Source organism: Rana temporaria, chromosome 7 (assembly GCF_905171775.1).
Source record: "Rana temporaria chromosome 7, aRanTem1.1, whole genome shotgun sequence".
Lineage (NCBI taxonomy): Eukaryota > Metazoa > Chordata > Amphibia > Anura > Ranidae > Rana > Rana temporaria.
The window spans coordinates 162,608,767-162,888,962 of record NC_053495.1 but is presented as its reverse complement, the minus strand read 5'-3'; the positions used below and the strand labels follow the sequence as shown (position 1 = coordinate 162,888,962).

At 44.3% G+C, this 280,196-nt stretch overlaps 3 protein-coding genes across 5 annotated transcripts; 1 reads left to right on the top strand and 2 right to left on the bottom strand.

Annotated features, from left to right (window-relative positions):
• Window positions 1–72,977: 72,977 nt before the first annotated feature.
• On the bottom strand, window positions 72,978–85,240 carry LOC120945844 (histo-blood group ABO system transferase-like). The gene is made up of 3 exons (XM_040360359.1): window positions 85,054–85,240; window positions 79,287–79,415; window positions 72,978–73,750 (listed from the first exon to the last, which is right to left on the bottom strand). The coding sequence occupies exons 1-3, from the start codon at window positions 85,206–85,208 to the stop codon at window positions 73,066–73,068; spliced, it is 969 nt and encodes a 322-aa protein (XP_040216293.1). The 5' UTR covers window positions 85,209–85,240; the 3' UTR covers window positions 72,978–73,065.
• A 34,957-nt stretch (window positions 85,241–120,197) lies between these two features.
• On the bottom strand, window positions 120,198–254,211 carry LOC120945842 (histo-blood group ABO system transferase 2-like). Of its 3 annotated transcripts, none has more exons than XM_040360357.1 (5): window positions 253,893–254,211; window positions 180,929–181,067; window positions 143,182–143,349; window positions 135,435–135,563; window positions 120,198–121,120 (listed from the first exon to the last, which is right to left on the bottom strand). In XM_040360357.1, exons 2-5 carry the CDS (start codon window positions 181,000–181,002, stop codon window positions 120,436–120,438), a joined length of 1,056 nt encoding a protein of 351 aa, XP_040216291.1. In that variant the 5' UTR covers window positions 181,003–181,067; window positions 253,893–254,211; the 3' UTR covers window positions 120,198–120,435. The 3 variants fall into 3 exon arrangements, with proteins under 3 accessions (XP_040216291.1, XP_040216290.1, XP_040216292.1); XM_040360356.1 differs by lacking the exon at window positions 253,893–254,211 and adding an exon at window positions 229,932–230,061; XM_040360358.1 differs by lacking the exon at window positions 253,893–254,211 and adding an exon at window positions 181,186–181,289.
• A 21,018-nt stretch (window positions 254,212–275,229) lies between these two features.
• LOC120944863 lies at window positions 275,230–277,977 on the top strand. Its single transcript, XM_040358616.1, has 2 exons — window positions 275,230–275,725; window positions 277,091–277,977. Exons 1-2 carry the CDS (start codon window positions 275,400–275,402, stop codon window positions 277,716–277,718), a joined length of 954 nt encoding a protein of 317 aa, XP_040214550.1. The 5' UTR covers window positions 275,230–275,399; the 3' UTR covers window positions 277,719–277,977.
• The last annotated feature ends 2,219 nt before the right edge of the window (window positions 277,978–280,196 follow it).

The window sequence follows — 280,196 nt, the reverse complement described above, 5'->3', positions numbered from 1 at the left end:
CGGATCTTACCCATATGCCGTCGTATCTTGGTTTAAGGATTCAAACTAAAGATACAACGCGGGAAATTTGAAAGTATGCCGGCGTATCAGTAGATACGCCGGCGTACTTGCTCTGTGGATCTGCCCCATAATCATCAAAATTAAAGCGGTTGTTTACCCCAAATAAAATAAATAAAAACCTGCAAGGCAAAGGCATAATGAGCCAGTATGACTAGCATACTAGCTCATTATCAATTACTTAACTTAGATCGAAGCCCCGGCAGCGGTCCTCGGACACGTCCTCCGTCGCCGCCATGATACCCGGAGTGACTTCCGGGTATCGCCGCTCCGGCGCTGTGACTGGCCAGAGCGGCGATGACGTCACTCCAGCGCATGCGCGTGGAATGGCATGATGCATGCGCACTTTTCTGGTACTTTCCGGCAGGCTCCCATTCAAAAGCCGCCATGCTGAGTGTGCCTGCTCCGCTGTCTACGGCGTGCATGTGCTGTAGACTTTGGAGATATTGCAAGCACCTACAGGTAAGCCTTAAAGTGGATCTCCGCCGGAAAAAAAATATTAAAAGCCAGCGGCTACAAATACAGCAGCTGCTGACTTTTAATATTAGGGCACTTACCTGTCCTGGAGTCCAGCGCCGTCGACAGCAGAGGATGAGCGATCGCTCGTCACTCTGCTGCCCCCACCGCCATCCTCGGTGAGGGAATCAGGAAGTGATGCGCTCTGGGCTCACTGCCCGATTCCTTACGGCGCATGCGCGAGTCGCGCAGCGCCGTCCTCACTGGTTCCTGTTGTGTTCTGGAAGGGGGCGGGAAGTGACGCACTTTGACAGGTATCTGCACCCCCCTGAAAGGTGTCAAATGTGACACCGGAGGGGGGAGGGTTCCGATGAGCGGAAGTTCCACTTTAGGGTGGAGCTCCGCTTTAATGGAGACTTACCTGTAGGTGCAATTACTATCAGAGGGTATACAACCGCTTTAAATAAATGATTGAAATATATCACTCTGTGTGTAATGCATCTATATAATATACTATGGCCCAGATTCTCATACATTAGCGCTGCTCCTGGGCAGCGTAATGTATGAGCTCTACGTTACACTGCCGCAGGTCTACAGGTTTAAATCCTGATTCTCAGAACACTTACCTGTAAACTTGCGGCGGTGTAGCGTTAGATTGCTCGGCGCAAGCCCGCCCAATTCAAATGGGGCGGGCACCATTTAAATTAGGCGCGCTCCCGCGCCGAGCGTACTGCGCATGCTCCGTCGGGTAAATTACCCGACGTGCATTGCGCTAAATGACGTCGCCCCGACGTCATTTGCCTAGATGTATACGTAAATGGCGTCCAGCGCCATTCACGGACGTCTTACGCAAACGACGTAATTTTTATTGAATTCGACGCGGGAACGACGGCCATAGTTAACATTGGTTGCGCCTGCTGATTAGCAGGGGCAACCTTACGCGTCGGGTACGCTACGCAAACGACGTTAATTCGCTGCGTCGACCTCGCGTATGTTCGGGAATCGCCGTACTTACCTCATTTGCATAGACGACGGGGAAAAGCGACGATGCGACACCTAGCGGCGGGAAAAAAAATTACTTTTAAGATCTGACAGCGTAACAGCCTTACGCTTGTCAGATCTAATGGGTACCTATGCGCAACTGATTCTGAGAATCAGTCGCATAGATACCCGGGGCCAGATGAGGTGTTACGACGGCGCTAATGGTGTTGCGCCGTCGTAACGCCTTTGAGAATCTGGCCCTATATGTGTTTCACTTTTTAAATTGAAGTACTGAAATAAATTAACTTTCTGATGATATTCAAATATTATGAGATGCACCTGTAGAAATGAAAGACAAAACATTTTTATATAGGTATAAAAAAAAAAAAAACACAACATTATAAATACCTTGTTTCTTTTTTTTTTTTTATAAGCTCTGTTCTTAGCTGCATAAGAGCTTGGGGGGGGGGGGGGGGAGCAGCATCACACTGAGCTTGCCAGTGAATGGCTATGCAGCGGGGGCGTGTCAGAACACATGTGATCATTGGAAGACAGTACACTAAGGCCCCGTACACACGAGGAGACATGTCCGATGAAAACGGTCGGCGGACCGTTTTCATCGGACATGTCTCCTGGGAGCTTTTGGTCTGATGTGTGTACACACCATCAGACCAAAATCCCCGCGGACAGAGAACGCGGTGACGTAGAAGACAACGACGTTCTGAAACACGGAAGTGCAATGCTTCCACGCATGCGTCGAATCAATTCGACGCATGCGCGGGATTTCGGGCTGCTGGTTACACGTCATAACCATCGGACATGTCCGACGGACATGTTTCCAGCGGACAAGTTTCTTAGCTTGCTAAGAAACTTTTGTCCGCTGGAAACCTGTCCGCTAGGCCGTACACATGGTCGGACATGTCCGCGGACCAGTTTCAGCAGACATGTTCGACCGTGTGTACGCGGCCTGAGTCTTTCTGTCTTTTCACTTTCCCTAGGTTTTGTTACGATCAGATTTTTGAAAAAAGGCTGCATGCATGGGTTAAGGCTGCATTCACACCTGAGTGTTTTGTCGCCTGAAGCGCGACGCCCCAAAACGCTAGAGGGGAAAAAATACATTATTCTCTATGGAGATGGTTCACATCTCCACTACAAAACGCCTGACGCCAAACGCCTGAAGCCCAAACAAGTTCTGGACCCTTTTTTGTCGCTTGAATTTGGGCGTTTGGGCGTTTTACATTGGTGACCCTAGACCTGTAAAAAATCGCGGTAAAAAACGCTGCGTTTTGTCGCGGCAAATCGCGGTAAAAACCGATGCGTTTTGTCGCGGCAAATCGCGGTAAAAAACGCCGCAAAACGCTACGCTCAGGTGTGAAGGCTGCCTAAATGTGTAATGGTTTCTTAGCCTTTAGCCCTGTACATACGTTGTTTTTCCTGACGAGATAACTGGCAAGATTTTCTTGCCGGCCGAGTGTACACACGTACGATTCAAAAGAACCGCCGTTCTTTTGCATGGCACGAATGTGGTGACGTCATCGACTACGACGAGCATGCGTTTGTCACATTCGATGCCGTCGCCGCCATCTTTCTTCACCCTACCTATGCCTTGGAAGCTACCGCGCGTGATTCATTTCGAGCATGCGCGGGTTTCCATGGAGACAGGTAAGTATACACAGAAAAATACAGAACCTGCTCTCTATTTTCTCGTCGTGATTCTCGGCAGTGTTTTCCTGCCGAAAATCACAACGAGAAAATAGAGAGCAGGTTCTCTAATTTTTCTCATCGAGATTCTGGGCAATTTTCTCTACGAGAAACCTCAAAGCCTCGTACACACGCACGGAATACTCGGCAAGAAAGCTCTGCCAGCAGTTTTCTTGCTGTTTCTGGCCGAGAAAACCAAGCGTATGTACGAGGCTTGGAGGGTGTTTTAGGTGAGAGTTATGGCTTTGTTTAGGTTGGTATGTTTAGTTTCCTTTATGTTTTTGCTATGCTGATGTAAGCTATTTTTGTTTATGTATATATGTTTTTATTATGTTTGTAAGATTTTTAATAAACAAAAATTTACAGTCTTTCTGTCCTTTCACTTTCCCTAGATTTTGTTGCGAATAGATTTTTGGGAAAAGGCTGCATGCATGGGTTAAATGTTTAATCGTTTCTTAGCCTGAGGGTGTGTTTAGGGGGTTTAGGTAGGGTTGGGTTTTGCATTATTTAGTAGTTTACAGGTAATTCAGTTATGCTTCTTTGTATATAGTTTAGTTTATGTTTTTCTTCTGAAAGAAAATAAGTTTTCATCTCTATTTACTGATGCAAGCTTGCTTGTTTTTTTTTATTTATGTATATATTGTAACATTATGAAAGGCAAGGTGATTGATGTATGTTATATTTCACCTTGCATGCATTCATTTGCTGAGATCTAAGGTGTAATCTGGTCCGAGTTTTACCAGCCACCTTGGCAGGGTTGGTACCGGACCAGACTTTGCGGTCCACTTGTGTACACCAACAGGTGGTATAAATAAAGCAGGACTGGAGCAAATAGTTGTTTTTGGCCTGGGACTCAGGAAGCCACAAACCTGAGAGAGCCTTTTATATGAAGTTTGTTTTTGTGTCCTCAGCTTCCCGGGCCTCTAGGGGGGCGTGCATTCGCATGCCCGGTAGCTGCGATGTCCGCCAGGCACCCGTGTATGCCTGTCACACAGCAGGGACGTGGATCTGTGTGTGTAAACACACAGATCCACATCCTGTCAGGTGAAAGGAGACCGATGGTGTGTTACCAGTACAGAGGAACACTGATCGGTCTCCTCCCCTTGTCAGTCCCTTCCCCCTACAGTTAGAATCACTTCCTAGGTAACACATTTAACCCCTTTATCGCCCCCTAGTGTTAACCCCTTCCCTGCCAGTGACATTTACACAGTAATCTGTGCATTTATATAGTACTGATCACTGTATAAATGTGAATGGTCCCAAAATAGTGTCAAAAGTATCCGCTATGTCCACCGCAATGTCACAGTCATGATAAAAATTGCATACGATGCCATAAATCTATCCCCTATTTTGTAGGCGCTATAACTTTTGCGCAAACCAATCAATATACGCTTATTGCGATTTTTTTTTTTATTATTATTATTATAATTTTTTTAACCAAAAATATGTAGAAGAATACATATCGGCCTAAATTGAGGAAGAATTTCTTTTTTTTTAATGGGATATTTCTTATAGCAAAAAGTAAAAAATTTGTGGTTTTCTTCAAAATTGTCGCTTTTTTTTTGTTTATAGCGCAAAAAATAAAAACTGCAGAGGTGATCAAATACCAACAAACAAAAGCTATATTTGTGGGGAAAAAAAAATCTAAATTTCATATGGGTACAGTGTCGCATGACCATGCAATTGTCATTCAAATTGTTACAGCACTGAAAATTTAAAATGTTTGACCCATTGAAAAAAATAAAAATAAATACATTTCTTAAAAATAAAAATAAAAAAGCCAACGCGGAAAAACGCTATTGCAAAACGTTGAAAGGCTCACTACAAATCTACTGCCATTTTTATAACGTCTAGTGTGCATGAAGCCTAAATGTGTAACCCATGCTGTCTTGGCAACACTTAATATGCGCATCTTCCAGACCTGCTTCCCTGGCTATCGTATTAAGAAAAACGCTATCATATCTCAGGCTGTCAGTGGAGCCCTTCCTGTCTTTGGACCTAGTGATGGTGTTAAAATCACCTCCAAAGACAACTTGCCGAGATGTAAAAAGGAAAGGCTTAATCTTTGTAAAGAGGCATTTCCTCTCCCACCTAGTTTGTGGTCCATAAATATTTATTAAACGTAGATCATGCCCCTTCACAGAGACGTCCCGGACCATACACCTTCCAATCTCTACCTCGATCACCCGCCAACACGTTACCATGCCAGTGAAAATTACTGCAACTCCGCTGTAAGGCTCAGCCGCAAGAGACCAGAAAGAGGGTCCATGTCTCCACTCCCTCTTTGCCAGGTGGACATCAGCAAGGCTATTTAGCCGGGTCTCTTGCAAAAATAAAATATTTGCGTCCATCTATCTGAGCAAAAATAAGGTCATATTATGAGCTCTTACAGATTTTATGCTGGTAACATTAATTGCTGCCACTTTTATCAGAGTGGAAACTGCCATCAGGGTGATTGAAGTAGGGGTTTCTTAGCCTGAGCACCCTCCTCCTTTAGTGGAGACCTTGACCTCTTTAGGGAAAACTCTACCTCATCCTCCTCCATCTGAGACACGGACTTGGAAGACTCCTTCTCCCCCTCAGATAAGGACCCAAACGTGTTTCCCAGAGGTAGATCGTCTACCTCTTAAGATGAAACCAAGGAGACAGCGGTCAGGACTACCTTATACCTCCTTCTCCTCACCTTGGTCCACTCTCCCTCCTCCCCTGAAAGGCCTCATCTACATCATTAGCAGTGGCAACTTCCCCCTTCTTCACCTTAGAACCTCCACTAGAGGTCTTATGCTGCCTCAGGGAAGGTCCCCGATGAAGCTGCCAACTCAGATCTGCACGAATCTGTCCCTTTTGCAGCCTCAGCCAATCTGGATGACTAGATACATTTGGAACACTGGGCACCTGAAACACTGGGCAAGAACACACAACAGAAGTAGACACCAACACAGAGAGCACAGATTGGGGAGCAGACACAAGAGGGGTCACATTTTCAGATTGGGAAACTGACACCTGGGGGGGACCCTTAGGACTAGCTAAAACAGCTCCACCAACCCCTTGCTGCCCCATGTTCCTCCTCCTCTATCCTCAGCAGTTCTTCCACCACCTCCGGCTGATTATGGAGGGGTTAAAGGCAGGCCCGGGTTTACTCTCTTTTGCCGCCCCAAGGCCGGGTCCTTCAATGCTGCCCCCCATCCCCGCCCAAAAAAACTGAAATGTGAAAAAAAATTAGAACTAATGTAATCATCACATCTAAGAAAAGCTGCAATATAATAAATGCTTTGGGCTTTAAGCAGATTGTACAATCAGATTTTGTGTGGTGATTAAGGATGAGCTTCGGCGTGTTCGCACATGCCACGTGCAAAGCCCTCCAGGAAGTCGGCACGGCGCTGCGCTAATCACAGGCAGGGAGACATTGTCCCGATGCTTGGCTGCAAAGATCTGGAAATGTCTCCCTGCCTGTGATTAGCGCAGCACCGCGCCGACTTCCTGGCGGGCTCTGCACATGGACTGTGCGAACATGCCGGAACTCATCCTTAGTGGTGATCATTAAACAATCCCCATATCTCATTGATAAACGCCTTGGCAATGGCACAGAACTTCCTTGGCCCGATGACATACTGCCAGACAAAACATCTGTCTGCTGATCATCACCAGCAGCCTGTCTGCCAGAGCTTTCTCCACTTTCTGCAGGCATACTGATATTTGGCACGGGATGTGAAGATTTTCCAGCGTGCTGGCCAGAAATAAAGTCCAAGCCCACAGAAACTTTTTTGCATTGCACTAACCTTGGCTCCTCGCACTCTGGTGATGCCTGTACTCCACTGGCCTCTCTACGCATTGCGATAATCGTTGCCATACTTTTCCTAGAAAGCTCCATGGGTTTCTTTCAATGTGGCCATCAGCAGGCTCTGCTTTTCCACTTTGGCCTCCAAAGCCATTAACTCAGGCCGCATCTGTCTTCTCTTGGGACTGTGAAGATGGTCACTTGCAAATTTTTTATGCTTGAAGTCAAACTTTAACTTCACCAGTACTTCATTCTCTTTGGTGACTCTTGCAATCCTCGCACAAACCTTCTTTCTGTAGGTTGCCAGCCTTTTGCTTTTAGCTGGGCCATTTTCCAGGTCCTCAAACACTGGTATGGAAGGACCGATACTCTGGCCATCAGGGGGATCCTCCCCTGGGTCCACCCCAGATTCCTGTATCCACTTTGGGAGTAGGTAGTAATCAAGCTCCTTTGATCAGTAGGCCTCACTGGATCTTAGACGAGCAGCAGCAGTGCAGCCACACCCTTTGCAGTTGTAACAGCTTCAACTCTTCTGGGAAGGCTGTTCACAAGATTTAGGAGGGTGTCTTGCAGGGGCGTTGTTAGGGGTGGGCTGGGGAGGCTGGAGCCCTGAATGGGTCGATGAAAAGCCCGAGTCTCGGCGATGAAGCACTTAACTATTAGCCCCGAGTGCTGCCGAGCCTCGCCCAGTCAGTGTCCCCCAAGCTGGCAGCGTGAGCGGGCCGGTAAAGGAACGTCATTTTTATTAAACTGCGCTGCGCTGTAGGGGAGGTGGAGGCGGAGCGGCCAGGCCGGCAGCTGCTGAACTGTCTGGTCAGTGTAGTCTGGTCAGTGTAGTCTGGTCAGTGTAGTCTGGTCAGTTTTGTCTGGTCACTGGTCAGTGTATGCAGGTTATGTCAGTGTGTGTGTACTGACACACACACTCACGTAGGTCAGGGTATGTGTGTCAGGTAGGTCACCCTGCGCCGCGTCACTCCACCGACCGCCCCCCCCCCCCCCCCGTGCCGGCTTGGCTTGGTCTTTTGGGCACCTAGCAACGCCCCTGGGTGTCTGTGGGAATGTTTGACTGCTCTCCCAGAAGCGCATTTGTGTGGTCAGGCGCTGATGTTGGACAAGAAGGCCTGGCTCGCAGTCTCCGCTCTATTTCATCCCAAAGGTGTAGACAGCCTTCCCAGAAGAGTAAAGGGGGGGCCAACTCAATATTGAACCCTACAGGCCAAGACTGGGATGCCATTAAAGTTCATGCACATGTAAAGGCAGGTGTCCCAATACTTTTGGTAATATAGTGTGTGTGTGTGTGTGTGTGTGTGTGTGTGTGTGTGTGTGTGTGTGTGTGTGTGTGTGTGTGTGTTTGAGGGGTATACTCACTTTTGTGAGATACTGTATATATATTCTATAGAAACATGGAAAAGTGACAGCAGAAAAATAAAAAGTTTGAGAAGTCCATTGAGTTTGCCCATTTTTTTGTTTTGTTTTGTTTTTTTCATTAACTTTATTGTCTGACTAGATTTATGTTTGTCCCAAGCATGTTTAAAAGGCAGTTCTTTTTGCACAGAGTGGCCCCGATCCTCGTCTTTTGGGGTCCCTCGGCGGCTGTCTCGGCTCCTCCCACCGCAAGAGCTAAACCTTTTCTGGGAAGCCCTCTCCCAAGGGGGTTAACTTGCAGGCGCTCTCTCTTGCGATACAGTGGAGGCCATAGCCGCCAAGTGTATCACACTGCCCCATCCCTGACACGCCGCATCAGTGATTTGATTGACAGCAGTGGGAGCCAATGGCTACGTTGCTATCAATCATCCAATGAAGAGCCGCCTCAAGCTGGGGGAAAACATTGTGGGATCGTTCCCATGGAGATTAGGGATTCAGGTAAGTAAAACGGGGGGCTGGGGGGCTGGGGGGCCGGAGAGTGCAAGGAGTGCATAGGATGCATTAAGGTGAAAAAACAAGAAGCTTTACAACCTTTTTAAGCCATTTACTGTTGACTGTCTTACTACCTTTGTTGGTAGTTTATTCCAAGCATCAACTACCCTTTCAGTAAAATAATACTTACTAAGATTTGTTTTGAACTTTCCTCCAGTTAGTTTGAGGTCTTGTCCCTGTGTTCTTGATTTTGGTTTTATATTGAAAAAACTGCCCTCCTGAACCTTATTCAGCCCCCTTCTTTCAATGGACCTGTCAACCCTTAAAGTGTTACTAAACCTAAAAACTTTTTTACCTTAATGCATTTTTTGCATTAAGGTAATAAAAAAGAGTTGACAGGTTGTGCTATAATATACAGTCAACTGAAAGAAGGGGGTGGAATAAGATTCAGAAGGTCATTTATTTTCAATATAAAATCAAGAACACAGGGACATGACCTCAAACTAACTGGAGTCCCACTGCATAAGTCTATGGAGCACGGCTCCATAGACACACAGGTCGGGAGCGCGTGGACAACATTTCTCCCCATAGCAAGTATGGTTGTCCTAAAAAGAAGAGAAGGAGCCAAGAAGAGGAGGATCGGGCCCCTTTTGTGCAATACCACTGAACAGAGCAGGTAAGTATACCATGTTTGTTTTTTTAATAAAAAAAAAAAATACTTTAGTAACACTTTAATTCCAAACAAATAGGAAAAGCGAGCATTTGGAGAAAAAATAGACAGCATGATCTCAGCCAGGGGAGGGCTGGGCAGGGGGGCAGGGTGGAAATTGCCTCCCAGGCCACTCTAACTTATGTTCATAATGGTTGGCAGCCTCTGCCCTTTACCATCTTTTTTTATTCTGCACTAGGACGTTGGGCCGGGGGCATGGCCACAGCGGCTTGCCATTAGCTGTTGCATTCTGGGAGTTGTAGTCCATGCTCAAGCTCCCGGTGGGTAGAAAACAGAGCAGCAGAGAGGAAACTACAACTCCCTGGGACCGGATGGTGAGCTTATTCGACGGTTCAATGGGCCACTTGACTAGACTTTCCCCCCCAGGCCTAAGGCTGCCAGCCCTCCCCTGATCTCAGCAATGCAACTTTGTAAATTAAAATGAACTGATGACATTCAGATAAATATAAAAACAATAGGGGATACAAATTATTTATTAAACTTTAACAGGAAAATAAATATAGGACCGCATTTATTTTTGTCACCTCAGATGTATCCACCTTCTATACTATTATGCAACATAAGAAAGGTTTAGAAGTGGATAAACAAACCTTGTAAAGACACGGTTTACAAGATGTATAAGGTGTACCCGCTAATTACTCTGTGCATTCCAACATATTAATTTATTTAGATACATAGTTGATGGTTAAATAAAGACACTGGTCTACATCTGTTAAAAAAAAAGACACTGGTCCATCCAATATAACATATACCATCTGCTTGGGGGATGGTCCTGAAGAAGCAGCCGACTGGCCACAAAATGCGTAGAACCGTAACTGTGTATGATTGGACTGTATTCATATGTGGAGCCATCAGCCCATACTATACTGTATGTACAGTGCCTTGAAAAAGTATTCATACCTCTTGAAATTTTCCACATTTTGTCATGTTACAACCAAAAACGTAAATGTATTTTATTGGGATTTTATGTGATAGACCAACACAAAGTGGCACACCTACAAGACAAAAAAGTCTGTGAGACAAGTGTTCCTGTGTGAATATTGATGTGAACCCCAGAGGATCAACATACACCTGTTGCCAGTTAAGTCCTGTTAGGAACTTTAAAGAGAGGTATCAATGCATTCAATAGACACACACTAAAGCAATTAACCTGCAAGAGCAGGTAAGCTATGGGTTCAAAACAAGTCCTTTTAGGAAAACATCCTAAATCATTTGGGATGATGTTAAATCCACATAGATTCTATATAGTCCGTTCCCCTGTTTGGAATAATACATATATAAGATCCTTTTGATTGTATAGATGCGATGTATATCCTCAGCAACACACTCCAATCAGACTTTTGCGAGAGAAAAAAATAACTGGGTACTCTTACCAGAACACGATGACCCACTGCTCATCGTACGATGGGTGGGTCTCCAAAGCTTGTATGGGCCGATTGCCCTCTCTGGTTACCCTTGCGATGTTGTTCTCTGGTTACCCTTGCGATGTTGTTCTCTCAAGGCCTCTCCAACCTTATGTAGTCTCCGGACTACATAAGGTTGGAGAGAATTTTTGGAGAGAATTTTTGCCACATGCTCACCTACCCTTGTGGAAAAGCTCCGTATGGTACGACCAACGTACTGTTTTCCACAAGGGCAGGTGATCAAATATACGATATTAGTTGTGGCGCATGTGAAGAAGTGACGCATGGGGTACTCTATCCCCGTGGTGGTGGACCTAAAACTTGTGTTTTTTTTCCTACCACATATATTGTTGGTGCACACTGTGCATCTCCTACAGGGATGGTATCCTTTTGAAAGGGGAAAAAAGGACGGCTTTGTGGGGGGATCAGGGACATTAGGTGCAATCTGGTTCCTCAACGAGGTGGCCCCTCTGTAGATTATTCCAGCATTTTCGGGAAGGGATGGCCCCAAAATTCCATCACTCTTTAGCACTTTCCAGTGTTTGGAGATGATCCCCTTTATTTGTCTGTATTGCACTGAAAACGAGGTAAAGAAAGAATTTTTGAACTTAGACTCACCCACCTCTTTTTGTCGTGCCACAGTGAGTGAGCTTCTGTCAACTGTCGCTATGTTGTTAATTTCCCTATCGACCAAATGACCTGGGTAACCTTTATCTACAAATCTTTGTTTGAGGATCTGCGCTTGTGCCTGGTAATCTTCAATGTTCGAGCAGTTACGTCTAATGCGCAACAACTGACTTTTGGGTACCGAAGAAAGCCAGGATGGGTGGTGACAGCTGTCAACCGGAATATAACCGTTCCGGTCGGTGCTCTTGAAGTATGTTCTGGTTGTTATTTGATTATTTTGGACAAAGATCTCCAAATCTAAAAAGTGAATACTAGAATGACTAGCCTCATGAGAGAGTCTGATGCCCAAATCATTCGTATTCAAGGTGACTATGAAGTTATTAAGGGACTCCAGGTCCCCCCTCCATAGGAGGAGGATGTCGTCTATGTATCGAGCCCAGAGTACTACCTCTGGTCGATTATAAGCATAGACGATATCCTCCTCCCACTTGGTCATGAAAATGTTTGCCAAACTGGGGGCAAACTTTGCCCCCATTGCCACTCCTTTGCGTTGTAAGTAGTATTCCCCGTCGTACCAAAAATTGTTGTGCGCAGTAGCGAACTGCAAGAGCTCCAAAATGAAGGTCTTTTGCGCACCGGGGAGGGTTTCTGAGCGCCCCAAAAAACATTCAACTGCTTTATACCCCAACTCATGAGCGATACAGGTGTATAAAGAGGCAACATCCGCTGTCACCAGCAGCATGCCCTCCTCATACACTATGTCCTGAAGGAGTGAGATGGCATGCCTAGTATCTTTTAAGTAGGAGGGGATATCCTTGACTATGGGCTGAAGATGGTAGTCAATATATTTGCCCAAGCGTGCTGTTATGGAGTTAATCCCGCTAATAATGGGCCTCCCCGGGGGATGGACACTATCTTTATGAATTTTCGGTAAAAAGTACATCACCGGAATTCGTGGTACTTTTGGGACTAGATAGGCTCGTTCTTTTTTGTCCAAAATTCCCTTCCGGGTACCATCTTCAATGAGCTTCGTCAGAGAGCTTTTAAAGTTGTTAGTGGGGTTTGAAAGTAACTTGGTATAGGTTTCAGAATCCCCCAATATTTTGAGCATCTCTTCATGATATGCTGATTTGTCCAAAATGACGATCCCTCCTCCCTTATCCGCAGGACGAATGATAAGGTCCTTGCGTTGTGCGAAAGCTCAATATTCAACGCTATTTTTTGAGTAATCCAATTAGGTCAAATTTATCAGAAGTAACCTCAGAGATCATCCATACAGGCCTTTCGAACCCATCCCTTTTCAACCCTCCCTGCCCAATGGCTCCAAGTGTGAAGGTGTTTAGGGATTTGGTTTTGAAGGACTTGGATGACCTTCCCCCAAAAAGAACTTATTCTGACCCTAACATCAGGAAGGGCTTGAAAAGTCTATGCGAACGCAAGGACCTTATCATTCGTCCTGCGGATAAGGGAGGAGGGATCGTCATTTTGGACAAATCAGCATATCATGAAGAGATGCTCAAAATATTGGGGGATTCTGAAACCTATACCAAGTTACTTTCAAACCCCACTAACAACTTTAAAAGCTCTCTGACGAAGCTCATTGAAGATGGTACCCGGAAGGGAATTTTGGACAAAAAAGAACGAGCCTATCTAGTCCCAAAAGTACCACGAATTCCGGTGATGTACTTTTTACCGAAAATTCATAAAGATAGTGTCCATCCCCCGGGGAGGCCCATTATTAGCGGGATTAACTCCATAACAGCACGCTTGGGCAAATATATTGACTACCATCTTCAGCCCATAGTCAAGGATATCCCCTCCTACTTAAAAGATACTAGGCATGCCATCTCACTCCTTCAGGACATAGTGTATGAGGAGGGCATGCTGCTGGTGACAGCGGATGTTGCCTCTTTATACACCTGTATCGCTCATGAGTTGGGGTATAAAGCAGTTGACTGTTTTTTGGGGTGCTCAGAAACCCTCCCCGGTGCGCAAAAGACCTTCATTTTGGAGCTCTTGCAGTTCGCTACTGCGCACAACTATTTTTGGTATGACGGGGAATACTACTTACAACGCAAAGGAGTGGCAATGGGGGCAAAGTTTGCCCCCAGTTTGGCAAACATTTTCATGGCCAAGTGGGAGGAGGATGTCGTCTATGCTTATAATCGACCAGAGGTAGTACTCTGGGCTCGATACATAGACGACATCCTCCTCCTATGGAGGGGGGACCTGGAGTCCCTTAATAACTTCATGGTCACCTTGAATACGAATGATTTGGGCATCAGACTCTCTCATGAGGCTAGTCATTCTAGTATTCACTTTTTAGATTTGGAGATCTTTAAATAATCAAATAACAACCAGAACATACTTCAAGAGCACCGACCGGAACGGTTATATTCCGGTTGACAGCTGTCACCACCCATCCTGGCTTTCTTCGGTACCCAAAAGTCAGTTGTTGCGCATTAGACGTAACTGCTCGAACATTGAAGATTACCAGGCACAAGCGCAGATCCTCAAACAAAGATTTGTAGATAAAGGTTACCCAGGTCATTTGGTCGATAGGGAAATTAACAACATAGCGACAGTTGACAGAAGCTCACTCACTGTGGCACGACAAAAAGAGGTGGGTGAGTCTAAGTTCAAAAATTCTTTCTTTACCTCGTTTTCAGTGCAATACAGACAAATAAAGGGGATCATCTCCAAACACTGGAAAGTGCTAAAGAGTGATGGAATTTTGGGGCCATCCCTTCCCGAAAATGCTGGAATAATCTACAGAGGGGCCACCTCGTTGAGGAACCAGATTGCACCTAATGTCCCTGATCCCCCCACAAAGCCGTCCTTTTTTCCCCTTTCAAAAGGATACCATCCCTGTAGGAGATGCACAGTGTGCACCAACAATATATGTGGTAGGAAAAAAAACACAAGTTTTAGGTCCACCACCACGGGGATAGAGTACCCCATGCGTCACTTCTTCACATGCGCCACAACTAATATCGTATATTTGATCACCTGCCCTTGTGGAAAACAGTACGTTGGTCGTACCATACAGAGCTTTTCCACAAGGGTAGGTGAGCATGTGGCAAAAATTCTGAAAGGCCGTACTAATCACACCGTACCCAGGCATTATGTAGAACAACATAATAAAAAACTAGAAGGCACAAATTTCCAGATTATTGACAGGTTTATCCCCACTGGAGGGGCGAACCCAAAGTCAGAGGGGTGTCCAAACTTGAGGTATTCTGGATATACCAGCTAAAATGTTTTGTTCCATACGGGTTAAACGTTGAATGGGACGTTAATGCCTTCATCAACCAGGCTTAGCGCCATTTTTTCCTTGGGTTTGCCCGGGAGATCTTAAATGGTTTGGACAAGTTTTTTGTTGCCTCAATACATATAAACAGCCTGATAATTTACATACTCCCTTGATAGCTCTAAGTAGATAATATATAATGTGGCCGGTTTAAATGCATATTGATGATTGGTTTTATATATTGTTTATTATTTCCTTTGCACAATGTTGATGTTGATCCACCTGTCTGGAATTAAATCCTTGGGATCCACGTTTCCACTCTCCCAATGTATGTAAAATTACCCGGATGTGTTTATGACCATCAGAGGGAATTGTGGAACACCCATACTATAGGTCTTTGCTGTCAAATGACTTCAATGAAACACTAACCCTAGTTGCCCACAAGATGCCGCTGTCCTGTATGCAGGAATCTGCTTACATAACGTGATAACGAGGCGTGGAACGCATCATGACACGTGGACACACGGCGCTGCTATTTGGAGAGCGTGTGCGTCGCGTCACGGCGCTGTATGAACACATCCACCGGAAGTGCGGCGTGAAAACGAGGCTTGAATTACCTCGTGACACGCGGAAGCACGACACCATGATGGTGATGATGTGCGCATGCGTGTGACGTCATGACGTCTAGCGCTCTCTACACCAATGGGCACATACGAGGGGTGGAGAACGAAGACAGCGTTAAACTGGACATTAACAGATACTTCCAGCATATACGCCCACTATCATTAATGGCCCTCCCCACCACTTCCGGGCTTTGGAGAGCAAATCCAAACATGGGTGCCTAATTGGAGCGCACGCCGGAGTCAGCTGTGGAACAAGGTAAGATTGCAGACAGGTGGACTTTTTAGGCTATATATTAGCAGTGGATGGCAGAGACCTCTGTATACACCCCAGTAGAAGTCCTTATAGCGACGAAACCGGTAGGGTACACAGGTCATACCGCCATCACCTGCATTATCTGTGGATATATTTTCTGTCCTGTTCATTGGATTGGAAAGTTTTTTGTTTGCTGCATGGTTTCTTTGGATTTTTTTGGATTTATTTGATTTTCTGTTGGATTTCTGATTTTTACTGCTGAACACTTTTTTTTGAAAATCCTGTTCAAAGTGTTGTTTTTATTCAGAGTGTTCACCTTTCAAGTGACACAAGTTTGAAGTTTTCATTAAAACTGTAACTTTTTTACACTATGTGGAGCCCTTCTCCTTTTTTGTTTTTTTCACATACTCTGTTGTGATCAACTATTGACTCCACCACCTGCCTTTTTTGGAGAACACCTGCATCCTTTTGACTGTGAGTATAATCTTGCACCAACCACTATCCGGAGACTACATAAGGTTGGAGAGGCCTTGAGAGAACAACATCGCAAGGGTAACCAGAGAACAACATCGCAAGGGTAATCAGAGAGGGCAATCGGCCCATACAAGCTTTGGAGACCCACCCATCGTACGATGAGCAGTGGGTCATCGTGTTCTGGTAAGAGTACCCAGTTATATTTTTTTCTCTCGCAAAAGTCTGATTGGAGTGTGTTGCTGAGGATATACATCGCATCTATACAATCAAAAGGATCTTATATATGTATTATTCCAAACAGGGGAACGGACTATATAGAATCTATGTGGATTTAACATCATCCCAAATGATTTAAGATGTTTTCCTAAAAGGACTTGTTTTGAACCCATAGCTTACCTGCTCTTGCAGGTTAATTGCTTTAGTGTGTGTCTATTGAATGCATTGATACCTCTCTTTAAAGTTCCTAACAGGACTTAACTGGCAACAGGTGTATGTTGATCATCTGGGGTTCACATCAATATTCACACAGGAACACTTGTCTCACAGACTTTTTTGTCTTGTAGGTGTATATTCCCATCTTATAAGTTAATTTTTTATTTTGGGATATCACAAAATTCTCAATTACACATAATTGTCACCACACTTCACGGTGTTAAGTACACATTTGGATTACTTCCAATTTTACATTATCTCTCTCCTTTTGGGCTCTCACCTAAGTGGAGCTGAGTTATATTGGCGCTACACTTTTCTCTACATATTATCTTTACAAATACTTTTTGTGTGTTGGCTGCCCACCTTTTCACTTTTTTTCATTACAAGTTTGTGCAATATTTTCACATATACTACAAAGTGGCACATAATTGTGAAGTGGAAGGAAAATGATAAATGTTTTTTATCATTTTTTACAAATACATTTTTGAAAAGTGTGGCATGCATTTGTATTCAGCGCCCTTTACTCTTATACTCCTAACTAAAATCTAGTGGAACAAATTGCCTTCAGAAGTCACCTAATTCGTAAATAGAGTCCACCTGTGTGTAATTTAATCTCAGTATTAATACAGCTGTTCTGTGAAGCCCTAAGAGGTTTGTTAGATAACCTCAATGAACTAACAGCGTCATGAAAGCCAAGGAACACACCAGACAGGTCAGGGATAAAGTTGTGGAGAAGATGAAAGCAGGGTTAAGTCATAAAAAAATATCCCAAGCTTTGAACATCTCACGGAGTACTGTTCAATCCATCATCCGAAAATGGAATGAGTGTGGCACAACTGCAAACCTACCAAGACATGGCCATCCACCTAAACAGATAGGCCAAGCAAGAAGAGCATTAATAAGAGAAGCAGCCAAGAGGCCCATGGTAACTCTGCCATTGTTCTAAGAAATCTGCCAAGCCGTTGTTGAAAGAAAGCCATAAGAAGTCCCGTTTGCAATTTGCGAGAAGCAATGTGGGGGACACAGAAGGTGTCGAAGAATTTGCTCTGGTCAATTGAGACCAAAATGAAACTGTTTGGCCTAAAGCAAAACGCTATGCGTGGCAGAAAACATTGCTGCACATCACCCTCAACACACCATCCCAACTGTGAAACATAGTGGTGGCAGCATCATATTGTGGGATGCTTTTCCTTCAGCAGGGACAGGGAAGCTGGTTGATGGAAAGATGGGTGGAGCCATATACAGGGCAATCTTAGAAGAAAACCTGTTAAAAGTCTGCAAAAGACTTGAGACTGGGGTGGAGGTTCACCTTCCAGCAGGACAACGACCCTAAACATACAGCCAGAGCTACAATGGAATGGAATGATTCAAAAGTGCCGCTAAAACTACGGTAAAGCTCCGCTAAAACTAGCGGCGCTTTACCGCTAACGGACCCGCCAACCCAGTGTGAAAGGGGCCTCAAGTTGCTGAAAATATTATTCTCCCTCTCTATTTGTCATGTTTAAGATTGAGCCTAGGTTCACACTGACTGCAGGAATGAAATTGTGGGAGTTCAGCTCAACTTGCATGATTTCTGAGGAGGTTACTACACATTACTGCTCGCTGATTGGTTGCTAGAGGTTACTACACATTACCACTCACCATTCAGTTGCTAGAGGTTACTGCACATTAATTACCTGCAATTCAGTGTCCCCCTCTGTAAGCTGCTCAGTCCTGCTGCTGCTTTATTAATCCCAGCAGAGAGCGCAGTATGCCCAGAGAAGGAGGGTGAACAAGAAAGCCCACTATGCCCAGGGAAGGAGGGGGGACAGAGAGCGCGGTGTGCCTGGAGAAGGCGGGGGAGCTAAAGGTTACTGCCTGCAATTCAGTGTCCCCCTCTGCAAGCTGCTCAGTCCTGCTGTTGGTTTATTAATCCCAGCAGAGGATGTGCCTGGAGAAGGAGGGGGAACAGAAGCATGGTATGCCTGGAGAAGGAGGGGGAACAAGAGAGCCTGCTATGCCTGGAGAAGGAGGGGGGACAGAGAGCACGGTGTGCCTGGAGAAGGAGGGGGAACAAGAGAGCCTGCTATGCCTGGAGAAGGAGGGGGAACAGAGAGCGCGGTGTGCCTGGAGAAGGAGGGGGAACAAGAGAGCCTGCTATGCCTGGAGAAGGAGGGAGGACAGAGAGCGCGGTGTGTCTGGAGAAGGAGGGAGGACAGAGAGCGCGGTGTGTCTGGAGAAGGAGGGGGAAAAGAGAGCGCAGTGTGCCTGGAGAAGGAGGGGGGACAAGAGAGCCCGCTATGCCCGGAGAAGGAGAGGGAACACACTCTCTGTCACATATGCCGCGTACACATGATCAGGCTTTTGCCTGGCCAAATCACATCGGAATATGTTCTATATCTAAAGCTCTGTACACACGGCCCGGATTCTCGTCAGGAAAAAAACATTGTTTTTCCTGACAAGATTCCTGGCAAGATTCTCTTGCCGGCTGAGTGTACACATGTACGATTCAAAAGAACCGCTGTTCTTTTGAATGGCACGAATGTGGTGACGTCATCGACTACGATGAGCATGCACTCGTCACATTCGATGCCGTCGCCGCCATCTTGCTTCACCCCACCTATGCCTTGGAAGCGTCAAAGTCATTTTGAGCATGGGTTTCCACGGAGACAGGTAAGTATACACACGCTCGGGTTTCTCGGCAGGAAAACACTGCCGAGAATCACGATGAGAAAATAGAGAGTAGGTTCTATTTTTCCTCGTCGAGATTCTGGGCAGTTTTCTTGACGAGAAACCTCAAAGCCTCGTACACACGCACGGTTTACTCGGCAAGAAAGCTCTACCAGCAGTTTTCTTGCTGTTTCTTGCTGAGAAAACTGTGCGTGTGTACGAGGCTTCAAGTCTGATGGAATTCATTGGAATTTCTGATGAAAAAACTCAGATGGGGCTACACACGATTGGAAAATCCGATGGAAAAAGTCCATCAAACTTTTTCCATCGGAATTTCCGATCGTGTGTACGGGGCAATACTCACAGTGCCTGCTTCTCTCCTGACAGGGAGAAGCAGGCAAGCCACAGCTGAGGTGCGAAAAATCCTGTAGTACAGAAACATCGATTCGGACACAGCCATTACCGGCAATTGCTGCCGATTCGGCACGTGAGGACTGAAAATGAAAGTAAAAAAGAAAATCCCACCTTTTGGGTTGTGCCTGGAAATATAAGAGATTGGATGTCCAAGTCCAAGTAGAGAAAAGCTCAAGCTCATAGGTGATATTCTCCGGCTGTAATGCTCAGACTGCACATTGATGAGGTGCACGCCCTGCCACTGCTGCAGACTCATAGAACACAAAAGATAGGGTGGCTGCACACTGAATATGAGAGAGAGAGAAAGTGCAGATTGCATTGCTTTGTGGAATTGATAAAGCACAAATTATGTTTGAACACATCTACATATCTTTCCCTCCCCTGCCTTATCAGCACTGGTTGTTTTTATGGATTTTGTACAGGAATAAAGCTGGTTTTGCAAGGATTGAGTGTGCAGCCATACTATCTTCTGTGTTCAGTAAGAGATGGGAAATCTTCCAATGGAGACACTAGTGACCCTGGTTACAACCAGAGATTCCCTCAACTGGAAGGGATTTTTGCCCACTTCCTGTGTTGGTTATTGAATAGGAATTGAAGTGGAAAAAACCTGACGGGGCTGTAACCCTTCCTTACTCTATCTAAAATTAAGTTCTTCTTTAAGGCAATATTTGGATTGCAGTTTTGAACTTTAATTTAGATAAATCCTTGTTTTTTGTTTGGTACAAGTAGGGCTGTGGAAATTAACTATTAATTCCTTGATTAATCGTTAATTTTATTGATCGATCAAAATTCTTTTGTTCAGTACTTACCTCTCCATTGGCTTCTGGGTCTTCAGGGAGTTCCGTCGGAAATCCAGTGATGTCACGGAAATCGGCGGGGCTTGCCGTGTCCATCTGAAGGGCTTCTTTGCTGTGCCTTCATATCTGCATGCCGGCGGGACCTTACTATCTGCCACACGCAAGGGCTGTTACACTTCCCTCTATCAACCTGGGATTCTACAACCATCCACTGGGAGTTGTGATAGTTCCCTTCATGGGACATCTACATGCCGACGGACTGATGTTAACCCCTCCTCATCTGGATTCAGCAGTGGTATCGTTGTACACATTTTTATACCAGTATCATACTTAGCTACATGTTTTTATGACTGCTTTTGCTACCGTTTGGTATTACTCGCACCATGTTTACAGTTTATGTAGCTACATCGATTTTATCTCCAGTGCAATATTTATTTTGCTATTTTGTTACCTACATGAATACTATAAAAGTTGTAATGCTATTCCCATCAAGCGCTGCCTTTGTGTGTTTTTTGTATCCTGCTATCCATTTTTCCAGTGGTTGGTACCCTGTTTCCCCAAAAATAAAATCTACCCTGAAAATAAGACCTAGCGTTATTTTCCAGGAGGGATGCAATATAAGCCCTACCCCGAAAATAAGCCCTAGTGAAAAATGCTTGTAAAATCCTGTAATCCACTCTATTACAGTAGCATATGATGTACAATGTGTGTGTTTCTGTAATATAATTGTGGGGAAGAGAGCTCCGGCGGGTCACAGAAGCGCAGAATGGCGCTATAACAAAGGTATTTGGCACAATTATATTACAGGAACACGCACATTGTACATTATATAATACAGTAATAGAGTGGATTGTAGGATTTTACAAGCATTTTAACTCAGTTCACACTGGGAATTCCTGACAGGCAGGGAGGGAGAGGGGGAGAGAAGACAGCACATTACATGGTAAGACCTAGCCCGAAAATAAGCCCTACTGTGTCTTTTGTTAGCATAATTAATATAAGACCCGGGCTCATTTTCGGGGAAACACGGTAGCTGCACTGGGAATCAGCCTGCAAGGAGATTAGATAAAAGTAGTTGGATCTGTATGTGTGTTATAATTAATCAAAATTAGTCGATTAATCGATTAAAAAAAACGATTTAATCGAACACGAACATTTTAATCAGTAACAGCCCTAGTTACAAGTAATCTACAGTTACTCTATATAGTTAATGATAAATGGAAAATCGAATTGGCTTGTGGCCAGCTTTAGAGAAGCTAAAGTATAACTGTATCTTTGTATAATAGTACAAAAGTCAGCCTTTATATGTACGGTATCATAAGCATACAAGAAAAATAAAGTTGTACTTTATAGTGTTAAAGTTTTCCATCAAATCTTTTTTCTTCACGTTGCTTGCAATAAAATGCATTATAAATACTGTATGCATCTTTGCATGACTTTTTACAATAAACATTATTAAAATGCATTAAAAATGTGAAAAAGAAATAAAAAAATTCAAACATTAATATACAAAAATGTTCATTAAAAGTGGCCTGACATACATCAGATCTCCCTGTTGAGCCCCTTGGTTCCCGGTCCCCAGCTGTAAGCCTTGCATTCTCATGTTTCTTAGTGTTTGACTTCGAATTTAATATCTGTTACTTGAACATTCTGAAAACTATTCGTAAAAATTTGAGCATTTTGTCGAATGATCTGAAATTACAGCAACAGCTCCCAGATAATCCTAAAGTGGTCATTTGTAAAGCTAAAAATAAAAAATAAATCATATTGCTCCCAGTAAATTGAACAACTAGGTGCTTTGCGCTACACATAATCATTGTATCAGTTTTTTTTTTTTATATAAAAGGACTTTATCAAAGCAGAAAACACAGGCGTTAACAGATGGCCAAACCTCGATCAGGAAGGTCATACTATGCTATTAAGGTGTTTCTAGATTGTTTCACTTCTTTTGTTGTGTACTATTTAACCTGTCCCTGTGGGTTCTTCTTTGAGTAGAACTATCGGACCCCTTTGGGTGCATTTTGGGGGACACTTTGCTTAACAAAGTAAAGACCCTTTTAAATTGGGTCGTTTTGCTATTCAGGCTATACCTTCATGCCTTGCCTGCTGGCGATAGATTTAACCACTTCAGCTCCGGCCCATTTGGCTGGCCAAAGACCAGGCTACTTTTTGCATTTCGGCACTGCGTCGCTTTAACTCACAATTCCCTGGTCGTGCGACGTGGCTCCCAAACAAAATTGATTTCCTTTTTTTCCCAACAATCAGAGCTTTCTTTTGGTGGTATTTGATCACCTCTGTGTTTTTTTTTTTTTTGCGCTATAAACAAAAATATAGTGACCATTTTTTACTTTTTCCTATAATAAATATCCCCTAAAAATATAGAAATTTTTTTTTTCCTCAGTTTAGACTGATACGTATTCTTCTACATATTAATAAAAATCCCAATAAGCGTATATTGATTGGTTTGCGCAAAAGTTATAGCGTCTACAAAATAGGGATAGTTTTATGGCATTTTATATTTTTTTTGTAAAAATGACGCTGGATGTGAAGGGGTTAACCTGTAGGGGCGCTGAAGGGGTTAAGTGTGACCTAGGGAGTGCTTCTAACTGTTAGGGGGCGTGGCTTTCCATGACACGTCACTGATCGCTCTTCCCAATGGCAGGGAACAGACGATCAGTTACATGTCACTAGGAAGAACGGGGAGATGTTTTTACACTGACATCTCCTCGTTCTTCAGCTCTGTGATCCGATCGTGGGACCTGCGGGCATGGTCACGGAGCTTGCGACAGGGTCGCGAGCGTACCGGCGGCAGTGCGCGTGACCACACAGCCGGAAAATTAAAGGGGACGTATATATACGCCCATTTGCCCAGTCGTGCCATTCTGTCAACGTAAAAAGTCGTGCGGCAAGCGGTTAAAAAGCTGTGTGTTCAGGAGATGTAATGGATTTTCCAGCTAGATACTGTACCCTGCTCCTTAACCACTTGCCAACCGGCTCACGCTGATATACGTTGGCAGAATGGCACTCCTGGGCAAATTGACGTACCTGTACATCAATCTGCAAAAGCAGAATAACAGACTCGGGAGAGTGCCCTGTCATCGGGAACAGTGATCTCTGTCATGTCAGTGGTAGCCCATCCCCCCCGCCCCCACAGTTAGAACACGCCCCTTGACCGCCCCCTAGTGTTTAACCCCTTCCCTGCCAGTGACATTTATACAGTAATCAGTTGCTATTTTTAACTCTGATCGCTGTATACATACAGTATAAATGGTCCCAAAATAGTGTCAAAGGTGTCCAATCTGTCCGCCGCAATATTGCAGTCCTGATAAAAATTTCAGATCACTGCCTTTACTAATAATAAAAAAAATTAACAATAAAAATGCCAGACATCTATCCCCTAGTTTGTAGACGCATAGGCCCGGATTCTTGAAACACTTACGCCGACGTATCTCTAGCACAAGTGCACAGATGCGCCGTCGTATCTATGCGCCGGACTCTTAATGCAAGATACGCCTGAATTTTGGCTTCATCCGATCGATGTAAGTTTCCTACGCCGTCGTATCTTGGGCGCATATTTACGCTGGCCGCAAGGGGCGCTTCCATTGAATTACGCGTCGAATATGTAAATGACCGAGATACGCCGATTCACGAACGTACTTGCGCCCGTCGCAGTAATATACGCCGTTTACGTAAGCCGTACGTCCGGCGTAAAGTTATTCCACCTATAAGAGGCGCATCCCATGCAAAGGTATGGATGACGGAACAGCCGTTGTATTTTACGTTGTTTACAGAGGACTACGTGAATAGGGCTGGGCGTAGGTTACGTCACGTCGTAGGCAGTGATTCAACGTATCTTATGGAGTATTTTAGACGTGATTCTGAGCATGCGCACTGGGATGCGTCCACGGTACGGCACATGCGCCGTTCGTTCGGCCCATCATTTGCATGGGGTCACGGATCATTTAAATGGATGCCACCCACCGTCCACCTACTTTGAATTAGGCGGGCTTACGCCAAATGATTTACTTTACGCTGGCGCAACGTAGGGAGCGCGTGCTTCGTGAATACTGTTCTTGCCTCTCTGCAATTTTTATGTTTTGCGCTATTAACAAAATAAGACCGACAGTTTTGAAAAAAAAATATATATTTTTTTTTTACTTTTTGCTATAATAAATATCCCCCCAAAAAAAATCTAATTTCTTCTTCAGTTTAGGCTGATATGTATTCTTCTACATATTTTTGATAAGAAAAAAAAAATCGCAATAACTGTATATTGATTGGTTTGCGCAAAAGTTATAGGCCCGGATTCACATACCTGGGCGCATCTTTATGCCGGCGTAGCGCATCACATATGTGTTACGCCGTCGTAACACATATGTGATGCGCTACGCCGGCATAAAGATGCGCCCAGGTATGTGAATCCGGGCCTATAACTTTTGCGCAAACCAATCAATATACAGTTTTTGCGATTTTTTTTTTCTTACCAAAAATATGTAGAAGAATACATATCAGCCTAAACTGAGGAAGACATTTGTTTTTTTGGGGGGGGATATTTATTATAGCAAAAAGTAAAAAAAAAATATATTTTTTTTCAAAACTGTCGGTCTTATTTTGTTAATAGCGCAAAACATAAAAATTGCAGAGATTATCAAATACCACCAAAAGAAAGCCCTCATTGTGGGAAAAAAAGGACGTCAATTTTGTTTGGGCACAGTGTCACACAACCACGTAATTGTCAGTTAAAGCAACGCAGTGCCGTATCGCAGAAAATGCTCTGGTCATTAAGGAGGTAAAATCTTCCGGGGCTGAAGTGGTTAAAAGACTTAATGAAGTGTTGGATGTGTTGACATTTATTTCATAATGCATTTGTTTTACCGGTTGGAGTTGGATGAACTATCATCCAACAATACTTACTCATGTTATTGATTATATCTGACTCCTCCTTTGTGATTTAATTTAATTACATGCTGCCAATAATATTTTATGTTATAAGTATAGTAATGTCCCACTGACAGGGATTTAGCTATTAAAATGTGAATATGTCTAATGATAAATTGACAACTATATCACTACTGATCGCTGAGTGATCTCCTTTAGGTTCCAGAACGATGACCCATTTGGCCCCATTTTTTATTATATTGTTGTCATTCTATATTTGTTGAACATTTAGGGCCTAATCCTCAAAAAACCCGGCGCAACGTAACTTTTCCATTTAAGTTACACCGCCTCAAAATCTCTAACTAAGTGCCCGATCCACAAAGCACTTACCTAGAAATTTTGAGCGGTGTAACTTAAATCCGGCCGGCGCAAGGCGTTCCTAATTTAATGGGGCGAGTCCCATTTAAATTAGGCGCGCTCCCGCGCCGGACGTACTGCGCATGCTCCCGACGTCATTTTCCCAACGTGCTTTGCACGGTTTTACGTTGCGCCGGGTTTTGAGAATCGCGACGGGCGTAAAAAAAAATACGAGTTGCGGCGCGAAAAAAAAAATTTGAAAAAAAAAAGACAGCGACGCGGGATAGAAGGGTCTACTTTTACAAGGCCTAAACAGTTTAGGCCTTGTAAAAGTAGCCCTAATATTGCGACGGCAAACTAATACTTACGGAGAAAAAACGAAGTGTAAAAGCTTTGTGGATCTCCGTAAGTGCTAATTTGCATACCCGAAGCGGCATTTCGACGAGAAATGCCCCCAGCAGCGGATGCGGTACTGCATCCTAAGATCCGACAGTGTAAGTCCCTTACACATGTCGGATCTTCTCCCTATCTATGTGAAACTGATTCTGTGGATCAGTTCCAAAGATAGAAACAGGGATACGACGGCGTATCAGTAGATACGCCGGCATATCCCTTTTGTGGATTACCCCCTTAATGATTTATCCCAGTATCTAAATATTTGTTTGTAGGTAATAATGTATATATGGCTGTACAAAGGGAACGGAGGTGTTCAAAATAAGGGCGTACTGGAAAAAAAAATTGCTATGTCCCCCAATGATGACAAACTTCTGCAACATCTCAAAGCCAAGAAGGAAGAAACTAGTTGCATATATTGAGTTAACCAGGGGACTATAATTGATAGTGTCTAATAAATGCATGTATGCCAATCACAACCTCTGCCAGAATATCCCAATGACTTAAAAGGGTTGTAAAGTTTTGTTTTTTATTTTCTAAATAGGTTCCTTTAAGCTAGTGCATTGTTGGTTCATTTACCTTTTCCTTCGTTTTTCCTTCAAAAAAATGTTTTTCTTTGTTTTCTTTGTCTGAATTTCTCACTTCCTGTTCCTCCTCAATAAGCTGTTCTGGCTGACTAACCCCCAGCCAGAATAGGGGGCGAGCTTACTGAGGAGGAAGTAAGAAATTCAGACAAAGAAAAAAAAACATTTAGAAGGGAAATCGAAGGAAAAGGTAAGTGAACCAACAATGCACTAGCTTAAAGGAACCTATTTAGAAAATAAACAACAAACCTTTACAACCCCTTAAATTCTCTACTCCCTCTTGCAGGGGAAATTGTGTGGGCAAATGAGGTATACCCTGAACCATTTGGAGAGTTGGTGGATTGAACTAACAGAAATGTAATAATAGTGTTCCTTCCCTTCATCTTCAAATGAAGATATAAAAGGCGTTGAGAAAGGAAGCCTGTTGATATCAAGCAAAGCTCTGGATTATTTAATGAATACTTTCTACCTGGTAAGGGGTTGATGATTAAGGCCATATGGCTAAAAGCATTGAATATAGTGAGAACGATCAGCGCTGCTCAAGGTCGGTTCACTACTATATACCCTGTATGCTTTCCTTCAATACAGGTGCCAGCCCAGCTCACATGAGGCACGAGGACAAGTAAAGATATTCCGGATGGCTGCACTTTGATCATAAAAAATACCTTTATTCCAAGCAACAGCACAGGATCAGCAAAGGGGGACTGAAGGTTTCATAGCTGTCAGAGTGCTTAAAGTGGAGGTTCACCCAAAAAATACATTTTTAACATTACATTCAGCCAAGTTGTCCTAATGACAATCGGCTGTTTTTTTTTTTTCTTTTCCCGTACATACCTTATTTTCACCGCCGCTTCCGGGTACGCGTCACGAGTTGCCAAAAGAAGCCGAACGTCGGTGCGCAGGCGCCGTATAGAGCCGCACCGACGTTCGGCTTCTTTCGGCAACTTTCGAAAGGGCGGTGAAATAAGGTATGTACGAAAAAAAAACAACAGCCGATTGTCATTAGAACAACTCGGCTGAATGTAATGTTAAAAATTTATTTTTGGGTGAACCACCGCTTTAATCATAATCTGATGGGCAGATCTTGCAGCCACTCTATATAGAAGAACCACCCCCACTCAGCTGTAAACATTAAATGCGGACAGGTCCATCCAGAAAAGGCAGATCAGTTTATCCATTTGCCTATTGCCAATTGGCACTTTACCCCCATCCTGCCCAAGCCAACTTTCAGCTTTCAGCTCTATCACACTTTGAATGACAATTGCGCGGTCATGTAATACTGTACCCAAACAACGTTTTTTGTCCCATCCTGCTGCCCTTTGGTGCTTCTACCATCTTGCCCATGCGATCGGCAAGCCGGAGAAGGAATACGCCGGCGGGGGAAGTTTACCATAGAGCTGACCGAAGACCAGATGGTCCCCGGTCATATCTATGACTCAGAGACCGGACATGATGTCAGTTGTAAACACTGCCGTGTGTTCCACTGGAAAGCCTGAGATAAAAAAATAATTATTTCAGGCTTGCTAGCCTAGAGGAGAGATCTGGGGACTTATAGACCCCAGATCTCTCCATAAAGAAGACCTGTCATGCCCCTTTCCTATTATAAGGGATGTTTACATAGCTTGTAAGAAGAATACAAGTGATCAAAAAAGAAAAGTGTAAAAGTAAAAACTTTAAATAAAATAAACAATAAAAAAAATGAAAGTGACGCTCTCCCCTCGTCCTCACACGCAGAAGTAAACGCATACGTAGGTCACATCCGCATATGTAAATGATTTTCAAAACACACATGTGAGGTATCGCAACGAATGTTAGAGTGAGAGCAATAATTCTAGCACAAGTCATCCTCTGTAACTCTAAACTGGTAACCTGCAAAAAATAATTAAAACGTAGCCTATGGAGATTTTTAAGTGCACAATTTAAAAGCGTGACATGTTGGGTATCTATTTACTCCGTGTAACATCATCTTTCACATTATACCAAAAAATTGGGCTAACTTTACTGTTTTTGTTTTTTGGGTTTTTTTAATTCATGAAAGTGTTTTTTTTTCCCCAAAGATCCCATTTCAAAAATTGTTGCGTAAATACCGTGAGACATAAACAATTGCAATGGTCAGCATTTTATTCACTAGGGTCTCTGCTAAATATATTTCTCTTGGTGTCAGGAAAAAATGTCAGAAGTGATTCATGCTGATAGCAGAGGAACGAGGCAGCAGACAGAAATGACACTTAGTGCTCTTAATTGAGACAAGTACACATTATAGAGCAGGGTCGACAACCAGTCGATCGCGGTTCACCTGTCGACCACTTGCAGGTAACAGACCGCAAACAGGTTCCTGTACCGCTGACCCCCCCTCCTTGTCTTGCCCCCAGCCTCCACCGCGGCCCTTCATCGACTTTTATGTCCTGGTCCCGGCTCTCCCTCCTGCCTTCTCTGTGGCTCCGCTGTGCCTTCTGTGTCCAGTTCCAGGCTCTCTCTCCCTACTCCAGCCTCCTCCACGGCTGCTATTAGTGAACAGTGCAGACCGGGAGGAAGCACAGCTCAGAACTGAGGGTGAGGGGAAGAAGCAGGCCAAATTATCATTTTAATTTAAACCACTGGTGATTGGTTGCTAGGACACAGGGTGGTCCTAAGCAACCAATCACCAGCTTGCTAATATGACAACTGACTTTAACTGACTCTGTCAGCTCCTGCTGGTAAGACACTGCTATGGGAGGCAAGGGGGGGGGGGGGGGGCAGAAGTTATTGCTATGGCCCAATCCCTGCATCTGAGCATAAGGCACTCCTGATCCCTGCATTCTGAGTATAACACACTCCTGATCCCTGCATTCTGAGAGCAACGCACTCCTAAACCCTGCATTCAGAGCGCAACACACACTTGATCCCTGCATTCTGAGCGTAAAACGCACTCCTGATTCCTACATTCTGTGCGCAATGCACTCCTGAACCCTGCATTCTGAGCGCAGCACACTCCTTAACCCTGAATACTGAGCGCAACACACTTCTTAACCAGTTTTAATGTGTGTGTTTTAAAATGTTTATTGTGCAACACACTTCTTAACCCTGCATCCTGAGCACAGCGCACACTCATGATTACTGTATTCTGAGCATAATGCACTGATGAGTGGTGAACCCTGCATTCTTTGCATAACACACTCCTAAAAAATACTGTCTGATCTTTGACTTCATTAGTGTTGTTCGAGTAGATCTCTATCTCAATCTCATGTTTTAGAACTGCTATAGCAGGATATGATTTGTTCATATTTCATGTCTGAGGTTTACAACCACTTTAAACTTAACCCCTAAAAGCAATGGCGTAGCATCGGTTGTCAGCGCCCAGGGCAAGGCAAGTAATTTTCGGCCCCTAACCCATAGATTTTTAGATACCATCCACTCTGAACACACCCCTCAGATACCCACCCCCAGATATACCCCCCACTCTGATCACACCCCTAGATACCCCGTACTTTGATCACACCCCCCAGATACCCCCACACTCTGATCATACCCCCCATATACCCTCTCTCTGATCACACACCCCCAGATACCCCCACCCTGATCACCCACTCTGATCAAACCCCCCCCCCGATACCCCCACCCTCGTCACACCCCCCTCAGATACACCCCACAGATACCTTCACCCTGATCACACACCCCCAGATACCCCCACTCTGATCACACCCCCCTAGATACCCTGTAAAAGCGTGATTTTTGACACGTGTTATGTCAATGGCTCAGGACGTTTCGTTCAAAAGTTCAAATAGCCAGGCTTACTCAAAGTGTGAGTTCACTTGGCATCAACTTGTGAATACATACAAAGTTCAAATCTTCATACAGCTTGATGTAGTAAAACAAAAGATAATTAGGAATAAAAGCTTAAAAGAAAAGTACAGGAAAAAGATTCTGCTTCTTGCTTCTTCTGTTGTGAGAGAGGTGTCAGCTAGAACAGCTGTTTGTGAGGTAGGCTTGTGTATAGGCCTAGAGTAAACAAAGGCCCGGATTCACAAAGGACTTACGGCGGCGTATCTCCAGTCGTAAGTCTGAATGTGAGGCGTCGTATCTCGGCGCCTGATTCAAAGAATCAGATACGCCAGAATTTGTCTAAGATACGACTGACGTAAGTCTCTTACACCGTCGTATCTTAGGTGCATATTTACGCTGGCCACTAGGTGGCGCTTCAGTTGATTTCCGCGTCAAATATGCAAATGAGCTAGATACGCCGATTCACGAACGTAATTGCGCCCGGCGTATTAAAATACGCTGTTTACGTAAGGTGTCCGACCGCGTAACTTTACCCCTCATAAAGCAGGGGTAAGTCATGTTAGGTATGGACGTCGGAAACGTCGGAACAGCGTCGTATTTTACGTCGTTTGCGTAAGTCGTTCACGTTGACTAAATATTGAGCCGGCGTAAGTTAGGGAGAAAATTTGACGTGACACTGAGCATGCGCCGTTCGTTAGGTGCGTCATTTACGTGGGGTCACGATTCATTACCATACAACACGCCCCCTACCAGCCTACTTTGAATTAGGCGGGCTTACGCCGGCCCATTTACGCTACACCGCCATAACTTCGGATGCAAATTCTTTCTGAATACAGTACTCGCCTCTCAAAGTTACAGCGGCGTAGCGTATATGAGATACGCTACACCCGCATATAGTTACGCCATTGTATCTGAATCTGGCCCTAAGTGTCTTTCTTGATGTGTTTTCTTCTGAGTGTATGTGTAGAAAGAATTGTGTGGTGTTTGTGTGTCTGTATGCCAGTTGAAACCCTCTTTTTATTCTTTTCTCAAATCGATATGTCAGCTAAATACTGTACAAAGGTAACTTTCTTGCATAGGTGCTTAATATGGCTTCAATCTATAGTTAAATTACATAGCTCCACCCATTGTCCTGACATGGTTAATCTCCAAAATTTAGAGATTATAACTTATCCCCATATTTGTCTGGTTCACCTTGCCGAAATCTGACCTATCTTTCAGGCTGTTTTGATTGACAACGACATATAAGGCCCCGTACACACGACAGAGTTTCTCGGCAGAATTCAGCGAGAAACTCGGTCAGAGCCGGATTCTGCCGAGAAACTCTGTCGTCTGTACACTTTTGGCCCAATGGAGCCGCCGAGGAACTCGTCGAGAAAATAGAGAACATGTTCTCTATTTTCTCGTTGTTCTATGGGAGAAGGCGGCCCGCCGAGCTCCTCGGCGGCTTCATCCCTGAACTCGACGAGGAACTCGATGTGTTTGGCACGTCGAGTTCCTCTGTCGTGTGTACGAGGCCTAACAGTTTCCTATAAAAAAACATAGGGGCAGATCCACAAAGGAAGTACGCCGGCGTATTTACTGATACGCCGGCGTACTTTCAAATTTCCCGCGTTGTACACCGACAGGTGTACGGCTTTGTACGCCTTCGGATCTTAGATGCAATACTTCGGCTGGGTGGCGTTCACGTCGTTTTTCGCGTCGGGTATGCAAATTAGCTATTTCCGACGATCCACGAACATACGCGCGGCCGTCGCATTCTCTTATGTCGTCTAGACGGCTTTTTCCGGCGTATAGTTAAAGCTGGTATTTCGTCGCGTATAGTTAGACTTGCCATGTTAAGTATGGCCGTCGTTCCCGCGTTTATTTTGATTTTTTACGTCCTTGCGTCGTCATTTAGCGCAATGCACGGCGGGAAATTTAGGGACGGCGCATGCGCAGTTCATTCGGCGCGGGGACGCGCTTCATTTAAATGAAACGCCCCCTAATCGCCGATTTGAATTACGCGCCGTTACGCCGCCAGAGATAGACTACGCCGCCGTGACTTACGCCCTGAATTCTTTCAGGATTCGAACCGAGGACAAGTAAGTCACGGCGGCGTAGCGTATCTCAGATACGCTGCGCCGGGGCAGATCTTTGTGGATCTGCCCCATAGTGTTGACCTTCTGTTAAATGGCAAATTCTTACAATAGATATATCTTTAAGATTCAGAAATTCTGTACCAAAACTTACAAATGCATAATCAACTCATAATTGAATATATATATATATATATCACTTCACACTAAGGCCGGGTACTCACGACCAAACATGTATGGTGAAAGCGGTCCGTCGGACCGTTTTCACCATACATGTCTGCCAGAGGGCTTCTGTACGATGGTTGTACACACCATCGTACAGAAGTCCGCGCGTAAACAATACGCGGGGCGTGTCCGCGGTGTCGCCGCGTCGATGACGCGGTGTCGCCGCGACAATGACGCGGCGACGTGGGCGGCCCGCCTTTAAAATGCTTCCACGCATGCGTCGAAGTCATTCGACGCATGCGAGGGACGGCGGGCGCCTGGACATGTACGGTAGGTCTGTACTGACGACCGTACATGTCCGAGCGGGCAGAATTCCAGCGGACTGTTTTAAAACAAGTCCAGGAATATTTGTCTGCTGGGAAAAGGCCCGGCGGGCAAATGTTTGCTGGAATTCGGCCCGCTCGCGCCCACACACGACCAAACATGTCTGCTGAAACTGGCCTGCGGGCCAGTTTCAGCAGACATGTTTGCTCGTGAGTATGGGGCCTGACTCTAAATAAATAAACAACAAGTTTCTGTGATTTTAGCTTTAAAGCATGTGAAGACAGTGGGCCATATTCTCGAAAAATATCCGCCTGCTGCGCTTAGGGCACTTACACTCCGCTGTCCCAACTTACTGGAGCAGGTGTTGTATTCCCCAAACACTTGCTCCATAAGTTGGGACAGCGGAGTGTAAGTGTCCCGGCGTAGCCTGGCGGATCTCCAAGGGGGCGTCTTCTATTCAAATGAAGCGCGCCCCCGATGCGAAAGAACTGGGCATGCGCCGGGCTGCAAAAAGCCCAGTGCGCATGCCGACGTGTGCGTCATTGACGTAAAGTCGTATTCAAGAACGACTTACGTAAACGACGTACTCGACGAAAAAACACGACGGGGACCCGACGCCATCCGTAACATGGCCTACGCGAGACTTGCGGAAATTTAATCCTCCATATAGCAGGACTAAATTTCCGCTTACACAAAGGACGTTAGCGACGGTTACGCGACGCGAACTCGTTCGGGAATCGGCGTAGAAGGATCATTTGCATATGCAAATGACTCCTTCACGTAAATGCCATCTAGCGGCGGCCGGCGTCATTGCATTTAAGATCCGCCAGTGTAAGTGACTTACAGATGGCGGATCTTAAGTGTATCTATGCAAAAATGATTCTGAGAATCAGGAGCATAGATACACTGGCCAAAAAAGGGAGTTACGATGGAGTATCTGACTTACTCCATCGTAACTTCACTGAGAATATGGCCCAGTATTTCTGTTCAGCTCTATGACACATGAACTCTGTGGCCCGGATTCACGTAGATGCGCGTATTTTTGTGCGGGCGTAACGTATCCTATTTACTTTACGCCTCCGCAACTTTTACAGGCAAGTGCCGTATTCTCAAAAGAAAGTTGCGGCGGCGTAGCGTAAATAGGCCGGCGTAAGCCCGCCTAATTCAAATGTGGTAGATGTGGGCGTGTGTTATTTAAATTTTAAGTGACCCCACGTAAATGACGCTTTTTACGAACGGCGCATGCGCCGTCCGTAAAAGTATCCCAGTGCGCATGCTCCAAATTAACCCGCAAGAAGCCAATGCTTTCGACGTGAACGTAAATGACGCCCAGCCCTATTCGCGAACGACTTACGCAAACAACGTAAAATTTTCTAAATTCGACGTGGGAACGACGTCCATACTTAACATTGGTACGCCGCATGTACGCCTCATATAGCAGGGGTAACTTTACGCCAGGGAAAAGCCTAACGTAAACGGCGTATCTGTATTGCGTCAGCCGGGCGTACGTTCGTGAATTTGCGTATCTAGCTGATTTACATATTTCTAGGCGTAAATCAGCGTACACACCTCTAGCGGCCAGCGTAAATATGCAGTTAAGATCCGACGGCGTAAGAGACTTACGCCGGTCGGATCTAATAGAAATCTATGCGTAACTGATTCTCAGAATCAGGCGCATAGATACGACGGCTCAGACTCAGAGATCGGACAGCTTATCTGGAGATATGCCGTCGTATCTCCTTTGAGAATCTGGGCCTGTGTGTATTCTTATCTGTGAGTGAGTGAGTGTGAGTGAGAGACTTGTAAAGCGCAACACATGCGAACTGAATCGCCTCTGGGCGCTGTATCCATTTCATGGGTAAGGAACCCCTTGACCTCAGAAGAGATGGGTTTTAATCTTTCTCCTGAAGGCCAAGTGGTCCGACTCCAGTCGGATGGTGGTTGGTAGTGCATTCCACAGGCGAGGTCCCTGGACTGCAAATCTTTGATCGCCTTTGGACTTGTATCTGGCTTTGGGTATCTGGAGGAGGTTTTGATTGGTGGATCGCAGAACGCGATTGGAGTTATGGGCTTTTAATTTTTTGCATAGATTATGGGGGGCGTTGCATTGAATACACTTCTGTATTAGACAGAGTGCCTTGAAAGTGATTCTGTCTTTTACTGGCAACCAATGAAGGGATCTCAGCAAAGGTGAGATTGATTCCCATGGTTTTTTTCCAGTCACTAGTCGATCGGCCGTATTTTGAACGACTTGCAGACGAGTGATTTGGTATTTGGGGAGTCCTAGATAGAGGGCATTTGCGTAGTCGAGTCTGGAATCGATGATTACTCCCACCACGACTGCAATGTCCTCTTTCGGGATAAAGGGCGTGAGTCTGCGTAGTAGGCGCAGCAGATGGTGGGATCCGCTGACTACTGACCCTATTTGTGCATCCATTGTCATGTAGGTATCGAAAATGACTCAGAGACTTTTGACTTTGGTGATAGGGGTGATAGTTTTACCTAGAATGGGCGGGGGAGTCCATGTTGACGCGGGGTGATTTTTCCGGTTAGCGTAAAACAGGAGAAGTTCTGTTTTCGAACCATTGAGTTTAAGATAACTGTTTGTCATCCAGTTATCTATTAGAGTAAGGCATTTCTCTAGTCCAAGAGAATGATCCTTTTTGTTGCAGATGGGGAAATACAGTTGTGTGTCGTCTGCATAGGAGTGGTAAAGTAACTTCTGGTTACTGATGATTTCAAAGAGAGGGCGAAGATAGATATTAAACAATACGGGTGATAAGGGAGATCCCTGAGGGACTCCGCATGACACTGTACGTTTTTCAGAAGTGAAAGACCCCAGTTTCACTATTTGTGATCGGTTTTCCAAGAAGGAGGAGAACCAGGGTAAAACACCTTCAGTGACTCCGGCTACTTCAGCTAGCCTAGCCAGTAGTAGTCCGTGGTCTACAGTGTCAAAAGCTGCGCTTAGGTCCAGCAGTATCAGGAGACAAGATTCTCCTTCGTCTGCGGCCTCTAGAGCGTTATCCCATATTTTGAGCAGCGCCGTTTCTGTTCCGTGACCCGGACAGAAGCCTGTTTGAAACGGGTCGAGTAATTTATGGGTGTCTAAATGCAGTTGCAGCTACAACTACTTTCTCCATTACCTTGGAGAAGACATTTAGAGCTGTTATGGGCCTCCGGTTGTTTGGGTCTTTGGAGTTGAGGGTAGGTTTTTTTAGAATTGGTTTTATTGTACCTTGTTTCAGCAGGGTGGGCACCATGCCCTCCTTGAATGATTGGTTTATGAGTTGCGTGATAGCTGGTGCCAGTATATCGGCACTTTCTTTCAGCAGTTTAGTGGGGATGATATCATTGGGTGCTGTGCTATTACGCAGAGTCCCGATGATATTTTTAGTGGCATTGATGGAGATGGGTTTTAGAGTGAATTTTGGTGATTGCGGCGGATTTATGTGGGTATTAGGTTTGTGATTTGGGGGGGAGTTGGTGACGGTTCCATTTTGCTGAATACTTTCACGGATTTTTTCAATTTTCTTAATGAAATAATCCGATAATTCGTTGCAAAATTCTTGTGAATCAGAATTGGGGGCCTCTAAACAAGCTCGATTCATAGTCTGAGTGACCAGCTTGAAGAGTTCTCGGGGGCGGTTAAGGGCATTTGCGACGATGTTGGAGAAATTATTTTTTTGGGCCGTGAAGATTTCTTTGTGATATTTCTTTGTTATTATCTTGTAAATGGTGTGGTTTTTATCTGAAGAGCACCTTTTCCATGCAGCTTCTGCTCTTCTACGCTCTTGCTTTAGCAACGTCAGCTGGTCATTAAACCAGCTGGAGTTGTTTTTCCGGATGCAAGTTTTGCGTTTTGGTGCTACTAAGTCAGCTGACTGTAGTAGCGCCTTGTTGATGGCGTTAAGTGTTTCTGTGGCTGTTTGTTTTTGTTGGGTTGTTTTTATTTTGTTCCCTAGTGTTGTTTTGAAGAGTTCCGAGTGGAGCTTCTTCTGAGATCTAGTCCAGTGAGTTGTCACCGGTTTTGTCATTTTTTTTGGGCTGGCATTTTTGGTGATTGTGAATTTTATGGCATGGTGATCGGTCCATGGTTGCAGCTCATTTTCCAGGACGTCAATTTCCAAATCTTGTTTGAAAATGAGATCGAGCGTATGGCCTAAGGCATGAGTGGGGCCTTGTATTAGTTGCTACAGACCTAATCCTTCCAGAAGGTCGATGCAGGCGTCGGCTACGGGGTCCAGTGAGGAGTTGGCCCAGAGGTTGAAATCCCCAAGCACCAAAAGGTGTTTGATGTTTAGAGTATATGTGGAGATGAATTCCGTCAACGACGTGAGAAGGTGCGTTTTTGGGCCTGGTGGTCTATAGCAAAGTAGCATATGGACGGTATCTTGGGGATTTGTTTGCAGCTGCAGAGTGAGGGTTTCCATGAATGGAAGTGAGTTTTGAAGGACTGGTTTGGTGATCGAGAGGTGAGTCTTGTGGATCATCGCCAGGCCCCCCCCTCTTTGCCCCACTCTGTTTTGCATTTGAATGCAATAATTTGCTGGCACCAATTCTGTTAGAATGGTGTTGCAGTCGGCTGTGAGCCAGCTTTCTGTGATGAAGAGGCAGTCTAGATCATGTTGAAGGATGAAATCATAGATTTCTTGTCAGTGTTTTACTGCCGATCTTGTGTTGACCAAAGCGCATATTATGCGCTTGGGCTGGGGTACCTGCGCGTAGTTTTTGACTGTTGATCGTCGATTGATTCTCAAGAGTCGCTCATTCCTTAGAGCTTTTTTGGTGACAACTGGGAGTATAGAGGCAAATGGTTTTAGTTCCCGAATGGTTTCTGCAGAGTATTTTAGGTAACCCATGGTCCCAGAAAAAAACACAGGGAAGTAATGTTGATTGGGGGGGTCTTATATGGTGATGGGCGGAAGACCGTCCAAGTGAGCTGTCACTCGTTGAGTCTTCTCTCCCCGATTGGTCCAGAGAAAGGCGAAAAACCCCAGGCGTGCTGTGCCAATCTGCAGCGACCGGGGAAAGAAAATCCTTCCTGACCCCTCAACGGGCGATCAGTGCAACCCTGGATCAATTGCCTAGGGGGGGGGGTGGGGGGGATATGTACCCCTGTGTTAAACTATGGGAGTCCTGGTTGTTTGTGCTGTGTCTGCAGCAGCTGAGAGCTGGGAGGACCCTGCCTGGCTGCACTATCCCTGGGGAGAGCCGACTCGTTTGAGATCGTCCTGCTCTCACTGTCCCTGGGTTGAGCAGACTAAGGTGAGAGCGTCTGCTGCACCGCTGAATATATATATATCAAGAGTTCTAACTTTACTAGCTGCAAGCTTGTTCTGGGTCAGTGATTGAAAAAAATAATGAAGACTCCTGGCTTAACTCCTGTTTTAAACTCCTGGTTTTTAACTCAAGCACTTTTGTTCAAAGAATCCACTTCTGGTCAGAGAATCCACATGTGAAGCCACCATCATCTGTGAACCTGCTGACCCGCTGACCTCATGACAAACCTTGGACACTGGAAAACAGCTGCGTCAAAAACCTGACATTCAAGATTCCTTATGTCATTCTCAAATTGGCTGACCAGAAATATCCAGCAAAGCTCAGCTTTAGATTGAAGAATCATGTCATATCAATTGAACAAGGTCATTCACTCATACCTAATTACTATGATTAATCATAAAACCAAATATGTTTTGCAAGCTTGCCATGAATTATGAATTGCCGAATTATGAATTTGAAATAATATTCTTACATACCCCCACTCTGATCACCAGGGCCGGCCTTAGGTGTTCAGGCGCCCTGTGCGAGCTAATCCTGTGGCGCCCCCCCCCATCTTCACCCCTCGCCCCCTGGTCACCTAAACATACACAAAGAGGAAAAAAATATTTGTAACAAATTATTTGTTTTAATAACAGTTATTTAAGTGAATGTGCAAACAATTACAATAATAAATAACTGGATAGATTGGTAACAATGATGTATAATAAATACATTAACCACTTTACTACCGGCCGCCGTCAATTGACGGCGGCACGATAGCTCTGTTGTTCATATGACGTCCTCGTCTTGCAGAGCCACAAGGGGGCGTGCACGCTCCCACCGCGTTACTGGGAACCCAATGTACGTGCCCGGCGGCCGGGTGTGACAGGTGAGATGAGTGCGGGCACCGGCGTATAGTAGAGTGGAGGATGGAGGGCACAGGATGGCAGCCTCAGGGCCGGCCTTTGGGGTGTGCGAGCTGTGATGGCCGCACGGCGCCCCTGTTGCTCATGGCGCCCTGTGCGGCCGCACAGCTCGCACACCCCAAAGGCCGGCCCTGCTGATCACACACCACAGATACCTCACCCTGATCACACATACACCCCCCTCCTCACTCTGATCAAACACCATAGCCTTGCTTCGCATTACAGTACCCTCCTTTATATTGCAGTATCCTTTTACTGCGCTATGGACACATACAAGCTTGAAGATGAGCTGTGTCCAGTTTGTGTGCAGCCACAACACCAACCGTCTACATCCGGGGCTGCTCATATGCGCTGAGATGAGCCACTGATGTGTATAGGGTAAAGGTCTGTCCGTAGCTACATGCACACAAGGTGTACACAGGACTTTTTCTGGTAGATTCCCGCATGTGAATGAGCTCCAAGTCAGCTGACTCCCGAGGACCTGTTCTCATCAGAATGCAATGAAAAACTCCATTGTGTTTGCATGTGTTTTGCAATGTGTCATGTTAAATTTTTGCATGCGTTCAGATGTGGTTTTCTTTTTTCACCTTTTATTTAAAGTTTTTGTTCAAAAGACCTGTGATCATTTGTGCACGTTGCATTGCAAAACAAACACAGCCTGCCGCATTCCTGATGTGAAGACTGATCACACAGCCAATTGATCAGTCACACTGACCCTCCAGACCCTATATCCCCCCCACCTCAGTATTGGTGGTAGATTCTCTGTTTGTGCTTTTGTGTGTCGAAGGAAGTGTTTAGAATGTGATGGAAGTTGTCGGATGCGGATGAGTCACAGGAACACAGAATGAGGCGGGCTCCCCTTGTCCGGGGACACTTATTTGGTGTGGGGCTCCAGAGAGGGGACATGGCAAGGGACAGCTCCAGACACCGAGCACACTACAGGCTGCCAGGGAGGAGCCAAGTGCAGAGGGGCAGAGCCTTGAACATAGTGCTGCATGTGGCCTCTTGTGTGATGGTGCTATGTAAGGGGCATGTCTGTATAGAGGCCGGTGTGTACACAAGACAGACATGTCAGAGGGCTCCTTAGCACACACATCATAAGCCTAAGCTTTACACCAGCCATGTGCTATATTGAGGGAAGTGGTGTGGCATCAGAGCACCCACCCCTCTAAATTCTGCGTCCAGGGCAACCGCTCCGGCTTTAAACCCCCCCCAATGCTATGCCACTGCCAAAAATACAGGAAAAACACTGCTATGGCCACATCCGTATGAAAGTTTGATATAAAAGAAAAAATGGGGGGGAGGGGGCAAAAGTAGCCTACAGGTCGGACTTTAACCACTTCCCGCCCGGTGAATAGCATATTGACGTCCGGGAAGTGGTTCTGTTATCCTGACTGGGCGTCATATGATGTCCAGCATGATAACATACCGGCGCTTGCCCGGTGCAGCAATCTCGAGTGCGGTATCTCAGTCTGACACAACGTATCTCCGATCAATGGGAAACCGCGGTAATACCGCCCACAATGCGCATCTGCAGAGGCGCATTGCAGGCGGTATTAACCCTTTTTCGGCCGCTAGCGGGGGTTAAAACCTCACCGCTAGCGCCCGAATATCGCGGTAAATACGATGGTATATCGGCACTAAAAATAGCGCGGCTATACCGCACCTCCGCTGCCCAATGTGAAAGCAGTCTTAGTGTTTCTTTAAGGCAGGGGTCTCAAAGTACCGGCCCACGGGCCATTTGCGGCCCGCAGACCGGTTTTAAATGGCCCGCAGGCAGTGCGGGGGGTGCCGCGGAAGTGTGACATGAGAGACAAGTGAACTTATGACAGACGCTTCCTGCGCTACTCTGTCTTTGAAGAAAACAACAGGTAAATGCTGACCTGTTCCCTGATGTGCTCTCATGTGCCCTGATGTGCTACCATGTGCCCTCATGTGCCCTGATGTGCTCCCATGTCCCCTGATTGTGCCCTGATGTGCTCTCATGTGCCCTGATTGTGCCCTCATGTGCCCTGATTGTGTCCTGATGTGCTCCTATGTGCCCTGATGTGCTCTCATGTGCCCTGATGTGCTCTCATGTGCCCTGGTGTGCCCTGATTGTGCCCTTATGTGCCCTGATTGTGCTCTCATGTGCCCTGATGTGCTCTCATGTGCCCTGGTGTGCCCTGATTGTGCCCTTATGTGCCCTGATTGTGCCCTCATGTGCCCTGATTGTGTCCTGATGTGCTCCCATGTGCCCTGATGTGCTCCCATGTGCCCTGATGTGCTCTCATGTGCCCTGGTGTGCCCTGATTGTGCCCTGATGGGCTCTGATTGTGCCCCATGTACACTCATGTGCCCCATGTACCCTCATGTGCCCCAATGTGCCATGTGCCCTATGTACCCTGATGTGCCCTATGTACCCTGATGTGCCCCATGTACCCTCATGTGCCCCATGTACCCTCATGTGCCTCATGTACCCTCATGTGCTGGGCTCTGTACATCAGGGTACCCTGTGCCCTGTACCCTGATGTGCCATGTGCCCTGTCCTGATGTGCTGTGCCCTGATGTGCTCTCATGTGCCCCATGTTCCCTGATTGTGCCCTGATGTGCTCCCATGTGCCCTGATGTGCCCCATGTGCCCTGATTGTGCCCTGATGTGCTCTCATGTGCCCTAATTGTGCCCTGGTGTGCTCATATGTGCCCTGATATGCCCCATGTGCCCTGATGTGGCCCATGTACCCTGATGTGCCATGGGGCACATGAGAGCACATCAGGGCACAATCAGGGAACATGGGGCACACCAGGGAACATGGGGCACATGAGAGCACATCAGGGCACATGGGGCACAGCACATCAGGACAGGGCACATGGCACATCAGGGTACAGGACATGGCACATCAGGGCACAGCACATCTGGACAGAGCACATGGCACATCAGGGTAGAGGGCACATGAAACAGCACATCAGGGTACAAAGCCCAGCACATCAGGGCACATGGCACATCAGGGTACAGGGCACATGAAACAGCACATCTGGGTTCAAAGCCCAGCACATTAGGGTAAATGGGGTACCCTGATGTGCTGGGCTTTGTACCCTGATGTGCTGTTTAATGTGCCCTGTCCTGTACCCTGATGTGCCATGTGTCCTGATGTGTTGTGCTCTCATGTGCCCCATGTGCCCTGGTGTGCTCGTATGTGCCCTGATATGTCCCATGTGCCCTGGTGTGCTCATGTGTGCCCTGATGTGCTCTGATTGTGCCCCATGTACCCTGATGTGGCCCATGTACCCTGATGTGCCATGTGCCCCATGTACCCTGATGTGCCATGTGCCCTGTCCTGATGTGCTGTGCCCTGATGTGCCATGTCCTGTACCCTGATGTGCCATGTGCTGTACCCTGATGGTGAGTGTTCAGTGTGTAGTGTAGTGGTCAGTGTGCAGTGTAGTGGTCAGTGTGCAGTGTAGTGGTCCGTGTGTAGTGTAGTGGTCAGGGTTAATAATGCGTCCGCTCACACCAGTGCTGGGGGGTTAATAATGTGTTCGCTGACACCAGTACTGTTTTTAAAGTTGGAAAGTTTGCATGCGGCCCCCCATGGGATATGAAAACTTGTCTTGTGGCCCTCAGGTAATTTGAGTTTGAGACCCCTGCTTTAAGGCATCCTGGTTGAAAAAGGCTGGTTTAAGGCATACTGTCAATATTTATTTTTTGGCTCTGTGCCCTATTGATAGTGACAGCTCAATAGTTGCTGAAGCTGCTGGAGCACATTCCATGACTGCTGGAGCACATTCTATTTGTCTTCCTCTGGACGGGACCCATCCACTGTAGTACCCAGCAACTGTTAGAGCGTAAGCTACAGCCTGTTGGAGCACATAGACAAGCTCCAGTTGGCAGATGTAAGATGAAGGAAGCTAGGTGGGACTAGAGCTGGTGATTCACAGCTCACCACTTACATAGTTATAGTTAGTCTGGTTGAAAAAAAGACACAAGTCCATCTAGTTCGACCAATAAAAGGGAAAAAATCAATAATACAATCCTATATACATTATCCTATACCCACAGTTGATCCAGAGGAAGGCAAAAAAAAAAAACAGCGAAGCATGATCCAATTTCGAAAAAAGGGGAAAAAATTCCTTCCTGATTCCCCGAGAGGCAATTGGATATTCTCTGGATCAACTTTACCTATAAATGTTAGTACCCAGTTATATTACGTACATTTAGGAAAGAGTCCAGGCCTTGTTTAAGAACCAGCTCTTGAGGATGTCTATTTCATATTTTCACAGCCCTTACTGTAAAGAAACCTTTCCATATTTAGAGATTAAATCTCTTTTCCTCCGAACTTAACAAAATATCCCCTTGTCCTCTGTGATGACCTTAAAGTGAATAACTCAACACCAAGTTCACTACATGGACCACTTACCGTATATACTCGAGTATAAGCCGACCCAAGTAAAAGCCGAGGACCTAATTTTACCACAAAAAAACTGGGAAAACGTATTGACTCGAGTATAAGCCGAGGGTGAGAATGCAGCAGCTACTGTAAGTGGAAAAGAGGTCTATCATGGACGAATGGGCATCCGTGATAGGCGGAACACTGAACACTGTTTGCTGGGAAACCAAGTGTTCCGCCTATCACGGAACAGCACAAGGAGGAGCGCAAGTTTTTTACACTGCATGGACTCGGGTACACAGATCGGATTCTGCAATGGGCACGGTGAGGTGGCACAGCAATGGACTCGAGTATAAGCCGAATATATAAACTTGAGTATATACGGTATGTATTTATACATGTTGATCATATCCTCCTTAAAGCGGAGCTTCACCCTAAAGTGGAACTTCCGATCATCGGAACCCTCTCCCCCTCCGGTGTCACATTTTGCACCTTTCAGGGGGAGGGGGGTGCAGATACCTGTCTAGGTGTTTGCACCCACTTCCGGGAACACTCTGCGGGTAGTGCGTCACTTCCCCAAGCCCCCCCTCCCCCCCCCCCCCCGTTGTGTTCTGGAAAACACACAGCTCCCAGAACATAGCAGGGACCAGCGAAGATGGCGCAGCGCGACTCGCGCATGCGCAGTAGGGATTTGTGCAGTGAAGCCGCAATGCTTCACTTACTGATTCCCTCACCGAGAATGACGTGGGGGCAGTGAGAGACGAGCGATTGCTCGTCATCTGCTGCTGATGTCGCTGGACTCCAGGACAGGTGTGAGTGTCCATTTATTAAAAGTCAGCAGCTGCAGTATTTGTAGCTGCTGTCTTTTAATATTTTTTTTTATGGTGGAGCTCCGCTTTAATTTTCTCTTCTCAAGAGAGAATAAATTCAGTTCCTCTAATCTTTCCTTATAGCTGAGCTCCTCCATGCCTCTTATCAGTTTAGTTGCCCTTCTCTGCACTTTCTCCAGTTCCTCTATATACTTTTTGTGAACTAGTGATCAAAACGGAACTACATATTCCAGATGAGGTCTTACTAATGATTTGTAAAGGGGCAAAATGATCTCTCTCTCTCTCTCTCTGCAGTCCGTACCTTTCCTAATCAGTGGCGGTTGGTGCTCCAATTTTTTTTTTTTGGGGGGGGGGGGCAAACAAACTGAACAATTCTGAAAAAAAAAAACATTAATTGGAGCCACTTGGACATCAAATGCTGCCACTGTGCCCATCAATTGTAGCCACTGTGCCCATCAAACACAGCCACTGTGCCATCAATTGCTCCCCCCTGAAAGGTGCCAAATGTGACACCAGGGAGGGGGGAGGGTTCCGAAAAGCAGAAGTTTCATTTTTGGGTGGAACGCCACTTTAATAAATCGGAGAGACACTTTTAGGTCTTGTCTAATTCAGTGTCTGTAAGCAGTGACTTTGTGATTCTAAATTCCAAATTGTACACACTACTTGTTAAGATGACTTCTTATACTGTAGCAATCAATGAAAGATTCTTTGACCAATAAAGAAATTTAAAGTCTAACTTCACCTTTAGAAATATGTTACATGTCATACTCATATTTAGGGTGTAACTTGTAACCTGTTGCTAGATACTACCCCCATTACCCCCTAAGTCACCCTCATTGTGACAGCATGTGGGGGTTGTTCTCCCTGCAGCAGCTATTACTTTTAAAATCAGTACCGTTGTGTTTCCACACAGAGATCTGTTAATAAATAAACTACAAGTCCCATCTGCCATCACTGAAAACAGATTTGTAGTTCAGGGCCGTCTTGAAAGAGGAGTTCCAGACTTTTTTTTATGTTTATTAAAAGTCAGCAGCTACAAAAAGTGTAGCTGCTGGCTTTTAATAAACATACACTTACCTGTTCCATGGTCCAGCGGCGTGCCGCCGGGAGCTTTGTTCCGGTCCCCCCTTCACCGCCGGCTCCTCCATTGCAACTGTGGGCACCTGGCTGCGAATGGCGCAGCGCTCCCTGGGTGTCCCAGGTGATCGCCTACAGGGAGAGGCCACTAAAAGGCGATATGACGTGGTCCCTGGGCAGAAGGAGGAAGTGGGACAGGAAGTCCCACTCTTCCTGAAGCCCCCACTCCCCCCCCCCCAAGAAAATTACATGCCAAATGTGGCATGTAAGGGGGCGAGGAGTGGATTGAGCAGAAGTTCCGCTTTAAGGCTGGGCAAAAGAGTCAGCTGCCCTAGGCCCCATAATTGTTGTGGGGCCCAAAACAGCTGCCTAATACTTGCCAACTATTCCAGTTTAAATTCCCTTTTCCAGTGCAGTGTCCTGATTAGGGATGAGCCGAACACCCCCTGTTCGGTTCGCACCAGAACTTGCGAACACACCAAATGTTCGTATGAACTTTAGAACCCCGTTAAAGTATATGGGACTCGAACATTTGAAATCTAAAGTGCTAATTTTAAAGGCTAATATGCAAGTTATTGTCCTAAAAAGTGTTTGGGGACCTGGGTCCTGTCCCAGGGGACATGTATCAATGCAAAAAAAGTTTTAAAAACTCACGTTTTTTCGGGACCAGTGAATTTATTAATGCTAAAAGTGAAACAATTAAAGTGAAATATTACTTTAAATTTCATACCTAGGGGGGTTGTAAAGTTAGCATGTGAAATAGCGCATGTTTCCTGTACATAGAACTGTCCCTGCACAAAGTGTAATTTCTGAAAGGAAAAAAAGTCTTTTAAAACCGGACTTGCGGCTATAATGAATTGTCGGCTCTGGCAATTCAGAGAGGATTCATTCATAAAAATAAAAAAATAAATAGCGTGGGGGAAAAAACACACACACACACCGTAGAAAAAAAAATCCAGCGGTGATAATCCACTCTCGGTCCCGGCTTCCTGCTCCAACGTTGTCTGTATCCAGCGACGGGTGCGGGTGATCTCCGGTCCAGCGATGAGAAGATCCATCCATCCAGAGCGCAGCATCGCCGACCTCCTCTCACCGCTGGACACAGCCCAGCGAATGACGCGGCAGAAGCTGTGACATTTCTTATATAGGGGAGACGGGGCCACCCGTCACGTGACCCCGCACCCTCTGATTCACCCTCTGCTACGTCACTGGGGAAGCCCAGGAAGGGGGAAGACTGGGCTTACCCAGTGACGTAGCAGAGGGTGCGTCAGAGGGGGTGGGGTCACGTGACGGGTGGCCCCGCCTCTCCTATATTAGAAATGTCACAGCTTCAGCCGTGTCATTCGCTGGGCTGTGTCCAGCGGTGAGAGGAGGTCGGCGATGCTGCACTCTGGATGGATGGATCTTCTCATCGCTGGACCGGAGATCACCCCGCACCCGTCGCTGGATACAGACAACGTTGGAGCAGGAAGCCGGGAACGAGTGGATTATCACCGCTGGATTTTTTAAAAAAAATTTTTATTAATAAAGGACTTTTTTCTACAGTGTGTGTGTGTGTGTTTTTTTTCCAACTATTTACACTTCCTTTGTGAAATGGTAGGGGTACAATGTACCCCATTACCAATTCACATAGGGGGGGCCGGATCTGGGGGTCCCCTTTGTTAAAGGGGTCTTCCAGATTCTGATAAGCCCTCGCCCGCAGACCCCCACAACCACCGGGCAAGGGTTGTGGGGATGAGGCCCTTGTCTCCATCAACATGGGGACATCCTCCCCATGTTGAGGGCATGTGGCCTGGTACGGTTCAGGAGAGGGGGGCCTCACTCTGTCCCCCCCTCTTTTCTGCGGCCTGCCAGGTTAACGTGCTCGGATAAGGGGTCTGGTGTGAATTTTTGGGGGAACTCCACGCCATTTTTTTTTAAATTTGGGGTGGAGTTCCCCTTAAAATCCACACCAGACCTTAAGGGTCTGGAATTGATATTTGGGGGGAACCCCACGTCATTTTTTTTTTAAATTGACGGCGGGGTTCCCCTTAATATCCATTCCAGACCTGAAGGGCCTGGTAATGAAATTTGGGGGGACCCCCACGCTATTTATTTATTTTTTTATGAATGAATTCGCTCTGAATTGCCAGAGCCGACAATTCTTTATAGCCGCAAGTCCGGTTTTAAAAGACCTTTTTTCCTTTCAGAAATGACACTTTGTGCAGGGACAGTTCTATGTACTGGAAACATGCGCTATTTCACATGCTAACTTTACACCCCCTTAGGTACGAAATCTAACCACTTGCTTACTGGGCACATATACCCCCCTCCTGCCCAGGTGAAATTTCAGCTTCCGGCACTGCGTCGCTTTAACTGACAATTGCGCGGTCGTGCGACGTGGCTCCCAAACAAAATTGACGCCCTTTTTTTCCCCACAAATAGAGCTTTCTTTTGGTGGTATTTGATCACCTCTGCGGTTTTCATTTTTTGCGCTATAAACAAAAAAAGCAACAATTTAAAAAAAAAAACAACAATATTTTTTACTTGTTGCTATAATAAATAGCCCAATTAAAAAAAAAAAAAAAAAGTTTAGGTCGATACGTATTCTTCTACATATTTTTGGTGAAAAAAAAAAAATCGCAATAAGCGCTTACAAAATATGGGACAGAATTATTATTATTATTATTTTTTTTTATTTTTTTTACTAGTAATGGCGGCGATCTGCGATTTTTTTATTGGGACTGCGACATTATGGCGGACACATCGGACACTTTTGACACATTTTTGGCGCCATTCACATTTATACAGCGATCAGTGCTATAAATATGCACTAATTACTGTATAAATGTGACTGGCATTGAAGGGGTTAACACTAGGGGGTGAGGAAGGGGTTAAATGTGTACCTGTATTGTGTTCTAACTGTGGGGGGAGGGGGTTGACTGGGGGAGGTGACCGATGCTGTGTCCCTATGTACAAGGGACACAGATCGGTCTCCTCTCTCCCCTGACAGGACGTGGAGCTCTGTGTTTACACACAGAGCTCCACGTCCCTGCTCTGTCATTACCGATCGCAGGTACCTGGCGGACATCTCTACCGCCAGGCACGCGCATTGGCATCTCGGGGACGCGCCACCGCCTGCGCGCTCGTGCACCCCCCAGTGGCCGGAGGAATCCAGGACGTCATATGACGTCCTGTTGGATTTTCAGAGCCACCGTGTAGCCGTCATTTGACAATGGCCCGGGGCTCAGGTGGTTAAAGTGATATTTCACTTTTATTGTTTCATTTTTAGCATTATTAAATTCACTGCTCCCGAAAAAACAGCTGTTTTTAAAACTTTTTTTTGCATTGATACATGTCCCCCTGGGACAGGACCCAGGTCCCCAAACACTTTTTAGGACAATAAATTGCATATTAGCCTTTAAAATTAGCACTTTAGATTTCTCCCATAGACTTTAACAGGGTGTTCCGCGGCTTTTCGAATTTGCCGCGAACACCCCTAATTGTTCGTTGTTTGCCGAACAGGCAATGTTCGAGTCGAACATGAGTTCGACTTGAACTCGAAGCTCATCCCTAGTCCTGATATCTCAATGTAAATTGCTGCTACTAAAGCTGCCCAGCTCTGTCCTATTGTTGTGTACAGATGACTCACCTATAGACCCTGTGTTTACATGTAAATAACCGGCGTTGATATGTAAATAGCGGTGGCATTCATATGTAAATAGTCGCAGACCGGCAGAATGATATGTAAATAAAGGTGGCATTCATATGTATATCATGCCCCCCTGAGGTCATATCCACCATCACTTCTGCTGAAGTCTGCCCACTGGGGAGATAAAGGGGCCTGCTTGAAAATCATGCCTGCTACTGTGCTCATTCAGCCTAACATCAGTCTGTTCTGCACAGGTAAGTAAATTGGTGGGGAGGGGGAGGGTAGTGTGGGGTGTGCAGAAGTAGGCAGAGAAGGAATTACAGTTTGGGTGCACAGGCATGGGCGTAGGAACCGGGGGGGACGGGGGGGACGAATCCCCCCCAGGAAATAATGCGGGGGGGACAGGTATGATAAAATCCCCCCCAGGTTAGGAGGACTTGGAGCCAGGGACGGGTCACTGCTCAGCAGCACAGCGGGTGGGTGCCGTTGCGCCGAAGTATCAGACACTCGCACTGGTCCCCTCCCTCCTCCTACACCCCTTGTTGTCTCAGGTGGTACTGGTAGCGCGGCGCCGTTGCGTAAAGCGTGCGTGCGTAATGCATGCAGCTTCAAACTCTAACCGCGCCAGCCACCAGGAGCAGAGGGGAATGACTGACCGTGTTAAGCTGATGTCGCACAGCACAGAAGCCAGGATGGGACTGACACCCTGCCGTACTGAAGAAAAGTTAAGGTAAGGTCGCCTGTCTCCTCCCCCTTATCTAGCTGGCTGTCAGTTTTTACACCTCTCAGGGTCTTCACACCTGTAATTCCCTCCTCCCCCCCTGGCCTGTACTCCACTGAGGAGGGGGGGGGGGGGGGCACCATAACAGATGTGAGCCTGGCACTGTGAAAAACGAAAAAAAAAAAAATAGATATGTTATATAGCAGAACGTACAATTATTATTTTTTTTTTAAATTGGTCTTTTGTTAGAAAAAAATAAAACAAAAAAAATAATAAAACGCAGAGGTGATCAAATACAGTTGTCAAATGCAGTTGTCAACTTAAGTTACGCAGTTCACAAAATGGCCTGTCATGAAAGGGGGGGGGGTAATTTAGATTTACCCCCCCCCCCCTTAATGACAGGCCATTTTTTTGCGATGTGCACTCCCGTAAGTTAAGCTGACAACTGCGCGGTCATGCAACACTGTACACAAATAAAATTTGTATTTTTTTTTTCTCGTGGTATTTGATCACCTCTGCGTTATTTTATTCTTTTTTTTTTTTTTTTTTTTTTTAAAGACCAAATTTGAAAAAAAATAAATAAAACATTTTACTTTCTGCTACTTTTTTTTTTTTTTTTTAAGTTTTTTCATAAATTTAAGCCAATGTTTTTGGTACAAAATATCCCAATAAGCATCTACAAACTATGGGATATATTTATGGAATTTTTAATTTTTTTCTAGTAATGGCGGAGATCAGCGACTTATAGCGGGGCTGCGATATTGCGTCATTGTGGGAACCAGTGACTCTAATACAGTGATCAGTGCTAAAAATATGCACTGTCACTGTACTAATGACACTGGCTGGCAAGGGGTTAATCATCTAGGGCAGGGGTCTCCAAACTTTCTAAACGAAGGGCCAGTTTACTGTCCTTCAGACTTTAGGGGGGCCGGACTGTGTGGCCACTGGAAATAGAAAAATGTTCCGGTATCAGCAGAAGTAAACAATGCCCCATTTTTTGGTGTCAGTGAGAGGAGTAATGACCCATCATTGGTGTAGTTGGGAGGAATTGTGCCTCTTTGTTGGTGTCATTGGGAGGAATTGTGCCTCTTTGTTGGTGTCATTGGGAGGAATTGTGCCCCTTTGTTGGTGTCATTAGGAGGAATTGTGCCCCTTTGTTGGTGTCATTAGGAGGAATTGTGCCTCATTGTTGGTGTCATTGGGAGGAATTGTGCCCCTTTGTTGGTGTCATTGGGAGGAATTGTGCCTCATTGTTGGTGTCATTGGGAGGAATTGTGCTCCTTTGTTGGTGTCATTGGGAGGAATTGTGCCCCTTTGTTGGTGTCATTGGGAGGAATTGTGCCCCTTTGTTGGTGTCATTGGGAGGAATTGTGCCCCTTTGTTGGTGTCATTGGGAGGAATTGTGCCCCTTTGTTGGTGTCATTGGGAGGAATTGTGCCCCTTTGTTGGTGTCATTAGGAGGAATTGTGCCCCTTTGTTGGTGTCATTGGGAGGAATTGTGCCCCTTTGTTGGTGTTATTAGAAGGAATTTGTTCCTCATTGTTGGTGTCATTGGGAGGAATTGTGCCCCATTGTTGGTGTCATTGGGAGAAATCGTGCCCCTTTGTTGGTGTTATTAGAAGGAAGTTGTTCCTCATTGTTGGTGTCATTGGGAGGAATTGTGCCTCATTGTTGGTGTCATTGGGAGGAATTGTGCCTCATTGTTGGTGTCATTGGAAGGAATTGTGCCTCATTGTTGGTGTCATTGGGAGGAATTGTGCCCCTTTGTTGGTGTCATTGGAAGGAATTGTGCCTCATTGTTGGTGTCATTGGGAGGAATTGTGCCTCATTGTTGGTGTCATTGGAAGGAATTGTGCCTCATTGTTGGTGTCATTGGAAGGAATTGTGCCTCATTGTTGGTGTCATTAGGAGGAATTGTGCCCCATTTTTTATGTCAGAAGATGAATTATTGCCCCAAGGGCCAGATAAAAGCAAGTAAAAGGCCACATCTGGCCCCCGGGCCACAGTTTGGAGACCCCCTGATCTAGGGCAATTAACCTCCCTGGCGGTATGATTCTTTCAGAAAAAACATGCTGAAAGCGGTACCATTATTTGCAAGGCGATTTGTACTGTAGGTCTGTAATTTTTAGAAATAACTCACTTAAATCTGACCAAACAAGATTCTAATAGGCATCCCGGGTATGACATTTTTTAAAAAACAAAATTATAAATTATAATATAATAAATAATTATAAATAATTATAACAAATAATAATATAATTATAATAAAAATTATTCAATAATGTAATCAAATTAAAATCACTGAAATTTGCTCAGTTGCAGAATTGTTGCTGTCATTATTTTTTTTTTTTTTATGACGAATTTCCCCACAAATCGCTATCGCACAATTCTGCAAGTGATTATAATTTATTATCGCTGTTTTTTAGCTGATCTAAAACTATTTTTGACATAAAGGGACACTTTTGGTTGCTATGGACAATCTACAGTTTGCAGGGAGAAAAAAAGGTTTTTATTATATAAAATGACATGCAGGACACAGGACAGACCACTAGGGACAAGGGGGGTGTGTTTTTTTTACATACAGTACTGTAATCTATAAGATTACAGTATACTGTATGTAAGGTGTTTGTTTACGTTTTTGAATTTGGCGCCGTTCTCCGTCCCCGTGCGTCGTAACGTCGCAGGGAACGGAGATCGGCGTCACACGGAGGCACTATGTGAATCGAGCGAGGTCCCGCTCGCTCACACAGCGCGGTGGCATCGCTGGATCCAGGGACAAGGTAAGTAAAAAGTGCCTGTGGATCTAGCGAGGCGAGCCCGAGTCTGACTCGGGGTTACCGATCGTAGCAGGAAAATCTAACCCCGAGTCAGACTCGGGAATACCGCCAGGAAGGTTAAAGGCTTAACTGTGTTGCCTAACCAGTTATAAACAACCCCCAGTTTACTGAATAAGAATATACCTGGCGAGTAAAAATGCTGCCCCCCCAGATTTGTAAGGGTTCCTACACCCATGTGCACAGGTGAGCAAGGGGGGGATGTGTAGAGGTAAGGAACCTGGGTGCAAAGATGAGCAGAGGAGGCAGGTAGAGTTAAAGAAGTGGAGGGTTGGAGTGGAGAGGATGGGGGGGGGTTTGGGGTGCAGAGGTTAGCAGGGGGTTTTAGGATGCCAAGGTGTACTGACAGGGTGGATAAAGATGTAGATCACAAGTAGGGAAGCCCATTCATTTCAATGGGTCACTCTATGCGCTAGAAAAGCAGAAGAAAGTCCCTAATGCTTTTTCAAAATCATTCCACAGCACATGTCAGCAGATGTGTGAGGGTGTCATTAACAATTAATGGCACTGCTGTGTATCTGCTAAAGGGCAACATGTTTCTGTGTTGTCAGGAAAGCGATTTTGCATATGTTCCTGACACACGCAAATGTGAACGCAGGCTAAATGTCTCAGTTGCATTGGTGGTCAGTGTAAATCTTCTTATTACATTGGGGCTTGATGTAGAATCCTTTCATTCATGATAGTGGCCAGTGAGAAGGTGAGATGGGTGGTCAGTGTAAATCCCTCCTTATATTGGTGGTTACTGTGAATGCTCCTATTACATTAGTGGTCAGTGTAAACCCTTATAACATTGGTGGTCAGTGTTAAAATCTCTCTTTATATTGGTGTGCAGGCAATGAGGAGATGATGTGCTGTAACCCTGTAGCAACCAATCAGTGAGCAGTAATGATGCGCAGTAACCTCTAGCAATCAATCAGTGAGCAGTATTGATGTACAGTAATCTCTAGCAACCAATCAACTAGCAGAAATCATGTGCTGTAACCTCTAGCAACTAACCAGTGAGCCGTAATGTGCACTGTAACCTCTAGCAATCAGTCAGTAAGTAATGCCAACCAATTTCAATTGCTGCCTGATCTGATTCAGTAAACTGATTTTGAGTCTAGTTGCTATTTATTGTATGTCTCAGAGCAGGTGGAGAGCTAACTTGCATGGAGAGGGAGCCCAAGAAAATGTTTACCCAGGGTCCAATCAATGTTAAAGACGGCCCTGAGTCCATTGACACCTTCTCCAGTTCCCTAACTGAAAGCTTGTACAGAAGTATGGGCAGAGGAAGAGTTTGCAATAGCTTGGCATTGCACCTGCACTGATCTCAGCTACAATACTTTGGAGGCTCCCATGGGAAAAAATAAATAAATGCACACTTTTCTCTCCTCCAAAATTATATGCCTTTATTCTTTTTTTCCTAAAGGTGAACATAGCCTTTAATGTTCATACTACACCAAAAGTGCATGCACAACAGGGCTCAAGCCCTGCGAGTTCCTGCACTTTTTTCACAGCAGGAACTCAGTTCCCTTTGCAGGACTAGAGCAGCCAAGAGCAGCCGAGCCGCCCGAGTCAATCCTTCACTAAGCGGCGATGCCCAGCTCGAGTCACTGTTAGGGGCAGGCAAACCTTAGTAATCCTTTATGTTACTGGCCGCTTCCTGTGTATGGATTCATCGGGTAGTGTGCGGGTATTCCGTCACTTCCTCGATACCGCCAATGTCTCCTGGGAGCTTTTGTCATTGTTCCCAGGAGACATTGAGGAGCCTTTCAGAATAAGCTTATAGATACGACGGCGCACATTTGGACTTACGACGCGTATCTGGAGATACGCCATCGTAAGTCCTTTCTGAATCTTGCCCACAATCTTTTACTTTCTGCTATAATAAATATCCCAATTTTTTTTTTCAAAAAAACATTATTCCTCAGTTTAGGCCGATATGTATTCTTATACATATTTTTGTTAAAAATAATTACAATAAGCGTATATTGAATGGTTTGAGCAAAAGTTATAGCATCTAAAAAAAAATTATTGGGACTGCGACATTATGGCGGACACTTTTGACACTATTTTGCGACCATTGTCATTTATACAGCAATCAGTGCTATAAAAATGCACTGATTACTGTGTAAATGACACTGGCAGGGAAGGGGTTAAACACTAGGGGGCGATGAAGGGGTTAAGTGTGTCCTAGGGAGTGATTCTAACTGTGTGGGGGATTGGCTACAAGTGACATGACAGTGATCACTGCTCTTGATGACAGGGAGCTGTAGATCACTGTCCTGTCACTAGACAGAACAGGGAAATGCCCTGTTTACATAGGCATCTCCCCGTTCTGCCTCTCCATGAGACGATCGGGGGCTCACGAAGCACGCGGCAAGGGACGCACGCGCCGCCTGCAGCTGCAAATTCAAAGTGACGTACAGGTACGTTGCTTTGCGCAGCCGTTCCATTCTGCCGGCGTGTATGTACAGGCGGCGGTCGGCAAGTGGTTAATGAGTTTTTGCTACAATGGGTCACCCTACCAACAAGTACACATGGAATATGCAGATCATCGGATAAAAACGTCCCTACTTTTTCTTGTAACGATACCTAAATGTCCCCCCACTATAAAATCCACATACTCTGATGTAAGATCTTTTAACATTTTCATATACAGTGGGTAAAATATGTATTGAACTCTGTCACCATTTTTCTGGGTAAATATATTTCTATGGGCGCCTTCCCACGTACGGATCCCGTGAGGATCCGTACCTTTCTTATCCGCTTGCTCAGCGGGGATCGCTCCGTTTATCCCCGCTGAGCCAGCAGATGACAGGGCGGTCCCTGCACACTGTACAGGGACCGTCCTGTCAGATCTCCACTCTCCCCTATGGGGGATCTCTGTTCTGCCCTATAGGGGGATCGGATGAACACGGACCATCTGTCCGTGTTCACCCGATCCGCTCTGCAGATGGATGGAAAAATAGGATTTTCCTCCGTCTGCAGAATCGGACCATAGCGGGGGCCGATGAGATCACATGTCAGCGGATGTTCATCCGCTGACACCCGCTATCCCATAAGGATACATGTATGTCCGTATTTCATTCAAAAATGTATGGATAAAATACGGACATACTGTTCATACGTGTGAAAGGGCCCTAAAGGTACTATTGACATGAATTTGTTTTTTTATCATTCAAAGTTTTTTAAGGAAAAAATAGTTACAGTGAGTGCAGATGCAACTGCCTGCGTACATTGAAATTACAGTAAGTAACAAAACAAACTTTAATTTATAAACAAATGAGATGACAAAAGGTTCCAAAGTTCAGTAGCGACCTAACACTAATCATTAACACATTCTTCATAAGCAATCACTTAGACTAACATTTACTTGCAGTCAGTCAGTCAGTCAGTCAGTCAGTCAGTCAGTGTCAGCGGTGGAGTAGGGCGCTTCGGACCTTCCGCATACGAGCCTGCTTCCACCCAGACCTGGCAGTCAGAGGCTAGGCAGCTGCTAGGCTAGACGCTCCAGGACGCTCCAGGAAACAAGCTCCCTGGAACCAGGAACCAGCACCTCGCTCTCCACGAGGACTCCTCTCTTCCGCAGGTAAGACCCTGCCTCTCAGGGCCTGACATCCTGGGGATCCACTGACGGCCGTCCTTATCAGGGCAGCCGTCATACAGACCCCACACTGCGGCTTTCTACACTATCTCTCGCCGGCATCTATCGCCCGCACGACCACCCGCTTTGTGGTAGTCCCAAGTCACCCCTCCTGCGTGTATTTCCGGCGTTTTTTGGTGCTCTTGCACCCCCGCGCCAGCCTGCTCCTTCTCGCGGCCGCCGCACCTTAGGAAAGTCCGCGGCTTCAGCCGCGGCCTACCGGCGCGCCGTTCTTTTCTCCCTACACTAAATTCCTAAGCACAGTTTGCTCTGGTTATTCACCCCCACACCCACAGAGGCCCCCTGTTCAGCAACTTCATCCGTAAATATCATTTACCAAGCTGACAGCCCCCCCCCCAGCCCGGGTCCTGTGCTTTGCCTGGCGGCCATTATTTTGGTACACCCCAGCAGCAGTGACACCCAGCATCCCCCCCCCTTTTTCCCCTCCATAAGCCGTCAGTCTTTTGATCCAGGGTTTTGAGCCGATCGCCTTTAGGGATCAGGAAGGAATTTTTTTCCCTGCCGCAGCACATTGGCCAGCTTGCCCAGGGTTTTTTTGCCTTCCTCTGGACCAAAATAAAACCCAATTTCCCTTGAGCTAGGATTCTCGAATCCTCTCTCACCCTACGTCCGCACTCCAGCCCTCGGTGACTGGCAACAATGGCTAAGTTGCGATACTCTGCAGAAACCATTTGGGGTCTGAGACAATTCGCAACTACATTACCTGCCGCCACCACAATAGCCTTAAAATCAGATCAACTTTTGAGGTTCGATCATCGATCGATCATCAAAAATTTCAATCATTCAACACAGCTCAAGCACATATCATGTGCTTTGCTTAACACTAGATCAGCAGTTAAACACCGATCAGAAATCCATGATTTCTTACTACAATACGATCTAGACTGCCTCTTTATTACGGAAAGTTGGCTGTCGGACGATTGCAACACCATTCTCGGAGAACTGGTGCCAGCAAACTATCGCATCCTAACGGAAAATAGAATAGGGCAAAGGGGAGGAGGCCTGGCGGTGATTCATAAGTCGCATATTGCAATCACTAAACCGGTCCTTCAAAATCCTCTACCTTTTATGGAAACCCTTACGCTTCAACTTCAAGCTCATTCTCAGGAGACCGTTCATATTCTCCTCTGCTATAGGCCCCCTGGGCCCAAATCGCAGTTGATATCAGCATTAACAGAGTTCATTTCCACCTACTCCCTTAGCAGCAATCATCTTTTGCTGCTCGGGGATTTCAATTTGTGGGCTAACTCCTCACAGGATTCCATCGCAGATGCCTGCATCAACCACCTGGAAGGATTAGGACTTCAACAACTTATACGCGGACCAACGCATGCTTCAGGTCACACACTCGACCTAATTTTCAGACAAAATCTGAAAATAAACATTTTGGGAAATGAACCTTTGCCATGGACAGACCACCATGCAATTAGCTTCATAATCCCCAGAACTCCATTAGTCATGAAAGTACCCAAGCCGGTGACAATACGCTGGGCTAGATCTCAGAGGAAGCTCCACTCGGAACTCTTCAGATCTACCCTGGAAAACCGAATTGGGGCTATTCCTCCTCAGCTAGCAGCCTCAGATACTTTGGATGCCATTAATGCAGCTCTGCTACAGTCAGACGACTTAGCAGCACCAAAGCGCAAACTCCGCAGCCGGGAAAAAAAGTCCAGCTGGTTCAATAACCAGCTGTCGCTATTGAAGCAAGAGCGCAGAAGGGCGGAAGCCGCCTGGAAAAGAAGTCCGTCAGAAGACCACCTCAACTTCTACAAAGCAGTAACAACACGCTATCACAAGGAAATTTTCAAAGCCAAAAAACTTCACTTCTCCAGGGTGATTAACAGCGCAATGAATCGCCCACGCGAACTCTTCAGAATGGTCACCCAGACCATGAATCCGGGATGTCTAGAAGTCCCCACTTCAGACACCCAAGAGTTCTGCAATGAACTATCGGATTTCTTCATCAACAAAATTGAAAAAATTTGGGTAAGTATTCGGCAAAACAATACTCCACTCAGCCCCGTCTTCAATCAAAACAACGACGGAACGCCTCTACAATCAACTAAGTTCACTTTGGAACCCATCTCCATCGATACAACAAAAAAATTCATTGGTGTGCTGCGCAACAGCACAGCACCGAATGACATCATTCCCACCAAGCTACTGAAGGAATGTGCCGACATCCTGGCGCCTCCGATCACGCAGCTTATAAATCAGTCATTTAAGGAAGGCATAGTGCCTTCCCTGCTGAAAGAGGGCACAATCCTGCCGATCTTGAAAAAACCTAATTTGGATCCTATGGACCCAAATCACCGCCGCCCCATAACAGGTCTAAATGCTCTGTCCAAGATAATGGAGAAAGTGGTGGTAAATCAGCTGCAACAGCATCTGGATACCCACAACCTACTCGATCCATTTCAATCCGGGTTCCGTCCCGGACACGGGACAGAATCGGCCCTACTGAAAATATGGGACGATGCGCTCGAGGCCGCAGACGAAGGAGAATCGTGTCTCCTGGTTCTGCTGGACCTAAGCGCAGCCTTCGACACAGTAGACCATAAATTGCTACTGAGACGACTAACAGAAGTCGCCGGAGTCTCAGAAGATGCCTTACCATGGTTCTCCTCTTTTCTTGGAAACCGATCACAAACAGTGAAACTGGGATCCTTCACGTCAGAAAAACGCACGGTGCCATGTGGGGTCCCCCAAGGATCCCCCCTGTCACCAGTGCTGTTTAATATCTATCTTCGTCCTCTCTTTGATATTATCAGTAGCCATGAACTACTTTATCACTCTTATGCAGACGACACGCAGTTGTATTTTCGCATCTGCCATAAAAAGGATCATCATCTCAGATTAGAGAAATGTCTCTCTTCAATAGAAAATTGGATGACTAAGAGTTATCTCAAACTCAATAGTGCTAAAACAGAACTCTTTATCTTCGATGCCAGTCGGAAGAAACCACCGACAACAAACTGGACACCATCTCCCATCCTGGGACAAATCATCGCCCCTAGCTCCAAAGTCAAAAGTCTGGGAGTCACGTTTGACACCTTCATGACAATGGACGCACAAATAGGGTCAGTAGTCAGCGGGGCGCACCATTTGATGCGCCTACTACGCAGACTGATTCCATTTATCCCCAAAGAAGACGTAGCAGTCGTGGTGGGATCTATCGTGAATTCCAGACTGGACTATGCAAATGCCCTTTACCTCGGGCTCCCCAAGTACCAAATCGCTCGTCTTCAAGTCGTACAGAATACGGCCGCTAGACTGGTGACTGGGAAAAAATCTTGGGAATCAATCTCACCTTCACTGAGATCCCTTCACTGGTTGCCAGTGAAAGACAGAATTGCATTCAAAGCACTCTGCCTGACACATAAGTGCATCCATGGGAAGGCTCCTAGATATCTATGCGACAAGATCAAACCGCACAATTGCAACCGCATTCTGCGATCCACTGACCAAAATCTGGTCAAGGTTCCTAAAACCAAATACAAGTCCAAAGGAGAAAGAAGGTTTGCTTTCCAGGGCCCCAGGCTTTGGAATGCTTTACCAACCAGCATTCGGTTGGAGCAAAACCACCTGTCTTTCAGAAGGCAGATCAAAACCCTGCTTTTCTGAAAGGCATGAGACACAAACAACAAGCGCCCAGAGGCGATTCAGTTCGCATGTGCCGCGCTATATAAGTTTTTTTCATTCATTCATTCATTCACTATATGACTTGCAATCAGAAGATCGATTCACTTACTCATAGGGTTTAATTGTGGACATAACCTTAATATATCTAAACATTTAGCAGTATCTGCTCTCTGCCGATAGCATTCACAAAAGAAAAAAGACAAGAAAGAGAAGAGGAGGGGGAAAATAAAGGAAAGAGCGAAGAAAGTATTTGGTATCATTTATATCTTAGTGTAAGTGTCTGTGTGAATACTGAGGGAGATTCATGCTGTAACTCTACGGGTGTCAACGTACAATTAATTCATATAGTCCAATGAGTCATAATGTTTTCATAATCTTGGGAATGCTTGAAGGTAAGCCAGGGTTGCCATGTTTTATGGAATCTCTCTACTTTGTCATTAGCCTGAGCTAGGGTTTCCTCCATTTCATGAGTGTCTGAGACCCTGTCCAGCCAGTCAGTGATGGAGGGGACCCGCTGGGATCTCCAGTGTATAGGGATCAAGGACTTGGGCATTGAGCAGGTGTCTGGAGAGAGAATGCTTAAATTTTCTTAATGTGAAGTTGGTCACGTGAAGTAAAAAACATGCCATAATTAAATTGAGTTTAGTTTCAGTAATTTGTTTGATTAAGAAAATAACTTTGTCCCAGAAGGGTACAATTAACAGGCAGTGCCACCAAATATGGGACAATGCGCTCTTCTCTTTGTGACACCTCCAACACGTCTCTGAGATCTGCGGGTCCCAGCTATGCAGCTTGGCCGTAGTGTTGTACCAGTGCGTCATAAGCTTATAAGCAGTCTCCTGCATTTTCGCACTAATAGAACATTTATGAGCAAAGATACAGGCATACCTCCATTGTTTGGCTGAAATCTCCATTTGTAGTTCCTCCAACCCTTTCCTCCTGAGTCCCTCCGTGCCAGTAGGACTTGAGTTTTGTAACCACGAATAAGCAGTAGATGTGGTGCCCTCATGACATGCGGATTCCATGTCCGTAAGGGTTCTATGAAAGTCACCGATGCCTGTCTTCTTTCCCAGATAACTGCATAGTTGTAGATAGGCCCAGAGGGGCATGTGTGATAGTCCCATCTCGTCTTTAAGCGAAGCCCAAGATTTCAGTTTACCCTCAGTAAAGCAGCTACCCGCCAGGAGGATGTCTGGTTGCTGATTTGTTTTAAACGCTGGGTTGCCCACGCCGGGTATGAAGTCAGGGTTGTCTTTTATTGGTGTCAGGGGGCTGTAAGGGGAAGTCATGTCTGAATTAGTTGCTACTTTGTGAAAGACTGCCAGGGTCCCCATCAGCGGGTGTTTTTGCAGCCTAGGGGGATAGCTTCTCCAAGGAATCCATGGAGAGTATTTTAATGGGATTGGGTTCAGGTCTGCTTCCAGGAAACCCAGTCTTTTGTCGTCCCGTGACAGTGCCAGTCTATTATTCTTGCTAAGTGTGATGCCTGGTGGTAGTTTCCAAAATCAGGTAACCCCATTCCACTCTGTTCTTTGGGTTTAGTCAATAGGGGAAATTTTATTTTTGGTTTTTGATGGTTCCAGAGAAACCGAAGGAGGACCGATCTCAACAAGTTAAAAAACTTAGTGGGGATCTTGATTGGCAATGTATGAAGAAGATAGAGTAGCCTAGGCAAAATAGTCATTTTAATTATGGGGGCCCGGCCAAACCATGAGAAGTATCCGGATTCCCGTCTGGCCAGATCCTTCTCAATATTTTTGAGAAGAGGAGGGAAATTCCGTTCAAAAGTGGAAGACAATGAGGTTGTGAGCCACACTCATAAATATTTCAGTGTCTTGGAATCCCACTTTAAAAGGGAATTTGCCTTGATCTGTGTAAGAGTCTGTCCTGGGAGGGATATATTCATGGTCTTGGTTTTAGAATAATTTATCCGCATATTAGATACGTGGCCATAGTGTGTAAATTCTGTCATTAAGTTAGGTAATGAGTGTTATAGTGTATGATGATCAACTGTAACTCCATTTTGTCTTTTGTCTTTCATTTCATAGTTCTTTTAAGTGTTAAACTTTAAATGACCTCTGCTTCATGACAAGTACTTGTACACAATTGTTCTTGGAAATGTATTAAGAGTTCACTGTAAGTTCACTAATTAGACAAGAAACATTCTGACAATAGTTGAAATGTATATAAAGAGATAACATTAGAGTCTTCAAGGACAAGTGATAAACTTCTTATAACGGGTGGTTTAAAATAATTATGTGGAATATGGGAAAGTTATGTACAGAACATTAATAACGTTTGACAGGGTCAAACAAAGGTCTACTTGTGCCTCATTAAAACTGTTAAAATACAGTTCTCAATGTATATATTAATAATTAGAACTTGTGATTGAGAAAAAGTTACCGCTCCAGGTGGATTGTGTTAGGATGATCAGTATGGTCTCAGGAGATCGAGGGTGCTGGCAATGCACAAGGCAGCAAGTGGAAAAGAGAAATATAGACATCCGCACTCCAAAAAACCTTGGCATCGAGTGTGCAATATTCCCATTGTAAGATGCGAATGCCTATATGGGTTCATTTACAATAAGAAATTGCATAAAATAACCCTTCATTATGTACACAGTGTGTTAAAATGCTGCAGTTACTACTAGAGGGGGAGTGACTAGAGTGTTTTTTGTCCCCCTATTTTTGTTCATATGCGCACAGGCAGTCGCATCTCATAATCACTATAGAAAAATTGTACTATACTCACACAATCACAATTACCTAAACATATATCATAAAACATGTACATACATGAATATATAAACATAAAACCTTGTACATACTTGTACATACATAAATATATAAACATAAAACCTTATTCTACACCGATGGAGACTGGTGCATGAAAATAAATCATCTATCATATGTGTCTAGTCTAATGGCTGTTGTGCGGGATTGGATGTGATGACGGAATCCTGGTATATTCAAGTCACGAATGATCAAACAGCCTAACTGAAGAGTCCTTTCCATATATTATCATAGGATTGTTTTTTATAAAAAAAACTGAAATCAAATAAAAAGGAAAGGAAACATGAACACACATAACTATTTGTTAGGGATCCAGATCTGGCAACCCCACTGGTTAATTAGTTTTGACCCATCAGGGGCCAGCATTAATCACATGTTCTTGAAAGTTTGCTATATATTAGATGGGATTTTTTAAAATTGTCAGCTATGATTAAGCACTAGTTAATAGTGTGAAACGCGTCAGCTGTTTTACCCCTGTGTCGTGTGCTGTGACTTGTAGTGCATCCTTTCTTTTTTTATATATAAAGACAACCATCAAGGTTTTTTGGAGTGCGGCTGTCCATATTTCTCTTTTCAACTCGTTGTGATTGATTTATTTTGAGAGCGCATATAGTATATTTATTTTCCAAAAATGTAAAAATCAATACACTTACATCAATAAGATAAAATCATGCAGAGATTGCCGCCTTAGCATATACACAGCCTTCACAGATAGCTTAAAGTGGATGTAAACACGAAAATTTGTATTAATTTTTTTGCTGTCACAATGTAGAGTATACGATTTCCTATCATCTGTGCCCAGTTTTGCCACACAGGGTTAATCCAGCTCTCTAACAGGAAATAATTATTTCCCACCGGGGAAAGACAATAAATTATACTTAAAATGGACTACATCGCCCTACTTGAGATTAAGGGATGTTATGAGGGGGAACGACCTATGTTCATTAACCACTTCCCGACGGCCGTACGACTTTATACGGCCGCAGGGTGGTTCTAAATCTCTGACCCGCCATGTTTTTACGGCATCCGCTCCTCCTGGCCACTGGGGGCGCGCGCGCCCGCCGCATCACTGGAATGCCGATGCGCGTGCCTGGCGGCCGCGATGTCCGCCAGGCTCCCGCGATCGGCGGTTACAGAGACAAGGACGTGGATCTGTGTGTGTAAACACACAGATCCACGTCCTGTCAGGGAGAGAGGAGACCGATCTGTGTCTCTTGTACATAGGGACACAGATCGGTCACCTCCCCCAGTCACCCCCCTTCCCCCACAGTTAGTAACACTCACTAAGGTACACATTTAACCCCTCCCTCACCCCCTAGTGTTAACCCCTTCAATGCCAGTCACATTTATACAGTAATTAGTGCATATTTATAGCACTGATCGCAGTATAAATGTGAATGGTGCCAAAAATGTGTCAAAAGTGTCCGATGTGTCCGCCATAATGTCGCAGTACCGATAAAAATCGCAGATCGCCGCCATTACTAGTAAAAAAAAAAAATAATAATTCTGTCCCCTATTTTGTAGGCGCTAAAACTTTTGCGCAAACCAGTCGCTTATTGCTTTTTTTTTTTTTACCAAAAATATGTAGAATACGTATCGGCCTAGACTGAGAAAAATTTTTTTAGCTATTTATTACAGCAACAAGTAAAAAATATTTTTTTTTTTTCAAAATTGTCGCTCTATTTTTGTTTATAGCGCAAAAAATAAAAACCACAGAGGTGATCAAATACCACCAAAAGAAAGCTCTATTTGTGGGGAAAAAAAGGACGCCAATTTTGTTTGGGAGCCACGTCGCACGACCGCGCAATTGTCAGTTAAATCGACGCAGTGCCGAATCGCAAAAAGTCCTCTGGTCAAGAAGGGGGTATATGTGCCCAGTAAGCAAGTGGTTAACTAAATTACGTGAAAGATATGGGTCCACCCCATGTGAAGTTTGGAGATATAAACAACTTCAGCACTCTGTAGGTTCCCTCTCAAAACCCCATTGGGGGGGTTGGTAGGCTGAACCCATGGGAAATATTAGTTGATCAAAAGGGTATAGATAGGCATGGAATCTCTACCATTTATAAGTTGTTGATGACACATTTAGAGGAAGGAGCAGTGTGTCCAATGGAGAGTTAGGAATTAGAACTGAATCAGTCATTGCCAGAAACAATGAGAAGCAAAGTTTTAGATTATGTTCATTCCACCTCTGTCGACACACGGATAAAAGAAATGAATTTTAAATTACTAAGTGGTACTATGTTCCAGCAAAACTACACATGATAAACCCTCAGGTGTCACCGTTATGTTGGAGGGAGTGCGGGGAGGTGGAAACCCATGCCCACATTTGGTGGCAGTGCTCTAAGATCCAGCCATACTGGGTGGAAATATTAGAGTTTATCAAGAAGATCAGTGGTACCGAGATTGGTTTGGACCCTTGGCAATGTTTGTTCCATGCAATTGCTTTCCCTAGGAAGAAATATAAAGCAGCAATCATCCCAATTCTATTAAATGCAGCGAAGATATTGATTCCGAAACAGTGGAGGGTAAAGCAAGCCCCGTCGATACAGGAATGGTTGAGGGAGGTAGAAAAAATAAGAATTATGGAGGAGGCAGTGTACCAATATGATGAATCTAAGAGCGGAGACATTAGAATCTGGAGGGGTTGGGCAGAGTTTAGACAGTCCCTGGTATATGCAGGCTATATAAGTAGGGATGGCGGCATTTATGGGACCCTGGTTTGTTTGGCCCAGGGTTTTTGTTTTTCAATTTTTTTTTCTCTTCCTCTCCCGCTTCACAAGGAGGCCAGTAGGTATTGGGGTAAAAAAAAAAGGATATTTTTGCCCCCTTAAAAATGTTATAGAAATATATAGATGTCACAGTAGTAAATTAAAAAATAAGATATGGGAAAATGAGCATGTTGCACTTTAAACAACACAATATAGGTGGGGGGGGGGGGTAGCACCCTCCTTTTTTCTCTCTCTCTTTTTCTCCTGTACAAGAGGGTAGTTAGGTAAGGGGGAAAGAGAATAACACTTCTGCCCCCTCATAATAAAAAAAAACAGGGATCACAGTCACTAAAGGATAATAAATGGGAATTTGGGCACACAGCACTTTAATAGGTGGGATGGGGGTAGCTCGGTGTGGGGTTTTTTTTTTCTCTCTCTCTCTTTCTTTGTCTCCCCATAGGAGGTGAGAGGGAGGGGAGAAGGCTCAGGTAGAAGGGAGATGAAATTCAGGAGTATGTAGGATAGACCCATAATGTCGATATTTGTTGTTATTGTCGTTATTCATGTCAATGTAATTTATGTGTATTTATGTATATGTGTATTAAATGTGATTCTTTTTGTAAGCTATAATTGAGTATGAAAAAGATAGGCATTATTTTTTAATTCACACGCCCACTCCTTTTCCTAAGTCATGTGGTTACTTTTCTGGATTTTGACTGGATGTTAGTGATCATAGCTGAATTCAGTGTAAGCAATACACAGGAAAAAATGCATGTTGACAAGGGAAGTGTAGAGGAGGGCGGGGAGTCTACTGACATCACGACTCCACCCACAGAGCTCCAGACAACAGATCCACCCACAGAATCTGCAGTTTTTCAGTTCTTATAACAGACAGAGGGGAAACATTTGACAGGTAAGGATACATGCAGGAGGCATCTATATCCTTAAAGATCAGCACTATGGCAGTAGTTTAGAAAGGATGAGAGTGGGTTTACATCCACTTTAATACATTTTTCTCCTCCCACTGGGCATCATAGTTACATAGAGATAGATAAAAAAGACACAAGTCCATCCAGTTCAACCACAAAAAAATAAACAAAATAAAAAACACAGTACAATCCCATACACCCAACTCCATACCCACAGTTGATCCAGAGGAAGGCAAAAAAAACAGCAGAGCATGATCCAATTTGCTACAGCAGGGGAAAAAAATCCTTCCTGATCCCCCGAGAGGCAATCGAATTTAGCTGAGCTGCTTGCAGACACAGAGGTGTATCACCGAAGAAGTTCACAAGCAGTGTGTGTGTATACAACACTTTATTCACTGGTGGTGGGAGACACTATTATACAAGAATTCATAGACCTTTGTCTCCGCAAGTTTTAGATTGCTATTGTTTTTTTGGACTGTGTATCACATGCACCGGTCATAGCTTCGCTGTGTTTGTACTGACCCACTGATTTATTACATATCCACTTTGGCATTTGTTTCACAGCTTTATTGCAGTAGATCTTTTTTTTTTTCACGCTTCTATATCACCTTTTATTTTTAACGTATAATTATACACAATTTTACACTTATTCACAGATGTTTTACGGTGATGTTGTTCATGGGGTACTATTTCCAGGGACATCCATTTCTTGATGGTTTGTCGCCATTGAGCCATGGGGTATACCACCTCACCGCCCTAGCCAACCTTCAGCTCTCAACACTCTAAATCAGGCTCATAGTTGATCTGTAAGTATGGATGGGTGGGATATTCCCCCATCCTTTCTCCCTCCTCACTTGTAGATAGACCCATTGTAATTCAAAAATATTCCTTTAGACATTATCCCGCATCTGCTCCTGAAGAGCGGAAGACATCCACGAAATGCGTCAAGCTATTTAGATGCTACAATCATGTGTTTACATCTTAAGATTGTTACCAATACTTTTATCAATCATGTTTTACTGTATTATACTAAAATAATTATGTTTTTTTATATACTGTGTGAATATGGATCAAAGTGAGAAATTCAGACAAAGAAAACAAAGAAAAAAAACATTAAAAACGGCCCTGGAGTGCTTTCTCCCTGGTGTGGAGTGCTGTGCTCGCCCCCTCAAGGGAAGGCAGGAGAGTCAGGACGCTCTCTATGTTGCAGATAGAGAAAGGAGCTGTGTGTTAGTGGGCGTCCTGACTCTCCTGCTCGCCCCCTCAAGGGAGGGGCGAGCACAGCACTCCACACCAGGGAGAAAGCACTCCAGGGCCATTGTTAATGTTTTTTTTCTTTGTTTTCTTTGTCTGAATTTCTCACTTCCTGTTCCTCCTCAGTAAGCTGTTCAGTAAGGTGTTCAGTAAGCTGTTCTGGCTGACTTTCCACCGCTCGGATGATAGTGGAAAGCTTACTGAGGAGAAACAGAAAGTGAGAAATTCAGACAAAGAAAAAAAACATTTAGAAGGGAAATCGAAGGAAAAGGTAAGTGAACCAACAATGCACTAGCTTCAAGGAACCTATTTAGAAAATAAAAACCGGACCTTTACAACCCGTTTAATCACTGATATCTTCCATATTACAATAACTTTAGGGTAAAAAACCTTCAGTATGCAGCTCAGCTCCCCCTAATGCCACGTACACATGACCGTTTTAATGTCATAGAAAAAACAACGTTTTTCGCGACGTGATTCCGGTCAAGCCTGCCTTGCATACACACGATCGCGAAAAAAAAAAAATGCTCGAGCAAAGCACGGTGACGTACAACACGTACAACGGCACTATAAAGGGGAAGTTCCATTCGATTGGCGACACCCTTTGGGCTGATTATGCAAATATCCCTTCTCATAAATTAGCATGTTCTAAATTTTTAATGCCCATTTTCCCCTCAAGAAAAATGCTCTGGAGCCTACACACGATCATTTTTAATGACCAATTTAAAAAATTGCATTTTTCTCATCATGTGTACATGCCATTATACTTCTCTGAGCCCAATCTCAATCCCTTGCTTTGCAGAAGAGCAGCATCTCTCTCCCTCTTCATAGGCTCAGACTCAGCAGTGGGAGACATTGGTTACTGCTACTGTCATTCTCAACCAGTGAGGAGTGAGCAGGGCCAAGTAGCACTCTGTTGATCAATCGGCATGCAGGGATGGCTCAGGAACAAGCTCACGTAAGTACCCCCATAGCAAGCAGCACAGAGCAGGTAAGTATGACATGTTTGCTTTTTTTATTATTAGAACCTTAACAATCACTTAAAAAAAAAAGAAAGAAAATTATAAAATGTGTATATACAGTACATATACCTGGGCTACCTCCCAGTCATACTTGCTTTTTAGAATATACATTGTTATAAATGCTTAGATCATTTAGAGTAAAGGAACTCCTTTTGCAGAGGTGCCTTGACATAGTAGTATGACTTCATATGTATTTGCAAATTTATGCAATAAAAAAAATGTTTTTAACCTAAATTTTATAATCGTTTTATTTAGGTCTTTTGAGATGACTAATTAGATTGTGTGCTTGTATCATTTGGTAAATTATATAACATGGTCTATATTTTACCAGGAAGCCAGCAGGTGGTGATATTGTCTCCTTTTCAAGTTTTTCTGATTCCATGCTTACAAGTATTTAGTTCCAAGTACCTGATGGCTCAAGTGCACATTTAGCTTTGCATGTAGTATTCCTCAAGAGGACAGCCACAGACAGGACCATCAGGCCCTCCAGGAGCACTGAAAGTCTGTTCCTCGCTCCCTTAAATTTACATTTATAATTTTACCTCTTAGCCAGGTTCAAAAATTTAAGTGGAGTGTGGGCACTATGTCCAGGATTACCCCATGGGGGTTATTTACGAAAGGCAAATCCACTTTGCACTAAAAGTGCAAACTACAAGCGCAAAGTGCACTTGACATTTCACTGAAAGTTCACTTGGAAGTGCAGTCGCTGTAGATCCGAGAGGGACATGCAAGGAAAATAAAAAACAGCATTTTAGCTTGCACGTGATTGGATAATAAAATCAGCAGAGCTTCCTCTCATTTCCGATCTACCCCTCAGGTTTACATCGACTGCACTTCCAAGTGCACTTTCAGTGCAATTTCATGTGCACTTTGCACTTATAGGGCCAGATTCACAGAGCAAGTACGCCGGCGTATCTACTGATACGCTGGCGTACTTTCAAATTTCCTGCGTCGTATCTTTAGTTTGAATCCTCAAACCAAGATACGACGGCATTTGGGTAAGATCCGACAGCTTCGTACGCCTTCGGATCTTAGATGCAATACTTTGGCGCCCGCTGGATGGAGTTCGCGTTGTTTTCCGCATCGGGTATGCAAATTAGCGATTTACGACGATCCACGAACGTACGCGTCATCTGTAGTCGGCTTTTTCCGGCGTATAGTTAAAGCTGGTATTTTGCGGCGTATAGATAGACTTACCATGTTAAGTATGGCCGTCGTTCCCGCATCGAAATTTGAATTTTTTTTTTTTTTGCGTAAGTCGTCCGTGAATAGGGATGGACGTAACTCACGTCTAAGTTAAAAAAATTACGTCGTTGCGACGTCATTTCGTGCAAAGCACGGCGGGAAATTCTGGACGACGCATGTGCAGTTCATTCGGCGCGGGGACGCGCTTCATTTAAATGAAACCCGCCCCCTGATCGCCGATTTGAATTCCGCCGCCAGAAATACACTATGCCGCCGTAACTTACGGTGCAAAATCGTTGAGGATTCGAAATTCCGCCAGGTAAGGTATGGCGGCGTAGCGTATCTCTGATACGCTGTGCGGATCCAATTCTCTCTGGATCTGGCCCATAGTTTTCACTTGTAGTGCAAGGTGGATTTTCCTTTCTTAAATAACCCCCAATATCTCACAAAAGTGAGTACACCCCTCACATTTTTGTAAAAATTTTATTATATCTTTTCATGTGACAACACTGAAGAAATTACACTTTGCTACAATGTAAAGTAGTGAGTGTACAGCTTGTATAACAGTGTAAATTTGCCGTCCCCTCAAAACAACTCAACACACAGCCATTAATGTCTAAACCACTGGCAACAAAAGTGAGTACACCCCTAGGTGAAAATGTCCAAATTGGGCCCAAAGTGTCAATATTTTGTGTGTCCACCATTATTTTCTACCACTGCCTTAACCCTCTTGGGCATGGAGTTCAACAGAGCTTCACAGGTTGCCACTGGAGTCCTCTTCAACTCCTTCATGGCGACATCATATATTTATAAATGATATTGGGTCTGAGATCAAAAGTAACATTTCTGTCTTTGCAGATGACACCAAGCTATGCAGTGGAATAACGTCCTTGCAGGATGTCTCCAATTTACAAGCCAACCTCAATGCTCTGTCTAATTGGGCAACTAAGTGGCAGATGAGGTTAAATGTAGATAAATGTAAAGTTATGCACTTGGGGGCTAAGAATATGCATGCATCATACATACTAGGGGGAGTACAACTGGGGGGATCTGTAGTGGAGAAGGATCTGGGGGTTTTAGTTGATCATAAGCTCAATAATGGCATGCAATGCCAAGCTGCGGTTTCCAAAGCGAGCAAAGTCCTTTCTTGTATTAAGAGAGGTATGGACTCCCGAGACAGAGAGATAATTTTGCCCCTGTACAAATCATTAGTAAGACCTCATCTGGAATATGCAGTTCAGTTTTGGGCACCAGTTCTCAAAAAGGATATAGGAGAACTGGAGAAAGTGCAAAGAAGGGCAACCAAACTGATAAGAGGCATGGAGGAGCTCAGCTATGAGGAAAGATTAGAAGAACTAAATGTATTCACTCTTGAGAAGAGGAGAATAAGGGGGGATATGATCAACATGTACAAATATATAAGAGGTCCATACAGTGAACTTGGTGTTGAGTTATTCACTTTACGGTCAACACTGAGGACAAGGGGGCACTCTTTACGTCTAGAGGAAAAGAGATTTCACCTCCAAATACGGAAAGGTTTTTTCACAGTAAGAGCTGTGAAAATGTGGAACAGACTCCCTCCAGAGGTGGTTCTGGCCAGCTCAGTAGATTGCTTTAAGAAAGGCCTGGATTCTTTCCTAAATGTACAGAATATAACTGAGTACTAAGATTTTTAGGTAAAGTTGATCCAGGGTAAATCCGATTGCCTCTCGGGGGATCAGGAAGGAAGTTTTCCCCTGCTGTAGCAAATTGGATCATGCTCTGCTGGGGTTTTTTGCCTTCCTCTGGATCAACTGTGGGTATGGAGTTGGGTGTATAGGATTTTACTGTGTTTTTTTTTTTTTTTTTTTTTTTTTTGTGGTTGAACTGGATGGACTTGTGTCTTTTTTCAACCTGACTGACTATGTAACTATGTAACTATCATGGAGCTGGTGAATGTTAGAGACTTTGCGCCCCTCCACCTTCCGTTTGAGGATGCTTTACAGATGTTCAATAGGGTTTAGATCTGGAGCCATGGTTGGCCAGTTCATCACCTTTACCCTCAGCTTCATTAGCAAGACAGTGGTTGTCTTTGGGGTCATTATCATGTTAGAATACTGCCCTGGGTCCCAGTCTCCAAAGGGAGGGGATCATGCTCTGCTTCAGTATATCACAGTACATGTTGGCATTCATGGATCCCTCCATGAACTGTAGCTCCGCAGTGCCAGCAGCGCTCATGTAGTCACAGACCATGACACTCCCACCACCATGCTTGACTGTAGGCAAGACACACGTCTTTCTACTACTCACCTGGTTGCCATCACAAATGCTTGACACCATCTGAACCAAATACGTTTATCTTGGTCTCATCAGACCACAGCACATGGTTCCAGTAATCCATGTCCTTATTCTACTTTTCTTTAGCAAACTGTTTGCTGGCTTTCTTGTGCATTATCTTTAGAAAATGGTTCCTTCTGGGACAACAGCCATGCAGACCAATTTGATGCAATGTGTGGCATATGGTGTAAGCATTGACAGGTTGACCCCCCCACCCCTTCAACCTCTGCAGCAATGCTGGCAGCAATCCTACGTCTTTTTCCCAAAAAAAACCTCTGGATATGACGCTGAGGACGTGCGCTCAACTTCTTTGGTCGGCCATGGCGAGCCTGTTCTGAGTGGAACCTATCATGTTAAACTACTGTATGGTCTTGGCCACTGTGCTTCGGCTCAGTTTCAGGGTCTTGGCAATATTCTTATAGCCTAGGCCATCTTTATGTAGCGCACCAATTGTTTTTGTTCAGATCCACAGAGGGTTCTTTGCCATGAGGTGCCATGTTAAACTTCCAGTAACCAGTATGAGAGAGTGAGAGCGATAACACCAAATTTAACACACCTGCTCCCCATTCACAACTGAGACCTTGTAACACTAACAAGTCACATGACACCAGGGAGGGGAAATGTCTAATTGGGCCCAATTTGGACATTTTCACTTAGGGGTGTACTCACTTTTGTTGCCAGTGGTTTAGACATTACTGGCTGTGTGCTGAGTTATTTTGAGGGGACAGCAAATGTACACTGTTATACAAGCTGTACACTCTCTACTTTACATTGTAGCAAAGTGCATTCCTCTGCGATGTCACATGAAAAGAGGTAATAAAATATTTACAAAAATGTGAGGGGTGTACTTACTTTTGTGACATACTGTATGGTTCCATGTGAATTGGTGAGAGCATTTTAGTTTCTTACTTCCTCATGGTTTTTACGCACTGCTAAAAATCTCTTCCTTTTAATTAGATGGCCATTGACCAAACCTGTGTCCCAAATATATTCTGAAGAAAGTACTTTAGTAGGTTTATTGTATACCAAATATCTGTTGAAATGGGATTCCTCCTGCCAAATGGCTTCAATGTTCTTTTTCTTGTCCTCCTTGATCCCATTATGGCAAGCTGTGCTAAGTTTGTACATTTCTTCCACCTTCCCACCATATAATGCTGCCATATAATAAAAGTCCCCTTCACCATAAGGTATGTAAGCTGCAGAAATGGTCCGTCGCTCGTATGTAAATTGTTTTGGATCACTAAGGAACAACTGTGGATGGATTGTGGCAAATCGGTCACCAAGGATTTCCACTCCCATATGGTCATTAAAGACCATGTCCACATCAGCACATACCAAGTAGTCAATCTCATTTGGCATCCGTTCCTTTGTAATGGCGGTCAGGGTTTCCATTCGTCGCATGGACACATCTTGCCATCGCTTGTCAGCGGACACTTCATGCAACTGCAGATTGCGACCTTCACCCATTTTGGGCTTAGATACATTATTGACATTGTCAGTAAAAACGTAATACGTAACATTGTGGCCAACCATAAAGAAACGTTCTGCCGTTTCCAGGAATGGACCAAGAAACCGAATGTACCTGGAAATAAAGATTTCATTGTTAAAAAATACTCTAAACACAAGAAGGAAAAAAAAAACACATCTGATATTGTCAAATAAAGCTCTATGGATTTCAGTCAACTGTTTTATTTTTCCCTTCGTATTTATCTGATGAAAATGTAAATAATGACAAAATAAAACCCCACAATTTTTTGAAGCGGTCATGACAGTGAGCCGCAGAGATATGCAAAAGGCTAGGTCCCTCAAATTCACCACTTAACCTCCATAAGGTTTTGACCAGACCATTTTTTGCTTGTCAGCACTGTGCTACCTCTGTCTGCCCCTCAACTCACCCCATCAGTTTCCTCAAGCATCACTGATTTACTAATAGACATATCAGCCTGGATGTCACACCACTTCTTCAGATTGACTCTATCTAAAACCGAGCTCTTAACCACTTCACCCCTGAAAGCAGGGTCGGGACAAGAGGTGGGCACGAAGGACAGCTGCCCCTGGCGCAATGGTTTATTGCAGGGATGGGGGGCACCCTGACCCTAACTCTAAGTGAAAGGGGGGCGCAGTTTGGCATCTTTGCCCTGGGCACTGGATGACCTTGTCCTGGCACTGCCTGGAAGAATTTGCGTCCTTAATGACCAGAGAATTTTTGCGATACGGCACTGAGTCGCTTTAACTGACAATTTTGCGGTCGTGCTACGCTGTAGCCAAACAAAATTGATGTCTCTATTTTCACACAATTAGAGCTTTCCTTTGGTGGTATTTGATCACCTCTGCAGATTTTATTTTTTGCGCTATAAAAAAAAAAAAAGAGCGACAATTTTGAAAAAAACAACAACATTTCTTTTACTTTCTGCTATAATACATATTCAAAAAAATATATAAAAAACGAATTTATTTATCAGTTTTGGATGATATATATTCTTCTACATATTTTTGGTAAAAAAAAAAAATCACAATAGACCTATATTGATTGGTTTGCACACGTTATCGCGTCTACAAACTACGGAATCGATTTAGGGACGATCTGCGATTTTTAACGGGACTGCAACAAATCTGAGCCCAAATTACACTTTTTGGGGACCAGTGACATTATTACATTGATCAGTGCTATAAAAATGCACTGATCAATGCAACAATGAAACTGGCAGGGAAGTGAAAGAGATTAGATTACTGGACATCCGACCACCCTCCTATCCTGGTAAATTCACCGCGACCACACACAGGAACAAGTTAAGAAGTATTCTTTATTGACTTGTACGAGGAGACAAGTTACAGCAAAAGGACAGATATTTGCCTACTGGTTCTGACCGCCTGCCACCTGAGCGATAGGCCTGCATGGACAAACAGTCAGCCTGATAGACGCCTATCTGAACAGATAATTGCCCATTGGTTCTCACCCCCATGGCCCGTGCAATAGGGCAGCATACATGGAGGTCAGCCTTATGAGCTCCTATCTGACTTGTCTGGCTAACAATTGTAAAACTGGCATTTATATACCCTCACAAGCCTTATCTCAGCCATCTCTCCTAGATGTGATCGGTTGCTAAGATCTACGTCAATGTAACACCTGTCCTACAGCCAGACAAACTTACCGTATTTATCGGGGTAAAGCACGCACCTCCGTATAACGCGCACCCCAAATCTAGAAGGGAAGAATAAAAAAAAAATACTTACAGTTTGAATGCCCCTCGTCGGTGTCTTGCCCAGCGTCCATCGGCGGCCTTGTCCGGTCCGGCGTCCGTCTGCGGCTTTGGTGGTGTCCTCCCCGCTTCTCCCGCGCTGTCTCTGAGCGCCGCCGATGACATATACCGAGCGCAGTTCAATGAAGGAGAAAAATTACCTGTGGGTCGTATTTAAATTAGGGGGTGCACAAGTTTAGTCCGGCCTAGGGCAGCACAAAACCTAAATACGCCACTGGTTAGGACTACAGAACACATCCTCCTCAGCTCCATAATATGGGGGAGGTGTTCTGGAAATGTCATATCCTATGCCCATATTGATTACTGGTTCCAAATTAAAAACTACTGCAGTAGGGAACAGACACAAAGGAGATACACTCAGCATCGTTCCAAATAACTGTTCTGTTTATGCAAAGCAATTGAAGTTTTTTATACACATGAGCATCCTTCATTGATGTACGCTGATGAGGCTGCACTGATGGGCACTGGTTGGCTGCACTGATGGGCACCGATGGGCTACACTGATGGGCACCGATAAGGCAGCACTGGTGGGCACTGATAGGCAGCACTGGTGGGCACTGATAGGCGGCACTGGTGGGTGGCACTGAGAAGTGGCACTAATAGCTGGCAGTGATGGGTGGCAGTGATGGGCACTGATGGGTGTCAATAATGGGCACTGATAGTCAGCACTGCTAGGTTGCACTGATGAGGCACTGATTGGCACCAATGGTGGTGGGCATTGATAGGTGGCACTTGTGGGCATTGATAAGTGGCACTGGTGGGCACTGCGGATACTGGCAGGTGGCACCGACAGTTGGCACTGGCAGGGGGTTTAGATTGGCACATGAGGCAGATGTGCCTCCTTCCTCTTCGGGACCGTTGTCCCTTGCACCTAATCCGGTGATCGGCTTTTTTTTTCTCCTCACGCTGTCGGCATCGAGCTTCGTTTTTTGTCATTGCCTGACAGCTGATCACGTGGTAAGGGGCCGGGATCGGCCCCTTACTCGGATCTGTGATCACCCGAGTCTCAGTGAAAAATTATACAAAATAATAAATAAAAAATAAAAATGTACCGTATTTATCGCGGTATAACGCGCTCTGGCGTATACCGCGCACCCCCAAAGTGGCCCTCAATCCTGTGGGAAAAAAAGATTTTTTGTTGTTTTGTACTTACAGTTTTGATGTCTTGCGCGGCGTCCATCTGCGGCCTCGTCGGGTCCGGCGTCATTCTGCGGCCTCGACGGGTGTCCTCTTCGGCGGGTCGGGCGTCCATCTTCGGCGGGTCGGGCGTCCATCTTCGGCGGGTCGGGCGTCCATCTTCGGCGGGTCCGGTGTCCATCTTCGGCGGGTCCGGTGTCCATCTTCGGCGGGTCCGGTGTCCATCTTCGGCGGGTCCGGCGTCCTTCGGTGGCGTCCTCCCGCTCGTTTCCCGCCACGACTTTGAATACTGCGCCCGCATATAGCGAGCGCAGTACACTCGTGAATCTTCGGGCAGGCTCGGGCGCCTCTCGCACTGACGTCCTGTACGCTCAGGACGTCAGGACGTCAGTACGAGAGGCGCCGAGACTGGCCGAAGATTCACGAGTGTACTGCGCTCGCTATATGCGGGCGCAGTATTCAAACTCATGGCGGGAAAGCGGGTATCGGCGTATACTGCGCACCCACGATTTTGCCCTGATTTTCAGGGCAAAATAGTGCGCGGTATACGCCGATAAATACGGTACTTATAGTTTGCAGCAGTAATACATTATGTTGTAAATGTTGCTTTTTATTTCTATTCTTGTTCATTCTAGAAAACATCTGATGATCCCGCTAGTTTCCATCTCTGTCTCTTTCATTCTGACCACACCAAATACAGAAGCCGATTTTTTCTGGCAATGGTACCGTCTGAATTGGTGCGACGCCGCCTCACCGCACTGATTCCCAAAAGTAGTTCCTGTGCTACTTTTGGCGACTTTGGGGTTAATTTGAAAAGACATCTGTGCATGAACCCACACAGATGTCTGTCAAATTGCCCCCCGAGGTCGGACTGCATTGCTGGTTTGAAATTGTGCAAGCTGAACCAGCACGGTTTCTAACCTGTATCAGTTTAAACCTGGGTTGAATCAGCAGGATGGGTAATAAAATTCAGACTGATCTATGATCAAAAATTACACTTTTCTTCATATGTCAGAAGGCAGCATTAGGCTGGGTTCACACCTATGTCAATTGGATGTTGGTTTACCCGCATCTAATTCTCATAGCAGGAAAATGTGACTGGTTTCTCTATGGAGTCGGTTCACATTTTTCCGGGGGTGGCTGTGGAACGCACTGCATAGAAACGCTGTGTGTCTTTGGCTCTGTTTCAGGGCCGAATTGAGGCAAAGATTTGGTCCTAATTCGTCCCTGAAATGGAGAACAGGGATGCATAGTGTTCCTGTGTGATCCACGTCCGCTTCCAGTGTGAAATAAGCCTGAGGCCCCGTACACACGACCGAGTTTCTCGGCAGAATTCAGCCAGAAACTTGATCGGAGCTGAATTCTGCCGAGAAACCCGGCCGTGTGTACACTTTCGAGTTCCTCGTCGAGCCAAATAGAGAACATGTTCTCTATTTCCTCGTTGTTCAATGAGGAAAGTTGGCTCGCCGAGATCCTCGGCGGCTTCACACAGAACTCGACGAGCAAAACGATGAGTTTTGCCCGTCGAGTTCCTCGGATGTGTGTACGGGGCCTCAGCCTAGGTTCACATTGGAGCAATTTGTCATGCAATTTAAGTGATCAAATCGCATGACAAGTTGCAGCCTATTGGAAGGGGAGGAAATGTGAACACACGCTGTGCTCCGTGTGAGAGATGCTACAGCCAGAAACCTCCGGCAGTAAATGGACTAACTCGGGAGGCAGAGGGGGGGGGGCATTTTTCGTGCAGGGCCTGGGCCTTGTTGGCCTAGGCCAAATTACAGCACTGGTCCTAACACTTTCTGTTCTAGGATGACAAAGGGTTCCTCCAAATATACTGTACAGTTCAGTGAGTGAGCATTGTCACCCTAGGGCAGGAAGTTACTAGCAGGATCACTGGGTGAAAATGTCTGAAAAAATCTGCTGCAGTGACCACATTTAAGGTAAACAGCAATATATTACATTTTTGTTCTTGGGTTTAGATGTATTTTAAGGTCTTTTTTTTATGAATGATAGTAAGAACAATGTATACACAATTCTGACAGCAAAAGTCCGATGATGTGAGCTTTTGACCGTAAATTCCGACCGTGAGAGCTGGTTCTCAAATTTTCAGACAGAAAAAATTCCTATCGGAAAATCTGATCGTCTGTAGCAATTCTGCCGCGCAAAACAATTTGACGCATGCTCGGAAGCATTGAACTTAATTTTCTCGCGTCGTTGTAGTGCTGTATGTCACTGCGTCCTTGACGGTCGAAAGTTCAGAACACTTTTGTGTGACCATGTGTATGCAAGCCAAGCTTCAGCGGAATTTCATCGGAAAAAACATCCAATGTGGTGGCTGCATTGGATTCCTTTTTTATGTTTTTTTCAATCCTTTTTATTATTACTTTTTGATCGGCCAGTAAGAAAGACATGGGGAAGTGGATATCGATGGATAGTTGGAAGATATTATTGTATAGTAAATTATTGATCATATCTCAGCTTCTACCAGGCAATTTAATAATCTGATTGATCAAAATAAGATTACAATTTGGTATGATTGGTGAACTGCAATATATGACATTTTTGTTTTGGGTTTAATACAGCTTTAAATAAAGAAAAATAAAATCTGAGTTTTACATTTACAGTTCATTTTTTACATTCTTTTTGTAATTGCTAAACACTTTGAGGATACGTCGTAAAGCAGTCCTATCTTACAAAACCAGTATATTCACTCATACTTACTTTTTCACAGCAAATACAAACAGTCCTATTCTGGTGTCCTTGTGTTGCTCATTTAAAATGTTTAAATTATATATTCCATCCCAGATGATTGGAGCAAGCCAAGAAGTGAGAACATTCAGACTTGCTTTCCTAATGACAAATAAAATCTATTAGAACAACAACGTTAAACAGTACTCCGGCTAGTACAGACTTCCTTTAGCAATGACACTGGATGTCCTTTTAGCCAGTGCTGGACATGTTGCTGTCTTAAATGGCAATTCCAGGCCAATTGCAGCCTAAGATCCGACGGTGTAACACAGTTACACCTGTCGGATCTTAAGGATATCTATGCGTAACTGATTCTATGAATCAGTTGCATAGATACGACCGGCAGAACTCAGAGATACGACGGTGTATCAGGAGATACACCGTCGTATCTCGTTGTGAATCTGGCCCGATATCTCTAAAGGCTCTGCTATTTATGTTGTTGCTGTAATACATATTCCCTACAATGCCACTATGCTTTCTGATTTTTGATAAAAGTAAGAGCCTCTTCATTTTGGTTTGAAGACTTTAAGGGGGTGAACATGAGCTCCCGAAGGCTGCATTCACACCTGAGCGTTTTGTCGCCTGAAGCACGACGCCCCAAAACGCTAGAGGGGAAAAAATACATTATTCTCTATGGAGATGGTTCACATCTCTACTACAAAATGCCTGACGCCGAACGCCTCAAGCCCAAACAAGTTTCAGACCCTTTTTTGGCGCTCAAATTTTGGCGTTTGGGCGTTTTACATTGGTGACCCTAGACCTGTAAAAAAATCGCAGTAAAAAACGCTGCGTTTTGTCGTGGCAAATCGTGGTAAAAAATGTTGCGTTTTGTCGCGGAAAATCGCGGTAAAAAACATTGCAAAACGCTACGCTCAGGTGTGAATGCAGCCTAAGTAAATTAGTAGGGACCCCTGTTTTTAATTCCCTCCCTGCAATAAAATCTAGATTGTGACTAGTCAGCATGTAATAGCAGAGTAGGAGTGTTCTTTTATTATCACAATCCAGCTTTAAATTGTATGTTAAACCAAAAAAAAAGTAATAAATTGTGTTGTAAATGTTGCTTTTGATTTCTATTATTGTTCATTTTCTAGAAAACATCTGATGATCCCGCTAGTTTCCCTCTATGTCTCTTTCATTCTGACCACACCAAATACAGAAGCAGATTTATTCTGGGGTGGTCGGTTGGTGTCCCTGAGCTTACTACATAAAGCAACAATCAGAACACGTTCTTTGCTTCTATTGCACAGTATTCCCAATCTTTCATAAGGTAGGCTTGCAAAATGTGTTGCCTCTGTTATACAGGGATCTCCCTTTCTCCAGGAGGTTTTACAGTAGCCCCTGATATCACATTTGTCAGTTCTGAGTCCAGTGTGCCAGTGTCAGCTTTACATCTTAGAACCTGTTGTTGATTTTAAAACTCCAGGGTATCTTGGCACTTTGATCTGTGGACACTTCTTATGCCTAAAGCCTCGTACACATGCTCGGTTTACTCGGCAAGAACCAGCAAGAAAACTGCTAGCAGAGCTTTCTTGCCGAGTATATCGAGCGTGTGTACAAGGCTTTAGGTATCTCGACAAGAAAACTGCCCAGAATCTAGACAAGAAAAATAGAGTATAATGCAATAGTGCAGCGCTCAAAATAAGATGGAAAAATAATCCAAATAAACAATATGGCCCAGATTCACAGAGAGCAAGGCGCACATTACGCCGCCGTAGAGCAAACACTGTATGCTACGCCAACACAGCGCAGAGAGGCAAGCATTGCATTCAGCAAGCCAGTGCTCCCAACGCTGCGCCAGAGTGGCGTAGGTTTCGAAGGCGCACGCCGGCGTAAGTGGAAGTGGGCGTGACCCCATGCAAATGATGGGCCGAGCGCAAGACAGGTACGTATCACAAACTGCACATGCGCCGTGACGTGGACGCATACACAGCACCCCCCTGCGCCTGCTCACAACCACGCCGGCACAACTGCCTAAGCTACGTCGGATCACCACGTACGCCGTGAATATATCGTACGCCCAGCCAGACACACGTCCAACGCACAATACGCCGGCTTGTGTTCCCTGGTGCAGACATGTGCATGTCTGTTGCCGGGTTGCACCTCATTTATGGGAAATAACTTTACGCCAGGCACACGCACATTCGTGAATCGGCGTATTTCCCTCATTTGCATGTTTGAATGGCTAATCAATGGGAGCAGCCCCATGCGTCCAGCCCATATGTGCGCCCACCCTACAACGGCGTGTGCAAGCTACGTCGGCGGGGTGTAGCCTGTTTTTAGGCGCATGTTGGTTCGTGGGTCTGCCGCACACATATATGCCGGCGCATATTGGCACGTACATCGGCGTAACGTGTAAGGCCGCGTACACACGCTCGATCCATCTGATGAGAATGGTCCGACGGACCGTTTTCATCGGTTCACCGCTGAAGCAAACTGATGGTCTGATGTGCGTACACACCATCGTTCCAAAAACCGATCGGGTCAGAACGCGGTGACGTAAAACACACGACGTGCTGAAAAAAAAGAAGTTCAATGCTACCAAACATGCGTCGATTTGATTCTGAGCATGCGCGGGTTTTGAACCAATGCTTTTGCATACTAGCCATCGGTTTTGACCTATCGGTCAGCCGTCCATCGGTTCGATTTTAAAGCAAGTTCTCTTTTATTTGACCGAAGGACAACAGACCGATGGGGCGTATACACGGTCGGTTTGGACCGATGAAACAGAACTTCAATCCGTTTTCATCGGTTTGGACCGGTCATGTGTACGCGGCCTTATACTTCGGAAGTAAGTGCTTTGTGAATCTGGGCCTATATGTGATGAAAGTCCACAAAGTGTATATTCAAATAAACAGTGTATAAATAAAGTCCATAAAATATATGTTCATCAATGAAGTTGAAGATATAGGACCTCCACCGAAGTTTCAGTGTGCAGATATGGAAAAAACACCACACCACCGTGCAAACAATCCGCTTACCAGAGAAAAATCATGTTCTCTATTTTTTTCGTCGTGAGATTCTCGGCAGTTTTCCTGCCGAGAAACCCGAGAGTGTGTATACTTACCTGTCGCCGTGGAAACCCGCGCATGCTCGAAATGACTTTGACGCATGTGAGGTAGCTTCCTAGGCATAGGTAGGTTGCAGCAACGGCATCGAATGTGAAGAGCGCATGCTCGTCGTACGTGATGACGTCAACGCATTCTTGCCTTTCAAGAGAACCGCGGTTATTTTGAAAGGAGAGTCTGTACACTCTGGCGGACAGAGATTCTTGCCAAGAATCTCGTCAGGAAAAACAAGGGTTTTTTCCTGACGAGATTCTGGCCTGTGTGTACAGGGCTTAAGGATATTGATGTGATGTGAGTGAGATATTGTTTTATTTTATATTAGCCACTTCAATACCCAGCACTTTTACCCCCTTCCTGCCAAGGCCAATTGTCGCATTTTGAATGACAATTGCACGGTCATGCAACACTGTACCCAAACAAAAAATGTTATTATTCTTTTAAGAGAGATTTATTTTGGTGGTATTTAATCACCATTGTGTTTCTTATTTTTTGCTAAAAAAATGAAAAAGACTGAAAATTTGGAAAGAAATTGAAATTGTTTTTGTTATAAAATGTTGTAAGTAATTTTTCTCCTTCACTGATGTGTGCTGATGAGGCGGCACTGGTGGGCATCCCAGATGGGGCTTCACTGATGATCATTGCACCGATTATTATCAGCACAGACCCCCCTCCGTCCTCTGTCAGGAGAGCCACTTATCGACTCTTCTCTACTCACGCGCTGTGATCGGAGATGTAGTGTATTCGAGCAGCACACTACACCACCGAACGCTGCGCAGCACTAAGCGGCATGTTGTGAAGGACGTCATATGACGTCCAGTCACAATTAAACCACCACCTGACTGATGGAGTTTAAAAGGTTAAGTTCACCCTTACATAAAAAGAATAAATGCACATATTTTTGCAGGTAAAAAATTATAATAAATGTATTATTTTTAAAAAACAGGAGCCTGCAAAGTATTGCACCCGTGATCAGCAAATCACGGGTGTAGTGTCAGGCTCCTGCATATACTACCTACAGCTCTGTTGCCCATACCTCTGTACAGTAAACATATACACATTACTGGAAATTAAATAAGCATCCACTTACATCAAAGGTTAGGGATGTCAGCACCAAAGTAAGTTTGAATCAATCAACTCTCCCATGAAGTCAGGTGAAATGGTAAAAGGTCCACGATCCCAAGACAGTTCACCCATGCAGTCTCAGGCCAGAGCCGATATGAGAGTACAAAGCCATCAATAGCAATGTTTACAGCGCTCATGGGACTAGAATAGGAAGCAGCCAGGGAGAGACATAAAGCACCACTTGCAGAGCTTTCAACAGGGATTAGTACAAAGGGCTTGAGAAAGGGGCTTGATGCCCAGAAACACATTGTTGTTTTTATTCCAATGCCTGTTAACAGCTCTGCAAGTGGTGCTCTGTGCCTCTCCCCCGATGCTTCCTACTCCTGTTCCTGAGCGCTGCAGACACTGCTATTGCTGGCTGTGTACTCTTTATATATACCAAAAATACCTGTGCTTCTGATCTCTATAGTAACAGCTGTTGTGTAAAACACAATCAATGTCCTTTTAATTATTAAACCTCAGCACTGAGGTTTAATAATTATAAGAACATTGATTGTGTGGGTAAACTGTCTTGGAATCCTGGACCTTTTTCCATCCTGTTGGTCTTCAAGGGTACAGTTGTTTGACTCCAATTGATGTTGGTGTTGACATCTCTGACCTTTGATGTAAGTGGATGCTTATTTTATTTCCAATAAAGTGTATATGTTCCTGACATCTTTTTTGGTGCTCTGCTTCTTATATTTACTGCTGTGAGTCTGCACCTTCCCAAGGTGGCTCTTTTGTGGTGCTGCATCTTGATGTATGGCAGATGCCGAACTCACACAAACAAGAAATAAATCATATATCGCCAAGCATTTTTTTCAGTTAATGGACAGATGTTGTGAGATGTTTATTTAACATAGCCTTTGTGCTTTTCATCCTCTCACTTCAATACTTGACCTTTATCATCCCCTAACGTCAGTTCACATTTATGCAAAACAGCTGTATTCATATTGTTCTTTGTTATTCATTCCTCTGTGCGGGTTGTCATTTTCAGAGCTGTAGGCAGTGTAATTGTAACTACAGACATGCTGATCAGCGCACCTGCAGTTCATTTAAAAAAAAAAAGTCCATCTGCTACGGTGGAAGACTGTACTTGTAGTTCATTCATTCACAGGAATCTATGAACGAATGATGTGACTGTGTGCAGGGAGAAGAACCCCTGCCCGCTGTCACAGGGAGCAGAATATCTGGGAGAGAGGGTGCAGCGGGTGGAACATTTAACAAGTTCCAAAGGTGAACTTATCCTTTAATTTCAAATTAAGTCTATAGTAGTCAAAACAGTGTACCAATAATCTGTAAACTCTCATAATTTATCATCAATTCTCATAATTGATATCATAATTTATCATCAAAATCAGGATTTGACAAACCCAGCACCACACCTTGAGTCAAGTCCAGTTCAGTGCCACTGTGAGGTATACAGTGTTCATAGTATAGGGAAGTAGGACAGCTTGGCATTTTCTAATTGGCATTGACTACTGCTGTTATTTTCAAGCTACTGTGTGTTTATGGCCAGCTTATTCTATCTATGATTATGTATTTGCATTAAGGATAAAAATTGTATATCCTACCTTCCCTTTACATTATTCACCAGTAGTTTCCTCTCACAATGCGCCAATTCTGTGGCCTTGTCATCCATTTTCTGTGAGCAGATGTCTAAATTCTTTGAGCAGGCATCCACTTTCCCTAACCAGATAGTCTTTTCTTTGATTTGAGACAATTTCATTTGGTGGTATAAACTGCAAAGTAACAGAAAATGTGCTTAAAAAACTATGCAGTAATGTACTATATTAAAAACAATAGCTAAACAAATACAAATGAAAAAAAAAATTATTTAGAGCTTATAAAAAGTGTAAAAACAAACATATAATTAACAGTAGGACCACACAACAACTTGGTGCAAAAGTTGCTAAAAAATAAAATGTGGAAGAACGGCACACAGAGACCCAACAAAATTGGCAGAATTATTATTTGATTGAAGTGATACTAGAGACCCACTTTTTCTAAAATAATGTCATACTTACCTGCTCTGTGCAATGATTTTGCACGGAGCAGCCCAAATTCTTCTCTTCTCGTGTCCCCCGCTGGTGCCCCTGGCCCCTCCCCCTGCTGAGTGCCCCCTGAGCAAGCCGCTTGCTCTGGGGGCACTCGTACATGCTCACTACGCAGCTTCCTCTCTATGTCTAAGAGACACACAGATCTCAGCTCAGCCCCACCCCCTCCTCACTGGCTGTGATTGGCAGCAGCGGGAGCCAATGGCTCCCTCCGCTGTGTCTCAGCCATTGAGGAGGGCGAGACCTGGGAGAGCCACTGATCTTATGCACATTGCTAGAGGGAGATTGGGCTCAGGTAAGTATAAGGGGGCTGAGGGGAGAGCTGCACACAGAAGTTTTTTTTACCTTTTATGCATAGAATGCATGACGATAAAAAAACCTTCAGCCTTTAGAACCACTTTACGTTGTGGATAGGCAAACAACAACTGGAGTACAGCGCCATAGTACTTTATTTAACAGTTCCACAAATATAATACCCAGAGCACAATCTCAAAAAAACATAGCATTTCCATGTTAGGGGCACATTGCCAAGGTTCCAACAGTCGACAGGTTGTCCCTTTGGCAGGCTTTTGTTACCAGAACAGCATCTAAGTAGAGGGGTGGCTGTAGGCAAAGCAGTGGTGTATCTGCCAATAGAAGACTGATGTGGTTTCTAAGTCACAGCACAGGAGTCCTAGGATTAACAGTACTGGCAGAGATTTCCTAATTCTGTCCCTCCTTTTCAGGAACCTCTTCCTAGGCTAAATAAGCTGTCCTTAACCTGCGTTGATTCTGTCCCTAATCTACCCACTTTGCAACTGCACGTCATCCGCAGCAGGACACTGCTATTTATTAGTATAGGAAGGCCCGGAGCTAGGAGGAACGAATAAAGCACAAGGCTGGCATGACAGGGTGGAAGGTGAACCGGACAGTTGAGGGTTAATGTGCCAAGGAGATAGGTGGTAGTTTCTTACTTGCATGATTGGTGAGCAGACAGGGTGATGGGGAGGAGCGTAGGAGAAAAGGCTGGAGGAAGGAATGGTACCACAGCAGTCGATGTTGGGAAGACATCAGAGGAATGTCCCGCCCTTCCTCCCTGGGATAGATAAATAGATTTTTTTGTTGTTTAACCACTTCATCCCGGAAGATTTGGCTGACCAATGACCGGGTCATTTTTTGCGATTCGGCACTGCGTCGCTTTAACTGACAATTGCGACACTGTACCCAAACAAATTTGGAGTCCTTTTTTCCCCACAAATCATCTCTGCGATTTTTTTTTTTTGCGTTATAAACAAAAAAAGACAATATTATGTACTTTTTGCTATAATAAATATCCACATTTTAAAATTAAAAAAAAAAAAAAAAATTCTCGGTTTAAGCCGATATTTTTTTTTTACCAAAAATATGTAGAAGAGTACATAAGTGTATATTGATTGGTTTGCGCAAAAGTTATAGCATCTACAAAATAGGAGATCGATTTATAGCATTTTTATTATTGTAGCACTACCCCGTAGGAGCTGCTGGTTTAGATTTGGGTCTTTGCACGTTACCTCTAAGTTCGTTGTCCAGGGGAGAAAGTCTATAGAAATTGCAATGTCCACACAAGATGCATGGGATGCATGGGAACTGAAAGCTAGTGGAGATCACTAAAGTAGCCATGCCTACTACAGTGATTTCCAACTTCCTCCGGGATCCCACAGGTATGACAAATACTGTACATAAAAATCCAAAAATCAATCTATCGTTAACAGCGCTCTCTCTGTACTAAAAGTACAGTACTGTGTGCTTGGTAATTCAAAAGGCCAGAAGCTTAAATTGATAGATGAGTGGTAATATGTGCGCTCATTTCCAAAAAACACAAAAGTTCTATTTGTATAAAAGGTCTAAAGTTTATAGTGTGCATCCACTTCAAGGTGAAAGGACAGTAAAGCTCTTTCGAATCCCATCACCACCACACCACGTGCACTTCTCACTCCTATGGCAATACACTCACCACAATAATAAATGATAAAAGCCTTGCATCTCCAAATCTCCTTGAGAAGTCAATTGTCATTCAAAGAAAAGGATCCTCATCAAATCACACGAAAGGAAAGGAACATACATAGCGTAATCCTGTATACAAAATACATCTTCCCGAAGAATAAAAATGCCCTTACAAGATAAACAATCAAAATTCACATTGATCCAACATAGAAAATGCTGCACATTCAACCTGTGTACGATTACCACTTCCTTAATACCCTGGCCGCGGTGATGCCTGGGACGAGACAGTCTGGAAGAGCCACGTGATCACGCCTAGTGTGTTTTGTCATCACGTCTTTGTTAGAGGGCGTGGCCACGCAGCACGGCTCAGTCCTTTTAAACAGAAGACATCCTGGATGTCAACCCTGGAGGTACAACTGTGAGTTAATTGGCTCAAATCACTTCTGCCAGTGATATGCCGAATGTGGGACCCTACACATGCAATAAGATACTAATTGTGTCAAAACCCACTTCATTCGCTGTTGTAACACACCTGGGTGGGATCGGAGCGCACTCTCTGTGACCCCAACCCACCCTATATTGAAGCCTATAAAACCAGCCTCCCTACATTGAAATCCATGTGTGCTGAAAGGCTGTGATGACAGGGAGGGGCGGTGCCTCCATGCACCCTCAATGGATGGGCCGCCCCTGGGGTATAGAATACTGGGGGGATTGTGGGTTTTTTCTGGGAGGGAGGAACTAAAATGTTGTAGGAGCTTTTTTGCTTTTTTCAACTCTGTTTTATCTTTTAATAAAATATTTATGAGGAAGTAGCCTTTGGGTGGTCTATCGTATTCCCTTTTTTGTAGCGACTGTAGCACCCTCTAGTGTCCACCTAGTGTAGATAAGGGTAGGGGTTCCGACACAGGTCAGGCTGGTCAGGCTGGAGGCCTTCGCAGACCAATCCTATGTCACCTCCCCTTGGTTCTGGAGGTCCCTGGAAACTTCTAGAAGCTAGTGGGTGGAGGTAAAGAGGCTGGGTCTGAATACTGATAGGAGTTTCGACCAACCCCCAGGCAGGAGGCCCTGGCAGGGTGGTTGAACCAGCTCATTAATATGGTGGAGCCTGAGCAGCAGGGGAGTCGTGGAAGATGGAATGCTAAGGTTGCTTCTGTGTTGCCTGGGATGTGACATCCAGGGCTAGGGGGCTCTACCTCTAGGCTTGGAACTGAGGAAAGGAAAGAGAGGAAGCCTATGAGATGAGTCCCCATTACCTTTAGACATCTGGGCTGGCATGGCAAGATCTGATCAGCTGGAGACCTGAACAGGAGTCTAGCCCAGTGCAGCAGGGAGCAAAGCACAGTGTGAGACCTCAGCACACTCAGGGGTATGCAAGGGGAAAGACTGCCAAATGTTTCCATCCCACGGATATGGCAATAATATCACCCCTGACCATCCATGGGGGACCTTACTACCAGAGACATCCATCTCCTGAGTGTTTTTCCATCAAATATCTTGGGTTTTCCACCTCAGCTTCTATGGCTAGTGAATTGTTCGGTCGGCCTGCAGCTCACATCGCTCTACTTCAGACTCATAGCTATATTGTAAGTATGGGTGGATATTTTTCATACTTTTTTTTCACAACATTTTCATATTAGCAGGTTATTTCTCGCACACAGCATATGCATATCACAAATTACACCCCAAAACACCATCTACTACTCCTCCTGAGTATGGCGATACCACATATGTGAGACTTTTACACAGCATGTCCACATACAGAGGCCCAACATGCAGGGAGCACCATCAGGTTCTGGAGCAGGGGATTTAGAAGACTCACATTTTCATGGATAAAAAAGCGCTTAACAGGTGTAGCGCCCTGCTCCCAATGACTGGGGCGCTATTCTAAATTTAGAGGGTGTCTGAGCCAATAGTGGGCTCAGACTTTGTTGAATTCCATTTAAATTAGCCTCTGTTCTGGCTATGGTTGTGCTTGATAGGATTTTCCCCTGTGACCTGTAGGTGGCGTTACCACCTCAGGCCCATGTTGGAACACAAGCGAACCATAGTGTGTTAGGTGACCTTCCTCGGCAGCAGCCCGGGGGTTCATCCAAAAAAAAAAAAATTTTAACATTAGATTCAGGCGAGTTGTTAGAAGCACAATCGCGTGTTTTTTTTAAAATCGGTGCCGTACATACTGTTTTATAGATATATGTTCTCCGCGGCTTCCGGGTATAATCTGCGGGACTGGGCGTTCCTAATTGGTTGACAGGCTTCCGACCGTCGCATACAGCAATACAGCGTGTCACGAGTTGCCGAAAGAAGCCGAACAGGCGCCTTATAGAGCCGACTCAAATTAATGATTTAACAAAAAAGTGATTTACATATCAATAGACAGTAGTGGCCAAAAATGAGTGGGACAAGAATGAAAACGGCTGGGGTCAGAATGATAGTCTTTTCTATTTATTAACATTCAATTTGCAACAGTCATGAGCTGAAAATCGTGTGTGATTGATAAAACCAAAAATTAAAACTATGTCACTTTTTTTATACACAGGAAGACCTCAGCCAGGATGAGGCTCTGGAATGTGGTAGCCAGGAGGAGGTGGGGGTAATGCCGCGTACAAACTTTACAGTTCGGGTTCGCTCAACTCTACTCTCAATATCAACTATTTCTGTAATAATGCCACATCCTCAACAATGCTTCTCTCCACAGACGCAGAGAAGGCATTTGACAGGGTAAGCTAGGGATTCCTGAGGGGTGATAGGATCGGAAAAAATGCAATAAAGTGGATGGAAGCATTGTATGATTGCCCAACGGCAGCCATTAAGGTCAATAGTGTATTATCTAATAACTTTACGTTGGCAAACGGCACTCGTCAGGCATGTCCTCTCTCACCACTTCTTTTTATACCTACTCTAGAGCCGTTGCTGAGACATATCAGAAGTAACCCAGATATAAACAGGTGCACAGGTTGGAAGGACATCTCATAAAATAGCTGCTTTTGCAGATGATCTACTTTTTTTTTGTTTGCATTACTGTGGTGATCCAAACATGCTGGTGTGTTTACAATCTGATGCTCCCCCCCCCTAGGGGAACCCCTTTTCATATATTCTGGCTATGCCCTTGAATACAGCCTTATTCAAGGGCATTTGAAAGTTGATCAAAACCTTACTGGTCTATCCCTTGTTAAAAAACTTAGGAGCTTGTCTAATTCATCTTAGCCCCCTCTCCAAAAACAAATATCAACAATCAGTGGTAAGGCATTTGTTAAATGCAGCAAGGGCTTGTGGTCCAGCACATTGAAAACCCTCATCTCCACCTACTGTAGTTCAATGAATTAGAACAGGAAATCAAATAATGAGAATTGAGGAACTGACAGCATCGTTAAACAGGCAGGAAGCCCATTTTCGCAAAATATGGTCACAATGGATACATTTTACTTTATCAGCAAGATGCCAGATGCTTGCTGAAAATAGACCTGGGTCTGATTAGAAAGCAATGCTGTGGAATGATATTTTAGTGGTGAATGTACTTGGGGAGTAAGCGCGAGGGGGGGTTCTTCTTCTAGGAAGGAAGAGGTTTTGATAGGGAAGTGGGAAAATGTGTATAATTCATGGGGATCTGCAGTGAATTCCCTCAAGTGAAGTAAAAATGTAATATGACTTTTCTCAGAAAACCTAGAACCGAGCAGCCCTTGTTCTCCTCATTGCCATCCACCCTCGGGTTATGGGCATCAGAGGTCAACTGGGGTAAGTGATGTTTAATGATACGGGAAAATTAAAAAAAGACGTCTAAGGAGAAATGGGGGATGATGGGGAGGAAAAGGGTTGAACCTTTGGTTTTAAATGAGAGAAAGCATAAGGGAAGAATTAGGTAGAGAACAATGTGCTACATCTAGAAATTGGGTCTGGCACAGGTGTGGATGTGTGGTGGGGTTCTACACGTCCTCTTGAAATGGCCGGCTACCTCTGCAGCAGGCTTGAGCGAATGCGTCAAGTCTCCATATAAGATTAAAAAAAAGGTATTTAGTTATTAATGTTGGTAAAAGTGGTTGCAAAGGTTTGTGTTTTTCCCCCTTAATGCATCATATACATTAAAGCGGATCTCCACTCTAAAGTGAAGTCGCGCTGATCGGCACCCTCCCCCCCTCCGGTGTCACATTTGACACCTTTCAGGGGGGAGGGGGGTGCACCGACAGGTATCTGCACCCACTTCCGGCCCTACGATGCGGACAAAAGACGGGTTTTTTCCTTGTTTCCCGTCCGTCCCCCGTTGTATGCTGGGAACACTCGGCTCCCAGCACACAGCGGAAGCCAATCGGCGGGCGCAGCGCGACTCGCGCATGCGCTGTAGGGAACCGGGCAGTGAAGCCGGAGCGCTTCACTTCCTGGTTCCCTCACCGTGGATGGAGGGGGGAGCAGCAGGGTGACGAGCGATCGGCTCGTCATCTGCTGCGATCGGCGCTGGACTCCAGGACAGGTAAGTGTCCTTATATTAAAAGTCAGCAGCTGCAGTATTTGTAGCTGCTGGCTTTTAATATATATTTTTAGTGGCACATCCGCTTTAAGGTGAAAAAACACCTGGCAATGAAGACCCCCCAGTCCCCTCCCCCTTTAACTTACCTGAGCCTGTTGACCTGCTGTGCGCGTCCCCTGGCGTCTTCTTCTCCACTGCTTCTTGGAGTTGATTGGATAGATTGATAGCAGCACAGCCATTGGCTCCCGCTACTGTCAATCAAATCCAATGACGTGGCTGCCAGGGGCAGGACGAGACATATACTCTGTGTCTATAGACGCAGAGTGTATGAGATGGGAGCGCGCTGTTATACCTGAAGGGTTTCACATGTACTGGCACTTTAAGGCTGGCTCCACCCAGCAGTGATGACAAGGGTCAAGGGGTATAGTAGCCATCTTGGAGAGACCACATGTAGGAAGAGATAACCTGTAATGTCCTGAGATGAATGTTCCAGTGTACAGTCTGTACTGAATAAACATCCATTGTTCCAGCCCAGAGTCTTGTCTCCCTCACAACACAGAGGATATAACAGTGGCGACGAGGATGGGATTTATAAAGTGTCTATCAGTCTGAGAGAGAGACAAAGACATTGTGGATTGTCACCTGGATAAAAGCAATCACAGATCCCAGCAGGAAAATGTCATTAATCGGGACATTAAGTGAGTTTGATGGAGAACAGACATCCTGGAGTTCCTGGGTTGAGAGACTGGAACAGTATTTCAGTGCAAATGCCATCCCAGACAACAGGCAAGTAGCAGTGTTTCTGACAGTGGTTGGGGCCAAGACATATGACACTCTGAGAGATTTGCTTTCCCCTGTAAAACCAGCAGCTAAGACATTGGCAGAGCTGCTGACACTGCTAGAGGATCACTTCCAGCCTAAACCATTAGAGATTGCAGAAAGATTTCGCTTCTATCAGAGGCAGCAACAGACAGGTGAAGAGATTAAAGTTTATGTGCTCGCCCTTCGCAGACTAGCCTCTACCTGTTCTTTTGGGGACTACCTACCTACTGCACTGAGAGATAAGTTTGTCATGGGACTGAATTGTGAGTCAACACAAAAAGAGACTGTTAACAGAGAAAGACCTTACCCTTACAAAGGCAATTGAGATAGCTTCAGTGATGGAAATGGCTGTGAAAGATACAGAGGAATTGAACCCCCAGAGCAGAAGGGAAGAGGTGAAGCAGGAAGTTTTCAGGACAGCAGTCAAACCAACTGCTGCAAACTGGAAATACAGACCCCCACCAAGCCGGGGGTCAGCTTGCTACCATTGTGGGAATACAGACCATGATTACAAAGTCTGCCGGTTTAAGGATCAGACCTGTCATAATTGCGGTAGGACCGGCCATCTGAAACGAGTTTGCCGTAGCAAGAAGGTGCGAGATAAACAACCTCTGAACCCCAAGACTAAGACATATATGGTGGGAAGATATACATCATCATCTGAGTCCGAGGATGAGGAAGTGCTCCACAGATTAGACATACATCATATGCATTCAGCACCCTCCGCAATGACTGTAGATGTAACCATTGAGGGAAAGAAACTCAGGATGGATGTAGACACAGGAGCAGCAGTTTCAGTTATCACCCAGAAACAATGGAGACAACTTCAGACCCGAAAAACTGTCCGCCCAACACCAATCAAACTGCAGACATACTCAAAGCAGATACTCCACCCACTGGGTTACGCAAAAGTAAAGGTATTGTACAAGGGTCAGACAAAGAGACTGCCATTATATATCCTAGAAAATGGGGGACCCCCTCTAATCGGGAGAGACTGGATTGCTCACTTTGGTATGCCAGACATCGCCATAAGTCCCTGTAACACCGTTACCATTCCATTAGGAGATAATGAGGGATGGGTGGTGTCCCTGAAGCAGCGGTTCCCAAAGATTTTTGATGACCAGTTGGGAAAAATAAAGCATGACTGTGTGAGACTCAAGCTGAAACCCAACGCTCAGCCTAAGTTCTTCAAAGCTCGGACAGTACCTTTCGCACTCCGAGCAGGTGTGGAAGCAGAACTAAGTCGGCTGGAGGAACAAGGTGTCATGTCAAAGGTAGAGCACAGCGAGTGGGCATCACCAGTTGTACCGGTAAAGAAATCGAATGGGGACTTGCGCATTTGTGGCGATTTCCGCATGGCACTGAACTCTCAACTGGAAATAGACCAGTATCCCCTACCCAGAGTAGATGACATTTTTGCCTCTCTTGCAGGAGGTCAAAAGTTCACCAAGCTTGATCTCAAACAAGCATATTTACAGTTTGAGGTCCATCCTTCTTCCCGCAAGTTTCTGACCAACAACACCCACAAGGGACTGTATCAATATAATCGGATGGTGTTTGGGGTAGCCTCTGCCCCAGCCATTTGGCAACGAAAAATGGACGAGATTTTGGCGGACATTCCTTTCACTCAGTGCCTGCTAGATGATATGCTCATTACAGGACGGACCGACCAGGAACACAAGCAGAATGTGGAGCTTGTGTTGGCGAGACTCCAAGAACAGGGTCTGAAAGTGAACTTAGCAAAATGCCAATTCATGGTGCCTAAATTGGAGTTTTGTGGCCACCTTGTGGATGCAGAAGGTATACACACCATGGAAGCCAAGGTTGATGCTTTAGTCAAAGCTCCAGCCCCAACCAACGTCCAGCAGCTGCGATCATACCTTGGCTTGCTGAACTATTACCACAAATTCCTGCCAGACCTGGCACACACCTTGTTTCCGTTGAACAAGCTTTTGGAGAAACACTCCAGATGGGACTGGTCGGCTGCATGCCAACGTGCTTTTGAAGTTTCTAAGCGGAAGCTGTTGGCGTCACGCATGCTCGTGCACTATGACCTCCAGAAGCCTCTCACCTTGGCTTGTGATGCCTCACCCTATGGTCTGGGGGCGGTACTATCTCACATCTTACCAGATGGGTCAGAAAAACCAGTGGCATTTGCCTCCAGGTCTTTGACAAAAGCAGAAAGCAATTACTCACACATTGACAAAGAGGCTCTTGCGCTGATATGGGCAATTAAGAAGTTTCATCTTTACCTGTATGGTAGGGAATTCACCATACTGACGGACCATAAACCACTCCTTCAGATCTTTAGCCCTGACAAAGGCATCTCCCAGACTACTGCGGCCCGCCTCCAACGCTATGCCCTATTCTTGGGGGCATACAGCTACAAAATTCAGTATCGTGGTCATGATGCCAATGCTAATGCGGACGCTATGTCCCGACTGACAGGGAGGTCCATGGACTCTTCTCCACCGGTCAAGAGTTGTCGTTACACCAGCCTGTCCTTCTTGTCTTCTGGGGAGATAGCAGCCCATACAACCAAGGATACCTTTCTGAAAACCATACTCTCCTGGGTACGTTCCGGTTGGCCTGCAACTGTCACACAGGAGTATGAACCTTATTTCCGTAGGCGTATGGAATTAACTGTGGCTGGCAACTGTGTTTTATGGGGAGACCGAGTGATCATTCCACAGACCCTCCGGAGACACATTCTGGACTTGCTACATACTGGTCATCCCGGGAGCACACGTATGAAACAAAAGGCCAGAGGCTATGTGTGGTGGCCAAACCTAGACTCAGATATCAAAACATATGTGAATGCTTGTGCTGGATGTGCACAAACGGCAAGAGACCCTCCTCGAGGGTGCGTCCAGCCCTGGACTTGGCCCACGGTTCCTTGGTTTCGCCTACACTTGGACTTTGCAGGCCCGATCAGAGGACACACCTTCTTGATCATAGTGGACGCCCATTCAAAGTGGCCTGAGGTCATTCCTGTTACTCAGCCAACGACTAAGGCAACGGTTTCCATACTGTTACATCTCGCTGCTACGTTTGGATACCCCAGAGAAATCGTCACAGACAACGGTGCACAATTCACCAGTCAGGAGTTTCAGCATTTCCTGACTGCCCACAACATCAAGCACAAGTTGACCGCACCTTACCACCCGGCTACAAATGGTCAAGCAGAGCGCTTTGTGCAGACTTTTAAACGCTATTTCAAAGCTACAGTGGCTGCAAGTAAACAACAGTCCCTGTCACCCCAGCAGCTGGACTCCTTCCTTTCTGCTTACAGAAACACACCACATGCAACCACTGGGAAAACTCCAGCAGAACTCCTTCTGGGGCGGCAGCCATGGACTGTTTTTTGGATATGCTCCGCCCTCAAACAGTCCAGGAACATGTACTACAGTCCCAAGATAAGATGGTCCAACACAATGAGCTCCCCCGATTCACAGCCCAACAAAAGGTATGGGCCCGATCTTATGGGGCTTCCAACACCCGTTGGCTTCCTGCTGTCATTGCAGAGACTTTGGGACCCAAGATGTACAAGGTCCGCCTGGAAGATGGTTCCATTTGCAGACGTCATGCGGACCAACTGCGTCCTCGTTCTCAACTGCCCGAATCCCTGATACCAGCTGAACCACCAGTGTCTCAAGGATCTGCTCCCAGCGAATCAGGATGCACAGAGACTGATGATTGCGGGGACTCTGAACTTTTGAACTCAGCTCCAACAGAGCCCTCCAGCTCTGGTCCGGAGGTCTGTTTACCCTCTGAGCTGGGGGATCCCTTCTTGGCCCCGCCAGTACCCATTCCGGCCAGCCCTGTATCCTCCGGTCCCGAATCGCTGGATGCCCGGCCTCAATGATACTGTCGCCCTCCTGACCGGTTTCAGTTGCAAGAGCGGTTACGAGACTTTCGACGGGGCCGACGGAAGTGATCCGATGACATATTAACCCCGCAACGGTTCCTGGAAGCTTGAAGTCCCATAATTCTCCTGTGTTTGGAGGACTGTTATTGGACAGCTATCAGTTAATGTTTTGTGCCTGTTATTGTTTTGTTGTGTTTTTGTTTTTGTTTTTTTTTAGGGATGGATGGAAGGTGTTATACCTGAAGGGTTTCACATGTACTGGCACTTTAAGGCTGGCTCCACCCAGCAGTGATGACAAGGGTCAAGGGGTATAGTAGCCATCTTGGAGAGACCACATGTAGGAAGAGATAACCTGTAATGTCCTGAGATGAATGTTCCAGTGTACAGTCTGTACTGAATAAACATCCATTGTTCCAGCCCAGAGTCTTGTCTCCCTCACAACACAGAGGATATAACACGCGCCCGCAAGCTAACCCCCCTTGGAAGAGATCTTCCCGAGGGGGTTAACTATTGCGTTGAGGAGCCGAGACAGCCGCCGAGGGACCCCAGAAGATGAGGATCGGGGCCACTCTGTGCAAAACAAACTGCACAGTGGAGGTAAGTATTGTATGTTTGTTATTTAAAGAAAAGAAAATTAACCTTTACAACCCCTTTAAATAGTAGGTGGCATACACCTTTTAACTGTTATTAGATAAGATGCTGTTTTTTTATTTTTTTATGTATTTCTGTATTACATTGGGCTTGGGTATTCCCATTAGGCTATGCGTTTTTTGTTTTTGTTTTTCTAAAGAAAAAAAAAATGTAAAAAGCAAAACATTTTTTGATGCTGCTGCAATAAAACATTTAAGCACAACTGGAGTCAATAAAGGCTTATGGCAAAACATAAATAAAGTATCGTAAAAAAAAAAAAAAAAAGAATGCTCAGGACATTCAATAAAATGTAAAACAGAATTTCAAATCCCACAAAGTTACTTACCAGAAGGACACAACAAACAGCACCACCATCAACATAGTTGCTATCACATACTGTCTGTATTGCAGCATTTTCTTCTTACAGTTGACAATGACTCCCTGGGAAAGTTCCAGCTATTTTCCTTCCAACGATGAGAGAACAATCTAGAAATTCAAGTGATCTTTTTTTGCCTAAACTATGTCCTAAATAATATTTATTATTGTATATAATGCAGCAGAGATATCCTCTCATGGTGTCATCTCTCAGACTGAATTCAGTAACAGTCTGACAGGAATTATGAAGGGAGAGAACCTTTTGCATGTGTTCCTCCTCTATTTCTCACATTACAAGTACAGAGCACCAAGCTTAATACACAGTACAACCAAAATATGACCCCTAGAAATGTTCCTATCGTTTACCCTAGAGTCATAGAGGAAAGTAAAAAGTTCTTGAAAATAAATATATTTAACAGAATATATAGGGCTAGATTCAGGTAGGGGCGCGCAATGTTACGGCGGTGTAGCGTATCGTATTTACGCTACGCCGCCGTAAGTTAGAGAGGCAAGTGCTGTATTCACAAAGCACTTGCCTTTTAAGTTACGGCGGCGTAGCTTAAATGGGGCCGGCGTAAGCGCGCACGTTTTATGTAAATTCTTGGTGACCCGACATGATTGCCATACCCAACATTGCTTGTGCCTCCTAATAGCAAGAGTAACCTTATGCCGAAAAAGCCTAGCGTAAACGACGTAAAAAAATAGCGCCGGGCGTACGTAAATTTGTGAATCGGCGTATCTAGGTCATTTGCATATTCTACGACGGAAACGCCACCTAGCGGCCAGCGTAAATATGCACCCTAAGATACGACGGTGTAAGAGACTTACGCCAGTCGGATCTTAGGCTAATTTTGGCGTATCTTGCTTTCTTAATACAGAAAAAAGATACGCCGGCGCAGCTTTGAATTTACGCTGCGTATCTATAGATACGCCTACGTAATTCATTGCTGAATCTAGCCCACTGTGTATAATGACAATCAGGACCAAAAATCACTTACTAAAGTGCAATGTGCTTAAATAATACTAAATACCCACAGCTGCTTTGACACGCTCAGTGATTCACCACACGATGAGACTGCAGGCCTCAGCTTTCCCCCGGTAACCTCCCCGGGTACAATTAACTAAATCAAAACAGACCACTTTAATTTGGCAAAAACTTGGCCGCGACACCTTTATTGTTTTTTTCACAAATCATTAACATATCATGAACTTTAATATCATTCAAGAATTTTGATAAACATTCCAAAAACATATCCTACCTGCTCAGTTGTCAGAACTCGAGCAGTAGCTCAACTTAAAATATAAATACAATCCCCCCTGAGCTCCAGGGTGACTTTCCACATAAAAGTGACACGACTGGGGCGGGAGGGAGGGAGCTTGAAGTTCCTCAGCTGACCGTTGGGAAAGAGGAAGCACACCTGAACCTGTTGGCCTTTATATAGCCTCACTCCACTGCTTCCTGGATTTTCCCCGACCCGGATTGGCTAATCCTACCCTGTACTGACCAACCCTTAAAGGGGCATGCACCTCCCACTCTAAAATGCATAGCACCTTATTAATTAACTCCACCTGTGCCTAAATCAAATAAACATGTGGGAGGCCGCAATCTCAAGGCAGTGGCCCCTTATTGTGACCACTTTTCTCATGAGACTGCAGGCCTCACCTTTCCCCCGGTAACCTCCCCTGGTACAATTAACTAAATCAAAACCGACCACTTTAATTTGGCAAAAACATGGCCGCGACACCTTTATTGTTTTTTTCACAAATCATTAACATATCATGAACTTTATTATCACTCAAGAATTTTGATAAACATTCCAAAAACATATCCTACCTGCTCAGTTGTCAGAGCTCGAGCAGTAGCTCAACTTAAAATATAAATACAGTCCCCACACACCGGGCTTGAGCATCAAACCCGGCCCACCCCAAGCGTTGCGGCCTTTTCAATGATGTTTTGCAAACCCAAGTTAAATATGTCATTACCAATTTCAGGTTGGTGGATTCCATCCCGCCTATACAACCCCGGAAAACCCCCCTCAAGATCTACATGCCGGTATTAAAACCCTCCTATCTGCAGCATGAATTTCTCAATGGCCCTATTTACTCTCTTCCTCATTTTTTCCATGACTCTCCTCTGAACAGAAGAGAGACATGAAAGGCGAGGAACCACTTCGGAAAATATTATTGTTGTACCAGGGAGAATTGAGCGAAAATGATGCAAATCACGTTTAATCATAAACAATAAATCCAAAGTCTTAACATTACCCACATCGTTACCTCCTAAATTAATTATTAACATCGATGGCAACGGCCATACCGAACATAGCCTATTTAAGTGAAAGTTTAACTGAAACCATTGGAGGCCTCTTATGCCTTTCCATAGTAAATTAAACTGATCCTGGTGCAGGGATAAATTCGATGAATAATTACGTTGCACAGCTCTCTCGATTTAATGTCAGCTTCTGGGAAACCTAACCTTGCTGCCTCCAAGGCAGCTTCTATTCGAAAAGAATGTGAAGAAAACCTAAAACCTTTTAAACCCATAATATCAAAACTCTTTTTCAGGACTGCGCCAAATTGGTATTTTGTAAGGGGTAGTGAATCCTCATGGACTAGGAATAAACCTTCCCCAGGAGGCCTAAACCCCAGGAATTCCTTTACCAAATATACTGGGCACATGATTCCATCATCTTTAAATGCACCTATTTACCCTTGCCACATTGGTCTGTTTTTGAATGGCGCAGCCAAATTTTCACTCCTGACTGATCCAAACAAACCTGCTCCAACCGAATCCCAGTAACACCCTGTTTGTTGGCTGGGACCAACTCTGATATGCGAAAAGCACCAAAAAAGGCCAGGGCAAAAGCTGTCCTAAATAATAAGACTTCATAGGGAGAATAACAAACCTTTGGCATAACCCTGCCAAGGCCACTGAGAATATCGAAGGAAATTGGACGCCTGTCATCTGTAACTAAATTTACCTTCTTATAACCCTTTAGTGCCTGTTTGACAGAGAAATAACCAGTACAGGGTTTCAAACCTAACAGACGAAAGAAAAAGGAAATGCCGGCCAACGTTATAGCCACATGGCTACTAGATAAACGCTGCCGCATTAAACTAGATAAAAAATTCAGAATAGCGCCTTCTGAAGGCCTATTAAACTGAAATCCTTCCATATTAGCAAATGCAATCCAGCTGCTCCAAGCCGCAGAGTAACATGCCAATGTCTTAGGGGCCAGAGACCTTTTGATGGCATCCGAAACCTCGCTCAAATCATGTCCCACAGATGGGCTGGGCACGGTGTGCCAACCACGTCCGCCTTTGGGAGTAACAGCCGAAAACGCTCCTCCTGGAATCGAGACAAAGAATCTGCTACGTTATTCAAGTTCCCTGGTACGTATTTAGCTTTTAGCCATATGTTGAATTTCTAAACACCACCTGCCTCAAGATCTAAATTACCCATACGGAACTAGATGACAGACAATTTACTGCGTATAAAACACCTCTGTTGTCGGTCTCGACCAAAATTCTCCTGTTGGCGAACTCTGAGCCCCACAGCTCCAGAGCCACCAAAATTGGAAAAAGCTTGAGCAAAACTACATTTCTAGTCACTCCCGAACTCACCCAAACATCCGGCCATGCCACGCAACACCAATGCGTCCTCCATATGGCACCTAAGCCTCTTGAACCCGCCGCGTCCGTAAACAAGCAAAAATCTTGTGCAACCACGAACTCGGCCTGAAAGAAAGATTTACCATTGTAGTAATCTAGAAAGTTGGACCAAACCTTTAAATCTTCTTTCAAGGCGTTTGTTAATCTCACATGATCCCATGGAGACTTCAAACCTGCCACTGCCAAGTAAAGCCGCCGGGAAAAGATTCTGCCAACAGGCATAATTCTACATGCGAACGCCAAAGTCCCAAGGAGCGACTGCATTTCCTTTACCAACAACTTTTTCTTGCACAATGCTGAGTTAATAAGCCTTTTCAATTTCTCCAACTTCGTTCTTGGTAGCCAAAATTCCAAACTGAGGGTATCTATTTCGATACCTAGAAACTCCAACGTTGGGCTAAGCAGACAAGTCTTTTCAACCGCCAATGGTACGCCAAACTCCAAGGTCATCTCTTGAAATGCTGTCAACAATTTTAAACACGCACTCGAATCTGCTGGGCCCACAAACAAAAAGTCATCCAAATAATTCCATCTGACCCTGACCGAATGCTCAGCGCCCAGTGAAGGAAAGTAGAAAAGGATTCAAAATAAGGACAGGACAATGAGCACCCCATCGGGAGACACATCGAAAAAATAACTCCCTTCAAAGTAAAAACCCAAAGAATTAAAAGCTGCAGGGGAAACTGGCAAGAGACGGTAAGCTGATTTTATATCCGCTTTAGCCAACAGGGCCCCCTGGCCAAACAGCCTGATCTTACCGACCGCTTTTTCGAATGAGGCGTAAGACACTGAGCATAATTCACCATTAATGTCGTCATTCAAGGAGTCGCCTTTGGGAAAGGATAAATGGTGGATTAATCAAAATTCATTGGGCTCACATTTTGGGACTACTCCCAACAGGGAAATTACTAAAGGGGGATTGCTCAAAGGGACCTGCAATCCTGCCTTCCTTTAATTCCTTACACAACTTCTCCCTCACTACCTGAGGAAACTGAGCTACTGAAATCAAATTCCCCACCAACTTACACCCGACCCCTGTGAACGAAGGTAACGGGAAACCCTGGGGAAACCCTTCTTTAAGCAAAAGGGCCTTCTCCCTGTTTGGGTAGATGTTCACCCACTGGCATATTTTTTCCAGCCTCGCAGGCTCTTGGGAAAAATATGCTGTCCCTGACTAGGGCCAGCTGTGTCATTCCTTCTGAAACATTTAGCTGCCGGGTGCGCCCCGGCACAGACAGAACATTCGTGCTTGTATTTGCACGAATTGTTCCACCTGCATTGACTATCGTTGAACGCAAAGCAGCAGCCTTTTCTAACGGCTGCTGTAGGCGGGTTAACCGCCTGCTGCCTGGGTAATACCCATTTCTGTGGTGATTACAGATTAAGCCACAGGCCCACATCCTTCATACCCCACTTTAGTGACGGGTGGACGGACAGCTTCTGATGAAAGGATTCGTCGTAATAGAACCACCCCAGGCCCCCAAAGCTTGTGTATGCTTCCAGGATGTGATCAATATGCTGAAAAAGCCCCCCACACCTGTCAGGGTGCTTTTCCGCCATTACGCCCGAGTAAATACAGAAGGCTTGTAGCCAATTATTAAATGACCTGGGTATCATCCTGCGTCTGTCCTCCTCGCCTCGTTCCTCCCCCCTCCGTTCTGACTTCACCAAAAATTCCTTGTGCGCAGGAAGGAGGGAAAGAATGTCAACATAATCCCCTTTCCAAATCTTTTCTTTAACGGCAGTATTTAAATGAAAACCTAAAGGGGACATCTTGCAAGGCATGACATCCTTCATAAATGCCTCTGGAACATTCACTCTCCAGTCTCCATGCAATGCCTCAGGAGCTGGCCTGTCAAGCTGCACAACATTATTTAACATATGATATTGCTGAGAAGGAGAGCTGACAGGTAGAGCAGACAGAGTAGAAGAAACAGCATGAGGCATAGAGACTACAGACACTGCAGGCACAGCAGGTGCTGCTTTATGTGACAAAGACTGAACTAAAGATGAGAGAGAACCAACCAGACCAGATAACAGCTAGAGCTGGTTAAACTCACCCACTCCAGGCTGTGGTGCTTGGTGCTGAGCAGCTTGCTCCAGCTGTCCTAGAGGCACTTGTTCATGTGCTTGTTGTGCTTGCCGCACCTCCGCTCTCTGTGCTTGAGATTCTGCCGGCTGCTGTCTGCTTGACTGAGCCGCAGTGGTTTTTCCTGTTGTGGTGAGTGCTGTCTTCTGCAGCTGCACACGCCGCGCGCTCCTCCTAGTCGGCGACTGGGAGCATGTCCGCCTCTTCTGTCCGCCGCGGCGGCCCCGTGACGTCACGCAGCCTCCTTCGTCACTCGTCTTTTCCCGCGGCATGTGAAAATCTTCGGCTACCTCCGTAGCTAGTGTTCCTCTCTCCGGCGGCGCGCTCCTCCGCGTTCTGGTGTATGGGGCGGGCTCGAGGTCTCCACGCCCCGCCATTCCTTCTGCCGCCAGAGCACCTCCTTCCTGGACGTCCAGCCGAGCCTCTTACGACGGCGCTGATGCTAAGCAGTGCCTTAGCCAGGCTTCCCCTCCTGCACTGTCCGCCTTCTCCACCAGCTGCATTATCAGGGCCTCCATAAGGTAAGAAGCAGGAGAGCTTGGAGCTTGAAGTTCCTCAGCTGACCGTTGGGAAAGAGGAAGCACACCTGCACCTGTTGGCCTTTATATAGCCTCACTCCACTGCTTCCTTGATTTTCCCTGGCCCGGATTGGCTAATCCTACCCCGTACTGACCAACCCTTAAAGGGGCATGCACCTCCCACTCTAAACTGCATAGCACCTTAATCATTAACTCCACCTGTGCCTAAATCAAATAAACATGTGGGAGGCTGCAATCTCAAGGCAGTGGCCCCTTATTGTGACACTTTTCTCAAAATATTCAAATAGATCTCTTATAGTGCATCGCTGTTCCAATCGTGAATCATTTAAAAAATAAAACACCTCTTACAATGTTCTCATATATGTGCAAATAATTCAATAGTCAATTCTTAACTAGTCCGTATATATTTAAAATGTATATTTATATTCGTGTGTTGTACACTTCAATAAATGATATGATATAAAACCAGTTCATTTGTGACAAATTATTATTAAAATCCATCGCTGTGCTCATCCTCGCTAGGATCAATACCCTTACTTGTGCACACCGTCACCAGCTGAAATGCCTGCTCACCTCACACATAGCTCCCAACATTTTCTGTCAGAATTTCCGCCAGCAAAAGATTGAGAGCAGGTTCTTTATTTTTCCGACGGAAAAAGTTCTTGATGGAAATTCTACTGGTCTGTATGCAATTCCGATGTGAAAAAAAACATGCATGCTCAGAATCAAGCAGAAGAGCCGAACTGCCTATTGAACTTCATTGATCTTGGCTCGTCGTACGTGTTGTATGTCACCGCCTTCTTAAATGTCAGAATTTCAGACAAGATTTGTGTGACCGTGTGTATGCAACATAAGTTTGAGCCAACATTCCGTCAGAAAAAAATCCACGGTTTTCTTGTTGGAATTTTCAATCGTGTTTACGGGGCATTAGTCCCCCACCATCAGATCTCAGAAGAGAAAGGACCTGTTATGTATTGTTATTTAGTAGAACTAGGCAAGGTGGAAAGGGGAGAAAAGAGCTAAGATGGAGAGAAACCACCAATCTCTTGTTATGTGCAACTGCTGATAGGTTCACAATCCAATAGGTATTCCCATCGATCCTCCCACTCAAATGGGCCCCGATCACAGATCTGTAATAACTATGGTGAACGAACAGAAGAGAAAAAAACTTGTCAATGCTCACCAAAGGCAGGGTAAAATTCAGGCTTGGCGATCCATTCCGCGAAGCGTGAGAAGCCAGTTGTCAGCGTCTTCAGGTGTCTAGAAGAATCTCATTATATTTGGTCATATTTTAACAAGTTATTTCTCTCACACAGCACATGCATAATTGCAATGGCACCCCAAAATACATTCTGCTACTCCTCCTGAGTATAGTGATACCACATGTGTGAGACTTTTTCACAGCCTAGCCACATACAGAGGTCTAATATCCAAGAAGCACCGTCAGGCGTTCTACGAGCATAAATCTCATTCGATGACAACCTATCACACATTTGAAGGCTCTGGAGCACCAGGTCAATGGAAACGCCCACAAAATGACCCCATTTTGGAAAGCTAACACCCCAACGTATAATCTATGAAGCATAATGAGTCTTTTGAACGGTTCATTTTTTTTCAAAAGTTTTTGAAATATGTGGGAAAAAAATGAAAACGCATTTTTTTTATACAAAGTTGTCCATTTATAAGATATTTCCAACACATAGCATGTACATAGCAAAACTGACACCCCGAAATGCATTCTGCTACTCCTCCCGAGTATGGCAATACCACTGGTGGAGAGGCAAAGAATCCAAGTTGCATGAGGTCCAGTGTGAAGTTTCCACAGTGAGTGATGATTTGGGGAGCCATGTCACCTGCTGGTGTTGGACCACTGTAGCGCAGCCCCTACCAAGAAAATTCTAGAGCAGTTCATGCTTCCCTATGCTGACCAGCTTTATGGAGAAGTAGATTTCATTTTCCATCAAGACTTGGCACCTACCCACACCGCCAAAAGTACCAATACCTGGTTTAATGATCATGGTATCACTGTTCTTGATTGGCCAGCAAACTCACCTGACCTAAACCCCATAGAGAATCTTTGGGATATGGTCCAAAGAAAGATGAGAGACACGAGACCCAACAATGCAGACGAGCTAAAGGCTGCTATGAAAGCAACCTGGGCTTCCATAACACCTCAGCAGTGCCACAGGCTGATCACCTCCATGCCGTATTAATGCAGTAATTCATGCAAAAGGAGCCCGACCAAGTATTGAGTGCATACTACACTGTATATGAACATACTTTTCAGTAAGCCAACATTTATGTATTAAAAATCCTTTTTTTTTTTTTTTTTCTTTTATTGGTCTTATGTAATATTCAGTTTTTCTGAGATACTGAATTTTGGATTTTCACTAGCTGTATGCCATAATCATCAAAATTAAAAAAAAGAAATGCTTGAAATATATCACTCTGTGTGTAATGAATCTATATAATATATGCGTTTCATTTTATTAAATTACTGAAATAAATTAACTTTTTGATAATCTCATTTTTTGAGATGCACCTGTAGAAATAAAAGGCAAAACATTTTTGTATAGCTATAAAAAAAAAATTATAAATACTTTATAAATACTGTAACTGTATATGATTGAACTGTATTCATACGTGGAGCCATCAGCCCATACTATACTGTATGTACAGTGTCTTGAAAAAGTATTCATACCCCTTGATATTTTCCACATTTTGTCATGTTACAACCAAAAACTTAAATGTATTTTATGTAATTAGTGTTGCTCACGAATATTCGTATTGCAAATATTCGGCTCGAATATGGCATATTTGAGTATTCGCGATACATTTCGAATTTCGCAATGAATATTTGCAATTCCGAATATTCGCATTTTTTCAATTTTATTTTTAAAACAGATCACATCCTATCGACGTCTAAAAGCATTGCTGGTATGATTAGAGACCCTGGGCCGAGTAGCTAAGCTGAGGCGATCCTTTTATGTTGCCGAATATAAAAAAAAAAAATTGCGAATTTTCGCTAATGCGAATGCGAAAATGATTGCGAATTTTCGATAACTGTGGTAGGAGAACTCTGATTGTCTCTGATGCAAAAGGGGGGGGGGGCTTTGTGTATGTTTCTGTTATGAATATTTGTATGTTTGATATTATTATTTTTTGTAGGAAGGAAAAAATTGCGCATACCTTAAAAAAAGGGGAGAATACAGCAGCAACTCAAAAATGTTATACAACATAAATTAATACAAGACAGAAAATGGAGTCGCTCTACAAGAATAAAAAATATGTCTAGTGACAAGACATGTGGGCAAATTATAAAATAAGCAAGCGCAAATAACTTGTGAAATACACAGTGAAACAAATATATAAAGAAATATAGTCTCAATAATAGAAAAATAATCTTTCATAAAAATGTCTTTGATATGTGAAGTGAAAAAAAGTCCAAAGCATGCAGCATGAACGTGTTCAATCTTCAAGGTGTTTGATTGACAAACGGCTGTGACAGATGGATAGAGTAAAGAATCACCACCAATGCAAAACACTTTATTTTCTATTGTAAAATATCAAGAATATTCTGAGCCAGAGTGCTCCTTCCGCATTTGCCGAATATTCGCAATTATTTTGTATTATAAAATATCAAGAATATTCTGAGCCAATCAGAGTGCTCCTTCCGCATTTGCCGAATATTCGCAATTATTTTGTATTGTAAAATATCAAGAATATTCTGAGCCAATCAGAGTGCTCCTACCGCAGTTATCGAAAATTCGCAATTATTTTCGCATTCGCAATAGCGAAAATTCGCAATCATTTCATTTCGATAAAATATCACGAATATTCGAATTTAGCGAATATATCTCGAATATTCGACTATATATTCGAGATATATCGCGAAATCGAATATGGCGTATTCTGCTCAACACTATGTAATAGACCAACACAAAATGGCACATAATTGTGAAGTAGAAGGAAAATGATAAATGTTTTTCATTTTTTTTTCTTACAAATAAATGCCTGAAAAGTGTGGCGTGCATTTGTATTCTGCACCATTTAGGCCCCTTTCACACTGACGTGTTGGTGTACGGGCTCCGCTTTGTCAGCAGGGATCGCTCTGTTGATCCCCACTGAGCAGGCAGATGACAGGACTGTCTCTGCACACTGTGCAGGGACCGACCAGTTAGAACGCCGCTCTTCTCTATGAGGGATCGGATGAAGACGGACCGTAGAGTCCGTTGTCATCCGATCCGATCCACCAGACAGATGGAAAATAGGGTTTCCATCTGTCAGACTTTAGTGGATTGGAGCAGGTCGGATGTCAGCGGACATGTCACAGCTGACATCCGTCGCTTCATAGACCCGTTGCTCTATAAACCTAAAAAACTGACAGGTGGACCTAAACGGTCCGCCCGTGTGAAAGGGGCCTTACTCTGATATTCCTAACTAAAATCTAGTGGAACCAATTGCCTTCAAGGGCAAGGAGAGCATTAATCAGAGAAGCAGTCAAGAAGCCCATGGTAACTCTGCCATTGTTGAAGAAAATCTGCCAAGCCATTGTTGAAAGAAAGCCATAAGAAGTCTCATTTGCAGTTTGTGAGAAGCCATGTGGGGGACACAGCAAACATGTGGAAGAAGGTGCTCTGGTCAAATAAAACCAAAACTGAACTTTTTGGCCTAAAAGCAAACTTCTTTGTGTGGCGGAAAACTAACACTACCCTTCACTCTGAACACACAATCCCCATCATGAAACAGGGTGGTGGCAGCATCATGTTGTGGGGACAGGGAAGCTGGTCAGCGTTGATGGGAAGATAGATGGAGCCAAATACAGGGCAATCTTAGAAGAAAACCTGCCTGCAAAAACTGGGGTGGTGGTTCACCTTCCAGCAGGACAACGACCCTAAACATACAGCCAGAGCTACAATGGAATGGTTAAGATCAGGGGTGTCCAAACTTTTTTTTTCAAAGAGGGCCAGATTTGATGAAGTGAACATGCATGAGGGCCGACAATTTTGCCTGACATTCTTTGAACCATTACAATTCGGTCTAATGCCCTGTACACACAATCGTTTTTTCCGTCAGAATAAACTCTGACGGGTTTTTCTGACAGAATTATGCTCAAGCTGTCTTGCATACACATGTTCACACCAAATTTCGACCTTCAAAAACGCGGTGACGTACGACAAACACTACGATGAGCCTAGAAAAATGAAGTTCAATGCTTTCCGAGCTTGCGTCGAAATTGCTTCCGAGCATGCATGTTTTTATCTCCGTCGGAGTTCCATACAGACAAACAGAACATGTTCTCTGTTTTCTTTCTAAGTCCGTCGGAATTTCCAACGGAAAAAGTCCAATGGGGCCATACACACGGTCGGAATATCCGATGAAAAAATTCCGTCTGACTTTTTCCATAGGAAATTCTGACCGTGTGTACGCGGCATTAGTGTGTTCGTTCGAGCACTAATACACTGCCCAACAAGAATTCTCTTTCCTTTGTGGCTGTGTGTGGTGAAGAGCGATGAGCTTGGGCGTGTTATTTGGATGTACCGTATTTATTGGCGTATAACACGCACCTTAATTTTAAGAGGGAAGTTTCAGGGGAAAAACTTACATTTTAAATAAAGAACTGTGAAGCAAAATAAGGATCAGTGCCCATCTGCAGACTCACAAGTGCCCACCTGCAGACCTACAATTGGCAGGAATGCAGCACCCCCATTACCAGGAATGCAGCACCCACCATTTCCAGGAATGCAGCACCCACCATTGCCTTGAATGCAGCACCCACTATTGCCAGGAATGCAGCACCCATCATTGCCATGAATGCAGCACCCACCATTGTCAGGAATGCAGACTTACCATTGCCATCAGTGCAGCCTGATTGATGCCCATCCATCTGCAGCCTTGGAGGGGACAGGGAGGGGGGGCGGGACAAGCAGCAAAAGATTACATACAGGAGAAACTCCTGTTTACATGTCGGCCTCTTTAATACAACGTCCCACCTCCTTTGATGGACAGAACTGTTGTCCAATGGCAGCGTAGGAGACAGGACTTCCTATTACAGAGGCCGCCCGTAAACAGGAAATTCTCCTCCTGTATGTATGGCACTCGTTCCACCTCCTCCCTGTCCCCTCCAAGGCAGCCAGCATATATATTTTTTGTGGCCCCGGTGCTGATATATAAAGATATATATGTCCAAATAACCAGGCGGGCCGGTCAAAACCGGAACGCGGCCGCTATTGGCCAGCGGGCAGGACTTTGGACATGTCTGCCCTAGGGTGTCTGCTAAAACAATATATATATATATATATAATGTTTGAGGGTTCTGAGTAATTGTCTAGCAAAAAAAATATGATTTTTATATGTAGGAGAGAAATGTCAGAATTGGGCTGGGTGGCAAGGGGTTAATTACCATAAGTAATATACAAATAATTATTATATATTGTTTTTAACCCCTTCCTGACCAGCCACCGCAGTTATACTGTGGCAGGTTGGCACTGCTGCACGAGCCGTCTTGGCTGTATGTAGCGCCCCTTTACTTTCAGTATGGGCACTACGCTAAAGTTAGTAGGGAATGGGAGAGTTATCTTGCTCCCATTCACTATTTGTTTAAATTTTGGGACTTCTGTCATTCCAGAAATGTCCACTGGGTCAGTCTGTGGTCCAGGGATGCAATGTCATCCCTGGCCAGCAGTTGGCGCCAGAGGGGTTCTGGCAGAGTAAGTTTCTCCAGCAGCCAATTAGAGGAGCTTTTCCCTTGCGGGGCGTGCTGGAGAGGAGTATATCTGTGACAGGTGTCATGTGTTCTAAAATCTTCGCGGGGTCCCCTTTCCAGGTGTGGCATCCATCTTCAGGGTGCGTGCATCCATGGACCCCGCTGCCGTGGCCCACCTGGCCGTAGTTGCAGACCACTTGGAACCTCATCCGGAGGTACAAGGGGACCCCAGTCAATTTTGAAAGGATCCCAGGCTGGGTGCCGTTCGATTGGGGAGTCGGTTTGAGGGGGACCCAGAGGCAGGTCGTCCAACAGAGCCTGAACAAACCAATTGGGGATCCGGTGACCAGAGTACTGACAGGTATGTTTGCTGTCACCTGGTGACCGATGCAGAAATCTACTGGGAGGATTCGCTCCATCTATCTATCTAGCTTAGTTACTGTAATTAGCCTGTGGCAGAGGCCCGAGCCGGGTCTGTGAGAGAGGCCTGTTCCTCCCAGAAATCCTAAGTGACGTCTCGGCTGCCAGGCCTGTAAAAAAGGGTCTGTCCGGGGGCACTTTACCCACTCAGTTGGAGAGGTGACGAGTTACAAATGGTACTATGCAGAGCAGTACTGACTGCCCTATTTAATATCCAGGCTTGATACTGCAAGGTTCTTCCTTTCTCTCTATTCATCAACTTTGCCCTTCCCAATTGATGTTGATGTTGGCCGTGTTGGCCTGGAAAATAAAGCGTTGGAAAAAAACTTTATTCACTGTCTGGACCTTTGCTCACTGTTTGTCTCTACAATTGCACCCCTAGACAACGCCAGGGTAACTTAATATGCCGATCCCAAATCAACCAGCGGCTGCTTCGGGGGTAGCGCTACATGTACATCAGCTCTTTAAGATGCTGTAGCAGGCTAGTGTGTCCCCGGAGCCGATGCGTGTGGCCGGCGGGCACGATGACTGCCGGGCACCCGTGATCGCTCGTGACAAAGCGAGAACTGGGATCTTTGTGTGTGAACACACAAATCCCGGTTCTGTCAGGGGAGAGGAGAGAGATTGTGTGTTCCTACCAAGTAGGAACAACGATCTCTCTCCTCCTCTAGTGAGCCACATTCCCCCCACAGTTAGAACACACATAGGAAACATATATAACCCCTTGATCGCTCCCTAGTGTTAACCCCTTAACTGATCGCTGTATAAATGTCAATGGGCCCAAAAAAATTACTAGTAAAAAATAAATAAAAATAAAAATGCCATAAATCTATCCCCTATTTTGTAGACACTAGAAGAGCAGGAACGATCGGGCTCAGGTAAGTAAGAGGGGGGCTCTGGGGGGCTGGTGCACAAAAGGTTTTTCACCTCAATGCTTAAAATGCATTCAGGTGAAAAACCGCAAGGGTTTATAACCCCTTTAAGCAGGCCATAAATGAGTCGGAAAACATTAGTGTGCCAGATGCAACATACGATTTCCGGACCGCAATCGAAAATGCCTGATCCAATATGCTGAGCTTTTTTTTTCTTTAAATCTAAACAATTATTGCCACGCCCTCTGTCGAAGTCGGAAGTGACGAAACGCGTCAGGACGTGGCTACAACGGCGCCACAAGGAAGTAAGGAGACTGCGTTCCACCGCTGACCAATCAAGCCGCATCTATACAAACGCTGCCCAGCACGGGCCTGGCCCCTAGACGTGGAGGACGGCGGTGATACTGGTGATACCTTTCCATACTCTGCTTATTTACAAGTGATTTTCCTGTACGGGCATTATCTGATGGGGGTTTTAACTGTTTGGGGGGCACTTTGGTAAGCAGAATTATACTATTGTAGTGCCTTTTGTTTTTCTTCTATGTGCCTCCACTGAGTTTTAATCCCATGACCTGTTTGGAAGAAAGAGGATATTTTGACATATAAGAAGCTATTCATAGCTGTCTTTACCTCATTTGAGGTAAGTTTTGACCACAGTGGGAAAGCAGGACCCACTTATTGGTGAATTCATTAGATTGGTGTAAGGTGCTCTAAACATCTTTTCTTTGATCACCTGTCACAATATTTATCTTTTCTGACTTTTGGAACTGGACCACATCCAGCCATATAGCGCTATTTTATCATTCTGAACTCCAGTTCTGTGATTTTGATACATTGTTTTATATCTGCTTTGAATGGTTCTGTTTCTTTTCCATTTACATTTTAAATAGCTGCTGTTGGGCTAAATACCAACTACAATCTGGAGGTATTTCCCCTGTGATTATATATTTTTTTCTCTGCTTTCAGAGATCAATATCTGACCTTTCACCTCAGAAATAGTTGATACATTGTTCCTGGAGCCGAGAAGTGCATTTCAGGCCTCTATTTGCACCTTTTTTCTAATCAATTATTGCCACAATCGTATGAGCTATTTTCATTTTTGATCGTCAGAACTTACATTTTTCGACTTGTCTATGGCCTGCTTTATCCTTTTTCCAACAAATATGCCTACAGAGATTATCCTTAATGTGCTTGGTAAACATTTGCCATCTTTTCTGATATCTTCAGCTATCCCATTTTAGAACACCTAATGCTGTCAACAACTCTGTTTTTCACTTTAATGTGAACCCTATGGTTCCTCAAGCCACTAAAAAAAACATTAGCTGTCTCCTTACTTATGTGCTTCCTCCTCGCATAGAAGGAAAAAACGAAGTCTGAAGATACAGTACTCTAATCTATTGCTTTGTAATTTTTGGACTGTTGGCTGGATGCCATGATTTCTTTTACGTAGTGTTCTGACTTAATGGCTCCTGCAAAATGTATACACATATATTTATAGACATGAAGAGACACCTTTCAAACTCCCCTAGTAAAGCATTAATATTGCATTCCCCAGAGTACCTTGGCATTACGGCGATTTATTGAAATAATATTAGGCTTAGAAGTTAGATCATCCATATATGGAACTCAAAGACTGGTGCAGAACCACAGTGCAAATGCTTCATGAATTAAAAAAAATGGTGCAGAAGCTTTATGGAATTACCCCTAATATGATGTTGTTAAAAAAATAATATAAATTCCAGAGCTCTAAATACCATAAAATATACATGAAATAAAATAATATGTGAAATTAAGTAATTTAACCTCCCTGGCGGTATGATTATTTCAGAAAAAAAGGTGCTGAAAGCGGTACCATTATTTGCAAGGAAATTTGGCGTTTTATACTGTAGGCCTGCAATTCTTAGGAATAACTCGATTAAATCTGTCTAAACAAGAGTCTAGTAGGCATACCGGGTATGACATTTTTTTAAAAAAAAATATATAAATTATAATATAATAAATAATTATAAATAATTATAACAAATAATATAATTATAATAAAAATTATTCAATAATGTAATCAACTCAAAATCACTGAAAGTTGCTCAGTTGCAGAATTGTCGCTGTCATTACTTACTTATTTTTTTATGATGAATTTCCCCACAAATCGCTATCGCACAATTCTGCAAGTGATTATAATTTATTATCGCTGTTTTCTAGTTGTGGATTCAGCGAGGCGAGCCCGAGTCTGACTCGGGGTTACCGATCGCAGCACAGAAATGAGTCTGACTCGGGAATACCGCCAGGGGGGTTAAAAAATCAAAAGAGTGATCACAGTATGCATGCATCAGCTCAATGTCAAATTCATCAGATCACTCAAATATAATAAATAAATAAATAAATAGCCCGAAATAAAGTTCATCTGATAAATATCTAAGTGAGAATTCTTCTGTATTCTAGTATGGCTGTATTGCACACTCACTAGAACGACAGCCTGCTCACTCAAGTGCAGCATAAATGCATAAAAGTTCTTAAAGTGATTGTAAAGTCTTGTGTTTGTTTTGTTTTTAATTATTTATAAAAAACAAGAATTTCATATTACCTGCTCTATGCAGTGGTTTTGCACAGAGCAGTTCCAATCCTCCTCTTCTTGGGTCCCTTCAGAAATTTCCAAAACAAATCCCTTAACACCTCCGGAGGGGCCCACGAGGGGACTGCAGGCTCCTGACCATACTTCTGGAGCATACTTATAGCCAAGTTTGCCATGGTTCAGTTTGTTTATACCTGGTGGGTCAGTGAATGAAGGATACCTTTCCAAATAATAGTTTGTTTGATGACCGTGAACATAACCATCTAGTAATTTATTTTACTGTGTATATCCCATACACTGACGGTAAGGCCCCTTTCACACTGACACGTTTTTCAGGCGGTTCAGCGATAAAAATAGCGCTGCTATACCGCCTGAAAAAATCGTGCCCTGCAGACTTCAGTGTGAAGGCTTTCAGCGATGCGCTAGCAGGACCACTCCAAAAGTCCCGCTAGCCACATTTTTTGGAGCGGTATAAGAGCGGGGTGTTTACAGCATGGGTTCCCCCTCTAAGAGCATACCAGGCCCTTCGATCAGGCATGGATTTTAAGGGGAACCCCCTACTACGAAATAAATGGCCCCCCCAAAATCCTTACCAGACCCTTATCTGAGCAAGAGGGTGGGGATGAGCGAACGTCCCCCTCCTAAACCATACCAGGCCGCATGCCCTCAACATTGGGGGTGGGTGCTTTGGGATAGGGGGAGCCCTGCAGCCCCCACCCCAAAGCACCTTGTCCCCATGTTGATGAGGACAAGGGCCTCTTCCTGACAACCCTGGCCGTTGGTTGCCGGGGTCTGCAAGCAGAGGGGTTATCGGAATCTGGGAGCCCCGGAGGAGACCCGGCAGAAGACAGAGGGAGTAGAACCATAGAGAGAGCAGAGAAGAGCCGGATAGGGCAGAATAAATCGTAAGAGACCCCTGGAGCTGCCTAATAAATTACTATAAAAACCTGTGTAGTGTGTTTTATTGTTGACACTTTTTTTTCCCAGGGGAATGGGACAAGTCTTACCATCTCAAAGTCGGAGCAAAATTGTATCTTGTTCATTCAAGTCGGATGGAAGGACCGATGAAGGACAGATGTAGCAGGTCAAAGTAGGATGATAGTTGTACAACAGTCTTGTGGTACCAGTGCCTAAATTAAATACCTATAGATTGTATCAAAAATGTATATGCATAATACATAGAAAATCATACAGTAAATCAACCATGTGCTATATATTACAGTAGCTCACAAAAGTGAGTACACCCCTAATATTTTTGCAAATATTTTATTATATCTTTTCATGTGACAACAATTAAACTTGGCTACAATGTAAAGTTGTGAGTCTACAGCTTGATAACAGTGTACATTTGCTGTCCCCTCAAAATAACAAACACACAGCCATTAATGTCTAAACCGCTGGCAAAAAAAAGTGAGTACACCCCTAAGTGAAAATGTCCAAATTGGGTATATTAGACATTTTCCCTCCCGGTGTCATGTGACTCTTTAGTGTTACAAGGTCTCAGGTGTGAATGGGGAGCAGGTGTTCTAAATCTGGTGTTATCCCTCTCACTCTCTCATACTGGTCCACTGGAAGTTCAACATGGCACCTCATGGCAAAGAACTCTGAAAAAATAATTGTTGCTCTACATAAGACCCCTTTCACACTGAGGGTGTATTAAAAATAGCGCCTGCAATCCGCCCTCAGACAGCTCCTCCATTGTCTCCAGTGTGAAAGCCCGAGGGCTTTCACACTGGAGCGGTGCGCTAGCAGGACAGTAAAAAAAGTCCTGCTAGCAGCATCTTTGGAGCGGTGAAATAGCGGTGTGTTTACCGCTCCTCCACTGCTGCTGCCCATTGAAATCAATGGGACAGCATGGCTATACCGCCCGCAATGCGCTGCTTAACCCTTTCTCGCCCGCTAGCACCGCAAATCCACCCATAGCGTTTTACCACCAATGTGTGAAAGGGGTCTAAAGAAGACCTAGGCTATACGAAGATTGCCAAGACCCTGAAACTGAGTTGCAGCATGGTGGCCAAGCCTATACAGCAGTTTAACAAGGTTCCACTCCAGTCCTCCAACAACACCTTGTTGAATTTATGCCACAAAGAATTAAGGCAGTTCTGAAGGTGAAAGGGGGTCCAACCCGGTACTAGCAAGGTGTACCTATTAAAGTGGCTGGTAAATGTAATTCCTGTATAACAATAACAATAATACCCAGTAAACCTGCCATGAAATTCCTTGTTATAGCACCTCCTGTGCCCCGTCCCTGTCTCCCATGTGTCAACCGTCACACAGGTTTCCATTCTAACATTTATTTTATAGGCATGATTCTACCGGCATCTATATTTTCTTGCGCAATTAATCCAGTTTCCAAAAATATAACCTTGCCTGCACAAATAGTGTGCTACTCCCAAATAATAAAAATACATATAAATAATTCTGTGTGTGAGGCACTTTTGAACACACCTAAAATAAATACAGTGGATATAAAATGTCTAAAATGACAGGTTTCTGTGACGTAAAAAAAAGACAAAGATAAATAATTTCCGAACTTTTTCCACCTTTAATGTGACCTATAAACTGTACAACTCAATTGAAAAATTAAAATATATTGGGGGGGGGGGGGGATAAAAATAAAAAAGTTATATAATGTGGTTGCATCCTCATTTACTCCATAGGGTTCCCTTATACATCACAGTCCACAAAGGTATCCCTTACAGAGTCCACAAAGTTATCACTTACATCAGAGTCCCCTTTTACATTAGAATCTGCAGGGTTCCCCTTAACTATGTGGACACTGATAGAAAAGGGGAACACTGCAGACCATGATGTAAAGTGGACTCTGATGAAAGGGGGTCTGTGATCACCGGCGCCCCCCTTCCTTACACAAGAGTCCACAGAGTTCCCCCTTACATCAGAGTCTGCAGGATTCCACTGCAAGGAGGAACTCTGCAGACCCTGATGTAAAGGGTAACTCTAAGGCCCTGTACACACTATCGAACATGTCTGCTGAAACTGGTCCGCAGACCGTGTGTACAGCCTAGCAGACAGGTTTCCAGCAGACAAAAGTTTTAAAGCATGCTTTAAAACTTATCTGCTGGAAACCCGTCCATCCGACATGTCCGCTGGTTAGTACGCTTAACCAGCGGACCGAAATCTCCCGCATGCGCCGAATGGATTCGACGCATGCGTGGAAGCATTTAACTTCCTGGTTTGCGGACGTGGCCGCGTCAACGTCACCGCGATGTCTGTCCGCAGGGATTTTGGTTTGATGGTGTGTACAACCATCAGACCAAAATCTCCTAGCAGACATGTCCGATGAAAACGGTCCGCGAACCGTTTTCATCGGACATGTTCGAGCGTGTGTACAGGGCCTCATGTAAAGGGGAAAGCTATAAACAATGATGTAAGAGGGAATAGCTACGAACTCTGGTGTTAAGGGGAACTCTGATGTAAGGTGGTCTCTGGTCACTAGAGCTCCCCCCCTTACATCAGAGCCTGCAGTTTCTCCTTACATCATGGTCCACAGCAAATCCCCTTTACATCAGAGTTCCCCTTTACATCCTGGTACGCAGAGTTCCCCCTTGCACTGTAATGGGAACTCCTTCAGACACAAATGTAAAAGCGAACTTTGTGGACTCTGATAATGGGCAACACTGGGAACTCTGAAGTAGGGCAGGGACTTTGATGACCACAGTCCATAGAACACCTTCCACATAGTGAAAATATTAGGGTAAGGGGGTTACTGATATAAGGGGGAACCTTTATATCACTGTCCCCCCTTACCTTTGTGTATTCATTCCCCCTTATATCAGTACCCACCTCCCAGACTATGTGGCCTGTCGGTGCTAGAAATACTTTCTAAACCCACATGGTTTAGGAGATATTTACAATAAAAACTTGCGCCAATGTCTGCGGCACATGCGCCGTAGACAATGGCGCAGGTGCACTTTAGAATCGGTGATCGTGCCGTTTCTAAAGGAGGACATGCCATGACTGGCGGCTCCCGTGCACATGCGCGGGAGTGATGTCATCAAGGCTCCAGCCAATCACAGCGCCTAAGCTGCATTTTGCATTTTGTATTCTTTTTTACAATTCTATCATTTTTGAAAATTAGGGGGAATGTGTAGCACATGGGGTGATTAGGGTGTGCCCAGCAGGGCCGCCATCAGGGGGGTACAGGCATTACACCTGTAAGGGGCCCCAGGGGCCCGGATGGCAACCCCCTTAAAAAAAAAAAAATTTTTTTTAGAGGTCCAGAGGTCCCCAGGGGCCCAGAGGCCCCGGATGGCAACCCCCCCTTTTTTTTTTTTTTTTATAAAAAAAATATTTTATTTATATATTTTTATTTTATTTTTTAATAAAGGGCCATTTTTTTTTTTTAGAGGTCCGGAGGTCCCCATATATATATATAATATTATTATTATTATTATTAAAGGGCCCAGAGGTCCCCAGGGCCCCGGGTGGCAACCCCCCTTTTTTTATAAAAAAATTATATATTTTTTTTATATATATTTTTTTGTCTTTATATTTTTTTTTGTCTTTATATATTTTTTTATATATATATATATATATATATATATATATATATATATATATATATATATATATATATATATATATATATATATATATATATATTATTAAAGGGCTCAGAGGTCCCCAGGGCCCCATGTGTGGCAAATCCCCCCTTTTTTTTATATAAATGTTTATTTTTTTATTTTTGTTTATATATATATATTTTTTTTTATTAAAGGTGGCAACCCCCCTTTTTTTTCATAAATGTTTATTTTTATATATATATATATATATATATATATATATATATATATATATATATATATATATATATATATATATATATATATTTTTATTATTATTAAAGGGCCCAGAGGTTTCTTTTTTTCATTTTTATTAAAGGGCCCAGAAGTCCCGGATGGCAACCCCCCTTTTTTTGTAATTTCTTTATATATATATATATATATATATATATATATATATATATACATACATATACATACACACACACACAAACATTTATATATATTATTAAAGGGCCCAGAGGTCCCCAGATGGCTACCCGCTTTTTTTATATATATTTTTTTCTTTATTTCTTCTTTTTTGTGTAAAGGGCCCCCCCGCTTCTCAATCCGCGGCAGCCCCCCCCCCCCCTGCTTTTCAATTTCAGGCGGCAGCAACCCCCCCCCCCCCCCGGTTCTCTGCTCCAGGGGGCCCATGCCTGAAGCTGTGTAAGGGGCCCCATAATTCCTGATGGCGGCCCTGGTGCCCAGGCACACCTGGCACACCCTGTGCGCACGCCTATGGTCAGCGGCTTCTTGTTCCACTGCTGCTGGTGGATTTAGTTGGGCTTTGCCTGTCCTTGTTTGAGCCTATTAACCATTTGTTCGCTGTGCTGCCCACACCTCAGTTGGACTGATTTGGGATGTCCCATTGGTGACTGAATTACCAGCAAAAAAATTGGATTACATCAGCAATCACTCCACCCTATATTTCTATTGCTTGCTACAAATCTAAAGACATGCTGGGAGTAGGAAAGGGCAAGCTGGGCTGTGCCTACAACTTTGATTTGTCAGTATCCAAATATTTGAAAGGGGCTACTTAATCCATTGGTGACTGAATTACCAGCCTATGTCCTGTGATGTACTCCAAGAAAATGATTTTACAGGCAAGACAAAAACTATCCAATACATTTTATTTGGCAGAGATCAGTTTTATCCTGCTACAATCTGCAAAAACAATTCCACATTTCCACATAAAAAAACAACAAAAAAAAACAACATATTACTTTATGATCAAAGTGAACTGTGAATTATCACGAATACAAAAAGGCGATGTCCCTTGATCCCCAAGGTCCTCATTCTCATTTTGGAGAATGGTAATAAATTATTATACTTGTGAATTGATCAGAACATTTTAGTTTCTTACTTCCTCATGGTTTTTATGTACTGCTAAGAATCTCCTCCTTTTTATTAATTCACCATTGGGCAAATCTGTGTCCCAAATATATTCTGGGGAAAGTACTTTGGTAGGTTTATTGTATACCAAATATCTGTTGAGATGGGACTCCTCTTGCCAAATGGCTTCAATGTTCTTTTTCTTGTCCTCCTTGATCCCATTCTGGCAAGCTGTGCTAAGCTTGTGAATTTCTTCCACCTTCCCACCATATAATGCTGCCATGTAATAGAAGTCCCCTTTACCAAAGGGTACATATGCTGCAGAAATGGGCCGCCGCTCGTATGTAAATGCTTGGAGATCAGAAAGGAAAAATACTGGATGCAGCGTGGCGAATCGTTCACTAAGGATTTCCACTCCCATATGGTCATTAAAGACCATGTCCACATCAGCACATACCAAGTAGTCAATCTCATTTGGCATCCGCTCCTTTGTCATGGCGGTCAGGATTTCCATTCGTCGCATGGACACATCTTGCCATCGCTTGTCAGCAGACACTTCATGCAACTGCAGATTGCGACCTTCACCCATTTTGGTTTGAACTACATCACCAACTTTGTCAGTGAAAACATAATACGTAACATTGTGGCCAACCATGAAGAAACGTTCTGCTGATTCCAGGAATGGACCAAGAAATACAATGTACCTGGAAAGAAAGATTCTATTGTTAAAAAATACTCTAAATAGAAGAAAAACAAATCCTAGAATATCAAATAAAGCATCCTAGTTTTGTGTTCCCTTTATATTTACCTGATGAAAATTTACCAACATAACCTGATAGTATCAACTCACTATGAAAACCAGTAACACATTTTTTTTAAAGCTTTGGTGACAGTGAGCTGAAGAGAAAAACAATGTCCCGAAAATTAATGTGTATGTATACCCCAACTTCTTTTATTGTTACCCTTTGGTCCTTTTTTCTTATACAATTTATACAGTATATTTTTGTTAAGATTTTCATCATAAAAAGGTTTACAGAAAGAAATATAGACCTAGGCCCGGATTCACATACATCGGCGCATATTTATGCCGCCACAGCGTATCTCTTTTACGCTACGCTGGCGCAGCGCACAGAGGCAAGCACTGGATTCACAAAGCACTTGCTCCCACTCGCTCTTAAAGATACGCTGGGTTTCCTCGGCGTAAGCCAGCGTAGGTGGAAGTGGGCGTGAGCCATGCTAATGAGGCGTGACCCCATGCAAATGATGGGGCAAGCGCCATAGAAGTACTTAAAATGAACGGTGCATGCGCCGTCCTGTGGCCGCATCCCTGTGCGCATGCTTAGAATCTTGTCGGAACTACTCCCTAAGATACGACGGATCACTGCCTACGACGTGAACGTAACCTACGCTCAGCCCTATTCACGTACTACGTAAACAACGTAAAATACGACGGCTGTGTTCCCTGGTCCATACCTTAGCATGAGTTGCACCTCACATATGGGGAATAACTTTACACCGGACATACGACTTACGCAAACCGCGTATATTATGCGCCGGGCGCAATGACGTTCGTGAATCGGCGTATCTCCCTCATTTGCATATGTGCATAGAAAATCAATGGGAGCGGCAAATGCGCCCAGCGGAAATATGCGCCCATGATACGCCGGCGTAGGCAAGTAACGTCGATCATAGGAAGACTATTTTTAGGCGTATCTCAGATTGTGGGCACGGCGCACAGATACGACGGCGCATAGTTACACTTACGCGGCGTATCTCGAGATACGTCGGCGTAAATGCTTTGTGAATCCGGGCCATAATTTATAAATATAGCAGAGCCCGTAAATGCAATAGGTATTGTACACTTAGCAGCGTAAATCGGGCACTTGGATTATGTTGCTATAACAATATTAAGACAACATTACAAATTTGAGACAAGTAATCAAATTAAAGCATGTAAAGCCAAAAAAAAAAAAAAATGCTGTTAAGGCCCCGTACACACGATAGAATCTATCCGCAGATAAATCCCAGCAAATGGGTTTCTGCGGATAGATCCTATGGTGTGTACACGCCAGCGGATCTGTTTCCGCGGAGAAATCTCCTCTGGGATGGATTCCAGCAGATCGAATATTTGTTGTGCTGCACAACATATCCATCTGCTGGAATCCATTCCAACGGATGGATCCGCTCGTCTGTACAGACTTACCGGATCCATTCGTCCAAAGGGATTCCCCGCACGCGTCGTAATGATTTGACGCATGCGTGGAATTCCTTATATGACAGCGTCGCGCCCGTCGCCGCGTCATAATCGCGGCGAGACACGTCATCGGCAGAGGATTTCCGCGCGGATTTCAATGGGATGGTGTGTACACTCCATCCCATCGAAATCAGCGGATATCTTTGAGAGGATTTATCCGTGGAAACGGTCCGCTGGACCGTATCTGCGGATAAATCCTCTCGTGTGTATGGGGCCTTAGAGTATGACATACCAAATAACAAAATCAAATATAAAAGGTCGGCTCTATTGCATAAAATCGCATACCTGCAAGTCATTTCGTGCAATAGCCACTGGGGGAGGCCACGGGGGATGCCAATCAGCGGGTCCGACAGCCACCCACGATCGTTCCCGAGAGGCAGAATGGCGATATGTAAACAAGGAAGATCGCCGTTCTGACAGGGGAGAACATGGAGATCTTGTGTTCCTGCTAAGCAGGAACACCAATCTCGGTCTTCACCCAGTCAGAGCAGCCTCCCCACAGTTAGCAGCCACCAGCTAGGCACACCCACCCTTAACCCTTTGATCACCCCTGATGTTAACCCCTTCCCTGCCAGTGTTATTAGTACAGTAACAGTGCATATTTTTAGCACTGATCACTGTATTAGTGTCACTGGTCCCCAAAAAAGTGTCAAAAGTGTCAGTTCGGTGTCTGATGCAATGTCACAGTCCTGCTAAAAATCGGTAATCAACGCCATTATTAGTAAAAAAAAAAAAAAAAGCATAAAAATTTCCCATCGTTTGTAGACACTATTAGCTAGATTCAGAGAGAATGGTGCAAAGTTGCGGCGGCGTAGTTTAGCATGTTTAGGCTACACCGCCGTAAGTTAGCTAGGAAAGTACTTGATTCTCAAATTTAAATGTGTGCAAGGGGGCGTGTTTTATGTTAATAGGGCTTGACCTTATGTTTTTGACGTTTTTTGCGCATTGCGGCTAAGTACGTCGCACGGGCCTATTGGTTTCAACGTGGACGTAAACGACGTAAATCCCTATTCACAGACGACTTACGCAAACCACGTAAAAATTTCGAATTTCGAAGCGGGAACGGCGGCCATACTTTAACATTACGGGCCAGATTCACATAGGTTAGCGGATCTTTAGATCCGCGTAAACCTATGTGATTTAAGATCCGCCGCCGCAAGTTTTAGAGGCAAGTGGGTAATTCACAAAACACTTACCTCAAAACTTGCGGCGGCGTATCGTTAATCCTCCGGCCGAATTCAAATTCTGCGGCTAGGGGGAGTGTATTATTTAAATCAGGTGCGTCCCCGCGCCGATTTAACTGCACATGCGCCGTCCGTGAATTTTCCCGGCGCTAGGACGTCATTGGTTTTGGCGTGAGCGTAACTTGCGTCCATCGGTTTTGTGAATCGACGTACGCAAATGACGTAAAATTTCAAAATTCGACGCGGGAACGACGACCATACTTAACATTGGCTGCGCCTCATAGAAGCAGGGGTAACTATAGGCCGGGAAAACCCTTACGTAAACGGCGTAAAGTGACTGCGTCGGGCCCGCGTACGTTCGTGAATTGGCGTATCTTGCCGATTTACATATTCTCGGCGTAAATCAGCGAGAACGCCCCCAGCGGCCATTTTAAAATTGCAGTTAAGATCCGACGGTGTAACACAGTTACACCTGTCGGATCTTAGGCATATCTATGCGTAACTGATTCTATGAATCAGTCGCATAGATACGACCGACGCAACTCAGAGATACGACGGTGTATCAGGAGATACACCGTCGTATCTCTATGTGAATCTGGCCCTACTATTCCATCTATTAGATGGAATAACTTTAGGCCTGATAATGCCTTACGGAAACGGCGTAAATGTACTGCGGCGGCCGGGCGTACGTTCGTGAATCGGCGTATCTACTAATTTACATATTCTACGCCGACCGCAATGGAAGCGCCACCTAGCGGCCAGCCTCAATATTGCAACCCAAGATAGGACGTTGTCGCAAGCCGTCGTATCTTAGATATGTTTAAGCGTATCTCTGTTTGAGAATACACTTAAACATAAGTCGGCGTAGATTCTGAGTTAGGTCGGCTTATCTACTGATAAGCCGGCCTAACTCTTTCTGAATCTACCTATATAACTTTTGCGCAAACCAATCACTATACGTTTATAGGGATTTTTTTAACAAAAATATGTAGCTATATACATTGGCCCAAATTGATGAAGAAATTAAAAAAAAAAAATTTAAATTATTGGATAGGTTTTATAGCTGAAAGTACAAAAATATTGTTTTCAAAATTGTCACTCTTGTTTTTGTTTATAGCACAAAAAAATTTACACCGCAGAGGTGATCAAATACCACCAAAAGAAACCTTCCAGGGATGAAGTGGTTAATAGGGCTGCAAAATTAGGATTAGGGCTGTTTATAAAAAAATATCCTGGGGTGCCATATCTCGGTCATGTACTGTAGCTGCGCTGATAATTCTTCCATTCTCAAGGTTATTCAGTTGTGTTATCAATTCTGTTATAGAGGGTACACGCTGAGATTTTCAATACCTTGCAATTACTGCTCTGGCAGCCACAACAAAAACAAAAAAAACATTTAAAATCCCTTTCTTATTCCTAGAAATAGATTCTGGAAGCAGAGATAGTAGTGCTGTTTTGGGATTTGGGGTCACCGTATCTAAAGCAAAAGCATTATGTATCTTAACCACCTCCGCCGTATAGTAAAATGATGGCGGGCGGCGGGATCCCTTCTCATTCTGGAACAACTTTATATGACGTTGCCCCAGTGTTGGCATGCAGCACAGCGATCGCAGGCATGTCATGTCCCTGGGACACAGGGTGCCCCTGATCTCAATAAGGAGCCAATAACGCGCCTCCTTATCCATGTGATGAGCTGTGTCCAATCACAGCCGATCAAATGTAAACATGGAAGTGCCGTTTATCGGCTCTCCTCGCCTCACAATGACAGAGTATAAGGAAAGGAGAGCCAATCAGCGGCATCTCTTTGCAGGGGAGACCGGTACAGGTAATCAGTGCCCTGATTATCAGTGCAGCCCCAGCAGTGACCAACAGTGATGCCAGCCAGTGACACTAATCTGTGCTCATCAGTGATGCAAATTTGTGCACATCAGAGATGCCTTTCAGTGTCTGCTCAACAGTGACACCTATCCGTGACACCTATCATTGCTCATAAGTGCCAATCAGTGCCGTCTATCAGTGCGGCATATTATGTGCCCATCAATGCAGCATATTAGTACCTCCTCATCATTGCCCTTCAATGCCATCTCATTAGTGCCCATAAGTGGTGCCTCATCAGCGCACGTCAGTGAAGGAGAAAATTTACGTATTTTCTAACAAACTAAGAAAAACTTTATCAACATTTTCTGACTTTTTCATTTTTTAGCAAAAAATTTAAAACCCACCAAACGAAAGCTCTATGTGAAAAAATTAATAACATTTTTACTTGGGTACAGTGTTGCATGACCGCGCATTTGTCATTCAAAATGTGACAGCGTTGAAAGCTGAAAATTGGCCTGGGCAGGAAGGGAGTAAAAGTGCCCAGTATTGAAGCAGTTAAAGAAATTGTCCCAGAATGAATGTATTGCGAAAGTATTCACCCCCTTGGCATTTTTCGTGTTTTGTTGCCCACACAACCTGGAATTACCATGGATTGTTTGAGGATTTGCATAATTTAATTTACAAAAAATGTCCACAAATTTGAAGATGTTTTTTTTTTATTGTGAAGCAAACAAAAAAATGGGACAAAATAACAGAAAAAGTCAATGTGCATAACTATTCCCCCCCTAAAATCAATACTTTGTAGAGTCACCTTTTGCGCTTGCCACATCTTACCACTGGGATTTTTGCCCATTCCTCCTTGCAAAACTGCTCCAGCTCCCTCAGGTTGGATGGTTTGAGCTTCTGACCACAGATTTTCTATTGGATTGAGGTCTGGGCTTTGACTAAGCCATTCCAACACATTTACATGTTTCCCCATAAACCACTCAAGTGTTGCTTTAGCAATGTGTTTTGGGTCATTGTCCTGCTGGAAGGTGAACCTCCTTCCTAACCTCAAATCACACACACAGTGGTACAGGCTTTGCTCAATAAAATCCCTGTATGTAGCACCATCCATCTTTCCCTCAGCTCTGAGCAGTTTCCCAGTTCCGACTACTGAAAAATATCCCCACAGCCTGATGCTGCCACCACCATGTTTTATTGTGGGAATGGTGCTCTTTGGGTGATGTGATGTGTTGGGTTTTGCGCCAGACATAGCGTTTTCTTTGATGGCCAAAAAGTTCAATTTTAGTCTCGTCAGACCAGAGCACCTTCCTCTATACATTTTGGGAGTCTCCTACATGACTTTTCACAAACTCAAAACGTGCCATTTAGTTTTTTGCTGAAAGTAATGGCTTTCTTCTGGCCACTCTGCCATAAAGTCCAACTCTATGGAGCATACGGATTTTTGTCGTCCTATGTACAGATACTCCAGTCTCTGCTGTGGAACTCTGCAGCTCCTCTAGGGTCACCTTAGATCTCTGTGCTGCCTCTCTGTATAAATGCCCTCCTTGCCGGGTCCGTGAGTTTTGGTGTGCGGCCGTCTCTTGGCTCGTTTGCTGTTGTGTTATTTTCATTTGGTTATGATAGATTTGATGGTGCTCCTATGGATCATCAAACATTAGGATATTTTTTTTATAACCTAACCCTGACTTGTACTTGACAACATTGTCCTTACTTGTTTGCAGAGTTCCTTCGTCTTCATGGCAGTGTTTGGTTAGGCTGGCCATACATTATACAATTTTCTTGTACAACTTTCCTTTAGATTTACCAAAACCATATAATAGGAGGTCAAGTCTAAACACTTTACATTTGTATGCAATCAGGCAGGCCCTTGTACTACATAGTTTAAGATAAATCTAAAGAAAATTGAATAAGAAAATTGTATGGTGTATGGCCAGCTTTAGTGGTGCCTCTTGCTTAGGTGTTACAGCCTCTGGGGCTTTTAAAAAAGGTGTGTAAATGTAATGACAGATCATGTGACACTTAGATTGCACACAGGTGGACATCATTTCACTAGTTATGTGACTTCTGAAGGTAATTGGTTGCACCAGAGCTTTTTATGGACTCCATAACAAAATGGGGTGAATACATACGCATATGACAATTATCAGTTTTTTATTTCTGAAAAATAGTTTTATGTATATATTTTTCTAATTTTACTTCACCAACTTATGCCTCGTTTCCACTGAGCGGATCGGTTAGGTTCGGTACGGTACGCTATTTTGGGTGTTTCCATTATGAAAGGGTCCTGCTTCTCATGTGGGTCTATAGAAAATTGAATGGTACGGTTAGAGCGGAGCTACTGGCGTCACACGGTACATTCCACTGATTGGTGGTCAGAAAACATCAATGCTGACGTCAAAGCAAAGCGCCAAACAATCACCACGTCGCCTTTTAGTCCATATAAAGGAGAAGGATGCCAGCAAACAACAGCAGGGTCTGGTTATCTGAGGAACTATCTACGTTCTTAGCAATCATTGGTGATGGCGTTATTCAGAGTGAGCTTGATGGATCAGTGAGAAATGAAAAGGTCTATAAAGATATTTCTCAGCGGATGGCAGCCGAGGGATTTGAACGGACGTCGGGTCAGTGTAGGACAAAGCTTAAAAAGCTTAAAGCACAATATAAAAAAATTAAGGACCCCAACAGCCGTAGTGGAAACTGTCCAACTGCTTGGAGGTGGTACGACGCCATGGACGTCATTTATGGTCATTGGCCAGCAAACCAAGGCAGGGAGGGAGGTCTGGACTCTGCAACTGTAATTCTCAAATGCATGGTAGACCCCTTTGGTAATTTTTTTTTTTTTTTTTTAAACTTGGCGTAGGATATCGCTCTGCTAACCATTTGAAGTAAAATATCTAACCATATGTTTATTTTCAGAAACAGTTGATGGACTCTCCAATGATGCATCAAACTTTTGAGATGATGGACCTTCAACGTCTTTCAGCAGCAACAGTAGTATTTCATCAAGCCAACCACAGAGTAGCCAACCACAGAGTAGCCAACCACAGAGTACTCCCAATGCACCCCGGCACAATGGTAAGACATGATGATAATAAAGAAAATTTTAACTGTGCATTTTCTTAAACTAAAACAGCAGTGGGGCAGATATGCAGGAGGTACAGTGTTGGAATAGATGGGAAGGGGGGGATCAGCTGTGGGGGAGATGTGCAGGAGGTACAGTGGTGGAAGAGATGAGAAGGGGGGTTCAGCTGTGGGGGAGATGTGCAGGAGGTACAGTGGTGGAAGAGATGGGAAGGGGGGGGATCAGCTGTGGGGGAGATGTGCAGGAGGTACAGTGGTGGAAGAGATGGGAAGGGAGGGGTCAGCTGTGGGGGAGATGTGCAGGAGGTACAGTGGTGTAAGAGATTAGAAGGGGGGTTCAGCTGTGGGGGAGATGTGCAGGAGGTACAGTGGTGGAAGAGATGGGAAGGGGGGGGGATCAGCTGTGGGGGAGATGTACAGGAGGTACAGTGGTGGAAGAGATGGGAAGGGAGGGGTCAGCTGCGGGGGAGATGTACAGGAGGTACAGTGGTGGAAGAGATGGGAAGGGAGGGGTCAGCTGTGGGGGAGATGTGCAGGAGGTACAGTGGTGTAAGAGATGAGAAGGGGGGTTCAGCTGTGGGGGAGATGTGCAGGAGGTACAGTGGTGGAAGAGATGGGAAGGGGGGATCAGCTGTGGGGGAGATGTGCAGGAGGTACAGTGGTGGAAGAGATGAGAAGGGGGTTCAGCTGTGGGGGAGATGTGCAGGAGGTACAGTGGTGGAAGAGATGAGAAGGGGGGTTCAGCTGTGGGGGAGATGTGCAGGAGGTACAGTGGTGGAAGAGATGGGAAGGGGGGGATCAGCTGTGGGGGAGATGTGCAGGAGGTACAGTGGTGGAAGAGATGAGAAGGGGGGTTCAGCTGTGGGGGAGATGTGCAGGAGGTACAGTGGTGGAAGAGATGAGAAGGGGGGTTCAGCTGTGGGGGAGATGTGCAGGAGGTACAGTGGTGGAAGAGATGAGAAGAGGGTTCAGCTGTGGGGGAGATGTGCAGGAGGTACAGTGGTGGAAGAGATGAGAAGGGGGGATCAGCTGTGGGGGAGATGTGCAGGAGGTACAGTGGTGGAAGAGATGAGAAGGGGGGTTCAGCTGTGGGGGAGGTGTGCAGGAGGTACAGTGGTGGAAGAGATGAGAAGAGGGTTCAGCTGTGGGGGAGATGTGCAGGAGGTACAGTGGTGGAAGAGATGAGAAGGGGGGTTCAGCTGTGGGGGAGATGTGCAGGAGGTACAGTGGTGGAAGAGATGAGAAGGGGGTTCAGCAGTGGGGCAGATGAGCAGTGCTGTGTATTGGTGTAGCAGATGAGCAGGGGGAACAGAGGTGGGGCAGTCAATCAGTGTGGTACAGTCTAGTGGGTCAGATGGGAAAGGGGCTTACAGTATTGGTTTGACAGATGTTACCAAAAACAATATTTTGGTCTTTTGTATATTACAGGTGAAAGGAGAAGGTTCCAGTTGGATCTGCGCACAGTCATGGAGGATATGCGGACAGCAGAAGAAAGGCAGCTGGAAAGAATGGATAACCTTTCTGAGAGGCAGTTTCAAGCACTACGTCAGGATGCACAGGAAGCTATGCGCCAGGAGGCAGAAATTGCCCGGCAGCAGATGGAGCAGTTGGCTACCTTCAACCAGGCCTTCCTCGGTGTCGTTGGTCAGCTTGTTCAAGTGATTGGAGCCAATCATCAACCCAGGTCACCACCCAGACAGTAGTGCCTTTCATGCAGCACAGGACCTGTACCCATGTTTACGTTTAAAAATATTTAATTAGAGTGGGTTTTAAAGGTTAGATTTTTTTTTTATTAAATAGGCTCCTTTTAGCCATCACCGATCACACAAGATTGGACACATTTGCTCCTTGCTGCACATGGCTTTCTTTGTACTGCTGCTCTGATTCCCTTCTGCCTCCTTTGCGTTATCACCCCCCCCCCTTGCATGGTGCAGCCTGGATTTCAGCAAAAGACACCCCCGATCGCTTCATTTCTTCTCACTTTTACATGTGTAGATGTAATTGTGAATATACTTGGCATTGTTGGTTCACCTTTTCCTTTAACTTCCTTTTTAGATGTTTTTTTCTTTGTCCGAATTTCTCACTTCCTGTTCCTTCTCAGTAAACTTGACAACATCATCTGAGCTGTGTTTAGTCAGTCAGAACAGCTTACTGAACAGCTTACTGAGGAGGAACAGGAAGTGAGAAATTCATACAAAGAAAACAAAAAAAAAAACATTTAGAAGCGAAATCGAAGAAAAAGGAAAAACCAACAATGCACTAGCTCAGGGATATGCAATTAGCGGACCTCCAACTGTTTCAGAAGTACAATTCCCATGAGGCATAGCAAGACTCTGACAGTCACAAGCATGACTCCCAGAGGCAAAAGCATGATGGGACTTGTAGTTCTGCAACAGCTGGATTTCCGCCAATTGCATATCCCTGCGCTAGCTTAATAAAAAACAAACCTTTGCAACCTCTTTAAGTTATTGTAAACAATGTTTCTACATTATCAAAATTTTGACTTTACAAAATATGTAGGAAGATGATCTTTTTGTTGAATAAAAAACAAGATCGACTTCTCTGAGTATGGCAAAAAGTAATTAAACATTTTAATAATTCACGGTAAAAACTTAATCGTTAAGGTGCCACATCAGAGCCCGACGTATTTCACTGCACTCTTCTTCCATATCCTGTGCTGCTATTACTGGTACTGGCTCTTCTGAAGATGTATTCCAATCCTGGTCAAAGTCTTCTCCATGGCTTTCACAAAGATTGTGAAGAGCACACCATGTTGGGACCATGGATTTGGTAAGTCGAATGTCACCGTCATTCCTCTTCATAAGACACCTCCATCTAAGTGAGTGAGTGAGTGAGTGAGTGAGTGAGTGAGAAACTTATATAGCGCAGCACATGCAAACTAAATTGCCTCTGGGCGCTTGAAGTCTACCCTTAAGTCTTCCAAAAGCATTTTCCACTACAACACGTGCCCTGGATGTTTTCTTGTTGTAGGTTTGCTGCTCTGTTAGGCGGCCATTGTCAGGAAATGGTTTCAGGAGCCAATTTTGTAAAGGATAGGCAGAGTCCCCAAGCACATAATAGCCAACATTCACCCCACAAATGTTCTTAGTGCTAACAGGGTACAGTCCTCCCTGGCCAACCCAATCCCAAAATGTTGACAATCGGAGAACCCAAGCATCATGCAAACTCCCAGGCTTTCCTACATTCACATTCCAGAATAGTCCCTTGCCATCTACTACTCCCTGGAGGATGATGGAATGCCAGCCTTTTCGGTTAAAGTAGTCAGTGTGGTATTCTTGTGGTGCCATTATTGGTATGTGTGAGCCATCAATAGCACCCAACACACTGTGGAAGGCCCCACCTGTTCTCAAAGTACTCAGCCATGTCTTTAAGCTTTTCCCTGTCCGGAAAATACACAATTTCAGGAGCTAGCAATGTGCACACAGCCTTACAGAAGTCCTGCACACACCGGCACACTGATGATTTGCTGACACCAAAAAGATGACCTATACTTCTGTATTCACTGTTGGTAGCCAGCTTCCACAGTGCAATGGCAACTCTTTTCCTCACAGGCAAACAGGCTCTGAAGTTGGTGCTTTTCTTTTCCATCGTTGGACGTAGCTTGGCACAAAGGAATGAGAAGGTTTCCTCTGACATCCTTAAATTCTGCACCCACTGGCCCAGATTCAAGAAGCAATTGCGCCCGTGTAACCATAAGTTACACGGCGCAATTGCTTACTTGCTCCTGTGTAACGAGTGCTCCTGATTCAGGAACCTCGTTACACCGACTGCAGCCTAAAATCTGCGCGGCATAAGGCTCTTATGCCTCGCAGATTTTAGGCTGCATTTTTGCGGGGGCCGCTAGGGGGCGCTCCCATTGTGATCAGCGTGTAGTATGCAAATTGCATACAACCAACTGATTCACAAACTTGCGCGGGCCCCGCGCAAGCCAGGTACGGAGTTTCCGTACGGCAACTTTAGCGCAAGGCTGCCCCTTCTAATAGTAGGGGCAGCCAATGCTAAAGTATAGGCGCCGCTCCCGCGACGTGAAATTTGAATTTCACGTCGTTTGCGTAAGTGATTCGTGAATGTCGCTGGACGCCATTCACGTTCACTTTGAAGCAAATTACGTCCTTGCGACGTCATTTGCCGCAATGCATGTCGGGAAAGTTTCCCGACGGAGCATGCGCTGTACGCTCGGCGCGGGAGCGCGCCTAACTTAAATGATTCCCGCCCCCGGCGGGATCATTTACATTGCGCGCGCTTACGCCGGGCAATTTTGCCGGCGTGCCCTCGCAATTTACAGAGCTACTGCTCCGTGAATCGAGGGCAGCGCAAAATATTTGCGGGGGCGCAGGGCAAAATCGTTGCCCTGCTCCCCCGCAAATATCGCGCAAATGTACCTGAATCTGGGCCACTGTCTGTGTGTGAATCCTGGGACGGTCACATTCCACCATTCATTGGCACGAAGGAAAGCCCAAATCACTGGTTGGCGGTGCCAATTTGCCAAAAGGAGAAGCATCTGAAAAAAAAGAAAAAATGGTAACATATCTCAAAAAATAAAACATCATTCAAGTCAATGTGTATGTCAGGTTGGTAGGTCAGTGTGTGTGTGTAGGTCACAGTGTGTGTAGGTCAGTGTGTGTGTGTGTGTGTGTAGGTCAGTGTGTGTGTTTGTAGGTCAGTGTGTGTGTGTGTGTGTAGGTCAGTGTGTGTGTGTGTGTGTAGGTCAGTGTGTGTGGGTCAGTGTGTGTTTTAGGTAAGTCGGTCAGTTGTGCTTACCCTATAGCGCTGCCGTCTTTGTCTTAGCCGCACAAATGTGTGCTTCTCCTCCCGGCTACACATCCAAGCTAAAAGTTTTCTTTTCTTTTCGGCTGTGTTTCTCATTGCCACTCGCAACCTTCTCTCATACAGTGCGGCATGTATTTTGCCTATAAAGAACCAAAAGGCTAGCAGAGAAAAGACGAGCTGCTGAATGACCTCCATTGTTGTTGTTTGGCTGACGCTGAGTGACGCTGCATCACGTTTCTCGTCACACTAGTGTGACATTATGAGAGGCATTTTTTCTAAAACCTGTATGGCCTGGCGGTCCGACTTGCAGTGGAAACGCTCACCAAAATAGACCGGACTATTCTAACCCGTTCCATTCTAAACGACCCAAACCGATCCGCTCAGTGGAAACGAGGCATTAAGACTATTGTGTTCTGATCCATCACATATAATTCAGATTAGAAAAACATTGAACTAAAGGCTGAACTAAAGGCTGTAATGTAACAAAATAGGTGAAAATCCAAGGGCTGTGAATACTTTTGTAAGGCACTGTATCAGGGCTCAAGTCCTGCGGGAACGTGTGGGAACTGAGTTCCTGCACTTTTTTTACAGCAGGAACTCAGTTCCCTTTGCAGGACTAGAGCAGCCGAGCCCCCCGAGCCAATCCTTCACTAAGCGGCAATGCCCAGCTCGAGTCACTGTTCGGGGCAGGCGAACCCTAGTAATCCTTTATATTACTGGCCACTTCCTGTATATGGATTCATCAGGTAGTGGGCGGGTATTCCGTCACTTCCTCAATGCCGCAATGTCTCCTGGGAGCTTTTGTCATTGTTCCCAGGAGACATTGCGGAGGTCTGCCGCGAGTTATCGCAGGATTTAGAAAGAACTTGCTTGCGGCGGGGAAGTGGATCTTGGGTGGGAGTTCCCACACTTTTTTCCCCAGGACTTGACCCCTGCACTGTATGTTTGGTAGAACACCATGGATCATCAAATAGCGTCCAAAATCTTTATTGCAGAATGATCACATCACAAGGGACATGTCCCCCTGGGGCAGGACCCAGGTCCCCAAACACTTTTTAGCACAATAAATTGCATATTAGCCTTTAAAATTAGCACATTAGATTTATCCCATAGACTTTGACAGGGTGTTCCGCAGCTTTTCGAATTTGCCGCGAACACCCCTAATTGTTCGTTGTTCGCCGAACAGGCGAACAGGCAATGTTCGAGTCGAACATGAGTTCGACTCGAACTCGAAGCTCATCCCTAGTAGTTAACACTACACTCTCCCCAGATTGACAATGCTGCTGTCCTATAGTGTCTCTGTTGCTCCTCCATCCAGAATTCAGACAGGAAGTGTGTTACTAGTCAGATCACCAGGTGAAAATACAATGAAAAGGAAAAAAAAAAAAAAACACAGCCACCAGATTTAAGTATTGGTAAGTTCCAATATATTTAATTTTTCTTTTTGTGTCCAATGCCGCTTTAAGGTCTCTAATTTGGGGGGTGGCAAACTGGCAATATATATTAGTAAAAACACAATCTATACACATTGGTCAAACAATAATTAAGCTTCTCACTCCCTCAAACTTTTAATGTGCTGGTAAGTCACCTTTTTTTTATATATATATATATATATACACACACACATTTGTCACAAAGCAGATTGCGGTCTCAAATATATTCTGCATTCAAGGAATTACATGAATGAACTACACTCATAAAAAAAACATAGAAATATGTTTATTACATTAAACTACAGTAACATCAGAATTTTACAATTGTAGTTAATTTTTCAGTTTGTCTTATCTTATATTTCCTAATACTTCTTGTAGCTGCTCAACACTGAGGATGTGCGATAAAGCAGTCCTACCACACATAAGCCAGTATATATTTAGTAATACTTACTTTTTGACAGCAAATACAAACAGTCCAATCCTGGTGTCCTTGTGTTGTTCATTTAAAATGTTTAAATCATATAGTCCATCCCAGATGATTGGAGCAAGCCAGGGAGTAATGGCGTTTAGACCAGCTTTCCTGGTGACCAAAAAAAAAGCATTAGATCAAGAACATTAAAAATAGCCAGTACTGGTTTCCTTTAACAATGACAATTGGTTGTCCTGTTTGTTAGTGTTGGATATGTTGCAGTCTTAAAGCGGGACTGGGCGTTCCTAATTGATTGACATGCTTCCGACCGGCACATACAGCGCGTCACAAGTTGCCGAAAGAAGCCGAACGTCGGCGCCGTATAGAGCCGACTCGCAGTCCGGCTTCTTTCGGCAACTCTTGACGTGCCGTATGCACTGGTCGGAAGCATGTCAATCAATTAGGAACGCCCAGTCCCGCAGATTACATACCCGGAAGCCACAGTGAAAATATAGATGAAACGGTATGTACGGCAAGGATTTAAAAAAAAAAAACAGCCTAATGTCATTATCACAACTCGCCTGAATGTAATGTTAAAAAAAAAAATTTGGGTGAACCCCCACTTTAAATGGTAATTCCAGGCCAATTGCTAAATCATTATATTATAATATATATAACACATGGGTGGCCTGTCCATTAGGGGCGCCACCCCCTCTGTCCTCGCTGGATAGATTACTGCATAGCATGAATCTATCACCAGCCGCCGCAGCCATCCCTTATTCAAGTGTCCGGCCCCTATCAGGCCACGGACATATGAATTAGAGCGGCCAGTTTTTTTTTTGAAGGACCTTCTCAGAGCCATAGACTCTAATAGGCTTCAAAATAGGGTGGACACAGAGCATTGCGTCTGGAGCCCACCCAGGTGTGTTGCAACAGCGAATGAAAATTTTCTGTTGCAACACTGATCCTCCTCCCGGCCATTCGGGAAGCAGGTATGAAACCTGTATTCCAAGTTGCCAAACGCCAGGTGATCCTATTGGACACCTAGCGCCAGGAGGAGGAGGAGACACAGTGGAAGTTGCTGCAGGAGAGGACAGCGGAGCAGTTTTTCCCTACCCGCCACGCTCTCACCGCCCACATACAGGGTAAAGACAGTGGGTGGTGGTGATGGTGGGGCTGTGTTAGTGGCGCTCCACCGGTGGCACGGGGGGGGGGTGTTTGCCTCCCCCCCAAAAAAAACAACAGCCGCCACTGTAGATAACTTCTGTTTAGGCTGAGCCCTTTAGACCGTAACAGGTCATGTATTATGTATGTATTTATGTGACCCGAGTCGCTGTGTGCACGCAACCTATGTAAGTGTTTGCGGACATAGCAGATGCCCAGACACAACCATTCATCCCAATTCGACAGGCTTTCAGGAGCAGATGAGTGACCCCGAATGCACACTGTCTGCCTTTGCGGCCACTTACCTACACGTCTGTCTAATTGGAAAAAATGGCAGTGTTCAAACAGTCTTTATGTTCCCATACACTTATATGGACTGCCTGTAGGCAGCATCTGGTGGCTCAGGCTAGCAATAAACACATGGCTTATTAACATTCTATGGTAAGGTGACCAGATTTTTTAAATGAAATCCGAGGACATATCATTTGTATTATATGACACCAGAAAACTCTTAATTCACTCCCTGGTCATCTCTCGCCTTGATTACTGCAACTCCCTCCTCATTGGCTTACCTCTGCATTCTCTAACACCCCTTCAGTCCTTCATGAATGCTGCTGCCAGACTGATCCACCTTACCAACCACTCTGTCTCTGCTACTCCTCTCTGTTAATCCCTCCACTGGCTTCCCCTCACCCAACTAATTAAATTCAAACTACTAACAATTACCTACAAAGCCATCCACAACTATGCCCCCAGCTACATCAATGACCTAGTCTCTAAATACCAACCTAATCGTTCTATTCGTTCTTCTCAAGACCTCCTACTCTCCAGCTCTCTCATCACCTGCTCCCTTGCACATCTTCAGGACTTTTCCAGAGCCTCTCCAAGCCTATGGAACTCCTTACCCCAATCTTTCCGTCGATCTTCTTCTCTATTAGCTTTTAGAGGATCCCTGAAAACCCTCCTCTTCAGAGAAGCCTATCCTTTCCACACCTAATAACTGTATTTTCATTTAAGTCCATCTAATCATCCCCCACACCCTTTGTTCTACTTGACCCTTCCTTTTAGATTGTAAGCTCTAACGAGCAGGGGCCTCTGATCCCTCCTGTATTGAATTGTATTGTGACTGTACTGTCTTCCCTGATATAAAGCGCTGCGCAAACTGTTAGCGCTATATAAATCCTGTATAATAATAATATTTAATTTTTTACTAGTAATGGGGGCAATCAGCGACTCTCTGCCCTTCGCTGCCTGCCTCACAGCTTGTCAAGTCTTACTCTCAGGGCCCCCGGCAAGGGCCGGACTTACCATTGGGCTTGACTGGGCTCAAGCCCATGGGCCCCATACAATAGGGGGCCCCGGATGGCAACCCCCTTTAAAAAATATATATATATTTTTTTTTTCTTAGGGGTCCGGAGGTCCCCGGATGGCAACCGCCCCTTTTTTTATAAAAAAATGTTTATTATATATATATATATATATATATATATATATATATATATATATATATATATATATATATATATTTTTTTTTTTTATTATTATTAAAGGTCTCCAGGGCCCCCGGATGGCAACCCCCCCTTTTTTTTATATTTTTTTTTTTACATATATATACAGTTGTATTCAAAATTATTCAACCCCCACTGAAATTGATTGTTTTGCCCAGTTTGACATTGATTTTGATCATCCTGTCATCCTGCTTACAATTAAATCAAAGAGGCACGTGTAGGTCAGACAAATATAACATAACATTTATAATGAAATAACCACAAATGTCTTTTCTGTGCTCACATCATTATCAGTTTTATTCAACCCCCAATTGACATTCAATCTTAGTACTTAGTACAACATCCTTTTACAGTTATAACAGCTTTTAAACTTGAAGCATAGCTTGACACAAGTGTCTTGCAGCGATCTACGGGTATCTTCGCCCATTCGTCATGGGCAAAAGCCTCCAGTTCAGTCACATTCTTAGGCTTGCGCACTGCAACTGCTTTCTTTAATTCCCACCAGAGGTTCTCAATCGGATTTAAGTCTGATGACTGTGATGGCCACTCCAAAATGTTCCAGCCTTTAATCTGCAACCATGCTCTAGTGGACTTGGAGGTATGCTTGGGATCATTGTCCTGTTGAAAGGTCCAACGTCTCCCAAGCCTCAGGTTTGTGACGGACTGCATGACATTGTTATCCACTATCTCCTGGTACTGAAGAGAATTCATGGTACCTTGCACACGCTGAAGCTTCCCTGTACCTGCAGAAGCAAAACAGCCCCAAAGCATGATTGACCCCCCGCCATGCTTCACAGTAGGCAAGGTGTTCCTTTCATCATAGGCTTTGTTCTTCCTCCTCCAAACATAGCGTTAATCCATGGGCCCAAACAGTTCTAATTTTGTTTCATCAGTCCACAGAACACAATCCCAAAACTTCTGTGGTTTGTCCACATGACTTTTGGCATACTGCAGTCGACTCTCCTTATTCTTTGGAGACAGCAAGGGGGTGCGCCTGGGAGTTCTGGCATGGAGGCCTTCATTACGCAGTGTGCGCCATATTGTCTGAGCAGAAACTTCAGTACCCACATCTGACAAATCTTTTGTCAGTTCCTCAGCAGTCACAAGGGGACTTTTCTCCACTCTACGTTTCAGGTAGCGCACAGCAGTCGAAGTCAGCATCTTCTTTCTGCCACGACCAGGTAGCGTTTCAACAGTGCCCTTTGGCTTGAATTTGAGAATGATGCTTCCTATGGTGTCTCTTGGTATGTTTAACATCTTTGCAATCTTCTTATAGCCATTGCCCTTCCTGTGAAGAGTAATCACCTCTTCTCTTGTCTTCCCGGACCATTCTCTTGACTTCACCATGTTTGTAACCACACCAGTAAATGTCTAGAAGGAGCTGAGTATCACAGTCATTTTAAAGCTGCCTGATTGGTGCTTATTAGGCTTTATTGCTGCTCCCTGACATCCACATGTGTTTTCAATACCTGATTGAAAACACTTCAATGAACCTCTGTTCTTCAGAGTGGTAGTCTTTAAGGGGTTGAATAATTGTGTAAATGAAGAATTCACAAAATAAACATTTACTACTGTATTACAAAACCAATTGATGTCATTTTACTTGCATACGGTTCTTTAAGAAGTCCTTGCAGGATTTCATTCTGAATACAATTACAAATGTACACTAAATTCCCTAAAACCCTTTACAGCATTGGGGGGTTGAATAATTTTAAACACAACTGTATATATATATATATATATATATATATATATATATATATATATATATATATATATATATATATATTTATTTATTTTTTTATTAAAGGGCTCAGAGGTCCCCAGGGCCCCATGTGGCACCCCCCCCCCTTTTTTTTATAAATGTTTATTTTTTTATTTTTGTTTATATTTTTTTATATGCGGTCCGTCTTTTCTCCGAAATTATACGTGTAATTCAGGCTATACATACTGCAAGATAACAGAAAAAGCGCTATAAAAATCTACACAGGTGTTATGTCAAAAACATTAAAAAAAAAAGAAAAAATACTTAAAATGTATAAAAGATATGAAAACAAATGTATAATTAACAGCAAGGCTAGACAACACTTTAGTTCACCAATCTACAAATTGCTACAAAGAGGGTCAAAATTTTACTTGGGAGTAAAAAGTAACAAAACATTAAAAAGTACAGTAATAAAAAGTTAAAACTGTAATGAAGAACTCCAGCTTCATATCATTTATGTAAACATTTTTTTTTTAATTCTGCATTTCTGTCTCGCCAAAGGCTCAGAAAATTTGGGGTATGTGGCAGCCAGAATCTTCTACTTGCTGTCCATTGGATGCAGCTACTTTTCGATTTTGAACAGTGGCACCTGTGTGTTTAGGTCCAATGTGCCATATACTCAATTGTGATCTGTTATGTTAAAGGGTATTGCTAAGTTTTAAATATTCCTATATATGACATGGCATACAAGACTTTTAGTTTTTTTTTAGTTTCTCAACCAAATATACTTTTAATTGTATGGGTTAACGGGTTCTCGGCTCCAGGGGGCCCCTTCAACACTCAAGCCCAGGGGCCCCCACCACCCTAAGTCCTGCCCTGGCCCCGGCTACTACTGGGTGGGGAGCGGAGGAAGATCACCCCGTCGGGGAATGCAAGGAGATAAGCAGGCAGGCGGCTGGCCGGGACTTTAGTCAAGGCAGAAGAACATGCAAGCGGAGCTGAATGGGCATGCGCCCGAACATGAAGAAATATTCCCTCAAAAAGGGGCACAGCTAAGAAAAAAAAATACACCCCCCTGAGCAAGTAGGAGCGGCGGGGGTGAGTAATTCTGAATTGTTTTTTAATTATTTATTCTGCAGTCACTGTCTTTGAAATTGCCCCAGCTCCTGTTCAAATCGGGTGGACAAAACCGGGGACAGACTTTGTCCGGGGACTGTCCACAGAAACCGGGGATGTCTGGTCACCCCATTCTATGGAACTCTGCTCCCATGAATGTGACCTTTACCTGCAAACAGTGTCAAAGCCTCTTTTATATGTGCATTCTGTCGGTCTATTTTTCATCTAAGCATTCCTAAGGGCAAGCGGATGTAAAACAACCTTGTCTGTTTGCATCAGTTTTTAAACCGCTTCCCTTACATTACGTTTTAAATGCAACAAGTCTGCATTTTTGTTCAGTTTAAAAACAAATGTAAACCAACGATCATTCTTTTTACTTTTTTTTTGTTCTGTTTTTACAAAAATGTTTGATTTACATATTTAATGTACTTTGTGAACCAAAAGTTAACCTGTGACGCAGGTAGTGGCCAACAAAGGAAGTGACATCTTCATCTACTGTCATCCAGCATGAAAAACTGATTAAAAAAAATGAATTAAATGGATATAAACAGATGGAAAATTGATGTAAACGGAATCTGTTTTTTTCTTAGCAAAAACTTGACTGAAGGGGCGACATGCATACTCTTGTGATCATTCAAACGTGCTGTGTTATATAGCAGAAGGAGACTGGACACAATTATTCAGAGACTGTGGCCTGGCAAATATCAACTACCCCTGGTAATACAGACCATTTAGGAGTGTTGGCGTTTTATTTTCTGCCAGGAAAACGCTCCCAAAACCTCTACAAAAACAACTTTTTTTCTGCTCCTAAATGAAAAACACTTCTATCATAAAATAGTATGCATGGACACATACGATAAAATCCAGTGAGTGAGGAGGAGCAGAGAGCCGTGACCGACAGTCTCCAATACTCTGCTCGGGGAGCTGCGAGAACCGAGCGATCGGCGGCCCTTAGTGTAGAGGAGCCAGATGGATCCTGCATCTACCTAGGCAAGTATGAATAAAAAAAATAACTGCCAGCCCCTCTGTTTTATGAAGCCATTTTACACTGATCTCCGATCTTTTCTGGCCGGTTCGGTGACCTCCGGCTGCCCTCCGGTCAGAGGTAATGTGACCGGCCAGAACAGATTGGAGATAAGGGGCCAGATTCACAGCTGAAATACGGCGGCGTATCTACTGATACGCCGGCGTATTTTCAAATTTGCCGCGTCGTATCTTTCGTTTGAATCCTCAAACCAAGATACGACGGCTTCTGACTTAGATCGGACAGGCGTACGGCTTCGTACGCTTTCGGATCGTAGGTGTAATACTTTGGCGCCCGCTGGGTGGAGTTTGCTTCTCTTTCCACGTCGGGAGTGCCAATTAGCTGTTTACGGCGTTCCACGAAGGTACGCGCGTTCGTCGCATTCTCTTACGTCGTCGCTAGTCGGCTTTTCCCGACGTATAGTTACGGCTCCTATTTCATGGCTTATATTTAGACTTGCCATGTTAAAGTATGGCCGTCATTCCCGCGTCGAATTTAATATTTTTTTTTTGCGCAAGTCGTCCGTAAATAGGAAAGGACGTAACGCACGTCGCCGTTCAAAAAATTACGTCGGTGCGACATAATTTCGCGCAAAGCATGGCGGGAAATTTCAAAACGGAGCATGCGCAGTACATTTGGCACGGGAACGCGCCTAATTTAAATGACACATGCCCCATTTGAACTAGGCGGGCTTGCGCCGGACGGATTTACACTACGCCGCCGCAAGTTTACAGGCAAGCACTTGCCCATAAAACTTGCGGCGGTGTAACGTAAATGTGATATGTTACGCCGCCGCGGATTTACGCAATTCTACCTGAATCTGGCCCAAGGTATTTAGAGGCATCGTTACACATTTACATTTTTTTTTTCTAATCATACTAACCTAGGTGCATGTGTAAATGGGGCTGCATAAAAGAGAGGCTGGCAGTTATAATTTTTAACTTTACTTTACTAATAGAGGCAGGAGGAGAGGGGGAGCTTTGAGAATCCGGTGTCACTTTTATGCCAATTTAAACTGTGGCAAGGTCTCATACTGTCACAGTAGTATGGTGGTGATGGAAGCTTGAAATGTCCTAACTGATATGGACTGAAGAGGGCGCTACACATTAACACAAGCTCTTAGTCTCATCCTGCTAAGGACCAAATCACACTTTCTAGAGTTATTATATCTTGGCCCTGGCCCACTGCCATTATTTTCAAGTCATATTTATGACCAACTTATTCTATCTATAGTTATGCGTTTAAATTAAATCTAAAAATATCATATCCTACCTTCCCTTTATATCATCCAGATGTATTTTCCTCTCACAATGCGCCAATTCTACGGTCTTGTCATTCACGTTCTGTGAGCAGACGTCTACTTTCTGTAAACAGGCATCCAAATTCTGTGGGCGGTCCGTCTTTTCTCCGAAATTATACGTGTAATTCAGGCTATACATACTGCAAGATAACAGAAAAAGCGCTATAAAAATCTACACAGGTGTTATGTCAATAACTTAAAAAAAAAAAAAGAAAAAATACTTAAAGCGGTGGTTCCCCCTTAAAAACAATTTTTTTTTATTCCACTGGCCCCCCACATTACAATCGAATTAAGGCTATTATTTTTTTTTGGCTGCTGTACATACCTTGATACAGCATCTTCACCCGTGCACGGCGATGCGCATGCGCAGTATAGCGCCGACTCGCCGTTCGGCTCCTTTCGCCAACCGTGACGCGGCTTACGCGACAGGGGGGAGCTCGTTTTTGGGAAAAATGTCAATCAAACACATGTGAGGAACGCCCACTCCCGCGGGACTCGCAACCCGGATGCACGGGTGAAGATGCTGTATCAAGGTATGTACAGCAGCCAAAAAAAAATAATAGCCTTAATTCGATTGTAATGTGGGGGGCCAGTGGAATAAAAAAACGTTGTTTTTAAGGGGGAACCACCGCTTTAAAATGTATAAAAGATATGAAAACAAATGTATAATTAACAGCAAGGCTAGACAACACTTTAGTTCACCAATCTACAAATTGCTACAAAGAGGGGCAAAATTTTACTTGGGAGTAAAAGTAACAAAACATTAAAAAGTACAGTAATAAAAAGTTAAAACTGTAATGAAGAACTCCAGCTTCATATCATTTATGTAAACATTTTTTTTTTTTAATTCTGCATTTCTGTCTCGCCAAAGGCTCAAAAAATTTGGCAGCCAGAATCTTCTACTTGCTGTCCATTGGATGCAGCTACTTTTCGATTTTGAACAGTGGCACCTGTATGTTTAGGTCCAATGGGCCAGATCCTCAAAAGAGATACGCAGGCGGATCTGCTGTTCCGCCTGCGTATCCCTGTTTCTATCTTTGGAACTGATCCACAGAATCAGTTTCCAAGAGATAGACAGAAGATCCGGCAGGTGTAATAGTTTTACACTGCCGGATCTTAAGATGCAGCACCGCGACCGCCGCTGGGGGCATTCATCGTCGAAATTACGCGTCAAGTATGCTAATGAGGAGTTACGTCGATCCTCAAAGCTTTTTTGCGTTCGCTACGTCGCCGCTACGTTAGTTTCCCGTCGCTTAGTTACACTTTTGTAAAGCAGCCCTACTTTTACACAGCAGGCGTACTGCTGTGTAAAGTATGGCCGTCCTTCCCGCGTCAAATTTTTAAATTTTACGTAGATTGCGTAAGCCGTACGGGAATACGGAAATACGCTACGCGCCGATCAAAAAATTACGTCACGTCACGTAAAGCACGTCGGGAAATTTGCGTCACAAGCATGCGCAGTACGTCCGGCGCGGGAGCGCGCCTAATTTAAATGGGACTCGCCCCATTAGATTAGGAACGCCTTGCCCTGGACGGATATGAGTTACACCGCCGCAAATTTCCAGGTAAGTGTGTTGTGGATCGATACCTAACTTAGGAAATTTGCGGCAGTGTAACTTAAATCTGTTAAGTTACGTTGCGCTGCGGGGCTGTGGATCTGGCCCAATGTGCTCAGATAACAGCACCATATACTCAATTGTGATCTGTTATGTTAAAAAGGGTATTACTAAGTTTTAAATATTCCTATATATGACATGGCATACAAGACGTTTTTTTTTAGTTTCTCAACCAAATATACTTATAAGGAATAGGGTAACCCGTTAACCCATACAATTAAAGCAGTTTTAATGCTACAGGGTGGCAGCTGTGCACTGGATCACATATACACATACATTTTATATATATATATATATATATATATATATATATATATATATATATATATATATATATATATATATATATATATACACATATATATACACATATATATATATATATATATATATATATATATACACACATATATACACATATATATATATATACAGGGAGTGCAGAATTATTAGGCAAGTTGTATTTTTGAGGATTAATTTTATTATTGAACAACAACCATGTTCTCAATGAACCCAAAAAACTCATTAATATCAAAGCTGAATATTTTTGGAAGTAGTTTTTAGTTTGTTTTTAGTGTTGGCTATTTTATGGGGATATCTGTGTGTGCAGGTGACTATTACTGTGCATAATTATTAGGCAACTTAACAAAAAAAAAATATATACCCATTTCAATTATTTATTTTTACCAGTGAAACCAATATAACATCTCAACATTCACAAATATTCATTTCTGACATTCAAAAACAAAACAAAAACAAATCAGTGACCAATATAGCCACCTTTCTTTGCAAGGACACTCAAAAGCCTGCCATCCATGGATTCTGTCAGTGTTTTGATCTGTTCACCATCAACATTGCGTGCAGCAGCAACCACAGCCTCCCAGACACTGTTCAGAGAGGTGTACTGTTTTCCCTCCTTGTAAATCTCACATTTGATGATGGACCACAGGTTCTCAATGGGGTTCAGATCAGGTGAACAAGGAGGCCATGTCATTAGTTTTTCATCTTTTATACCCTTTCTTGCCAGCCACGCTGTGGAGTACTTGGACGCGTGTGATGGAGCATTGTCCTGCATGAAAATCATGTTTTTCTTGAAGGATGCAGACTTCTTCCTGTACCACTGCTTGAAGAAGGTGTCTTCCAGAAACTGGCAGTAGGACTGGGAGTTGAGCTTGACTCCATCCTCAACCCGAAAAGGCCCCACAAGCTCATCTTTGATGATACCAGCCCAAACCAGTACTCCACCTCCACCTTGCTGGCGTCTGAGTCGGACTGGAGCTCTCTGCCCTTTACCAATCCAGCCACGGGCCCATCCATCTGGCCCATCAAGACTCACTCTCATTTCATCAGTCCATAAAACCTTAGAAAAATCAGTCTCGAGATATTTCTTGGCCCAATCTTGACGTTTCAGCTTGTGTGTCTTGTTCAGTGGTGGTCGTCTTTCAGCCTTTCTTACCTTGGCCATGTCTCTGAGTATTGCACACCTTGTGCTTTTGGGCACTCCAGTGATGTTGCAGCTCTGAAATATGGCCAAACTGGTGGCAAGTGGCATCTTGGCAGCTGCACGCTTGACTTTTCTCAGTTCATGGGCAGTTATTTTGCGCCTTGGTTTTTCCACACGCTTCTTGCGACCCTGTTGACTATTTTGAATGAAACGCTTGATTGTTCGATGATCACGCTTCAGAAGCTTTGCAATTTTAAGAGTGCTGCATCCCTCTGCAAGATATCTCACTATTTTTGACTTTTCTGAGCCTGTCAAGTCCTTCTTTTGACCCATTTTGCCAAAGGAAAGGAAGTTGCCTAATAATTATGCACACCTGATATAGGGTGTTGATGTCATTATACCACACACCTTCTCATTACAGAGATGCACATCACCTAATATGCTTAATTGGTAGTAGGCTTTCGAGCCTATACAGCTTGGAGTAAGACAACATGTATAAAGAGGATGATGTGGTCAAAATACTCATTTGCTTAATAATTCTGCACTCCCTGTATATATATATATATATATATATACACACACACACACACATGATTTCGGATATCCGCCCTGCTGGGGTTGTGCCCTGGCCACTTCTGCTGTCGTAATTCACAACAGAAGCCGGTATGCGGGTGTCGGACACTCAATGTCCTCTGGCACCCGCTGATCATCTGCAATACAGAGAGAACTGAGATATGCCCATGTAAACAAGGCATATCTCAGTTCTGACAGGGGGGGAATGGATTATGTGTTCCTGCAAAGCTGAGACTAGAATCCATTACTTCCACTAGTAAAAACAGCACACAAACACTGGCTAGGCACACAGTTGACCCCTTGATCGCCCTAGATGTTAACCCTTTCCCAGCCAGTGTCATTAGTACAGTGACCGTGCATATTTTTAGCACTGATCAATGTATTAGTGTCACTGGTTCCAGGCAAAGTATCAAAAGTGTCAGTGTCAGAATGGCCACCGCAGAATCACAGTCCCCCTATAAGTCGCTGATCGCAACCATTACTAGTATAAAAAATAAATAAAAATTACATAAATACAGTTGTGCTCATAAGTTTACATACCCTGGCAAAAGTTATTATTTCTTGGCCATTTTTCTGCGAATATGAATGATAAACACAAAAACATTTTTCACTCATGGTTAGTGTTTGGCTGAACCTTAAAATTAGACAATCTGCCGTACTTATCCATTTCAGTCTGATACCCCTAATTTCTCGATTAGCCCTTATAGTTCTTTAAGTAGAGTTTCCATCCCAAATTTTTTTTTCATTATTGTGCTCATTAGACCTAAAAAAAAAAAAATGTTTTTACTCATCTGGAAATGCCTGTTGCTATGCGGTCCCACAAAATCTGCCTTTGGAATCACCTAGGATCCTGATATCATCTCCCTCTAATGCTCCTGGGAAATCTGTGTCATCATTTCCCAGGATGCAGTGCGCTACCCAATTATCACTCCCCATCCAAGACTTCCAGGAAGTGCTTGTGGGCTTTACAATGCCCACAAGCAAAATGACAATGGTGTGGACATAGTTTTATAAACTATCTTTTTTTAATAACTATGCGGAGCGGTGGCGGATTGTAAAATAGTAAGTGACCGGATTTATATTATAAAAACGCAAATGCTAATTGTGTTTGGAACCCCGCGTTAAGAATGGCTCCAGTGTCAGAACAAAGATAATAGGGCATCCCAGTTGTGTCCCATTCTTAATAGAAAAGGGCTCTGAGAGTACTTCATTTATCTTAATTCTAGCTTTTGGCGAGGAATATAAGCCCATAAACCCAGTTCTGCATCCCCCTCTTCAACCCTATATGTTGTATGGTGGCCCTCAGGAAAGACCAATCAACTCTGTCGAACGCTTTTTCTGCGTCTGTGGATACTAACACTAATGGTTTTTGATGATATTGGGCATAATGTATGGCTCTTTGGGTGTTCTCCCTACCCTCCCTTTCTGGCGTAAATCCTACCTGATCAGAGTGTATTATGGTGGGTATATATGGTAATAATCTGGTTGAGAGTATTTGTGAGTATCTTTAGATCTACATTTAACAGTGAGATTGGATGGTAACTTGAACATTGAGCCGGATCTTTCCCCTCTTTATGTATCACTGTTATATGGGCCATCAACGTTTCCACTGGTATTGTTTGACCTTCGCGTACCGAGTTGAAAGCCTCCACAAACCTTGGTGCCAATTTATCTGCATAAGTTTTATAATATAACAGGGTAAATCCGTCCGGGCCCGGTGCTTTACCCGGTTTTAATGTTTTCAAGGCCTCCTCAATGGTAATTGGGCCGTCAATGTCTTCTTTATCCGTCAATCTAGACATTTCCGAGGCTTCTATATATGCCCTAACCTCTTCCTCTTTGCATATCCTGGCTCCCTGATTTTGCGCCTCCAATTGATATAGGCCAACATAGTAGTCTCGGAATGCCTTCGCAATCGCCTGTGATGAATTTACCAGTATGTCTCCCTGCGTTTTAATGCGTTCTATGTAATTTTACATCCTTGTCGCTTTCAATGCATTAGCCATCATCCTGCTAGGCTCATCGCCTAGGCTTATGCATACCGCTCTGCACCCAACTAGTGCACACTGCACCCATCCAGTGCGCACTGCATGATGCACTGCACCCATCCGGTCAACACTGCATGTAGCACTGCACCCATTCAGTGTGTGCACTGCATGATGCACTGCACCCTTCCAGCGCACACTGCATACCGCACTGCACCCATCCGGTCCACACTGCATGTCACGCTGCACTTATCCAGTGAGCACTGCATGTCGCACTGCACCCATCCAGTGAGCACTGCATGTCGCACTGCACCCATCCAGTGAGCACTGCATTTAGCTAGTACACACTGCATGTCACACTGTGTCCATCCAGTGGGCACTGCATACCGCACTGCGCCCATCTGGTCCACACTGCACCCATCTAGTTTGCACTCCGCCCATCCAGGGTGCACTGCATGTCACACTGCATGATGCACTGCACCCATCCAGTGCGCACTGCATGTCACACTGCACCCTTCCAGTGTGCACTGCATACCGCACTGCCCCATCCAGTGTGCACTGCACCCATCCGGTCCACACTGCATATCGCACTGCGCCCATCCGGTCCACACAGCATCCATCTAGTGCGCACTGCATGTCCCACTGCACCTATTCAGTGCGCACTGCACGTTGCACTGCATACCTCACTGCCCCATCCAGTGCACACTGCATACCGCACTGCTCCATCCAGTGCACACTGCATACCACACTGCACCCATCCAGTGCGCACTGCATGTCACACTGCATGATTTACTGCACCCATCCAGTGTGCACTGCATGTCACACTGCACCCATCCGGTCCACACAGCATCCATCTAGTGCGCACTGCATGTCCCACTGCACCCATCCAGTGTGCACTACATACCGCAGTGCGCACTGCATGATGCACTGCACCCATCCAGAGTGCACTGCATGTCACACTGCACCCATCCAGTGCGCACTGCACAATGCACTGCACCCATCCAGTGCGCACTGCACATTGCACATCTCACTGCCCCATCCAGTGCACACTGCATACCGCACTGCTCCATCCAGTGCACACTGCATACCACACTGCACCCATCTAGTGCACACTGCACCCATCCAGTGCACACTGCATGTCACACTGCATGTAGTCAGTGTACACTACATGTCACACTGCACCCATCTAGTGCGCACTGCATGCCACACCGCACCCATCCAGTGCATACTGCATGTCGCACTGCACCCATCCAGTGCACACTGACCCTGTTATTCATTGAGTGTTTTTAAACATCGAGACATCGAGTTATATGGTCACTTTTCGGACTGTCGCAGCTTTATACCAGTTTTATCAGTCTATCCGTTGGTGCTATTTATGTTTGACTACTTATACCAGCCAGTCAGTTTTATTTCCCCACAGGAGCGCCGCTTTTGATGTGTATTAATTACTGGTGATCAGTTTGCAATATCCATCTTTTTGTTTGTTTGAAGGGAACATATACTTCGGGTTCTTTTACACAGGCTTGTCCGCTTGCAGAGCGTGGGATCGATCAACTTATCCCAGCTGAGCAGTCGGGCGACAGGTCCGTCTCCGCTCACTGTGAAAAGATGGACCAGGATTACGCGAGTGTGGACTGTTTTATTTATAGTCTTGAAGTGTCTATGATAATGGCTGCCCTGTATGGCAGAATATATATGTATATTAACTACTTGCTTACTGGGCACATATACCCCCTTCCTGCCCAGGCAAAATTTCAGCTTTCAGCGCTATTATGCTTTGAATGATAAATGCGCGGTCATGCGACGTGGCTCCCAAACAAAATTGACTTCCTTTTTTTCCCACAAATAGAGCTTTCTTTTGGTCATCTCTGCAGGTTTTATTTTTTGCACCATTAACAAAAAAAAAAAAAAAAAAGAGGTTTAGGCCGATACGTATTCTTCTACGTATTTGTGTTAAAAAAAAAAAAAAACGCAATAAGCGTATAGTGGTATAGTGATTGGTTTGTGCAAAAGTTATAGCACCTACAAAATAGGGGATAGATATGAAATTTCTTTTTTTTTTTACTAGTAATGGTGGTTATCTGCGATTTTTTGTCAGAACTGCGATATTACAGTTCTGACACATTTGACACATTTTTGGGACCATTCACATTTATACAGCGAACAGTGCTATAAAACTGCACAGATTACTGTATAAATGTGACTGGCAGGGAGAGGGTTAACACTAGGGGGCAATCAAGGGGGTTAAATGTGTGCCCTGCTAGGTGATTCTTACTGTGGTGGGGGGGGATTGACTGGGGGAGGTGACTCATGGGTGTCCCTATGTACAAGGGACACACCATCGGTCTCCTCTCCCTGACAGGACGTGGATCTGTGTGTTCACACTGCTGCCGGATGTGGCTTACGGCAGGGGTCCGGTGCGTCTTTGTTCTCTATTTCAGGGACCGAAATTAAGCCAAAGATGCACAGGACTTGCCACAGAGATGTGTGAACTGACTCCAAAATAATATTCAAACACAGTTTAACCACTTGCTGCCCACCCCCACTGTCAAATGACGGAGGAGCGGTGTGACTCACTTTCTGATAGAACAGCATACGACGGTGTCCCAGAATGGCCGCCCTGCGCGCCCCCGCGGGACGTGTTCCTAAGACACGGCGCGACCTCAATCTCTGTAAAGAGCCGATGACAACATGACTCTTTAACCATGTGGTCGACTGTGTCCAATCACAGCTGGCCCCATGTAAATGCGGAAGTGCAGTTAATCGGCTCTTCTCATCTCAAACTGACAGTGTGTGGCGAAGAGAGCCGATCAGCGTATCCTCTCGCAGGGGAGACCAGGGCAGGTAATCAGGGCACTGATCATCCGTGCCTTGATTACAGGAAATCCCCAGCAGTGCCCATTAGTGATGACAGTCAGTGCAGCCTTTCAGTGCCTGCTCATTAGTGCTACCTATCAATGCCCATCAGTGCTGCCTATCCATGCCACCTAACCAGTGCCCATCAGGGCAGCCTCATCAGTGCACATCAGTGAAGGAGAAAAATTACTTATTTACAAAATTTACTGACAGAAACTAAGATTTTTTTTTCAATCTTTTTTCTTACAAAAAAAACAAAAAACACAGCACTGATTAAATACCACCAAAAGAAAGCACTACAGTATTTGTGTGAAAAAAAATGATTAAAACTTCATTTGGGCACAGTGTTGCATGACCGCACAATGGTCAAAGTGCGACAGCGCTGAAAGCTGAAAAATGGCCTGGGAAGGAATGGGGTTATATAGTGCTCTGTATTGAGGTAGCTTAAATGAGGCCTAAAGAAAAAAATACTCCACAGCCTCCATCAATTATGGGCAAAATAACCTTACCAGAAAAAGGCCATACCGCTCAAAGTTTTCATGCATATGTGGTGAGGAGTGCTTCAACTGAAGAGTCATACACATTAAACATTCAGTTTCATACATTATTAATAGTTAGTACCAACAGTATAACCGACGCATTTCAAGGGATTAGGGTTTCCCCTTGTTCAGGGCTTTGTTGCACACACAAAAAAAAAAACTAGGGCTATGCATATTTATTTAATCCATATTGAGTACAATATTTGATTGGCTGCTTGCTTCTGCTTAGGCCTGGCACACATGCACATAATGATGATTTAAAGTGGAAGTAAACCCGCCTATCATTTTCAGCCAAGGAAGCTGCCATCTTGGCCTCTGTTTAATCTTCAACTGCCATGATACTGCACATGTGATCGGTTATGACACCAGCCATTGGATGGTGTGACAGTTTTGTTGAGAGCACAGCCAATGAGACAGTTAGCATTTCCGGCATTCCGGGAATGTAACTGTCTTTGGAAACTATTAAATCATTGTGTTTACTTGCGCTTTAAACGTTTAGTCATCATCATGTGGGATTGTGCCAAGCAGAAGCAGCCAATTAAATAGGTATCATAAAGTGTAATAAAGTGATTTGTGCAACAAGCTCATTAAACCGTCCACATTCAGTGAAAGTTCATGCACTGCAAACTTTGCAGTACATGAACTTTCACTGAAAATGGGCTTTTTAACCACTTCCATACCGCGCCTATTTTGGCACTTCTCTCCTTCATGTAAAAGGCCTGGTTCACACTGGTACAATTTGAGATGCGATTTGAGATGTAAAATCGCATCTCAAATCGGCGGCATTTGTCGGCAATGGCACCGTCCTAATCGGTGCGACGCCGCATCTGCGGCGCTGCATCGATTTAAAAAAGTAGTTCCTGTACTACTATTTGCGATTTCGGCCCGCGATTTACATTGACATCTGTGTAGAAACCTGCACAGATGTCTCTGAAATCGCGGCCGAAATCGGGACTGCCAGCGGGAGTGAAATCGTGCGAGTTCAGCTGAACTCGCACGGCGTCACTCCCGCGGCCCAGTGTGAACCTTGGCAAAATCATATTTTTTTTGCTAGAAAATTACTCAGAACCCCCAAACATTATACAATTTTTTAGCAGACACCTTAGAGAATAATGTGATGGGCATTGCAACTTTTTATCTCACACAGTAGTTGCGTAAAATTTTTTCAAATGCCTTTTTTTTTGGAAAAAAAAACGTTTCATGAATTAAAAAATAACACAACTGTAAAGTTAGCCCAATTTTTATGTATAATGTGAAAGATGATGTTACGCCGAGTATATAGATACCCAACTTGTCACGCTTTAAAATTGCACACACTCATGGAATGGCGCCAAACTTCGGTACTTAAAAGTCTCCATAGGCGATGTTTTAATTTTTTAACAGGTTATCAGTTTAGAGTTACAGAGGAGGTCTAGTGCTAGAATTATTGCTCTCACATGTGTGGTTTAAATGGAGTTTACATTAGTGGGCGGGACTTATGTGCGTGTTTGCTTCTGAGCACAAGCTACTGGAAAGGCTGGAAAGTATGAGATCAGGAAAAAAAATTCACTGATCTCATGCTTTCAGCTGCGATTGCGGCTTTGTTTACTTCCGGGTACCCGGTAGTGACGTCATAACGTCGCGCCTGGGCCTCCGACGGTCATAGAGCTGACCGGTGACCATTTGGTCACCGGAAGTCTCTATGCTCTTCATTAGGCAGCGGCCGATTCGTTCTCTGGGCCTCCGGTGGTGGGAGGGGGGATGTCCCCTCCCGTCGCCTGTAAGAACGATCAAGCGGTGGAACCACCGCTATGATCGTTCTTATGGTGCAGGCATCATTCAGATATCCCCCACTGAGGTCCAGGACGTCATATGACGTTCTACAGTATGCAAGTGGTTAATGAGCAGGGGCGGACTGACCAATCGGGCACTGCCAGAGGACCTGGGGTCATTAGAGGGAGCCCCATAAAAGGCTCTGCAAGACTGCAACACATACAGTCTAGCACGGGCAGTGACTGTAATAAGACCTCCAACAGCATACTGCTCCCCGCCCGTATACTTTGAAACCACACTGAAGGCTTTACCCTGCACTTTAAATGTTCATTTGGACATGTGGTTGGAGGGAAGCAAAAGTGCGCAGTAGAGCGGTTTTCTTTTTTTGCCGCTTTACAACCCCTTTAAGGAGGGCGGTTGGCAAGGTAAAGTTTTTTTTTCACCTTAATGCATTGTATGCATTAAAGGTGAAAAAACATCCGGACCCCCCAGCCCCCCGTTATACTTACCTGACCCCTCGAAAGTCCCGTGCTCGCCCCCGACATCCTCTTCGCCGCTTAGCCTGGCCGCTCATTGGTTACAGTGGATGGATTGAATGCAGCTCAGTCATTGGCTCGCGCTGCTGTTAATCACATCCAATGATGCGGTGTGCGGGGGGCGGGGCCGAGTGATACAGTGAGCGGCTATGGCCGCCGGCTGTATCACGGGAGCGCGCCCGCAAGAACTCAACACCATGCGAGCACGCTCGCATGAAGGTGTTGAGTCCTTGTGGGGCGGCGCCGAGACAGCCGCCGAGGGACCCCAGAAGACCAGGTTCTTCTGGGGTCTGTGCAAAACGAGCTGCACAGTGGAGGTAAGTATAACATGTTTGTTATTTTAAAAAATAATATATATATCTTTAGTGATCCTTTAATCTGCCATAGGTATCCCAGGGGGGTTAAAAGGCTGTGGTCGTGATGCTTCACTTCGAGCCAGCGGCAAAGTTTACCCAACATGTAGTGTTTGGCAGCACTAATGAGCAGGGCCCTCCGATTCCTCTTGTATTGAATTATATTGTAACTGTACTGCATGCCTTAACTGTAATCCTGTATAATTAGCCTGCCTTCCCCATTTGCTTACACGTTTAAGCAAATGGGAAAGTGCCGCAAACGCTCTGCAACTGCATGCAATGCATGTGGTTGCTCCACGTTTGCCACCAAAAAAGGTGTTAACCGCTTGCTGACCAGCTCACGCCGAAATATGTCGGCAGAATGGCTCTGCTGGGCGAAACAACGTATTGGTACAATGTTCCCTTTAAGAGCCGCCAGAGGGCCCGGGCACCGCCGGTCACCCGTAATCGTGTGTACGAAAGCCAGCACAGGGATTTGTGTGTGTAAATATTGCTAAAAATGGCAGATCACCGCCATTACTAGTTAAAAAAAATCCATAAATCTTACCCATAGTTTGTAGACGTTATAACTTTTGCGCAAACCAAACGCTTATTGCGATTTTTTTTTACCAAAAATATGTAGAAGAATATATATTGGCCTAAACTGATGAAGAAATTTGTTTTTTCAAAATTGTTTGGGGATATTTATTAAAGCAATAAAAAAGTAATTTTTTCCCAAAATGTTGCTCTTTGTTTATAGCGCAAAAAATTAAAACCGCAGAGTGCTCTGGTCAGGGAGGCGGTAAAGTCTTCTGGGGCTGAAGTGATTAAAGCAGACAGTAAGGAGGCATTGCATTACTTCCTCACTGCTTGTCAGTAGCCTCTGAAGTACAATCTAAATGCTTCAGAAGAAAGGTTTCTAAATCTACACAAAAGTGTTTCAAAGTGACTAGGTTTTACAGAGTGGAAAAAAAAAAAAATCTATTGAGAAATGCTTCCTGTCGAAAAATGCCTCTAAGGCCTCGTACACACGACCGAACATGTCCGCTGAAACTGGTCCGTCGGACCAGTTTCAGCAGACATGTTCGGTCGTGTGTAGGGCCGACTGGACAGGTTTCCAGCAGACAAATGTTTCTTAGCATGCCAAGAAACATGTCCGCTGGAAGCCTGTCCGCCGGACATGTCCGCTGGCCCGAGAACCCGCGCATGACGTCGATGTGATTTGACGCATGCGTGGAAGCATTGAACTTCCGGGTTCACGCACGTCGCCGCGTCATCGTCGCCGTCACGTCATCGCGTCGTCTGTCCGCGGGGAATTTGGTCTGATGGTGTGTACAGCCATCAGACCAAATGATCCCAGCGGACATGTCCGATGAAAACGGTCCGCGGACCGTTTTCATCGGACATGTCCGCTCGTCTGTACGAGGCCTTATGGGTCTGCGCATGCTCAGTACCAAACATCACTCCAGCTGATATGTTGATCAGCTGGCGTGACAAACACAGCGCATGCGCAGATCGTCTTAGGCATTATCCGACATTATGCAAACAGCGGAGGGAGAACGTACTTGTCAAATTCTGCCTCGCCGTGGTGGGGTGGGTTTTGGTTGTACTGAACAGACTGTTTTCTGTCAGTTGCATGGCGGGTTTAGTGTGTTAAACGGCGGGTTTATTTTATCAACAGCGATAACATTATGCAATAACATAAATACATATATCAGTACTTCCATTGTACCTCTTATCTTCATCAGCTTAACCAATTATTACCACCTCTTCACACCGTATTATATTTACCAATATACATATACACCTTAACCACAGATTATCTCTTAATTATAATCAACTCAATTATCCTTCCACAATATTAACGCCATACTTTTTCCTTAACTAAGGCATAACCCCTTGTTATCCTCCACACCAATAACAGCAAGTGCTGTTCAAATAGAAAAGAAAAAGAGAAAGAGAAAAGAGAGAGAGAAGAAAGAGGGAGAAGAAAAAAAAAAAGGGATTTTTTGACGGGGGGCAGTATTCGATAGAACACCGGTTCACACAGGGGCGGCTTCAAAGTCGTCCGACTCTGAAGCCGCCCCACATAGTGCGGCTTGCAAATTACTTCTTTTGGGGCTCCGAAGTTGTCTCAAAGTAGTACAGGAACCTTTTTCCAAGTCGGAGCGACTTGAGTCGCTCATATTAGAACGGTTCCATTGTACTGAATGGAGCGCGACTTGTCAGGCTGACAAGTCGCCCGACTGGTCGCTCCTGTGTGACACTAATGCACACATACAAAAGCTTCAAATCTGAGAAACCAGCAGCATGACCAGTAACACAAGCAGTTGAGCAATCCAGGACCCTCAACAACAGCCCAGTGGCAACCATCTGAGAGGCCCAAAGCTCGACTCGCTACCAAAGACATACCTCCCAACATTTGAGATGGGAACTAGGGACACCTATTAGCAATGTATGTAGGCATAGGACACACCCTCTGCCACGCCCCCTTAAAGGGGAATTATACAAAAAAAATATTAGTTAAACCCACAAGTGCTTTAATTTTTACCACTACTATTCCTTTAGGCTGCATTCACACCTCGGCGTATATACGCCTGAAGCGCGACGCTCGTGCCGCTGGAGGGGCGAATTTCCATTGATGTCTATGAGATGGTTCACATCTCACGCCGAACGCCGAAACGCCGTACGCCTGCAAACAAGTCCCGGACCCTTTTTTTCAGGCGGCATTGGCGTTCGGGCATAGACATCAATGGAAATTATCTGTAAAAAAAAAAAGTAAACAAATCGCGGCAAAATACGCCGCGTACGCGGCGTTACAATGTGAATGCATACAATGTGAATGCAGCCTTATATTGGCTTTTGAAGTTTACAAATGCAGAAATGTATTAATTGGATGAAAGATTTAACACTGGGAAACACTTTTTAAAAGATAAAAAGTGCATATTATATAGATCAGACAAAAATAAGGGACAAATGAGGATTGATGGACAGAGGCACTTTGTTCCAAATCAAGGACATTCCCTCGACATCAGGGATAGTTGGGAGGTATGCCAAAGACAATTCATAATTCCAGTCCAACACTGCTGCATTACTACAGTGAAACCTCGGATTGCGAGTAGCGCGGTTAACGAGCGCTTCGCAATACTGCCACTTATTATTTTTAAATCCCGACTGGGTTTGCGAGTGTTGTCTCGCAAAACGGGCAGGATTCAAGCCAATGCGGTGTGCAGTACGGCATTTGGCCAGAGGTGCGGGGGCGCCGGAGCCGAGCGGAGCCACTTAGAAATACTCAGAAACACACTGTTCCCGAGTACAGCCAAGCTGTCCCCGCAAATATTTCAGAGGCTCTCCGGTGCACCCCCACCTCTGGCCACATGCGGTATTGCATGCCATAGAAGTCAATGCGGAACAAATTATTTTTGTTTCTATTGACTTGTATGAGGAAACTCACTTTGATATGCGAGTGCTTTGGATTACAAGCATTCCCCTGGAACGGATTATGCTCGTAATCCAAGGTTCCACGGTAATACTTCTTTTACTTCGCAAAGTGAAAAGGACTGGTTCTTTCTGCTTTTATCAGACAATTTCCTCTCTTTATCTGCCAAAATATATAAAACAATGAAGAACTGCTGTAGGGTACAAGAGTTATTGGGTCAGATCTTACATAGGTTCTTATGACAAGCAGCCAAGATCAGGTGCTACATGCTTTACAGGAAGGATTAGGAAATATGTATGCTGGGTTGGAAACCACCATCTTAACCTCTTGACCACCGCCCCATGTCAAAAAGACGTCCTCTTTTTAAAGATGGATATCTTGGTAACGGCAGCAGCTGCTGCCACAACCGAGATATCCATCTCTTCAGTGGGCGGTCCTGTACACGATAACGGCAGTCTCCGCGGCGGATTCGCCGCGAGATCGCCGTTATCGGTGGTGGAAGAGGCCCCCCCTCCCACCGCTCTCCTGCGCCCTCCGCCGCTTACCGGAGCCGTCGGTAGCGGCGGAGGCAATCGGGTCCGTCCGGCAGCTGACTGGGGTTGCGAGTGAGGGAAAAATGTCCTTCACCCGTCCCCATAGCTCTGCTGGGCGGAAGTGACGTCAAAACGTCAGTCCCGCCCAGCGTCTTAAAGAAACATTTTTTTTTTGTCATTTGAAAAAATGACAGTTTCAATTTTTTTTTTCTTTTTTTTGCATTTAAGTCTAAATATAAGATCTGAGGTCTTTTTGACCCCAGATCTCATATTTAAGAGGACCTGTCATGTTTTTATCTATTACAAGGGATGTTTACATTCCTTGTAATAGGAATAAAAGTGATCAAATTTTTTTTTTTTATTTCAGTGTAAAAAAATTATAAACTAAATAAAAATAAATAAGAAAACCAAAAAAAAATATTTTTTAAACGCCCTGTCCCGACGAGCTCGCGCACAGAAGCGAACGCATACGCGAGTAGAGCCCGCATATGAAAACTGTATTCAAACCACACAAGTGAGGTATCGCCGTGATCGTCAGAGCGAGAGCAATAATTCTAGCCCTAGACCTCCTCTGTAACTCAAAAAATGCAACCTGTAGAATTTTTTAAACGTCGCCTATCGAGATTTTTAAGGGTAAAAGTTTGACGTCATGCCACGAGCGCGCGCAATTTTTAAGCGTGACATGTTGGGTATCATTTTACTCGGCGTAACATTATATTTCACAATATACAAAAAAATTGGGCAAAATTTATTGTTGTCTTATTTTTTAATTCAAAAAAGTGATTTTTTTCCAAAAAAAAAAAGTGCGCTTGTAAGACCGCTGCACAAATATGGTGGGACAAAAAGTATTGCAATGACTGCCATTTTATTCTCTAGGGTGTTAGAAAAAAATATATATAATGTTTGGGGGTTTTAAGTAATTTTCGAGCAAAAAAAAAATGTTTTAGTCTCGTTAACACAGAATCTGAAAAACAAGCCCGGTGGGAAAGAGGTTAATCACTGTGTCACACTGCATGGATATACAAAATACCTTTTGTCTCACTCATCTATAAAAATACTCATAGCAATGCCATGTGTACTTCCTGAAAGTAAATATTTCCTAAAAGTAAAAAAACAAAGCAAAAAAAAAAAAAAAAACACATCCATCACTATTTATTTAAAGATCTGGAAAAAGAACACATTGATGCCACAATCGGTAAGGATTAGAAGTTATAAAAGAAAAACTAACCGAAAAAACTAAAATGTTGCAAGCTCTCTTACCTTTGCTGATAAGTAAATTTGCTTTTCAAGCCCCATAGAATATAAAGCTAATGTTTGTGGAGCAATGAGTGTTCTTTTCAACTAAGCCTTCTGGAATGCATTACACTGAGGATTGTATGATAAGCTCCATGTTATAAAGCACAGCGCCAGGCAGCCGTTTTATTTGTTTATGATCAGAATGAATAAATAGAGGGGTCTCAAGGATTCCCCAATGAACCCTGAAACTCCAGTGAAATAATGTGGGCGGGGAGGACTATACCGGTACTATATATATGTTTTTTAAGCACTTATATATGCACTCCTTTTTAGGACCCTATCTGGACTTAGTTCCTCTTATAGGCTACAGCCTCAATATAATTTGTTCACCATTCTTTTCCCCAACCCCATTTTTTCCCTCCTTCTCCCCTCCTCTCCCCCCCCCTCCCCCCTTTCCCCTCTGACTCACATCACTGCATGTACTCTGCACTTTGCAGAAGCTCCTTGATAACTTAGACCCACATACGCAATCAACTCATTATGTATTGTTTTATTATCCAGGTCTGTTTCATTAGACTTGGTCGTAGTTCACATGCACTTACCGTCCAACTGGGACCCTCTCTCTGGGAACAAGGGACCTTGTGCCTCTAGGTAGGAGACATGATCTGACAAAAATTCCCCTTTGGTACTATAGTATGTTTCGGGTAGTCTTCTTACACAAAAGACCCCCGTTATTAATAACAATTGTGTTGTTTTTTAAATGCCTGATGTTTGTTCTATGTTATGTTTTTAGACCGTCTCCTGACGAAGCGAAAGCGAAACTAGTCGAGACTCGAGACTGCTGGTCTCATGATTTCAATTTTCTCACCGATACTCTACCCCGTCTGTTAAATGGGGATTGCACAACCGGTGACCTGATTGTGGTCAAGTTTGTATTTCTGTAATGTTTTTATGTTTTGTAATTTTATTCTTGTCTTCAATGTTTATTTGTCAATAAATATATTTTCTTAAACATGAACTATTCAGGCTTTTGAACCTAATTATCAAGTACCGGTATAGTCCTCCCTGCCCACATTATTTCACTGGAGTTTCAGGGTTCATTGGGGAATCCTTGAGACCCCTCTATTTATTCTATAATACTAGGACGATGGTACACCCCCTATCAATTTGTATAATCTTAAAATAAAAAGGTTTGATCATATTATGATCAGAATGAGAAGGGTTATGCCCTATACACACGATCGGTTCATCCGATGAAAACGGTCTGATGGATTTTTTCATCAGATATCCGATGAAGCTGACTTTCATCAGTCTTGCCTACACACCATCAGTTAAAAAAACGATCGTGTCAGAACGCGGTGACGTAAAACACAACGACGTGCTGAGAAAAATAAGTTCAATGCTTCCAAGAATGCGTCTATTTTTAACCGATGGATTTCCCCACAGACGATCGTTTTTTTCTATCGGTTTTTTAACCATCAGATCATTTTAAAACAGGTTCTAAGTTTTTTCACCGATGGGAAAAAAAACGATGGGACCCACACACGATCGGTTCGTCTGATGAAAACGGTTCTCTGTAATTGTGTCCAAAATCAGGACTAACAGGCGGGAGTGAAATCGTGCAAATTCAGCTGAACTCGCATTGGCTTCACTCCCGCAGCCCAGTGAGAACCTGGGCGGACTGTCTACTTTTCAAAAAGGGTTAGTTGTACTGTCCCGACATGTCATTAGATAGGCCATCAGTACATCAGGCGTGATCAATTTTCAATGCTTGTCTCCATTGTAGACTCTAATGCCGGGTACACACGGTCATTTTTCGGCATGAAAAAAAATTATCGTTTTTCGAGGTTGTAAAATGATCGTGTGTGGGCTTCACATTGTTTTTCGGCTTCTGAAAAATTTTGTTTTTCGGGTTGTAAAAAATTATCGTGTGTGGGCTAAAACGACGTTTTAAACCCATGCATGCCCAGTAGCGAGTTATGAGACGGGAGCGCTCGTTCTGGTAAAACTACCATTCATAATGGAGTAAGCATATTCATCACGCTAAATAAATGATAAGCGCTCCAGATATGTGATAAATCACAACCAAGGTGTATATATAAATATATAAATAAAACGTAAGTGAACCGAATTAACCACAAACAAGTGGTTAATTCGGTTCACTTACGTTTTATTTATATATTTATATATACACCTTGGTTGTGATTTATCACATATCTGGAGCGCTTATCATTTATTTATCTTGTTTCCATTTTTATGTAAACACTTTTAGATATAGCTGCCCCAGGTATAATTTGTACACTATTTTGTCATATTTTGTCTACTCACAGTAGCGCATCGGAATCTATTATATAATATTCATCACGCTGTAACAGACAAAAAAGCGCGAATCGTCTTTTACCAACAAGGAATCAGCTAAAAGCAGCCCAAAGGCGAATAGAACTTCCCCTTCAGAGTGCCGTCGTACGCTTTGTTCATCATTTTTACAAAAACCATGGTGTGTGGGCAACGTCGTTTTTAATGATGAAGTTGGAAAAAACTTTGTTTTTTGGACATGCTGAAAAACGTCGTTTTTTTTCATGCCGAAAAACGACCGTGTGTACGCGGCATGAGACCCCATACACACTATTAGATTTTCTTCAGATTTACCAAAACCAAATAATGAGGTCAAACCTTAGGAATTTCAATTTGTATGCAATCAGGCAGGCCCTGGTACTACATGGTTTTGGGAAATCTGAAGACAAAAATCTACAGAAAATCTAATAGTGTGTATGGGGTTTAACTGTCACACAGACTTGTGCCCCTTACACACGATCCGAATATCGTACGACAGATCGTCCGACTTTTTTTGCTTAATAGTTGCAAGTGAAAATTCTCGTACGACAAAAAAAACAAAAAAAAAAAAACAAAGTGATGTCATGTGTTGTAATGGATTTGTATTGTATTTTCGGACGACCACTCTACTGACTAATAAACAAGGGCTAAATTTAACGTGTATCCCTACAGGGTGATACTGAGGATACACTGGTACCAGTGTGCCACCGTCCCAATATTGTATGAATTCTGGCACAGGCGTTCTCCATGATCCTGGGACAATACTCGACGGTCCTCTATGATAGCAGCTGTCAAAGGGCATTTTTCCTGAACCCACCTATAAGTGGATTGGAAGTTTCAAGCCAGCCCTCTGTCATTGAGGGTTATCCCCCTTTGTCATTGCTCTCTGGATTAACTCTATAGCTACTGCCGCTTTACCAGCCTTGTATCCCCTGCTGATCGGTTTGTTGCTTACCAGCTTTTGACCGTCCTGCTAACTGCCATCATAACTTAATTTATATGATAAAAAATCCCCCCTAGCTGACTAATGGTTTTGAAACCACGGCAAATACTATGGTCAAACGCGTAACATGTAGAGTGAGCCCTCCTTCTCCTCTGGACCCACCGCCTGGTTACACACCACACAGCTAACCTTTGATCGTACTCCTTTCTGAGTCTTTTATGATAGAATTGTATTATGATTGTGATAACCAGTGTGGACCAGTTATTGATTTAATTTCTTTGGTTTTATATTTGTAACTGTTTTTTATGACATCTCTATAAAATAAATTATTATCTAGTTTCTTATCGTACTTATCGTGTGCCTTCCAAGTCCACAAATCACTAGTCCTTAGCCAGAACTCTACTGACTAAACGAAAATCGTACCATCTGGTATCGTACAAGGAAAATTTTCGTGCATGTCCGCTAAAATATCGGATGAACTGTTGTGATCGGCTCTCGAAAGCTCTGTACCAACAAACCAATTATCGTACAATTCTTCCTCAGACGACATTTTTCGTACAATATTCAGGTCGTGTGCACGGGCCATTAGGCTGGCCATACATTATACAAGTTTCTTCTATAGATTTATTTTAGATTTACCAAAACCATATAATATGAGGTCAAATCTAAACACTTGTACACATTTGTATGCAATCAGGCAGGCCCTTGTACTATAAGGTAAATCTAAAGGAAATTGAATAAGAAAATTGTATGGTGTATGGCCAGCTTAAAGAGGATGTTCGCTGAAAAATAAATATTAAAAGCCAGCAGCTACAAATACTGCAGCTGCTGACTTTTAATATTAGGACACTTACCTGTCCTGGAATCCAGCGCCGTCCGCAGCAGAGGACGAGCGATCGCTCGTCACTTTGCTGCTCCCCCCGCCATCCTCGGTAAGGGAACCAGGAAGTGAAGCGCTCCGGCTTCACTGCCCAGATCTATATGGCGCATGCGCGAGTTGCGCTGCGCCTGCTGATTGGCTCCCGCTGTGTACTGGGAGCTGAGTGTTCCCAGCACACAACGGGGGGGGGGGGGAGGTGACGTAATGCCCGCAGTCTGCCCGAGACTGTGTGCCCGGAAGTGGATGCAAATACCTGTCTTTAGACAGGTACCTGCACCCCCCTCCCCCCTGAAAGGTGTCAAATGTGACACCGGGGGGGGGGGTTCCAATCAGCGGGAGTTCCACTTTAGGGTGGAGCTCCGCTTTAAGTGCTAGTTCACACCAGATGCAGTTCCGTTCAGCTTTATTTGTGCACTAAAAATGCATGCACAGTGTTTTCCATGTATTCCAATTGCTCTAGTTCACACCAGTGCAGTCAGTCCGGTCAGTTTCCGGTGCAGAAAAAACAGAACTGCACGGAACTGCATATCCACTAATTTGGGTTATTTTTACCAAACATATGTAGTAGTATACATTTTGGCCCAAATTTATAAACAAAAATGTTATAATAGAAACGAAAAAAAAAGTGTTTTTTTTTCTCAAATGTTTCGCTATTTTTTCACCTATATCACCAAAAAAAAAAAAAAAAAAAACAGTGGTGATTAAATACCACCCAAAGAAAGCTTGATTTGTGTGAAAAAAATTATAAAAATGTTGTCCAGGTAGTGTTGCATAAGACTAAGGCCCCATACACACCATAGAATCCATCCGCAGATAAATCCCATCAAATGGGTTTGAGCGGATAGATCCTATGGTGTGTACACGCCAGCGGATCTTTATCCGCGGATAAATCTCCCCTGGGATGGATTCCAGCAGATCGGATATTCGCTGACATGCTGAACAAATCCATCTGCTGGAATCCATCCCAACGGATGGATCCGCTCGTCTGTACAGACTCACCGGATCCATCCGTCCAAAGGGATTCCCCGCACGCGTCGTAATGATTTGACGCATGCGTGGAATTCCTTATATGACAGCGTCGCGCCCGTCGCCGCGTCATAATCGCGGCGACGGCGCGACACGTCATCGCCAGAGGATTTCCGCGCGGATTTCAATGCGATGGTGAGTACACTCCATCGCATAGAAATCTGCGGAAATCTTTGAGAGGATTTATCCGTGGAAACGGTCCGCTGGACCGTATCCGCGGATAAATCCTCTCGTGTGTATGGGGCCTAAGTAATTGGTATTCAAAGTGAGAGAGTACTGAAAGCCGATAATTGGTGTGGGCAGGAAGGGGGTATATGTACCCTGTTTTGAAATGGTTAAAAAAATAATTAAATAAAAGAGAATTAGCCATACTTTGTCTACGAGTTATAGAGTTGCTATTACTAATGTTTCCATATTTTTTTTTACACCAACATCCCAAATTGCTCATTATGCAATCTAAATTTTTGCTTAAGGCGGAGTTCCACTCAAAAATGGAACTTCCGCTTATCCTTCTCCTCCCTCCCCTCCCTCCCCTCCAATGCCACATTTGGTACCTTTCAGGGGGGAATAGGGAATGGGTACCAGTTTTTGACAGGTACCGTTCCCCACTCCTGGAGACAGCATTGCTGCACCGTCTCTTGGAAGTCCCCTCCTCTCTTCCTTTCTCCGCCGCCGAGCCAATTAACCACTTAACCCCCAGACCATATTGCTGGTCAAAGACCAGAGCAATTTGTGCGATTCGCCACTGCGTCGCTTTAACTGACAATCGCGCAGTCGTGCGACATGGCTCCCAAACAAAATTGGCGTCCTTTTTTTCCCACAAATAGAGCTTTCTTTTGGTGGTATTTGATCACCTCTGCGGTTTATAGTTTTTGCACTATAAACAAAAATAGAGCGACAATTTTGAAAAAAAATGAATATTTTTTTTTACTTTTTGCTATAATAAATATTTGTTTTCCTCAGTTTAGGCCGATACGTATTCTTCTTAAAAAAAATAAAAAAAATCGCAATAAGCGTTTATTGATTGGTTTGCGCTAAAGTTATAGCGTTTACAAAATGGGGGTTATTTTTATGGCATATTTTATTAATATTTTTTTTTACTAGTAATAGCGGCGATCGGCGTTTTTTTTTTTCGGTACTGCAACATTATGGCGGACACTTCGGACACCTTTGACACATTTTTGGGACCATTGGCATTTTTATAGCGAACAGTGCTATAAAAATGCATTGGATTACTATAAAAATGCCACTGGCAGTGAAGGGGTTAAGTATGTTCCCTGGGTGTGTTCTAACTGTAGGGGGGGTGGACTCACTAGGGAAAATGACTAATCTTCTGTTCATACATTGTATGAACAGAAGATCAGCATTTCTCTCCCTGACAGGACCGAGAGCTGTGTGTTTACACACACAGCTCCCAGTCCCCGCTCTGTAACGAGCAATCGCGTGTGCCGGGCGGCAATCACGCCCGCCGTGCAAGCGCACGGGAGTCGGGGGCGAGCTCCCCTAGTGACTTGCGCGAGAGCCGACGTAGAGCTACGGGCTCTCGCGCAGGGGAGCCGGCCTGCCACCGTAAAACAACGGTGGCTGGTCGGCAACCAGTTAAAAAACGCAGCACGCTTCGCGCATTTGCAGTAGGGAGCCGGCGGTGAAGCCTCCTGCTTTACTGCCAGGTTCCCTTACCAGGAATGGTGGCGGCTGCACCCCACAGCCGATCAGAAGATCGGCTGGAGTGCCCACATTGCGGGCTCCCTGGACAGGTAAGTGTCAATTCAATATTTTTAAAGGCTGCTGACTTAAGTTTTCGTGGGGGGGGGGCGCTGGATCTCTTCTTAAAGCGGGAGTTCACCCGAAAAACTATTTTTAACATTAGATTGAGCCTCATTTTGTGAAGGGGAATCGGGTAGTTTTTTTTAAATCGAAGCCGTACTTACCGTTTTAGAGAGCGATCTTCTCTGCCGCTTCCGGGTATGGTCTTCGGGACTGGGCGTTCCTATTTGATTGACAGGCTTCCGACAGGCTTCCGACGGTCGCATACATCGCGTCACGAGTAGCCGAAAGAGGCCGAACTTCGGTGCGGCTCTATACGGCGCCTGCGCACCGACGTTCGGCTACTTTCGGAAAATCGTGACGCGATAGATGCGACCGTCGGAAGCCTGTCGTGAATCAAATAGGAACGCCCAGTCCCGCAGCCCATACCCGGAAGCGGCGGAGAAGATCTCTCTCTAAAACGGTAAGTACTGCTTCGATTTTTAAAAAAAACACCCAATTCCCCTTGACAAAATGAGCATCAATCTAATGTCAAAAATGAACTTTTCGGGTGAACCTCCACTTTATTTTTTCCCCTGCTGCAGCAAATTGGATCATGCTCTGCTGGGGTTTTTTGCCTTCCTCTGGATCAACTGTGGGTATGGAGTTTGGTGTGTATGGGATTGCATTGTGTTTTTTATTTTGTTTGTTTATTTAGTTTGTTTTTTATTTTTTTTATTTTTTTGTGGTTGAACTGGATGGACTTTTTTCAACCTGACTAACTATGTAACTATGTAACTATATGGCAAAAAATGTTTTTTCATTTTGAATAGTGTATAGAATGCTTAAAACTCAGGTTTTATTGCCGTTTGCACCCCAGGTAAGTAATTTCACCATTTTTACTTGTCCTGGCAACAAGACAGAAAGCGCCCAAATTTTGAAACGGTCACCAGAACAAAAGGTAAGGGTACATCCTCTAATGGGGACACCTGTTGGCTTAATAACTGTCCAATTGGAAAATTCTCCCCACTTTATACCAAGTTCCTTCAAATTCCTGTTATGGTTTCAGGGCAACAACTGAAGGGAAATCTGCCAACGGGTCAGAGACTGCAAATAACCCTGAAAAGGGTTTATAACCATCCTCTACTCTATCCAGATCTATACGATGATTAATGCACTTCAAGAACGCCAAAACCTCATATTTTCGGAAAAGCAAATGACCTAAAAAAAAAATAAAAAAAAAAAGGGATGGCAGCCTTCATTTTGTATGTCGCACAGTATGTATAATTTTATAGTATACAGCAAAGGAAAATCGCCGCTCCAGGTTAGAGACTCCATACACAATGAATAGTGTAAGACTCCTCGCATGGGTGCAAGCCTCGGCTCGCCTGCCGTAGAAGAATGAATGAAGGAAGAAATTGGCTGCACACCAACGTGATAAAAGTCCATTTATTGAATATTCCATGCAAACAATGACACACACCACGGTTGTAGTAACTGAGGTGGCTTTGTTTCACACACCTACACTGTGCTTTCTCATCAACTTGAGGTGTGCTACTGACAATCCTTAAATAACCCCCCCACCTGTGTCCACAGGTGTGGGTGGATATCAGTAATACACCACCTGTCCCAATTACATATAGAGCTGCGTATTTAGAACCAAATAGGGGGGAAGGAAAATTACACACATTGGGGGTTATTTACTAAAGGAAAATCCACTTTGCACTACAAGTGCAAACTACAAGTACAAAGTGCACTTGAAATTGCACTGAAAGTGCACTTGGAAGTGCAGTCACTGTAGATCCGAGGGGGACATGCAAGGAAAATAAAAAACAGCATTTTAGCTTACACATGATTGGATGATAAAATCAGCAGAGCTTCCCCTCATTTCAGATCTACCCCTCAGATTTACAGCGACTGCACTTCCAAGTGCACTTTCAGTGCAATTTCAAGTGCACTTTGCCTTTCGTAAATAGCCCCCATTATCTCATTTTGTTCAACAATAAGAAAAAGATTAAACTTGAAGTATCAGGTGCACATCAATAAAAGCTGATCACCCCCTGCCAATTTGAAAACACCCGTATGCAAATAAATTCCAACAGACCATTACAGCAGTGGCGGCTGGTGCTTTTTGGGGGGGGCGCAAACAAACTTAAAAAAAACACACACACACACACACACCAATTGCAGCCACTGTGCCCATCAAGCGTAGCCACTGTGCCCATCAAGCGCAGCCACTGTGCCCCATCAACTGCCGCAAGTGTGCCCCATCAATTGCCGCCAGTGTGCCCCATCAAATGCGGCTCCAGTGTGCATCCCCCGCCCGGCACTTACCTGTCTCGGGTCACAGCGATGTCCTCCACTCTCCGAGTCCTCGATGTCTTCTCCCGTCCTCTGATATGATTGGACGCTTCCAAAAAACCCGCCGCTCTAATTCAGATGCCGGTGCCCAACAAGGGGCCGGACACCTGAAAAGGGGGTGGCAGCGGCGACAATAGATAGATTCATGCAATGCTTGAATCTACCTATTGGTGATAGACAGGTGCAGGAGAGACGGGCCGGCGCTCCTGCACACTTTATGGATGCACCACCAGTGCATTACAGTACATGTAAAACCATCAAACATATACAGATATAACCATATAAAGGTATTTGATAAAAAAAAAAAAAAAAAGGAAGTATTCTCAGGGCTTTTTTTCAGCGGGAACGCAGTTCCGGCACCTTCTGGACTGACTGTATGTAATGGCAAGGGATGCTGGGGTGTGCTGCAGGGTATTGATGCTCACTGCTGTGGATCTATTTTTGCAGGGGGGTCTATTGTTGCTGGTGGGGGAACCTATTGTTTCTAGGGGGTGGGGGGGGGGGTCAGTTGTTGCTGAAAGACATCTACTGTTGGGGGAGGGGTCTATTGTTGATGGCAGTCAGAGAGTAGGGTGACCATGTGCCCGCAAAAAAGGCTGTCACATCACCGCTTTACTCACTAACAGTAATTGTCCTGGCCGGGAATGCCTGGATGAGCACAATTCCCGCCCCCTGCTTGTGATTGGAGAAATCATAAATCCCGCCTCTTGTGTCCAATCACTGTTCTGTGATTTGTTACAGCACAGGCTGATTTTTGGGAAGGGGGTGTCCCTGAATAGTAGTTTGGAAATGTGGTCACCCTACCAGAGAGTCTATTAATGCTGGCTGTACGGAGATCTGTTGATGCTGCCGTGAGTCTATTGTTGCTGGCGGGGTAATTTTGTTGTGGGTGGTTCATTGTTGTTAGGGGGATCTATTGTTGCTGGCTGCAAGGGATCTATTTTACTGCTTTTATTAATATCATTACCAAATTCCATATAAATTACTTAGCACCACAAAAGGATACTTGGTTCTATATTGTCTAAAAGAGGCAGAGAAAAGGGGTGACTCGGAAAGGGGGAGTTTCTGCACCTATTGTCTGAGAAAAAAAGCCCTGAGTATTTTATATGTGTGTATAATAAGAGGACAACCAATAACAGGACACACAAAAAGGAAAGGAAAATAAAGACCAGAAATTGCATATAAAATCATGAATAATCTTCTGTATATAGAGAAAAATTATGAGTGCACATATCAGCATCGTATACTAACCTAAATTTCTATTTCGCTATGTCTGGCTCAGTGCGAGATAGTCATATATTTACAATTTGTTATTTACAAATCAGTCCTTCCATTGGTTATTTTATAACCATAAGACATATGCATTAAAAAATAGTTTAGGTTAATTTAGTAGATGATGCTGATATGTGCATTCATGATTTTTATCCATATACTGAAGATTCATGATTTTATAGGCAGTTTTTGGTTTTATTTTCCTTTTTGTCGTTCATTTGAAGGTTGTCCTCTTATTCTATATACAGTTGTGTTCAAAATTATTCAACCCCCCAATGCTGTAAAGGGTTTTAGGGAATTTAGTGTACATTTGTAATTGTATTCAGAATGAAATCCTACAAGGACTTCTTAAAGAACCATATGCAACTAAAATGACATCAATTGGTTTTGTAATACAGTAGTAAATGTTTATTTTGTGAATTCTTCATTTACACAATTATTCAACCCCTTAAAGACTACCACTCTGAAGAACAGAGGTTCATTGAAGTGTATTCAATCAGGTATTGAAAACACCTGCGGATGTCAGGGAGCAGCAATAAAGCCTAATAAGCATTAATTAGGCAGCTTTAAAATGACTGTGATACTCAGCTCCTTCTAGACATTTACTGGTGTGGTTACAAACATGGTGAAGTCAAGAGAATGGTCCAGGAAGACAAGAGAAGAGGTGACTACTCTTCACAGGAAGGGCAATGGCTATAAGAAGATTGCAAAGATGTTAAACATACCAAAAGACACCATAGGAAGCATCATTCGCAAATTCAAGGCTAAGGGCACTGTTGAAACGCTACCTGGTCGTGGCAGAAAGAAGATGCTGACTTCGACTGCTGAGCTCTACCTGAAGCGTAGAGTGGAGAAAAGTCCCCGTGTGACTGCTGAGGAACTGAGAAAAGATTTGTCAGATGTGGGTACTGAAGTTTCTGCTCAGACAATACGGCGCACACTGCGTAATGAAGGCCTCCATGCCAGAACTCCCAGGTGCACCCCCTTGCTGTCTCCAAAGAATAAGAAGAGTCGACTGCAGTATGCCAAAAGTCATGTGGACAAACCACAGAAGTTTTGGGATTGTGTTCTGTGGACTGATGAAACTGTTTGGGCCCATGGATCAACGCTATGTTTGGAGGAGGAAGAAAAAGGCCTATGATGAAAAGAACACCTTGCCTACTGTGAAGCATGGTAGGGGTTCAATCATGCTTTGGGGCTGTTTTGCTTCTGCAGATACAGGGAAGCTTCAGCGTGTGCAAGGTACCATGAATTCTCTTCAGTACCAGGAGATATTGGATGACAATGTGATGCAGTCCGTCACAAACCTGAGGCTTGGGAGACGTTGGACCTTTCAACAGGACAATGATGCCAAGCATACCTCCAAGTCCACTAGAGCATGGTTGCAGATTAAAGGCTGGAACATTTTGGAGTGGCCATCGCAGTCACCAGACATAAATCCGATTGAGAACCTCTGGTGGGACTTAAAGAAAGCAGTTGCAGTGCGCAAGCCTAAGAATGTGACTGAACTGGAGGCTTTTGCCCATGACGAATGGGCGAAGATACCCGTAGATCGCTGCAAGACACTTGTGTCAAGCTATGCTTCACGTTTAAAAGCTGTTATAACTGTAAAAGGATGTTGTACTAAGTACTAAGATTGAATGTCACTTGGGGGTTGAATAAAACTGATAATGATGTGAGCACAGAAAAGACATTTGTGGTTATTTCATTATAAATGTTATGTTATATTTGTCTGACCTACACGTGCCTCTTTGATTTAATTGTAAGCAGGATGACTGAATGATCAAAATCAATGTCAAACTGGCCAAAACAATCAATTTCAGTGGGGGTTGAATAATTTTGAACACAACTGTACATATAGAATACTTACTTTTTTTTTTTTTTTCTTTATATGGTTATTTCTATATATGTTTGATGTACTGTCAGGGTCTATGGTCTGTTGGTATTTATTTGCATACGGGCGTTTCCAGATTGGCAGGTGGTGATTAGCTTTTATTGATGTGCATTTGATATTTAAAGTTTAATCTTTTTCTTATTATTAAACTAAATGAGTAAGCACAGTGTAGTTGTGTGAAACAAGTCCATCTCAGTCAAATCGCATCTCAAATCGGCAGCATTTGCCGTCAATGGCACCGTTCTAAATCAGTGCGGCGCTGCACCGATTTCAAAAAGTAGTTCCTGTACTACTTTTTGCGATTTCGGCCGCGATTTACATTGACATCTGTGCAGAAACCTGCACAGATGTCTCTGAAATCGCGGCCGAAATCGGGTCTGCCAGCGGGAGTGAAATCGTGCGAGTTGCCCTTTAAGTTGGGACCAGCATATGTAATGGCTCTTGATTCTTGTGAAAAGCTCATTTGGATGATGACCAAAACAAACAGCCCTCTTCAGATATCCATTCCTTACAGTATGGGATATAAAAAACGCAAAGGAACAAAAATTAACATCATTGAGCAAATTGTATAAATAAAAACTAAAAATGTATATAAGAAAAAAAAAACACATTAGCCCCTTTTATATGTATAGCTATGTACATTAGATTCAGTGCACATGCCAATGCGAGTGCATTTTAAATGTTTTTTTAATTCATTTTGAGTTTTTATTTATACAATTTGCTTAATGATGTTCATTTTGTTCCTTTGAGTACGGTACTTTATATCCTACACTGTGAGGAGTGGATCTTTGAAGAGGGTTGTTCATTTTGGTCATCATCCAAACAAAGTTTTCACAAGGATCAAGAGCCTATACATATGCTGGTCCCAACTTAAAGGGCAAATGCGCTTTGAAAATAAGATAATATATAGGTCCACATATGAAGGTGAGCTGCTAAGGGTGGAGGATTCACGTGTTTGATACAAAATAATTTTAGCCACTGCACAGAGTTGCAAATGTGACGGGCTGGGGTATCACATGAAAAAAGGAAGGCATTGATCCTGGGTTCCTGCAAATAGTGACCAAAGACTAGGCATTTGCAACAAGGAACATCCCTTCATTTCCCCCCCCCCCCCAAAAAAAAGGAACATCCCTTCATTTGGAGTTTATGGCTTGCAATATGATTAGGTAGGCCTCGTACATACGACCGAGAAACTCGACAGAATCCAATAAGAAACTTGGTGGGAGAGCTTTTTTGCCGAGGAAAACGGTCGTGTGTATGTTTTTCATCGAGGAAACTGTCGAGGAACTCGACGAGGAAAAAAGAGAACAAGTTCTCCATTTCCTCGACGGGAGTCTCAATTTCCTCGTCGTGTTCCTCGTCGGGCTGGTTTTCGACGAGAAACTCGAGCGTGTGTATGCCAAGAAACCCATGCATGCTCAGAATAAAGTATGAGACGGGAGTAAAAGTAGCATTTGTAATGGAGATAGCACATTTGTCACGCTGTAACAGACTGAAAAGTGCAAATCGTCTCTTACCAAACTTTTACTTAAAGGGGTGGTTCACCCTAAAAACGACTTTTTTTTATTACACTGCCCCCCACCACATTACAATACGATTAAGGCTATTCATTTATTTTTTATGCTGTACATACCTTTGTACAGCATATTCACCCGTGGCATCCGGCTTGCAAGTCCCACGGGAGTGGGCGTTCCTAACATGTCTGTGATTGACGTTTGACCAAAAACGAGCTCCCCCCCGTCGCGTAAGCCGCGTCACGGTTGGCGAAAGGAGCCGAACGGCGAGTCGGCGCTATACTGCGCATGCGCATCGCCGTTCGGCTCCTTTCGCCAATCGTGACGCGGCTTATGCGACGGGGGGAGCCCGTTTTTGGTCAAACGTCAATCACAGACATGTTAGGAACGCCCACTCCCGCGGGACTCGCAAGCCGGATGCCACAGGTGAATATGCTGTACAAAGGTATGTACAGCATAAAAAAAAAAATGAATAGCCTTAATCGTATTGTAATGTGGGGGGGCAGTGTAATAAAAAAAGTCGTTTTTAGGGTGAACCACCCCTTTAACAAGCAGTAACATGAGATTAGCAAAAGCAGCCCCAAGGGTTGTGCCAGTGGAATCGAACTTCCCCTGCCATTGTATGTGTTGTACGACACCGCGTTTGAGAACGAGGAGATTTTGTCTTGACGTGTGTACGCAAAGCAAGCTTGTTGAGTTCCTCAACTAACAAGGAACTCGTCGAGGAAAACTATGTGTCTTTTCCGACGAGTTCCTCGGTCGTGTGTACGAGGCCGTATACAAACACATGAACAGAACAGACCATAAAAAACAACCAGCAAAACATTTTAAAGAATGGATCTTCCTAGTTTTCAAAAGTCTCTTCAGGGTACAGAAGAGTGATCTATAGAAAGGGCATAAGAGGTCACTGGGTGCCACAAAGGAATGCCATGTGCCTTGATGTGTCTTATCTTTGGGTGTCTTATCTTTGGGTGGCTCTCTCAAAGGGTGTGGTTTCAAGGATTATAATGTTGCAGCCGTACAAAGTCCATTATTCTGACCGGACATCAATTTTCAACAAACCTTTTACATACAAGAGAAAAAATAAATAAAAATGTAGCACTACCAAGGTGTAGTAAAAAGGAAACATATATAAAAAAAGGAAATGATGACAAATAACTCTGGAGGTGTCTTAGTAATCTTCTACTGATGTGCTTTCAATTGGCCAACATGTTAATATACATTGTCAACAAATATACCAAAACATATTTTTTTTACAACAATGGTGTCACCCTCTCACATGAAAAAAATATGACATATGTTTTAGTGCAGATCTCCTGTAACCACTTGCCCTCCAGAAGGTTTACCCCCCTCTTCATGTCTAGGCCATTTTTTGCGATACAGCACTGCGTTATTTTAACTGAAAATTGGGTGATCATGCGATGTTGTACCCAAGCATTTTACACGAATAGAGCTTTCTTTTGGTGGTATTTGATCACCACTGTGGTTTTTATTTTTTTGCGCTATAAAAAAAAAAAGATTTTGAAATGTTTATTAATATTTTTAAAAACTAACAAAAAAAAGATTTTTTTACTTTCTGCGATTAAAACATATCAAATGAAAAAAAATTGAAGTTCTTCATCAAATTTAGTCCAATATGTATTCTGCTTACATGTTTTTGGTAAAAAAAAAAAAAAATCCCAATAAGCGTATATTGATTGGTTATAAAACGTTATAGCATCTACAGTCTGACATATTTGTATTTTTTTTAGAACTAGTAATGGCGATGATCAGTGACTTATAGTGGGACTGCGATATTGCAGTGGACAATTGAGACACTAACTGACACTTCTGACACTATTTGGGGACATAATGACACTGGCTGGGAAGGGTCGACTGTGTGCCTAGTCAGTGTTTGTGCACTGTGTGGGAGGTGCTTTTACTAGGGGAAGGTATTGATCCATGGCATGTATTGGCAGGGATCCAAGTCGGATCCCCGTTCAATATCGTGCCGTGGCTAAACGCAACCGCAGTTAAAAGCACTGTACAAATGCAGTTGATCGCTGTGCCTGGAGTCTTGGATTCCAGCAAAACATAAACATGCTTTTATCTGCAGCAAAACAGCCGCCCGTGTGAAAGGCGCCTTATGGTTCACACAGTCTCATACAACACTGCTGCACTTACAATGGTGACATTGAAAAACCTCTTTATCTTATCAGAGGTTGCCTTGTGTGCCTCTCAAATCTGTATATATATATCATACATCTTAAAGATTACCTGCGGTGTGAAGTTTATTTCCCATATCTGTTAAGACATTATATTTGGAACTTTATAAAAAAGAAAAAAAAAGTACTTGGAATTTCACCTTTGTCTGCGGTGAAACAGTAATTCAAGACTTTTCTTAGATAATATATCAAACCAAACCACACTTATCCCCGCTGGAAAAAAAACAAGCTACTGTATGTAAGATATAGATTTTATTATATTCAATTATCTTGCAATCTAAAAATACAGCACCATCACCCTTTTATAATGCACACCTTGGGGTTTATTTACTACTGTGCACTTTGCAGTTGCTCCAGAGCTTAGTATATGAGTAGAAGCTCTGCTGACTTCCATCATCCAATCATGTGCAATTAAAATTTTTCTTGCACGTGATTGAGTATTCTTTGCAAAGAGAACCTTTACCCCATTTATTAAGCTCTGGAGCAACTGCACTTTGCAAAATGCACAGTCTACTTGCCTTTAGTAAATCAACTCCCTATGTGTCAGATTTAAAAATTGCACTGAAAAACTATATCCAGTGGAACCTCCGATTGCAAGTAACGCGGTTAATGAGCGTTTCGCAATACAAGCACTGTATTTTTAAAAATCCTGACTCGGTTTGCGAGTGTTGTCTTGCAAAACGAGCAGGATTTAAGCCACAGCGGTGTGCAGTACCGTGTTTGGCCTGAGGTGGGGGGGGGGGTGCCAGAGCCGAGCAGCACAGTTCGAAAAGACTCAAAAATAGTCCGTTCCCGAGCCTTTCCGAGGTTTGCCAGGGTCAGCCGAACTGTCCTCTGGCCTTTCCGTGTGTTTTTGAGGCTCGCCGGTGCCCCCCCTCCCCCACCTCTGGCCACATGCGCTATTTCCTGCCATTGAAGTCAATGCGGAACAAATTATTTTCGTTTCCATTGACTTCAATGGAGAAACTCGCTTTGAAATGCGAGTACTTTGGATTACAAGCATTCTCTTGGAATGGATTATGCTCGTAATCCAAGGTTCCACTGTACCACAAAAAAAAAAAAAAACGAAATACAAAATTAAACACAATTTTAATAAATACATGTTTCTATACCAGTTCTGTGCCAATCACATATATCATATTATAAAAACAATCCATATTTAGTGATTTCAGGCTTATTTAAAAAATCAAACTGCTCATTTACAAAGTCTTTGTCCAACCAAAATCGGCAAATCTTTGCGACAATCCTGTGTAATCCATTAAAGCACTTCTGTGTACCAAACTCCAAATCAACAATTCCAGTGATTTTCAATCATAAGTATGTATTTATTGTGTTTCTTTGTATGGTGCTTGCTTTAATTGTATTTTTTTTGTTTAAATTTAAATTTGTTTAACACTACCACCTTATCCTTTACAGTAGAGCAGATTTGTTTAAAAGTATGCAACGGGGAGTGCAATAGAAGAAAAAACATTTTGATATATTGTTCTTAATAACGTTGGTAAATTTCCCATATTTCCCTGGTGCCCCTCAACATTTTTTTTGGGTATGTTTTGGACTATCTGCTTTTAATATTGCATAATAAAAGTGAAATTTTATTCCAATATTTTGTGACTGTAATGGTACATAATAGGTATTACAATTCAAGTCTGAAGTAGAAGTTATCCTAGTGCTGTGACTCAGCATCAGGCTTAACCACTTGCTTACTGGGCATATATACCCCCTTCCTGCCCAGGAGCAATTTCAGCTATAAGGACTGCGTCGCTTTAAATTAAAACTGCGACGTGCTTCCCAAACAAAATTTACATTCTTTTTTTCCCACAAATAGAGCTTTCTTTTGGTGGTATTTGATCACCTCTGCGATTTTTATTTTTTGCACTATAAACAAAAAAAGAGCGACAATTTTTAAAAAAAACACAATATTTTTTACTTTTTGCTATAATAAATATCCCATTTTTAAAAAAAAAAAAGTTTTTTCCTCAGTTTAGGCCGATACGTATTCTACATATTTTTGTTAAAAAGAAAAAAAATCGCAATAAGCATATAGGGCCATATTCTCAGAGAAGTTACGATGGAGTATCTCAGGATACTCCATCGTAACTCCCTTTTTTGGCCAGTGTATCTATGCTCCTGATTCTCAGAATCATTTTTGCATAGATACACTTAAGATCCGCCATCTGTAAGTCACTTACACTGGCGGATCTTAAATGCAATGACGCCGGCCGCCGCTAGATGGCATTTACATGAAGGAGTCATTTGCATATGCAAATGATCCTTCTACGCCGATTCCCGAACGAGTTCGCGTCGCGTAACCGTCGCTAACGTCGTTTGCGTAAGCGGAAACTTACCCCTGCTATATGAGGGGTAAGTTTCCGCAAGTCTCGCGTAGGCCATGTTACGGATGGCGTCGGGTCCCCGTCGTGTTTTTTCGTCGGATACGTCGTTTACGTAAGTCGTTCTTGAATACGACTTTACGTCAATGACGCACACGTCGGCGTCATTGACGTTTTCCGCCGAGAACTGGAGCATGCGCACTGGGCTTTTTGCAGCCCGGCGCATGCCCAGTTCTTTTGCATCGGGGGCGCGCTTCATTTGAATAGAAGCCGCCCCCTTGGAGATCCGCCAGGCTACGCCGGGACACTTACACTCCGCTGTCCCATACGGCGATCTGCGAATTTTGGCAGGACTGCGATATTGCGGCGGACACAACGGACACTTTTGACACATTTTTGGGACCATTCACATTAATACAGCGAACAGTGCTATAAAATGCATTGATTACTGTATAAATGTGACTGGCAGGGAAGGGGTTAAAACTAGGGGGCGAGGAAGGGGTTAAATGTGTATCCTGGGAGTGATTCTTACTGTGGGGAAGGGGGGACTGACTGGGGGAGGTGACCGATGCTGTGTCCCTATGTACAAGGGACACAGCATCTGTTTGCTGTCCCTGCTCTGTCATTGCCGATCGCGGGTACCTGGCGGACATCGCGCCCACCAGGCACGCGCATCGGCATCTCGGGGACCCCAGTGGCCGGAGGACGCGAGGACGTCAAAAGACGGCGTCCCGGATTTATAGAGCCACCTGGACGCCGTCTTTTGACTAAAGATGTATGTATGTACTATGTACTATGTATGTATGTACTATATGTAGTAGTTAATTTCCTGCTAAAAAGATTGCAAGTTCCTTTTTACTTTTCATAGGATATCCAACGGAAACTGAGCGAGAGGGGAGCCAAGAGCGGAGGAGAGAAGAGAAAAGAGAAGAGAAAAGAGAAGAAAAAAGAGGAGAGAAAGGAGGAGAGAAAAGAGGAGAGAAAAGAGGAGAGAAAAGAGGAGAGAAAAGAGGAGAGAAAAGAGGAGAGAAAAGAGGAGAGAAAAGAGGAGAGAAAAGAGGAGAGAAAAGAGGAGAGAAAAGAGGAGAGAGAGGAGAGAGAGAGGAGAGAGAGAAAAGAGGAGAGAAGAAGAGAGAGGAGAGAAAAAGAAAGAGAGAAGAGAGAGAGAGGGGAGAGAGAGAGAGAGAGAGAGAGAGAGAGAGAGAAGAGAGAAGAGAGAAGAGAGAATGAGAGAATGAGAATGAGAGAGAGAGAGAGAGAGAGAGAGAGAGAGAGAGAGAGAGAGAGAAGAGAGAAGAGAGAAGAGAGAAGAGAGAAGAGAGAAGAGAGAGAGAGAGAAGAGAGAGAGAGAGAGAGAGAGAGAGAGAGAGAGAGAGAGAGAGAGAGTAGAAGAAGAAGAGAGAGAGAAGAGAGACGAAGAGAGAGACGAAGAGAGAGACAAGAGAGACAAGAGAGACAAGAGAGAGAAGAGAGAGAAGAGACAAGAGAGAAGAGAGGGGAGAGAGAGAGAGGGGCGAGAGAGATTATCTATACACATATATACATACATACATACAAACATACATAATAATAGTGAGCAACATTTATTAATAAGTTTATTCCTGCAATGTTGTCAGATGAGTTTATTCTGTCTGACGGGAGGACTAGTTTTCCTGCGGAAATAATGCAGGGATTACATTGCACTGTAGAAGGGTGCAATTTTAATTTAAAAAAAGGCACACAAAAAAAAAAAAAAAAGTTTAGGGCCAGTTTACACCATGTGCAGTCCAGTGCGATTTTTATTTGTTTCTGCATCAAAAACACATGGAAAGTAGGTTATATGGCTTTCAATGGCATAGGTCACAGCAGTGCAGACAGTTTCAGGGCATTGCAGTTAAAGTAGAACATGCTGCATTTTTCCTGCACTGGAATGCTGTAAAAAGCATAAAAAATGCACTGGTCCTGCTTTAAGGGCCAATTCACACCAGATGCAGTTCCGTGTGCTTTTTTCTGCACAAAACACTTGCACATTTTCTGCACCGGAAACGGACTGCATGGTGTGAACTACAGCCATTGGAATACATGGAAAACACTGTGCATGCATTTTTAGTGCAGAAAAAGGCGCACAGAACTGCATCTGGTGTGAACTGGCCCTTAAGGTTAAAAAAAAAGAGGGGGGGGGGATGCACTGAACTGCATCAAAAACACACATGCAGAAAATCATCTGGACTGCGTTTCTATGGTGTGAACTGGCACTCAATGACATTTCAGCACAAATAAAGCAAACAAAGACATGCAAGATAAATTCAACATTGTACCAAAATAAATGTCCAGGACATTCAATAAAAAAATAAAAATAAAAAACAGATAGATAATAAGGCAAGAAGTTGCTTACCAGAATGTTGCCACACACAGCGCCAGCATCATTGCAGCTCCCATGACAATATGTCTGGAGGGCATCATTTTCATTTTCTTCTTACTGTTCAGACGACTTTCTGAGAAAACTCCAGTCCCTCCAACAATGAGATAACAACCTAGAAATTCAAGTGATCTATTTTAGAATAATTAAAATAATTACGTTTAAAAAAAAAGGGGGATGTGCTAACAAATATATTTAGTATATAATGGGCAAAATGCAGCAGCAAAAAGCACCATGTCCCTTTATGGTGTCACCGATTACACTGAATTCAGAAGCAGTGTGCCAAGCAGTATGAAGCAAGCGACCTTTGCATGTGTTCCTCCTCCTATGAAAGTCACGTTATCGGCACAGAGCACAAACACAGTAATCTACCCCTACATATTGTATACCCTAGAGTCCTGGAGAAAAGCTAGAGTAGAAAAAAAAGAAATAGGATTTAATACAATACTGTAGAATAAATCATGCTGAAAGTGTTACATCTGTAAAATGAATGCCCCCTAAGAAATGCTCCCCAACTTTTTCATACAAGGATTTAGGCTAAATATGTATCTACTTTAAGCAAATATATATATATATATATATTATATTTTTTTTTATTCTAACACAATGGCCCAGTTTTAGATAGAATTGTCTATCGGCGGGCGTACCGTATCGCAGATACGGTACGCCGCCGTAACTTAGGGCGCAAGTCCCGTATGCAGAAAGAACTTGCGCCCTTAGTCTCGGCGGCGTAACGTCTGTGGTCCAGCGTAAGCCCGCCTAATTCAATTGGGGATGATGTGGGCATGTTTTATTCAAATTCACTGTGACCCCACGTATTTTGCGAACGGCGCATGCGCTGTTCGTGAAAAAATCCCAGTGCGCATGCTCGAAATTACGCCGCAAGTCGTCATTGCTTTAGACGTGAACGTAACTTACGTACAGCCCTAGTTGCGAACGACTTACGCAAACAACATAACATTTTCAAAACTCGACGCGGGAACGACGTCCATACTTAACATTGGCTATGCCTCATATAGCAGGGGTAACTTTACGCCGAAAAAAAGACTAACGTAAACAACGTAAAAAAATGCGCCGGACCGACGTACGTTTCTGAATCGGCGTATCTACCTAATTAGCATATTCATTGCGTAACTATACGGAAGCGCTATCTAGCGGCCAGCGTAAATATGCAGCCTAAGATACGACGGTGTAAGACACTTACGCTGGTCGGATCTTAGGGAAATCTATGCGTAACTGATTCTCTGAATCAGTCGCATAGTTACGACCACGCACACTCAGATACGACGGCGTATATTTTTACTTTTTGATTTAATAGATATTTTTTATTTTTTTATAATTTGTTTTTCCCTCAGTTTAGACCGATAAGTATTCTTCTACATATTTTTGGTAAAAAAAATGTTTTGCAATAAGCGTATATTAATTGGTTTGCGCAAAAGTTATAGCCTCTACAAAATTGGGAATAGATTTATGGCATTTTTTTTTTTTTGTAGTAATGGTGGCGATCTGCGATTTTTTTTGTGACCGTGACATTGCGGCGGACATATCGGACACTTTTTTTCAAGTTTTTAGGACCATTCACATTTATACAGCGATAAGTGCTATAAAACTGGACTGATTACTGTGTAAATGTGACTGGCAGGGAAGGGGTTAACACTAGGGGGCGCTGACGGGGTAAATATGTTCCCTGGGAGTGATTCTTACTGTAGGGGGAGGGGGACTCACAAGGGGAGGATACAGATGTGTGTTCCTCTGTACTGGGAACACACATCGGTCTCCTCACCTCTGACAGGAGGTGGATCTGTGTGTTTACACACACAGATCCAAGGGATCCTGCCGTGATCACCGGCAATCGTGGGTGCCCCGCGGACATCGTGGCCGCCGGGCACGCGCACCGGGTCACGAGCAGTGCCGCACGCGCTCATGCCCTAGATGGTCAGGAAGAAAAGACCCGGAGGGAGGGAGGGTTCCTGCCGGCATCATATTGCTATGGCCTGGTAAGGAAAGAATTAAAGTACCGTATTTTCCGGTATATAAGACGACCGGGCGTATAAGACGACCTTCTAATTTTACAGTTTTTTAAGATTTTTTGCCTGAACTCCCTGTATAAGACGACCCCCCTTCCGAGGCTTCGACTCTTCATATTTCTTCCTTGTGGAGCCATATTCTTCATTCTTGCTGGAGCCATATTCTTCATTCCTGCTGGAGCTGGAGCCATATTCTTCATTCTTGCTGGAGCCATATTCTTCCTTCTTGCTGGAGCCAATCACGGAGAGCAATGTATTATATTAATGAATACAAGGCCTGCTTGGATTGGCGGAGGCTGTAACATCATCTTCCCACGCCTCTCTGACTCTCAAAGCCAATCCGAGCAGGCTCTATATTCATTTGAATACATCACTCACCAGGATTGGCTAAGCCGTATATACTGTATGTAGCCAAAGCTACATACAGTATTACCGCACATCCAGCAGGCATCCGAGCAGCTGACCCGGTGTATAAGACGACCCCTGCTTTTTGGCCATTTCTTTTAGGTGTAAAAGGTAGTCTTAAACGCCAGCAAATACAGTAATGTAAATTTTAACAGTTAGGGGGTTATTTACGAAAGGCAAATACACTTTGCACTACACTTCGGATCTACAGCGACTGCACTTCCAAGTGCAATTTCAAGAGCACTTTTCACTTGTAGTGCAGAGTGGATTTGCCTTTCGTAAATAACCCCCTTGGTTTGCTAAAGAATTGTGCATCATAAGCAACTGTTGTTTATGTTTCCAGTAAATACTGCTTTCAATTTTCTAAATGTTATACTTTTTATTTGCATCTTAGCACAGCTGATCCCTTCCACCCTAGTTGAACCATTTCCTTTCTACAATCACTTCAGCACGGGCTGAAATAAAGCTTCTTCCTGAAAGCAGGGGAAACTCACTTTGCAACAGCAACATAACAACAAAGGTGCATAACTGAAAGATGATTATCACCCCCATAACAGGAGGTGTGTTAATAAAAAAAAAAGTACATTTAAATAAAATAAATAACATTCATCAGAGTGAGAGCAATAATTCTAGTGCCAGAACGCATTAAAGGGGCTGTAAAGGTTTGTTTTTTATTTTCTTAATAGGTTCCTTTAAGCTAGTGCATTGTTGGTTCACTAACTTTTTCCTTCAATTTCCCTTCTAAGGCTCGATTCACACCTATGCATGTTGCTTTTGAGCGTTTTTGCAATGCTTTTTGCGGTGCTTGCTGCGTTTGACGTGCGTTTTTACCGCGATTTGCGTTGTTTTTTTTTTAAGCCAGTAACTTTTTTTTTTTTTTTTTTACATTTCCTTTAACAACCAGCTATAAACAGGTAAAAAAAAACGCAAATCACGGCAAAATTGCGGCACTTGCGTTTTGGATGCAGGTCCATTGAATTCTTTTGCATGCAAAACGCTGCTTTTTGCATGAAACAAAGTCCCTGACCCTTTCCAAAAATGCAGAGCCACAAAAAAGCATTGATGTGAATATGTTCCATAGGAAACCATGTTAAAAAATTTCCCGGCATTTCTGCAAAATGCAAAATGCATCAAAAAAAGCATTAGTGTGAATGGAGCCTAAATGTTTTTTTTCTTTGTCTGAATTTCTCACTTCCTGTTTCTCCTTAGTAAGCTTGCCCCCATCAGCCAGAACAGCTTACCGAGGAGGAACAGGAATTGAGAAATGCAGACAAAGAAAAAAAAGAAAACATTTAGAAGGGAAATCGAAGGAAAAGGTAAGTGAACCAACAATGCACTAGCTTAAAGGAACCCATTTAGAAAATAAAAAACAAACCTTTACAACCTCTAACTCTAAACGTGTGGCTTGGTAACTTGTAATTGCTTTTAAACCACTTCAGCCCCAGAAGATTTAACCCCTTAACGACCAGGCCATGTTTTGCGATACGGCACTGCGCTGCTTTAACTGACAATTGCGCGGTCACACAACGCTGTACCCAAACAAAACTGACGTCTTATTTCCCACAAATAGAGTTTTCTTTTTGGTGGTATTTGATCACTGCGGTTTTATTTTTTTCGCTATAAACAAAAAAAAAAAAGACAGACAATTTTGAAATAAAACATAATTTTTTTGCTATAATAAACATCCAAAAAACGATTCTTCATCAGTTTAGGCCAATATCTATTCTTCTACATATTTCTGGTTAAAAAAAAAAACGCAATAAAGTATATATTGATTGGTTTGCGCAAAAGTTATAGCGCCTAGAATAGGGGATAGATTTATGCCATTTTTATTATAGATTTATCTTTTTTACTATTAATGGCAGTAATCAGCGATTTTTTTATGTGGGACTGCAACATTGTGGCGGACAGATTGGACACACTTTTGGGACCAGTGTCACTTATCCAGCGATCTGTGCTATAAAAATGCACCAATTGCTCTATAAATGACACTGGTAGTGGGGATCAAGGGGTTAAATGTGTTCCCTGAGAGGTGTTTCTAACTGTGGGGGGAGGTAACTGACTGGGAATACAGAGATGCCGTTCCTAATCACTAGGAACAGACGATCTGTTTGTTTACATTGTTTACATTGTTTGGGGATCTGTTTGTTTACATTGACGTTCTGGCTCTCTGTGGAACAATCGCGGGTGGCTGGCAGACATCGTGGCCGCTGACCACACGCATCAACTCCCCCACCGTGCAACAAGCCTGTTAAAGCTGTTAAAAAAAAAGACCAACTTATAGCTACAGCGATTCGCGGAAAAGAGCCGACCTGTGGCAGTATAATGACAGCGGCTGGACAGCAAGCAGTTAAAGGGGTTGTAAAGGTTTGTTTTTAATTTTCTAAAGAGGTTCCTTTAAGCTAGTGCATTGTTGGTTTACTTAACTTTTCCTTCAATTTCCCTTCTAAATGTATTTTTTTTCTTTGTCTGAATTTCTCACTTCCTGTTCCTCCTCAGTAAGCTGTTCTGGCTGATTAACCTCCATGGATTATAGGGGCAAGTTTACTGAGGAGAAACAGGAAGTGAGAAATTAAGACAAAGAAAAGAAAACATTTAGAAGGGAAATCGAAGGAAAAGGTAAGTGAACCAACAATGTCCTAGCTTAAAGGAACCTATTTAGAAAATAAAAAACAAACCTTTATAACCCATTTAACCACTTGAGACCCGGACCATTATGCAGATCAAGGACCTTGCCCCTTTTTGGAATTCGGCACTGCGTCGCTTTAACTGACAATTGCGCGGTCGTGCGACGTGGCTCCCAAACAAAATTGGCGTCCTTTTTTTCCCCACAAATAGAGATTTCTTTTGGTGGTATTTGATCACCTCTGCGGTTTTTATTTGTTTGCGCTATAAACCAAACTAGAGTGACAATTTTGAAAAAAATGCAATATTTTTTACTTTTTGCTATAATAAATATCCCCCAAAAGTATATATAAAAAAAAAGTTTTTTTCTTCAGTTTAGGCTTACTTTTGGTTAAAAAAAAAAAAAAAAAATAAAATCGCAATAAGAGTTTGATTGGTTTGCGCAAAAGTTATAGCGTTTACAAAATAGGGGATAGTTTTATGGCATTTTTATTAATATTTTTTTTTTACTAGTAATGGCGGCGATCAGCGTTTTTTTTCATGACTGCGACATTATGGCGGACACATCGGATATTTGACACATTTTTGGGACCATTGTCATTTTTCACAGCGAAAAGTGCTATAAAAATGCACTGCTAACTGTGAAAATGACAATGGCAGTGAAGGGTTTAACCACTAGGGGGGCGCTAAGGGGTTAGGTGTGCTCTAAGGGAGTGATTCTTACTGTAGGGGGGCATGGCTGTAGGTGTGACGTCACTGATCGTCGTTCCCTATAACAGGGAACAGACGATCAGTGTCATTGCTACAGAGAAGAACGGGGAAGGTGTGTTTACACTCACCTTTTCCCATTCTTCAGCTCCATGTGACCCGATCGTGGCACCGGCGGCGATCGGGTCTGCGGGTCCTGCGCACGTGGTCATGAAGCTTGGGACCGGGTCGCGAGAGCGCCGCCGGCGGCGCGCACGCGACCCACAGCTGGACACTTAAAGGGCAACGTACGTAACTGTACGTGCCGTTGCCCAGCCGTGCCATTCTGCCGACGTATATCAGCGTTAGGCGGTCCTTAAGTGGTTAAAACATCACCTACAGTGATTTAATTGCTGTATGTGTCTGAATCGTCCCACACACTCTGCTGGAGTGTTTTCGTCAGTACACCGATTCATCCAGGCTGAGCATCAGATATTATAGCCGATCGTACAAGACAATCCGACAATGGCTTGTATGAACATGGAACATTTATTTGACAAACTCACACAGAATATATACACCAGGAGGACACCCCCCTCCCTCCTGATCATATTTACCACTTTAATACAAAGCACTTATACACCCTTCCTGTCCAGACCAACTTTCATCTTTCAGCGCTCTCACACTGTGAATGACAATTACTCAGTCATGCTACACTATACCCCAAAAAAATCTCACAAACTGGGTTTTTGGCAATAACAATTCGAAAACAAATTTGAATGAAAATCAAAGAATAGTAAATAATGGAATTTTAATAGAATGTAATCAAATACAAAATCTCTCTCTCTCTCTCTCTCTCTCTCTCTCGCTCTTCCCCCCACCTGTTGCAATGCAATTTGGCCACTGTTCACCATAGCACACCTCATTATTACTCTTTGGGTATACCAAAAGGTGTCGCAGGTATTTTACATTCCTATAGCGTGTACTACAAAAAAAATTGCCATGCACCGCAAAAGTGTTTGGGTTTGGCTTGACAAAAAGGTGCCAACACTAATCCTGGGCCCCATTAGGGCAATAGAGGGGCCCAGGAAGTGAAATCACTGAAGGGACTTTATTTCCATTTTCGAGGGGCGCAGGTAGATAAAGCCTGGCCGCAAAATGCGCTGCACATGTTCTAGTAGTACTTACCGTTTTAGAAAGCGATCTTCTCCACCGCTTCCGGGTATGGTCTTCGGGACTGGGTGTTCCTATTTGATAGACAGGCTTCCGACAGGCTTCTGACGGTCGCATACATCGCGTCACGAGTAGTCGAAAGTCGGTGCGGCTCTATACGGCGCCTGCGCACCGACGTTCGGCTACTTTCGGAAAATCGTGACGCGATGTATGCGACCGTCGGAAGCCTGTTAATCAAATAGGAACGCTCAGTCACGCAGCCCATTCCCGGAAGCGGCGGAGAAGATCGCTCTCTAAAACGGTAAGTACTGTTTCGATTTTAAAAAAAACTACCCGATTCCCCTAGACAAAATGAGCCTCAATCTAATGTTAAAAATTACGTTTTCGGGTGAACCTCCACTTTAAAGAAACTTTCACCCAAACCTTGCAATTAGGTCTGCCTGACATTTTTTCATGTGGATCTGTATAAAAGCTCTATATAGGATGGAATCCAGATGGTACATAGTTTTGAAAAAAAAATGCTGCTATCTCTCTGTATTGTGGGTTTGTGATGCTTTTTTTTTGTGGACATTAAAGCAAATTTTTTTATGATGCTGGGAGTGTGGTCAATCTTGCCTCCACATTGCCTGTTGTGAGTGGACACAAGTCCAAATTTCCATTTGGCCACCCATACAGACATCACAAGTCTTGCCCTGTCGGCTGTGCATTGTATGCAGATGCAAACTGAACAGACCTGGAAATCAGAACACATCTGTCCCATTTAGCTCCAATTCTGCAGAAAATCCACTCACTGATCCCTTGCTGAGTGGAGCAGCACTGTGTGAAAGAGCCCCCATACTGGAAAGGTAGTGGTGGGGAAGTACATAGGCTGCAACCACAACGACTGTAACCACCCATCATGTTTCCTGCTGAGCATTTTACTTTTCAACTACTGTCAGGGTTTTTAAGTGGTTAACACAAGTTGTGAGGAGGTGATACAATGCCTGTTCACCACCAGCCAAATTCTGTCAGAAGAGCAATCCGCATGCAGATCACTCTTCAGAGAGCAATGCTAGTGTGAATTAGCTCATACAGATTTAAATAATTATTGGAGTGCATGCCTCAGCTGATTTAAAGGCATAATAGATGTGCTGGCTTAAAGTGGAGGTTCCATCAAAAAAACAATTTTGCTTTAAACTGTAGCTTACGACTAAAAAAGAAAAAAAAAAAAAAAGAAATCTTTTTTTTTACTCATCTGGAAATGCCTGTTGCTATGCCTTTGAAACCACCTAGGATCCTGACATCTCCCTCTAATGCTCCTGGGAAATGTGTGTCATTTCCCAGGATGCAGTGCACTATCCAATTATCACTCCCCATCCAAGACTTCCAGGAAGTAAGTGCCTGTAGGCTTCACAATGCCCTCACTCAAAATGACAACGGTGTAGATATAGTTTTTGAATATCTTTTTTTAATATCTATGCGATCGGCTTTTTTGAGGCGGGGTCAAGGGCGGGGTTGGGGGGGCCCCCATCAGGTAGGCTGTACGGGGCCCCATGATTTCTAACAGCGGCCCTGCGGCCCGTGCCCCAGCGTTAAAGGTCTCTAAGAGGTATGGCAAGTTTTTTTTAATTATTGGAAGTAATTAAGATTTTATTTTTTATTTTTTTACAGAGTTGTCATATTAACAAGTTATTTCTCTCACACAGCACATGCATACTTGCGATTACACCCCAAGATATATTCTGCTCAAAGCTTTTTTACTCAGAAAATAGGTGCAGGAACTCAACCACAACCCTTTCAGATTTAACAAACAGTAGGAGGGTCTTAAAGGGGCATTAAATACCAGAATTGCATTACAAACTGTGATGGACTTTTTACCTATATGCTTCAGTTTAATCCTCCCTGCTTGTTTAAGGCTGTTAATTGTATTTACTCTTCTGCAGCTAGCCCTGTTTCAAATGTTAATTGTTCTAGCCCTGTGTTTACTGGTTACTGTGATTAGATAAGTGGCTCATGTTAATTATGCTGATTGCTTCATTGTGATAATTATCTCTCTATATGCGGTGCCGAACCGGCTAGATACTGACTAGTTCAAAGAAATATCTTTATTTCAAAGGAGCTGTATTGAAGACCCCCCACTGTGTAAGGGGGGGCGGAGATTTGTCATTGTAACAGTTGTAACCACATATAAGCTCTGGTTTCTTACGATTAAAACTCTGTGTTATACCAGCATTAAGCCTTGGCTCATGTATGGATGCTGCTGTGATTTCTTTTATGGGAAGAAGGGACTGTTTGACGGGGATATCATACCGATACCGTTACACATACAGAGTGCAGAGTTTAGGAGGTTACAAAGCTGTCACTTGTAAACACAGAAACCAGACTTCTGTGTTTACAAGTGATTGTGGTGAGCAGGCACCAAAGGGTCAGATCCAGAGGTGTGAACCCGGCCTTAAGGTTCACATTTTATACTCCGCGTACAAGATGACCACCGATTTTAGGGGAAGGTTTGAAGATAAAAAGTCATCTTATACGTCAGCAAATTTGATAATTTAACCTCAGTATAAATACAGCTGTTCTGTAAAGCCCTCAAAGATTTGTTAGAGAAATTTAGTGAACAAACAGCACCGTGAAGGCCAAGGAACACACCAGACAGATCAGGGATAAAGCAGGGTTAGGTTATAGAAAAAATATCCCAAGCTATGAAGATAACACGGAACACTGTTTAATCCATCGTCCGAAAATGGAAAGAGTATGGCACAATTGTAAACCTACCAAGCCATGGCTGTCCACCTAAACTGACAGGCCGAGCAAGGAGAGCATTAATCAGAGAAGCAGCCAAGAGGTCCATGGTAACTCTGGAGGAGCTGCAGAGATCCACAGCTTAGGTGGGAGAATCTGTCCACAGGACAGCCCTCGGGCTTTCACACTGGAGTGAAAGGAGCAGCTGTTTTGGTGCAGGCGCTATTTTTAGCGCTATAGCCAGGGCTCAAGTCCTGCGAGAACGCGTGGGAACGGAGTTCCTGCACTTTTTTCACAGCAGGAACGCAGTTCCCTTTGCAGGACTAGAGCAGCCGAGCCGCCCGAGCCAATCCTTTACTAAGCGGCGATGCCCAGCTCTAGTCACTGTCAGGGGCAGGCGAGCCTTAGTAATCCTTTATGTTACTGGCTGCTTCCTGTATATGTATTCATCGGGTAGTGTGCGGGTATTCCGTCACTTCCTCGATGCCGCCATGTCTCCTGGGAGCTTTTGTCATTATTCCCAGGAGACATTGCGGAGGACTGCCGTGAGTTATCGTGGGATTTACAAAGAACTTGCTTAAAGTTCCGGCGATAACATAAAGGATTACTAATGCTGGCCATACACTCAACGAAAAATCGTCCAAAAGAACTTTCGAAAAACGAAAGTTCTTTTGTGAGTGCAAACGATAGTGCCATCATGTAATGGGCGATAAATCGTTTAGTGGACATAAAACAAAAAAAATGGTTCTTTTTTTTTTTTACATATACCTAGTGCAGAAAGTTCGGACGGGAAACACATTAACCTTCCGATTTAACGTTCGTTCGGCAGAAAATTTCCAAACTTGTCCTTCGTTTTTTCGGCTCAAAAACGTCCAAACGATTTTCGATTTTGTGCCCATTAACTGGCCGAAAAACGAAAGATCTTTCTTTACGACCGATTTTCGGCCGAATTTTCGTATAGTGTATGGCCAGCGTATGGTACAGTGTATCGGGAAAAAAAACATGCGGTTTAGTAATTATGCATATGAGCGTAAGATTTTTTTTTTTTTTGGTGGGGGAGTGGATCTTGGGTGGGAGTTCCCACACTTTTTTCCCCAGGACTTGACCCCTGGCTATAGCGCCTGCAAAACGCTCTCAGTGTGAGAAGTCACATTTGCAGTTTGTGAGAAGCCATGTGGGGGACACAGCAAACATGTGGAGGAAGGTGCTCTGGTCTCTGCTCTCTAGATGTGCAAAGCTGGTAGAGACACACCCAAAAAGACTTGCAGATGTAACTGCAGTGAAAGGAGGTTCTACAAAGTATTGACTCAGGGGGGCTGAATACAAATGCACACATTTCACATATTTGTAAAAAAACTTTAAAAACCCTGTATCATTTTCCATCCACTTCACAATTATTTGCCACTTTCTGTTGGTCCATCAAAAACTCCCAATAAAGTAAATTTACATTTTTTGTTGTAATATGACAAAATGTGAAAAATATCAAGGGGTATGAATACTTTTTCAAGGCTCTGTGGATTTTAAATCTTGTGAAAGAAACAAAAAACACAAGCATAGGATCCAGACTTCTTAAATGAGATCACCAGGAAGGTATGCCTAATGAACAGTTCAAACAGGTTTATCGGGTAGCTGTACCAGTTTTAAAATCAGTAAAAGCAACAAAAGCACAGAAAAGTCATCAAAAACTCATGCGACCACAATGCGTTATGGATGGTTTAGACCCCTTTCACACTGAGGAGTTTTTCAGGCAGTACAGCGCTAAAAATAGCGCTGCTATACCAACTGAAAAACTCCTGCACTGCATACTTAGCCCCCGTTCACACCTAGGCGTATATACATCGGTAGTGCGACGCCGCTGCAGCCCCGAGACGCCAGAGGGATGATTTAACATGCACCTCTATGGAGATCCACGCCGAACGCCGTACGCCTGCAAAAAAGTCCCGGACCTTTTTTTCAGGCGGCTTTCAGCGTTCGGCATAGGAGATGTAAACCATCTCCATAGAGGGGGCGAAGGCTGCATTCACATTCGCGGCGTTTTGTCGCCGCAAATTGCGGTACAAAACGCCGCAATTCGCGGGACAAAACGCCGCGATTTTGTACGCCGAGGTGTGAATGCAGCCTAAATGTGAAAGCCTGAGGCGATGCGCTGGCGGGAGGGAACAAAATCTCCTGCCAGCAGCATCTTTGGAGCGGTGAGAGGAGCGGCGTGTATACTGCTCCTTCACCGCTCCTTCCCATTTAAAACAATGGGAAACCGCGTCAATACCGCCCACAATGCGCCTCTACAGAGGCGCATTACGGGCGGTATTAACCCTTTATCGGCCGCTAGCGGGGGTTAATACCGCACCGATAGCGGCCGAATCCCGCGGCAAATCCGACAGTATAGCGCCGCCATTTTTAGCGGCACTATACCGCCACCGCGGCTCCCGCCCCAGAGTGAAAGGGGCCTTAAGGTTGGTTCAAGGTTATAAACTGCAGGTATATGGCTCAGCAGGAGAGTGAGCGTGACTCATGTGAAACTGGTGTATTAATTAAAACAATCTTCTCGGATTCAACACTTGAACAAGCAGAAAGGAATTCTATGCATTAAAAGCGGTTGTAAACCCGCATCAAAATGTTTTATTTTTTTTTCTCCTGCAAGGCAAAAGTCATAATGAGCTAATATGCACCGCATATTATTAGCTCATTATGAAATACTTACCTCGGAACGAGGTGTGTAGAACTTACCTGGTCCACGCCGAGCGAGATGTCCTCTTGCCTGGCGTGTCTTCCGGGTATCGCCGCTCCAGCGCTGTGATTGGCTGGAGCGGCGATGACGTCACGCGGGAGATTTAAATTTGGCAAGGTCCGGCGGCTGCCGGTCCTTTCTCCGTGATCCCCCCTGTGCATGCGCCGCCGCGCATTGCGAGGGGAATATCTCCTAAACCGTGCAGGTTTAGGAGATATTCTTCTTACCTACAGGTAAGCCTTATTATAGGCTTACCTGTAGGTAAAAGTAAAAAAAATGGGTTTACAACCACTTTAAGGTGAAAAAACATTTGGCGATTGCAGGCCAACCAGCCCCCCCGGTTTACTTACCTGAGCCCTCGAAAGTTCTGGGTCGAGAACGCGCTAGTTGTCGGCCCAGTCTTCTCGGCTCTTCATTAGATAGATTGATAGCAGCGCAGCCATTGGCTTGCGCTGCTGTCAATCAACTCCAATGACGCGAGGGCCGGGTGGCGGGGCCGAGTCCTGTAGTGGATGCCAGATACAGGACTCGGGAGTGTGCCCGCAAGGTAACCCCCTTGGGAGAGCGCTTCCCAGGAGGGTTAGCTGATGTGGGGGGAGAAGCCGAGACAGCCACCGAGGGTCCCCAGAAGACGTGGATCTGGGCCACTCTGTGCAAAAAAATAGCTGCACAGTGGAGGTAAGTATGACATGTTTGTTATTAAAAAAAAAAAAAGTGAAGCTTTACAATCACTTTAAATGCACTACCTATGAACTGAGGAGTGATCTGACAGACAGGTAACATTCCTAATTTAACCATACAACGGTTAATAAAATAACTGTGCTCCTGTGCTGAGCACTGTACAAACTGGCAAAAGTTAAACGTATTGACAGGAGAAAACCCTACAAGAAAAAAAATTCATATAAAAATAAAGTTCATCTAAAAATAAAAAAATGTATAAAGTTCCAAAAAGTGTATATATAGTCCAGAAGTGTATCCCACAAATTTCTATAACAGGTGCAAGAAATTGCAAAGTGACTTGTGCTCGCTTAGTTGCAGAAGAAATCAGGTGACTCTTGTGCTCCCCCTTTTGGGTCCCCGCTCACCAGCTCCTATTACCCCTACAGAGGTATGTCACTTAACTACTTAACCCCCGGACCATATTGCTGGTCAAAGACCAGAGTACTTTTTGCGATTCGGCACTGCGTCGCTTTAACTGACAATTCCGCGGTCGTGCGATGTGGCTCCCAAATAGCAATCGGTGCTATAAAAAATGCATTGGATTACTATAAAAATGCCACTGGCAGTGAAGGGGTTAACACTAGGGGGCGGGGAAGGGGTTAAGTATGTCCCTGGGTGTGTTCTTACTGTGGGGGGGGGTGGCCTCACTAGGGGAAATCACTGATCTTATGTTCATACATTGTATGAACAGAGGATTAGCATTTCCCCCCCTGACAGGACCGGGAGCTGTGTGTTTACACACACAGCTCCCGATGCCCGCTCTGTAATGAGCGATCGCGTGTGCCCGACGGCGATCGCGCCCACCGTGCCCCTAGTTCCCTGCGAGAGAGCCGACGTAGAGCTACGGGCTCTCGCGCAGGAGAGCCAACCTGCCGCCGTAGAATGACGCGGCAGGTCAGCAAGTAGTTAAAAGAATATGTGGCTAGCACCCAGCTTGATCGCTTCTTTATCTTGTCCTCCAGATCTCCAAGGCTCTCAAATGGCACTCTCTGCTGTCATAGGGTCACTGGATTTCTGCTATAATACATATCCAAAAAAACAAAAAGGGGGGGAAAAAAAGGATTTTTTGTACTCCCAGTAAAATCCTTTTCTCCGAGTTCATGGACAGACACAGCTACCGCTCCGTTCCGGAGGTCATACTCACTGTTTGTTTCGGTGGCTGGTCCCAAGAAGGGCCTGGCGGTCTCCTCAGGGTCGGGCGCCTGCCTTTCCTGTCACGGCGCATTCGACCAGAGCAATAGCGTCTGTTTGCCAGATGTGTAAGGCGGCGACTTGGTCGTTCGTTCACACTTTCCAAAAAATTCTACAAGGTTGATGTGAGTGCATCTTCAGATGCTTCTTTCGGACGCAACATTTTGCAGGCGGCTGTTTAGAGTTGCATCTCCTCAGTTGAGGAGCTCGGTTTTGTTTTGGGGTGAAGTTTATTTTTAATGCTGTTCCCGCCCCTCGTTTTCTGACACTGCTTTGGGACGTCCCACTTTGTCAAGATTTAGGCTGTGTCCGTCCATGAACAAAAGAGAAAATAGGATTTTTTGTACTCACCGTAAAATCCTTTTCTCTGAGTTCATGGACGGACACAGCACCCACCCCTCCATTTTAAGTTTGTACTGCTTTTTGACTAACTGAGTTGCGAGAGGCAGAGAGGGGTTATACCTAGAGGGACTGCCCCCTGGGCGATACTGTATGGTGTGTGATGTGTTTAACACTTACTATAAGTTTCTGCCTAGTCACTCCTGAATGAAGGCCAATACCCACTTTGTCAAGATTAAGGCTGTGTCCGTCAATGAACGAAAGAGAAAACAAAATGTATTCATCAGTTTAAGCCAATATGCATTCTTCTACATGTTTTTGGTAAAAAAAATATCCCAATAAGCGAATATTGATTGGTTTGCGCAAAAGTTATAGCGGCTACAAAATATGGGCTAGATTTAGGGACTTTTCATTTTTTTTTATTGTTTTTACTGGTAATGGCGGAGAGCTGCAATTTTAAGCAGGCTGCGACATTGTGGGGGACAAATCTGACCCCAAGTGACACTTTTTGTGGACTAGTGACACCAATGCAGTGATCAGTGCTAACATAAATGCACAAATTGTTATATAAATGACACTGAATGAATGAATGAATGAAAAACGTATATAGCGCGGCACATGCGAACTTAATCACCTCTGGGCGGCACTGGCAGGGAAGGGGTTAACACTAGGGGCGATCAAAGGGTAAACTGTGTTCCCTGGGTGTGTTCAAACTGTGGGGGGGGGCTTACTAGGTCAACACAGATCGCTATTCCTGATCACTAGGAACAGCAGATGCCCATGTGTTGTCCCCTGTCAGAACGGGAAACCGCCTTGTTTACATAGTCCGTCAAACCCGCACGCGCACCCTCTTGGTGTGCAGCGGGCACGATTCCACAGTATCTCATGCTCGATAGGACGTACAGGTACGTCGTTTTCACACAGCCGGAAGTGGTTATCTTGAAGCCAGATCAGTGTACAACTACTCAATCTCCACTTCACACTTTTCTCTTTACAACTGCAAAACAAGGTCTTAACCAAAGCATGGTGGTCTTCCACCTCCTCATCACTCAGATGAAGAACTAAATGGCATAATATATCTTGATTAGGGATGAGCCAAACACCCCCCCGTTCCGTTCTCACCAGAACCTTCGAACGGACCGAGCATTCGCGCAAACATTTAGAACCCCAGTGGCGTCAATGGGACTCGAACGTTCAAATTCAAAAGTGCTCATTTTAAAGCATAATATGCAAGTTATTGTCGGAAAACGGGTTTGGGGACCTGGGTCTTGCCCCAGGGAACATGTATCAATGGAAAAAAACGTTTTAAAAACGGTAGTTGTTTTCTGAAGCAGCGATTTTAATGATGCTTAAAGTTAAAAAAAAATGAAAAATTCCTTTAAATATCGTACCTGCTGGGTGTCTATAGTATGCCTGTGAAGTGGTACGTGTTTAGAACTGTCCCTTCACAAAATGAGATTACTATAAGAAAAAATAAATTTAAGACTGCTTGCGGCTTTAATGTAATGTTTGGTCCCTGCAATATGGATGAAAATCACTGAGAAAAATAGCATGGGTTTCCCCGCCTCCCTCCCTCCAGGTCATTACAAGCCCCTTTGGCCGTATATACTTTGAACAGCAGTATAAAGGTGGTGCAAACAAGACAGGGACTGTAGGTTTGTTGTCAAGTAGAATGTGTTTGTAATTTTCAACTGGTACTTCTTTAAAGTGTTACTTCAGCCATAAAATCTTTTTTTAACCACTTAAGCCCCGGACCATATCGCTGGTCAAAGACCAAAGCACTTTTTGCAATTTGGCACTGCGTCGCTTTAACTGTGGTATTTGATCACCTCTGCGTTTTTAACTTTTTGCGCTTTAAATAAAAATAGAGCGACAATTTTGCAAAAAACTCTTACAAGCTATCAGCAAGATCATTGAGGAGGAAAAGGATATTCACTCAGCATCAGCAGCCTTGAAGGGATCTGACATTTAAAAAAAAAATTACTAGTTACATTGGTAGCTGGTGGTGATCCAAGCCCGATTCATTTTTATGAAGGTCAGTCGATCGAGCCCTTGGAGAGGCGCACCCTGTGATCGGTTACAAAGCCTCCAGTAGAACCGAATGTGCGTTCTAAAAGAACTCCTCAGCGACTTCCATCTAATACATGGGTCTTCAAACTGCGGCCCTCCAGGTGTTCAGGAACTACAATTCCCATCATGCCTAGTCATGTCTGTGAATGTCAGAGTTTTGCAATGCCTCGTGGGATTTGTAGTTCTGCAACAGCTGGAGGGCCGCAGTTTGAGGATCCCTGATCTAATACAAGCAAACAGGCAGGGAGTACCAAGATGGCGGAGACGCCGCATCCGGTCTGGCGGGATAAACTTATCCGGCCAGGCGCGGATAACGGATTCTGACCTAAAAACAGGATAAAAATAAAAATAAACTACTAACGGGGCACAAGCGGGCAATATACATTTGAATGACCCCCACACATAAAATAAATAACAGAAACAGGGAATCAAAGATGGGGACATCTAAGTGGTGGTTCCAGGAACCAAAATGGCGGCCGAACAACTTCCGGTCTGCGCATTTCTGGAAAGAGGTGAGGGGCGGGAATTATGAACCACAATCAGACTAAGAAGAGGGCTATAAATACAGTAGCATAACAGAAGTACAGAAGCTTCCTGAGGACGCAATATACCTTGCGAAACGCGTAGAGGCTGCTGACATCTACAGGACCACGCGCTGATCGTAAGATAGGCGCAGGGGGAACACGAGAGGAATGGCTTTTATCCTTCATATATTTTGCATACACGGCTGGAGAAGTTTGGTGCCGGCATACGGGCACAATAAAATGTGAGTGCAATACCTGCTTTTAATTTTAAAAAATAATAAATTTTTTACATACTACACTATGAGGGGCACTCTCTCTGTGAGCTTTTGTAGAAAAAGAGAGACCACACTAGTATACCCAAGGCATCTGGTAGTTGTTGGAAACGCATAAGAGGAATGGTTATTCCGGGAATGAACCAACGGCATTTATTAAATGAGATCTGGTGAGTGGCCATTTTTTACGGTGATGGGACTATCACGGAAGTGGTGAAATCACGTTGTGTTTTAACATCTCACAGGAGAAGCATCGGTCGTTTTATGAGCACTTGACCATCATATTGGGACTTTAAAAAGGGAAGAGGATCAACTTAGAAATCCTCTACTTAATTGTCATATATGTATATATTTTTTTCACATATACTGTACATTTGTTTATATTTTTTGTGGTTATTGTAAAAGTTGTTTGTTTCTATGGTAAGGATCCCCTAAATCTGATATAGGGGAATGCACGTTTTCTAAAAGCACTGTTCAATACGTGTATGGAACAGATATGTATGTGTTTTTTGCATTTTTCTGAAAAGAATACTCGTATATGAGCACTTGGTACACATATACTTGGTGGATTGTCAATAGGAGGTGATATGCACTGGGGTCAGCAATTGTAAATAGTGCCCAGAAGTAGGTGGATACAGATTAACCACCAGGGTAGCGCAGTCCATATACCACACCTATTCATTTTTGGACGAGACACCATAGAGTGTCTTGCACCTTTTTTTCTGATTGCAGCACACCCACCATTACAGAATAATTTTTCTTTTTCTTTTGTGCCAGCAACACTCGTATCGTATAACCAATCAGGTTCCCCTAATGAAGTCACGAGGTGCGTGACGTAACGACGTAGGGCACACGAGGCTGACACACACCGGAAGTGAACGGAATTGATGTGAGAAGGCGTCTTTGCTTTGCTTATTGTTTTACACTTTCATGTAAGAGTCCATCATTTTAGCATATTAAACTTTTATTATTAATTACGGTACTGCACTATTGGAGGCCATTTTTCTTTTCCTCCTCTCTCCACTATTGTGGATCGTTTTGAGGTTACATTGCCAGCTATGGGCAGGCAGTAATCACTTCAAGCCTAGAGAGATACACCAGCTGGAGTTTTGACGGCACACAGAGTTGGAAAAGGAGAAGGAGAGAATGAAAGTCTGAGGTTGATCTACTAGAGATCCATTTATGCCCATTGTCACCTAATTAAGGTGAGAGTTCTGGGAGACTGGTGGGAGGATTCTCTATTCTTCCAGAGTATTTATAAGATTGTACACCACCCTTTATGGACTACTGTTAAGGCCCCGTACACACGAGCGGATCTTTCCGCTGGGATTGATCCGCGGATCAGTTCCAGCAGATAGATCCGGTCGTGTGTACGTCCGAGCGGACATTTCCCAGCGGATAAAAATCCAGCCGACGGATTCCCAGCGGATAAAAATTTCTCAGCATGCTAAGAAATCTATCCACTTGAATCCAGTCCAGCGGACTGATCCGGTCGTCTGTACAGACTCACCGGATCAGTCTGTCCGCTCCCATCCCTCGCATGCGTCATAATGATTCGACGCATGCTTGAAAGTATTTACCTTCAGGGTCGCGCACGTCGCCGCGGCGAGGGCGCAGCCACGTCACCGCGGATGTATTCCGCGGGGATTTCGATCTGATAGTGTGTACAGCCATCAGATCCAAATCCAGCCGGGGGATTTATCCGCTGGAAACGGTCCGGCGGACCGTTTCCAGCGGATATCCTCTCGTGTGTACAAGGCCTCAGATTACCATAATTGGAATACTAGCCACTTAAAGATACACATCCTCTTTCTGTATATGGTTTCACCATAGAGGACTTTTTATATACACATTGGTTTAGTATCACTTGTTCTAGGCACGGTTGATTTTTAGTGATTACTTTTCAGGCACTCTTCACTTTTCAGTGATGATTATTATGTTTCTCCATTTACTTACACTGTTTATTCTCATTTGACACCACAAGCTATTTTTGTTTTATTTTTTTATGTATTTTTGTCTTGAGCGCGTTATCACCTCTTATATATGAATTTTACTATTGGTGCACAGTGAACACTATCAAGATATCGCTGCTTAGATATCCATACCCATTCTCTATCATCCACTATCTACTCATAGAAGCGCAAGAGATTATAACCCACTTCACATTAGTGGGACTCATACAAGATAATGATGACACATCTTACAGGCAGGAAATTCAACATTTGGTTGAGTGGTACACAGAAAATGATTTAATACTCAATACCACAAAAACGAAAGAAATAATAGTGGATTATAGGAGATCAAGAAAGATCAATAATTGCCATGTATATATAGGTTGTGAGGAGGTGGAACGTGTGGACGCTACTAAATTATTGAGCGTGCATATTACAAGGGAGTTGTCATGGTCTCAAAATACTGGTACTTTTTTCTAGTGGAAAAAGTGCAGCAGAGACTGTTTTTCCTTCAGAGACTGAAGCAGGCTGGATTTCCCCCTAAGGCTTCAGACCAATTTCTAGCCTTGTACTATTGAGAGTGGGGTGGATTCAGTAAGAAATTGCGTCTGCGTATCCATAGTTACGCAGCGCAATTGCTTAGTTGCGCCGGCGTATCGACTGCTCCTGATTCAGAAAGGTCGATACGCAGACTGCAGCCTAAGATATGACTGGCATAAGGCTCTTATGCCAGTCATATCGTACGCTGCATTCTTACGATGGCCGCTAGGTGGCGTTCCCGTAGTGGTCAGCGTAGAGTATGCAAATTGCATACTCACGCCGATTCACAACCGTACGCGCGCCCTGCGTACGCATTTTACGTCGTTTGCGTTCGTCGGTTTCTGCGTAAGGCTGCCCATGCTATTAGCAGGGGCAGCCAATGCTAAGTATACCCGTCGTTCCCGTGTCGCGATTTTTAAAAATTGTGTAGTTTGCGTAAATGAATCGTGAATGGTGCTGGACGCCATTTACGTTCACGTTGCAGCAAATGACATCCTTGCGACATCATTTACCGCAATGCACGTCGGGAAAGTTTCCCGACGGAGCATGCGCACTACGTTCGGCGCGGGAACCCGCCTAATTTAAATGATCCACGCCCCCTACGGGATCATTTAAATTACGCTCGCTTACGCCGGCCATTTTTACGGAGCGCCCGCGCAAATTATGGAGCTACTGCTTCGTGAATGAAGTGTAGCGCACGTAATTTACGGAGGCGTATCGTAAAAACGGTACGCTGCGCCTCCGTAAGAGGGCACAAATCTACCTGAATCTAGGCCAGTATTCTTATGCACTGCGCTGTAGTGTGCTATGCCTTCTGCAGGGCAGAGGATAAGAAGTGCCTGCCTCATGTGATGAAAACAGTGCAGTGGATCATAGGTACAGAGCTACCGAATTTGGAAACACCATATGTCCGCAGATTAAAAAGCTGGCAAAAGCTATTAGTAGTGACCAACGCACCCAGGTTATAGTATGTTTATGCCGTTGCTATCAGGGAAAAAAATATAGGACACTTAAAACGCACACTAATCGCTTAAAGTATAGGTTTTTCCCTAGGGCTGTATTGTTCAACCCCATCAGGTACAGCGTTTTAGGAATTGTATGTGGAATTAAAAAAAATTTAAAACAACATTTTAGATTTTGTGATATTTAAAACAGATATGTGGGCATGTGCTAGGAGTTTATATGTGGTTTTGTTGAGAAGTGTTTTATTGCTGTTGTAAAAAGAGTATCCTGATAAACTTGCCATGTGTAAACGACAATAAAGTAGATCTCATCTTTATTGTCCATTGAAATACACTCATGATACATTTATTTAAAGTGGTAGTAAAGTCTTTACTACCACTTTTACGTACAGGTAAGCCTATAATAAGGCTTACCTGTAGGTATAAAGAATATCTGCTAAACTTGTACGGTTTAGGAGATATTCCCCTCGCAATGCGCCGCTTATTACAGCGGTGCATGCGCAGGGGGGATCCTCGGCTAAAGGGCCGGCAGCCGCTGGACCTTGCCGGAATGAAATCTCCCGCGCGCATGCGTGGGAGTGACGACATCGCCACTCCAGCCAATCACAGCGCTGAAGCGGCGATACCCGGAAGACACACCAGGCAAGATGACATCTCGCTCGGCGTGGACCAGGCAAGTTCTCTACACCTCGTTTTAAGGCAAGTATTTCATAATGAGCTAATATGTGGTGCATACTAGCTCATTATGGCTTTGCCTTACAGGTGTAAAAAAAAAAAAAAATAAAAATGCGGGTATACAACCGCTTTAATATGTTCCTAAAGCACTCCCATTAGTGTTCAATGTTTCTAGGATTTAGTCCCATTATTATCTTGCAGTATTGAATGCAGATTAGAAAAGCTGGCTCTTGAAATTTTGTGTAGTACTCTCGTTCCTCCTTTTCCTATGATTTATGCTGAATGTAATTATCCTGTGATCGCTAGTTTCCAAGTTGCCTCTTATTTCCACATCTGTGACCAGATCTGAGTCATTGGTAATCAATAGGTCTAGCAATGCATTCTCTAGTCCGGGAATCCACTAAATGGGACGTGAAGTTGTACTGTAAGTGATGGGCCTTTCATGAGTAAGCCGTCTCCTCTGCCCAGTCAATATCTGCATAGTTGCAGTGCCCCATTATTATGATTTCCCTGCCTCGTCACAATTTCTAACTGTGATAGATCCAACTCCTCCTCTTCCTTCAGGTTAGGGGGCCTACAACCTTCCCCTGACTATTCATTTCCCACTTACTTCTACCTCTTTATAGTTCCCCCCACCCTTGCCCCTTTTGCTCCAGTTCCTCCATTTTGTTAGCTAGGCTGGCATTTGTGTACATGCCTCTCAGTTTTGTACGAGTGCACATTATTTTCTCCTTGGGTTTTCTGAGGCTTCACTTATGATTTGGCAACTCATTCACCCAGGGATTAGGTTTTTATGGATATATTATCGCTAATGTCTCTAAAAGTACTCTGACCTTCGCTCACTACTGTCTATCGCTTCCTCTGATCCCTTCCCCCTCCACCTAGTTTAAAAGCCCCCCCAGATTTTTGGCCATCCTCTTCCCCAATTGAGCTGCACCCTCCCCATTAAGGTGCAGCCCATCCCTACTAAGGAGTCAGTAACTGACTGAGAAGTCAGCCCAGTTCTCCAGGAGCTCTGTTTTGCCAGAGAAAATTCAAAGAAACCCCCCTGGCAGGCCCTTTTCCCAGATCCTACATACCAAATTACATACCTCATCTATCCCTTTCTTCTAATTTCTCACGTAATTGTTTTCTGTTGGTTCTTAAAGCACAGTTATATGGTACTAGGAGGCAATTTACTGGAAAGTAAAGTACAGATTGAATATGGATATGCTGCCCTTAAAGCAGAACACCAATGTAATGAGTGTATTAGTAATGAGCTCGATAATCGAGTTGAGCAGCGAATATGGGGAGTCTGTGGGAAATTCAAGTACCGCAAAACGCCCCATCGCAGTGAATTAGCGCCTGATGATTGGCCAAAGCATGCACCTGACCTGCATGCTTTGGCCAATCATAGCGCGCTCTCTGCAGAAAGCCATATTTGGCCAAAGGTCAATGATTTGGCCAATCATGATAGGCTGCTTACAGAGTGGCCGCATGTAGTGTTGTTGGCATGGACAGAGATAGCGTGAGCTAGATGAGGCAAGCAGGTTAGTTAGTTGCAATCAGGGCAGGACTTAGGGTGTTGGGGGGCCCCTGGGCTTAATAATCAAAGGGGCCCCCTGGAGCAGAGAAGGGGGGGGGTGGCGATCATAGTTGTTGAGGGGGGGCTGGATCTGTTGACCGACCTATCGCCTTCAGTAATTTTGGGGCCCCTTACACAGCTGCAGTGAAGGGGCCCCTTGGAGCATCAAAGTTGTTGAGCGGGGGGGGGCTGGGGGCTGTTGAGAATTACATCGATCCGCCCAGGGCTGGTGCAAGGATCTTTGAGACACCCTAGGCAAAACTTTGCCGCCCCCTTGGCTCTGCCCCTGCCCCCCCCTTTGCCCTGCTCATGTATACGGTGGAGGTGGTGGGGGTTGGGATTTTTGCGGCACCTCTCTACCTATTTCTTACAGGCTAGGGCAGTATACAGACAGGCTAGGGCAGTATATGGACAGGCTAGGGCAGTATACGGACAGGCTAGGGCAGTATACGAACAGGCTAGGGCAGTATACGAACAGGCTAGGGCAGTATACGGGCAGGCTAGGGCAGTATACGGGCAGGCTAGGGCAGTATACAAGCAGGCTAGGGCAGTATATGAGCAGGCTAGGGCAGTATATGAGCAGGCTAGGGCAGTATACGGACAAGCTAAGGCAGTATACAAACAGGCAGTATATGGACAGGCTAAGGCAGTATACAAACAGGCTAGGGCAGTATATTAGAAGGTAGGCAACGGTCAGGGCATGGGGAAAGTGTGTGTGTACTGTCATGACTGTACCTTTCCTGTGACGTCTGCTGCCAGAAATCCCTCTGTGTGCACTGCTTGGTTGGCTGCCGAGCTGCTAGATGGACTCTTCTGCCTCCGCCTGCTCGGATTGCTTCCAGTTCCAGGTAGCTTTTCCCCAGCCTGTCAGTCCCCTTCTTCTGCCCGATTTCCTCAGCACTTACTTGCTGCAGGAATCAGGCAATGTGAAGGCAAAGCGGAATCTCTTCACCAGGCCTGCAGCAGGGACTGAGAGAGCCGGGACTTCTACTTCAACAAAAGCGTCTGGCACAGGAAAAAGTCTGCAGGTGCCGAAAAAGAAAAAAAAAGTCCCCCTCGATCTACAGTATCCCAGCCCTCCGGTCGTAGTGATGGGGACCGCCTCAGCACAGGAAACATGCTGTTAACCGGGTGGGAGTCCAGTAGGGCGGGAGTCAGGATACATGTAGCCTGAAGCTGCCCTCTGTAAAGTGACAGGGCCCCCTACGGGACGCAGCCTTGTCCCCACACACAAGCGCCGCTCCCATTACCAGTACAAAGACAGCGGAGAGCACACAAAGCGGGGAGCCCAGTGTCTGGCCACCGTACTGGGATCACGCTCCCTGGGAGAGCCATGCATGGCAAGTCCTGCCAGTCCTCTGCTTCCTTCCCTGGCTTCACTTTCATGCTGATCCGCCGAAGTTGTTGAGTGGGGGGGGGGGGTGCCGAGCATTACATCGATCCATCTGTCGAAGTTGCTGAGGGGGGGGTGCAGAAATTGCTGCGAACCGGGAATTGCGGGAGGGGGTTGCTGCGATTGCCACGAATGGGGGGGGTTGCCGTGATTGGGTCCGGGTCCCCTATTGGGCGTGGCCCATGGGCTTGAGCCCAGTCAAGCCCAATGGTAAGTCCGGCCCTGGTTGCAATGTATTTGATATATACTGTAGCGGGGTGCCTGTGAAACAGGTTAAAATTACAGGAAAAGTGATTGATGATGGCATATATGTTCCTCCATGGATTCTTAGATTTGCAATCTAAGATAATATCAGCAAAGACTTAGGGGTAAAGCAGGTTAGTTCTTTATCCTGTACGGGTAAAGTCCTTTCCGGGGCTGGTTTTATTGGGAGTCTGATAGAGATCTGGGCGGGACAGACTCCCAAGTCCTTGGACTGCAGTTTAATGTTTTCTTTTCAGGTCTTGATTAAGACAGCTGGTCCTAGCTCTCAGTGAGAGTGTGTGTCTCCATGTGAGGAGGCAACTAGGAGCATGGCTGCTTATCCCCGACTTTGAAAACAAAGTATTTGCGTTTGTAAGGACACTTACTACAAAACCAAGGACTGGTCAGGCTATGGACACAGTTAGGCCCCTTTCAGACATGCGGACCGTATGTCTGCTTTTTCATCCATCCGTTTGCGGATGAAAAAGGGACATACATTGGTCCCTATGTGATTGCGGGTGTCAGCTGATAAACATCCGCTGACAGCCGGAATCACCCGCCTCCGCAAAGATCCAATTTTGCGGACGGAAGAAAACCCTATTTTTTCTTCCGTCTGCGGATCGGATGAACACGGACACACGGTCCGTGTTCATCCGATCCCCCCATATGGGAGAGCGGAGAAAAGACAGGGCGGTTCTTACAGTACCCACAAATCAGCTCCTGCTGTGTATAAAGTACATGTGGGAGTGGGCCGCCAGTGGAGCGCATGCACGCCCCTACCCAGAAGTGTTGGATCACATACTAGGTATGTGATCCGGCACAGCAGGGCCACCTTGCCATTGTATATGCAATCTAACTGGTCGGCAAGTCATTAAGATGCATATCCATCTATCTACCTTCCTGAACTAGGAGTCATTCTGAAACCCACTGACTTGCATACTATGCTACATTACTTGGACTCTTGAACCATCTTGGCTAATGGGCTGTTAACTTTGGAGATGTCAGACTAATGGATGGAGGCCTGGCCTGTGTCAGAAATGCTGAAAAGGGGAATGTTTGGCAGTAAGATGTTCTGCAGACCACCCCCCCTTGTTCTAGATTGAGCTGCGTTGATGGAAAATGAAGGTAGTCTGCTCTGTTTTTCCAATATGACTGTTCAATCTGAGAATTTGGGTGTGGCCTTGACAGGAAGGGGTGGGTCATATTTAAATTAGGGGGTTCACGAGATTAGTCTGACCTAGGGCAGCACCAAACCAAAATACACTACTGCTGGTGAAGCTGCATTAATGGGCACCGGAGAGGCTGCGCTGATGGGCACTGGTGTGGCTATTCCCTGCCCTATGCCCAATAGTGGAATGTTTTTACTTATTTTAAAATTTTTAATTTTCATATACTGTCTTTGTGTGCGTTTGCAATTTTACAGACATCTGTGTGGGTTCCTGCACATAAAGTAAATGTACAAAAAAGTGTGGTCATATACTGTATTACATTATATATATTTATTCCATTCACATACATATTTTTTATTTACAGATGCATACTATCACATTACTATTTTTAGTATACTTTATGTATAGCCATGCGCACTTTATTAATATAATTACTCTAAAACTAACAAAATAAAAATATATACATAGGATTTTTACATTAAGAATTTCATCAAAGGAGGTGACAGGTTCAGGATTCTGTGCGGGCGAGAGGTTTACTGGACATTCAAGTTTCATACTAGAATACCGTCGGGTATGAATTTCAAATGGGATGTTTTGCCCTTTGTCTATCCCTCCTTGTCATTTCCCCACTTTCCTCCTTGCTTGCACAGTATCCTGACACATACAATATATACAGGGACATATACATATATATATATATATATATATATAATGTCCCTGTATACATATCTCCTGTTTGACAGGTCTGATGTAATGTCTGTCTATTGTGCATGTTGTTATCTCCATTCACACGATGCCTGCACAGTATCCTGACACATATAATAGATGTATATATAAATTTTTCTCCTTTTACATTTTATAAAGATTTTTTCACATTTATTTTTATTCTCATTTCCAGTTTATAGTACACTCTCAGTAGGACTCACCTTACTTTTCATTCATTTATTTATACATGGTGTACACATTTGTTTCACATTTGTGTTACATATTACACTAATATTTGTATTACTTATGATACACATACACAAACTTTGTCCATTTTCATCCATACAATCAATTTTTCTACATTTCACAGCACGTCTTGTACATGTATAGAGATTTCATTATTTCCCTTTTATTAATCTTATGTCCTTGTGCTGCAACACACATTATACATTTATTCACTGGCACATGGGGCTCACACACATTCACATCAATGTTACTATAGGTGCTTTTGTCTTTTTGTTTTGTTGTTTTTTAGGGCTGGGGAAATTAAAGATTAATTCCTCGATTAATCTTTAATTTGTTTGATCGATCAAAATTCTTGACGTCACCGGACAGCCTGGACAGTGAGACTTACCCTGCTGGATGCAAGCAAACTGCACCCATTGGATTGAGATACCTTTGCATTTGTGGAGCAGGAGGATGCATCAGGTTCCATCAGGGGAAGGGGGCAAAAATAACCATGTTTTCCTGTTCTAAGCAGTTCTGTGCAGACAATTCTTTGTGTATCGGCAACATCTGTTCCGTGCGAAAGACTGTTCAGTTCTTCAGGGTATATTGTCAATAAAATGCGATCATGTCTGCTTCCAGAAAATATAAACACTCTGGTATGTCTGCGTGACTGGCTAAAGTGATGCCTACTTGTCTACTATAAAGTGACTGACAGTCAATATACTAGATATGTTTTCTAATTAAAGTGGAGGTTCACCCTTAAAAAAAAAATTCTGACATCACACGGAGTCGCGCCATCCTACCGACAGAATGCCGGTGTTTTTTTTTTTCTCAGCACATACCTCTTAATCCCGATTTTCACCTCACGGCAATCCCGCGGGAGTGGGCGTTTCCAAGCACTACCTGTGATTGACAGGCTTCCGAACGGCGCATACTGCGCGTCACAGGTTGCCGACAGAACCCGAACGTCGGTGCGCAGGCGCCGTATAGAGCCGCACCGACGTTCGGGTTTTTTCGCCAACCTGTGACGCGCAGTATGCGCCGTTCGGAAGCCTGTCAATCACAGGCAGTGCTTGGGAACGCCCACTCCCGCGGGATTGCTGTGAGGTGAAAATCGGGATTAAGAGGTATGTGCTGAGAAAAAAAAAAAAACACCGGCATTCTGTCGGTAGGATGGCGCGACTCCGTGTGATGTCAGAAATGTTTTTGAGGGTGAACCTCCACTTTAGGAAACACATAGCAAGTTAGTTTAACTTTTAAAGTTTAATAAGAAAAAATTGTTATGTTTTATGTTAAAACTGTTATGGATTGTGGAAACTAACTAGTGTCGGGTGATTGTATATAGTGTACTGTATACCACATTTACCACTGACTAATGCAGAGTTGCAATGCAAGGAGATCAGTTAAACGTAGTTGGATCTGTATGTGCGTTATAAATAATCGAAATTAGTCGATTAAATCGATAAAAAAAAAAAAAAAAAAAAAAAACACGATTACATTTTTTTATAGAGATATTTTCTGTATAATCTTTGGGCCAGATTCACGTAGATCAGCGTATTTTTGGGCGGGCGTAACGTATTTGATTTACGTTACGCCGCCGCAAGTTTTTCCGGCAAGTACTTTATTCACAAAGCACTTGCCCGTACAGTTGCGGCGGCGTAGCGTAAATAACCCGGCAGAATTCAAATTTGGCGGGTAGGGGGCGTGTTTCATTTAAATGAAGAGCGTCACCGTGCCGAACGAACTGCGCATGCCCCGTCCCTAAAAAATCCCGGCGTGCATTGCTCTAAATGACGTCGCAAGGACGTCATTGGTTTTGACGTGGACGTAAATGGCGTCCAGCCCCATTCACGGACGACTTACGCAAACGACGTAAAATTTCAACGCGGGAACGACGGCCATACTTAACATAGGATACGCCACCTAGGGGGCAGCTTTATCTTTACACCGGCATACCTCTTACGGAAACAGCGTATCTTTACTGCTACGGGCAAGCGTACGTTCGTGAATCGGCGCATCTACTAATTTGCATATTTTACGCCAAACTCAATGGAATCGCCACCTAGCGGCCAGCGTAAATATTGCACCCTAAGATACGACGACGCAGGCCGTCGTATCTTAGGTAGGTTTAAGTGTATCTCAGTTTGAGCATACACTTAAACATGCGACGGGCTTAGATTGCGAGTTACGCCAGCCTAACTCTTTGTGAATCTGGCCCATGGTATGCACATGAAGGTATATACGTGTAAATCACCAAACACACATTTTCTCTCTTTTATTAGAGGGTTTTTTCACTAGACACTCTCACCCACCTATTGGTTTGTTAACTAATAAATATATATATATATATATATATATGATATCATTTGCTGTATTTTTTAGCTATGACTAAGCACTAGTTTCAGTGCGAAACGTGTCAGCAGTCGGGTTTTTATTTCATTTTGCTGTGACTTGTTGTCCTGTCCTTCTTTTAATAAAGGCTACAATTTGTTCAGAGTGCGGCTGTCCAGAGACAATTAACATACACAAAAAAGACATTGTTTTTCTGCTCTTCAGCGCCACTCTTTGGACAACTTCTGCTAATGTTGTCTTATGGTTAGCATTTTAGTCCGACGGTTTGTGTACACACAATCTGATAATCCAACGGCGCACATTTGTTGTCGGAAAATTTGAGAGCATGCTATCCCACATTTGTTGTTGGAAATTCCGACAATTGTCCGATGGAGCGTACGAACAGTCAGATTATCTGCCAAAAATCCTGCCATCACACAATTGTTGTCGGAAAATCCGATCGTGTGTCGTGTTTAGAGTTAGCGATGGATATCGGTCACCTCTAGGTGATTTTCTAGCCTTTTCGAAACCACAAATAGCAAAAGATCTCATATTGCCAAAATGGGTATATTTGTATATATATGCTCCATGAAAATGTTCAACAATTCTGACTCTGAGGGGTGTTGTAGGTTCCAGAATGTGCATTCTATAACATAAATGATGTTATTGCTGCTGCAATTAATAAAATCCGTATGGAAAATTACTTGTCTAACACAAGAGAATACACACTTAGAATTCCTGGTGCGTTTGTCACAGAAGCGATAAGTATTGATGCTACAAAAGCCTGCAGTATGTAGCCAAGTTTTAGAATGGCTGGATGTCTGGTACAGGCTAGGACACTACCCAAGGTATTGGCACGATGGCTCGAGAACCTGCAACCATCACCAGAGCAAGTCCTTGATTCATGCAGGGTGGTCGTTAGAAACCACTGGGCCCCATACAGACAACCCAACCTGGGGTCCCATACAGCCAATGCTTCAGTTGTCAACACAGTGAGTGATCAGTACCCATCACTGTTGTGTGCTTCCAGCTGCCGGCGGGAAGGAGAGAGGGGAAGTTGGCAGCACTGTAGGGTTAGGGGGCACACAGGGGGGCCTGGGCAGCAGGGGGAAATTTATGGTGCACAGGGAGGGAGATCGGTGTGGCGAGGGGGAGCGGGAAGCAATTACTGGAACGGATCCTTTGAATGGCTCTCCCTGCAGCAACTGAAAGCCAATGGGAGGGAGAGAAGAAGCCAGCTTTCAGCTGCTGCAGCGACAGCGAGCCATGCAGGGGATTGATTCAAGTAATTGCCCCCATCGCCCTCCTTGTCCACATCCGATACACCCTGCTGCCTGGGCCCCATACAGGAGGACTGGGTGTACCCTCTTATCTATGCCCCCTGGGTCCATGGATAGGAGGGGCAAAAGTTTTGAGATAATATTCTTAACAGTACCAAACTCTTGAGAAAAAGCAGTTACAAATGTAACAGGAAGAAGGGACAAGACGCTGCTTGCAATGTAGTACTACCCCCGAAGAAGCTGCTGGTTTGATTTGGGTGGCATGTTGCCTCTAATTCTCCGCCGTCTTTGGTACTGGATGAGAGCTGTAAGAAAGTCAATGTGCTTTATTACCCACGGGGTAAAAATGATAAAAGTACTAGTAGGTGAGAAGATAGAAGAAGTGGTAGGTAATGGATTCAGGCGTATAACTGGGTTTCGGAAACAGTCCTACTTCCAACGACAACTTTCGTCGCCACTATGGCCAGAGTGGGTATAGTGCATCTGGATAGGCCGCTCTCACCGGTCTAGCAGCCCGAGTGTCACTCGGAACTTTAGCAAAGTCTCTGCCACAGACCTTCCCAAAAGGTGGAGATATTCTCGTTCCAAAATCCTTCTCAACACTGGATTAAGCACCGGGATCTTCCTTGAACAGCTTGTTTTATTTCAGGACTGATATGCGACCTTCGTCCAGCCTCTCAAATGATGTGTCCTTCGATGAAGCAGTAGGCCTCTCCTGAGATATCAGCCTCATGCTCGGTATTTCCCCAGACAGGTTGTTCATCAGTCGGCTTCCTCCCTCGAGACGGACAGCACAGGACAACTCTGCAACCGCAGACTCAGTCTACCCACTGAGCCTACCAGGTAGATTATTTGCTCCGGACCAACGTCGTCCTGGAGCCAGGAACACTGAAAACACACACCCCAGCTAGGAAAGCCACACAGGGGGGTGGTGGGACGACTGCCCAGGCGGATGGTGTCTGCCCCTTAAATACACCTCCCCAGCATGCGCAACAAGCCAATCAGCCCCCACTGATTGGCCGCCAGGAATGAATATCCACACTACCTTGACCCTACTGCTGCCACCTGTTGGTCCGGGGTGGGATCAGCTCCCCAGACAATGACAGTGGACACAACAGTACAGCCAAAGCTGGAACAAAGGCCCCAACTAACTCTATGACCACCCTCTAAATTTACAGCAGCACCAGCTATGAAAAGTAGCAGGGCGCTACAGTAAGATAGCATCAAAAGGCTGAGAGAGGATAATTACTCATCCGTCATTTCACCATAAGTGAGGGTCAGCATACCATATATAACAAAGCAAAAAAATCCGGTATTGAGCAACCCCAAATAGTATGTTAAAAATAGGTGTTTTTTTTTTTGGACTTGTCAAAACTCACATAGAAATATAGATACCTCCACCCAGCACTAAAATAACAATGTTGTTTTTAAAAAAACAAAGTGCACAAGGCATCCCATAGACAAAACCATGACAAAATAGGTCACCACTCAAGATTAGGTGTCTCAACTAGGTCATGAGCTCAACCATGTAGAGATAAGATCATAGTGACATTCCAATGACATCAAGAGGCACCAATATACTGAATAGTGTGGATTCTGAGGCTTTGGTTCACACATATGCAATGCAGGAACCAGCATGATTCCGGTGAGATTTCCCATGACTCATGTGGATCTCCTATTCAACATGCACTGTGGTTAAATATATATATAATCGCCTGGGTACTTTATGGTACCGGTGCTAGTTAAATTTAGAGGGAGATCAGCGTGTAGTTAAACTCTGATCCAAATTGTTATGTGCAAAATAGGGTCTCTGTCTCAGCTTGGCTGTGGGCTCATTCTGTTGCGCTGGGGTGTTCTTCCAGCCCCGGTGCTGCAGGTGGCAGCTAGGCATGTGCATTTTGTTTCGTTCCGAATCGAAATTCGGACACATTTTTCATTATTCGGATGCATACGAATTCCCTAATTGTAATATTAACGAATTTACCGAATCCGAACGAACGTTTTCGAATCGAAAACCCGCGGACGAAATTCGATCGAACATCGAAAACAACTTCTATTCAAATCGAATTCGAAAACAATTCGATTCGAAAACAAATTCGAATGAAAATTGAAAGCAAATTTGAATCAAAATCTAAAAAATATAAATCGATTTCTAAAAAAAAAAATAGAATATAAAATAATAAAACAATAGAATGAAAATCAAAGAATAGTAAAGAACAGAATGGAATTTAATAGAATGTAATCAAATACAATAGAATATGACCTGGCTTCTTCTATCCATCTTCCATTTTCTGAAATTCGAAATTCATATAGAATGAACTCAAATTCGGATAGAAAAATATTAGAATAGAGTAGAATAAAAAAAAATATATATAATTTTATTATTCTACTCTTCTAATATTTTTCTATTCGAATTTGAGTTCATTCTATGAATTTCGAATTTCAGAAAATGGAAGATAGATAGAAGATAGATAGAAGAAGCCAGGTCATATTCTATTGTATTTGATTACATTCTATTAAATTTCATTCTGTTATTTACTATTCTTTGATTTTCATTCTATTGTTTTATTATTTTATATTCTATTTTATTGGATTCTTTTTTAGAAATCGATTTATATTTTTTAGATTTTGATTCAAATTTGCTTTCAATTTTCATTCGAATTTGTTTTCGAATCGAATTGTTTTCGAATTCGATTGAAATATTATCGAATCCGGTAGAATTTTTTTTTTGAATCCGACCGGATTTTTTCGAAATTCGGTCGAAAACGAACGAATTCCGAAAACGATTTACACATGTAACGAAACTTAACGAAATAAATTAAATAACAAATTAAAACGAAACACATTTTTCCCTTTTGCACATGCCTAGTGGCAGCATTGAAGTCGAGGTTTGGGTGCCCTTTCCCAGCAGCCAATCAGGAGGGTTTGGCCTCGCTGTGCATGCTGGGGAGGGGTATTTATGAGGCAGACGCCATTGGTTCTGGGTCTCCTTCTTCTTCGAGTCTGGCACCCATCTTTAGAGTGACCACATCACGGCTCCCCGGCATTATGGCTTACCTGGCCGGGGCGTGCGTGCCACGCGGTGTTCCTGGTTCCAGGACCATGATGGCCCGGAACATCTCAGCAGCGACAGGGACCCAGTGAGTGACTGGGTTCCCACCTTTGAGGATCCCAAGTTGTATTGCTGTTTGGTGGGGAGTCCATCTGAGGAGCGCCATTGAGAGGCTGGCGATCCAAAAGGGCCTCAACAAACCACCGGGGATCAAGGTAGCCGGACACTGAGTGATTGATCCCCTGTCAGTCGGTACCTGGGCGACAAGTTGAAGGAGATCCAGGCCCAATTCATCTAAGGAGGATTATCTCCGTAACTACAAATCAGAGAGGGCCTGTGGCGTTCACCAAGGAAGGTCTGTGGCAGGGACTTTTCCTCAAGTTCAAGTTCACCAAGGAGGGTCTCTGGCAGAGACTTTATCCTACAAATGTTCGAGTGATACTCCGGCTGCCAGAGGCCTGTTCGGGTACGCTAATCCCACTCACACAGAAGTGGCGCAAAAAAGTGTTACGCCTGGGAGCAGGACTGTTTCTCTATCATCACGCCTGAATCCACCCCTAGGAATTCGGGGGATCCATGAGGTAAATGTGCCACCCGAAACAACCAGCAGCTCCTCTGGGGGTAGTGCCACATATTTATTAAATATCATAAGACTTGCAATGCCTCTTGCTAAATACCTGGATGGGCTACTTTCCTAAAAAGGAGGCATTTGGGGGTATTTGTACCGTCTTAGCATGTTAGGTTTGCCATACATTATACAACTTTCCTTTACAACCTGTACACTTTTAATTTGTATGCAATCAAGCAGGCCTTTGTACTACATGGATGGTTGAAGGTAAATCTAAAGAAAATGTAATAAGAAAATTGTATGGTGTATGGCCAGCTTTAGGCTGGGTTCACACTACTACACTACTTTCATCCTACTTTGCTCTGTGTTCAATGTTTCCCTATGAGAGCGTCTTGTAGCGTCCTACACAAGTCGGTCCGACTTTGAAAATGCTCCCTGTACTACTTTTGGTCCTACATTGATCCTACTTCAGGCCCATTGAATATCATTGAAGTCGGACCAAAGTAGTATCCTGTTCATGAAAGTAGGATGGATGTAGGACCAATGTAGGATAAATGTAGGACCAATGTAGCAGAGCAAAGTAGGATGAAAGTAGTGTAGTAGTGTGAACCCAGCCTTAGGCTTACACTACTTTCATCCTACTTTGCTCTGCTACATTGGTCCTACATTTATCCTACATTGGTCCTACATCCATCCTACTTTCATGAACAGGATACTACTTTGGTCCGACTTCAATGATATTCAATGGGCCTGAAGTAGGATCAATGTAGGACCAAAAGTAGTAGGCTGGGTTCACACTACTACACTACTTTCATCCTACTTTGCTCTGCTACATTGGTCCTACATTTATCCTACATTGGTCCTACATCCATCCTACTTTCATGAACAGGATACTACTTTGGTCCAACTTCAATGATATTCAATGGGCCTGAAGTAGGATCAATGTAGGACCAAAAGTAGTACAGGGAGCATTTTCAAAGTCCGACTGACTTGTGTAGGACGCTACAAGACGCTCTCATAGGGAAACATTGAATACAGAGCAAAGTAGGATGAAAGTAGTGTAGTAGTGTGAACCCAGCCTTAAACTGTGTACTGCAGCACATTAGGAGATTTGTAGGTGTGCCGTGGGAGATATGAAAAACTTTAAAAAATTGTTAGCGTTTTGAAACCTTGAACATATCAAAAAATGATATGTCAAATCAATGTCGCAAAAGTTAAAAAAGTAACATATATAAAAAATATATAAAAAATAAAAACAAAGGGCCGGATTCAGAAACGATTTACGGCGGCGTATCTCCAGATACGCCGCCGTAATTTAAAATGTGCGCCGTCGCATCTTTACTAGTATTCAGAAAGGCATTTACGTTTGTTTTTCTCCAAGATACGACTGACGTAAGTCTCTTACGTCGTCGTATCTTGGGTGCATATTTACGCTGGCCGCTAGGGTCGCTTTTGTACATTTCCGCGTCAAATATGCAAATTAGGTAGATACGCCAATTCAGAAACATACTTGTGCCCGTCGGATTTAGATACGCCGTTTACGTAAGGCGTCGGTCCGGCGTAACGTTCCCCCTCATAAAGCAGGGGTAAGTTATGTTAAGGTATGGACGTCGGAAGAGCGTTATATTTTACGTCGTTTGCGTAAGTCGTATGTGAATGGGGCTGGGCGTAAGTTACGTTCACGTCGACTAAGCATTGAGCCGACGTATCTTGGGGAGTATTTGCGACGTGACTGTGAGCATGCGCGCGCATGCGCTGTTCGTTCGGCCCCTCATTTGCATGGGGTCACGGTTCATTTTAATAAAACACGCCCACTGCCCATATACGCTACGCCGCCGTAACTAAGGACGCAAATTGTTTCTGAATACGGTACTCGCCTGATTTAGTTACGGCGGCGTAGAGCATATGAGATGCGCTACGCCCGCAGAAAGATACGCAAATCTTTCTGAATCCGGCCCACAATCTCTGTCAGTCTGTCGTTCATTTGTTCGGATTGAAGCGAGGCGCCAAAGTCAACAAATGGATTTGCTCTCGAAAGCAGGCACATCCCTTACATTAAAATATATATATATATGTAAAAAAAATAAATAAGTTCTTCCCCAAAAAAAAAAAATTGTTAAATCTTTTCAGGTGTGCCGTTAATTTTTTTATCTTTTTGGTGCGCTGCAAGACAAAAAAAAAAAAAAAAGAGAAACACTGTTGTAGACTCTAGAACTTTCAGCCTGCGTTCACACATATGTGATGTCAGACAACGCATGCAATTCGCACTGCATTGCGGTGCAGATCACATGCAATGTCTGTGCAATGCGAGTTCAGCAATACACTTGTATTGTTGAACTCAGGGTTTGACAAATTTGCTTGGAATCTAGGAGCCAGCTAAAAAAGTTAGGAGCCAGAAAACGCACCCTGTCCCGACGAGCTTGCGCGCAGAAGCGAACACATACGTGAGCAGCGCCCGCATATGTAAACGGTGTTCAAACCACACATGTGAGGTATCACCGCGATTGGTAGTACGAGAGCAATAATTCTAGCCCTAGCCCTCCTCTGTAACTCAAAACATGCAACCTGTAGGTTTTTTTAAACGTCGCCTATGAAGATTTTAAAGGGTAAAAGTTTGTCGGCATTCCACGAGCGGACGCAATTTTGAAGCGTGACATGTTGGGTATGAATTTACTAGGCGTAACATTATCTTTCATAATATTAAAAAAAATGGGGATAACTTTACTGTTGTCTTATTTTTTAATTAAAAAAAGTGTAATTTGTTCCCAAAAAAGTGCGCTTGTAAGACCGCTGCGCATATACGGCATGACAAAGTATTGCAATGATCGCCATTTTATTCTCTAGGGTGTTAGGATAAAAAATATATATAATGTTTGGGGGTTCTAATTAGAGGGAAGAAAATGGCAGTGAAAATAGTGAAAAATGACATTAGAATTGCTGTTTAACTTGTAATGCTTAACTTGTAATACCAACGGCCACCACCAGATGGCGCCAGCTTACACATCTGGTGGTAACTTGTAATACCAACGGCTCACCACCAGATGGCGCCAGCTCACAAAAGCCCCCCTTCCAAGCCAAGTCACCAGGACCCCATTTCTAGTCGCCATGGCGACCTGGCGACCGGAATTTGTCGAGCCCTGGTTGAACTCACATTGGAGCAAAAAGCACAGGAACCTTTTTTTTTTCCCCCACACTGAAAAACAACAACCCAGTAGTTATTAAAATGGGTTGTAAACCCTTGTTTTTTTTTTTTTAAACAACAAACATGTCATACTTGCCTCCACTGTGCAGTTTATTTTGCACAGAGTGGCCCCAGTCCTCCTCTTCTGGGGTTCCTCAGCAGCGCTGGTGGCTCTTCTGGGGTTCCTCAGCAGCGCTGGTGGCTCCACCCCGCATCGAGTGTCCACGTTGGAGAAGCGCTCTCCTTGGTGGACACCCTTGCAGGCGTGCTCCCGAGTTCGTCCTCTGTGTTTATTCACACAAAATTCAGGACTCTGCGTCAGCCACGTCATTGGATTTGATTGAAGGCAGCGGGAGCCAATGGGTGCGCTGCCATCAATCTGTCCAATCAGGACACGAGACACCAGCTACAGATGGTATGCTTGTTCCCGGACGGAGAATTTTTTTTTTAAATAGAAACATTTTGTTTTTTACTTACCAGAAATTGCGGTTGCTATGCGGATCTTCCTAATCTGCCTCTTCCTAGTCCGCGGCTGATCTTCTTCCTTGTGTTGTCTTCTGGGGAATGGTGCACGCTGCCTTCTGGGAACTGTGTGTATCCCAGAGAGCAGCTGCCCATCCATACAGTGCCGCCACACTCGCGCATGCGCAGTAGGAAACAGGCAGTGAAGCCGCAAGGCTCCACTGTCCGTTTCCCTTAGTGAGCATGACGACGCCGGGACCTGCAACGATCAAGGGATCGGCCTTGGGGGGTGGCGACATCGCGGGCGCCTAGGACAGGTAAGTGTTTGTAGCTGGTGCTGGTGGCACCCGGCTTTAAGATAATCAAACTACCAAAACATTTAAAACACATGTACGCATTTTGATCCAATTTCCCAAATTACTTTGAGGATGTGGAATCACAGGTGTAGCTTTGCACAATATTTTACATGCAGACCTGGAATGACATGACGTTGTAAAAAACATTACTGATTCACTCAAATTATTGACCCAGAACTATTTGTTTGGTTAAGGATTTACAATGCTCAACATAAATGAGTATAATATTGTTGGAGAGTGGATAAAACCCTACTAATGATTACCTGCTATTTATTGTACAACATGTTTCTGGGAAAGAGGTGGTGAGGAATTGTTTTATATAGTGGAACCTTGGATTGCGAGTAACGCGGTTAACGAGCGTTTTGAAATACGAGCACTGCATTTGTAAAAATTGTCTCGAAAACAAGCAGGATTCAGGCCAAAGCGGTGTGCAGTACCACGTTTGACCTGAGGTGGGGGGGGAGCCAGAGCAGAGCCGACCGGCGCCATTCGGAAATACTCCGTTCCCGAGCCTTTCCGAGGGAAGCTGAGCTGTCCTCTGGGCTTTCCGGCTGTTTCCGAGACTCTCCCAACGCCCCCCCTCCACCTCTGGCCACATGTGGTATTCCATGCCATTGAAGTCAATTACTAATTATTTTAGTTTCCATTGACTTCAATAGGGAAATTCGCTTTGATATGCGGCCGGGGGTTACCCAACAATGTGGACGGGTGACCTCGCCCTCTCTTACGCGTCATGGGGGTTTCGTTCCTCGTTGGAGAATGATTGGTGACTGCAGCGTCGCTGAATCATCGCTGGACATCGAGAGATGGGATTACATTGCAGGAATTTTTTTCTTTTTTTTAAATAAAGGACTTGTCCAGCTGTGTCTGTGTGTTTTTTACATTTTACACTTTCTTTGTGAAATGGAAGGGGTACAATGTACCACGTTAACAATTCACATGGGGGGGGCGGGATCTGGAGTTCCCCTTTGTTAAAGGGGGCTTCCCGATTTCGATAAGCCCCCACCCACAGACCCCCACAACCACCGGGCAAGGGTTGTGGGGATGAGGCCCTTGTCCCCATCAACATGGGGACATCGTCCCCATGTTGAGGGCATGTGGCCTGGTACGGTTCAGGAGGGGGGGCACTCTCTCGTCGTCGTCCCTCTTTTCCTGTGGCCTGCCAGGTTGCGTGCTCGGATATGAGTCAGGTATAGAGTTTTGGGGGAACCCCACGCCATTTTTTTTTTAAATAGCGCAGGGTTCCCCTTAACATCCATACCTGAAGGGCCTAATATGGAATTTGGGGGGGGGGACCCCATGCCATTTTTTATTTGGGTTCGGTGTTCCCCTTAATATTCATACCAGACCCAAAGGACCTGGTAATGGACTGGGGGGGGGGGGGAACCCCTGCTGTTATTTATAATGACTTTGATCTGTATGTGTTCCATTCTTTTCTTTCTTTCTTTTCAAAAACAAATGCGAGCTGCAAAATACTCACCATGCCTCTCAGCAAATAACTTGGGGTGTCTACTTTCCAAAATGGGGTTATTGTGGGAGGGGGGGGGGGTTCTGCCATCTGGGCATTTCATGGCCTTCGAAACTGATAGGTAGGGAGGAGCGAAATCAAAAATGTACGCCCTTAGAAATCCTGAAGGCGGTGCTTGGTTTTCGGGGTCCCATGGGAGGCTAGGCTCTCAAAGTCTCACACATGTGGTATCCCCGTACTCAGGATGTTTTTTGGGGTGTTATTCCACAAATAACCATGGCATGTGTGAGCAAAATATCATTTAGTGACAACTTTATCATTTTTGTCATTTTCAATCACTTGGGACAAAATAAAATTAAAATATTCAATAGGCTCAACATGCCTCTCGGCAATTTCCTTGGGGTGTCTACTTTCTAAAATGGGGGCATTTGGGGGGGGGGGGGGTTGTACTGCCCTGCCATTTTAGCACCTCAAGAAATTACATAGACAGTCAAACTAAAAGCTGTGTAAATTCCAGAAAATGTACCCTAGTTTGTAGACGCTATAACTTTTGCGCAAACCGATAAATATACGCTTATTGACATTTTTTTTTACCAAAGACATGTGGCTGAATACATTTTGGCCTAAATGTAGGACTAGAAATTGAGTTTATTGGATTTTTCTCATTAAAAAAAGTAGAAATGATAATTTTCTTAAACATTTTCGGTCTTTTTCCGTTTCTAATCGCAAAAAATTGAAATCGCAGAGGCAATCAAATACCATAAAAAGAAAGCTCCATTTGTGTGAAAAAAAAGGACGCAATTATTGTTTGAGTACAACATTGCATGACCGCGCAATTACCAGTTAAAACAGCACAGTGCCAAATTGTAAAAAGTCCTCTGGTCTATAGGCAGCCAAATGGTCCGGGGCTGACTTTGCACTGACCACTGCAGCAGATCGCAAGGGCAGTGCGATTGGAATATGGTGCAGGGAGCACCACAGAAACGTGGCTTTGCCACACTGCATTCCAGTGTGAATGGGCCCTTACAGGGTAGGGTGACCACATTTCTAAACTACCATTCAGGGACACCGTCCCTTCCCAAAAATCAGCTTGTGTTGTAACGAATCACAGCACAGTGATTGGACACAAGAGGCAGGATTTATGATTTCTCCAATCACATGCAGGGGGCGGTATTGTGCTCCTCCAGGCAATCCCGACCAGGACAAGTTCTGTCAGTGAGTAAAGCGGTGATGTGGCGGCCTTTTTTTGGGGGCATCAGATTGGCCCTGGGGGGTGGCTGTGTCAGTTTCATTCCGGGACACTGTATTGGGGTTAGCTGCATCTCTTAGGTTAGCCCACTTATTTTTATTCATTTGGGTAGGTGGATACATGATACCCAAATGTTCATTTATTACAACAAGGAGTGATGGGTGGAATGTGTACTTGTCTACTCAAGAATTTACAATTTAGTATGGGATAGAAACGATCACTGGTAGTATAGCAACATGTTGGAGAAAAGGAGTGATGAATTATGATAAAGTTGATCATGATTTTCATGGTTCTTTGCTGGTAAAATGGCTTTGCTGTGGTCATTTGGGTACGGTCAATGTCCCACCCAGACCACATGTCCATAAAGACGGAGTATAGATATGTATATGAACCTCTCCAGTTATGATGAATTTAAAATTATTTTCTACAATAGATTGTGGATTTTCTTCTCTTTACCCCTCCCCACCGCTACCTCCTGGCCCTTTAACAGGTTCTAAATGCCAGGAGGCTGCACGCCCAGTTCCCGAAGCTGGCCGGGCTTGGCTGATGTGGTGACGCCCATGCAGTTCTGAGCTGGCTAGGCTTGGGCGGGGGAGGGGCAGACATGGTGAGGTCATTGTGCTTCTTGGAACCTTGCAACAAGACCAGCTAGGAGCAGGAGCGCTGCCGGGGCCCAGAACTGAAGAGACTGGTGGTGGTGCAGAGGAAAAGCGAGGTGCCTGGAGCCGGAGGACCATGACTGACTGATGTCAGCAAGCATTTACTTTTGGATGAGATCAGTGTGACATTACTCCAGCAGCCAGCCAGGCTACACAGGTTTGTTGGGGGGGGGGGGGGGGGAATCACTGGTGTAAGGGGGGAATTGGAGAGTCAATGCACTAAAGGTAAGGGGCACACTTATATAAAAATTCCCCCTTGTATTAATATCTCCCCTTACCTTATTCAGTATATAGTCGCCAGTAGGGATGAGCCGAACATACCCGCGTTCGGTTCGCATCAGAACTTTTGAACGGACCGAACGTTCGCGCGAACATTTAGAACCCCATTGAAGTCTAAGGCCCCGTACACATTCCGCTGGAATTTATCCATGGATCAGTTCCAGCGGACAGATCCGGTTGTGTGTAGGCCCGAGCGGACATTTTCCAGCGGATAAAAATCCAGCCGACGGATTTCCAGCGGATAAAAATTTCTTAGCATGCTAAGAAATCTATCCGCTGGAATCCTGTCCTTCGGACTTATCCGGTCGTCTGTACAGACTCACCGGATAAGTCCGCCCGATCCCCATCCCTCGCATGCGTCGAAGTGATTCCACGCATGCGTGGAAGTATTTACCTTCCAGCGTCGCGCATGTCGCCGCGTCATCGTCGCGTCGACGGCGCGGCCACGTCACCGCGGATGTTTTCCGAGGGGATTTTGATCTGATGGTGTGTACAGCCATCAGATCAAAATCCGCCAGCGGACATATCCGATGGAAACGGTCCGGCGGACCGTTTTCATCGGATATCCGCTCGTCTGTACGAGGCCTAAGGGACTCGAAACGTTCGAATTCAAAAGTGCTCATTTTAAAGCCCAATATGCAATTTATTGTTGGAAAACGTCTTTGAGAACCCAGGTCTTGCCCCAGGAAACATGAATCAATGGGGAAAAAAAAGTTTTAAAAAACTGTAGTTTTTTTCTGGAGCAGCGATTTTAATGATGTTTAAAGTGAAAAAAAAAATGAAAAATTCCTTTAAATATCGTACCTGCTGGGTGTCTATAGTAGTGGCAGAATTACTATTGGCTCAGACACCCCTAAATTTACAATAGCGCCTAACTCATTGGGAGACCAGCGCTACATATAATTTTTGCCTTTCGTTGTACCTGAAACACATTGCTGATAGCACCAGTTACATGTTTGTAGCGCAAGTAATGCAATTTGCATGGTTTTGATACATGATACAACTGTAATTGTATCTACTTTTTTTGAAGGGCCAGTAATAAAACTGGTGCCGGTAGTACATTTTACTTCGGGACAGCACTGTCCCACATTTAACAAACCACCAAGTATAGTTGTACTCAGAGCCTCTGGTATATACAGTGCGTTATTTTATGCTGAAGAGTCAAGAGTTTGCGTGCAAGTGGAAGTGAAAGTTGCAGAGCGGACAGGCACAGTCTTAACAATGCTGACATTACCCAGCAATCTGAAAGATTTCACAAATCTGAAAAACCACCCAATTTTTTTATGCACACAGCACAACTAGAACAAGAAAGGATGACTGCAACTACTGCACAATGCACTTATTCAGCAATGATTATGGACGAGCAATTCCCAGCAGCACACAACACAGTCAGCTTCCATAGAAAAAAGAAAGCAATTACGGTGGATTTACAAAAGTCAAATACAGTAGACTGTGCACTTTGTATGTTCAGTTGTCCTCATTTCCCTCAGAGCTTAGTAACATTAAAACATCCATCCAATCAAAACTTTTTTTTTTTTTTTTTTTTGCTTTTTACCTTGCATCTGATAGTGTATTCTTTACAAAGTGAAGCTTTATTACATTTACTGAGCTCTGGGGAAAATGCCTTTAAGGCCTCGTACACACGACCGGACATGTCCGCTGAAACTGATCCGATCGTGTGTACAGGCTAGCAGAAGAAATGCTAAGAAACATGTCCGCTGGAAAGCTGTCCGGCGGACATGTCCGCTGGTTAGTACACCTAACCAGCGGACAGACATCTCCCACATGCGTCGAATGGATTCGACGCATGCGTGGAAGTATTTTACTTCCTGGTTTGGTGACGTGGTGGCGTCAACGTGCGGATTTCGGTTTGATGGTGTGTACAGCCATCAGACCGAAATCTCCGAGCGGACATGTCCGATTAAAACGGTCCAGCGGACCGTTTTCATCGGACTGTCCGCTTGTCTGTAGGGGGCCTCACAGATCCTACACAGTAAATTGACACGCAAGTCAATCAGGCCTGTTCATATACAGATGCTGCCATACAGTGCGTTATGAAAAACACAACCTGCATTCATTTTACTGCTTCAAATACACACCTTGGAGTCCACAATTCTAAATAGTATCGCAGAAAAAACACACACAAGGTGCCTTTTGCTGTATTTTAATGAAGCATATCATTTGACAGAAGAGTTTTTTTTTAGGCTATAAATTGCATGTTAGTTAGAATACACAATAAAATGCATGCTGCGCTGCATTAGGGCTGGTTCATACAAGATGCAGTGGGACGGTGTTGGGCGGCTATTTCAGCACAGTCCCACTACATGGGCAAGGGAAAATGTCTGGTCTACAATACAGTGGCTGGTATGAACTAGCCCTCAAAGGTTGATTTCTGAATGAAGGGCTCAAATCTAAAGCGCCAGATCCCAATGGCGACAAAAAGTCACGTCCTGACTACCGCCGAATGCTCCCCCCACCCTGCATGCACATGCCCCTCCCCCGCTATGTACCCTGGGCTCCGCTTGCCCATCTGCGGTCCCGGGACCGGCATAGCCTCCCCTTCTAGTTGTTGACCCAGAAGCGACGTCATTTCCGGGTCCCCGTTCAGTTTCTCCAGCCATCAAGACCGGGAAGGAATAATGAAGTGTCATGTGCATTGCATTACATTCAGTGGAGCACAGGGGAGACATGCAGGGTCTTTTAGAGACTGGATGTCTCATTAACCACTTAAGATCCGGACCAATATGCAGGTTAAGGACCTTGCCCCTTTTTGCGATTCGGCACTGCGTCGCTTTAACTGGCAATTGCGCGGTCGTGCGACACATATTACACATATATATATAGCGCACTACCCCCGAAAGAACTGCTGGTTTGTTTTGGTTGGCATGTTATCTCATGGTTCCTCCGCCGTCTTAGGGGTGTAAGGTGCATACAGCAGTAGTAACGGAATGTATTTTCTGTGCTCTTATTTATCCAGCCGGGTAAAAACAGTAAACTTGTGGTGAAAGGTAGAGTTGAAAGAAGGAGAACAGCAGATTCAGACGTAGTAATAGGGAAACCGTCCTGCTCCCACATGCACCACTTCTGCTTGAGTGGACTTGGTGTACCTGGACAGGCCTCTCCCACTGACCTGGCAGCCAGAGCATCACTCGAACCTTTTAGGGAAAAGTCTCCACCACAGACTCTCCCGGATTGAATTTAGGAAAAAGCCTCTGCCACAGGCCCTCCCCGTGCTTGAAATTACGGAGACGATCCTCCTTGATAGAATTGTGCCTGGATCTCCTTCAGATAGTTTTCAGGTACCGACCGAAAGGTGACCAGCCTCTCATTGTCCGGCTACCTTGATCCCCGGTGGTTTGTTGAGACCCTATTGGATCGCCAGCCTCTCATTGGCTCTCCTCAGATGGACTCCCCACCGAACAGCTATCTCGCTTGGAATATTCCAGATTAGGAACCCAGTTGACTACTGGGTTCCCCGCCACAGCTTAAATGTTTCGGACCAACCAGGAACACCGCGTGGTATGCGCACCCTGGCCTGGAAGGCCGTAACGCCGGGGCGCCATGATGCAGTCACCCTAAAGATGGGTGCCGCACTCGAAGAAGTAAAAGACCCAGACCAAATGGCGTCTGTCCCATAAATACCCTCCCCCAGCATGCACAGCGAGAAAATCTCCTCCTGATTGGCTGCTAGGGAAGAGCACCCAAACCTCGACTCCACTGCTGCCACCTATTGAGACCACAGCACAGTTAAACTGAGACAGAGACCCAGTTTTGAACATAACAATTGGATCAGAGTCAGTTAACACTCTGATCCCTCTCTAAATGTAACTAGCACCGGTACTTTGAAGTAACCAGGCGCTACACATTATTATATACACACACACACACACACACACACATAGTATCTGACAAAAATGAGTACACCCCTCATTTTTGTAAGTGTAGCACTACCCCCGTAGGAGCTGCTGGTTTAGATTTGGGCCTGCACGTTACCTCAAAGCTTGTCGTCTAGAGGAAGAAAGTCTGAAAGAACTCCAATGTCCACACAAGATGTAAAACCTCCAACTGTCAGGTTTTATTCTTTTGCTCAAAACTTGTGTAGAAGGATGAAGGGGGAAGGGAAGGGAAGGTACACGGTACAGATCACTGGGGAAAAAACCCTAAACTCCAAAGTCATTCACCACTCCCTCTTGAGTGGGTATTGCTCACCCGGATAGACCCCTCTCACCTCAGTCGGAATGATGCACGAACCAGTTCGATAACAGTCTCTGCCACAGACTGATTGAGAACAAATTGAACAGTCCGGAATCCTCTGCCACAGGATGCAATACCCAAACTTACAGCCGTACAGTTAAAGAGTCTTTAAGCCGACCCGGCGAACTGTAGGACACCTTGAGTTGTGGATCCCTCCTTCACTTAGATGGACAGCTTGGGATCCCCCTTGATTCGTAGGCTCCAGTCAGCATAACTGGGCCTACTAGTAGAGATGCAGCCTCGGGCCAACGTGGCCCCAAGGCTGGAAATCACACAACACATACCTCGCGCCAGGAGGGCCACGAGGAGAAGGACCCCAAAATATGGCGTCTGCCCCTTAAGTAACCCTTCCCTGCATGCACAGCGGGGCACCACTCCCACTGGGCTGTTCCCGAGGAAAGATACTAAATGATACTAAATGATCTATGGCTTGCCTGTGTTCCAACACTGGCCTGTGGGGGTATCGCCACCTACAGGTAACAGTGGGAAAATGCTATCAGGCACAGCAACTGCCAGGACAGAGGCTAATTTGGTACAAATCATACAGTCTGAGCCACATTATCGGCTCAGACTCCCACTAAATTTAACATAGCGCCCAGTCATTTGGGAGCAGAGCGCTACATAAGTATTATATATTTTCATGTGACAACACTGGAGAAATTACACTTTGCTCAAATGTAAAGTAGTGTGTGTACAGCTTGTATAACAGTGTAAATTTGCTGTCCCCTCAAAATAATACAAAGCCATTAATGTCTAAACCACTGGCAACAAAAGAGTACCACCCCTAGGTGAAAATGTCCAAATTGGGACCAATTAGCCCGGTTTAGACATTAATGGCTGTGTGTTGATTTGTTTTGGGGGGGACAGCAAATTTACACTGTTATACAAGCTGTATACTCCCTACTTTACATTGTAGAAAGTGTAATTTCTTCTGTGTTGTCAAATGAAATATTTACAAAAATGTGAGGGGTGTACTCACAAATGGAGGCCCCCCACATATACGCACACAGTGGGGTGCGAACGCGTGATGCAATACACATTACATATTGACACGCATGCCGGAATGAGAGCAATAACTCTAACACTAGACCTACTTCATAACAGCAAACTGATGACCTATAGAGGGTTTTTAAAACATAGCCTATGAAAAATATATACAGTAAAACCTTGGTTTGCGAGCATAATTCATTCCAGAAACATGCTTGTAATCCAAAGCACTTGTATATCAAAACATTTATTTTTTACAGGGTATAAAAGAGAAGAGAGGCGCCTCCAAGTGTAGCAATAAGTTGCTAAATGTTGTACCTTCATTAAATGTAACATTTATTTAAAAAAAATGTTGCTTGTCTTGCAAAACGCTCTCAAACCAAGGTTTTACTGTACGGTACCGACATGTTTAAGGTTTGACACGTTGGGCATCCATTTACTCAGTGCAACCTCTGCTTTTATAATTTACCAAAACATTGGGTAGTTTATTGCATTTTTGTGCCCCCAAAAATTACCTTTGTGGTAATACGTGACATAAAAAATTTGAACTAATGCCATGTTATTGTTTACGGTGTCCGATTTCAGAAAATATATCATGTTTGGGGCTTCTATGTAGTATTTAGGCCACAAATAATTTGTTAAACCAGTGCAAAAAAAAATTAACTCTTTAACAGCCAGAGCAGTTTTTTCGTTTAAGGATAAGTTCACCTTCAGGAACATGTTGCATGTTTCACCCATGAGATTTTTTAGGCTGGCCATACATGTTTAATTATCTTGTATAATTTTCCTTTAGATTTACCAAAAATGCGGTTGGCGTGAAGGGGTTAAAAAGGCAGATCTAAAAAGGAAAATTGTACAAGAGAATTGAACATGTATGACACGCAGTTGTATTCATTCGCTTTTGTAACACCTGGGTGGGCTCATGGCGCTATGCTCTGCGCTATGAGCCCACCCTATTTTGAAGCCTATTAGAGTAAGGTGACCAGAGGCCGCCCGCCTCACAGCCTCTCAAGTCTTACTCTTCGTGCCCCGGCTACTACTGGATGGGGAGCGGAGGAAGAGCGGAGGAAGATCACTCTGCCAGGGAAGGCAAGGATATAGGCAGGTGGCCGGCCAGAATTTGAGCCAAGGCAGAAGAACATGCAAGCGAAGCAGAATGGGCATGCGCCCGAAACTGAAGAAATATTCCCTCCGCTCCGACCAGAACATGATAATCAGAAAGGGGCACAGATAATGGAAAAATACAACCCCCCTAAGCTAGTAGGCACGGCGGAGCGGGGGGGGGGTGTAATTCAAATCTTTTTATTTTAATTCTGCACTGACTGTCCTTGAAATTGCCCCTGCCCCCTATTAAATCCAATCTGGGGACAAAACCAGGGACAGACTTGGTCTGGGGACAGTGTCCTCAATCAGGGGACTGTCCCCTGAAACTGGGGATGTCTGGTCACCCTATATTAGAGCCTAGACACCCCCGCCGCTGTAATTTAGGCGCCCGGCATCCTGAAAGGGGCCGGACACATGAATAGGAGGTGGCCGCGGCGGCTGTGGATAGATTCAGGCCATGCCGGAATCTATCTATTATACATATAGGGTGTGGCGTGGATAGAGGGGGCGGTGCCCAGGCACCACTAATGGACAGGGAGCCACTGATGACCAGCCTTGATTACAAAAAAAAAAAAACTGGCTCCTGACTTCAAACATAGAAGGCTGTTTATACTTCCCAGAACGTCCCTCCTGCATTTAAATAAAAAGTTAATGTAATGTAAATGAGGCCCTATACAGATCTGTGATAACAGCTTGACATCCAAAATAACATGCAAACAAGTACAACATTATTAAAAACTAAAAAAACTAGCGCATCAAGAAATCCAATATGTATAAACATATTTAAAAATATAAAATAAAATAAATATGTAATTGATTCTGTTGGTAAAATTTACCTGTAATAGTAATCCTTCTTGCTTGACTCCGATACCAGCACAGGGACAAGTATTCCACTGAGCGTATTTTATTATAAACACAAAAACCAACATGAACTGTACATTCTGCCTGCATTTACGCTACAAATCTCATTCTGATCTCTAGCTCCACCTAGTGCTCACAAAAACCTCAGAATGTGTCCTGATACAAGAACACCCATAACCTGCGCTCACATGCCTAAATAATACTGTATTCTGAAAGTGACATCCCTCTAAACATAGAACCCAACTGTCCCTGATTTTAAGGGACTGTCCCTGATTTGAGGGACTGTCCCTGATTTGGAGCAATGTCCCTCTCTGTCCCTCATTCCTCCTCATTTGTCCCTCATTTTGTTCGGATCTATATAGATTGCATATAACAATGATCACAAAATCTAGTGAAAAACAGTAAGGCTCCATTCACACCTAGGCGTTTTAACGCCTGAAGCCCGACGCTATTGCAGCCTGCAATACGCTGGAGGGGTGATTTAACATTGTTCTCTATGGAGATGGTTCACATCTCCACGCCGAACGCCGAAACGCTGTACGCCTGAAGCTCAAAACAAGTCCCGGACCCTTTTTTTCAGGCGGCTTTCGGCATAGCCGACAATGTTTCAATCACCCCTCCGGCGTATTGTAGGCTAAAAACGCCGCGTTTTGTCGCTGCAAATCGCGGGACAAAACGCCGCAATTTGTCGCGGCAAATCACGGTACAATACGCCGCGTTCAGGTGTGAATGCAGCCTAAATAAAGAATTAAGCAAGTGGCAAGTGAAAGAATGAGTCCATATGAAACATCCACCAGCGCTGAAGATTCACAATAACGTGACAATCCCTCCACCAGAAGTCTCACCTCCAGCATAGACCCCTGAACTAACAGGAAGTCACGCAAAGCAGAAACAATTGCCACAGATCAAATCATCACAAGGAATCCTCCAAGGGGTTAATTAACACTTCACAGAGAACGTTATTAGATCCTCCAGATGAAGCAGGCAATGCGGATGTATAAAGACAGAAGAAAAACATCTAAGTGCTTTCCGTTTGTAACATGTATTTTATTTTTAAATAAGTGTCACAGCTTACTCACAAAAGGCGAATGTAAAACGGCATGTTAAAATTCCCCGATGAGCTTTGTAGCGGCGGCGGGCGACGACATGTGCGGCCGCTTCCCCCGTACGTTACGTTCTGAATAGACGCCCCACTGAGGAAGTTCTATTCAGAACGTAACGTACTGAGGAAGCGGCCGCACATGTCGTCACCCGCCGCCGCCGCTACACAACTCGTCTGGGAATTTTTACATTCGACTTTTGTGAGTAAGCTGTGACACTTTGTTAAAAATAAAATACATGTTACAAACGGAAAGCACTTAGATGTCTTTCTTCTGTCTTTATACATCCGCATTGCCTGCTTCATCTGGAGGATCTAATAACGTTCTCTGTGAAGTGTTAATTAACCCCTTGGAGGATTCCTTGTGATGATTTGATCTGTGGCAATTGTTTCTGCTTTGCGCGACTTCCTGTTAGTTCAGGGGTCTATGCTGGAGGTGAGACTTCTGGTGGAGGGATTGTCACGTTATTGTGAATCTTCAGCACTGGTGGATGTTTCATATGGACCCATTCTTTCACTTGCCACTTGCTTAAAGCGGAGTTCCGGCCACAATTTCACTTTTTTATATATAAATACCCCTGTAATACACAAGCTTAATGTATTCTAGTAAAGTTAGTCTGTAAACTAAGGTCTGTTTTGTTAGGTTGTTACAGCATTTAGACACTTTATAAAATAGAAATTGACTGGGGCCATCTTAAGTGTGGGCATCATGAAGCCAGACTGTATGACTTCCTGGATTTCAGCCTTCCAGATCTCGCACATGCTCAGTGCTGCACGAGCAGTGTAATAGGTTTCAGATCAGGTTTCAGCACCTGTACTGTCCAAGTCACATGATTCGAGACTGGGGAGTGCACAGACTCCTGGAAAGTTACACCCACTACATTCCCAGGAGTCTGTGCGGTGTAGGTTAGGAAGCTTAAGCACCTAGGTGCAGGAAGTGGGAAGATTAACTATTCAGCCTAGCAACAACACTTTGAAGGCATCTAAAAAAAAAAAAAAATTTTCTTAAAGGACTAATGACATTTTTTTAAAACTACTGATGTAATGTTATATTTATGGGTGGAACTCCACTTTAATTCTTTATTTACCATTTTTCACTAGATTTTGTGATCATTGTTATATATGATCCTTATCCACTGGTTTGTTCCACTTATTATAGTTATATGCAATTTGATTAATTTTTATTTTGCACGTTTCCGTTTTAGATTATTATTTGCGCTGCACTTCTTTTTGTTTAAATTTTTGTATCAGAATTTGTGTGATTCTAATAGTGTTCAGCTTGCATCTGGGGGGTTTACATTTATTTATCTATTTACTAGGGCTGTTGCTGATCAAAAATTTTCTGTTCGATTAATCGTTTTTTTTTTAATCGATTAATCGACTAATTTTGATTAATTATAACGCACATACAGATCCAACTACTTTTAGCTTATCTCCTTGCAGGCTGATTCCCAGTGCAGCTACCAACCACTGGAAAAATGGATAGCAGGATACAAAAAACACACAAAGGCAGCGCTCGATGGGAATGGCATTAAAACTTTTATAGTCTTCAAGTAGGTAACCAAATAAATATTGCACTGGAGATGAAATCGATGTAGCTACATAAACTGTAAAAATGGCGCGAGTAATACCAAACAGAAGCAAAAGCAGTCATAAAAACATGTAGCCAAGTATGATACTGGTATAAAAATGTGTACAATGATACCACTGCTGAATCCAGATGAGGAGAGGTTAACATCAGTCCGTCGGCATGTAGATGTCCCATGAAGGGAACTATCACAACTCCCAGTGGATGGTTGTAGAATCCCAGGTTGATAGAGGGAAGTGATAGAGGGAAGTGTAACAGCCCTTGCGTGTAGCAGATAGTAAGGTCCCGCCGGCATGCAGATATGAAGGCACAGCAAAGGAGCCCTCTCAGATGGACATGGCAAGCCCAGCCGGTGTCCGTGACGTTACTGGATCTCCGACGGAACTCCCTAAAGGCCCAGAAGCCGGCGGAGAGGTGAGTACCAATCAAAAGAATTTTAAATCGATCAAAAATATTTTGATCGATCAAAAGAATTAAAGATTGATCGATTAATTAAAAGGTAATTTGCACAGCCCTACTATTTGCACATTTATTTTGGCGCTGATTGCACTCTCTTGCTTGGATCTATATAGATGTATATAAAATTCACTTTTTATCCATCAAAAAGTGTTTCCCAGTGCTAAACCTTTCATCTGATTTCTAAATTGCTGCATTTGTAAATTCCAAAATCGAATATAAAAGGAATAGTTGTGGTTAAAAAAAAAAAAAAAAAAAAAAAGCACTTGTGGGTTTTACAAATCTTGTTTTTTTATACAATTCTCCTTTAAGGGGGCATGGCAAGGGGGAGTGTCCTATGCCTGCATACTTTTTCTGATTGGTGTCCCTCATTCTCATCTCAAAAAGTTGGGCGGTATGCTTTAAACCTGAACTCCACACCAATAAAAAAAAAAATGTAAATGCAAGAAGTGCAGGTACTTGAATCAGCCTCCACTGTACAGCAATGCTTAAACTGGGCAGGGTAGAAGCAGCACAAGGAGACGATCAGTTGCACTGCAATGCAAGGAGCATGTGGATAGGAGAAGAGAACATAGAAAGAGAGATCCGCTCATCGGTCCACGGTTTCTTTTTCCACTACCCAGTCACAGACTGGGGGAGGGACAAGACCTGAAAGTGTTACTAAACAGCAGCAAAGAAAAATCTCGTCTTCTACACACCAGACTGTTTGGGAAACAATCCTCTGATGGTGACACAAGCTTAAACAAAGAAGTCTAAGCACCAGCTTGTTTCCACCAGAGCTCCTGATGGTGGGGATGTGTTGTGAAGTGTCCTGGTGACAGGTTACACAGCCCTCAGTGTGCTGCCCCAATCGGGGCATAAAATATGAGATGCATAGCCTCAGTTAATATTAGCATTGTTATATAGATTAGAGTTTATATAGTGTGGTTTACCTAACTATTTTCTCATAGCTAAATCTATGTGTTATCCTATGCTGCCATCTAGTGGCCCTTTGTTGCAATGCACATGTTTTTTCTGTGATTCTTTATGAGTTACGACATATTTTCAGTGTATGTATGCCCCTCCCTGCTTCCTGTGTGCAGTACTTCCTGTGTCATCGCCTCAGCTAGCAAGCCACATGTAACAAGGACACTCATGTAATCTGCACAGTACGTAGGAAAGGCATCATCTTTTGACCGCACAATACTATCACCATTCATCTGCTGTTCCTTTTATCTGCTGTAACCCCTGAAGTTAAAGAATAAACACCTCTTTTGAATGAATCGGTATTGACGAGTTCAGCTGTCTGACAAGGATTGTCCGCAGTGAGTATTTCTGCTTATTCAGGCCAGGCATAGAGGTCTCAGCAAGAGATATATCGCTATCACAATAATCGGAGTCAGAACACTCAGAATTGCCCTACTACAGGGTGAGCAGGAACAGGGAGGCTATTATGTGGAGACGGTACACTGGAGAGTGGTCAGATCCAGGTAGAGATTGACAACAGGTAGAGTAATAACACCACTACAGGCAGGGTTTTTTTTCTCAGAGAATAGGTGCAGGAACTCCTCCTTTCTGAGTCATCCCTTAACTCCGCCCCCTACCCACCTCCAAGCACCGTTCCTTGGTTCCACCTCCTACCCACCTCCCAGTACCACCCCTTTTAGAGAATACAAAACCAAGTATCATTTTATAGTGCTAAGTATTAGCAACAATGGACACCCAGTGACAATACACTCCCAACAAGCAGCATCAATAGACCCTCCAGCAATACTAGACCCTTCCCTCCAGCAATTATTGTCCCCCTGCAGCATAAGACCCACCCCAGCAAAAATACAACCTCCACTGGCAACAACAGACATCCTCAGCAACAATACCCCCCCCCCCACAAAAATAAGTCCCCTCCAGCAACAATACATTTCCCAGTAGCCAGCATTAATAGACCCTCCAGCAATACTAGACCCTTCCCTCCAGCAATGATTGTCCCCCTGCAGCATAAGACCCACCCCATCAAAAAAACAACCTCCACTGGCAACAACAGACCTCCTCAGCAACAATACCCCCCCCCCCCCGCAAAAATAAGTCCCCTCCAGCAACAATACATTTCCCAGTAGCCAGCATTAATAAACCCTACAGCAGCCAGCAACAAAGACCCCTTCTTCAACAGTAAATCCCTCCCAGCAACATAAGACTCACCCAGCAACAATAGATCCCAAATCCTCAGCAAATAGATTCCCTCCAGCAACAACAGATTCCCCAGCACCAGCATCAATAGATCCTCCAGCACCCCTTGCCATTACATATATTCAGTTCTGGAGGTGCCGGAACTGCGTTCCCCCACGTTCCCGCTGGAAAAAAACCCTGACTACAGGTAAAGCCACACCATGGATGCCGACCTAAGGGTAGGAGTGCCAGCTGAGCTCACCAATGATAGCATTAGAAGAAGATCTGGACAGCCGCACATCCGGAGACTCACCTTTATTCTCAAATGTGATAAAACAGCAACACAGGCATGAAGAAGAAGGAGCTTGACAATGGGTAAGAAAGCAGAAGAGCGGTCAGGTCAGCGACAGGCAAGACAGCAGAAAAAATGAAGGTCCTGGGGAAGCGCCACACAAGGGAGCAGTCAGGTAAAAACACGTCAACTACATAACAAGTGAATTAGTGTTCTAGCTCTTATACACAAAGAGCTGGCAAGAAGTCAATGTAAATGTCTCCTTTAGATGTGACACTTAACTATTTCCCTTCTAAAGCAATGTTCATTTCTCACACATGTTAAAATCTGCATTTTGGTTATAAAACGACTTAAATCCTCCAAAGCATTATATATTTTCTTAATGCAGGGGCCCTCTAAAATAAAAAGATGGTAGTTGCAACTTTCTGTGTTGTATAATAATATTTGTACAACTGTGTATTAAATCTAGATTTTCAGGAAACATTTTTCTTTTACTAAAATTGATTTTGTTGCACACAAACACAATTTAATCCCCAATTTACTTGTACAATATGAAATACGAGGTATTTAAAAGTGGGTACTAACAAAATGCAACTGACAAAAGGCCATAAACACAGGACATGGACATGCACAGAACACAGGGTACGCTAACGCGTTTCAGGGGCGCACCCCCTTCCTCAGAGCTAGGCCCAACTCTGAGGAAGGGGGTGCGCCCCCGAAACGCGTCAGTTACCCCGTGTTCTGTGCATGTCCATGCACTGTGTTTATGGCCTTTTGTCAGTTGCATTTTGTGAGTACCCACTTGTATACAAATTGTTTTTTATTATTAACCACTTGCTTACTGGGCACATATACCACCTTCCTGACCAGAGGACTTTTTGCGATTCGACACTGCGTCAATTTAACTGACAATTGCGCAGTTGTGCGACGTGGCTCCCAAACACAATTGGCGTCCTTTTTCCCCCACAAATAGAGCTTTCTTTTGGTGGTATTTGATCACCTCTGCGGTTTTTATTTTTTGCGCTATAAACAAAAATAGAGCGACAATTTTGAAAAAAAAAAAAATTTTTTTTACTTGTTGCTGTAATAAATAGCTCATTTTTTTTTTTTTTTTTTTCTTCTTCTCAGTCTAGGCCGATACGTATTCTACATATTTTTGGTAAAAAAAAAAAAAAAAAAATAGGGGACAGAATTATAATTTTTTTATTTTTTACTAAAAAATAAATGTACAGAATTTGGCAGGAAAAGATGTGCATTTATTTATTTTCCCACAGGAACCTGCCAAGCATTGCACTCGCAATCAGTGCAACGGAGTCCATGTCTGCTGTCACAGGAAGAGGGTTTTTTGGAACATTACAATGGGTAACTTGCTCTAAAGGTTATCTTAAAGTGGTTGTAAAGGTTCAAAAAAAATATATAAAAAAAAAAAGTCATACTTGCCACCTCTGTGCAGCTCGTTTTACACAGAGTTGCCCCGAACTGCGTTTTCTGGGGTACCTCGGCGGCTCCCCACCCCAGATAACCCCCTCTGGGAAGCGCTCTCCCAAGGGGGTTACCTTGCGGGCGGGCTCCAGAGTCCTGTATTCGGCGTCCATAGCTGCCCAGTACAGGACTGGGCACCCGCGTCATTGGATTTGATTGGCAGCAGCGTGAGCCAATGGCTGCGCTACTATCAATCTATCCAATGAAGCACCTAGAAGCCCAGGCAAAGGAAGAGCGTGTTTGCGACGCGGGACTTTCCAGGGCTTCAGGATGAACTGACAGCCACTTCGTAATGAGGCACCCATCCACACTGGGACAATGCTACAGCCTATCTCCATACTCCTCTGATTGTTTGAAAGTCTATTGAGACCACTGAGGGGGAACTGTCTCAGGACAAGAGAAAGAAGGAACCGCCGCTCCAGATGATGTACCTCAGTGGTGAATAAAATAACCCAAAATCCAGTGGGTGCAGGCAATGCACAGAGCATAAATGGGAGAAAATACATTTTGGACTCCAATAAAAGGTAAGAAGGTGGTGCCTTTTATTTTGTTAAAAAAAAATACTACAAAAGCAAGAAAAAAAAACAGCAAACAGTGGGGTAATAGAGCCAACTAGTTTCACACTGATAACCAATGCTTAGTCAGGACAAGGTCAAGGTCAGGCCAAGGTCTTGGAATTGGGCAGGACATTAATCGGCTGGATATATACCAGCAGGTCCTGGGCCCTCCTCACCTCTGTTCCTCTGGCAGTGAGGGCTGTTTGGATGGTATCCCCCCCCCCCCCACACACACAACTCTTGGACTGAGCCTGGACGACTCTAGGGGGATCCACATCTGATCCACTTTGTGAATTACAACCTGCACTACTCTGCTCCTGTGGCCCCTGATGACGGTTTGTCAACCAGAAACGCGTCAGGCATTTCCACATCGTCCACTTGGAGAGTGCTTTTATGTCTTGTTTTTTGTTTTTTATTTTGTTGCCAACTTTGGCACACACATTGTTTTTGGTGGTATTCTTTTGTAATTTTCACTATTGTCATTTATATACACCTAGGTGCACATTGTGTGCTTGCATCGAGTGCCAATATATCTTGTCCCAATAAAAGATCTTTGTATACAACTACTGTGCTTGGCTTATAAAGTCCCATCTAAGGGTGTATATTCTTCTTTGTCGTATTGAACTATGGACACTGCAATTTCCCGGCCTCCACAGCTACCATCTATGACTACTGTGGCAGCGCACACAAGCAGCGAGAGATCATCTTGGCTTAGAAGTTACGACACAACAGGGGTAACGCCTATACCAGGGCTAACACTACCTTTAAGCCTCCTTTTGTGCACACTTGTAGGTAGATTCAGAAAGAGTTAGGCCGGCTTATCAGTAGATAAGCCGACCTAACTCAGAATCTAAGCCGACCTATGTTTAAGCGTATGCTCAAACAGAGATACGCTTAAACATATCTAAGATACGACGGCTTGCGCCGTCCTATCTTAGATTGCAATATTTTGGATGGCGGCTAGGTGGCGCTTCCATTGCGGTCGGCGTAGAATATGTAAATGAGGGGATACGCCGATTCACGAACGTACGCCAGGCCGACACAGTACTGTTGCGCCGTTTACGTAAGAGATAGGCCGCGTAAAGTTAGAGCTAGGCCCTAGTGGAATAGTAATGTCAAGTATGGCCGCCGTTCCCGCCGCGAAATTCGAAATTTTTACGTTGTTTGCGCAAGTCGTCCGCGAATTGGGATTTACGTTGTTTACGTCCACGTCGAAATCAATAGGCCCGTACGGCGTACTTAGCCGCAATGCACACTGGGAAATGTAGGCGCCCGGCGCATGTGCAGTAGCCAAAAAACGTCAAAAACGTGAGGTCAAGCCTCATTACCATTAAACACGCCCCCCTCCAACCCATTTGAATTAGGCGCCCTTACGCCCGCCGCATTTACACTATGCCGCCCTAAGTAAGGAGGTAAGTGCTTTGAGAATCATGTACTTGCCTCTCTGCCTCTCTCACTGACAAACGCAACTTCTTCTGAAATGGCCATGCATCTCTGTGTTTCATACAGTTTATCACAATCTCCACAGCCTTCCACACCATCTGAATGAGTGATACCAAGAACTAGTGTGCTGCACATATTTCCCGAATATTTGGAGACCGGATTCACATTTATAACTGGATCATCAACAAAGACGGCTGCAATTGACTTTATCGGAATTGTTGTACAATTATAGCAGCCAATCACGGCTAACCTGTGACACCATAATTGAATGGCCATGTTCCCTCTTTGTTACACATAGCCGACTATGGTCTTCTCAGCTTTGAACAAGTGATGCCCAGAACTACTAGTGTGCTGTGCTTATTGCTAAACATTTGGAGACCAGACCTGTATTGATAATTTTGACTTTACCGGAATAGTTGAATTGCCTATCCATCTTTTCAATGGCTTTTCTTGCACTGAATTAAGGGAAGCTTACTAATCTTCTCCTGATTACACGGTCACATGAATATTTACAAGTTCCTATCTGGACACATTCTTTGATTGAATTAGGAGTGCTCAAATACAGGAAACGAGCTACAGTTTGCAGGACATTTTATAATAGCACCATCAGGGGTGGACTGACAAATCATGGGGCCCCCGGGCAACAGAAGATTATGGGGCCCCAGGCTTACAGATGGCCACCACGCCAGGAGGCAGTGCAGAGGCAGGGCAGCTAAAATCTCTGAATTTTCATATTAAAAGCATGTCAGTTTCGGACATATCAGGGACAGATGTAAAAAAAAAAAAAAAAAAAAATATAACACAGATTTTTACATACTGTCCCTGGTTTTATTGAGCCTGGCAACCCTGATGGTGCCCCCTAGTGGCATGGGGCCCTCGGGCAGTGCCCGAGGGTCCCAATGGTCAGTCCGCCCCTAAGCACCATTTTCCAATACCTTTCTTGGTTTTCATTTTTGGAGTAGCTGGGTTTCATGTCCATCGTTTCTTTTAAATTGACAACGTTGTTTATTATTACAACGTATTTCTTCATGAACTTGTTACATTGTAGGAATGTTATCCATTAGGGTACTTGTGACACCTGGTTGGATTAACCAGGGATTTGTATATCACCAAAAGCTTTAAATATTTGTTCAAATTATACCATGGTTGATCCTCCCTTTGATTGCTTTCAGGTGACATCCCTTTTCTTGGTCCCATCATTTTTATATAAATATATATAAATATATATATATATATATATATATTTCATTTGCTTTCAGGGGGGTATCCCGTCTGATTGAAGAATCTGTATTTTTCTTCAATATTATATTGAATCAATGTGGATTCCAGTATCTTTTAAAAGTAGTTAAACAAAACGGGGGGCGTGGGGGGGGGGGGGCGTTAATCGTCAGAGTTTTTTTAACTTTAATGCATAGGATGAAATAAAGCAGAGGTCCACACGAAAATGGAACCTTCGCTTTTCTGAACCCTCCCCCCTCCGGTGTCACATTTGGCACCTTTCAGGGGGAGAGGGTGCAGATACCTGTATTATACAGGTATTTGCACCCACTTCCAGGCATAGACCCCCGCGGAGGTCACGGCACTTCCCGCCCCCCCCTCCTCGCTGTCTTCTGGGAAACCAGTGAGGTCGTGCAAGCGCAGTAGGGAACTGGGAAGTAAAGCCGCAACGCTTCACTTCCCGATTCCCTCACCGAGGATGTCGGCGGGGGCAGCCGAGAGATTGATCGGCTTCAGCTGCTGACATCAGGGGCACCCTGGACAGGTAAGTGTCCATATATTAAAAGTCAGCAGCTGCAGTATTCGTAGCTGCTGGCTTTTAATATATTTTTTTTTTTTTTTAGGCGGACCTCTGCTTTAAGGTGAAAAAACATGAACCTTTACAACCCCTTTAAAAAGAGGAGCTGCAAGCTCCTTCAGAAATTTTTTTTAAAATTAAAATGTCAATAGCTACAAATACTGTAGCTGCTGACTTTTAATATTAGGAAACTTACCTGTTCAGGAATCCAGCGGTGGCCTCGCCCAAGCTGATTTTTCAATTGGCTATTGGGTGGTGCTGCTCTCATCTTCATGAAGGGAAATTGGCAGCAACAGGGGAAGGAGGATGAGGGGGGCTGAACTGTCCACCCGCCACCCCACCCAAAAGGTGGCCAATTTGGCAGGGGGGGGGGGGGGGGTGGAGTCAGAGGCAGACAAACGGAGCTTTCCCCTTTTGGGTGGAGCTCCACTTTAACCTTTAGGCTCCATGATGCACTCTGCCAAAAAAAAAAAAAAAAAAAAAAAAAACTTTGCTTCTACTGGAGTTATGTCCTGCCTGTAGAAGAAGCTTATGTTGTCCTATGTGTCCATGCACATTAGGCTGCATTCACACCTAAGCGACAGCCGCGTACGCGTGTAGCGGCAGATTTGCCGCGATTACAAATGTTTCTTTTTTTTTCTTTTTTTTCTAAAGTATTCCCATTGCTGTCTATGGGAAAACGCGCCTGTCGCGTGAAAAAAAGGGTCCGGGACTTTTTTTCAGGCGACAGGCGTTGCGCGTCTATGAGATGTGAACCATCTCCATAGACGGCAATGGGAATTCTCCCCTCTAGCGACAGAAGCGTCCCGCGTCGGGCGTTTTGTCGCTTAGGTGTGAATGGGGTCTTAGGGCGAGTATAGGTATATTTTGAGTTCAGCGTTTAGAGGCAGAAAAAATAAATAAAGCTCTTGATTTGAGCTTACTTAAAAAAAAAAAAAAAAAAAAAACACACACACACAAACATAAAACTCCCCTAAACGCTCTATGAGCGTTTTTTTACTCCCAAGAGAACAGACTTTTTTTAAGCCCAGTGTGCATGGAGCCCGAAAGATCTAAAGAGCACTTTCAGAAACTATTGTTTTAACCTAGGTGTAGATCGGAAAACATTAGTAAGTGACAAAAGTATGCAGAAGTATAAGAATTTCCTGCATCATTTCCTCAGGAATGATGAAAGTCCTGAACATCTTCAAAAAAAAAAAAAAAAGGATTTCTAAAGCCTGGAAACTGACTAATATTTTAAATATAAATGAAAGCTCATTTTACAACTGGAAACAAAAGTAAAATTTGCATATCTGTGTTAATGGAAAGACAAGTCACCTGCTCAATGACATATCAGGACAGGCATGGTTTACCCTGAACTGTCAGCAGTTTAAAACTGGGTTCACACTAGATGCAGTGCAAATTCACAGCGAATTCACTGTGGATTCGGTACCGCACCCAAGTCACAACCCGTCCATGCAAACTGATTGCGGAATGCATGATAAGTTAACGTCACTCCGCAACTGGTTTGCAAAACGCAGCGCGATTTGCAGAATCGGATCACATGAGTGTGAACTCCCATTCGATTGAATTCTGGTGCAGACAAAAAAAGGGTCCTGCACCAGTTTCGTGCGAATGCGGTGCGATTTGAGCCATACAAATCCATAGCTCAAATCGCAACCGAGAGACACTGCATGTGATTTCTCACAGGAATGTGCTGCAATTCCAGTGCGAATTACATGCGGTGTTCCGCGCTACAGCAGTGTGAACTCGGGCTGAATGCTCTTTGGTCTTTTTTTTAGTATTAGCCTGGTATAATGTCATTAAAACAGTGGAATAGTGTAGTCTTTCTGACCAGCGATTCCATTGCCTAACCATACACCTACACATCTCTTGGATCCTTGCTACCAGTGGAGGAGTCTTTTGGGAAAGCCTATAAAGGAGATCGGAGATCTGCCCCACGCTCTTCTTCCTGGGCCTTGTAGAATGCACACCTCTCCGACGATGAGAGAGAGGTTGCGGCCTACCACGCAGTGTCCATGTGATTCCAGCCAGGCCTTGGAAGGCCCAATTCTACTTGATGTTCACCAGACATCTATGCGGCGCCAATTCAGCAGCCCGACATTACATTCATCCACGCTCTGCACCCGTGGGTTTTCGCTGGCGGTTCCATTGACGGATGTCTATTCCCGGGTCGCTGTCTTCAAGGCATCTAGTTTGGTTCAGTCGTTGGTGAGAGGGCAAATCGCACAGATTCTGAAATCTTTTCCTGGTTACTTTATATGAACACTGTGTACAGACACCTTTACCTTGGGAGCACTTTACTGCAAACTCTATTTGAACACTGTAAATAGACACCTTTAGCCATACCTCCAAACATTTTAAGATGGGAATGAGTGACACCTACTAACAAACGTATGTATGCATGCATAGGACACGCCCCCTGCCACACCCTTTAAAAAAAAAGGAGAATTAACCAAAAAAAAGGCTAATTAAATCCACAAGGATTTTTTTTTTTACCACAACTATTCCTTTACATTGTCTTTTGAAATGTACAAATGCAGCAATTTAGAAATTGGATAAAAAGTTTAGCACTGGGAAACACCTTTTGAAAGATAAAAAGTGCATTTTATATACAACCATATAGATCAGACCAAAATGAGGGACACATGAGGGGGAAAGAGGGACATTTCTCCAATCAGGGACAGTCCCTCGAAATCAGAGACAGTTGGGAGCTATGCTATCAAGGAGTATTATTAGCCTGTTTAAGCCAGTCAGTCCATTAATGCATCACTGTGCCTTATCGGATATAATCTAATGAGCTCCAACTGCCAGTGAAGACCATCGGGTCTGCACCTCGGACATTGCTGCTGTTGCTATTTAAAGGACCCTACACTATCCTTATTCTGTCTGATCTCTCATTAGGATTTAATAGGTTAAATGGCCCGGCCCGGGGTTCCCATTTAGAGTATAACCACTTGCATTCAAAATTGAACCCTTTATTGTCCTACAGTTAATGCTTCAGGTGGGATCTCGTACGTACGTACGTACGTACGTACGTACGTACGTACGTACATACATACATACATGAGTATTGTATCCTCCCACTGTTAAACTGTTCTTAAGATGTCTTTGGGGGAATTCCTCTACAGAGTCTGGGCTGTAATCCAGAACTCAGTTGATCTATTGCCCTTCCTTTTTGTAACTTACTACTACTTTGCTTACTCCAGTAAAATCTGAGATAATTCAAATATATTGACTTGTGTGACACATAATTTAAAAATGCTTGTGAAAGATGTCTGAACCAAAAGCGTCAGATGGGTTGGAAGGTTTACGCCGATGCAGAGGAGCAGGTAAATCCAAGCAGTCCTCAAGGGTACCGTGCTACAATTGTTAGGGCCAATATACACAGGTGACAGTGCTTACAGCCCTGAAAAGCAAACCAGGGTGAAGTCAGAAGGCTGTAAAGCAGCAGCTGGTAGAGGCCCATACACGATACATAATTCGGATGTAAAAAAAATTTACGGATGAGCGGTCTGACGATTTTTCGGATCGTTCGTATGGCGCTTTTGCCAACTTTGCTTTTTTTGTCAGACAAAAGCTGGATATGCAAAATTTGTTGGATGTGAACTCAAAATCTGATTTTTGTTTCATTACCATGGTTTTCGTACAAAAAAATAAAATATTGTAAGAACATGACTACGCAGAATACATACAAAACTGTTCAACATATTACGTCACTTCTAACGTTGTATTCTGTCGTCCAAAAAAATTCTGATTGTGAGTAACCTCTTCACAGTCGACGTGAGACTATCATGCCACAAAAAGCAGACGTTCGGTCATTCGAATATCTAAGCGTGCGTACGAGGCTTTAACGTTCAAGGGGTGATCATGTTGCCTCCTGAATGTCCGATTTATTTTATTAAAATACCGTACTGCAACCGAGAGCCAAGCGTTTGTGGCAAGGTCCTGTCGACCTCAATGAGCAAATTTGACATACAGTGCCACCTGTCAAACTCTGCAGGCCAAGTTAAAATTGCGATGGCATACGCACAACCCTGTCCGGCTGTAATGTTAGAATTTAGGTGAGAAACCACGGCTCAGCCACCTGTTTTTACCATTGCCACATGAAAGAGGCCTTATGCCAAGGATGGGTCTATTTACTCTCCAACATATCCAATAATTAAAATAAATCAGCCAGAACAAACAAAGCATGTTTATTTATAATTTTTTTTTATTATGTTTAAAGTGGTATTTAACCCAAAAGCAACCATTAATATGAGCCATCCCAATTCTTAGATATGATAGTTGCATTAAAGCAGGGGTTGACAAATTTGCTTGGAATCTAGGAGCCAGCTAACAAAGTTAGGAGCCAGAAAACGCACCCTGTCCCGACGAGCTTGCGCGCAGAAGCGAACACATACGTGAGCAGCGCCCGCATATGTAAACGGTGTTCAAACGCAATTTTGAAGCATGACATGTTGGGTATGAATTTACTCGGTGTAACATTATCTTTCATAATATTTAAAAAAATGGGGATAACTTTACTGTTGTCTTATTTTTTAATTAAGAAAAGTGTAATTTTTTCCCCAAAAAAGTGCGCTTGTAAGACCGCTGCGCAAATACGACGTGACAGAAAGTATTGCAACGATCGCCATTTTATTCTCTAGGGTGTTAGGATAAAAAAATATATATAATGTTTGGGGGTTCTAATTAGAGGGAAGAAGATGGCAGTGAAAAATTACATTAGAATTGCTGTTTAACTTGTAATGCTTAACTTGTAATACCAACGGCCACCACCAGATGGCGCCAGCTCACATCTGGTGGTAATAACTTGTAATACCAACGGCTCACCACCAGATGGCACCAGCTCCCACCTTCCAAGCCAAGTCGCCAGGACACTATTTCTAGTCGCCATGGCGACCTGGCGCCCGGGATTTGTCGATCCCTGCATTAAAGTGTTACTAAACCCGGGACCCTGCATTCACTATATCTGGTCTCCCACAGTACACATGTGATGGAAGTTACTAAAATGAATATTTTTTTGTTATGATTACTTTCCTCCTGAGCTACTCCAATGTTGCCTTTCTTTCATTATATTCTTCTATTTGTTTTATTTGCTTTTATTTCTTGATAAACATATGCATGTGTGAGATTATACTACAAGTATTTGTAGCGCTACCCCCGCAGGAGCCGCTGTTTAGAATAGGGATGGCGTGTTACCTCTGTGAGCGTCTAGGGCAGAGGTGGCAAACACAAGGCCCGCGGGCCAAATCCGGCACGCCAAGCCTTGTCATGTGGCCCACCAGCCTCCACCGCTTGTGCCAGTGCCGCCCGCTCAGGCCGCACAACGGGAGGCAATCGGCGAACGCGGCCTGGACAGGGTTAACACAGGTCGCGGCTGCCGCTCACCTACCGCTATGTGGCCGCTCCTTTGTCATCTCCGGGCTCTGGCGCGGCTGATTGGCTGAGCTGTGTGTCTCTCTCACACACAGCTCAGCCTCAGAATCCACGCTGACAGTTCAGCTCGGACACTGCTGCTCCTCTTCCCGCCTCTCTACACTGTGTGGCACGCCCACACCCCCTGTGTCTTCCCCGCTCACACATCCCTGGGAAAATGTGAAGGAAGATGCAGGCAGCCCGCCCCTGACCCTCCATCCTGGGGTGAGTAAGCTCACCCTCTCCCACCTCCAAGTGTATATATTAAATGAATTTAAGGGGTGCTCTGTGGACTCTGGTGCAAGAGGGGGGATTTGATGGGCAGAGCCCCCCTTACATCAGAGTTTCCCCTTTACATCCGAGTCCACAGCATTACAAGGGGGTCTGTGCGGACTCTGATGTAATGGGGGCCTGTGCGGACTCTGATGTAATGGGGGCCTGTGCGGACCCCTGAATTCCTACACTGTGTACGTAGCATAATCCTGACGTAATCCTGAACTCTGCATTCTGTATATAGTGCGAACCATATACAACTGGCCCTTTGAGGGCAACCACACTGCTGATGCGGCCCTCGATGAATTTGAGTTTGCCACCCCTGGTCTAGAGGTAATGATGATGATGAGATGAGAGCAATGACGGCATGTCCAAGCAGCAGGTGTCTTTTTGGTAGCTTTATTTCACCCAACACGGCAAAACAGTAAACTTGAGGTAGATAGTAAAAGATGGGCGAGAAGGAAAATTGCAGATTCAGGCTTGAACAAGAACGAAGCAGTCCTGCTTCAAATAACACTCTACTTTCGTCGCCCCTCAGCTGAGGGGGTATACTGTACCTGGACAGGCCTCTCACACTGACCTGGCAGCCAGGGTATCACTCGGAGCACTGGTAGAACAAGTCTCTGCCCTTTTGGTATGCACCAGCAGTCTGTGACCTGATATTGGCTTCTGGTATGTCCAGTGATTGCGGGCCACCCCCAGCCAATCATTCAATCAGGTCACATGCCAGCTTTTGATCTTTATATATACTATACAGTCTTAATGCATGTTAGCCATGAATAAGCACTAAGTCAGTGCGAAACGTCGGCTATCCTCCTGTTTCTGTTGCTGTGATCTGGTATGTTTTTGCTGTTCGTTTAAATAAAGACAACCTGTTTGGTTTGGAGTGCGGCCATCCATCCTTCATTTTACGCCTAAGTCTCTGCCACAGACCTGGTGCAAATGAATATCAGGGAAGAACCTCTGCCACAGATCCTTCCCTCGTACATAGGATTATGAAGTGAATCTTCTCCAGTGAACAGCACAACTCGCTTGGGATCTTCTTCAAAGTTTGGGGAACCCAGTAGATCACTGGGGTTTCGCCATAGCTTCAGTCGCTCCGGGCCAGCAGGGTCCCGGAACGAAGAACAATGCATAGCACGTGCGCCCCGGCCTGGAAGGCCATATCGCCGGGGCCCGTGATGTGCGAACACCCTGAAGGTGGGTGCCGCACCCGGAACAAACACCAGAAGACGAACCCCACAAAATGTCGTCCGCCCAAGAAGTAACCTCCCCCAGCATGCCCCGCGAGGGAAAACCCTTCCTGATTGGCTGCTGGCAAGAGGCACTGCTGACTGAACTCCACTGCCGCCACCTGTCGCCCGCGGTGGAAAGGCACCTCTGGAACACAGAATGAACTGGCAGTACAGCCAGCTAGAGTAGAGGCCTAATTTACATGAATTAGTTGGATGAGAGTAAACTAACTCTCTCATCCCCCTCTAAATTTAAGATAGCACCTGGACTGAAAGTACACAGGCGCTACATATTATCCTTAAATCAGTGTTTCTCAATTCCAGTCCTCAGGCCCCCCCAACAGGTCAGGTTTTCAGGATTTCCATTATTTTGCACAAGTGATTTGATCAGTTTCACTGCCTTAGTAATCACCACAGCCTTTTCATCTGAGGGAAATCCTGAAAACCTGACCTGTTGGGGGGGCCTGAGGACTGGAATTGAGAAACACTGCCTTAAATGAAGTTATGACAGATTATAATGTTTTAAAGTTCAGCTTGAAGAAAAACTGAAGACAGATGGTGTAACTAATAATACTGGACAGCTGTTACCCCTCCTCCCCTTCTTCCACCTGAGGACCAAATATGGCTCTGCCCCTGTAAGCTTGGGTGGATGACCCTGTGTTTCTGGACATTCCACAAGGAACTTTCATGCCTGTATGACACGAGGCTGTTTGTGCTAAAGATGGACTTGCAAGGATAAACCACCATGTATGGACTGACCTATCAGCTGTGCTCATGTGTATGATGTCATGTTGTCTTTAAAAAGCCAATAAAGGCTCCGCCTCTCCCTGGACATTGGGAAGGTGAAAGATGTAGACTGTTTCTCTCTTGTCTGCGTGTTTCACTATTATGAATTTGACTCAAAGGCAGAATGGGTTAAGCCCTGAGGTTGTGTCAGGGGTCAATCTATTTCACACAGAACATGGAAATGCAATTATTTTAGTAAATATAAACCACTAAATACATTTTCTCATCAGCAGTATCCGATTAAAGCTTGTAGGAGGAATTTTCATTCTACTCCGACTGTCCTATGACCCTGTGTCTGAACAGTGCTGATCACATGCATCACCCAAATAAAAATAAAATAAAATAAAAATAAAATAAAAGACTCTCTAGCAATGCACACCAAACTGAGCATGTGCAGAGTGCCCCCAAGGCTGTGTACTATTAGGAGATGGATTGGGGACAGTGGAAGAAGGGAAGGATCAGATAAGAGAATCAAACAGCCTTTTTACACAGGATTAACCCCTTTGGTTTCATTCTGAGGATAACATATAACAAGCATGCGTTACTGCATATACAGACGGATTTTACAGTTGTGGGTTTAACAGTTAAATTTTTAGTCTTTTTTTATATTTTTATATTTTTATCTAGTGAATCAACCAGCAAGCCTGCTGCTTTTCAAAAGAACAAGCTATCCTTCAGAATGTATCAGTTACAGAGCTGAAACAAACCATTGAACACTGATAGAGGCGCTTACAACGATGAGATTTTATTTATGCAAAACCTTTATCTCAAAAAAAATAAAAAATAAACTGTTCGCTGTAACTGCTGCAATATATTGCATTTTTGGTTTAATGCCACCATAACATGGTAAAATGTGCACGTGTTAGAATCTGCCAGGTTTACTTCAACTATATCAATGAGAAAAAATAAAACAAAATGGAGGAACTTTTGAATAAGACACCTTTGGACAGCAGCACTGCAAGTCTGGGGGGGAGGGGAGTGTTCGATGTACTAGATGATTTAAATTATGATACTCTAACAACGTCCAGCTCACTCTTTTTGAACAGTTTTAGCAACTTTAGACCTTAGTAAGCACCCCTGTCGGTGAGAAACGGTTTGTCTCAAGTTGTCCTGCTTGTCCTGCTTCTGCAGGACAACTTGTTTTGCTGAAAAAACAACAGACTTACTTGCTGGATCACCAGGTAAAAAATGAAAGAAAGCCTTAAAAAAAAAAGGGGGGGGGGGGAACTGAATGCGACCACCACAGCTAAGGATTGGTAAGCTGCAATAGACTATGATTTTTTATATATATATATATATATATTATATGATATTTATAAATCATATGATAATTAGTTTTCTGAAATGTTCAGATTTCTGCTGCTCGAATACAACACAATGTATATGCAATATATCGTTTTGTAAAGGAACCATAGACGACTTCTTTCAAAACGGGCAGCCAAGGGGTGGTAAAAAAAATAGGCAGTTGATCTGTGTTTTTACCTCCCCCTGGCTGCCCATCTTTAAACACTTGCCACCCAGGAAAATTTCTGACATTTCTCTCCTACATGTAAAAATCATATTTTTTTGCTAGAAAATTACATAGAACCCCCAAACATTATATATCTTTTTTTAGAAAACACCCTAGAGAATACAATGGCGGTCATTGCAACTTTGTATCTCGCACAGTATTTGCGCAGCAATTTTTCAAACGCATTTTTTTGGGGAAACAAAATGTTTTGTGCTTTACAAATAAAAAAAACAGTAAAGTTAGACCAATGTTTTTGCATAACGTGAGAGATGAAGTTACGCCGAGTAAATAGATAACCAACATTCAAAACTGTACACGCTCGTGGAATGGCGCCAAACTTTGCTACTTAAAAATCCCCATAGGCGACGCTTTAAAAATTGTTTTACTGGTTACAAGTTTTGAGTTACAGAGGAGAACTAGGGCCAAAATTATTGCTCGCGAGTGGAGTCCTCCCTGCTGTGTTATGGTATCCAGACGAGGACTCCTCCAAAGCCATAATAAGGGCTGTCGATAAGGGGGGGGGGGGGTACCACCGGTGCCCCTCTACCAGGCCACGCACATAGGGGGCCCAGGCAGTAAGGAGGATGATCGTCTCGGCAATTACAGGAATAATCCCCTGTGCAGCTCTCCCTCCAGCAGCTGAAAGCCGATTTCTCCCCCTCTTCCTCCTGCTCCTACTGGCTGCTGCAGAGAGAGACACACAGGGCAATAATCCTGCAATTGCTTCCCCCCCACCGCACTAAATCCCCCTCCCAGTCCTGCCCATACCCGATTCTCATGTCCGCTGTCCCCAGTAGATTGCTGGCTGCTGTGTATCCACTCTGCAATCAGCATACAGGGGAGAGAATGTCAGCTGGAAGAGGCGGGGTTAGGATCATTACTCCGCTTTACTTTCTAGGTGAAAGTCCAGAGGATACAGTGAGAATCTGGAGGACAGCTGGAATTTGGAGGGCCTGTCTTTTTTCTTAAAATAAAAACAAACTTTTTTTAACCACTTCAACCCCCACCTGTACATACCCTCTCATTAGGATGGAGGACAGAACAGGGGAAGAGTGGTGGGCGAGGCTGGTGGCATGGAATAATAGCAGTGGGAGAGGACTCAAACATGAGCCTAGGTACAGATTGCAGTAGTCAGAATATGCGATTAGATTTAACAGGAATTATGATTTTTTTTATTTTTTATTAAGTAATGTGTGGGCCCACTAATCGTGATTTAACCACTTTAGCCCCAGAAAGTTTCACCCCCTTAAAGCGGAAGTTCACCCTAAAAAAAAAAATTACGATTAGATTCATGCTCATTTTATCATGGGGAATCGGGTAGTTTTTTTTAAAAACGAAGCAGTACTTACCGTTTTAGAGAGCGATCTTCTCCGCCGCTTCCGGGTATTGTCTTCGGGACTGGGGGTTCCTTCTTGATTGACAGTCTTCCGACGGTCGCATCTATCGCGTCACGAGTAGCCGAAAGTCGGTGCGGCTCTATACAGCGCCTGCGCACCGACGTTCGGCTACTTTCGGAAAATCGTGACGCGATAGATGCGACCGTCGGAAATATATATATATATATATATATATATATATATATATATATATATATATATATATATATATATATATATATATTACACACACACACACATACACTTTTTTTTTTATTAAAGGGCCCAGAGGTCCCCAGATGGCTACCCCCCTTTTTTTTTTTTATATAATTTACTTTATTTCTTCTTTTTTTTCCCCCAGGCGGCAGCACTCCAGGAGGGAGGCCCATGCCTAAAGCTGTGTAAGGGGCCCCATAATTCCTGATGGCGGCCCTGTCCATACACCATACAATTTTCTTATTCCATTTCCTTCAGATTTACCTTCAACTGTGTAGTACTAGGGGCTGCCTGATTGCATCCAATTTGAAAGTGATTAGATTTGACTTCATATTATATGTGTAGCACCTGAGTATGTTTGTACAGGTGCTATGTTTAAATGTAGTGGGAGAATGAGAGAGTTATGTTGCTCTCATTCTTTGATTTGACAAATTTGGCTGTCGCCAAATCTGGATTTGTCCTGTGGGTCAGTCTGTGCCCCAGAGATGCAGTCTCATCTCTGGGCGGCAGGTGGCGCCAGAGGGGTCCAGGCGGAGCCGCTTCTTCCCAGCAGCCAATTGGAGGAGTTTTCCCCTTGCGGAGCATGCTGGGGAGGAGTATTTCTGTGGCGGAGGCCGTTGTTCGGGGTTCTTCGCGGGTTCCTGGTTCCAGGTGCGGCACCCACCTTTAGGGTGTGCGCACATCACGGGCCCCACCACTATGGCCCACCAGGCCGGGGTTGCTTGCTACGCGGAGTTCCTGACTCTGGGCTCTCATAGCTCGGAGCAACGTAAAGGGGCCCCAATGACTTACTGGGTCCCCACTTCTATTTAGAAGATCCCAAGCTGGGTGCTGTTCGGTGGGGGATCGGTCTGAGGAGAACCCCGGAGGCAGGTGATCCAACAGATCTGTAACGAACCATCGGGGATCTGGGCACCGGACACTGACAGGTCACATTCAAGCTGTCAGTCGGTGACCCCAAAGACATACTGGGAGGATTTGCTCCGTCCTAACGTCCAAGCACTAGGCCTGTGGCAGAGGTCTCATCTGGACATCCAGATCTAATTTAGAGCCAAGTCTGTGGCAGAGACTTGTTTCCTTTCCCAGAAGCTTTAAGTGGCGCTCTGGCTGCCAGGCCTGTGAGAGAGGTCTGTCCAGGGGCACTTCACCCATTCCGGCTGGAGTGGTTACGCATGTAAATATCATTGGTAAAAGGGAAGGACTGCCTTTACTATCCATAGCCTGATACTGTGAAGTTGCTTCACCTTCACCAACCTATCCTGTCTAAGGATGAGCTCCGGCGTGTTCGCATAGAACACGTGCGGAGCCCGCCAGGAAGTCGGCACCCGCGCTGCGCTAATCACAGCCAGGCAGACATTTCCCGATCTCTGCAGCCGAGCATCGGGAAATGTCTGCCTGGCTGTGATTAGCGCAGCGCGGGTGCCGACTTCCTGGCGGGCTCCGCACGTGTTCTATGCGAACACGCCGGAGATCATCCTTAATCCTGTCTACTTCAAGTTACATGTTGGTCGTGTTTGACCGGGAAAATAAAGCATTTAAAAAACGTCAGCCAACGAATCTGGACATTCTGTTATTGCTCTCCGCACCACCATCACCCCTAGACACAGTGAAGAGGTAACTTAAATACGCCGATCCCAAATCCAATCAGCGGCTCCTTCGGGGGTAGCGCTACATACGGTTTTGGTAAATCTAAAGAAAAGCTATAGATGAAAATTGTAAAATGTATGGCCAGCCTTACTGTCACTTTCAATGGGAAACAGGAAAAATAGAGAAGGTGAATCTCCTTAACAGGGGCACAGACCACAATAAAAACTGGCGAGCATTCTAATCCCTCTCCACTCTATTCAAAACAACATAAAACACTTTAATGTGTAATGTTTAAGTGTATTTTTGGTCAAAAGAAAAAAATTGTTTCGATTTGGGGGGGGGGGGGGGGGGGGGGGGGGGGCTGTCAGTTACGCTGTATGGGGCTCTGTGATTTATAACATTAGCCCTGACCAGACTACACAGATCAACACCGCAGCTGCTGATCGATTGATCATTTTCCAGCAGCCTTGATGGATTGACTTCTTTAGAAAGGAAACAACCATGAAAAGGGATCGCAATTAGACCAGGCCATGCTGAACCACCCGAATTTCAATCCATCTATAGCCACCTTTAGTGCATCGCTTGTAGAGTATCGGTTTTATATAGAAAGAAAAAAAAAGTTTCCAAGTTCACAGTGTTTGCAGAAGAAAAATCATTATTGACATGATAAAGTTGCCCACTTACCCAGTCCTTGCAATGATGTCTCCAGTACAGATCAATCAGCAATGCTCATTTATGATTATAAATAAGAATGATATCAGTGTTATTAATATATGTCCCTGTGCAATCTTCAGCAATGTACAGGAGCTGATCTTGTAATCCTGTAAGGTAAATCTCCCTTCACTATCTACTTGCAGCCCCTTCACAGCGGAAATCTGCATATGAACTCTGATCCTTTTGAGAAATGTGATGTTTTCCTGAGCTCATTTCCTATCAATCCCACTACAGGGCTGGGAACAGAGTCCACCCAACATCCATATCCTCTGGAACACAGCTGATGTGCTTCAGTTCCACTCAGGATCGTTCAAACAAAAGATCACTGGGTTTCAGCGTCTATCTGTAGCGTGATAATTAAAAATACATCCAGAATATATGTTTATAACCACTTCTGCAAATCGAATGAAAAATGCATGAAAACATTTGAAAAATGGAAGTGCATTGCCTTACGCTGTCATGCATTTTTTCATATTATTAGGTTTTTAGCAAGAAGTATGTCACCAGCACACCAAGGATCTCCAGAACGGGTTCAAAGCTTTAGGGCCCTTTCACACTGCTGCACTAGAAAGCCCATTTCCAGTGCAGCAAAAGCACATCAAAATGATTCCCCATTAAATCCTTTGTGTTTTTTCACATTGCTGCACTGCGTTTCTGTTGAAGTTTGAAAGCTCCTGCATGCAGCATCTTTGGTGAACTTTTCAAAAGCGTGCCAATAATACGACTTTCATTTAAGTCCATAGAAAATGCACCAAAAACGCATCCAGAGTACATTTTGGTCCTTCGGACCGTTCTCGTCGGATGGACTGATCGTGTGTACGAGGCTTAATGCTGGATTCAAGTTTTAGTGCTTTTTTGCATTTTGCAGATTTGCACAAGTCCATTTTATATGGTTTCCTATGGAACACGTTCTGTAGTGCAAATCTGCAAAATGCAAAAAGCACCAAAAATGCATAGGTGTGAATCGAGCCTTAAAGAGTGGGCATCCTTTACAAACAGTGAATAGCTGATTGTTAATGAGCTGGCAAATTCTAGCTTACTTAAAGGGGTTGTAAACCCTTGTGTTTTTTCACCTTAACCACTTAAGCACCGCCGCACGACGATATACGTCGACAGAATGGCACGGCTGGGCACAAGGGCGTACAGGTACGTCCCCTTTAAGAACCCAGCCGTGGGTTGCGAGCGCGACCCGGTCCGAAGCTCCATGACCGTGCCCGCGTTACCCAATCACCGCCGGTTTCCCACGATCGGGTCACAAAGCTGAAGAACAGGGAGAGGTAAGTGTAAACAAACCTTTCCCCGTTCTTCCTAGTAGCTTGTCAGTGATCGTCTGTTCCCTGTCATAGGGAATGACGATCAGTGACATCACACGCCCAGCCACGCCCCCCTACAGTAAGAACCACACACTAGGGCACACTTAACCCCTACAGCGCTGTCTACAGGTTAACACCTTCACTGCCATTGTCATTTTCACAGTAATCAGTGCATTTTTATAGCACTGGTCCCTGCAAAAATTACAATGGTCCCAAAAATGTGTCAAAAGTGTCCGACGTGTCTGCCATAATGTCCTAGTCACAATAAAAATCGCTGATCGCCGCCATTAGTAGTAATAAAAAAATATTAATAAAAATGCCATAACACTATCCCCTATTTTGTAGTTGCTATAACTTTTGCGCAACCCAATCAATAAACGCTTATTTTTTGGGGATATTTATTATAGCAAAAAGTAAAAAGATTTTTTTTCAAAATTGTCACTCTATTTTTGTTTATAGCTCAAAAAATAAAAACCGCAGAGGTGATCAAATACCACCAAAAGAAAGCTCTGTAGAACTACCCCCGAAGGAGCTGCTGGTTTGTTTTGGGTGGCACATTACCTCTGCTTCCCCGCTGTCTAGGGTACTTGATGAGAGTTGTAGTAAATAGAATGTCCATACAACAGGTGTCTTTTTTGTGCTTCTATTACCCAGTCGGGTAAAAACGGTTAAACAGCAGAAAGGTGAATAGATAGCAGAAATGGTGAACAACAGATTCAGGTGTATGTAGATGGGAAACAGTCCTGCTTCCAACGACACTTTACTTCGCCACTCCAGCCGGAATGGGTTTAGCGCACCTGGACAGGCCTCTCTCACAAGCCTGGCAGCCAGAATGTCACTTGGAACTTGGGGCTAAGTCTCTGCCACAGACCCTCCCAATGGTTTAAGAAACAAAGTGGTCCAGAATGCTCTCTATTAGATTCAACACCTGGATCTCCTACAGGTAGTTTTGGTTAGGTTACCAACTGATAGGCAACCAACGTCCAGCCTCTGAGTACCCGGTTTTCCTGGTCCCCCATGGATGGTCAGGCCCCTATTGGAACACCAGCCCCTCTTGGCACTCCTCAGGCAGGCTCTCCACCGGACAGCTTCCTCCAAAAGGACAGACAGCTCAGGACCTCAACAGATTGGGGACCCAGTCGTTCACTGAGCCCCAGCGGCAGATCAGATGCTCCGGGCCAACGTGGTCCCGGAACCAGGATCACTGCGTAGCACTCACACCCCGGCCCGGAAGGCCATTTGCCAGGGTGCCGTAGAATGGCTACCCTGAAGGTGGGCGCCGCACAGGAAGAAGACCCAAGAAAATGGCATCTGCCCCATAAATATCCCTCCCCAGCATGCACAGCGAGGAAACCTCCTCCTGATAGGCTGCCGGGAAGAAGCATCCAAACCCTTGACTCTGCTGCTGCCACCTGTCGGCCAGGGGTGTGACCAGAAACGACAGCATGAACCCACAGCACAGCCAAAGCTGGGACAGAGGCTTCAAATTTAAACAGATTAACCTGGTCAGAGTCACTTAACTCTTTGACCCCCTCTAACTTTAAACTAGCACCGGTTCTGAAAAGTAACCAGGCGCTACAGCTCTATTTCTGGGGAAAAAAGGATGTAAATTTTGTTTGGAAGCCATGTTGCACGACCACGCAATTGTCAGTTAAAGCGACGCAGTGCCATATCGCAAAAACAATGGCCTGGTCATTGAGCAGCCAAATCTTTCGGGGCTGGAAGTGGTTCTCAACACACAATAGGGAACACGGTTAACACAGTGCCCTTAATTTTAACGCAACACATTTAAAATTCGGTCCACAGAACTTGTTTCCAAAATGCATCAGGCTTGTCTATATGTTCATTTGCAAAGTTCAAATGCTGATTTTTGTGGTGAGGACATAGAAGAGGTTTTGTTCTGATGACTCTTCCATGAAGACCATATTTGTACAAGTATCTCTTTATAGTGGAATAGTGTACCACAACTCCAGTGTCTGCCAGATCTTTCTGGAGGGATCGTGCAGTCAAACGTGGGTTTTGAATTGCTTTTCTCATAATCCTGCAAGCTGTTCTGTCTGATATTTTTCTTGGTCTTCCAGATCTTGCTTTAACTTCCACTGTTCCTGATGACTGCCATTTCTTAATTACATTCCGAACAGAGGATATTGACATCTGAAAATGCTTTGCTATCTTCTTATAGCCTTCTCCAGCTTTGTGAGCGTCAACTATTTTCAGTTTCAGTTTTCTAGACAACTGCTTAGAACAGGGATCCTCAAACTACGGCCCTCCAGCTGTTGCAGAACTACACATCCCATGAGGCATTGGAACACACTGACATTCACAGACATGACTAGGCATGATGGGAATTGTAGTTCCTGAACAACTGGAGGGCCATAGTTTGAAGACCCATGGCTTAGAAGAACCCATGGTGCTGATTGTTGGGGCCAGGTCAGATGAGTCTGGGCATTTAAAACCTTTGAGATTGACATCACCTGGTCTTCCCAGACGATGATTGAGAACAATCCATGACACTGGCAGGTCTCAGCTTTGCAAAAGGGGCAGTGCATGCTATAAATTCTGCAGGGTGCCCAAACTTTTGCAGACACCATTTTTTAGTTTTCTGTAATTTTGAAAGTGTAAATGATTGAAATAAAATCTAACTTTTTTTGATATATTATAAGAATGTCTAATCTGTAATTTGATGCCTTTTGGAGATTTTTCCATCTTTCCTTGGCTTCGTTTTGCACATTAATAGTAATTTTACTTGGGGTGCCCAAACTTTCGATCCCCACTGTATGCTGCAAAGATTTAGTACTTAAATGCAGTCTATGTTAATAATTTATTTATGAGCACTATATGGTAAAAAATGCGTTTGTTACCTTATTGTGGGAAAAATCACTAATATTCACTTGTATGACTCTCTCATTTCGTACTCTAGGGAAATGTGGACACAAGATTTCATTTGTTTTTTCTACTGACACCACAAAGAGACCAAGAAAACCTTTCCTAACTTATTCATTATTGAATGCTATGGCTGTTTTTTCACTATAGTTTAAGATTGTCTTTTTTTTTTTCCATTACTATAAATATTTTGTAATTGCAGCTTATAGCATAGAATATTATGTGAAAATAATCATGTAGGTTGCAGATAATGTGATTACAGGGCCCAGTAGCAAAAGAAGGTTAAAGTGAACTTATCATTCAGCTGTTTAACCACTTAAAGGAACACTAAAGGCAAACATTTTTTTTTTTAAATGACAAACATGTTATACTTACCTCCACTGTGCAGCTCGTTTTTCACAGAGTGTCCCCTAACCCTGTCTTCTGGGGTCCCTCGGCGGCTGTCTTGGCTCCTCCTCGCAAAAGCTTTCCACCTTCATGCGAGCGAGCTTGCATGGTGGAAAGCTTTTGCGAGCGCGCTCCCGTGATACATCGGCGGGCATAGCCGCCGACTGTATCACTCGGCCCTGTCCCGCGGCGCGCCGCATCATCCGCTGTGATTGACAGCAGCGCCAGCCAATGGCTGCGCTGCTATCAATCCGTCCAGCCTAGGCAATCAACGGCCAGGCTGGGAACCGAAGAGGACCACGTGGACGCGCGCAGGACTTTCGAGGGGTCCTGGTAAGTAAAACGGGGGTTCGGGGGGGGGGGGCGAAACCGTCGGATTTACCTTTACAACTCCTTTAAGCCCCGGACCATTATGCAGCTAAAGGACCAGGCTCCTTTTTGCGATTCGGCCCTGCGTCGTTTTAACTGACAATTGCGCGGTCGTGCGACATGGCTCCCAAACAAAATTGATGTCCTCTTTTTCCCACAAATAGAGCTTTCTTTTGGTGGTATTTGATGACCTTTGAGGTTTTTATTTTTTGCACTATAAACCAAAATAGAGTGACAATTTTGAAAAAAATTCAATATTTTTTACTTTTTGCTATAATAAATATCCCCAAAAAATATTAAAAAAAAAATTGTTTTCGTCAGTTTAGGCTGATATGTATTCTTCTACATATTTTTGTTAAAAAAAATCGCAATAAGCGTTTATTGATTGGTTTGCGCAAAAGTTATAGCGTCTACAAAATATGTGATAGTTTTATGGCATTTTTATGAGTAATTTTTTTTTACTACTAATGGCGGCGATCTTCGATTTTTATTGTGACTGTGATATTATGGTGGACACATCGGCCACTTTTGACACATTTTTGGGACCATTGTCATTCTTACAGCGATCAGTGCTATAAAAATGCACTGGTTACTGTGAAAATGACAATGGCAGTAAAGGGGTTAACCTGTAGGGGGTGCTGTAGGGGCTATGTGTGTCCTAGTTTGTGATTCTTACTGTAGGGGGGCGTGGCTGGGCGTGTGACGTCACTGATCGTCGTTCCCTATGACAGGGAACAGACGATCAGTGACAAGCCACGGAGAAGAACGGGGAAAGGTTTGTTTACACTCACCTTTCCCTGTTCTTCAGCTCTGTGACCCGATCGCGGCACACCAGCGACGATCGGGTCCCGCGGGTGCGATCACCGAACTTTGGACCGGGTCGCAGGCGGCGCGCTCTCGACCCACGGCTAGGTTCCTAAAGGGGATGTACGCCCTTGTGCTCAGCCGTGCCATTCTGTCAACGTATATCGTCGTGTGGCGGTCCACAAGCGGTTAAAGTGTTACTTAACCCAGGGTCCTGCATTCACTATATCTGTTCTCCCACAGTACACAGAACATGGAAATAAAATTATTCTAGTAAATCTAAATTGCTAAATACCTTTTCTCATCAGCAGTATATAACAGTCTTGTGGCTTTACTTACCTTAGATCGAAGCCCCCAAAGCCATCCTCGTCTCCCCCTCCGGCCACAGACATCTCTCCGGAAGGTTACTTCCAGGTATCGCCGTTGCGGCGCTGTGATTGGCCAGAGTGGCATTGACATCACTCCGCACATGCATGCGGGAGCCGTCACAGCCAACATTAGCCATTGAGAAAATCGCCATTCTCAGTGCGCCTGCGTCGTTGTCTACGGCGCGCATGCGCCGGAGACATCGGTGTATTCCTTTTGGCAAATATCTCCTAAACCATGTAGGTTTAGGAGATATTGCAACACCTACAGGTAAGCCCTAATCTAGGCTTACCTGTAGGTGTAACTTTAAACAGCGGGTTTACAACCACTTTAAAGCTTGTAGGAGGAGTATATATTTTCCTCTGACTGTCCTATGAGGATGCAGTACCCCTGACCCCAGTGCTGATTGGCCCTGTGCGGATCACATGCACCCCCCCAAGAAAAAAAAACCTCTCTAGCAATACACACCAACTGAGCATGTGCAGAGTGACTCTGAAGGCTCTGTTCTATCTGGAGATAGATTGGGGCAGTGGAAGAAGGGGAGGATCAGAAAAGACAGGAACAAACAGCCTTTTTTTTACATTTCCGAGGATTAACCCCTTAGCTTCCTCAGTGAGTATAACAAGCATGCTATTCTGCATATACAGGATGATTTTACTGTTTTGGGTTCAGTAACACTTTAACTTAAAGTGTTTGTAAACCCTTACATATACCCAGTGAAGTGAACAGTCTCAGATAATACACAAAGATGAAACAAATCCTCCTACATAGGTGTCACTTGTTCATCTGCAGACCTCTCTTCCCTACACCCCTTCAAAGGGCCAGAAAAATAAAAGACGATTTGCGCTTTTCTGTCTGTTACAGCGTGATGAATGTGCTTACTCCATTATGAATGGTAGTTTTACCAGAACGAGCGCTCCTATCTCATAACTTGCTTCTGAGCATGTGCGTGTTTTTAACGTAGTTTTAGACCACACACGATCATTTTTTACAACCTGAAAAATGACATTGTTTAAAACGTCGTTAAAAAATGCAGCATGCTCAAATTTTTTTTTTTGTCGTTTTTCAGAAGCCGAAAAATGATGTGAAGCCCACACACAATCATTTTAAATGACATTTTTTTTAAAACAAAGTTTTTTTAATGCTGAAAAATGATCGTGTGTACGCAGCATCAGAGCTTTGATTTGGAGAGAGATACGTAAACACTACGGGGCAGATCCACAAAAGAATTACGCCGGCGTATCTATTGATACGCCGGTGTAATTTTAAATTTCCCGCGTCGTATCTTTGTTTTGTATCCACAAAACAAGATACGACGGCATCTGGGCTCGATCCGACAGGCGTACGTCTTAGTACGTCGTCGGATCTTAGATGCAATCTTTCGGCGGCCGCTAGGTGGCGTTTCCGTCGAAATCCGCTTTGAGTATGCAAATTAGCTATTTACGGCAATCCACGAACGTACGTCCAGCCGGTGCTTTTTTTTACGTTGTTTTTTTGCATTCGGCTTTTTCCGGCGTATAGTTAAAGGTGCTATATGGTGGCGTACTCAATGTTAAGTATGGCCGTCGTTCCCGCGTACAATTTTGAATTTTTTACGTCGTTTCCGTAAGTCGTTCGCGAATAGAAATTTGCGTAGAATGACGTCACCGTCGTAAGCATTGGCTTCTTCCGGTCAAATTTCGAGCATGCGCACTGGGATACCCCAGGGACGGCGCATGCGCAGTTAAAAAAAAACGTTGTTTACGTCGGGTCACGACGTATTTACATAAAACACGCCCCCATTACATCCATTTGAATTCCGCGTCCTTACGCCGCCAGAGATACACTACGCCGCCGTAACTTAGGGCGCAAATTCTTTGTGGATTCAAAATAAAATAAATAAGTTACGGCGGCGTTGTGTATCTTAGATACGCTGCGCCCGGCGTACAGATGCGCCGCTGTACGAGGATCTGCCTCTACAGCTATATGTGCTTAGTTCAGATTCTATGATTGAGGTTAATTATAACCAGGGCTTTTTTTCTCAGAGAATGGGTTCAGGAACTTACCTATTTTGAGTCACCCCTTGTCTCTGCCCCCTACCCACCTCTGAGCACTGTTCCTTGGTTTCACCCCTACCCACCTCCCAGTACCGCCCCTTTTAGGGAATACAAAGCCAAGTATCATTTTTTGGTGCTAAGAAACAATAGACCCCCCCTCCCCAATAGACCCTTTGCAACAATAGACCCCAACATCCAGGATGAATAGACCCTCCAGCAGCCAGCAATAATAGACCCCCAACATCCAGGATGAATAGACCCTCTAGCAGCCATTAATAATAGACCCTCAACATCCAGGATGAATAGACCCTCCAGCAGCCAGCAACAATAGACCCCCAACATCCAGGATGAATAGACCCTCCAGCAGCCAGCAACAATAGACCCCTCCCTCAACAGTCGATCCCTTTCAGCAATAATTTCCCCCCAACAACAATAGATCCCCCACTGGAAACAATAGACCCCTCTGCAAAAATAGATCTCCTCCAGCAAAAATATAGTAGATCCCCCAGCATCCAGCATCAATAGACATTAGAGACATTCAATGCTGAAGGTCCCGGAACTGCGTTCCCCTACGTTCCTGCTGAAAAAAAATCCCTGATTATAACCCATTTAAGCTAAAGCCATGTTGTGAAGGAATTAGGTGTACACTTTCCATTTTCTGTAGCCTACGTCTTGAAACTGTCACCATGCTGATCTCTGGCCACTGTAGGTTGGTAACTTTGGGTAGGGCAGGAGTGTGCCATGTGATGGAACAGATTAGGCATTTCCACACGTATATAGTGAACAGATCAGTCCAGACTGCAGAAAAACAGCTGCTGCTCACTGGCCCTAGGGTTGCCACCTTTTGGTTCATAGAAAACCAAACGGCTGGAATAAACAACACCAGACAAATTGTTTTGTGTTGATACAGCATGGAAGAATTAGAACCTCTTTCAGGTTTTTATTATCATCTATATGGATTTTCCCTCACTTACTATCAGGAAATTACATAATGGGAAATCTTTCCAATGTTGTGAGATAACAAAAGCAAATTTTAACCCCTTAAGCCCCATACCATTTCGCTGGCCAAAGATTAAAGCATTTTTTTGCGATTTGGCACTGCATCGCTTTAATTGACAATTGCGCAGTCGTGCAACGTGCCTCCCAAACAAAATTGATGTCCCTTTTGTTTTTCCACAAATAGAGCTTTCTTTTAGTGGTATTTGATCACCTCTGCAGTTTTTATGTGTTCCTAGGGATGTGTTCTAACTGTAGGGGGGATGGGCTGTGTGTGACATGACAGCGATCACCGCTTCCGATTACAGGAAGCTGTGGTCACTGTCCTGTCACTGGGAAGACTGGGGAAATGCTTGTTTTCATTACATTGGACGTTGGAAAGTACACAAATATTCTACAAACCTGGGACTACGGTCGCCAGATATACTCAGACCATGCTGTCATCCAATGGCCCAACCGGGAGGATGTAAAACACTAGGGGCTAGATTCAGATAGCCCTGCGTAATGTTGTGCGGGCGTAACGTATCTCTGATACGTTACGCCGCCGTAAATTAGGGCGCAAGTTCCGTATTCAGAAAGAACTTGCGCCCTAAGTTACGGCGGCGTAACGTATGTGCTCCGGCGTAAGCCCGCCTAATTCAAATTTGGATGATGTGGGCGTGTTTTATTTAAATTTAGTGTGACCCCACGTACTTGACGTTTTTTATGAACGGCGCATGCCCCGTTGTAAAAGAATCCCAGTGCGCATGCTCGAAATTCCGCCGCAAATCGTCAATGCTTTAGACGTGAATGTAACTTACGTACAGCCCTATTCGCGAACGACTTGCGCAAACGATGTAAAAATGTCAAAATTCGACGCGGGAACGACGTCCATACTTAACATTGCGTACGCCTCATATAGCAGGAGCAACCTTACGCCGGAAAAAGCCTAACGTAAACAACGTAAAAAAATGCGCCAGGCGTACGTACGTTTGTGAATCGCCCTATCTACCTTATTAGCATATTCCTCGCGTAAATCGACGGAAGCGCCACCTAGCGGCCAGCAGAAAATTGCAACTAAGATACGACGGGGTAAGAGACTTACGCCGGTCGGATCTTAGTCAAATCTATGCGTAATTGATTCTAAGAATCAGGCGCATAGATACGACGCCGCAACTCAGAGATACGACGGCGTATCTGGAGATACGCCATCGTATCTCCTACATGAATCTAGCCCTATATCACTAACATTGGCTCAACCGGAAAGCCTATTCAATTGCCTGACCCTCGTTATTGGTAACAAAATGGAAAAGATGTTGAATGTTGAATCCAGTTAAAGTTGAACCCAGAGCCATGCTCAGTTTGTCTGTGTCAGTTCCACCAGAAATTACTCTACATTTGGAAAATGTAGATGTGGGGACCCCCCTGTCTTCGCTGCCTGTCACTGACATTAGCAGTTGAAGGGGTGCCCTAGAAAGTGACCTGCTGGCCTGTGCCATGGAATTGCCAGTATGACTCACTCTGCAAAGAGATGTGCTGATCTGCTGCCCTGGATTATCAGCATGTCCTGTTCTCTTCATATGTGCAGAACAGTGATCTCAGTCCCTGGCTGGGTTAAGGACAGGCTGAGATCTGTTAAAGTGCAAGAGGACTTTGTTGTTCTGAAAGAGTAAAAGTTCTTTGTGATTACAGGACCGTGCATGTTTGTGTGGCTAAAGGTGCTTGTTGAAAGTAGCCATGCATACCATTTCAGGAGTTATCCCTGTGAAGAAGGGAATTTGCTGGAAAGCTATTAGCTATTCCGCAAGGAGAATGTCTATTGAACTTTGGGGCTCCAAGGACAATGGGATATTTAGTTAGTTAGGTAGGCTGTGCTGTGTTAAAGAGGCAAGTCCTTACCTTCACTTTGGATTTCATGGACTGATATGTTATACATGGACTGTTCTTTTACTGACCACTAGATGGCATGAGCATGCTATTCTCAGTGAGTCATAAGTTTTCTTTCTACACGGTTTAATATAGGTTGCTAAGTAGATTTTTCATTTTAGATATGCTAGAATTGCTATGGAAAACAGGTGCCCAGGGGTGGACTGACAACTCATGGGGCCCCCGGGCAATAGAAGATTATGGGGCCCCCGGGCTTACAGATGGCCACCACGCCAGGAGACATTGCATAGGCAGGGCAGCTAAAATCTCAGGATTTTCACATCAAAAGCATGTCGGTTGTGGACATATCAGGGACAGATGTAAAACAAAACACAGATTTTTACATACTGTCCCTGGTTTTATTAAGCCTGGCAACCCTGATGGGGCCCCCTAGTGGCATGGGGCCCTCAGGCAGTGCCCGAGAGTCCCAATGGTCAGTCCGCCCCTGCAGGTGCCATTCTCGAGAGAGTGGACTGGAGCCTGTTTTCAACTGTACATACTGTATGTCTAGGTATAGTAGATGATAGAAGTATATATGTAGAGTAAGATATATTACTGTGTTTCTTTTGCACCTTTTTGTTGCTCTCTGTACCTATGTACATACTGCACTGATAATGTTAGAGTAGTAGATTGTGTTTTCTATATTGCCCGTTTTCTTCTCTTTCCAGTGTTCCTGCACCCCTGTTGCGTCTTCCTTGGCTAAGGAGAGACAATGGAGGAGATTTACTTAAAGCGGAGTTCCACCTAAAAATTGAACTTCCGCTTAACCCACTCCTTGCCCCCTTACATGCCACATTTGGCATGTATTTTTTTTTTGGAGGGTGGTGGGGGCTTCAGGAGCAGTGGAACTTCCTGTCCCACTTCCTCCTTCCGCCGAGGGGCTGGTAAGGCGAATAGCTCAATCGCCTTATTGCAGCCCCTCCCTGTAGGCGAGCGCCTGTCCAATGGGACGGCGCCGCGCTGCTCGCACATGCGCAGTGCCGCTCGTGCATGTGCAGTGGGTGCCCGGCTGTGAAGCCGAAAACTGTCTCTGCCGGGTTCCCATACTAGGAATGAAGACGCCAGCCGGCGAGGGGGGGCGAGGAGCAGAGCCCCGGCCATCGCGTCGCTGGAACCGTGGAGCAGGTAAGTGTCTTTTTATTAAAAGCCAGCAGCTACACTTTTTGTAGCTGCTGACTTTTAATAAACTTAAAAACAGGCTGGAACACCCCTTTAAACTGGAGCACACAGAATCTGGTGCAGCTCTGCATGGTAACCAATCGGCTTCCAGTTTTATTATCAAAGCTTCATTGAACAAGCTAGGTAGAGACTGATTGGTTACTATGCACAGGTGCACCAGATTCTGTGTGCTTTTAGTAAATTTCCCCAATGTCTTTAACTTATATAATAATACCAATCTTTGTATCTCCTATTGTGTGAATATTAGATAGTTAGTCCATTGCATTCCCCCTCTCGTATTTGCATGTGGTACGCCACACGTTAATTGTAAATATTCGTGGTTATTTTCTCAAAATAACGAAAAAAGTTGATGGGAGGGTAACAAGGGTTAACAATAGTAACAAATACATGTGGCATACCACAATGTAAAGTGCTCTTGAAATTGCACTGAAAGTGCACCTGGAAGCTCTGCTGATTTTATCATCCAATCATGTGCAAGCTAAAATGCTGTTTTTTATTTTCCTTGCATGTTCCCCCTCAGATCTACAGCGACTGAACTTCCAAGTGCACTTTCAGTGTTCAAATATGTAGTGTTCAAATATGTACATGTGGTATGCCACATGTATTTGTTACTGAGTGAAAGGGAAAGGGAAAAGGGATAATTTGCGCTAGGTGCTAAATATGTGAATAAATATGAATAAATTATCCTTTACGAATGTCCTGCTGCTAAACACCACAACCCTGATATAAGGTGTAACAAACAATATATACAAAAAGTGTAGCGCTGGAAATAAAATTGTATGCAGCCATATAATCAAATGTAGCGCCCCCTTACTTTCAGTATGGGCACTACGCTAAAGTTAGTGGGGAATGGGAGAGTTACTTTGCTCCCATTCAAAATTTGCTAAAATTTGGACTTCTGTCACTCCAGAAATGTCCACTGGGTCAGTCTGTGCTCCAGGGATGCAATACCATCCCTGGCCAGCAGTTGGCACCAGAGGGGTTCTGGCAGAGCAACTTTCCCCAGCAGCCAATCAGAGAAGTTTCTCCCTCGCAAGGCATGCTGGGGATTGGTATATCTGTGACAGGAGTCATGTGCTAACCGAGTTTCGCGGGGTCCCAGTTCCAGGTGCGGCATCCACCTTCAGGGTGCGCGCATCCATGGACCCCGCCAGCGCAGCCCACCAGGCCAGAATTGCAGTCTACCTAAACCCTCATCCTGAGGTAAAAAGGGACTCCAGTGACTTACTGGGTTCCCGGTTCTATTGAAAGGATCCCAGGCTGGGTGCCGTTCGATTGGGGAGTCGGCTTGAGGGGAACCCGGAGGCAGGTTGTCCAACAAGGCTTGAACGAACCAATCAGGGATCTGGTGACCGGAATGTTGACAGGTACGTGTTGCTGTCATCCGGTGACCTATGCTACAAACCTACTGGCAGGATTCGCTCAATTTATCCATCATGCTCACCTAAAGTAATTGGCCTGTGGCAGAGGCCCTAGAGCCAGGTATGTGAGAGAGATCTGTCCTCCCAGAAAATCCTAAGTGACGCTTGTGAGAGGGGTCTGTCCGGCGGCACTTTACTGACTCCAACTAGAGTGGCGACGAATAACAGTTTAGTACTCTATCAAGCAAGTACTGCTCAATTAATATCCAGGCCTGACATTGCAAGGTTCTCTTTTCTTCTTCATCAACCTGCTCTTCCCAATTAATGTTGATGTTGGCCGTGTTTGGCCTGGAATAAAGCGTTGGAAAACTCTTTATTCACTGTCTGGACTTTCGCTCACTGCTTTGTTCTCCAACTACACCCATACGCCACATTAAGGTAACTCAATATGCCGATCCCAAAAACAAATCAGCAACTCCTTTGGGGGTAGCGCTACACAAAAAAATAAAATAAATGAATAAAAATAGTGGTGAAAAAAGTATAAACAATGAAAAACACCAAGGAAGATTGAAAGTCAATCAATGAAACATGATAAATAAATCCATGAGAGAATGTTCCAAAAGAAGAGAACTTCAAATAGTTCAAATATATCCAGTGATGAGAACAACTTGTGTAGACTCCAAAATGTGAAGACACCCGCCACCAAACAGTAGATTCAAGGCTTACCAAATAGCCAGTGACCGCCCTTCGCAGGGGGGGTCAAACAGGCTTAGTAGAATACTGATCCTCGCAGAAGTGTTGTAGAATCCTCCCACTAGTGGTCAATCCAGGGACTCAAACCAACACTTTCCAAACCAGGAAGGAAAGTAAAACACAGGTGCTTCCAAAAAGGGGTGTGTAAACATCCGATGTAATGGGGTTAATGGTGCCCAATAGAAAAAGTAAAACATAGACTCCTAGTGTAGGAGTTCAAAAAGGGTTTAATTTAAAATAAATACAAAAAGATACATCCACTCAGTAGCAGAGTATAAGATAAAATTGATCCTTGCAAGGCTCTGTGGTATGTCAGCCTGCCAATGCAGATCGCGCATGCGCATTACGTGGGCCTGACCCCCTTTGATCGTTTTGTCACAACTGACGTCATCAGGGGCACGTACACGGAACTGCGCATGCGCTATTTATTCACCAAAGACGCCGATAAGGTGTCCTCATTGGTTTGACGGCGGACCAACACACGGAGCTGATAGGAATAAATCCGGAGGTATTGAACCTTAAACCCGGAACCTATTATTTTAAAAACAGATGGATACTAACGACATCTTGTGGACAATATAACATATTACTGGGTCAATATCTAAGAGAACATTGATCACTTCTCCTCAGACTATGTTTAAATGGAAAACTGCCATCTTGTGGATAAAGCATATAATTACTGGTTAAAATAGGCCAACAGTCTATCACATGTACCCTAAAGTTGTACTTGATCTACCAACACTAACATCATATAAATAAATAATACAATTATTATAGAGACCATGCAATGACTTACATAGTCTTCAAAGGGTAAAATTAATTACTATTAAAAAATCAGATGTAAAGATTAATCTAAAAAGCACATATGTGTGTATGAGTGGGACATCAACCGTTATTAATAAATCAGTTGATGTCCCACTACACGTTCAAGCCCCCTGGGACATGGCAACCAAGCTTATGAATCCAGTTGGTTTCAGATCTGGAAATGGTTCTTTTGGCATTGCCACCGCTTCAGTGGGGCACATATTTTTCTAGGGCCATAAATACCGTGCCACTAGGATCTCTGTTGTGTTTGAGATCATAATGTTTGGATACATTGGCCCGGATTCAGAAAGGACTTACGACGGCGTATCTCCAGATACGCCGTCGTAAGTCCAAATGTGCGCCGTCGTATCTTTGCGCTTATTCAGGAACTGAGATACATCTGAATTTTGCAAGATACGACCAACGTAAGTCTCCTTCCCCCGGTCTATCTTGGGTGCATATTTACGCTGGCCGAAAGGGGCGCTTCCGTAGATTTACGCGTTGAATATGCAAATTACCTAGATACGCCGATTCACGAATGTACTTGCGCCCGTCGGATTTAGCTATGCTGTTTACGTAACGCTTACGTCCGGCGTTAGTTAACCCCTCATAAAGCAGGGGTAAGTCATGTTAAGGTATGGACGTCGGAAAAACGTCGGAACATCGTCGTATTTTACGTCGTTTGCGTAAGTTGTACGTAAATGGGGCTGGGCGTAGGTTACGTTCACGTCGAAAGCATTGAGCCGACATATCTTAGGGGGTATTTGCGACGTGATTCTGAGCATGCACGCACATGCGCCGTTCGATTGGCCATGCATTTACATGGGGTCACGCTTCATTATAATACAACCCGCCCACTGCCTTGCTACTTTGAATTACGCAGGCTTACGCCAGCCCATTTATGTTACGCCGGCGTACATATAGGAGCAAGTGCTTTGTGAATACAGTACTTGCCTCTCTACGTTACGTTGTCGTAGCGCATAGGAGATGCGCTACGCCCGCTCAAAGATACGACAATGTATCTGAATCGGGGCCATTGTGTTTATCAAATCCAGCCTTGATATTAGTAATGTGTTCCCCCAATCTAACTTGGAGTTTCCGAATAGTACGCCCAACATATTCCAGCCCACATGTATTTGTTATTATTGTTTACCCTTGTTGCCCCCCTCTCCCCATTCACTTTTTGCCAAGACATCCACTTTTTTGTTGCAAACTCCAGGTTATACTTTCCTTGGTAGGGGAGATTGTAGCACCCTGGTCCTAAACAAGGCTGCTAATAAATCTAGTTGTACTAGGTACACCAAAAAGGAAAACTCTGCGCTCCTGAAAGTTCACCAATTATAAATCCACTTAATGTTTGTGAAGAAAAAAACATACATTAACACTTTAATTTTCGGAAGATCCAGTCCTTTATATGGTTAAAAAAGGGAAAGTTTCCACAATGTGCACAATATGATAAAAAAAGTATAAAAAAAACTTTCCAAATGTCTGCATCAGACCAGCACCCTCTTCAGACTTCAAATGGTTAAAGCTTGCGGTTTTAGTTTGTGGGCTGTCTAGCAAGACATCATTAGTGCAAATGGTGAGCACAGTACATTACCCAGCCAGATGTAAACATCGATCGAATGTCCTTCTCCTGGCTGATGTAACAATGTCCGGGATCCTAAGCTCTCTCCTATGCGGGTCTGGAAGCTTCACAGACCCGATAAATGTGACTGCTGGAGACACAGGGTGGATCAGCCTATCAGAAAGGACGCTCTCCCTGGGTGAACATGCAAGCGTCCCACGTCTGAGACACTGTTTCAGTAAACCAGCTGTACTGCAGGGAGAAGTTTAGGCGCCCTCCAGTGGGCAAATTGCAGTATGCGCTTGTTGAAAAATCAACAGCGTTGCATGGCGATTAAAATAATCGGATATAAAAGTTCTTATGCATGAATAGGATCTTCCATCATAAAAGGGGGATATTAAGAGGGGTCCTAGACGACGCGTTTCGCCCTTACAAGAGCTTTGTCACAGTCAATAGGACCTAGGTATAAAGTTTAATTAAATAGACTAAGATAGGGGGGGGAATTTGAGGAAGGGGAGGAGAAAGGGGAGGTGTACCAAACCGAGAGATTTAACCCTTTGGACATCCAAAAAGACAAACAGACAAATAAATCACATATATATTGCAAGAGAATTATTTTTAAAAAATATATAGCAAGAGAATTCGTTTTTTAAAAAAAACATATTAGCATATCATAAAAGCTATATATAAAATAGGAAGAGTTAGATAAGAACGTTAACGTTCTTATCTAACTCTTCCTATTTTATATATAGCTTTTTATTCTATATTCTATAACATTTTTTAGAATATAGTTTTTATGAATTGCCACTAGAGGGCACCATCTGGATAGAGTGCCCATACAACCTATTGTGGATATTATGTTGCAACAATATAGATTTGTTATAATGAGATCTAGTGACCAGTTAAGACACAAAAAAACTGCTGTTTATCTTTTAGTAATTTATGATATGCTAATATGTTTTTTTTAAAAAACGAATTCTCTTGCTATATATTTTTTAAAAATAATTCTCTTGCAATATATATGTGATTTATTTGTCTGTTTGTCTTTTTGGATGTCCAAAGGGTTAAATCTCTCGGTTTGGTACACCTCCCCTTTCTCCTCCCCTTCCTCAAATTCCCCCCCCCTATCTTAGTCTATTTAATTAAACTTTATACCTAGGTCCTATTGACTGTGACAAAGCTCTTGTAAGGGCGAAACGCGTCGTCTAGGACCCCTCTTAATATCCCCCTTTTATGATGGAAGATCCTATTCATGCATAAGAACTTTTATATCCGATTATTTTAATCGCCATGCAACGCTGTTGATTTTTCAACAAGCGCATACTGCAATTTGCCCACTGGAGGGCGCCTAAACTTCTCCCTGCAGTACAGCTGGTTTACTGAAACAGTGTCTCAGACGTGGGACGCTTGCATGTTCACCCAGGGAGAGCGTCCTTTCTGATAGGCTGATCCACCCTGTGTCTCCAGCAGTCACATTTATCGGGTCTGTGAAGCTTCCAGACCCGCATAGGAGAGAGCTTAGGATCCCGGACATTGTCACATCAGCCAGGAGAAGGACATTCGATCGATGTTTACATCTGGCTGGGTAATGTACTGTGCTCACCATTTGCACTAATGATGTCTTGCTAGACAGCCCACAAACTAAAACCGCAAGCTTTAACCATTTGAAGTCTGAAGAGGGTGCTGGTCTGATGCAGACATTTGGAAAGTTTTTTTTATACTTTTTTTATCATATTGTGCACATTGTGGAAACTTTCCCTTTTTTAACCATATAAAGGACTGGATCTTCCGAAAATTAAAGTGTTAATGTATGTTTTTTTCTTCACAAACATTAAGTGGATTTATAATTGGTGAACTTTCAGGAGCGCAGAGTTTTCCTTTTTGGTGTATTTGTGTATTTGTGGTACTTCAGGGTATCCGGATCTCTGCAGCACGGACTGTTCTCAGCCCATACGAGGGTTTCAAGTATTTCATGGGATATTAGTTATTTCCCATTGAGCGCCAGTGATTTTTTTGTATCAATATAGTTGTACTAGGTGGAAACTAGCCTGGCTAATTGGTAGGTTGATCCACTGATTCCTGTCCTAAATCTGAGTTTGGTGTAGTCTCTCTCTTTTGTCAATAGGTGGCATTGTTGCTTTTGCCTTTAGAATGATGGATTACCCTAAATTCAGGTAATGGGTAACAAGGTTGTCTCAGCCAATCAGTAGGAGTTTCTTTGGCTCCTGCGTATGCTGGGATAGGCTATTTATTTGGGAGGAGTCAGGTGATTGGGGTTCTTCCCGCCTGGAGCCTTCGTCTGGGTGGATGTGTGTTGAGAAGCTCCTGGTTGCTAGGCCTGAAGCCAGAGGCCAATCCAGGAGCCATGCTGGCTGCTAGGTCCACTTAAGGCCTATCCAACAGTTTGGGGATTCCGCAGAGGAGGTGGAGCCAGGGTTAAGCCTGAAGCCTAGGGCGGATCCCTGTGTGTTAGAGGCTCATAGAGGCTCAGCCCGAAGGGAGCCTGATCGTTGTCAGAGGTAAAGGAGAAGCAACTGCCACAAAGGGATGACCACTCCTGTTACCGGAGACAAGATTGAGAGGAATGAAGTTCTGAAGGAGTACCAGAGCAGACGCTTCACTAGCCAAGGACAGTGAAGTAGTGGGAAAGCTTCAGTAGAGACTCATCCAGGAAGGCAGCGGGTAGCTGTGAGTAAAGCTTGAAGGAGTATGGCAGGGACTTGTAAGTAAAACTTGAAGATAATGTACAGCGGTTATCTGTGGGTGAAGCACGGGAATCCAGCAGGTAGCTGAGAGTCCAAGAAGTCTAGTGAGAGAGACGGCAAGCTGAGCTTAGAGATCAACAATGGGATATTGTGAGTTAAACTGGAAGATCTACAGTAGGATACTTTGAGAGAATTTGTTGCCATAGGAGACAGCGGTTGCTACAAGATACAGATTGCTGCATTCAGCTTAAAGCCCTGATTCTGTATTGCTCTCTGCCTAGTTCTATTTTTGGTCTGCGGAGTTTGCCTTAATTGCTATTGCATTTGCCTAAGGGTGTCCTGTGCCTTACCCTCTCACCAACAATCTTGTTTAGATAAATAAAACTCTCTTTGATCATTTTTACAAAAAGTGACTGGCGCACAATCTTTTCACCTTGCACTATGCCTAGTAACCTGCACCCTGAGGAGGAATGTCGGTTCTCACTGGCTCTGGGGGTCACCATCAGGCCCTTGGAAGTTGGGGTGGCCACTACATATTATATTACATTTTTTTATTTAATTAATAATATGAATATGAATTTATTGTCAGCCATTATTGGCACCTTTAGCACAAGAAAAGCTCAAGAAAAATGCATCCCTTTGAATTCTATGCATGTCTTTACGCTGGTCTGCTGTGCTTCCGCTATGGTGGTAATCATCATGCTTGCTGCATTTTTGGTCAGTTAAAAAGAAACTGAACTGCATGGAAAACGCTGCAAAAATGCCTCAATAACTCACCTGTGTTACGTTTTTGATACAGTTTTTGTGTCACATGACCTATGAAAAACACCATAAGTAAAATCACATGCGTTTTCGGTGCCATTATTGGCACAAAAACACAATTTTGCCGCTACAATTTCAGTGCATCTCTAATCTGTACTCATGCCGACAAAACTGAAAGCTGTGAAAGCTGCCTGCATCCTATCAACCAATGACATAATCGGTTGCTATGGACAGGTCGGGCAGCCTGCACAGCTTTCAGTTTTGCCGGTAAGAATACAGATAACAGCACAAAGGAGGAGAGAGTCAGGTCAGGAGTATGCGGGATATGCTCTTTCCCTCTGTACGCAGAGGTTAACAGAGGAACCCTTTAATGATTGGACTGTACAGGGCTTGATTACCTCCCCCTATCTCCTCCCCAGGCTGCTCATGTCCCAGCAGCAGAAATTGTGGGTGGGGGGCGCTAATCAAACCCTGCACAGTCATAAACTGAGAGTTCTGTGTTATTTGCTGTATACAGACAGGAGGGAGAGGGGGGTGATGGGGAGAGCACAGCCTGCACCTCCTCCTGGTTCTCTCCTCCCCTCTGCTGTTGTCACTTTCCTGCAGTTATGAGAAATATGTGGTAGGATGAGAAGTTTTGTGCTAGGGGGGAGGTACTTGTGTTAGGAGGAGGGATTTAGGAGGGGGAATTTGTGAGGGGGTACTGTCGTACCATGCATTTTTGTGAGGTGCAATTTAAGACATGCCAGCACCTTTTTTGGCGTATTTTATGAGCATAGAGAAGCCTATTAAAAAACATAACACACAGGAACACACACAAAAAAACTTGAATGCACCTCTTTGTGTTAACAAGTCCTCAGACTGATACTCCCCAGGATTTTGTGCAATTCTAAAGGGTGCTTTGACTGAAAAAAAGTTGAAAGACACTGCTCTAAATTAACATTTTGCAAACTGGTATACAGCCATTAGATGGCGATGTTGACTAAGAGGATGAATTTCGAACCAAGAGGTAAACGTTCAGCATAAGCAAACAAAACAAATTTTCTAACTTTTAGGCTTCATTTCCATGGACGTTTTGAAAAACGAGCTGCAAAGCTAGGTAGGGCTCCTGGAAAAATCAGAGTTAAAAACGCGATATACACTCCCAAATTTCCCACAATGCCACAGAAAACATAACAGAGCATGTGTCGGTGCCATTTTGTTAGGAGAGAGAGAGAGGTGAGAGCAAAACAGAGTTTATTGAGTCTATTTGAGCTTTTTGGCATTTTCTGAAATTTGCAGACAAATATGGATCCTGTCATCCTGAAAATTGATGAGGCAATCATTCTGATTGCCTTGCGGAGGCAACGGAGAAGGAGACAGCAGGAGGAGAGAAGCAGGAGACAGCATCAATATTGGGTGCATCCTATGGTATCCCATCGGGTGTCAACGGGGCACTTTTGCAATTTGTATTCTGAACTGCGTTCATATCCAACCAAATTCATGAACTTCACAAGGATGTCAGTGCCGCGCTTCGACGACCTGTTAGAGAGGCTCAGACCAAGGCTGACCAGGATGGACACTGTAATGCGGAACTCTGTTTCACCGGAGGAACGGCTCCTAGTGACACTCAGGTAAGTGTAAAACACATATGGGTTAGGGTTAGGTGATAAGGTTATGGGTTAGGGAATAGGGTTCTGGGATAGGGGTTAGGGTTAGTGATTAGGGTTAGGGATTATGGTTGGGGATTAGGGTTAGTGGATAGGGTTCAGGGATAGGGATTAGGGTTAGGGGATAGGGTTAGGGAATAGGGTTCTGGGATAGGGGTTAGGGTTAGTGATTAGGGTTAGGGATTATGGTTGGGGATTAGGGTTAGTGGATAGGGTTCAGGGATAGGGATTAGGGTTAGGGGATAGGGTTAGGGAATAGGGTTCTGGGATAGGGGTTAGGGTTAGTGATTAGGGTTAGGGAATAGGTTTAGGGGATTGGGTTCAGGGATAGGGGTTAGGGATTAGGGTTAGGGGATATGGTTCAGGGATAGGGATTAGGGTTAGGGGATAGGGTTAGGGAATAGGGTTCTGGGATAGGGGTTAGTGATTAGGGTTAGGGATTAGGGTTAGGGAATAGGGTTCTGGGATAGGGGTTAGGGTTAGGGAATAGGTTTAGGGGATAGGGTTCAGGGATAGGGGTTAGGGATTAGGGTTAGGGGATAGGGTTCAGGGTTAGGGGATAGGGTTAGGGAATAGGGTTCTGGGATAGGGGTTAGTGATTAGGGTTAGGAATTAGGGTTGGGGAATAGGTTTAGGGGATAGGGTTCAGGGATAGGGATTAGGGTTAGGGAATAGGGTTCTGGGATAGGGGTTAGGGTTAGTGATTAGGGTTAGGGAAAAGGTTTAGGGGATAGGGTTCAGGGATAGGGGTTAGGGATTAGGGTTAGGGTATAGGGTTAGGGAATAGGGTTCTGGGATAGGGGTTAGGGTTAGTGATTAGGGTTAGGGATTAGGGTTAGGGAATAGGTTTAGGGGATAGGGTTCAGGGATAGGGGTTAGGGTTAGGGAATAGGTTTAGGGGAAAGGGATCAGGGATAGGGATTAGGGTTAGGGGATAGGGTTAGGAAATAGGGTTCTGGGATAGGGGTTAGGGTTAGTGATTAGGGTTAGGGAATAGGTTTAGGGGATAGGGTTCAGGGATAGGGATTAGAGTTAGGGGATAGGGTTAGGGAATAGGGTTCTGGGATAGGGTTAGTGATTAGGATTAGGGTTGGGGAATAGGTTTAGGGGATAGGGTTCAGGGATAGGGGTTAGGGGATAGGGTTAGGGAATATGGTTCTGGGATAGGGGTTAGGGTTAGTGATTAGGGTTAGGGATTAGGGTTAGGGAATAGGTTTAGGGGATAGGGTTCAGGGATATGGGTTATGGATTAGGGTTATGGGATAGGGTTAGATTTAGGACTTATTTTCATAAAAAATTTTTTTCAATATGTAAATTTTTTTATCTTAGGTTCCTTGCCACAGGACAAAGTTATGTTACCTTACACCACTATTTCCTACTTGGCATCACAACAGTGTCTAGAGTGGTAAAGGAAACATGTGTGGCAATATGGGAGGAGTTACATGACATAGTGATGCCAGAGCCCACAGAAGAGATCTGGGAATCTGTCGTAGACACATTTTGGGAGAAAACGCAGTTTCCAAATTGTATTGGTGCCCTTGATGGGAAACACATCAGGGTGAAGAAACCACCCCACTCTGGATCATCCTATTTCAATTATAAGAAATATTTTTCGGTGGTCCTCCTAGCATTGTCCGATGCACACCTTAAATTTCTTTTTGTGGATGTGGGAGCTTATGGAAGCCAAGGTGACGGCCGTATATTCCGCGAGTCGGCCTTTGGGCGTCGTGTGCATGCGGGACAACTCAACATTCCTGAAAGCAGGCCTCTACCCTGCACTAAGGAACCCAGCCTACCGTTAGTAATGGTGGCAGACGAGGCCTTTGGATTGGCAGAAAACCTTATGAGGCCATACAGCGGCTGTGGTCTCAACCGTCAACAAAAAGTTTATAATTATAGACTCAGCCGTGCACGCCACGTAGTTGAATGTGCATTTGGGGTGTGCACAGCCAAATAGCGAGTCTTGCTAACAAGCATGCAACTTCACGTGGAGAACGCCATAAAAGTTGTCCTGGCATGCTGTGTTCTTCATAATTTCCTGAGGGACAATGACAGCAGCATTGTTGAACCGGAGCCCAGTAACCAATCTCAGAGGGTCCAATTTATGGACTTACGGTCAACGGCACGTGTCATGAGCATTCAAAACCAGTTTGCTGCATTTTTTGAATCCCCTGATGGAGAGGTGTCATGGCAGAATGATTATGTGTAAAAAAAAATTGAAATACAGATGGATTCAGATACAGATAAATTTGATACAGATACAGATTAATTTGGAATACAGATGTATACAGTTTAACTTTCTTGTGTTTTTGTGAAATAAAGCATTTCTCCCCCCCAAAAAATTTTATATGTCCATTTTTTAACGATATTGTCCAACAAGCCCATTTAACTGTGCCTTCAGGCAAGCGTATGCTAGCCCTTCTTGAGTCCTTAGCATACGCTTGCCTGAAGGCAGAGGGCAAAGCCCAAAAAGGGCTAGTATACGCCCGTCTGAAGGCAGAGGGAAAAGGAGTCCTTTGCCCTCTGCATCTTGGCAAGCATATGCTAGCCCTTTTTCAGTCCTTTGCCCTCTGCCTTCAGGCGGGCGTATGCTAAGCCCAAAAAGGGCTAGGATACACCCGTCTGAAGGCAGAGGGAAAAGGAGTCCTTTGCCCTCTGCATCCTGGCAAGCGTATTCTAGCCCTTTTTCAGTCCTTTGCCCTCTGCCTTCAGGTGGGCGTATGCTAAGCCCAAAAAGGGCTAGCATACACCTGTCTGAAGGCAGAGGGAAAAGGAGTCATTTGCCCTCTGCATCCTGGCAAGCGTATGCTAGCCCTTTTTCAGTCCTTTGCCCTCTGCCTTCAGGCGGGCGTATGCTAAGCCCAAAAAGGGCTAGCATACACCCGTCTGAAGGCAGAGGGAAAAGGAGTCCTTTGCCCTCTGCATCCTGGCAAGCGTATGCTAGCCCTTTTTCAGTCCTTTTCCCTCTGCCTTTAAGCGGGCGTATGCTAAGCCCAAAAAGGGCTAGCATACGCCCGTCTGAAGGCAGAGGGCAAAGAAGTCCTTTGCCCTCTGCATCTTGGCAAGCGTATGCTAGCCCTTTTTCAGTCCTTTGCCCTCTGTCTTCAGGCGGGCATATGCTAAGCCCAAAAAGGGCTAGCATACATCCGTCTGAAGGCAGATGGCAAAGGGGTGCTAATTTGCATCATATAAAAGACAATTGAACAATTTTATTTACAGGTCAAAAAATATATTTATTGAAAAAAAAAAAAAAAAAAAATCAGAGCTGGTGATAGGTGGGGGTGGAGACTTGATCTCCATGGGGATTTGGGAGGGGGTAAGAATTGGGCCTGGCGATCACTCCAAAAATCCTGCTGGTAGCGGGGTGCAGGATACAGGGAAGGAAAATGGGAGGTGGTGGCTGGTGTGTACTCAACATATTGGGACTGCGATGGGGTAGGTTGTTGTTGTCTTTGGGGAGTGGGATGATATAGAGAGGGGGATGGTAGCACTGCTGAGGTGCCAGGGGCCATTGGGGGAGCAAAAGAAGTATTGCATGGATCGGATGTAGGTGGCGGCCTGACACTTATTTTGCAATAGCGAAATTTTCGCGTAATAGCATATATGCGATCCATGCAAAGCTTCTCTTCATCTCCCCCAATGTCCTCCAGGATGGGGTAGAGGCTGCGGCAGAAGGTGGTGCGTGGATTGTTGTGGTCTAAAAACATATCGACACTGCGTCTCTCCTGCCGCACTTCCTGCAGAAGTGCTAACATGTTATCATCCCCCTCAATATTACAGCCGCCCCTCGGCTGACGGCCACGGACACCACCACAACCCCTCGGTTCGACAGCCTCCCGACTACCAGACTTGGCCAAATCCATTGGCCTGGAATCCTGCAAAATTACAAGAAAATTTATAATTAACATGACATAAGCAGTTACCTCATCTGGGCATTCAGTTGCATCCGGATTCGGTGACTGATTAACACTGCCTTCTATGGGACTGGTGGGTTCTTGAAGGGTATCTCCTGCAACCCCCCTTGCAATATTTGAAGTTGTCCTCCAGACAATACAAAATGTATAAACGTAATCAATAGCCTTGGAGAATACCGCCTGAAAAGCAATGTACATTAGAGCTGCACGATTCTGGCTAAAATGAGAATCACATTTTTTTGGCTTAGAAGATGGATCACGATTCTCATGGTGAAACATCATCTTTCACATAAAAAAAAAAAAAAATTGGGATTAACTTTACTATTTTGTTTTTATTTTTTCATCGAAAAAACATTTTTTCACTGCATTTGAAAGACCGCTGGGCAAATACAGTGACATAAAATATTGTACATAGGCAAATATATTCTGAAAAAAAAAAAAAAAACCTTACGGTCTGCTGCTGTTTCTCATGTTTTCCCTCAAAAACATAAGTTCTCTGTGGTATACATGAGGTTTCTTTA

Excerpts from the sequence above, each read along its gene's own strand:
- LOC120945844 (XM_040360359.1), bottom strand. The coding sequence starts at position 85,208 with ATGAAATTGTCTCAAATCAAAGAAAAGACTATCTGGTTAGGGAAAGTG. Across the intron at positions 79,416-85,053 it reads GTGAATAATGTAAAGGGAAG|GAAAGCAAGTCTGAATGTTC; the intron begins GTAGGATATACA and ends ATTTGTCATTAG. Across the intron at positions 73,751-79,286 it reads TTTGTATTTGCTGTGAAAAA|GTACATTCGGTTTCTTGGTC; the intron begins GTAAGTATGAGT and ends CTTTATTTCCAG.
- LOC120945842 (XM_040360356.1), bottom strand. The coding sequence starts at position 230,046 with ATGCAGGCAGAATGTACAGTTCATGTTGGTTTTTGTGTTTATAATAAA. Across the intron at positions 181,068-229,931 it reads AAGAAGGATTACTATTACAG|GTTGTTATCTCATTGTTGGA; the intron begins GTAAATTTTACC and ends TTGAATTTCTAG. Across the intron at positions 135,564-143,181 it reads CTGGATGATATAAAGGGAAG|GAAAGCTGGTCTAAACGCCA; the intron begins GTAGGATATGAT and ends TTTGGTCACCAG.
- LOC120944863 (XM_040358616.1), top strand. The coding sequence starts at position 275,400 with ATGGATCCTGTCATCCTGAAAATTGATGAGGCAATCATTCTGATTGCC. Across the intron at positions 275,726-277,090 it reads CGGCTCCTAGTGACACTCAG|GTTCCTTGCCACAGGACAAA; the intron begins GTAAGTGTAAAA and ends TTTTTATCTTAG.